The 216961-nt window shown below is 41.0% G+C and overlaps 9 protein-coding genes and 1 long non-coding RNA gene across 12 annotated transcripts; 4 read left to right on the top strand and 6 right to left on the bottom strand.

Annotated features, from left to right (window-relative positions):
* The first annotated feature begins 30229 nt into the window (after positions 1-30229).
* Positions 30230-35241, top strand: irak4 (interleukin-1 receptor-associated kinase 4). The gene is made up of 11 exons (XM_058645920.1): positions 30230-30606; positions 31448-31593; positions 31742-31897; positions 32344-32504; positions 32585-32649; positions 32757-32871; positions 32961-33070; positions 33174-33360; positions 33918-33980; positions 34452-34616; positions 34901-35241. Exons 1-11 carry the CDS (start codon positions 30446-30448, stop codon positions 34955-34957), a joined length of 1386 nt encoding a protein of 461 aa, XP_058501903.1. The 5' UTR covers positions 30230-30445; the 3' UTR covers positions 34958-35241.
* Positions 35182-43116, bottom strand: LOC131470229 (twinfilin-1-like). Its single transcript, XM_058645921.1, has 9 exons — positions 42980-43116; positions 41287-41367; positions 40987-41165; positions 39319-39414; positions 39103-39207; positions 37925-38050; positions 37253-37403; positions 37019-37140; positions 35182-36411 (listed from the first exon to the last, which is right to left on the bottom strand). The coding sequence occupies exons 1-9, from the start codon at positions 43002-43004 to the stop codon at positions 36244-36246; spliced, it is 1053 nt and encodes a 350-aa protein (XP_058501904.1). The 5' UTR covers positions 43005-43116; the 3' UTR covers positions 35182-36243.
* A 1029-nt stretch (positions 43117-44145) lies between these two features.
* tmem117 (transmembrane protein 117) lies at positions 44146-81057 on the top strand. 2 transcript variants are annotated; one of them, XM_058646638.1, is made up of 8 exons: positions 44146-44609; positions 47012-47318; positions 60816-60948; positions 69870-69969; positions 72105-72202; positions 74012-74171; positions 77154-77283; positions 78236-81057. In XM_058646638.1, the coding sequence occupies exons 2-8, from the start codon at positions 47039-47041 to the stop codon at positions 78895-78897; spliced, it is 1563 nt and encodes a 520-aa protein (XP_058502621.1). In that variant the 5' UTR covers positions 44146-44609; positions 47012-47038; the 3' UTR covers positions 78898-81057. The 2 variants fall into 2 exon arrangements, with proteins under 2 accessions (XP_058502621.1, XP_058502622.1); XM_058646639.1 differs by lacking the exon at positions 44146-44609 and adding an exon at positions 46215-46410.
* A 7996-nt stretch (positions 81058-89053) lies between these two features.
* Positions 89054-160720, bottom strand: nell2a (neural EGFL like 2a). The gene is made up of 20 exons (XM_058646368.1): positions 160287-160720; positions 159918-160046; positions 150801-150951; positions 149540-149713; positions 148196-148292; positions 144952-145024; positions 144374-144456; positions 143936-144064; positions 142112-142214; positions 139264-139358; positions 137147-137252; positions 136575-136703; positions 124214-124339; positions 112718-112840; positions 111585-111680; positions 100048-100188; positions 98794-98987; positions 95893-96069; positions 92453-92677; positions 89054-89403 (listed from the first exon to the last, which is right to left on the bottom strand). The coding sequence occupies exons 1-20, from the start codon at positions 160336-160338 to the stop codon at positions 89362-89364; spliced, it is 2445 nt and encodes an 814-aa protein (XP_058502351.1). The 5' UTR covers positions 160339-160720; the 3' UTR covers positions 89054-89361.
* Positions 160721-166709: 5989 nt separating this feature from the next.
* dbx2 (developing brain homeobox 2) lies at positions 166710-171061 on the top strand. The gene is made up of 4 exons (XM_058646036.1): positions 166710-167059; positions 168044-168127; positions 170078-170262; positions 170777-171061. Exons 1-4 carry the CDS (start codon positions 166789-166791, stop codon positions 170966-170968), a joined length of 732 nt encoding a protein of 243 aa, XP_058502019.1. The 5' UTR covers positions 166710-166788; the 3' UTR covers positions 170969-171061.
* A 769-nt stretch (positions 171062-171830) lies between these two features.
* On the bottom strand, positions 171831-173135 carry LOC131470365 (prolactin-like). Of its 2 annotated transcripts, XM_058646139.1 has the most exons (5): positions 173088-173135; positions 172830-173008; positions 172591-172692; positions 172270-172455; positions 171831-172185 (listed from the first exon to the last, which is right to left on the bottom strand). In XM_058646139.1, exons 1-5 carry the CDS (start codon positions 173095-173097, stop codon positions 171976-171978), a joined length of 687 nt encoding a protein of 228 aa, XP_058502122.1. In that variant the 5' UTR covers positions 173098-173135; the 3' UTR covers positions 171831-171975. The 2 variants fall into 2 exon arrangements, with proteins under 2 accessions (XP_058502122.1, XP_058502120.1); XM_058646137.1 differs by having other exon boundaries at positions 172830-173130.
* Positions 173136-174050: 915 nt separating this feature from the next.
* Positions 174051-175793, bottom strand: szl (sizzled). The gene is made up of 4 exons (XM_058646005.1): positions 175385-175793; positions 175103-175269; positions 174853-174945; positions 174051-174729 (listed from the first exon to the last, which is right to left on the bottom strand). The coding sequence occupies exons 1-4, from the start codon at positions 175663-175665 to the stop codon at positions 174419-174421; spliced, it is 852 nt and encodes a 283-aa protein (XP_058501988.1). The 5' UTR covers positions 175666-175793; the 3' UTR covers positions 174051-174418.
* Positions 175794-179222: 3429 nt separating this feature from the next.
* On the bottom strand, positions 179223-191312 carry mov10l1 (Mov10 like RISC complex RNA helicase 1). The gene is made up of 27 exons (XM_058644611.1): positions 191184-191312; positions 190770-190875; positions 190473-190660; positions 189158-189317; positions 188784-188896; positions 188406-188593; positions 188002-188145; positions 187502-187810; positions 187165-187362; positions 186741-186855; positions 185938-186115; positions 185769-185839; positions 185597-185688; positions 185402-185457; positions 185061-185152; positions 184904-184979; positions 184625-184806; positions 183507-183653; positions 183158-183279; positions 182967-183066; positions 182357-182503; positions 181927-182100; positions 181596-181745; positions 181322-181429; positions 180527-180667; positions 180337-180428; positions 179223-179614 (listed from the first exon to the last, which is right to left on the bottom strand). The coding sequence occupies exons 2-27, from the start codon at positions 190864-190866 to the stop codon at positions 179599-179601; spliced, it is 3456 nt and encodes a 1151-aa protein (XP_058500594.1). The 5' UTR covers positions 190867-190875; positions 191184-191312; the 3' UTR covers positions 179223-179598.
* Positions 191313-196874: 5562 nt separating this feature from the next.
* nuak1b (NUAK family, SNF1-like kinase, 1b) lies at positions 196875-216620 on the top strand. The gene is made up of 7 exons (XM_058645014.1): positions 196875-198245; positions 204032-204152; positions 207777-207928; positions 209052-209117; positions 209213-209332; positions 210772-210904; positions 212154-216620. The coding sequence occupies exons 1-7, from the start codon at positions 197967-197969 to the stop codon at positions 213236-213238; spliced, it is 1956 nt and encodes a 651-aa protein (XP_058500997.1). The 5' UTR covers positions 196875-197966; the 3' UTR covers positions 213239-216620.
* On the bottom strand, positions 198179-209286 carry LOC131469731 (uncharacterized). The gene is made up of 3 exons (XR_009241833.1): positions 209201-209286; positions 203725-203795; positions 198179-198264 (listed from the first exon to the last, which is right to left on the bottom strand). It is a non-coding gene; the product is annotated as an uncharacterized LOC131469731 (long non-coding RNA).
* Positions 216621-216961: the final 341 nt, after the last annotated feature.

Genomic DNA, 216961 nt, shown 5'->3' with positions numbered 1-216961 from the left:
ATTAAAGCCATTGCTCAGTGACTGCTAAAATAAATCAAGTTGTGTTGAGAAAATTGCTTTCGAGTCAATGTGTCCTTATGTAAATATGTATCAAGAGAAGCTGTGCTATAATGAGTTTAATAAAAGAGGGGTTCATTTGTGCAGTGGACATTGTGTCCCGTTTTCCTTGTACTACATTGAAAACTAATACACTTGAAATTAAGTGCATGGCAGCCTGGGCTATAGAGTATGTCATTAGGTCTATGTCAGGCCTGTCGTATTGTTTTTCTTAATGCATCCACGGTATTGTGTAATTATAACTCATGGGAAAATATTAGGCACTCAACGCACACAAAATAATTAGCACAGAGGGCACGATGAACCATTCCTCACTGTCATCTGTTGGAGGAAAGAGACTTCCTTGGCCATGATGTGCTCAGCTTCTCGTTAATCATTTAGGCACATTAAGTCCAACACAAAGTTGATGGACATGTGAAAAGAGCCCCGTTTTTCATGTCCTTTGAAGACTAATGTCACAGCATTGTGAGTAATTAGACTCGGTGGGCTCACCGGAAACACTTTTGAATCCTGCGAGCTCTGTCTTTGATGCTAAACATCTACCATCCAAGTCATGGCTATTACTTTTTAAAGGTCTTTCTCTCTCTCGTCTTCTCTTTCTCTGGACTTATAGGTTTAATGGACACAATTAATCTTAAGTCACAGAGTGGGTCAAGAGCAGAGCGAACTTTGGTTTATTGTATAAATTCTTATTGTGTTTTTTTGCTGAACATCAGACGCGGTCTTGTCATTATTTACAAATATTTGTTCAGTTTTATCGACAGTAAACACTACATCTACTTTGATGAACCGTCATGAAGTGCACATGAACTGAAGCAGAAAAGGGAAATAAAATGAGAAGAACACCTGGAAGCAATAAAAAAACAACAAGATTTACAAATGGTCTGTTCTAGTCGAGGATGCATAGGACAGAAATTGAAGAAATTCAAAGGCACTGAATAAGCTCATTGTTAAAGTCAGACCGGCTATGAAGTTATTGTTAATCTCTCCACTGTAAGTTGTCTGATGCCTCCCCGATGTGTAATTCATTCAGTCTCCTCGCCTCCTGTGAGGCTTTTCATTCTGCTGTTCTTTCATCATTAAGAGCCGAGGCAATTCAAAAAAGTTTAGTTTGACATACGAAAATAATAAAAACAAGGTTTTTTTTTTTTTTTTAACCATACTGTTCATGGGTTTGGAAAAGCAGTATAAATGGCTAAAAAAAAAGAAAAGAAATGTGATTTACTATTTTATTAAAATGAGGGTTAGGGCAAAAAGATTAAGTTTTTTGCAAGGAAAAAAACCGATGATACTCACATGTGCAGCTGTCCACTATAGGATGTTCAATTACTGGTACACATGCTGTTTAGTACACAGGTCCCAAAGCCTTAAGCCATCACTTCAACTTCACTTCAGCCACTAAACCGCTAACTAGCTTTTCTCACATTTTAAAGTTGGTGAAATGATTACACTGGATGGGTGAGTGCATCTACACACATGCTCATTAATGTTCCTCAGATGCCTCGGTTAATGGATGAAACATCCCCAATCCAGATGTACGTGCACATGAGTCAGTTTCTGCCCTGGGCCTCTGTATATCGTGGAATCCTCAAATAGGGAGGGTGTTCCCTCTGAGAAAGACCCAATCTGTCTTGTTCATAAGGAATATGCTGAATATAAAAGAGTTCCAAAGAGCACTATTATTTATCAATCCCCATTAAGCTGTGACACTTCCATTTCTTGTATGTCTCAACCAAAATGCCCTCTGTACACCACTCTGAGGTCATTGCCTCAGAGATCAAACAACGAAGGTCTTAGGGTTTGTTGGTTTCAACATGTTAACTGTCTCACTGTCTTAAACAAGTGATAATACTGTATATGCTGCACTGGCCCTCTTCCTTGCTTGACCTTTGTCTACAGTGTAAATGGGAGTTTGAGGTTTGGTGAAAGCAGGAATGGTCTGCCTCTTAAACACATGAAAAGTAAAATATTAAGATGCAAAATGTTATTGTCAGAAAATGAATTCGAGATGAAAATGTCTGTATAGTTAATGTATCGGCAGCGCGTCTGCTGGCAGTATGTAGCTGTGATGTGAAAGCATGTGCTCTACCTGCTTGCACATGTTTTCAAATGAACAACAGGCCAAATATATAATAGACAATAGAAGAGAAAAAAGGAAAAGAAATATGAAAAATATGGCTGAGGGTTTGTCCCCTTCTGGACACAATCAACCGAAGCAGACATCGGTGGGAATCGTGCTAAATCCAGGGTACATTTGACTTCATGCTTTTGTGGAGCTGAGCATAAAATATAATGACATTTTTACTCTTATTCTCATGTATTAATATTGTCTCCGAGGCTCGTTTTTCTCAGTTTACACAGTAAATCATTTGCATTTAATTTCCATTCAAGGTTTTCTTTTTTTATACCATTTATACCATGCTTTGTTTGGCATTGATTTGTACCCATTAAAGTCACGTAGCGCTGGTACTTCATTGTTGCTTAAATGATCTCAATTAGCTGCTGTAATAAATTTAGGCAAAAAATTCAAGTCTGAATGCGAGTCTCATGACCCCCGTGTCAGAGACAGAGTCACTCAAGTAAGTCCGAGTTGGGGCCCCATTACCTGAGTCTGACTCAGCATGGTTGAGTGAAGTTTCAAGACGGGCTACAGTACATAAAATAAATGGTCTACATTAAACACAGATGGCACAATTAACATAAAGTACTTTTTTTCTGAACAACACAATAAAACACAAACGCACATGTCTTAGATCTGAACAGTGGACATTTCTTCACCATTCTGAATGTCAGCTCCATAAATTCACAAAACTCGTTACAAGACATTGCCTATGGGGAATAGTGAGGAACAAAAAAAGAAGCTGACAGCACTACTGTTAGGCATTTCTTGAATCAACAGACTTCATCTTGAAGTTTCACGTTTGAATGGAGTCAGTGCGCAAATGTGAGTCTTCAAAACTCAAGTTGTGTGGCGGACCCACTGAAAACAACTGGAACACCTTCCACTTTAGGTACACCTGTCTACCTGCTTGTTAGCACAAATATCTAATCAGCTAAGCTAACATGTTGATCACTGAATGCATTCAGGCACGTCGGCATGTACAAGATAAACTGTATTTCAGAAACTGGCTGATCTACTAAAAATTTCATCCACAACTATCTCTAGGTTTTTACAGAGAATAGTCAGAAAGAGAGAACATATCCAGTGAGCAGCAGTTCTGTGGGCAAAAATGCTTGGTTGGTGTCAGAGAAGAATGATCAGACTGGTTAGAAATCATAGAAATTCAACAGTAACTCAAACAACCACTCGTTACACCCAAGGTATGCAAAAGACCAACTCTGAACACACAACAGAAGGGCTACAGCAGCAGAAGAAGACCACACCAGGTGCCAATAACTATGAGTGTAAGTGGCCAGTGTGTGTTAAAATGCCATTAAATGAACATTTCATATCAACATTAAGAAATAAAAGATTAATAAACAAAGCTCAGAATGCTACTACTGTACACTCAAACAAAAGGCAGCAATGGAAGCTCTTCCACTAACATGTCAGGTGATTTATCATCCTGGGCTTGATTCCCGTCTTCATGTTTTTACACCAAACTTGAGCAAAGCCCAGGCCTGAGAGCTCAGATTGCTCCAGAGTCGCTCTCCCTCTCATGGTTCAATGGGTATGAACTCCTCAGTCATAACAGTGATATATACCTCCTGATATACATCAGGTCCTTGTCTCTACCAGCCACTCCCTGCAGTGTTGCAAGCTCGGCTTTCTTCGACACATTATTTGCACATGTAAGTGGTCTCCTTTGCACTGACTGTAATATGACCACAGCGAATGAAAAAAACTGCACATTGCTGTAGGGTAGTTTGACCAAAGTTTCATCATGGTAATGTGTAAAGCTCGGGGGAAACATGCTGAACTACGAATTGCATGGCACACTGTTCTCTAAATGTTGTACTAAATCCGTGCAAAGACTTTGAATGAACTGAGGGCGAAAGCAAAGTCACTGGTGTGTAAAAAGCAGGTTACTGTGTCACTGAAGGTTTACCATAACATAATGGTCACACCTCCCCTTTTCGACTATCTCTGCTCCCACTCTCCTTCTCCTCCTCTGACCACTCAGGTGGTTCTCATGGTGCAATGATCAAGGGGCTTGGTCACCTGAGACTTGTGTCAGCTTGCACTGCAGATTAAGCCCCCCTGTTGCACGCTGCATCCACCCCCCTCCCAAAGGAGGCTTCTGCCCCCGACTGCCACAGCGAAGCGTCATAAGCCACTGAATTCCAAGTGCCCTTTAAACACAGTGGTCTGTCAAACTCTTTCCTGCTCCCATTGAGTGATGCATTGTCCGTCTCAGCCCCGCAGACGGCCGTAAAACAATGCCAGAGCGGCACTCCATCACCACTCTCCTGAGTACTGTCTCATTGATAAATCTTCATGTTGTGGTGAAATAACAAAAACAGGGTTTGACAGGAAACAAAAAGATCCCTGTTTGATGGAACAAATGAAACAATGAGGCTTTCAGTCCTACATTGGGATGACTGCAGTTGGTGTTTTGTCAATAAATGACGAGATTCCACAAACACAAATTCTGTATTTTGATATCTTCTCTTGTTGGCAGGGTCAGTGTTTATTTTTTGTTCTGCTGAGGTCATTATATCACACACTTTGTACATGTAAACATGTGCTAGACCTTAGAGTACAGAACACAGATTACTTGCAAAAGAACAGACTGGGAACAAGATGATCAAACCTCATTGGTTTATCAAGTACTTTTAAATGCAAAGACTTAAAAGCATTTCAACTTTTTTTTAACAGAACTGTCTTTGAAAGAGTATGTAACAGCTAGATATTAGAAATGTGAGATTCACTAATAGTTGAAATAGAAATAGTTGATTGTTAAGTTTCATCACCAGGTAAAAAACGACTGATTCTGAGACCAAAACTCTTGGTCTTGACCACCTCCCACCAGATGAGCCCAGACGGACGCACATGTTTCATAACCGAGCTAAAGCCGCAGTCCGACTAAGACAGGCAATCGGACAACTTACCGAGTCCAAGTATACAAGCGGAGGAGAGAAAAAAAAAACTCTGTGGGGTGACGCTGTATCTCTGTCTCATGAGATTATGAATGAAGATTATGAAGATTATCCAGGTGTGTTAGTCCAACTAGGACTAGCTCGATTTTAGTCAGACTAAGGTCATTAAGAAAATGGAATTATTGTTTTAGTCTGACTAAAATCGGACATTTAACATGCATGTAAACGCACTGACTGTCTCTCTGAACTGGCCCATGATGAGTCACAGTCATAGACCGTATATACAGTGTTGTGCAAAAGTCTTAGGCCACTATGAGATTTGTTATCGTAGCAATACTATAATGACCATACGGTATGATATTTTGCTCTATCACTTTATGAAAACACATCCAGAAAAAATGGAAACATGTATGCACTTTGAAAAACAACAAAAACAAAAACACAAAAAAACTAACCAGCTTCTACATGTTAAAGTGTCAAGTATTTAGTATGACCTACACTTACCCTCATAACTGGAGTTTTAAAGTAAATGGCGTGACCAACCTGTGTTTGTTCTACTTTTCCACGCTGAGAATGGGAGTTTATTACTCCAGGTTTGTTCAAGACATGCTAAATGATAAATTTAGTCATGGTAGCATTAGCATTGAAGCCTGTCATCGGTTTAATACTAAGGCAGAAACAGTACACATTGGGCTCTGCTGAGCATCTTCAAAAGAAAATCTCATCTCTGATAGGATAGTTAGAGTTGACTAATTAAAACATGTACAGTATATTGCTCCACATGTTTTGTTGATGGACAATTTCTGGAACATGGCATTTAAATGTAGATCATTACAAACTCCCTCATCTGTAGGTTGTGTAGGTAGTTGTTAACGTTTCTATTTAGACATGTATGTGCAGCTTTTAGGGAGAAGCAGCAGCAGAAGCACACTCAGTATGTTTACATGCACAGTTTAACCGAGCTAAAGCTGCAGTCCGACTAAGACAGGCAATCGGACAACTTGCTGAGTCCGAGTATACAAGTGGAGGAGAAAATCAGTTCTTTGGCTGTGTACGTCTGTCTCCACCTCTGTGGGGTGACGCTGTATCTCTCTATAAGCTAGTGCATATCAAATCAGTTTCCTGTTGACTTTTACGTCACAGAAAAAACAAACAACAAACGCTGAAATGAGCGGTGAAATGGGTTGTTCTGGATGTTTCTTCGCCCGTCCAAAAGTGAGTCTTCTCTGTAGCTTTAGTTCTCACCAACACCATTATGTTGTTTGTTCTTTTCCGGCAACAGTACTGCAGTTTGTACGTCGTCTCGTTCTACTTACGTGCATGAGATTGCTATGTCTGACTCCAGTCTGACTACTACACTTAGTCAGTCAGTAATCAGACTAATAATCAAATTATCCAGGTATGTTAGTCCAACTAAGACTAGCTCGATTTTAGTCGGACTAACGTCATTAAGAAAATAGAATTATTGTCTTAGTCTGATTAAATCGGATATTTAACATGCATGTAAACGCAATGACTGTCTCTCTGAACTGGCCCATGATGAGTCACAGTCATAGACCGTAGATACAGTATTGTGCAAAAGTCTTAGGCCACTATGAGATTTGCTATTGTAGCAATACTATAATGACCATACGGTATGATTTGTTCTCTATCACTTTATGGGAACACATCCAGAAAAAATGGAAACATGTATGCACTTTTGAAAAACAACAAAAACAAAAACACAAAAAAACCAACCAGCTTCTACATGTTAAAGTGTCAAGTATTTAGTATGACCTACACTTAGCCTCATAACTGGAGTTTTAAAGTAAATGGCGTGACCAACCTGTGTTTGTTCTACTTTTCCACGCTGAGAAAGGTCTATTACTCCAGGTTTGTTCAAGACATGCTTGAGAATTACACTAGCGTTGTCTGAGTTAAACCCATTGGCGGTTTGCTAATATATAAGACCAAATTTCAGTCCCATCATTCCAATCCATATGCCAAAGATCACAGAATTTGACAGACATATAGTCTCAGTGTCCTGTGACTATATGTTATTAACATTATGCTACATTGTTGGTTTGGAACTGTAGTTCAATAATGTAAAAACCCCAGCTTTAATGAGGTGTTCTTGGCTAATTCTGAAAAGAATGCTAAATGATACATTTACTCATGATAGCATTAGCATTGAAGCCTGTCATCGGTTTAATACTAAGGCTATGTACAGTATATTGCTCCACATGTTTTGTTGATGGACAATTTTTGGAACATGGCATTTTAATGCAGAACATTACAACCCTCCTCATTTGTAGTTTGTGACCACTCAGCACTCAAAGACCAAACATGTCGACTTGCCTCTCTTTTCCATACGATGAAATGAATACGTTTCCACCACTGATGATAATAATAGTTTTTGGGAACGGTGAAGGCTGTCAAAGGGACAGGACTGGTGTCATAAAGACCAAATTGAATGCATCACATGATGGTATCAGTTACTCTAAAATGGGGAGACAAATCTTACAGTCGGGTGACGTGAGTGAGCTCACATTTATTGCTTAAAACTGACTTTAAAAAGACCCGACACGAACAGGGTGGGTGAGGTCAGACTCAAACTGCTCTCACACATCATGCAAATAAAAATACTGTTACACCGAGTATGATCTAACCAGGAGTTCTGTGTGCATATCAGGACACTGTGACTCCTCTAAAAAAACACAAGTAATGGACTGTCTGCACTATACTATAAACTAAATTAGCATATCCTTTTTGTCATAATCTTCACCAGAGCAGAGATTTACCCTCTTTTTTCTTCAATAGCAATTTTGCTGCAATGTTTTAGTAACAATTGCAGCATGGGATCCCTCACTGTAGGATTTAGCAACATATTTAGGTGAAGTTGCATATTGCAGCTCAATATCTTACACTTCAACTGTGAGGTGACGGTAGATCAGGAGTAGAACAGGCCGTCTTTCAACTGGATATTTAATCTAAATAATAAACTTAATGTGGGCAGACTTATGAGACAAATCAGCTTTCATTTTCCCTAACCTCGTGCCATTTGGCATCAGTCTGCCTGATGTATCTCTCCATACAGTGACTGAACATCACACAACTCTCACATATCCGACCAGAAGATAAAATGTTGACCATTTCATTCTGCAAAGCCTGGTGTTTTCATTGTGGACTAATCCACTAGTGGCAGAGGCCATTCCACTGACAGCTGCCCAGTATTTGGGATATTAACAGCTGTGAACTTAAACCGAGCAGTGACTCATAAGATTTGATGACAGTCCAGTGTAAGTACAGGGGGGGCTGGGGGTCCTTGGATCTGTCTTTTACTCCACTTATAGTACGCACACATAATATCCCAGAGACAGGACACTATGAGCCTGGTACATACAGAATGTCATGTTAACATTTTTTTGTTTTGGAAAAGGATAGAACTCTCGTGCTGGAACTCTTGGAACTCTTGGGAATTGACTCGAGAGTCAAGTTTTCATTTACTTTCTATTGAAGAATATATGATTGAGTTTGTGTATTTTCTTAACTAAATTATAACCACTGCTAAAACTTCTAATTATACATCAATATAGATGTTTCTCAAAAAGGTTTCTCACGTTATATTAAACTAAACGACTGCGAACTTGACTACAGTTTGAATGTCAGTGTAAGAATCCTCAGCGTTATTTCACACACTGTATCTCAAGCGCAGCCTTCAAGCATGATTTTAGGAAACATGCTTATTCAATGTCTAAGAATGACGCCAAGCACACAACAAAGCATGGCAATTACTCATTATAACTGTCTAGCCACCCACTTCTGCGTCGTCAGTCACTTTGCCTGGCTAGCCTTCTGAAATAAATTACACATCTTACTCATCAAAACCACAAATTGGAGACAGATATATTCAGACATGTTGGCTCCTCCCTCTCAATAAGCCACTTTACACGGTCCAGGGCTAACAGGTGATGTCTGGATCTTTTTACGACTCAGGGGAATATTCATCCATTCGCTTCCGACTTGAGAATATCATGCCTATGCAGGTCCCCTCTTCACCAGAAAAGGTGAAAGTGAGACATAATTTTAGCACGATTTAAAGTATGACGACACCGAGCTCTACAGTTGGATCGGTTGACGAGTACACACACACACACACACACACACACACACACACACTCACGCCCGAGTTTCCTGTTCCCCGGTCCTATTAGCACTCACATGAGGTTTGCCGTCAACTATGACGAGTGTCAGTTTTCAAAGCAGCACGTTTCCATACACAGTACGGTTTGCAGTTTGCAATCAAACATTTGCCAACAAGTGTACTGTCATGTTGTACAGACACTACGAGTACTCATTAAACGTGGAGATTTTTCTTTTGCTTTCAAAATGAAAAATAGAGGATAAGCGTGTGAAATCCCTGAGGACCACGAGCGGGACAACTGCTGCACTATTTGTGACCAACAACCAAAATAACAGTGAGGTCACGTGGGTCGGAAATACTGTAGATAACTTCACCTAATGAGTGTGTGTGGTGTTGTCTGGTTCTGTTACCGAAGCCCAGTAGATGAGCTGTGCTGAGGAAAAACAGTTTACTCCATACTACATAATTCTCTATTTAAAAGTCACTTCACTCTAGGTGTTTTAGTAAAAATAAATACATTCGATAAAAAAAGCATGAAAATAGTTTGTTATTTCAGAACTCACTACAATTATCGATTGATGCTGTCTTGGCTCCTCTGATGTATGAGGTGTCTCAGTAGAGTCAGATGACTTTCTCTCTGATCTAAATTAAATCAATGCAAACTGTGTTGGAGACAGGTATACACAGACCTTTACTGTGTAGCTACAGCACGTGAATCATTTTTACTGAGACGCAGTGATATTAAATCATAAAAAAGAGTTTAAAAAAAAAAAAGTTATTTTTGCCAGTATAATCATTTTGACACTGATGAACAAAAGAGGACAGTTCCACGAACAATGAAAAAAGGTGTGATGTAGAAATTGTGTCTGATCATATAATGTCAGAGTCTGAGGGCCAATAGTTCACCTTGAAAAAAAAACTAAAAACTCAGCTGCACGTGCACCACAGCTGCAATGAAATCTCCTTAAATTGAAGCACATGTAAAAACTTGCTGAAACCTGTATGAAAGAATAATCTCAATAATGCATGTTTTTTTAGGCTAATAGTAGTTGTGTATATATATATATATATATATATATATATTTATATATATATATATATATATATATATATAGATATGTATATATATACAAATAAAGAAAATAAATACTGGAAAATTGTAACAGACATTCAACAGTGGTGCAGTTCACCAACTGGCAGCATGAGTGCCACGCATGACACACGAGATGAGATGAGATTTAACGGCAACCAGTTGTGCTGACACCACATGCTCCAGATGCTGGCACCCATGGTGTTAAGCCTCTTTCAGGCCTGAAGATGTGAGAGTGGGAACTGTGCTTGACACAATAGAGATTATATATATATATATATATACATATACACGTATATACACATATGTGTACACCAGTGGTCTGTTTGAATCATCCACAATTTGTTATGTTTAAGAGGTCCATTAAACAAGCTACACAACCTTCACAACTTTTCAGCTTCAAATGCTTAACATTAGACATAAAGAATTGCAGCCAAACAAGAATGGCTTGTTTGGGTGTCAGATATTGTGAAATAAGAAAAACACTGAATTATTTGGTGGGAGCTAAAATGTATTTTCGGGCAAGCCACTTTGGGCCCACAGGCTGCTTGTTGCCAACCATTCCTCTGTACTCAGGATTAATGGCACTCACCGATTGTACATGGGGCACTGCACATCATTTGTAGGCTTTACCAGTGTCAGTCTGCCTAAAGCAGGGCTCATCCTTTTACACACCCACTGAGCTCACTGCTATTCTACAGACTCACAAAGGATCCCTGTGCTTTTCGCCTCATTTCATTCTGTTACAGCAGGATTACGGCTTGTAGCACAAAGGTGTGGTAAACATGGGCGCACACACACACACACAGGTTTGCGCAGCTATTCCTCTGAGGACATCACACTGACTTCCAGCCTAAACTAAGGAGCTCGAAAATGAGGCTTTATGAAAATGTAGTTTTTATTCATGAAGGAATGAAATATTCTGAACTATTTCTGATTGATATCTGCGAAAGAAAGGCTAATTCCACAAATGTGTAATGTAAGAGTCCGACAATAGAAATAAAACGTCAGTCAGCATCGTCATTCCTTTCCTCACTGAGAACTGTCTTTTCTTATTTAGCTGCGAGTGCGTGAGTATATTTGCATGCACTCACATTGACACACAGCGCTCCCTCTGTGCTCTGAAGGAGGGTTTGACTGAGTCGAGGCGTCCCTTGATGAAGACCTGGCTCCCTCAGAGTGAAAGATGGCAGCTCTCAGAGGGCTTTGGGAACGTTCACCCACAGATAACCTGGCTTCAGAGAAACAGGGAGATCTAAAATTAGTGTTGCCAGAATGTTCCACGATAAGAAAACTTGAGATTTCACACTGCACACTGGTAGTCGCTTTGCTCCAAGTCCCATTCCTGCTCTGTAGCGTATGGTGTTCCAGTGACTGAAAGCAGACCAAAGCTGTGTGTTTATTAACAGTATTTATAAACTACGATGCACTATCAAGTGCATGTTCTCTAATTACGGTTGCCAAAGGTTATGGTCATCCATTTCTTAAAAAAAAAATATAGAAAACAAAAATTGCAATCAGTTTTCCACAACCCTTTAAATCAGAAGCTCAAACGCTGGTGGGATTTTTCTGCTTTTCCTCTTACTTTTATACTAAGATTACCTACAGCACAAGGAAATGGGTCAGTTGTCCACTTTGACCTTATCTTGAGACATATGTAGACAAGCAGTCTCCTTGGCTTATTTAATCATGTTATCTGTGTGTGCGCATGCACTTGTTTGTATGTGCAAGTGTGTCTTTGTGTGCACATGTTGTCTCCATGCAACACAGATGTGAGCGATTTAGGTTTTGGTGCAACAAAGTCAAATCTGATGCCAGATTATTGTTTGAGGCTACTATCTTATACACGAGTTCAAAAGAGTCCACAAATGTTGTCTGGATTAAATATCACCACAATAAGGACCTTAGCTCTCTGTGCACACACATTAACAGTTACAATTTATCAAACAGCTGATAACAGATATGATTTGGCAGAACAGAAAAGTGATATGAACATGAAACTTGGTTATAAGAACAAGTTGTCAATTTTATTGAACAGACTCTCCAGATTAAAAATACCCGATGCAAAACAGACACTTTTTTTCATTAAGACTACACCACTCCCGGTAACCTGTGAGAGGACACGCCGTCCTGCTGTACGCATGAGCTATTACCTTTGGCAGTTGATGACGTCAGAGAAAGACATCCAGCGCGCCTCCTTCTTCTCCACCACCTCCATTCACTCTCCAGCGAAATGAAGGGAAAAAAAAAAAAAAAAAAACTTGCAGGCCTGTTTCAAATCCAAAACTTTGTAACTCCTGTGATATAAGTCCATGAAGCTGTTCTGTGGGGAGGATAGTGTTTGGAGGATTAGCCCCAGTCCAGGTGGTCTTCATTTAGCCACCTACCCCCATCATGGGCCTGTGAGCTGCTGCAAGAGCTCTGCACGTGGTCTCCACCCGTTTCTGATCACCCATTTATCCATCTTTTTTTTTTTTTTTTTTTTAAATATATACATTCCAACCATGTCCATAAAACACAGTTGAATCTCTGTTATGATCAGGTCCACGGAAGAAGTGCATCTCTCATCATGCTGCCTCTGTTTTTCAGCTATGGAGCCAGGTTATTAGAGCAGTTAGAATGCATATTAGGATGACCTGGACAAGCAATGCATTAGACGAGGTACTGTATGGTTACTGTGCATGAAAAGAGACGTCCCTTTATCTTTTGTTGGAGGTTCATGTGATCAGGTGTTCTGAGAATGAGAAAGCGTTGTATAGACGTGAAGGATAAGTCGAGTATGAGAACGGGAGGATAAGAAAACAAGGAAGAACATGACAACAGCCATGATGACAGGATAATAATAAACTGAACAGTGATAAACAGGACATGCTCAGGTCAGTGTCAGTCAAATGTGTCTTCCCCTACACACATGTCCCCCAGCTTGCTGTTTCAGGTATTGTTGCTCTGCGACTTAAAGTTTGAAGTTGTGTAAACAGGTTTAAATGGCAGGGAAGCTGTTGAACATCTGAAGAAAAGCTCTGATCAAAGGCATGTTTACATGCAGCCACTGTCAGTTTTGTGCATTCATGTGTATGTGTGTGTGTGTGTGTCCCACAATGAGATGACAGACATAGATCTGTCTGGTGTGGTTCCTTCAGAGGGGCTCTGTTGCATTTCAGCAGCCTCTGTTTGCACAACACTGGCTATGGAAAGCGTGCTTCACCTGCACTCAGCCTCACACAACACCCCGTGTGGACTCCTCCTGTTGAGTCAAGAAAAAAGAAAAAGAAAAAAAAGAACACAATGCTGACATTTCAAAAGGACCACTGGAAACAAATCAATAGGGATGTTGAATGTACAAATTACTCGGCCTTAGCTGAATGGATAAGAGGCATGTGAGTGATAGACAAATTCTCAGGTAAAGCCTTTGTAAGTTAAAGACACTTTTATCCTTGACACCTCTTGAGCAAACAAAGAAAGTCAGAGAAAAGAAAGAGGAAGAAGGGTGACAATGGGGTTGAGTTCAAGTTGGCCTCCCTGCGCAGCAAGAGCTGCCTTTGAAAATCCCTTTAACACAATGAAATGGGGCAAACTAAATGCCATCCAGGAAGTCCAAACTCGAGCGTTTTGGCTGATTATTGTTCAAGGTGACACCGCATGAGAGCTATTTTGGCTGGGTTTGCTGCCATGCAGTCCAATCCTGAGGTAGAAGGACCACCCATTAGCCTTGTCTAAAGAAATGCCCATTCAGTGTCGGCACCTATTCACAGATTTGCCTGTCTCACTGTGGCTGAGGAGTCGTGGTGGTGGTGGTGGGGTATGGGGCAGGGCGGGGGGGTTGCAGAAGCAGGGTTTCCTACAGCAGAGATGTCGGGAATGAAGTCTAGTTGCTGTGAATTGCCAAAGAAGCAAGTGAAAGCCGAGTCGAGGGGGTCTCCTCCTGCAGGAGAGCAGGGCTTTGATTCACCACGAAACTCCACAGCCGCGTCCCAGGACAATTGACAGCTAAAACCCCGGGGGCTGTCGGCTTGGTTAGAGGAGAGGTTAGCCGTAGGGTGGGCGCAAGTTGTGCACGGTGGACGGTGAAAGTGGCACTGACAATGATTGGGGGGGGGGGGGGCAATGTGGCAGCAAGCAGCTGTGTGGGAGGTGACAGAGGGGTGAGAAAAGAGGGTGCGTTAGGGGGAGTTCTGCTGACGGACTTCTGCGACTGGAGTGTTGAAAGGAGCAGACTTGGGCCTTATTCACACAGAAACAGGACTTTCACTACACAATCTATATTTCTCGTGGCGCTGTAACACTGTCACAGAAAAGCACCAACGGTGAAGGACGTGGAACATGGGGGTAAAAGCTTGTGTGCTGTGTACATCATGTTTATTTAAAATAGCAATAGAAACAGAGATAGAACGAACCAAGCGAGGGGGAATAAGGAAAGAAAAAACTGTTATCATGAAGGGAACAGACCGAACACACTCCAAACACAAGTAGAAGACGACGATGATGAAGATAGTGTCAAACAAACAGAGATTCTCCTGAACTCATCCGTATGTGTACAAGCTGTTGATATGGAGGCCAGTCTTAAAGTGCAGTAAAACTACTGGAGCATTTATTGTATCCATTAAATTTGCGAACTAGACGAGAACATGTCTCCCTGACTCACCAGCTGTACAATGTAACATAGCAGGCGATGATAAAGAGCCCTCACGGCTCCAACAGATGAAATTGGGTCCACCTGAGTTCGGGCCTCACGTGTCTGCTTCATATTACTGTTCCCAGTGTCTGACAATGTGGCTCACATTATGGGAAGCTACACACAGCAACTGCAGTGAGATCGGAAATTGATTCAGATAGTGTGCATTGGAGGGAATGACCTAATTACTTGGTCATTCAAACAGATGCAGCAACCTCCCCGAGAGCTGCTACCCCCCCGACTGTTTTAGAACATTTTATTGGGTGTCCCCAAAATTGAATTTGCTTTGACAGAATGGAGGCTTTGTGAGGTTTCTTTGTCTTCGGTACGTCGCATTAAGCTGAATTACCATGTAGGGTTATGTTACAGCCGACACAGCTGAGAGTGTGGTGGGGCAAACCTTATGTCTCACTGAACTTATTGGATTCCTACTGACATCCTTGTGTAGCAGCAACTGTCCACTTACAAGAAATCTTGGAGGCAGACTGTATAAATAACTTTGAACCACTTCAATATTGGCCATAGATAAAAAAAAAAAAAGCAATATTTTTTGTTTCCTGCTGATTTTGACTCTTTACTACTCCTGTGCACATGTGCTAAGTTTTCTCTGCTGCTGGACTTCTAACTTTCAAGTGCTTCAGCCATTGTTGCATTTACAATAAAAGCAACGCAAATTCAGGACAGACTTGCAATTAGAAAGTAATTAGAGTCCAGTTGGTTAGATAAGTATGACACTGCTACGTAGAAAAGTAGTTATTTTTTACTTGTTGTTTTTAAACTTTATTAAACTAACTAACTAACTGTGACAGACCTACAGTACACTGCACACCCAACACACACAGCCTAATAAATACATGTCTGGAAGACAGACATATAGTTAAGTAGCAAAACAATGTGACGCTGTGATGGGAAAAGATGCTGCACAGGAAATCATAGATTTCTTTACTGAGCTACAAGGGTCAGCGAGTGCATGTGAAATTAGAATCTGTGTTGTGTCTTAATGCGACATGCCAACACAGCAGAAATACTTTGTTTTAAAATAGCCAGTCTCATCCCTAAAGAGACCCCAGACTCAGAACACCTCCCTTCTCCTTGAGTTTGATGGGGCCCAGAGAAGGAGTCCACAGAATGCTGATAGCTCAACCCACCATTCACCAGTACTCTGGTTCATATTTTTGTGGAGGTCCATTGACTTTCTCCTTTTCAGTCTCCCTTTAATCCCTGGGTCTGTGTCCTCAGTGGCTCTCTACAGAGGGGCTATTATTCAGAGCCTTATTACTGCGCCCCTCGCGGCTTATCTCCTTCCTGGTGACAGTCTTTTCAAGCCTCTCCCTAATGACCTGGGGAAGCTCACATGCTCAACTTCCCAGGGCTGCAGGGCCCCGCTGATGTCAGAGGGGGTGGCCCCCATGCAGAGGCTCCTGGTGCTGCCAGAGAAAAAGAGAGAGGCATGGAGCCGTCCCGCCACAGCCACCAACGCATCACACATTCACACGTCCTCTTCCTCCTTCTTCACCTCATGCAGGTGACGAACCTGAGCCCACGCATGCAGGAGGACTCAGACGAAACTTGGTCATTCTAATGAACACGTGCTGGTGTGACACTTATAGCCAATGATATGGTACCTTGGTGCTTTCTGTGATAATGGGATGAAATCAGAGCTTACTGTAAAAAAAAAAGAAAAGGGAAGAGATAAACCCTTGTGTTGATATTCCAAAGTGGTCTGCTGGCTGTGTTATGTTAATTTTATTTTTACACATTCATAAACAACCTGCTGTGGCCAACAATGTGTCTGTACCAGAACAAATGAGGAGTTCAAATTGAGTATGAGGGTTAAAAGAGTAAAAGCCTTTCATTTATGGAATTTCTTGTCTCAATAACTAAAAAAAAAAAAAAAAAAACCCAGATGGGACCTGTGTTACCATTTAAATATCGACTACATTCAACTGCTTCACTGCATCGGAAGCATTTCTTTACAATGTTCATCAATATGACGCACAGGAGCTACTGAAGCATCGAACCTCCAGCTGTTTGTCAGCCACCTTGCTCATTCACATGCTCATGGAATCAGTGAGAAGGAATGAGCTCTCTTTTGAGGGAACAGTGTAGTAAACGCTGACGTCCTACTGGTGTACCCTCTCATTATCATCTCTATCTCGCTGCTAAACCCTGTGGTGTCTTTGGAGAGGTTCAGAAAACGACGTGGCTGTCCATTATTCTTTCATCATCCGGGTTTGGACCCCTAGGAAACAGTTCGCCGAATACAATTGGGTCATCAGAGCAGACACTCCGCTGTTGTCTGCTCTTACCAGAGATAATGAGAAACGTGACACAGGTGTCTTTGTGCTTCCTCACATGGTATGCAGGCCTGTCGCCCCGAGGCCCGGAGGAAACGACAGTCCATATTGTTTGCGTCTCGGAATCATAAAATACTTAAGACATGCTGAACCGCCAATTACGAAAGTGATGACTTTAGTGAAGCTATTTACAGCACAATAGCTGGAGACATGCATGAGGGGACGGCCTGGAGGACATAATCTAGTCTTCTGCTCGGTTTTGCCTGTGTCGCTCTCCGTTTTTAATCTTCCTCCAAAACAAACACATCTGGTTCATCTTTACAGCTTAAACAGCACTATCTAGTGAGTGTACAATCACATTTTAGAATAAGGAAGGGCACATTTTGGCCATTATTCTAACATTCATCCATCTTCTACCCCTTTATCCTCCACATGAGGGTTCACCGGGAGCTGGAGCCAATCCCAGCTGACACAGGGCGAAAGGCGGGGTGCTCCCCGGACAGGTCGCCAGTCCATCGCAGGACTAGGAGATTTACTAACTTTTAACACTTAAATACAAAAACAACACAATTTTTTCTGACTGCAAAGCTATGAAAATAAGCTGCGGATAATAATTTGCCATTATCTCTCATAGCATAGATAATAGATGTTTGCCACTTGAGCCAATACAAGTACATCTCAGTTTGTAAAGTGGATTTATTAGCATTTTATAGGACTAAGCTATTTGTCTTTGCTCCAAAACGCCCATTTTCTTTAATCACTTCACCATCTAAAAGCTTCCTGTCAGCAGAACGTGTGGAATCTGTAAAGCCTCTGAGTCACTGATGCCCTTTAACCTTTTGATTAGTCATTGGTGCTTTTAGCCAAGGCCAAACCCAATTAAACTACCCCAAAACTCCTCCATCAGCAGAGTTAACAGAACAGGCGAGACTTTAACAAAGCATCCCTGCACTAGTAAAAAAAAAAACATCAAATTTACATGAAGTGACATGCAAGTCCTTTACTTTTTGATTGTATCCCATATGTAAATCATTTGGGATACAATAAAGTTAACAGGAAATATTTAAAGCAACATTCTGCTTCATTTATGCAGCTATGGTATTATTTATGTAAGACTTTTTTTTAATAACAAAAGACTAGTCTGTTTTTAGTTTTTTTGCAGCATCTTAAAACTGGCCATAAAAGAAAGTTGGATACAGCCTTTTGTTGTCTTAATCCTGACAAGTCAGCTGTATATCCTGAGATCAGACATACAGTCATTCTATCCCCCTGGGCCTTAACTATTGCGGTTATGGATCCTGACATCTATGTTGAGCTAAAAAAGATCCAGGGACTGTGTTCCTTCACTGTAACAGCTAGCATCAAAGAAAAAAAGGGGGGGAAGACAGGCTCTGATGATAATGGAAAGTGTTTTGACATCCAGGTTTAAGTAATTATTGGATTTAGATAAGAGGGGAATTCCATCCGACGTGAGGTAAAACAAACAAAACAGGGGATTGCAAACTATTCCACCAACAGCAGAAGTCCCACTGTAGCCTCAGGGTGAGTGCGGCACACTCACATTACATCATGGATGTAATCGCACATGGAACAATGGAAAAATGCAAGTTGGTGCAGTGCATTAGTTCCTTGTAGCCTCTCACTGAGGTCAGTATCAGGGCACACGAGGAAAGCTATAATTCTTTCATTTTTTCATAAACATATTAGGCAGCTCATTGCACTTTATTGTTATTATTTTACTACTTATATTATTAAACCTGCAATTTATTACAAATGGAGGAATTTGTAGTGATTCAATTCTCTTTTCCGAAAACCAAACAAACTGTGACTCAACTTGTTCCACATCCTCTGTGTTCTGTAATTAGAAATGTTACAGCAAAGTGGAACATGTAATCATGCCTCGGAAGGCACTGGTCTTTTTTTCCAGATGCAGGTGGAGGCAAATAAAAATTTTGTCGAGACAGAAACTGGGTCAAAACATTGCAGATGTACAGACTACAGAGCGTGCATGCAACCGAGCAAAGACGAATGCTGCAAACTGTGTTCATTACGCTCCTAGTTTCACGTTGTGTTTGACTTAACCTGTAACTTCTCATAAATCTACGTTCACAAGAATAGATATCACTTAAAAAGGAGGAATTCTATCCAATTTTTTGACAGTTTTTCTTTGTCTATGTCCACTATATAGCAATTCTTGAAGGTGAAGGTTTGGTTGTGCAGCGTTTGAGAATCTTTGCTTGCGAGTCTCTTAAAGGCAGCACAACATGTTGTGAACATTTTGCAAATAGTGACTTATTTAATTAATAGCAGTCATTCCGAGTAATGTTTCTCCCCACAAAGTAAATGTAGATATATCCTTCACTGTTTTAAACTCTGTTTTGTACTCCACCAACTCTTGAACTTAAAAAAAAAAGTTCATTTTACTCTTCACACACTTGCTTCTCTGCCCCCAAGCAAAGCAGTGTGTCTAGACCACACCAGACCAAAAAGTAGGATTATTATTTGCATTGGTATCATTACATTTTTAAGTTCCATCCCTAGCAATCAATCAAAACACCCAGCTATTGCTAAGAAGGTGCAGTGGAGCTATTGGAAATGCAGTAGTTCACTGGCAAACCTTTACATGAAGTTATTTGAGTCATTGCTTATTGAAAATACAAACTGATATAGTGATTAGGAGTGGGAATCACTGGTTACCTCACTATGATACAACAATACAATATGCGATACATGGCCCACAATACCAATAATATCATGATACAACGATTCTGTGATAATCATTATTTTGTAAGACGATCATATAGTGATGATAAATCACAATATCTGTCGAACTGAAGAAAACAAAAACATCTGTGAATCTGTGGGGCATCACTTAACATAGCTTTCTCCGCCATAATCCCACATCATCCCTTGGCCCTCTTTTTTGGGCAGGTAACTTCCACCAAAGTTTCCCTCATTCATTTGAGCAGCGCCACCGCAAGGAGACATGAAGTAGTGACGCCTGGCGATTTTACTTTACTTTACTTTAATTAACTTAATCTGTTAATTAAGTTTGCCCTGGTGTATCGATTATCGTATTGCACGAGAAAGGACAACGATATATCACCCAATCCATATTTTGACCCACCCCTAATATTGATTATTCCTATGCACACCCTTTGTAGCACCACATTGCACTAAACATACAAAACAAAGAAGATAAGGAAAACCTCAAACAACTCATTCTCTTTTATATAACTTTCTTTACATTATCATGTCCTGACTGTGCTCACTGTCTTTTTTTTCCCCAGTCATTAATCCGTCTGTCTTCTCCTCACCTAGATGAGCATATGTGCCTTCGGTCTGACACAGAGACAGACAAAGTACCCTCCCTGCCCTTTGACCCAGTGCTCACTGTCTGAAAGGACATTATAGTTAATTACACCTCTTAAGACATCACAAGAAATGACTACGCAAATACACTATTCCTCACATACCAGACTGTATGCAAACTCTTTCCCCTCCATCCCACCTCCTGAAACACAATGTAAGTTAATGTGATCGCCCTCTCCTTCCATCACATTAAGGATCCATAAAAGGCCCAGTAAGCATAAAATGTGATTTGGGAGGTGGACGACTCAAGGGATTTTCTGGATTGTTCTCCTGCCCAGACCTACAGCGGTGCACTGTTGCTTTCAAGGCCAAGAAGAAAATCTATATGTTTTGGTTAAGAACGATCACTATAGAGAGAGCCAATGTTAAAAGCACTGTGCTGCCTCAAGCTCAAGCCAAACTTAAAAAAAAAAGTGTTACATTTGCCCTTTTCTTTGGCAGTGAAAATAAGAATAATCCAGAATAAATCTAGAATAGTATGTTGTACAAAGAATACATTAGGTATCTAACGTTACGCTGCAAAAGAACAATACTACTTCTTTAACTTTGTGTCAAGTCATTTTTTTAAAAAAATGACTAAATAGTTAATTGTCCTGGTGGTCCAAGAGGTTCACTTGAAGTACAGAGTTTATCTGGAACCAGATCGGTCTCGCCCCTCCTTCGCTTGCTCTTCTTGTGGTTGTAAGACAGACACAGAGAAAGGCAGGTGGCCAGTGCATTACAGAAAGCAAACAGTCTTATCCAGCCTCGCTCAGACCTGGCGGCATGCATTCCTGATAGCATCTGTACTCCATCAATGACAGAAAAGGCAAGACATGGATGGTGGATTCAGGGGTTTTGGGGTAAGTGTGTTTTTATGGTGCGTCGAGCAGCCGATGGTGGGATGTGGAGGGACACACTGCACGACAAACACTCAAGGAGCGGAGTGGAAACGGTTGGACGTCACATTGCGGTGATTCGGACAAGGACACGGAGTAAGTGCTGAAGCAATGTCTGCAAACAACTGCAGGAATGTCTCAAATAAAGCAGGACGGGAGGAGGTTTTCGGCTTTGCGCACGCACATTAACATGAGTAAACTAGAAAATGTTATGACAGTTATACTTACATTTTACGCAAAAGGTTTAATGAAACAACTTTCAGCTGTAATATAAATGTGAATGCAACAATTAGTCCATACCTTTAAAATATTAAATACTTCTCCTCATCAGTTTTCTTATACTTCTTCTTCTGTGTACTAGCCTCTTATTTATATCTGAGTCAAAGCCCTGAGTCATTTCCATTTCCTGACTGCACAACACATGTACAACATTGTCCAAGTCATTTCCAGATCTGCTGACTTTGGGCAGGGGTTGCTTCTCTCACCTGGCAACGGTTGTAATGATAATCTCAGGCCTGTAATCTGCAGGATTTAGTTTCCCCAACAGTGTCACAGCCTGCACGTGCAGGTATCACATAGGACTTGGCCTGACACTCACCTTCAGCAAGCACTTCTGCCTCCGCTTTTGATCTACTCTTCAATTACACCATGTAGCAATCATCTCCACATCCCAAAGATGGTGATTTAAGTTTAAAGGATTCACACTGATTATTTTCCAACACACTCAGGCTACATTTTCAAAAAGCTGCAGTTTTAGTGCTTACAGCTTAAATCGGTAATTGTAGATATGCACCATGTTTTCCATGCCCTAGCCACACTGGGATACATACAGGTAGAACTAGAGACAGCACTGTGTGTTTAAGTTTACGATGACAACCTGAGGTTTACATGACAGCTAAGTTCTTGGAAGTGGGGCCCCCTCTTCTTGAACACCAACAAGCCTTCCTTTATCTGACAGCATTTTCCAAAAGTGCAAAGGTGAAGTAAGAGTGAGTTGAGACAACATTTCTAAACAAAAAGGTTTAACTGAACGGCAACCAGCGCTACTAAACTTCCGTCCTGAAGCCTCCAGAAATTTACCTCATGCAGATCTGGGATAACATAACTTTGACCTACCATACTTTTGTGGGTTTCTGAGGGTTTAGTACATTCATTTTAAAGAACCTGACACTGAATTAGTGAGCTTAAAGGCTTATTAGAGGTTATAACTAATATAAATTGCTTGAAATGTGTTATTTAGGTCACATAATATGCAAATGTAATTTGCTGAGAAAGGCAATGAGTAAAACGCTCTTTAAAAAGCTGCTCGAGTTTACAGGTTTGACTTTGTGCCCAATTTACGAAGATGTACAAAGAAATAACACAATTCCTAGATTGTCACGATGCCAAAACAAGACATTTTATTACCATACCATACCACACACACACAAACTAATCCTGTCCATAGATTTAAGTTGGTGGTGGATATACTCAATCCTCCATATCATCCGCAGCCGCCGTTATTCAGAGCTGTTCTTACTTATACTCCACTAAACACCACCACCACCAACAGATTTCACCGTGGATAAAGGGTAATTCCATGGGATTAGAATGACTCAAGATTTAAGATGCACTTTCTTGGAGTTAACCAAGCATTAACTCCAAATGTGATAAAAGCATAGGACAAAAAAAGGATTTGATTTTTGGACAGTGGGAGGGAGGAACTGCAAACACTCTTGACTATGATGAACAGAAACTCAACATGTAAGCTTATAAAGTGATTTTATGATATTTTCACTGATATATATATATATATACACAGTATATGTGTATATATACATACATTTTTTTCAGAGTAAGCAAGTTAAATATTTTATTCCAAACGAATCATAGGACTAAAAAGAGATTAGTCATTTTGATTCGTAGTAGCTGATGCAAGACGAGGCCCTACAATAACCGGATTTATCTGAATCATGAATTATTATTGAATTCATTACATTAGTGTCAAAATATCAAACACTTCCCGTCATCTCATACATCAATGTGTTGACAGGCTGTGGAGAACGTTGAAGGCAGAATAACACACGCACACACACACATATATACATATTAATAAAACCACCTGTGGCCGTTTTTTTTTTTTCATTTGCGAGTGTAGCATATTCTCAAGGCTTCAAAGCTGAGGTCTAGACCTGCTTTGAAGTTACAGAGACACTTATTGTGAACCATTCTAATCTGCCCTGGGTTATTTACCCAACTAAAGACAGGTATTACTGAGTGACAATACAAGGAGAAAACCGAGGAAAGAGGGATCAGAAAAACTTGAAACAAATTAGGAACCTTAAAAAGAATTTGCCTTATTATGAGGAGACTTTAGCAGATTAGTGTTCCAGCCCACCTGGGGTTATAACAATTTCCCTTATTTTTAAACATCTCAAAGAAAGCTCCTCCCGAGTGTTTTGGCATTCATTATAGAAACTTGGAAGGCTTGAATGAATGGAGAGCAACTCAGATGTCAGTGACTCGACCCTTGACTCGTCACTGACCACGGTCAGTCAAGAGTTTTACTTCAGAGTGCTGGTATTTAGTGAGATCATTTAAGTAGCAAGTCTTTTCATGTCACCTTCCACTCGCCTGTGTGGTTACTAGTTTCTGTTCAATGTCAGGGGAATGTTTGCGACTGTGAAGCTATGGATTAGCACTGACGAGCGTTGGATTACAGGGTCCCTGCTGGGATGTCAAAGGGCCGCGCCGGCTCCTTTCACCTCCGCCCTCGGTGGAGCAGCGCATCAGTGGCAGGGGTTACCTAACGTCAATGATTTGCTTGGTGAAGATCAGAAGGCCTTTTCAGCATTCAGGGTCATATTGACCTGCAGCAGACTCCTATTCCCATGAATTACGCCCCAGTTATATCTTGGTGAGTCCACACAAAAGGATCCCCCACAGAAATCTGGATCCCAACAATGGAGGTTATAGGCTCAACGAGAAGCACTCTGAGCCGACTAAAGCACTGACCACAGGGAAGTGAGGCATTGTGTACACATAATGGAAAGTGGCAGTTCTTATTATGAAACAGAGTAGAAATGAAAATTTGACTTGTTATTACTGATGTCATCCACATTAAACATTAGTGATAACTTTCTTTGGACTAATGAATGAAAAGGCATTAACATTTCTGTTCATGTCAACTAAAACTCTGGATTTGATACAATTCTGAGACATATATACTATAAAGATTAAAGAAGTCAAGCCCCAAAACACAGTTCGATAGAGAATCAAAATCTTGATCAAAAATCAAAACCAAAGCACAGAACACAAACCTCTGCCAAGGCCACTCAAGTTTCCCACAGTGTCCATATATTCCCCTATTTTGGAAGGTTAACGATACTTAAAAATCTAAATTCCAGATCTGCATCACTACCAATATGATATAACGTCTTCTGTGGGCCATAACTTAATACATCTGCAGAAAATGTCATCGAAACTGTCTGTATTTTTGAGTTAAGCTGCAGCCAAAAACATAACCCCCTCGATGGAGGTAACAGAAAAAACTAAACTAAACTAAACTCAAACTAAAACCGGACAATTCATGTTGGTAGACAACACAATTTAAGACTTTCTGAATGAAGAACCATTTGCCATTCTCACATCATCCTTCATCACAGCTCTGTGTGATAAACACAGTTAGATTCAGGTGTCTTCTGTACTTGGCTTTGCATTGCATGACTTGTGGCTTTTGGCCAGAAATCCCAGGATACACCCGGGGGCACGTGGGGGGGTAAGGCACTCAACTGGACAGATAATTTTTGTGATTAGCTGTGTTCCGTGTATTACTCATGTTGTAGGGACCTACATCTGTTTACACAGTCACATCATGGGGACTTGTCTTCCTTATGGGGACACAAAGCAAGTCCCCATAATGTAAATGATTCCACTTCAAGGTTAAGATGTCAGGTGTTAAGGTTAAGGTTAGGGTTAATGTTAGGTCAGTAGTAGTTATGCTTAAGGTTAAAGTAAGTCTCCAGAAAATGAATTTAAGTCAATGTAATGTCCTGTAATATCATGGAAACCAGACTGTGTGTGTGTGTGTGTGTGTGTGTGTGTGTGTTGTGAATCAATTTAGATAAAAGATGGAACACGCAAACAGCTGCTGACAGTGTGTCTTTTTCCTGATGTGCTACAACTCACAGAACTCAATGAATGGACGCAGTTAGAACTTACTGTTCATAAACAGAAGAAAACAATAAGATTTTCTGCTTCACTGCCGTCGCATTGCCTCACATTATGTTGACATTTGTAGAATCTGCAGAGCATTATATTTGTTTTCGAGGGAGAGTCACCATTTCATTTCACTGGGATCTACATTTGATCCATATCCAGTTGAATCATGTGTTCAAATTGACAAGAGCAGTCAATCATGAGTAGTAGCAGGGCACTACTGCCCTCTACGTGTTACACGGGTTATTACAGTGCACCACATGGCAAAATTAGCATTATTAAACTAAGCAGCAGTGTAGTGGGGCCCTTAAACTCGGCCATGCATGTTCTGAAGTTACAGCAATAAAACACATTCAGATAGAAAAGCTAATAAAACGTCGTACACTCCCAGCGGGTGTTTCCTTTAAAAACTACATGAAACTGGTAGAACAGTGTTCCAGTCGGAGAGGAGACGTCCCACAGTGAACTCTCAGTGTCCTTCAGTGGCACACTGATAAAGGCTTGTAAGGACAGGCAGTGGGCATACAGACATACACTGAACCTCCTCTATTCAGCCCCGATGCTGTGCCCATGCCTCCTGTTGCTCCTCTGTGTCTCCCCAAGCGGGTCCTCACATTCATCTGGCTCATTTGAATTCCAACATGGGAGACCTCTGACGAGCCACATGAACTGTTACACTACACGAAACGACTGCTAATTAATCCCAGAGGCTCCACTCAATGTGCTTTTCGACTTCTGAACATAAATCTGACCTCTTTTACATAATGAGTCGGACGCTCATGTCGGAATCCACCACATCTCACTGTGGTTGTATGTAAAGTTCATGCGTAATAAATGGATGAACATGCAACAGAAGTATTTTAAGTTACTGCAAACATCTGGAACGTACAAATCTTTTGTTTGTTCTTGGTGTTTCGTTGCATATGCGATACCAAAATTAAAAAGTGTTAACATTAAGAACGTGCATGTATATCAATCTTTTATAATTATACAATATTTTGTCTGAGTTGTAAATATAGAGTTGACACTTGGATAAAGGGATAGAAAGTGTTTATTTTTTTAATGGTTCCGGGAATACATGTCCTTAAATGACCCACAGTTTTTTTCCAGCGACTGCCAGAAAAGCAGGCTTAGCTCTGTGACACTAATGTAGTGAAAATATAGCTTTCCTGATCTCACACACTCTGAGCTCTTACCTCACCTGCCCTTACTTACTCCGTGTTTTTCTGGACATCATATGACTTCCTATGATTGCTTCCTCCACCTGCAGAGTTCACCTCTGCTGTGATTTGAGCTACTTCTCCTTCCTTCCCTAACAGCAGGAGACCTGTGTGTCTCTGTGTTCTCCTTACAACCTTACCCCCACCCCTTCACCCCTTCACCCCTTCACCCCTTCACTCCTTCACTTTCTTCTTCTTCTTCTTCTTCCTCTTCTTCTTTTCTCCACACTAGCTCATTCCATCTTCCAGGTAACCACATGAGAGCCCAGGAATGGCCTTGCTCCTCGTGTGAACTGTGCGTCTCGTGTGAGGATCCTGCCATTAGGGTTAGCGGAGGCATGCAGGATGATGATTAGCCACTTCAAAAGATGCACAGGTGTGAGGGCTATCCCACACCAGGTACACACACACACACATATATGCAGGTTTTGCGCAGCTATTCTTGTGAGGACACTGCATTGATTCCCATTCATTTGGACAGCCAAAACAAAGCATTGAACAAAGCCTTAACCTTAACCCAAATCTTAATCTTTCTACAACTCAAATCTTAGCTTCATATACTTATCCAGTTCCTCAGAAATGAGGTTCTTCATTAAGTCCACCATGAGGACTACTGGTCCTGACAAGTTCAGCGTTTAAACTGAGAGCTCTACAGCTTGCAGTTGTAGGTCACGGTTAAATGTGAAGCTCTTTTGAAGGTTTACTGAGCACCAGGCAACATCTTTACAGGACAAATATTACACCTAAATGCTCACCACCTCGGGCAGTGTACACACAAACAGGCTTCATGCTCCAAACAACCACTGTCGGGGACCCATAAGGTTATAAAGTCAGTATTATGTGTTTTTTTAAAAGCCAGTATCAAACATTAAAAAAAAGAGAAATACACCACAATTGCACTAATGGATCTTATTATGAATTATAAAATAACTTCATTGCACTGTGTTTATCCATGTGGTGAAGTCTTCTTTTTCGTGTACTCCAGACCATGTGCACGCATTGACAGAAGACATAAAAAGCCATTTAAGAAGAAAAGGAATAGTAATTCATAGTTTACGACTCACTCGAGCATCACAGACGGGCTTTTATTAGGAAGAGTGTCACGCTTGCTGTCATCCACCTCGCCTACGAGGCTATAAAAAACTAGCTTGACAGTGGACACAGATCATCTCGTGTGTACGCTTTTCATGAATGGAAATAATGTTCAGCTGTGCAAAGAAAAACACAGAGAGTTGCTCGTCACCGTCAGTGCTCAACACTATCAAATCTGACACCAGAAGATTGTTTTTGTGAGCATGTGTCTCATGTCTGTCACTGCTGCTCCTGCTGCTGCGTTATTACAGTCCACATGGTTTGAGTCTACTCTCACAATTTCCAAACAAAATCACACACACACATATCATTATTACTAAAAAATGATGGCTGGTGAAGTTTTGGAACAGAATTTGAATTCTGGGAGGTTTTAACTAAATCGTGAGCACACACATCTCCCAAATCATCACCCCACCCCGTCCAGGCCAGCAGAACAGCCAGGCCCTACAGTCCACATGGAAGCGATCACAATTTAACAAACACAGTGTAAATAGCAACTAACACGCCATAAACAGATCAAATATTGCTGGTTCACATAGGAAAAAAAGTGGTACTTTAAAGCAATTCAGAGCAAATGCTCCAATTTGTTTGTCAGTTTGCCAGTGGTGTTTTTACAATAGTTTGGATTTGATGAGGTTGTTTGTTTGATGTTGCTTTTAAGGTTGAAAGAAGAAAAACAAGTTGGAGACGGCTCAGTCCTTCTCTGACGCGTTTGGCCTACTTCACCTGCTTGGCCAGAGGTTTTAGTTAAACCTAGTGACCTGCACTAGATGTCAATGTGTGGCGTTGTTTGCTTCTTACCTGCTTAAGGTCAGCCAACAAAACCAGTCATTAATCCAAATCCATGGGTGTAAAACCAGACCAGGCACTGCCAACAGACAACAAGAGAGAGCGATGAGAGAGCAAAATGACACAAAGTGAATAAAACTAATGTAAACAAATGTTACTGACACTCAAACTCTTTTGTCGACTGAGTTCACGCAATGCTGATTTAAAACTATCTGCTTCACATGACTCTGTGTGTCTCATTATAGCGGCGTTTAGATCTTGTGTCGCCTGACGACAAATCTGTACTTGATTTCTATGAATAACAACAATCCACAGGTGACCAAAGTACGGACATTAAACTACTGGACATTAAAAGCCATTCTGAATAAATACGTTTGGATTCAAAGGTCAGTGATAACACGAATGTCAGGGGGAAGCTTATTACAGAACAGACTGGTCACCCATGGCTTTAAAAACAAACATTAAAAGTGTAAAATCATTTCTAAAAACACTTCATATAATGTTAGTGGGGATTTGAAGTGTGGGCTGACTTTGCTTTGAAAACTATAATGGAAATGGAAATGCATGAAAAAAGAAATGATAAATTACTAGGCCTGCAACAATTGCTTGATTAAGGTTTTAGATTTGTTTTCCAATAATTAAAACAAGCTTTCTGATTTTCCAGCATCTTAAATGTGAATATTTTGAGGTTTGTGGACAAAACAAGACATCTGAGAGCGTCATTATGTCGAGGTTTAAGGAAACACCCACCAGATTTTCTTTTCTTTTTACATTTTATGGACCAAACAAGTACTCGATTAAATGAGAAAATAATACACAGATTAATGGACGATGGAAATGGTTATACTTACTATAAATAATGTATCAATTCATACCATGTTCTGCATGTCACCATCCATAAAAGCTAGCGCTGTAATGATTAACTGATGATTATAAATTGATTACCAAATACATCTGTTTGGCCTTTTTATTTATATAAAACCAAACAAGTTCCCTTGCTTCTCAAGGTCTATTGTGTGACATTTAGGAGGGTTTATTGGCAGAAATTGAATACATATGTTCGTTAAAAATATCAAAACATAATTTGTGTGTTTTCTGTGGCCTTGAATAAGAGTTATATTTATGTACTTGCATGTTCACATGTGGTTTCATAGAGTGAAGTGTCCGTTTCTGTCCACAGGGGGGCGTTGTAGGAACTTATAAACAGCCACAGCCTCTCAGTCAGTTTCACCCGTTTCTGTCTCTAATAATAATGATAATAATGATAATAACAAAACCTTGGGGAACATGTGTATTTTACAATGTGGTGATAAGGTGTCCTGACTCACATAAAGAGCACAAACACACAGCGGAAGACATATTAATGCTCTCACTGCCTTTATTTCCGCTATGTAGGTGGACACTGTCGGCGCTGCTGCTGTTACGTTAAAGGAAGTTGCGAAATTTCGGAAAGACACACAGTTTACTGGTGTGGTTTAGTCGCTGTTTTGGTTCTCATGTGCTGTCAGCGGAAGATAATAAACGTCTTTCAGCTCTCTCTCGCTCTGTGACTTTAACAGTATGTCAGTGTAGCTGTCGGGTAAACTACACCCTCTGTAGTCTGACCTGTCGCTGGACTATGAGCAACTCAGTAACTTCCGCTACTTACATTCGAAACATCAGTTTTAGTTTACGTCGCAAATTGTCCGATTTTTTGGATCCTCAGCACAGGTGGAAAGAGGTATGCATGTCCATACGGAAGCCGAGTGGGGAGATGAGGTACACCCAGCTTCATGTGAGGTGGGTTACTCCAACTAACGATTCTTTTTATTGGTCGACTCGTCTTTACTTGGACCAGTTTATTATTATTATTATCATTATCTTTAAAAAAATAACACACACAATTACTCAATGGCTCAGTGTGTCAGAATAAATGACTTTTAAAAGCAAAAGTAAATATTGCATGGAATGGAGGACCCCCCTTTCCCAAGCACATCAGGGAACTATGGTGGCCTTCAAATGCCAGAAACGATGTTGTAGTTTGCCTGTTCAAATCGAGAAACGCACATTCTGCTAGGTTGAAATAATAATTGGTCTTACTCATTATTTATTCACTATCTAATTATCACTATCACTTATTATTTTCACTATCTGTTAATCTGTCGATCAATTAATTGGTCAGTTGTTTGGTCCATAACAGGTCACTTCTATTCCAGGTCACTACTGTACCTCATAAAGCTGATCGAGAGAATTTTGGTTTCACACACTTTTTACTACATAATTCCATGCGCTCCTTTATCGTTCGGATGTCTTCAGTGTTAATCTACAATGTAGACGAATTAATAAAAAATTACTTTTAGATAAAATAGATAAATATATGAGGCAGGACCCAAAGTGTAGGCCGTGTAAAGATGCACGATTGTACGAGAACATCTGCACTGAGTATTGACTGAGTATTGACTGAGTATTGAAAAGTGCAACGGATTAATCTATTATTAAAACAGTCGGCAGTTAATTTGTAATGAATTGATTATTCATTGCATTCCCAATTTTTATAGATGGTGGTATGTATTGGTATATTGTACCAGAACATGTAACAGATCTGCCTGCCGATATGTTTGTCCACCATCCATCATTCCAGGAGATTCGAGGACCTTGTTGCCCAGGGGAGAAGCCCCACAGATGAGCTTCTCAATGACTGGGGGACCACCAACAGCACAGTGGGTGATCTTGTGGACATTTTGAGGAGTCATAAGTTACTGGCTGCTGCTTCTCTTCTGCTACCTGGTACGATTTATGAAAATCACTTTCACGTAATTACCACAGATTGTATGAGAAGCCTACAGCCTCTATTTTTTCAGCTCAATTCACAATTACATAACTTGTAAATACTGCACTTCTTTTTTACTGTCTCTTCTCTTTAAATCACACACAGTGGAAGAGCCTCCCTCGGTACATATAGTGTCCACCTCTCCAGCAGACATTGAACTTCCAACCAGACTACTGGTAGAGAGAGACACACAGCTGCCACCTCTCAGCCATGTTCTGCCGCCACAAACTCAAAAGGAGGGAAGCAAACCAGGAGATGAAGGTGGATGCAAATGCATATCAGGGTTTATCCCTGTTTTACAAACGTTGTGTTGACATAATATCTGGCATGTGACTTTTACATGTACAAGATGATCTGCATGGCAGAGGCACAAACTGTCATAATCTGTTAAAAGCCTCCACTTACACAACCTTTGGTTTGGATTAAACCTTTGCTACTATTAATACTATTACCATTGGTTAGACAAGCAGTGGTGGAACAGGTTTTCAGATATTTTGCCTAAATAAAGGACGCTAAAAAGTACTTAAACTCTTAAAACCCAGGAGATACAAGTCAAAAAAATAATGTCAGTTAATAAACAGATGCCGAAAAAGTGATGCTGCATCTTTTTGAACCTTGTGGTTTAACATAATTTGGTCAAAAGATGGCAGCAGTGAGGCCTTTACAACTAAACTGAGCATGGCAGTTTTATGTGTGTCCCTCATTAGGTTTCTCAAGTTTCTTGTACAATGAGCTGATGGAGATTACTGGCAACTTTGATGACCGGCCCATGTCAAACGGTGGCAGCAGACTCGGAGAGGGAGGCTTTGGCATCGTGTACAAAGGCCTCCTGAATGATAAACCTGTCGCTGTGAAAAAGCTCAATCCAGTAAGGACAAAATATTTCACACCGAGCTCCCAATTGACCAGTTTAAGATATCGGGAATCACGACACGTTATGTCATTTAGGTGGATGACATTTCACCTGATGAGCTGCAAGTTCAGTTCCACCAAGAGATCCAAACTCTGAAAGTGTAAGTTTAAAAACTAAAAACTAAAATGTCAAATTATTTTTAAGCCCCACATCGTCTAGGTTAGTGTTACGTTAGGATGTATTTGATGAGAACGTTTTGTTCCACAGGTTGAAACATGAGAATTTGGTTGACATGGTTGGATTTTCATGTGACGGACAGTACCCATGTTTGGTTTATGCCTTTATGGCCAATGGTTCTTTGCTGGACCGACTAGCCTGTTTGGTAATCACCACCCACAAAACACTCACTTCTCTCTAGTGGTTGAAATGTCCTACAGAGGGTTCAGTTTGTTCCGTCTTTTGTCCTTGTAGGACTATAGTCCTCCACTGTCGTGGCAACAGAGATGCTTGATTGCTGAAGGGACATCAAGGGGCTTGGAGTATCTGCACAGAAACCATCACGTCCACAGAGATGTTAAAAGGTGCATACAGAGACTTGGATAAAACTAATAATATGTTGTTGATGTAGTCAAAAGGTAGTAGTCATAATCTCTCTCTCTCTCCCTCTCTTTTTTTCCCCGTTAGTGCAAATATTTTGCTAGATGAAAAATTTGTGGCGAAGATCTCCGATTTCGGGTTGACGAGAGCGTCGGCTAAACGCACGTCGACAACCATGATGACAGAGAGGGTCGTGGGGACCCGAGCATACATGGCACCTGAGGCCCTCAGAGGAGAGATCACTCCAAAATCCGATGTCTTCAGCTTTGGAGTGGTACATTCTCTGCACACACACACACACAATGAGGGATTTTATTCCAGGAAAGGAGAAACTGCAGGTGTGTTGTATATAGAACACAGCTCTGCATTTGGGAAGCAAAGATCTCCTACTACTGACTGTAGCTGATGATGTAAAATATACAATGCATTTTGTATTACTTACTTAGTCAGCTGGTTGGTTAGTTTCTATTTCCTGTTTTTATAAAACACCATCTACAACATACAGTATATGAGCAGAAAATTAAATGAAACCACAGGGTAATGAAGGTCAGATCACATATTTGGAACAAATTAGGTCATTCCAGAGGGTTCACGTACCCTTTTCTTCCCCCGTATATTATTCTTTGCATGACAGTGGTTGAATGATTTACAGGATCAGCCTTTGTATAAAACCTGCCTGACCTTCCATATGGCTCATACTGTACGTCTTAATAGGGCAGCTGTGGAAACACTGCGATGTCTGTCGAGGTACTTGGCAAACGGTGAGGCAATAAAGGTTTTCTTTTTGTCCAGAGTCATGTGATTAACCGCGCGTCTCTCTGCCGTCTACAGGTGTTGCTAGAAATATTGTCTGGACTCCCGCCAGCCAGTGAAAACCGGGAGCCACAGTTCTTGGTAAGCACGCACAAAAGAGGCTCTCAGCTGTGAGGTTATCAAGCGTCAGTTTGCGATTACATCTTATTAGAGACTATTAGTGAGGGAGTATCATCAGTTAGTTGTCATTAAACAGTAACTTAAGCTGTCTTAAAAGGTCCATTGTGTATGATCTTTGGGGGATTTATCAACAAGACAGTGAATGCAATATTTATAAATGTGTTTTATTATCACCTGAAAATGAAGAAAACTAGTTTGTATTCAGAGAGTTGGTTCCCTTTCAACAAAGTCTGCCATGTTGTACTGTTATTTAGTTGAATATTTAGGTATTTATTTAGTTAGAATATCCAGGCCAACAAATCCTATAAACTTGAACAGATAACACAGGTTTCTTTTTCCCCCTTAAATTTTAAATTGAACCAACTCTTCATACATACTGTGTTAAAGTTTACTCACCTTAGTCACCTTTGGTGTGATTTCCCTTCACTTAAGCTGGAGCTTAGGTATGATATCGATGATGAAGAAGAGGAGCTGACTCTGGAGGACATCATAGACAAAAAGATGTCAGACTGGGAGCTGAATCAGGTGAAGATCGTCTACACTTTGGCTTCTAGCTGCCTTCATGAGATGAAAAACAAAAGGCCAGTCATCACACAGGTACAGTGAGAAAAGACACACACACACATCACTACTGTGAAGTTTTTCCACCAATAATCTTTAAATAATGCATTCTGCACATGCGTGAGCCATACATTGTTCTTTACTTGGCATGATTCTGTTCCAAGAGATGGAGCACAGAATCAACTATTGTTCTTCAAAGAAAATTAACATTAAAGAATATGTTTTAATGGAAGTAGTATTAGTTTACTGTGGATCACAAAATCCTTTTCATTTGTTGTCTTTTTTCTGCATTACATTAAAGATAATATTTGTCTTAACAGATCCTGTCCAAACTTGAAGGGGTTGTCAAAAGCATTTCACTGGATCTTCAGGCATAGCATCTGAGAGAAGATACAAGAAAGCCAAAGAAACAAAGGTTTCTTAATTGGGACAGACTATTTTTGTTTTAACCTTACCGTTCTGTTACAAAGGTAACGTGGAATACTTCGAACAGTCCCGTGTTTTAGCATGTCTCAGCATGTTAACGGCGGACAAGCATTTCCCCGTCAGTGTTGCCATTTTGCGTTGATTGTAAAAGGAATAAAATGAGTGCGACAAAAAGTGTGATTTAAATATTTTTTTTATTTTTCCTCTTTTAAAAGAAAGATTTGTAAGAAAACAATTAAGACCAAACATGAGATTTGTTTTGTTATGACACAAATGACTAGAAAGGGGTTTCCCTTTTTCTCTTTTTAAAATGAGGTGAGCTTAGTAGTTCGCCTAATAGTAATCAGCAGACCAGTGGGTGTGGCAATATGACGATGAAGGTACTTACAGGACTCCCTCGCTTTGCTTGACTTTCCCTCTTGGATGGGGAACAGCAAAGCATGCGTCGCCTCCTCTTTGTCAATCTGTGGTGTATTGATGTAATATTTCTGGAAGCCCTGATTCATTCCACTGTGATCCTCAATGACACCAACCATTTCCACAACAGACCAGACTGTTTCTTAATCATAGAGCATCACACAGCTACAATATGTACAGTTACAGCACTTGCATAGAAAAATAAGTTTCTCAGCAGATGATTTTTTTTTTCATGTAAACCACAGTTATATCAAAAAAGAAGTCAATAGTCAATATAAAATGCACTGTTAATTGAATCAACAGACACCACTGGGATAATCATATCCTTTCCACTTTGGAGCACCTCATTGTTGGGAGACAAATGTAGAGACACATTAAAAATGGAGACATTAATCGACAGAAGCTTAAGGAATGCAGGTTAAGAAATCAAAAGTGGGGGAATGTCATCATATTGGCGCAAGTTCACAGTCACTACATTTTTTTTTTTTTTAAGTCTTAAAGCTGGCAATGACGTCCAGACCTCAAACTAAACTTGTTGGGCCTCTTTGAATCACTGTAAAGTCATCTTTGTCAACACATTAACATACATTAATACCGTATGCTTCCATTTGGCAAGCTACAAATGGAAAGTCTGGCGTGTGTCATTGCTCAGTTGTCCTTGGCGTGCATAGCTGGGTCTCTGGGTGACGTGTGGGAAATTTTGTCTTTATTTTCGTTAAAACAAGTGTGTCAAATCTGAATCCCCCCCCCCCCCCATCGCAGGAATGTTCCACTGTGGAGCATGTGCAGGGCGGTGGTGATCGCGAGCTGAGGTCTGTGTTTAGTCTTCCTCCTTTCCCTCAGTAGGTGGTCGGGTGATACGCCGAACACCTCTCTTCCCTGGGGGGCCTTTGGGCTTGGCAAAGATTTGTTTATGTGCATGCTGCTTGGGATGCACCTCCTCATACATGAAATCACTGGTCAGATCGTCACCATTATCAATCTCCAGCTGGAAACAGGAAAAAGAACTTTGAGCATATATGTATGTATGACAAAGAAAAGCAGGCCATCATTACATTTGAATATAATCTGGATTCTAATCACTAATTTGTTCAGTTGTTCAGGCTGGATTAACCACACACACAGTCTTTGTTGCTTTTTCAGACAGTTCTCCAATGTATATAAATAGTTATCCAGTTCTGTTCAAATGAGCAGGAGCTACACATCAGTCCAGACAGCTACTTTAAATTTGATTCTAATAAAACAGTTTTGATTAACAAGTTGTGTTGCCCTTTACTTGTACACATGACATACACTTGCCTTGCTTCAGAACAACGCAAGTATGTCAAAGAAGGTCCGACTGAGGAGTGTTCTTGTATTTGTAACCTCTTTATGACCATATGTGACACACACACAGTAACTCTGTCAGGACCAGTAGTCCTCACAGGGACCAAAACCTGGTCCTAAAGAGGCAGAACCTCATTCCTAAGGTTAGGCATCAACTGGTTTAGGTGAGGGGATAACACTTTGCTGAGGTTATCCAAATGAATGGAAATAAATGCAGTGTCCTAAATGTTTGTGCTACTCCATGTCCTGCATGATTAAATTTGTCCTACCTTTTTCTCAATCTCAATATTGAGATTATTTTCCACCATGTCAACCAAAGGATTTTTGCAGCTGGAATACAGCATTCTCTCTCTGATACTACACTTGTACCCGGGCATAGAATAAATGAAGACTGCAGAGAGAGAAAACAAAAGAACAATGAGAACAGTGATTAAAAAAAAACCAAAAAAAAGAAACGTGCAGGAATAAAAAGGGAGTGTCATAACCCGTGAGAGTCCACTTACCTACGGACTCCAAGTAGTCGCCTTCATGGGAATGTTTGTAAAGGAAGAAGTGGTAACGTGCAGATTCCTCTGGGATTCTCTTAGGCAGGTCTCTCAGCTCTGTCGGCTCAGTGTTGCACAACCGAATCAGCTCATGTTCAGAGTCTACCTCCTGTTGACAATGGAAATAAAATGTTACCCTGAAACCGCTTGTAATCACAACGCCTCTGCTTTGAATACCACTACAATCATGGAAATCTGGCTGTGGACGGTGAATAATAACCATATTAGCATTCAATAATAATGACAATCCCTTTCCCTAAAATATCAGGTGTGCCTCAGTTACACTCTCACTCACTCACTCAGCAGCTGCACAAAGCAGGCTGTTACCGTTCACACAATAAATAGAATAAAAAATAAACTGCTTTCCCTACAAGGTTTTGTGCTACCGAACAAAAGAGAAACGAGACAAGGCACACAGTTGTAACACAATTGTTCCTTTGTCGTTCTACTGATTTGATCATGTGACATCAACCCTCTGATTTCCAATGAGAATGGCCAAGGCAAAACAATGCATTGTGTCAGTCTGAAAAAAAACAACTACAGATTAAAACGTCACCACATCTAAAAAAAGGACAAGATTAAACAGAAAACAAAACAACTTTTACTAAGGCTTTTCTCTCGGGAACTCACCAGTTGTACATAATTAATCTCCTTGTCTCTAAAACGTTCGAGTGCTGCAACGGCATCTCTGTGAAGAGGGAAAGCCACTCCCTGCAGAGTCTGCTGCTTAGTGTCCACACCGATGTCCGTCTGCACCTGACAAAAACACCACAAACGTACAGAGAGATACAGAAATGAGGCACGCGGTGGTTTACAAGCGCCACATTCTGCCGATTACACACGCTGTGCTTGAGTCTAAAGTGACGTGGCACCGCCATGAAAATCACAGCAATCTGAAAATGCTAGAAGGATTACACTGATGGATTGCTGCGTCTATTTTTAGAGCCCTGTTTTCACGAAATGAAATTCCATGCAAACATGACTGAGCCTTTGATGCTGCCACCTTGCATATCAAATAGGATGGCAGGTCTTTTATAAATCTGTTAGGAAAAGGCAGGAAGTCGAAGTCATTTACAAACCCTGGGAATTAAACGTTTTTCAAACTCTCTTTTTTATTCAGACAGAACAGATTAATGCTATATTATCTCCCTTCAGCAGCTGATCAAGTGGGATGAGCACAAACCTCACTTCCTATTTCTCTCAAGCTTTGGAGAGGGACAGCAGCACTACACAGAGCGCGTCCATATATGGTAAGAAAGACAGTTCTTGGTGACATGGCAGACTGGAAGTGCAAAATGAGTACAGGTCACTTCCAAAGTCAAAACAGATCAAATCAAGAGTCAAGGTGCCATATTGTGGTGCCATGAGGATGAGCTGCACAAGCCTAATAGATCCATCCATGCCAACATCCTGTCATTCTAATGCATCAGCATCTTTACAATCAGCTGATAGTGCCAGACAAGCATATGTGCAGATGCACGGCTGCTGACTTTTGGTCTTTGTTGTTTCTCCACCGTTATGCTTTCAGGTCACATTTACAGCTCACACACACACACACACACACACACACACACACTCAGAATCATCAGCAGAAAAACTGCCATGAGCAGAGGTGAAGTCTTTTGTTTTCACACACCGAAACCTGAATGTGTGAGGACGATTTAAGGACTTTCCGTTTGTAGAACTGAAAAGGCAGCAAGTCAAACTCTCACCCACTTCATGAACACTTTAAGCCACACATGTCAAGATGTGATCGTATCTGTGGTACACAACAGAACCCTCAATTACATGTTTGTGTGTTTTTTTACCTCCTGTAGCTTAATCTGTCTCAGTTCCTCCTCTGCCGCAGTAAGGGGCAAGGGAGCCGCCTGTGAGGTCATGTATTTCCTGTATCCACTAAGATTCAAATCATCCTGCGAACCGACAAAATGGCACATTCACATGGCAGAACTAGTCGTGAACTACAGAGTGCTGCTCGAGTTTTAGAAAACAAGCATTTCACACAATATCAAGTGTTGACCGACCTTTGTGGTACCGAAAATCTCATCCTTGATGTGGCCGCCTCCAAACTCTTTCTTCAGTGTGGCCCTTGTAGCAGCATACAACATTTTTTCTCGCACCTGTTAAGAATATTTACAATAACAAAAAAAAAACAGTTTTCATTATATATGTATTATTACTGGCCTATAATTCATTTCTATTTTCCAAGTTTTTGCTTTGTAATTAATATTTATTATGGATTTGTGGATGAAGAAACTTAGTAATAGAACAAAGATGGAATTGTGCCGCATACTTGACTTGATTCTTTCAAAGTGTTCGGTGACTAATGTTGACTCATGTGTAATTTTCATGTAAATAAACAACGTGATTTGTGCAAATTGTGCATATCCTTCAGTTCTGACAAATGTACTGAATGCATTTCTTCCCTCATGAGACAATTAGGGATAAACATTGCAAAGTGCACCGTTTACGTCCATGTCCACTTGCAGGAAATATTTTTCCCTGCTCTCACTGGTTCATTATTTAGTTTGAGGGTGCACAACATCTGGAGACAAATACTTTCTCCTTTTATTTATGAAAACATTCCTCCATAGTTATATAAGAGTGGTAAAACATTCCATAAGATATGGAAATGCTTTCTGAAACGTTTATGGATTTCATGCCACATACAAACAATTGACTTGACATGGTAAATCAAAACATTTAAATAAAATAACCACACTAAACCAATTCAGTCAAGGCAGCAGCAGCAGAATTCAGTGGTTGTTGAATGAATTTGCATTTTACAGACAAGCCTCAACCTGAAGCACTGTTCATTGAGCTGCAAGGAAGGAATGTTAAACTCAGCTAAACAATATCCTGCATGGTATTTTATTGTGGCACTGGCCTCTCCTTGCAGCATTGTTCTTTTTTGCTACAACTGAAGCAACATTTACATTTGTGCTGTGACTAACTGTTCTTCCATGTTTCACTGGATCCCAGTGATTTAGAAGACGCCCTGTGAGGCAAGAACACAGCAGACACAATGCTACTGAGTCATTTATCTACACAAGATAATCCTATGTCAACTAAGACCATTTAAGGGCTAAGTCCACTCTAATAAAGCAGACTTTTAAAATGCCTATGCATAAGATATAATTGTCCTCCACTCCAACACACCTGATAACACACTTGTGTGCATACTAGAAACAGAACAAGGAACTGAATAGATTTTTTTCCTTACATAAATAATTAGGTGAAACTGTTACTAAAAGCAAAAGTTTGCAATACATGTAACTTGTAATCCATGTTGTATTCACCACTGCTAGTCACAATTGAGACCAAATCTACAAGCTCAGTTTCAGCTCATCAACAACATGCAACCCCGGAGTATTCAAACTAAAACAGAGCCATCATCATTTCTCTATTTTGGGGCTTAAAGACTACTGGAAATAGTATGGGCAGTAGCCATAAAAGTATGAAGTTCAGGGTGTGATGCATGTCATTAGGTAAACACCATTATATACCCATTATGTAACAAAGGGCAAGAGATATAGTAGGAATGATGTACTGCTGTCAACACTTTTTTTCAACAAAATACAAAGAATTGCTGCCTTGATGTGGTAAACCCCACCCAACATGTAATCAGAGCAGAGGAGGGACAATACTGTGTTGTCTGGACAGCTATTCATTAAAGCTGGTAGTTTTCTTACGCTAGCAATGTCCGGTGACCAGGCCAGGAAGATCCACTCGTGGCCCTGGTTGTTCCTGGAGTCCAGCCGGTACAGAATGTAGCAAGGCATTGTATCCTCAAGGAGAGGCAGCACTAAGGAATCATACTCCTGGTCCCACCGCTTTGATGTCCTCTTGGCAGTGCCCACAGACAGCTGCTCTGGAATGCAGATGTGTGCAAGAAAGATTTGAGGCATGCATTGAAGAAGTTTGACACAAGTATAAGCTCAGCATTTTCTTAGCAGAGGAAGCAAACTACAAGAATCTGGGACACTGCTTACCATCCTCAATGATGATCTTTAAGACTCGATAGTCATCACCGTTCCTGGCACTGGCAAAGATTTCTTTAACATCATTGCCCGCTGGGGAAAAAAAAGGACACAGAAGTGGTCAGACTCAGTTTAAAACAGATGACTCCTTGACAACAACACTCTTTTGCCAATGCTGCTATTTTAAGCCCTGGATTATACGTTTCCACATCAAGGATTCTGACCATAATAAACAGTGGAAACAACCAGATGTTAGACATTACCTAAAGAACATACAATTATCCTCTTATGCGAGTTTAATCACAAGTTGTCCATTACCATGTGTCCCCTATGTTTTACCTTTAAAAAGTTTTTACATGTGGGCAAACAAACTGATGATGAGAAAAAAAAGTTTCCTGATATATAGGTTATGGCTCTTAAAGTGTGTGATGAGATTTACCATCTTGAAAACACAATGTTAATGATTTATCACATGCTATCACACGAGAGAGATCTATGTGCAAGCTAATGTGCTTCTTTGTAAAAACCTGTGTTGTCAATGTGACAGTAGCTATATTTAGAACATCCTGTTGTATACAGCAAATTTTTAAGAAAAACGGAACATGCAGGTGTTTTATGTGGTTTATAATGCTGGCATGATGAGACAGCTTCTTCAACTGTCAACATGGTGCAGTGCTAGTCAAACATTTGTAAATGTTGGCATGACTACCCATTATATTAGGAAACTGTATCTGTGGATTTATGTGCAAGTTCATGTCATAAAATAGTATTGTTTGGCCATAACCTGCCCTGAGTTTGGCTCAGTCAGTTTTTCACTCAGTTTGAAGAGGTCAGTGTCCTTGTGTGTATGAAGGTGGCTGCACAATATATCTGAAATGCATCGTTACCACAATATAAAAATGTGCAATATGTGTACCATTGGCATATTGCTAAGACTGGTCGAACTGCACTAAGTGTAGATTGTTCATTGTGAATGTTTTGTTTGGCCAGAAATGTACCATAAAAGGTAGATTTGCACCACCAGAGCAGAAAGAGTTAACATTGTCCACTTAAGTATTTGTTAAATTATCAGAAGACATATCTGCAATGGCAATATTTAACAATGTTATCACATTAGGCATGTTTTCCTGATATTATGCAGGCCTACTGTATAATAATGTTATGTATCGCTGAGTTACTATAGTTTCTTATTTGTAACACTGTGCACTGACCTTCTTGTATTCTTAATAAAGTTTGGAATTGATATATTCACACACACACCAGTTACTTAGTGAAAGCCATTGTTACAGTAACACAGAACAAGTTCTTCCAGTGCTGTTCTCATATTTAAAAGCAACACCGGCCGGTCTGCCAGGCCAGCAGTTTGTCAAAATGAAGGCGTCGCCCATCCATTCACAAAGATAAACTAACGTTACAGCGTTTAATCTGTAGAGATTATCTCTATATGGAGAGAAAACAACAGCTGTAATTTGTTGGACCGTAAACTGGAACTGAGTCAGAGATTATATCTCACAGTCCTACAAGTGTTCAGACAGACATATCACGGTAGCTCAGAGCTAGCTAGGAGTGGCTAGCTAACTTAATGCTAGCTTCTCGTTGCAATTGATTTGCAGCAGGTTAGCAGAGCTCGTCTCACTGTGAGCCTCACACTCGCATATCAACACACATGAACACAAAGTCAGCGGAAGCAGAGAAATGTATCTACCTTGGATGCCCGTTTGATGAGACATTATTGTCTTTCGGTGAATAAAACAGCTGCTGGAAATAAGCTGGTCGGGGAAACTAGGGCAGAGAAGCAGGAAGTGGACTACACCGAGACCACGCCCCCAGAGTATGTCGTTTTTACCAACATCGAAGTCACATGACTTCAGAGATTTTTTTTCTTTCTTTTCTTTTTTTAACTAAAGCTAAAGGTCCCTCCCTATGATTTCGGCAAATCTAGATCTAGATTAGTTTGATTAGTTTAAAGTAAATAATTCATAACAGTAAAAGACTATTGTGCGCGCGCACATAGAGAAACACTATGAAACAAACAAATAAATAAATAAATAAAAAAGAATTATGAGATTAAAAAGAAAAAAAAGTCACATGTGGACCTAATCCTCTTCCATAACACAGTAAACCGCTGGCTCGCGTTCGTTTCAAACCATTAATTCATGTGTGCAGAAATACATTTAAACATCAAAAACTCATAATTAAGACTAATAATAGTAGTATCTCATTGTTATGACATAGTAGCTATCTCATGAGATTGTATCTGCAGCTCAGCCGGATGTTATTTGGTGAAATTTTGCAACATGTGGAAGACACCGGGCTTCCTGCCCCTGCTTTCCCTCGTTTGAATAAATAAATAACGGAATAGATTTTATAGCAGCACGTCCATAGTGACACCAGAGGGAATCTCTGCATCAAGCACAACACACACAGGAAAAATCATACCGGAAACGATGGGAACTCCTCTTCAAAATAAGGGCGCGTGTGTTGCCATCGTCTCACCATAGCAAATCCACTCCTCCTGCCTTAATGTGGCATTTAACAGTTTGAAGTTCAAAAGACAACAATCTATTGTTGTATAATCTTAATAACTTCCATCCATCCATTGTCTATCACTTAATCCTCCACATGAGGGTCATATATACACAAATGTTAGGGTCTAGGATATAATTCAAACAGCATTTACTTGCAAACACAACAAAAAGTGTAACTACATTCCTGTAAAAAGGTTCAAAATATTAAAAACATATGCAACAATTATGTATTCGCATTTAAATACACCACATCACAGAGCCACATCTTCCCCACAAGTTTTCGCGGCCGTCATCACATTTTATTTTGAAAGGCGTGGGCGGAAGTTGTACATTTATACATGATTTACCTGGCGCTGGTGGTCAATAATAAACGTGTTTTCACTGATGCTGTGTGTGTACTGTATGGACCTAGAAACTGTCCCTCCATCTTCTGCGACCACAACAGGGTCCCACCACCACCACCACCATCATCATCATCCTCATCATCATCACCCTCATCACCATCACCCCAGAAACTGCACATCCCGCCCGTCGTGAACCAGCTGAGGAAGCAGCACCGCCCGGCTGAGCTGCAGCTGTCCGCCCGGCGCATGGAAGCTCCAGGACAATGGCAGAGGATGTGGGGATCCCTCTGTCGTGTACCAACAACAGGTCGCGTGGATAATCCCCTCCACTTCTCCCCCGTGTCATCGCATGTTTTGGATGATTAGAGCGCGGCTGTCGGCCTGATGTGGCAAGAGAACCGTGCGGGGCTTCTCGTCCAGGCTGTCGTTTGAGGAGGATAACGGCGTGGAGGAGGAGGAGCAGGTGCGTCGATGATTTAATTCACCGCAAATGAACGCAACAAAAATAATAGAGCGTTGTTAAGTAAGTGATGCGGCCACGGGAACTGTCTCCATCGATATTTAAGTTGTATAATGGAGAGTGTTTTCTCCGTGTTACGGGGACTCTGACATCTGGCGTCATCACTGTTGTGACGGCAGAGAGGATGTGAGTGGTCACAGACTTATGCTGTTCAACGCGACAGTCCAGTCAAATAAAGTTGCTCAGTAAACCGTGGGGTCAGTCAGTGGGTTTTGCTTTCCCTTACACAGACAGTGTTTATGTCTGTCAATGCAGATGTGACTTTGAAGGATGAAAGGAAGAGTACAGATGATGCTCCGTGATAATGAATGGCGTCACAAATCATGCAAGTTCACCTCATTGCATTTCCAGCCCTGTTTAAAATCCCAGCCTGGTACGCTGTGGCCATGGTTCTCAAACTATGGTTCGCAAGTGTCCTCTGGTGATACTTGCAAATCAGAAATACTGTGCTACTGTATATGCCAGGGTATGCGTGAGGAGTGGAGAACCACTGCTCTATGGCACACATCTTCTTGACCCTCCTCCTCTTTCTATACATTATTTAGACGAGAGAGTCCACGTTTCTGTAGAAATGATGTCTTTGCTTCACACACAGTCCAGATCTCTCAGTGGCAGTCAGCTTTGCCAGACTACAGGTATGTCTTATCACACCTAACAGGTTCATACTGTAGCTCAGCATGGTGAGAAATAAGCCTGCACTATAGTAGGAAAGCATGCAATATGGAATAACATTGTTGAAGTAATATCTCCCTGCTCTGGGTTCACGGCTTACATGGACCCACAGGCGCCGAAAACAAATTAAATGCATCATTTCTATTCCAACAACATGTTTTGACTGAAAACAATGAGCATTTTAAGACCTTAAAATACATTTAGTTCTACTCCAAGCAAAAATACCCTTACTACCTGGGTTTTTTGACATAAATAAATGTCTCTCAGTGCTGTTGTCTAATCGATTCTCATCTCAGTGCTCTGCCCGCCAAGTAGTTGGCGGTATGAGGGTGTTGCAGTATGACGATGGGTTTCAAGTAGACAATACTTTGCTAGGCTGCTATATTTTGAAACAATAACAACATTATCCCCCTGTATGGTAACTTCTCATGTGATATTGAGCATGTTGATAGTATGATGACCATCTTAAATTAAATCTACAACAAGAAGCCCATCTTCTTTCACTCGACCATAAAGCTGCAGACGTCTAACAGTAAATTCTGCACATTTTCCTTTTGGTTAAAGTCTACAGGATCAGTTCTTCTTCATCATTGAAGTATTTACATATGATTAATATGATTAAATGAATCCTCCTTTTGTTAGTGGAAGCACTAAGTAAGCATCACCCCAAGGTGGCAGCTCACGGCAAGACAAACATGATGTCGGTGAAATGTAATAGCCACAGGAGCGCAGGACAGTTACAGCTCTATTTCTGAAACCATTCCAGAGTTACACTGTGGATTGGGATATTTTAGGAAACTGTGTCAAAACAGGAGGCTGGTTTGGAAAGTTCAGACCAGCAAAGTCACAGTTGAGCCACAGTGAGGGAGCTCAGAGTGGAGTTAATAGATGAATGATAAAAGCTAGGCATACAAATACAGAGGACTGGGACAACAGAGGATTTTTCTGAAGGGAAGTTAGCCTGAGAAAATCTTCAACATAATGATGCCACAGTTTTTCTGTTGGCAAGATGGAGTGAGAGGTTAAGGTGTCACTTTGCGGCTGAATTCCCCAAGAATTGTAACTCATCCAGGTATGACAGACTTTTCAGTTTATTCTCTTGGATTTTTTTTAAAGCTTGAAAAGCAGCTCATTGACTAATTTAACCGTTTTTTTCATGACGAACCAGTGAGATTAGGTGCTCTCTGTGTCATGTTCATCTCATTGTCTGGAAATGTCCGTGTTAATTTGTCACTGGCACTGCTGCAGAACTATCAGAATTCAGTTTGTATTAAACCCCCCAGTAATGTTCCTCTCATTAATTTGAGTCAAAGGGTTTTCATCCTATTCGGTCCTGCTGATTTGAGTGTGATGCAATCTGATGGACAGAAGCACTTTCTTTACATCATAACTGGCAGCTGCTCATTATAGCTGATTAGTTCAAAAAGTCTCATTGAAAACTTTACTGCTGTGATCAGTGTTGTTTCATATCGGGCCACTGCTTCTAAGTAGGGTTCACCTGGCCTCCTCATCTTACCCCAATCCTCACACTCACTCTGTTCACTGTGATTTAATTCTGTTTTTGTGTTTTATTGAGTTTGATCTGTTGATTATACTGTTGCTTGAGTCAAGACCTAATTTATGGGCTGAAAATGTAATTTTCTTATCTCTCTCTCTCTGACTCTGCCTTTCAGGTGTCGTGTAGCTGGGGGCTCAGCAGGATGGAAATAGATTCCCGTTTTCGTTACTACTTTCAGCACCCATGGTCGCGTCTTATCGTGGCCTACCTCGTCACCTTCTTCAACTTCCTCATCTTTGCCGAGGATCCCGTCTCTCACAGTCAGACGGAGGCCCATATGATTGTGGTGGGCAACTGCTTCTCTCTGCTGTTTAACAAGTACCCGGGCCTCAAATGGAACATCCTGAAAGTAATATGCTGGATCCTGGCCATCATCACTGGCATGTTAGCCGGGAAGTTTATATTCCACCGTCAGCTCTTTGGTAAGTCATGCGCACAATAATGCCGTGGAATGTGCAGAGTAATGGCTCTAATGATGAGGGTTCCTCCTGAGTGGCTTCAGTTGTGATTGTTCATCGGTGTGTGGCAACTTTAACACTAAAAACTGAACTTTTTATGAATGGTCATGTTATCGGAGAGATTGTTCTCCACTCTCAGCTCTCAGTCTTAGTCAGATGTGAAGAAGTGTTTTTTTTTATCACACTCTGGTTGAAGTGGGATCCAGTTAATGATTACTTTCAACACACTACACCCATAAACTTGCCATAAAATGAAGTTCTTAGAACAACAATTTTCAAATGTCTGCTTCTATCTCACTTCTTTGACTGCTCTAATGTGTTGGTTAGTGATCGCTGTTCATTAGACCCTGTAAGGTGGAATAAAACTACTAAAAAACATGCTAAACAAAGTTTACAGATAACTTTGCTTTGAGAACCATCTGCCTTTAGAGACATAGATGAATCACTGCTAAACTGGTAGCGTCACGTCATTTGATGGCACCAGCTTGTCAAACGTCACAGTTCCGGCTAGAGAGAAATAGTTTTCCAATGATGTCCTGCATGAAAGACACTGTGTGATGCAGTGACTCTGCCGGTTTGTGAACTTATCTTGAAAGCCATGTTATTTGGACAGGTTGAGTACGGCTGGTAAAAATGTCACTGGTTCTACAACTTGCTTGAAAAGATAGTGTGTAGACATTTTCAAGATGAATGAACATGCACAATGTCAGATCATCTGCCATAAAGCAGCGTCTGCAACACATACATTAAATGTAGGGTCATTCATGTTGAATATAACTGTATCTGTGATTTTCAGTTCCTGGCCTGAAAAAGTTGACAACTGTTGGAGCCATAAGTTCCTTTACCTCCTGCATATTTTCATCAGCACTCATGTTGCTGACTTCCTTCACCTCGCACATCTCCTCAGTATGTTTCATCTTCTTTTTTTTTTACACACTTGCTGCAGCTCTCATTCTTAATGTCATCCTTCACCTTTCACAGTGTTGCTTGTCACTCTCTTGCCAGTGTCACTCCCCCTCTCACTCGGCTGTGACTCAAATACTATCATCAGCCCTTCCTACACATCACTTCCTACTCACTTCACAACTCATTTAGGCCCAGCACCTGGCTTCATCTTTGGCTGACGCACGATTGACTATAATTGGAGGGCAGTCTATGAGTGATCATCTTCTCTGAGTATAAATAGAAAGCTAAGAGAGCATGATGACATCCTCACTTATAGGGGAACTTGAAAATGGCTTTGAGGACTGTGTTGTCCTGTAGTGGACAGTTGACAAATCTGATAATACCAGCTGTTCTACATACTCAAGTTGCAATCACTTAATTGAATTCCTGTTTCCTTACTTAGTATCTGGGACATATTTTTACTTCCCTAAGGGTCAGGAATGGATCACAGATGCGGTCTTGATACTGCACTTATACAGGGTCCTATGATATATCCAAGAATGAGGTTGTATGTCATTACTGTTGGTGTAACGGTCAAGTGTCCGAATACTTTAGTCCATATAGTGTTAGTGTATCAGGGTCGATACACTTACATTGCCTTGAGGGGATAAGAGGACAGAAGAAGTGCAGTTAATCCTGCAGGCAGGTACAACTAATGCGCTTCAACAAATCAGTGTGTGTGTGTTCGTCTCATCTGTGAGAGTAGAGCTTGTAAGAACTGATAGATGATGAAAACCCTACAACAGAGAGGGAAAGGGAGGGAGGCTGATGTTGTTGAGAGTTTTGTCAAGCACAACATATTCTATTGAACAGTTATGTCAGCACAACCCAGGCTAGGCATAGAAGAATGGTAGTATAGAGGCAGCCCCACTCTTAATGTATCATCCATCTTTGATCTGTCACAGAGACCCACAGAGGTACGCTATGTCCCACCTACTGTACATCATGTCTTTACTAAGCCATGTAGGTTTACCTCTCTGCAGGCAGGCTGTAGGACCATGGGTGTAAAGATCAGACTTGACTACCTGAGAAAGCACTTAACAATCACAGCCATTGGTTTTTAAAAGCTTCCCGGATTCACATTACAAATACATATTGTTACATATGTTTCCTGGTGCTATGCGCTTCCGCTTGTCACAAAGTTATTCAAATATGTTGTTTAACCTTTTGGCAAATGCTAAGAGTTAACAAGAAGATCAATATATCTGTCTGTGATGAAACTTAAGCAAGCAGCCTTAATCTTAGCTTAGCACTTGGACCAGATACAGGTTCCACCAATACCAACACTTGTGAATTCATTCATTTATATATAATAACAAGGAAATAAAAGATGCACAACTTGTGCAGTTATATGAACAAAAACAAACAAGATGATAAAATAATCAGTGAGTTTAGAGGGAAAGACAAAGAGGGTTATCTTTGCATACAGCTGTATGTATTTGAGTGGTATTGATCCTTTCATGTGACTCTTAAAGCAACAAAGCAAGTGTATCTCAAAATGTTGAGCTCCTTTTAAAACCAACACTGCATCAAAGTCTTTGTGTATATTTTTACTTTTTATAATGGTTTTGAGAGGTAAACATTGTGTGTGTGTGTGCGCGCACATGTGTCTGTCTGTTGTAATATTTATAATGAATGCCTCTTAACACAATCAGCAAGTCTTTGTGCACTAATTCATTCCTACCATGGGACCATCTCCGCAGTAAGGCACTATTTTACTGTCCATCTCCATAATGCAAGCAGGGAAACGGCCTCTCATTCTGCTCTCATGCTGTCTCGGTCCCTATATTAGCATAATCTGTTCACCTCTGTCTCCAAGGATTTGCGGGTTCTAAAAGGTAAAGTGAAGAGCAATAGATTTGCGTCATGCGGAGCATCGTCTTAACCTATTAGATCCTGCTTTGCAACATTAACATTCAATCAAACGCGAAGCGCTCCAAAGTCCTTTGTAGCTTCAGAATAGTGTGAACAGCATAAGAAAAGGTGACAGAAATGCTTCTCAGAGAATTTATAACCCCACTGGACACTCGTTTGTGTGTCACACACGTCATAGGTTGCCCTGTTGTTCCAGTGCCTCTTGTCCCCTTTCCCTGACATTGATGATGGTAGCCTGCAGGATGCAATCTGGGTTCTGTCATATGTTGTTACTGTGCCACACAAAGGCTGACATGGCTTTTTGTACTGCACTGTGTGTGACAGTGGGTCAGTGAGTGTGGGAGTGGATGGGTGGGTGGCTGGATAGGCGCTCTCTGTGTGCTATGAGTGTGTACGTGTGTGTATACTCGTTTTTATTAGGTCCTCCGAAATAAACAATGACCTTATCAGGACCAGCGGTCCTCATGGAGACCACAGCCTGGTTCTAATGAGGGGAAATCTAATTTCCTGAGGCTATGATCAAAGTTAGGATAAGACGTGAATTGTGTTTAGATTAAGGCAAGTTTTTGTAGTTAGACTTTGATTAAGCTGTCAACATAGGTAAAGTCCTGAATCAATTAAAAAAAAAAAAAAAAAAACTCAGTAAACACACCTGGTCTCAGCCGTCAACACAGCTCATCATCAGTTTCATAACTGCTCAGCCTTCAACAAAGCTGCACAGTTCACGCCATCCTCTCTTTGCTGGCCTCAGGTCGGCCCCTTCCTCAGTGAATAATGCATGCTGTGCCCTCACTGTTTGAATTTATAGCACCTTTATCTTCCTAGTTTGAAGCTGCAGTGTCTTGGAAGTTGGTGTCTGTGGTGCATTTTAGTGCAGTGTGCATTTAGGTGAGGTCGTATATTGTTATTGTCATGACATGTTAGTGGATGATTTCTGTTCATTAAAGTTTAAACCTGATCAAAGTTTGGAAATATACCTGTATGGTATGTTTGAAAAAGATGCATTTTTTTGGAATTGAACATTGGGATAAATAAATACAAATTCATAGTTGGTTGCTGAAAAATATTTTCTTATCTAATAATACATTTTTTTGAATTCATTGTTTTGGTTTTAAAGCAGTGTCACTACTCTCCGCACCAACCTTGTCAGCAGTGGGAAGCTATTTTCAGTGGAACAAGACTATACTTACATATTGTCACTGTGTGAAACTGAGGCTGTATCGGGAAACTGTTGCACCACAATAATTACAACACCCATCATTTCATGGTATGTACATTGAGCCTAGTGTTGCAGCCCTTTTGCACATTTGCCTGAACTGGACATCACATGGAGTTGGGTAGGTTGGAGCTGGATTTGCATGCACACATACAGAACACCTCCTCTGGGTTATCAGTGAGTTGTAGCACAGAGTTGCAGTGCAGTGCACGTGTGTAAGCAGCTGTTGTCTCTCACACAGTCCTTCATGTCCTCCAGCGTAAAATGCTCTTTGCACAACCTGCTCAGCGATTTACCTAGTATTTGATGACATTTATACATAACTGCAACTGATACCATCAGGATCAGTTTACTGTCACTTCCAAGTACACCTTATTTATTCACTATTTTGCACTTTATATTTCTCATCGTGTCTTCTCTGTAAATAATGTAATATATATATATATATATATATATATATATATATATATATATATATATTTAATGTACAGCGTGTGCTAAGGATAAAACCGGAGTCAAATTCCTTGTATGTGTTCACATACTTGGCCAATAAAGCTCATTCTGATTCTGATTCGGACCTTTAGCATTCATGAAAACAACATACTGTGCCCACAAACCAGACAGAAGAGAACACATAGTATAAAAACACACACCTGACAGCAAACCTGAAAGGTTGTGCTCTTGGTGGTGTATTTACATCTTTCTGCCCTCTACTGGCCACAATAAGACAAGTAGATTTGTCTTACTAAAAACACACAATAATTATAAATAACTGAAGAGGAGAACATTGACATTTTCCAAAGTAGCCTCATGTTTCAACCATTTCAAAACCTATTGGTTACAAAGGCCGTGCTTTACTGCACGTGTTCCTAAGGAGGAGGATAACACACGGAAGTGTTTGCACAACAGACAGGGAGACAATCACCCAGGACAATAATGACTTGGGCTAATAAAAAAATAAAAGGAAAACAACCAGAAGGATATTGCGTTTCTTTCTGAAATGTATGACTCCTTTAGTCTGAAGTGAAGCCATAAATAACAAAATGAAGTGATGTGAGATGCTGCTGACAGGAAGAGGTAGAGTAGTACAGTGGCCTACTGTCATTGGCGCTACTTACTGCAGTCTCCCCGAGGAGAGAGATATGTTGTCACTTCCCACCTGTGATTTATTATCCACATACTTAGTTAAAAAGAAGCTAAGCTCTAGGGAGACTAGTGGCTGTAGTCATGGCTTTTCCCCAGCCCGCGGTGATGCCATGCCTGAGCAAATGTGTGATGAATGGCGACGCTGCTGTGTGTACATGGTGAAATCCAGGCAGTGCTATAGCTCAGATTGTGTCTGCACTCAGTTTGTTTGGTGGGCAGAATGTTCATTTGGCTCCCTGAGGAGGGCAGAGGGTTGGTTCTGACGCTGGAAGTCAAAACAGGATACAGTAGAGCTGTGTCCTGAAACCTAAAATAGATGAAAACACAACTACCTTGCAGTTAGCACAAGGGATTCTGTACTAATTCACCAGTGCTTTTCTCTGATGATATACAGTGCAAAAGTCAGACCTACACGGAACACATTGTACACAAACATGTGTTGGATTGTTCGGCCATTATATTCCATGACTCAAAAAGAATTTCATGAATCAACAATCTACACCAGTTTATCAGGGTTCCCTCCATTTTGTTCTTGTTTGATCAATATATTTAGTATGGTGATCACTTTTCTGTTTAGTGGTAAAACAAATCCTTAACTCTGTTGAATTGGGCTAGGGGGAAATAATAATTGTCATTTTCTAATTGTTGTTATATCATCATTAGCTTCCCTACATATTTCTGTTAATATTGGTATCATATCAGCAGGTAATCTTCGCACTGGAAGGTCAGGGGTTGCAGTTGAAAGATTTATTGCAGCAAAATGAGTCCGATTCATTGCAATAAAAATATTTTTGTGATGTAAAACATTTCCACTCAGGTCCCCAAAGTGCAATGGCTTAGTTTAGACCAAGATAATTGTACAGTTATTCCCTGCGAGTGGCACATGTGTAACATTGATCCAGCCAAGGCAATTAAAAAAAGTAATGCTCTGGATCCACTCAGTTAGCCGATTACCCCGACCCTCCTGCTGGCTCTGCAGCACAATCTCTTGTATCCATCTCTTTTCAAGGCCAGTATCTTCTTCTGGAATTGTTCACTAGCTGCAATGTACAATAGTGGGTCCAGGCAGCTGCTCACAGTACACACAGCCTCAAAGAATTCATAGGATGCATAGAGGACGCCGGTGTTGGATGGTGTGACCTGGTTGTTGCTCCTCATGAGCACCAGAATGACGACCATGATGTGGTAGGGAATGAAAGAGACCACAAAGATGAGTATGGCTGCAGTGATGAGGCGCAGAGGCTTCCCCCGTGCCCGCTGGGCTGCTCTGTGCTTTCCTCTTGGTCGATGCCTCAAAACACGAACTGTCATGATATAAAAAGCCAGCATGATGCTTAACGGTAATAGGAAGCCTATGATAGTTCTGATTATGGTGATGATCTTGACATAAACAAAGGGACCATGAATGTGATCCATGCACACGGTCACATTTTCCGGCCGCTGAATTGCGAAGGTGACAAATAAGTCGGGGATGGAGGTCAACACGAGCGCGATCCATGTGCACACTGAGCACAGCTTGGCTTTGCCGGAATCCCACCACCGGAGAGAGCTGATGGGATGCACGGTCCCAATGTAGCGATCGAAACTGATCAGAGTGAGGAAGAGGATGCTGCTGTAAATGTTGATGTTGAAGGAGATCTTCTTGAACTGGCAGAAGATCTGAATGTCTTTGAGGTGCGTCCTCTGGAAGGTGAAGTACAGGGTGAAGGGGAGGGTGAGAATCCAGGCCGAGTCGCAAAGCACCACGTTCAACAGGAAAATGTCACTGGTGCTCAAGGTTTTCCTGAAGCATGTGAAGTTGATTAGAGCTGCCACGTTGCCCACAATCCCCACAGGGAGCGCAAAAGTGAAGAGTACCAGCAGAATATTGCAGTACCACTGGCCATTCTCAAAGCGGCTGCAGTATCCGGTCGACTGGTTCAGGAACCCGAGGAGCACCTCTGGGAAATGAAGAATAACAAATAGTTTTACCGGTGAAATATTGTTGTTTCCATCAGGGCACCGCAAATATCATTCTGCACTAAATCACACTGACGTTCTGGCTGAAATGAACAAACTAAACAGTGTTGTGGTCTCTGTAAAAAAAAAAAAAAAAAAAGCTTAACTGCTACGGTCTCTGCTTTTCTCCAATTGGTAAAACTGAGCTGACTCCGCTGATGTCTGACAACTCATTTTCTTAGACTTTAAAAATGTCCCTCAGATCTACTATCTTCACCGGCTCATTAGTACCATCTATTATAAATCAACCGTAACTGAGAAAATCAAACGCCCATAAAGTGAGAGACTTGTAATATCTTTTTTTCGGGTGCTGAAACGCTCAGATTAGGAATGAATTATGCGACTGTTTTACAAGGTTACTTTTGTGAATAGTCATCATTGCCACAGAAAACTATACCAAATGCACCCACGGATACTTTTCCTCTTGAGTTATAGCTTAGTCAAAAGAGCATTGTTTTTATGACACACTTGATTGTTATTCATTTTAAACGATGGTCTTTCTTAATTATTAGGTAAAAAAAAAAAAATTCTGCATAGAGAATGTAACACATAGTATTGATTACATGTATCAATCAATTTCTGGAAGCCAGTCTATATGAAACACTTCAAAATTAGTCTGTAGTCTGTGTTTTTAATGGTAATCACTGCTCTCAAATAGTACTTAAAGTAAGATGTGTTCAGCCGCACTCTCTTAGGACCCCACTGTATTTACAGTAACTGTCTCTATAGTCTCTCAGCGTCACCAGTGTGTCCAGGAAGTGAAAGCTTCACTGTCTGAGGAGAACAATGAAACCTGGGGGACTGTTGATCTATTGCCTCTACCATGTCAACCCCCGTTTGCATTTAATCACAGAGAATACATTCATGTTGTTCAGCTGAGCAGAGATGAACAACGATCATATCTGCCTGTTAATGTTAAGAACGAGTAAAATAATATACCGTGGACAGTAATGAATATACTGCACTCTGTAAATTAAAACAAGTAAATCCAAGTGAAGTTGTTATTGTGCCATGATGTATTTGAAAGTTTATATAGATTCTAGAACAGTTTCTCTGTACGTACCTTCTTTAGCTGGTGAATCGTTGAACAGTGGTATCATGATGAATGAAGACGGTGATCACATCTTCCACCAGCTGTGTGTTTCTCATCTGTCAGGAGCTGTCGCTGCCCTGCCTTCTGCCGTGTGTGCGTGTGTGTGTGTGTGTGTGTGTGTCTATAACACAGTAATCAGGGGATTAAACAAAACCTCTGACATGCATATCTGCTTGTTCTCATGCGCCTGTTTTACTGATGGTCTGCTAGTCTTTACTGTCATGTTTGTTTTCCTGCTCCAAGGCTTCCTTCCCGAGCACACTGTAAGTGGATTATTACTATAAATCTGGCGACTTTATAACCTGAGCACTTCCCAGAATTATTGCAAACGGTCTCATTATCAGATAGGACTTGGCCGAATAACCACAAAGTCAGCATGTTTCCAATACTTACATTGTCTGCATTCAGGACAGGTTGGGAATCTGAAAAACATAGATAAAAAAATTGGATTTCATAAACTGATATCCTGTTCTTAATCACCCTGTTTTATCATGCTATGTAAACTAGAGGTAGACTGATATTTGTTTTTCTGTGGCCAATGCCAATCTTTCAAGATCAGGGCAATTGATGGCTGTCTGGTAGAAAACCATATGTTTGTTTGTTTTTATAATAACACCACATCAATGTACACTAAAGTAAATGATGGAGCGCATCAGGGGTCTGTCCTTAGACTTTTACTCTTCTCTTTGTACATCGGTTCTATCATGTTTTGTCGTATCAATTTATGGAATTAACTTTCATTGTTGGCCCAGCTCATCAGAATCACCGGTGTGATGAGATAAACTGTCATGGTTGACAATTGTGTGACCTCTCCAAGTTTATCGGCAAGGACCAGGACTCAGTGTTACCTTTGATCCCGAACCACCAAGATCGTTTTTTTTTTTATCATCTTCGTATTATTTCAAAAACTAGAGCTTTGCTGTCAATGGAGGATGCAGAAACCCTACTTCAAGCATTTGTTACGTCAATACTTGATTATTGTAATCTTCTATTCTCTGAAGTTTGAACATATCACACCTGTCTTTTCTTCATTGGCTCCTTGTTCATTTGAGATCAGATTTTAAAGTGCTTTTGTTGACTCATAGGATTGTAAATGGGTTCACCCCCACCTACTTATATGACCTCAAATATTCCTGTGTTCCTGTGGGCCTTTTCCTGTCGTGCCCCCTTTCTGTGGAAACATCAGACCATCTGTCTCTCTGAAGACCTTTAAATCAAAACTTAAAAGTCACTAAATGCTACGTTTTCAATTTAGGCCAGTTCACCTAGGTTGGATTTCTTATCTGACCATTATGGGGCCTGGTTTAAACTATAGTAGTGATGGCGTGCCATGTACTGGAAATGACAATGCTCATAAAGAGCAGAATAATACACAATCATGTTAGAAATATGGTTAAAACAGTTTGATTTGGAATATTTCGCTCCCATTTGATTTATAATTAAAAGTAGGATTAAATATTGATAGTGCAGTGTGTGTATTTTGGAGGTACTTTATGGCGTTTGCAAAAAGTCATGGTTTTATGTTGTTATACTTGCCAGTCAGCACTCAGACGTGTGCCCATGCATCACCACTAGATGGAGACATAGCCATATGTTTGGTTAATCATTTTTGGCAAAAAAAAAAGAAATCTCATCCCAAACTGGACATTATGAGCATTAGAGAGATTTTACTTTACATGTCTATTTAAAATGTAATTGCACTAGTTTTGATGTGTGTTTGTGTGACTGAGAGTGGGAGAGAGAGATACAGAAAGTGTCTCCCTCTCTTCCTCGTTGTGTTTCTTGTGCCTGTGCTTGTGTGTGTGGCCGCTGCTGCTGCTGCTGCTGCTGCTGCTGCTGCTGCTGCTGCTGCTGCTGCTGCTGCTGCTGTTGTTGTTGTTGTTATTGTTGTCGTCTCCCGCTGGGCTGAGTTTGAGCAACCTCACAGCTGGCAGTAGTCATGAATCACTCTTTATCGTGGTCCTTTACTGTCGGGAGGTGCAGTGAGTCAAACCGCTTGGCTGAATATCCTTGAATCACCCACTAGTTAAATCTTGCCCATACAGGCTGAGAGAGACTGGCTGCGCTCTCTGATGCAGCGTGCTGCTTTAAAAGTCAGATCTGCCGATACACACTGTGCACCCACATTTGATCCAGGGCTCATTGGCACTGGAGCCAATTAAGTTCACCCATGCAAGTCAATTCAATTATGCATCTGTGATGAGCCCTAAAATACCACAGAGCAAGACGTATGGTGTGGCTTCACACTAGGCCACACTGCTTTTTTCTCTCCTTCCCAAATATTGAGGTGGAATAGAAGGTACAGTTCAAGTTTTACAAGGAGTAAAAAAAATGTTAAAGGTCCAGTGTGTACAGCCACCCCGAAACATGCTATAAAAATGTGACATTTGAGATCCTTATCTCTGTAGAAATCTCAACATCTTTGTTTTAATGTGTGCTGTGGAAAGACCCAAAAGTGAGTAAGCTGAGAGTGAACAGCATGTAACAACCAGGCTATAATAGAAAAATAAATGGAGCATTGTGCTTTGCAACCTCTCTGACCGTGTGCGTGCGTGCGTGTGCACATACAGGTCTCTGAGGGGTTGTAACTCAAGGGGGCACTGACCGAGCTGGAGAGAAGAAGCAGAGTTTTCTTGGGAAGATGGCTGCTTTTGGCACAGGATCACAGCGGTCTTGCAGAGACAAAGCAGGAGAGCTTTGATATTTGTGTGTGAGCAAAATGTAAAGAAGTTCAAATAAGGGTGCATAGTCAAGCTTGCGCTTAATTAAAAGTCTATTGAACAACCTTAGAGCAGTTGAAAGTTGGACCTCGTCATGGAGTCTTACTCTTTATTGTATTCATTCTTCAGTGTATTTTTAAAGCACTGTAAAATCCTTTCTTTGAAACAACGTGATGACATCATAAGAACACAGATTGGACGACACGGTGCTTCAATTTGTCTGCATTTAGTCATTGGATTTTCAAGACTTTGTTGAATTAGTGTGTGTTCTCAGTCCTTCAGCAAGTGATGGCGTGTGCAACTTGTCAAGGTCGTTTCCTACCTTTCCTTTTTGCACATTTCAAATGAGAATGTATTGATCATGTCATAATTATTGGCTTCTAAGTAGCTTTCAGCTGTAGACTAAATTACTGTGCTGAAACAGTATTAGTGTCGTGATGAGATCGTCCATTTCGATTGATTATCATCAAGTAGTAGCTATGGTTCATCGTGGGCCGTCTGTTACTGAACATCACAAACGGAGATAAAGATGCTTTAATTATGAGTTTCACTGAACCAGTTACTTAATTTAACTTTATCTTTATCTGGGCAATAGTTATATTGGGATGTCTCTAACAGGGAGGGTCAGCATGTTTAATCTGTTTGCTGATAATGGAAGATGTCTGTATTTCTGTCCTCGTGTCAGCCTTGTTACAAATGATGAGGGGATAGACAAAAAAAGCAGAGGCAGGAAAAAAATAATCTGCCTCGTGGTGGGGGAAGTATTTTTAGTCTTTTCAAAATGCAAAAAAATATAGTTTTTTATTTTGATACATGGTGTTGCTGTTGTATTTTGTTGTTTATTTTGATACATGTATTATTTCCTTATCCATCCATCCACCTTCTACTGCTTTATCCTCCTCATGAAGGTCGCGGGGGGCGCTGTGCCAAACTCAGCTGACATCACAGGGACACATACTGTACATTTACAGTGTCCAACGTACCTAATATTATTTCCTTATTATATTATTTTAAAATACATATTGATGTATTTTTGCTTGCCCATGTATGAATGTAAGCCCCCAATAATCCCCTTTAGAACGATGGGACATAAAAAGTACTGTTCTGCAATTAGTCATTCAATGTGATATTGAACATGTCACATATATATGAACATTTAAAACAATGCAGCAAACGTGAAAATGACGAGGCTGATTTTGGACACAGCCTTAGAACTGAACCCTTGCAGTTCTGCCTCACATTTCTGGCAGAAAACCTTTTTTTCCCTCCCTGTTCAGGAAGGGTTTCAATGGGAGACTCCTGACAGACTGCTTTGACCTTCACGTTGAGGGTCATCATGTGACCAGTGGGGGGTAGCCATGCTTGCTGCTTTTACTGTCCTCCGATCACGACTGTCTGTGTAAGCTGTTACACTTATCTTACAGTCCACGCTGGCTGTTGGTTTGACAACATTTTCCCCCACAGATACATCGTGGGGCACCAGTTGTAGCTTCAAAATGACATTTTAATCATTACTTATAACAAGGATTTATTTTAAGTGGCCATGTCGATTGAGAGGTGTCCTCTTTCTGTATTATTAATGGTTCACTGTCAAAGGATAAAGGTTAAGTTGCTACTCTCATTACTCCTGTTCTTTTCACGTTTCACTTTTTTCTTGTCATTACACGACAATGGATACATGTATCGTTAGTCCACCTTTATAGAATTCCAATGCTAAAATTATAAATCCTTTTTATTTGATTTTTTTGTAATATCTTATTTGACCCATCCCCTTTGTTACATGTAGCTGTTAATATATCATGCACACCTAATTGCATTACACATGTTATATTTTTGTGTCATCCAATTTGAAAGGGAGGCACAAACTGGAGCCATTTAAATTCAAAACCATCAGTGGTATAATAACTTCACGAGTCCTGCAGAGGGCCACCACCAGAGGACATGGTGGTGTGATTATGTATTCCGTGCAGAAGGCTGCGTATCTGAATCAATCTCATGCTCTGCCAGAGAGATATTTCTCCGTAATTTGATTCCAAGCCAGAAGTGTATAAAACAAAACATGAAACAACACCGCGGGTCACAAAGGTTTGAGTTATTTCTCTAATCGCGCTGAACTGGCATCCTGAAACAGAGGCGGGCGTCAGTTTGCTGACAGTGTCGCCCCGTTGCATGCATGAGAATGGTGTGCGTCCGTGTAACATGTCCTGCTGGGATTGACAGTGACGCAGAGATTGGTGGAATTGTTTCAGGGAAACACAATAACGTATGGGTCGTGGAAGTGACGCCTTAAAGTGCTCCTTCATCTTCATGTCACTACACAAAGGGCACGTGTCTTCGTATAGGACAATATTGATCTATGTGACTAATTTATTTACGTTCATCTTCATTTTCGTGAGCGTACATGTTAGCAGGTTGACGTGTGGCTTGAACCACGACTGAGAGCGGTGTCCTTGTCATGTTCCCCCTAGGTCGATACCTGCGCCTGAAAATGTTCCGCGAGGATCATGGCTCCTGGATGACCATGTTCTTCAGCACCATCATCTTCCTCTTCATCTTCTCACACATCTACAACCTTTTTCTGCTGATGGCCGGCAGCATGGGGTAAGCTGCTTAATCTCCCTCTGTGTCTCTCTTCTCCGTTTCCCCCCGTTCTCTGCTTCCCATTTGTAAGTTACTGTACGCTTTGGCGGAACGTGATTGATCTAAACGTCTCGCCTGAACAGAGACCCAATACCAGCCTGATTAATCAGCCCCGACTTTAAATCACAGACAGGAGCCAGCAATGAGAGGGTGGTTAATCGTGAAAGATCACCTTCAGCACCCGCACTTAGTCGCTCATGATCTTTACTTTTATTTTTGACACCTCTCTGGCTGAAAACCAAAAATGCTCTTTCCATATCTCTCTCTCTCTCTGTTGGTGCTTTGGTTTTTCGCTTCTGTTTCACTTCCTGACCTGTTGAGAAACCACAGTGCACAGCAGAGCTTGACACCCACACATCAGATGGGTGACAGAAATCCATTTATGCATTTGCAATGTGTCCGTCTAGAGGAAGGAAAACACGTCCTTGAAGCCAGTCATGACAGACATGAGGTCACTACAAGGTGATTTACCTTTGTGTAAAAAAACAAACAAAAAAAACAATATAAGGTGTCTGTTCAGGCACGAGCTGTCACAAGGGATGTTTAATGGCATCTGTCTATATTTACCCACATTAGCAAGCAGCATCCACTATCCATAAGGTGAAGGCAGATGAAGACTATTAGGTAGCAGGCAAGGTGTTGTGGTTTAATATGACCAGAGGAATGGGTTTGTATAATCAGCCCATCTGTCACTGTGGCCAGCGCAGCAACACTGGCATCCATCTTGTCTGTTCGCTCTCTAGTTGGCCCGAGAAAAGAAGAAGGAAACAGCTGAACAGAGGAGCAGGTCCGCTGAGATGATGAATATTGCTTGCTCAGGGAAAAGTTCCATTGTGCATCTGTCACAAAAGAGAATTCCCTTTTCTTTTTTTTTCTGCCCCTATTTCTGCCCTAAAATGTGGAGAAAACCATCTCTGTCCAGTCACTTTTGTCGAGTGTTTTTCACTGGACGTCCACATAAGGAAAAAACAAGTAATGAGTCGCTCAGACGTTTCAACAAACACAGCGTGTCGTTTATGTCCATCTGCCATGAGCGAGACACGGTTTCTCACATCAGCTGCATCAGCTGTCCACATGTAAAGGATACCAACCATTGCAGCTTATTAAAATGTTATACTTGTCTGCACAACGCTAAAGCTCATCCATGATTAATTGTGTTGGATGCTGTGCACTGCCATCAGTTATTCAGGGCTGCACAGCTCTGTTCACATAGACAGATGGTGCTATTGTAAAGTGAGTGAACTCAACCTTACTAAGACACCCAGGCTTTTTCCTGCAAACCCCCCCCTCTGCTTGTTTTCTCACTGCACCAGTGGCGTGTCCATCAAGGACCTGGGTCTTGCCAAAACCCATTAGTGTTCACATCTCTGTTCAAGTCTGACATGTAGGAGCAGTGTTCACACTTGTGTGTAGGACGCTCCTCCAGAAGACGAGCTCTGGGCTGCAATGGCATGCATTCAGCACAGCGAGGGGAATGGCAAAGGGAAGGCTGGGGCACTCGAGTGCTGATGATGCAGGGAAACTTAGGTCATTTGATATGTATTTAAACGTGATTTGCATACCACCGCCATCACCAGCCTCCATTCAACCTCACCCCAGATTCACCCCCCTCAGTCAAATGGCTGTAGTTCTCTCTTTTGCCACAGCATAAAGGAAAAGTACAATATCCCTCTGTGGCTGCAGCTGGCCCCCCAGTGGGAATGAATGGTGTTTTCCCTTTTTCATTTGTGCTGAAAGCACAAACTGCTGTGAAGTGTTATTACTGCCAAGGATTTTTAAAGGGTAGGTATTTTGGCATGGGTTGGCTGCCTTTGACATAGCCATGATGGTGCACAGTGGGGGGTTGCCCTTCTGGTAACTCACTCACACACACACACACACAGCAAACGCATATTGTTCACGTCTCACATTTTGCTTGAGTTAACAGTAAAGGCTTGTGCGTATCATGGGAGGATCCCTGACCCGATGCCGTCTACCGCCTTCGCCCCTTCACTCATTAACATGCGTTCATTTTCTCTGACCTTTTCAGGCGGTCTTTAGCCTGATTTAATTAAAACCAGCAACACGTCCTCAACTGCAACCATCAGGACGGTAAACAAGGACTGATAAGAGTGTGCATATCTTTTTTTTTTTGAATGAGAATTATTAATTCATGATTGATCATGTAAAATCGGCTCATCGGGGTCTTTATCTCTGCGCTCAAAGGCATTTACACACTGTGTAATCTAACATGCGTCCAGTCGCGTCGTGACAATGTTTAAGCAGTCACTTCTGTAGGTCAACTGCTATGAACCTGTTTTCCTGGCTTATGTCATATCAGGAGGAGGAAGAAAAGAAAAAAAAAGAGATCTGTCCATTGTGGCTCCGTGGGAACTGTAATCCACACTTGTTACCAAACCCTCACATCTGGGCTATTTGCATTTTAATGTAACTGTCAGATTAAGAAGGGGGCTGTTTGTGCGAAACCACGGGAGTGTGACCGCCCTGGGAGTTTTGACGGGCTTGGTGAATGTTTTGTCATGCCACGCGATCCCATTCCACCATCTCACAGCACCATTACCAGCTAAAACCAGTCCCTAATTAGATGGTGTTATTTAATTAAGATGGCCCAATGCGTGACGTACACATTAATCTTGACTAATTTAGAGGAGGGGGGGGTTAGTATGTGAGGGTGGAAAAAAAGGAGGAAGTGAGGTGGAACAGTCGTACTGTGAAGTGATTCTAGCTTACTTGAATCAACTGATGGAATAAACTACAGGAAAATGAGGCAGAGTGAGAACATTTCATTTCAAGGAAGGCTTTGATGAGGAGCAGGGAGGGATGGATTTGGCATTTTACTACAATGACACCCTGAGCGTGATTAGACCCCGTCGTGTAAGGGGATTTATCTTTGTTTCCCATGATCTTTTGTGCGGCTTGCGTGCTATAGTCCCCCTTGTCTGTCTGTTTGCTTGTCTGGCACTAAGCTGGAGTAATTCCATGGACAAGTGGATTTAAAAAGCTGAATAAATAGCATGTTATGGTAGATGCCTTCTGTGGTGTGCATGCTCACATGGGACTTGGCTTCTTACAATCCAGCGGCAGCGCACCAACACATGATTTGGACCTGACACTGAAATGTGACGACGAACAACCTGTCTGTTAGTTTTACTCAGTAGTAACAGGAAGCTATAGGGAATGGGAAATGTGCAGGGGGGGGCCACAGAGCTCCAGGGAGGTCTGGGGCAGGAGCTGGGGAGCAGCAGGGAGGGAAGAAACGCATAGTTTATTGCAAGGGAATGCAAAAGTTTGCTTGAAAGATGTTCCCACCCTGACACTAGGAGGACTCCGTAAAGTAGAGCTAACATGATTTGTGAATTGACAATTTTTAAGGATATATAATAATAATACATCTAGTAACAGTTGGCAGATGAATCAACAACCTCATCTTCTTAATGAAAAGAATGATAGGCTAATCAATAATTAATTGTCAGTCACTTGTGTAAAATGATGGAGTCACACACCAAAATACCTTCGTGAAGACGTTCACAGAAACAGTTTTACGCGTAGACCTTGATTTAGAAACCTGTTGCTAGGTTTTTAAACAGAATATAATGGCTTTTCAATGTAGATTATGTTTGTTTAGTTGACCTTTGCTCCCCCTCCTGTGCCTCTTTTATACTTACACACACCCACACTTACTTTCTAAGCATATCTCCTGCTCGTCGTTCACACTCCTACACAGAAATATTATACCTGCTCCTCAAGAATGAGTCATTATGCATATAGTGAGTGTTCAGTTAGTGTAAGGCTTTCTCGCTAAAGCCATTTTCTCATATAAGAATGTCACTGAAATAGATGATATGAAGCAGTGAGCTCAGTCCCTGAACCTGTTGGGTTTTTGTTTTTTTTCCTGGGACAGAAAGGGGGAGGAGCATCAGCGCCACTGTCACATACAGAGAAAAAGCTACAGCTGTAAACAATAAACATCATAACCTTGACAGCCGTATGTGTCCACTGGGGATATACAGTGTGTGTATGGAATAATGGGCATGTGTTCCTGTGTATGTTCTCTGAGTGTAAATGTGTAGGAGCACGACAGATGGATCCTTCATGCATGTGTGCATGTTTTATGTGAAGTGTCACTTAAGCACACGCCGTTCACTCGTGGCATCTCCTCCTTATGTTTCGCCACAACAACTATTTTCTCTGACAACACTTCAGTTTAATCACTTGATTATCTTTTTATGCCTGGTGGGTGCCTTTCTTTTACGTCTTCAAATTTGGGGATTTAGTTTTATTTTATTTTATTTTATTTTATTTTATAAACTGGATGATTTTTCCACCCAAAACAGTTGTTAACTATTGAAACTAAAAACATTAAAAAATATCTGTCTCCATAGGGCTGGGCGATATGATCAAAAATCTTATTATAATAAAATAAAAGTTATGCATCAGTCAGTCAATATTGATAATGAGATATATCATACAATTCAAGATTGACAAGGTTAGTTGTCGTTTAAGCTTCTTTATGGACATAAAATGACAGGTAAAACATGCATAACAAATGCACAATGCGTAAATATTATACTGATATTTATTTATTGAAAAATCACATCACAATAAAAAATACTGCCTTTTATTATTCTTATTGCCAAAACCCTAAACCCAGTCAATTTATTCATTCGAAACCCTGTCAAAACCTCAATATTGTGTTGTCAAATCATTGACAGAATTGACAATAATTCATAATAGTTTTGAAAGGCACACATTAATGATAGTCTCGCTGTTATTCATTGTCCACTGTGGCGGACTTGGTAGGGATTATAGATTGATATTAAGGAACAGTGAGACTGGGTCTGGGGACGCTTCTGTCCTCATGGGAGAGTGATAGAGTGAATATAGGGACTGATACAGTGCTGTCCAGGATATTGCTTAAAGGTATTCGCTCTCATTCCTGAGCCGCAGGACTGATAAGAATAAAGGACTCAATCTACAGCTAGGTTAACACAGTACATGATTTAATGCTGACTGATGAATAGAGATTGAGGGTTTAACTTGCCTTGGTTACAGGGATAGTGAAGAGTGGGTATATATTGACAGCTTATAGTCCCCGATAATATGCTGCTCAGTAAATGTGATGCTGGATACTGTCGCACACAGGGAGGAGACAAGCAGTGCATTCCAATGTGGAGTCTGACAAGGTTGAAAAGTAATGTTTCAAAATGAATGCAGGATTCTTAGGGCAGACAGGGTCACTCAGTTACCTCTATCGCAAAGCCACTGGCTGTCTGACGGAGATAACAAGTTTATTAAAGCCAGCGTGCGAGAATGGGTCCAAGCGGACACTGAGAAAAATGTCAAAATTAGGGTATTTGATGACTCACAAGTGAAAAGCTCCCTTAGCGTGCTGTCTCATAACCGTAATTATCAGGTGTGCACCCACGGACCGCTGAAAATATTGGAGTTGAGATTTTGATTAAAATAAAATTGGACCATAAATCCTTCGCTTTAAATCAACAAACCTGTCGACCCTGCAAACATGCTTTTTGCTCTATGCTCCGGTGTGGGCTGCTGTTGAGTTTGAAAATACAAAGGTGTTGCGGGGAAGACCTTTTTAATTACAAATCTGACAGGAGCACATCACCAACAGTCCTGTTTTGTCATGCGCCTGTAATAACCTCTCTTAACATAATGTAAATCGTTTGATCTGAGGGAGAAGAACTTCCTCTAGCACTTCCTCTCGGCTCTGTTTACACCCCGACAACACAATCTGCGGCACGACAGGAGATTTAGACCAATCACGGTGCAGTTTTGGGCCACACCTACTGGTTATTTCACCACACCGAATCTGCAAGCGCCAAAAAAACTGTCGTATGCTGCACAGAAACAGGAAAAAAGGAAGGTTTACAACATAGTCTGACAATAAAAACAATAGAATAATGTCAATATCAGCAGAGAGTTTTCGAGATATGCGGCCGGAATGAGACGAGCTCAGGACAGAAAGTGGTAAACCCCAAAATGTGAGTGTTTTAATAACCTGTGGATGAAACTTTAACAAGAAAAATCTGCACTTTGGTATTAATAAATAAAACTAGGCTTGGACCATGTGTCGATATAACAATTAGGGGAAATGTTAACTTGATTGTATCTTATAATTACAAATAGCACCTTTAATTAGGGTGTAGATGAACTTAAGAATCTGGGTTTTTAACTGTTGGACAGTCAGAGAAATTACTTGGGGCCTTGGGAAATTGTAATTGACTTTTTTTTTTTTTTTTATCATTTAATCATTAGAGTCTCGGCCTTATTAGAACACTTGCTGTAACTCTGTGCACAAGACCACATCACTTCAGATTGTTAAGCCCCGTCTGACTGCAGCACTGACGGTCATAAACAATAACACTGAATTGAGACCCAGATCCCGGTCTATCACCGCTTACAATATGTACTGCAAAGAAGAAGTCTGGCGCACAGTAGATGATCCATTTTATGATGGAAAAAAATCGGAACGACCAGTGCGACTGGAGTGAATATAAATGGAAGAATTATGAACATGAGCAGTAATGGCTGCACAGACAAAGACGAGGGGGGAAATATCTTCAAAACCTCAAGCTGCATTAGAATTAGAACCAGTGCCGGAGATATTACTGCAGCTACAGTATATAAATCACAGAGACCTCGTAGCATCAAGGATGTCGCCCCAAATCCAAGAACGGCGATCACATACAGGTGAATAGTGAATTTAATGTCAAACCCAGAGTATAGGGTCCAAACTTCTAACTCTAAAACTTTGTAACCTCTGTAGCGCAAAATTGTAATTTCTTGCATGTGATGGAACAAGACTTTGAAAGGCATTGAAATGTCAATGAATATTATGTCTGAACAAGTGTGGAAAACCTGATAACATTCCACAGAGGGTCAGAGCTGGCTGAGCCGAATGGCTGGCACTGCCGCTGCCACTGGCTCTGCGACTAAGCCACGGGAGCCATTCTGGGGCCGATTATTCATGGTGCTACTGTACTGATGTTCCACTACACTGAGTTCTCTCATTAGGTCACCCGACTCTAAAGGCCATTAAATTTTCAGTCAGCATGAATAAGTAAGGGATTTCTGCCTCTGATCATGCAGTGTGAAGAGTCCCCAAACTCATCATAGGTACTCTGCATTTAAAAAAAAAACCTTCAGGAGCACAGGCGTAACGTTTGCTCACTTAACCATGTGAGGAGGGCAGCGGTTGGCAGTGGTGTATTATTTCTTTTTTTTCTTTTTAGATTTAAAACCTAGCATGTGGCGCCAGACAGCATTTCCAGAAGTATTGATTAGAATTTAGCTGCGGGTAAATGACTCCCAGTGGGATCTCCTTGGTAACTGGAGCAGTGCCAATCCACTGACTGTCTAACTGACTTAATGCAGATATAAATCGCCATTCCAATCAAGGCCATTTTATTTGCTGGTTTGAATGGGGCAATACGTCACCTGCAGTACTGCACACTTTGGTCAATACAAATCTGTCACATTGGTTAAACGCAGGCTGCATTGACGACATATGATTTATAACGTTTCCTTCCAGGGAAGAGTATTTGCTGCACAGTTGCACTGAAAAGGTTGACGAAAACCATCTCTGGCTTTTCACTATTAATTGTTCTTGCTCTGCCTGTGAGCGTTCATGAGTGATGTTCCTATCTGGACTCATAATGTGACGAGGTACAAGAATGAATTAAAAATGAACACCTAGTAAAGCTGCTACATTAACGGAATGCTTAAAACCCCTAATGCTTTCCAATAGATTGTTTAGGTAACAACTCATTTATAAAGTGAGGAGTGTGCCAAACGGAACCCTTAATGCAATCAGCTAAAAGACGAAATGAAACGTATAAAAAGGGGGAATTAAATACGAGCCGGCGAGGTTTCCTCTGAGCCATCTGTGCGATGTTTTTATTGTTGGTTGCTAGTGGCCAGAAAATAACCAGGGAAAACAAAGAAGAATGGAGCCATTGACTTCAAATATGACCCCTTGAAAGCACAGCCAGAGCTCTATCTATCGCCATCTATTATATTCATGAGTGTGACCTGTGGTGTGGGGGGAGGCGCCCACCTGCTCCTCTGACACTGGCTGCCAGGAGATCAAACAGGCCTCCTTACTCCCTCTGCTCTGTTACTCCCTCCAACGGCACAAGTCCCCATATAGGAGGCGATTGACCCACTTTTCTTCACTCCATGTGCTATTACCTGGAGAAAATGGACTGATGTACTATGTATGCGTGCGTGCGTGTGTGTGTGTGTGTGTGTGTGTAAGCATGCTGGGTTGGTGAGTTTGTGGGACTGAACAAAAGCCTCTTATTAGATGAGATGCACTTACTGTGCAAAGATGAAGGCGACGCTAAAAGTCCAAAGAAAGCATGTCATTTCTTATTAGATGCTATTGTGCGTTTTGGCTTAGTCAGTGTTTTCACTTCCCTTATGCGCCAGTCGACATGAGGTGAGCTCATTTAGACCCCGTGCTTTAACGGGAGGGCTCTCATCGGGTCGGCCGGGTTGATTTGAAATCCACTAGACGCGAGACAAATGTGCCAAACAAACGGATAATTTGCCAAACACTGCAGGACCAAATGAAACTGGTCATACTGCATGAATTCAATTGTGCTGTTGTAAATTGTTTAATAACCTCAAGGCCTTTTTTTTTTGGAAGAAAAGCCATCACTCATTGTTTTCACAGGATTAGATTGATATTGACTGACAACTAGCATCAGGATGCTTTTCTCTTTTGCCCTCCACTGACTCTCTCTCTCTCTCTTTTAGCTTATTTTTTTTCCCCTTTATATCTGCTGTTACTACCCTTATAACCTTCACTATGTTTAATCTATGTCCTTGTCACTCCTGGTCTTTTTTTTCCCTTGCAGGCCTCACATGGTGACAGAGTACATGGTCATCAGGAATGAGAGTTTTATGAAGATCGCAGCAGTGGGGACATGGATGGGAGACTTTGTCACTGCTTGGATGGTGAGATCCTCAACATTAGAGAGATGTGTATCTATTGAAAGATTTCATTTTATGTCACTTTTGAATACAAACAAACGTCTTGTTTCTTGTCGGTGATCTTCCGTCGCACACAGGAAGTGATTTGCAACATAGTGCTAGTAAAGCAAGATAGTTTGCAAACGGGCTGGACTACGGCTGAAAACACAAAGCGAATTCTACTGCTCAAAAAAACCTGGTCGACAGGATAGACGTCCTCGGTCCTGCTCGCCCCTGCGCTGCTGCTGTATACATACAAACGCTCCCTCAGTGAGGTCGGATAATAATGTTTGAAAGAGCCCGTTTTCAGATACAAATAACTCCACTAGTATCATAGACGCACGAAAGGCATTGAAACGCCCTTTTCTTTCATAGTTTATATAAAAAAGCATATTTCATTGATCACAAACCTTACATTAAACCTTAACTATGTTCTTACGACACGTCTGGTAAAACCGTATCTATGATTCAAGTCATTCTCTCATCTAATTTCTAGGTCAGTGTAGCCCCTCAATCATTGCAGCTCCCGACAGTAGTCCAGTTCAATCTGCCACCAAATCCTCAGGGTAACATGAGGATGTGATGTACGGAGGGTCAGAGGAAACAGTGGATGAAAAGGGAGCGACAGACTATATTAGGGGTGAAACGTACCTCCGTTCATTTGTCGACATGAGGAGAGAAGGAGCGCTCTGCTGGGAGAGGAACTACCTGTGGTGGGAGGAGGAGTAGGGCTCTGACACCGGCGTGCACACAACAGAGGAAATTTGACAAGCTCCCGCACCAGGTCACATTAGTATTCAACAGTACAGACAGCAAAGAGAGAGAAATGGGGAGAGGGGATGGGGGAGGAATGCAAGGAGAAAGACAGAGGTGAAGGGGAAGGGGAAAAGTGGAATCTGTTCGGAAGGAAGAAAGTGAATCAGGGAGGGTGTTTGTGTTAGAGAGAGAGAGAGAGAGAGAGTGTGGAAGTTAGGCCATGGCAAAGTGCTGATTCCAGAAATTACTCTGAAGGTTTCTTACATTTCATTAATTCAACAAGGTACTTGAAGACGACCTTTATGTCTCCTACGCATCACAGATTTAAAGCTTGTGCTCACTAGATGAGCGGACAGAGTGTCTGTTTTTGTAATGCTGCAGAGAGAGAGAAAGAAAGAGAGAAGCGTCTCATAGATTTCTTTTCGATACGGATTCTTTTTCCAGCACGAGCTACAGTTTCTGCAGTGAGGCACTTCATTGACAAACTGACCTTGCCTTTGCACTCTCCTCACAAAGTATATCGTGAAATTGTTTTTATATCCGAACAAAAGCTTTATGATACAATGCTGAATCCATAATAATAGAAAAAGCACTCGGAGAGCTCAAACTCTCTGCAGAGGTCAATCAGGTTCCCACAGTGTCGACCCACTCCAAAATCCAGACCATAGAAATGTAACTTTTTTTTTTTCCATGGCCCATAACCTACATAGCCTACCCCTGAAAATGTCATCCAGATCTCACAGACTGAGAAACACAGGCAAAAACATCACCTCTTTGTTGCAGGAAAAAAAATCTACCACTGACAATTAGAGGACATGGGCACACGGTGGTGCAAGGGCTAGCACTGTTACCTCACTGCAAGCAATTCAACGGTTTGGATCCTTTGGATTTGATTTATGTTTGCATTTTCTCCCCATGTGCATGATCCAAACAGCGCGGGATAAAATGATGTATTGCTGTTATCATTCATCCAGACACTATTAATGATTTGTTGTTGTTTGTATGATCGTCAAAAGTACGTGGACACTAAAACGTATCTCACTTTCATTGTTCTTATAATTATTGATTATCCCATTCTTAAAACCCGTGGGCATTGAAGTGCTGCTGTGCAGCTTCCTGTCTTCTGGGAAGTCTTTCCACAGGATTTGTGGGTCTTCGCCGTGATTTACACCCCATCCAGTCACTAGGGCATTAGCAAAATTAGTCACTGACGTTTTTTCCATTTCTCTCCCTGTCCTGAAAGTGTTGGATGGGTTTCAAGAGTCACTTTTGAAACCGGAGAAATGTCCCTATAGATTTATCATCTTTACATCCAGTCGTCATAATCAAGGTCACTTTTTTCAAAACCGCCTTCATTTCTGCAGGTGACAGATATGATGCTCCAGGATGAGCACTATCCAGACTGGGGCAAAGCTGCCAGAAGATTCTGGAAACAAGGAAAACGCAGGATCTTTCTCTTCTGGTAGGCTCGTCTTCGTGTGAGAGATAGAAATGTGTACCTGTAGACGAAAGGTGTTTCTAACTCCGTGTGGAATCAGTGAAAAGAAGAAATCATTGAATCTTGTTGAAATAAATTCACCGACCTCTGAAAAAGACCCGTTTCTGGTTAAACTAAATCTTGTTTCCTCCCTTTTCTTTTACATGAATTTTGAAAAATATGGGTTGTTTTAAAACCTTTGACCCCGAGTGTAAGACTTACTACCTACTAGCTCACTGAATTTATAGTATAACCTAAGGCTTTTTAGATGTGTGTGTGTGTTGTGTGGTCTCTCCAGCCCATTGCGGGGTTTCACGCAGTCAATAGCCATGTTAATCTTCTCTCACTCAGTGTCAGCACCTTTAATTAGAAGAACAGGGTGAAAATCAATGGACACAGCAAGGTTGTGGTATGAACCGCAGCCCAACCTTTAACATTCTTACCACAAACTGTGACCCTAAGATAAGTGCGAAACAAACGCTGCAAACCGTGTCCGATACGCCCATTACTACAAAGCCAAGTGGAATTGTTGGCTATTTAAAAGTATTACATCATCACTGCGCAGTCCCAGTTGTGTTCATGCACTAATGCAGCTTAATGCTGTCTCTCAATGCAAATGCCGTCTCCACTGGTTCATGTAGGGTAAAGTGAAGAAGGAGGAGGAGGAGAGGATATGGTCTCTTTGATATGTACATGAGAGCAGAGGACAGAAGCAGTTTAACATTTCCTTTTGTAGTTTTGATTCACACTTGATCGCCTTGCATTCATGACAGTTCAAGCAAACAAAATGCTCTGTGACTCTTTTTAGGCAGCCCTCCGCTTTATCGATGAAAGAGCGTTGGCAACGCTCGATCTGACGAGCCGTTATTTGGAAGATCAGAGATTGAAAAGTACGATTAATAACTGCCTACATATCTCGTCAATACGAGGCCAAGAAGGCAAGGCGATACGGGAAAATGTAAGCAGATACAATACTGGGTGAACAACATCGGTGTGCAGTGTTTTGGAGTTAACGTTGAAGCTGCTTCTGCTTGAGAAAAGAATTAAACGGTGGAAAAACTAAAAGCCCTGAAAATGTCTCTGCCCAACAGTTAAAATGGGATAAATAATGACACGCACTATCTGCAATGCAGCCACGCTGATGTGTGGTGTGAGAATGCACACAAACGCCACCGTAATCACTGGGTGACATTGAAACAAAACACACAGTGGAGCATAAAACCGTCGCCTTTGTCGCTGCGCCTCTCTTAAGATACTACACACAGTGAATGCACAATATCTCCAATATGGCATAAACCACAAAAATTCACTGTGAGAAAAATGCAGGAAAAACACTGCGCACAGATAAATGAAATAGTTTGGCTCATGTTGAATATGTAAATACATGGAAATATGTATGCGGTAGCGGTTTTGAATTGCACTGTCTCTGCATCAGTAAACAGTTGATTTTGCCTGTCTGCACCTTCATCTTCACGGAAGCTTTTTACTCTGCCATTTTTCAATTCCAAGAAAAAAAGAAAAAGAAAAGAAATGTTGTTCAAAACAAAGAGTTAGTGAGAAGTGAAAGTAGATCTGATTTATCTTTTCTTGGAATTGAAGTCGGCGGGTTGTTTGTCTTCCAAGCTATATAATATCATCCGCGCACCTCTCCTACACTGAAGTAATAAAAATAAAAACATGTTTTTTTTTAAGCCCTTTACATTCACATCATTCAGTTTTTACTCATTAGTTTTGCCTCTTTTTGTCCTTCCTCTCACCTGTCTCTTATCCCCCTCTCTTTTCTCTCTCCTGCAGGTCAGTGCTAATCTTTCTGACGTCAGTGGTGCTTCTGGTCCTCAGTACCGACTGGATCAGCTGGGACAACCTGAACCGTGGTTTCCTGCCCAGCGATGAGGTCTCCAGAGCCTTTCTGGCCTCTTTTATCTTGGTCTTCGACCTTCTCATTGTCATGCAGGTATACCTTTCCCATGTGGCCAATTAAAAAAAAAAAAAAAAAAACACAGGAGGAGGGAGCCCAGACATCTCTTGGCTCACTCTCTAACCCACCTCACCCTCCACCATCCAAATCCTATTCATCAATGGGGCACTGCGGCACAGAGCATTGAGAGGGGTGTTTGATCACTCTCAGCTGGCACGGACACAAACACTTGCTCCCTTCCTGTGTCTCACAAGCGCACACACAGACACACAAACTCATACACAGACATGCAAACTGCTGTTATTTACTCTTCCAGTCTTTTTTTCCGAGTCCCTTTATCCACCTTTTTCCCAGACCTCGGCAATGAACTCACCATTCCCTCGTCATTCCCTTGTGAGCCCAGTTTATTTTCTTTAATGATGACTCACACGATTGGAGTTTTTCTTACTTTCTCTTGCTCCCCACTCTAACCCCCCCCCATCCCCCCCCCCCCCCCCCCCCCCAGCCAGTGTCCTCCCTCCCACAGGAGAGTGTGCATCAATAAAGCCTGTGTCAGTGTCTCATGAATATGCAAATGTGTTTGTCTGGGGGGAAAAAACAAAACACATAACATGAGGACGTATATGAGGGGGGGGGGGGAAGAGTCAGGAAAATGGAGCCGGAGCCACAAGTCCAATTCAGTACACCTCAGCCCCCCGTTATGTGCTGGATGAATGCATTTCATTTGGGCTCGATGGTGGCTAACGTGCTGCAAGGCTTGCATTTGGTATCCCCCGAATATGCATTCATACTCTGTTAATTATGCTAATTAATAAGAGCCTGCAATTGCACGAGAGCATCTTCTCCACAGAAACCGGGCAATAACACCATCATAATTCCCATGATACTATGTCGTAGTAAAAGGGATTTCTTGACATATTTATTGAAACAATTTGTTATTTTAAGGAGCTGCTCTGGGCAGTAATTAGTGCACACTATGGTATTTTTCCTCATTCATTTACTCAATTATTGTGATTACGCAGATATATAGAAATGGCTTCGTCTACAGTATATGCGTGCGCTTTCCGCTGCGTTCTCGCTTCGGCCAGCTTTTTTTCTTTTTGGCTTCCTGACCCTATCAACACATATCCAGCCACAGACCTAATGTAACATGAAATACCAGTTGTGATATCTCCGTTTGACTCCTTGAGCCACACTGGACCTGCAATTGCCTCTGCCTTGAACTCAGCAGTATATCATTCGCCCGCTCGCACACTCGAATACTTGATTTGTTTACGATGGGGTCTTCTCATTTTCTGCACAGTGTACAGCAAGAACATTTACTACAGTTATTTATGAGTAGAGTTAACTTCCGCTGATACAGGGCCTGTCCACTGGCGGCCAATGCTGTGTTCCCTCAGTCAATAAAAAAATCTTCCAGCCCTCCCAGCAGCTTTATTTACCTCCATGTTGGAGCACAGGGTGCCGTAGTTAATCTCCTACATTCATGTGAATCGGTAGGCGTTGTTGTTCTCAAACTAATTCATTCCCCAATTAATGACCTGTCAGGATTTGCCTCTGAGCTGGATTTTACTTTTTAAAATATAGTTTTGTGTATAATTGTACTCTTTGTTTTGTTTTTTTCCCCCAAAAAAACTGAAAGAGTGTATGCATACACATGTACACGCTCTCTCTCTCTCAGTTCACTGTGGAAAGAAATGTGTTTTGCAGCAGGATGCTGGCGTCTGGTTTAAATGCCATGGCTTTTACTACTATAGCAACAGATACTGCAGCTATGGAAGAGGAGGAGAGAGCTTAATTAATATCAGGGGGGCCATAACCAAGCTGTTCATAGATACTGGCATGGGACACTCTGGATCACATGAGGATATATTAAATGCAGGCTTGTGGTAATTTAATGTAGCAACATGCTCCAACAGCAAATGTAGCTGATCTGGGGGAAAAACACCTGGTATTGTGTGTCTGACAAAAACTAATTTGTGAGATGATTAAGTCAGCGCAATGGGAAGAAACAATTTTGAAGTATTAATTTTCCCCTTTCCATCACTCACTGTGATATTTTCATTAGTTTAATTTGTTTCCGAGTGCGGTTACATAATGCAAGGTGAGTCACAATCACGACGTACAGTGACACACGTTAATGCACAGTTTGGAGCAAATAGAAATGGACTTTGTGGAGAAGCAAGCAGAATGTTAAAAGGATTATTATTATTATTATTATTATAATAACATCACCAGCATCAAATGTTATTAAACCAATCCTTGATATACGTACACATCACAAGTCAGTATTTTAAGGAATAAGAAAATAAGACTACACATTATTACCTTTAATTAAATAGTGTAGTGTTAAAGCTTTTATTTCATGTGTCCTTAATACAACTAAACTATTTATCTCCAAATTTAGATTTTTTTTTTTTTTTAGACAAACTGAACTCAATAAGTGTAAATCTATATTTTCACAAAATTGAAATTTGAAATTCACTCATTGCTAAGAGTGAATCCCGTTTTCCCCAATGTTAACAACAACAACAACAAAAATAAGAGCTAAGTGACACGACGGGGTTCCGGCAGCGTCTAAACATCAGTTTGAGGAGCCTGTTGATGTGTTTTGACGTGTTGATATCCCATCGCACATTAGTACACTCCGCCAGCCTGTAAACACAGTTAGTCAAGAGTCTACAACAGCTGGCACCATGTTTGACCTACAACCAGTGTGTGAAGAGCCTCCACAGGGACTGGGCTAATATGAAAAGTTCAGTGATGTGTTTGACATCCAGTAAAGCATGATACATGGCTGACACTGTGCATGTCGCGCTGCCTTTATTTAAATGTGTTCAGCTGAGGCTCCACGGGCACCATGGCAAATTTAAATCTCTGTGCTTGTTTCACTTTAAGTTATTGTACTCTATTTCTTATATTTGTGATATTTATTAAAATATCACGGTTAAATGAAGGTTACATTAAAAAAAAACAAAAAAAAACAAATGTATCTCCATGTATGTTCTTTTTTTTCAGGACTGGGAGTTTCCTCAGTTCATGGGTGATCTAGATATGAATTTACCAGGGATGTCAACAACACATGTGAAGGTCAAGCTCCCTGTCTGCAAGGGAATCTTCAAAGATGAGTACCACATTCATATCACAGGTGAGGTCGCTGCATACAAGAGAGCAGGGTCATCTCATATTCTTCCCAAAAAGAGGGCATTTACAGCTCCACGCACACGTCTGAACACACACACACACACACACATATTCCTAAACTGATTAAGGAGCAGAAATAAAATCAAAATGTCCACAAGGGAAAGCTAACTTTAGCCCGTTTCTGAACAGAAGTTTAGAAACAGAAAAGTGCTGTGTGTGCTCTAGATTTGCAGTTTCCTCTGTTGGAGGAACAGTGTGATGGTGAAACCACGATATTTATTATTGATGTGCAGCTGATGTGGCACACAGGTGCCTCCACCGCGGAAACTTCTTACTTCCTCGCATTCCTCCCCCGTCATGCGAGATGTGTCTTTCATCGTCTGTCACATTTGTGTCAATGTACACCGGTGAGTGAGTATTTCTATTTAAAACCCTCCCCGGTTTCTCCAATTTGTTCTGCCGCATGCACACGGTGACTCACAACCAGCAAGAAAGGCTAAAAACCAATGTTCCTGTTCTAAATGCTAAGCCGACGCTCGGTGATTTGGGAAAGGTTGTTAACCCTAATACATCGCATATCCATTAAGCATCATGGAAATGGATCCGGTGTGACGTGATTGGTTTAACTAAAAGCTTATTAACGATATATCTCGGGGAGAGGACGGGAGTAGTGTCGCGTGTACGCGCGGAGACATCTGCGTGCAATCAGTCAACCTGGCGAGATGACCGTCTCGTGGTAATGTAGTGATCTCGTTAGAAGATACTGGAGAGGAAGTAGCACCTGCAAATGGAGCGATCCGTCTTAGCATATGAGGTATTTGTAAAGAGAGAGAGGCTCTCGATAAATGAACGTGACATCACATTTGCCCCGTCTGCCTTAGAATTTGGTTCGCGTGGCACATCGATCCGTCTGTAAAATGATCTGTCTGTAACAGAGGTCACATGTCTCGTTACAGGTAAGTGGTTCAACTACGGCATCATCTTCCTCGTGCTGATTTTGGACCTCAACATGTGGAAGAACCAGATCTTCTACAAACCCTACGAATATGGCCAGTACGTTGGGCCCGGTGAGAAGATCTACATCGTGGAGGAACCGGAGACACTCAGCGACTTCAACCGCAGCACGCTCACCTACGAGTGGCGCTCCACCAACATCAATCCCGTCACCAACCTGAGCTACGTGGAGCAGGACGTGGTCCTCCACAGCCGTTACACTGGAGCCAGCATGGACATCAAGTGCCTGGCGTTCATCCCGAGTGTGGGGGCTTTTGTCCTTTTCGGGTTCTTCGTCTGGCTGTTTGGGCGCTTTCAGGATAGCGAGTCGTTCACAGAAAATCCAGACAAAACATATGAAAGAATAAAGAGGAAGTCGCCCTCAGAGTACAGTAAGGAGATGGGCGCGACACCGGAGGAAACACACGTGTCGATGAGCGAGACCCTGAAGCCAACGGGAACGCCCATGCTCCTGTCAGTGGACGGGCCACATTTCAGAGCATCTCCCTCCTCAAACTCCACTTATTCCATGGAAACCCAAGAGACACATCCGAGCATTGTGATCGACAACGCAGAGCAGGAGGAACCAGCGGTCTCTTTTGATGTCCACAAACCCTCTCCGTGACCTCATGATCTCATGAGACTTTGAACTGTGAGACTGCAGACAGCCACGCCAGAAGATCGATATGCTTTTCTCTGGATCAGACCAAACTGTTGCAGGAAGACGTTCGATCCAGCGCGTTATGAGATTCAAATGAAGGACAAAGTGATATTGACCAAGCTAATGTGACGGCTGCCGCAGTTGTATTCACACATTTTTGTAAACAAAAACCTTTTTAAAAAGCCCCGGAAAGTGGCACCGATTTCCACAACGAACACGTCTTTGAAAACAGAATGCAAACACACCATCATCATCATCATCATCATCATCATCGATAAGGTGCTCGCTCCGATTTAGCATTTTCCATAACTCTACTCGTCATGGCTGATGATTTTGGTCGGTGCTTATATCACGGGAGTATTTCTGCAGAATCCTACCACTGTAACAACTACAGTAGTGCCTTGATATTTCATATATTGAGATACTAACAGAAACGACTGTCTTTACCACTATAGAAAACCAACCAGAAGATGTCATTGTTGTGGCGTGCTATGTTAATGTTCTATATATGCTTTCATGTACGGACAATTGTTACCTCTTTGTGTCGCCGGGCTTCTAATTTTCAGCCACCTCCTGATTGCTTATGCGGCTGCTGCACCTCATAGCCTGAATACCAACAGAGTGTGAGCTAAGGTGGTTCTGCCCTTGGCATAAACACGTGACCTGAAGTGCGGGGAGAAGCTTCATGCTCCAGAACTCTGGGCTTCTCTTTGTCTAAAACGGTCCTTGAAGGTTTTAGAAACTGTTGTAAATGCATGAAAACATTTATTTAAAAGATCCTACTGTAAAAGAAAAAAAAAAAAAATAATAATATCAAACACAGCTGAAAACCTGAAGCTCTTATCTTTCCTCTGGCTTTGACCACTGCCCTTTAAAAATATTGTATAAATATGGAATGCAGTTTCTTAACAATACAAATACTTTGGTCCAAAAAGGTGTTCCAAGTGATTTTTGATTTTACTTTAAGTACAAACTAAACGATTACCAAGTGTATTGTGTACAAAGGAATACATATATATACGTAACCAAAGATGCCAAATAAGACTTTTCTTAAACGTATGCATTAGAAACTACACTAATTGTATCCTTTTATCGAAAATCTACTCATGGACACACTACTCTGCTCACAGTATGTATATGCTAGTCAAAGTGAATTGATATATATATGCTATTGCATCGCTCTGCATTATAATACATTATTCTTTAACATCTTTCAGAAAACGACGTATCTACTGAAGAAAGTTTAGGTTTTCCTCCTTTGATGCACAAGTTTCCCTTACAAACGATGATGTACTCACGATGATGCAGTACAGACCTCTGCAGGGCTTCATTAATATCAGTCAATAAACCTGATGAGTCTTAAAACTCAGACATTACGCTGTATTAATAATCTCTTATTTCATTTGTTTATGATCCATTTTTCATGTCCATAAGTGATAAATGAACAACAACGGAAATGTTTTATCTGCTGCTGAAACCTTTACAGTTTTCCATTTAGTGATGACTGAACCACTGATGGATGGTGAACAACACAAATGGTTGAAAGGGTGTGAACCTAAGTTCCAAAGTAATAGAGGCTTTAGCCCAAATAAGCGGCTCTTTGGGCGCGATTGACTTCACTTGAGAGGAGAAACGGCGCTCGTGTCTTTAATTAACGAGACGTTTCTTCAATTGAGGCCGTCACTAAATGGAAGTGGTACGCGTTATCATAATAAATTGCTTTTGAAAATGGAACCGATTCGTTAATTGGTTATCACTGTTCTAGTTGTGATCAGTTCTCTGTGTGTGTTCATTATGGCGGGGGGGGGGAGGCAAAAGACACTTAATAGTGCATGATGTGTGTGAGTGTGTGTTTTTTTTCCTCTTTGTACTCTTTGCACTGGAGGCTTGTGAAGTGTTTACTATACTTTGATCCTGTTAAAGGCAAATCTGTGAAGAGGTCACTTCATTTTATTATAATTGTTTTCCAGCTCTGGGTTCTGTGATTTTCCTTTTGCGTTACATCACAGCTCTGTGAAGACTTTGTGTTTGACCAAAGGGCAGAACCTCGTCGGACCTCATGGGAGTCCAATATGTTTTATTTAATGTATTTGTGTTTAGAATAAAAGTGAGTGCGTTTCTCTGCGTTGCTCTTACTGTTTTTATTGTGTTGCCGGCATTTCCATTGGTTCCTGTGTTAAAATATGTTTTTTTTTAATTATTATTTCTTAGTGTTTGCTTTGTGGACTGAATACATTTGTAGGCACTTTGTTACGTATTCTGGTTTTGTTACTGATTTTGTTATGTAATTCCCAGCGAGAGCTTTATTTTAATTTTTCTGTGTTCTTTGGAAAATAGTTGCCAAGCAACAGCTATAAGGTTAAGCTCCGTGCAGCTGCTGACCCAATTAATATGTACAATACGAGAAGTAATGATACTATCTTCACAAGGACACTTGAATATGTGGCCTGCGTAGACATGAAAATGAGTCGTGCTCGGGACTCACACACTGTTTGATGCATGTCAGTGGTAACAATTTGAATTTATTTTATTTTGTTCAACAGGTTGCAGGTAATATAAACACAATTGGTTTCCCAGTCTGAAGTTTATTTAACACAAATTGAAAGAAAGGACCACAGCCACAGTGAAATGTGGTGATTTCTATTCATCCCCCCCCCCCAATGTTTTCACCATTTATCCAAATTAGCAGAACTTGGCTTAAGGCAAGTGAATATTGGTCTGGTGTTGCACCAGTTTGGTCCAAAGTGAGACGTCTTAGTTCATCTGTTTGAAAGCAGGGTAACGCCAAAACTACTGAACCCAATTTATTTCACTATCTTAACTTATTTTTTATGAATTCCTTCCCCAAAAATAGATCATTAAGAAAAAAAAAAAGATATTTTCATTTGTTTTTCAAACTTGACATAAGAGACATTATTTAACAGTTACACAAATTAAACAATCTGAGAAAAGATGAGTGAAGTATCATTTTAGTAGATAATGTTAAGCTGGAAGCCAAAAGATTTGGAACCAGTGGTTTAAGAGACACACTGCACAGAAAACAGAGTTATGACGGATCTTTTATGGAGCGGCAGTTAAATGGACTAAATGGCGTGTCCATGAAACCACAGGCCAAATCTCTGCGACAGTTCATCTCCAGTGGCCATGATTCTTGTGAAGGTTTAGCGCTCACGGGAAACGATCCTTAATGAGAGAAGCAGCTATAGGCGTAGCGTGGTAAATATGAAAACATACATGTAAAAACCAAGTCACTGTGTAAAAACTCCTGAAGTCTTACTGTTTCTCATGGTTTGTTGAGGCAAAAACTTAAATCTCATTGCCACAGAGTATTAGTAGTTTGACTGAGGCCTTTTTCCGAGTCTGCCACTGAGCTGAGAAATGAGATATTGATTTTTTTTTTGGAGGGTCATGCAGTAATAAACAAAACACATCAAAACTGGGGTTTCAAAAAAATGTTCATGTGGCGTTGGAGCCTGATGCACATGTTGTTTTACCAGAGTATTGATCACTTCCTCCATTTAGTGGACGCATAATCACGGTCGATTTCACTTTGCTTTTCACCAATTAGTTTTCTTCTTTTTTTTACAGCTTTTGAGTTCAAACTTTCTGGAAGCGTTTTATGCCACATTACTTACTTTTTGCAAGTATATTTTACCCAAGAATCAGGATTAAAGGAGAAGCTTTGTAGAGGGAAAATGAAGTGCCTGTAATGTTACTAGGCAGCAATAGGTAGTGACATCACCCATAAATTTGAACTCCTATTTAGACCGCTGCAGAATTGTGATTTTGCTGGCACAACAGGAAATTCAGAGGTGTCACCTGCAATTAGACCTCTACTGGATGGATGGACTCCTATGTGCTGCATTTTATCATCTATTTGCCTCTAAGAAAATAATTTACATGATTTAGAACATCATTTATTAAATGTGCTATTGGCAAAGACTTGAAACTAAACACCATTAACTCCACACAGGAAAATGGTATAACTCAAATAGTTATCTACTATAGGCTCATTTTCCCATGGACTTCCATTGAAACTGGGTTCTTTTAGTAACTGGTAAACTGGAATACTTGTTCCCACTTAATATTATTAAAAAAAGAAAAAAAAAACATTGAAGGAAAACCACAACTACAGGTCAAGTGGAATCGCTTTCATTGTTTTTCAGCCATGAGCCAATTAGATCAGTGCATCATGTCCCATCACTCTGTGCTGACAGCTCTGTGACTCTGGGAGAGCGAAGTCAGCCGCAGCCAGGTAGTCGGTGTCCCTGTGAGTCCCTCCACTAAACCCAAAGACCCTTTCAGTCCCCGTCGGCCAAATGAATCACCAATTCCTTCTGCAGGTTTCTGATACATCACAGAGGAACCTGTGGTGTCAGATAAATCTCTCAAAACATCCAACAACTCAGTTGGAGAATTGAATCCCCAGACATGGGATAGTGATAATGATGGTGTCTGCCTTATTACTTGTCTTCGGGGGAAGAGGTTTCCATTTCTATTTGAATTATTTTTGGTCAAAGCAAGTGAAGGCTTTAATGGCGGAAAATGTGGACTCACTGCTTCACTGCTGGTGTGATGTGCAGTAATCAGGACGACAGCAGCCGGTTGTTGAAGTGCTTGGATTAAGTGTTGTTCCATCAAGCTTCTTTTAGAAAATAGATTTTTTTTTTTTTTTTATGTTATTTGAAAAAAATATATAAATAAATCAAACAATATATAAATGCACTCTAGAAGATTTAAAAAGCCACAGCATGATAAACATTTTAACATCCTTCAATCAACGTCCTGGACCGGGCTCTTTAGCTTTTAGCTGCGTTTGACAGTCGTAAGTGGAACATTGATTTTGTGATCACCGTGAACAGTAGTGGCTGAACCCAGGGTGAAGATGATGTATATGAAACTTCACATGATTAATGTCGATACACTGTCATCTAATTATGCTACAAATATGGTTTATAATCACCGCACAGACATCCTCGAACTAAAACCCACTGCCCTGTTCATCAGTACCAACAAAGACGTGGTTCCCAGACTGACCCCGACCTGCCTTGTAGTCTCAGATAGTTATGTGTATAGTTGTTTTGTTGTACGCTTCAATGATTTATGTCCACATGCTGATTAACTTTGGGTTAGGTTCCCATTTGACACAGGCTTGGTTTACAAAATAGCTGCAAATAAATCAAAATCAATAATCAAATGATCTATGAAACATGTGATTTCCCATCATCCATACCAGGTACCTTATTGTTCACTGGTGCTTATATAACCCATACCCAACTACTCCATAGTGCCCCCTGTGGAAAATTATAGGTAAGGCTACAACTAAACCATATAAATGTATGTTATTTATCATCTATCTATCTCTGTGCAGATCAGTTTGAGCTGGAACTCATTAAAATTGTGACGGTCTCGTAGAGTGAATCTGTTCCCGATTAACAGCGGCGATCCTGACTATTTAAGTTTCAGCTGCAGCCACAGTTAAATCTGGGACACAAACTTGTAGACTGTAGAGAACGCCATGTGTTCACACACTCCCAACAAAAGCGCACGGTCCCAAATGAGTCAGACAAAGAGGACTTAGATATTTAAAATAAACATTCCCTCTGCACTCTCTCTGCTGCTATAGTTGGAGTGGTGTATTTTGGTAGCGTTGCTAACAAAGGGGTGCCCCGCCACTTGATGTCAAAATCCAAAACGTAAGTTATTTCATGGTTCTCCTCTTTTTGCCGACAGAAGTCATTATTCACACAGTGGTGCGATGTTAGCGCTGTTGTCTCGAAACAAGAAGGCCACGGGGTTGAATCCAGGTCGGACCAAATACAGAACAATTGATACTTATGTTTGTCAACTATAGTTTGAAGGAGGACTTCTCTTTGAGTGGAGTTTGAATGTTCTCTCTCGCTCCCTCCCACAGACCAAAAACAAAGACTCAAGATAAAAAGACTCAATTTTCCAAACTCCCGAGAAACCACCAGCAACACATGACAACAACAACTTCAAACAAGGTTCATTAAAAACAAGCATGAGGGGTGTGTGTGCGTGTGTGTGCGTGTGTGTGTGCGTGCGTGCGTGTGTGTGTGTGTGTGTGCAGGCAGTACGGCTATGACTGGTTCAAGGAAAGTCCGCTGCAGCTGTGATAATCAGACCTTTTTTATACTTGAACACCTGTGCAGGACCAATCAGCTCCGAGGATCCGCCCAGACACTTACACACATGGCATTCAATCAGACAGTGATTCACACCTGCAGTCCATCACACCCTCACACACACACACACACACAAGCAGAGACGTCCAGACTTCTATAAAACAAGAATCGTTAAGTTCTCTCATGCTCCACAACTAAATGAACTACACAGAATACACAGGAATACAACTAGAGTCAGCAGCACTTGCAAAAGAGATTCTAACTTTAAAGATGGGGTGGGAGATTTTTAATCCTCTTCACACCCCCATTGCAGCCAATTAATTAATGCATTTTCACAGAAATAAAAAAAAATGTGGACAGGCCTGTAAAAATAATGAACGGTCTGAATTAATTAATTGGAACATGATGCATCGATCAAACTGTTATCTCCCCCATGGGCGGACCCCTCTTCGCGCACTAATCACGGCATGCTCAGAAGACAACGCCAGAGCTTATGCTAGCTTTCTAAATCCAACAAGTTGCAGCAACATTATGGCAGAAAAGGTGCCAGCAACAGTTTTTGGAAAAGTTACTGCCAAGAAAAAGGCTGATGCAAAGCAATCCAAGACCAGAGTGAACATCTGTGCTGCGTTTGAACGGTGGCGAAAATTGAAAGCCCAGAATGGGCTGGACAGGTAGGTTCACTTTATGTCTTTGTGATCTTTTGAGATCCACACGATCCACAGAATTTGTTGTTTTTCACCCGAAAAGTGCCGAAAGTGCACGTTCCTGAGCTCTGAAGGCTTGGACCTTTGAATTTAAAACGTAGCCTGTTCTAACTGCTATTCCAGGATCATCAGTCCTACCTTTAATATGACTTCCTAGTCAAATTGAATTAAAAATAAATAATTCTATGCTGAAATTTCCCCACTGAAATAAACCTGACTTTTTTCTGTTGCCTTGCCCCGCCAGCCACAATCAACACGGTACGTACGCAGTTACTAACGGTGTATATAGGACAGGCAGTGAAGTAGACACCCCGTGGGTCAGAGCATCTGTTGCAGAGGGTTCAGCTCTGCCATGGAAAATTGGACATTTAGAAGCCAGCTGGAAGACCAGTCTGTCCTGCTGTGCTATCACTACTTAGGTGCCCACTGGCTCCATGCCACCACCAGCTACTGTAGAAGTCGCTGGAGCAAAGCAGCCAGACCAGATGGTGCCCCCACCCCCCTACCAGCAGCCACTGTGAACTGACCACTGTCTACTGCCGACGTCCCCTGTCCACTGCTACAACCCCTGTCCCAACATTCAACTCCAGGATGAGTTTGAAGTCATGATAACTCAAGGTAAAAAAGTTTTAGGGGGGTGGAAGAGAAGAGGTGGGAAAAAAAAAAAAGCTCAAGTGAGGGGAGAGTAGGTTTGAATGTAAATGGATCCTATTACGTTGTGTGTTTGTTAATGTAAGCAGCTGCGAGGCAGAGTCAGGGAATCAGCTGGTAGGAGAGAAAGTGCTCCACAGGGAAATAAAGCCATCTCCAGGCTGAACTCATTTGTCTGGCTGTGAACTGATAGATAATTATATTAGGAACTTTAAGTGCTCTTCTGTGATACAAGTATTACAACCATCTCCAAAGGCACGGAAAAAAAGTATGGGGGGGGGGGGGGGGGGGGGGGGGCGTATATGTGGAATATATATGCGCTTCAACAGGGAGAGTGGAGTGCATCTAAATATAGAGACGTATATTACACACAAGCTACATTTGAAGTCACCGAGCAGCGCTACTGATACTGGTTCTTGTGCGAGCCATACATCACACATAATCTGTTTGCATCAAACATTTATAGTAAGTGTCTGATAATAGAAGGCAAATCTGTAATCACACACACGCGATAATGATAATGCACAAAAACAACAGTTCATACTCTAAGTATTAGAACAGAATATTAAGATTTCATCTTCCACTGGTGTAGAGAATGAAATAAATAAGCAGACAACAATAATAATAATAACAACTCATAATATATATATATATATAATATTTTTTTTTTCAATCTAGTGATCCATCTAAAGTGTAAAGTTTGTGCCATGTAACCATGAGCAGTGGAAGAAATATTTACATTCTATAAGAAAAAGATGCAAAAAAAAAAGATGTAAGTATGTATGTAACACAATGTGGGATTTGCTCTTGGGTTCCCCCCACAGTTGGGAAACGGTATTGTCTGTTACAACCGTCACATGTTAGGGTAACAGGTCAGCGTTTGTTGACAAGCCAACAACACTTGTGAAACAACCCTGTCTTCAGACCAGGTACAGTAGCCTATGTTATAGCATTTTATACAAATATAATTACATTGTTTTATGTTGAAATACAAATGAACCCCGAAAAAAAGGACAAAGGAACAATAATGCTTTAGTTTGCTTTTGCAACTAAAGCATTACTCGTCGTATGCACGTATTTTTGAACATGACTTCATTAACACACAAACTCGACAGATAGTAAGCAAAAACCTTACATGTGCTAGTGCAACACAAATGTGATGTATAGCAGACTATAAATTCATAAATGGCTTCAATAATATGTACTCAAGCGGCTAAAGATAATATTTTCTCCTCTAGAAAGTCTATATTAATCCATTACTTATAGAAAGAAGTGTAGCAGGACATATGTTATGGATATATGTGGTGAAATGAAAGCTTCATAATGCAGCATGACTGCATTTTTTATTACAACAGGGAAATTAAATATGCAAGAGCAATCGACTCATCAACCAGCATAATCCTAAGATTAGTATTATTATTGTTATTATTATTATTAAGACCACGAGACACAATAACTACCAAATGCTTGTTAGAGGTTTCAGTATAATTCAGTTAGATATCTTATCAGGGATCTTTTTAAATTCATTTATATTATTTTAGTGTAATCCATTAATAAGAACAACCTTTGAGCTGTTAAATATCATTTGGATTAATGTGAACAAATGTCATTTCTATCTAAAAAGGGCTGTAACATGTATTAATATTATCATATAATACATGTATTAATGCTTCATCAACATAAAAACTATGATATTACTTACCACAAGGACTTCAGAAGGTATGTCACAGCTTATGAAACTAATAATGAATACCGCTTTAAATAGGTGGTAATCATAAAACGATGCATCAGGATATCTGTAAAACAAAACGTCCGTGAAAAGTTAAAAGTGCAGGATTTCTCTATTTATTCACAACATAGAGAACAACGTGCATAAAGGTGGAGCATCTCTTAATGTAGCTTTGTCCATATTATCCCGCTGTACACTACCTCTTCTTTGACAAGGTAACTTCCAACCAAGTTTCCCTCATTCTTCGAGCAGCGCCACCATGAGGAGACATAAATAGTACTTCAGAGTGCCTTAATTTAATAATTAAAATATCGATATTTGCCCTGGCGCGTCGACTATCGTATTGCACAAGGACGGACGGCGATATATATCACCCAGTCGTTAAATATTCGTATGAATTCAAGTGAAGTAGACTCACACATAAGTCCAAGACAAGACTTAAATGTTAACAGAAATACTTTATTTCACTATTACACAATAACAAGCCTAAAAGAAAATTTACAAAAAAAAAAAAAAAAAAAAAATCTACAAAGCACCACATAATATAGACGACTCATAAATATTTCAACAAAACCTTATGCTAACTGCCTGGACTCTATCTAAGATATTGTCATCATCATCATCATCATTGAGAATCAATTAGAAATCAGCAAAAATGTTTGGACATCAAGCACACTCATGCCAGTAACAGTAATATCTTACAGATTCATGTAGCAATGACTCAGAGTGGGGGGGAATGGTGATCCGTAAAATGTCCACTTGCAGTGGTGAGACAAAACAAATAGAGTGGATTTGAGGAAACTGTCGTCCGTCGTCTGTTTGGTAAGATATAGAGATCTGCATTTGGTATAAAGAGGAGCTGAGAAGGCAGACATGGGTCACGAGAGTATTTGCAAGACACTTTGCTTTTAATGATGTACCAGATGAGTGGAGTTCACCACGGAGAATAAAGAAGAAACCAGTGTAAAGTACATGAAGGTTCATTTTGTACAATTGTCTGTATCTGACAATATGACATTACAGGAATTGTCCTGATTGGTGACTCCATCCATCTGGTTTCGCAGGCTAAATCAAATCCTAATACGCGAACACAATTTGACCCACACCTGTAGAAAGGACAGTGAAGAGACATAGGGGTGGTGTCACTATTTCTTACATGGAGAACACTGTACAGGTACCTTCAGATCTTCCACGACTAAAGGCACATGGGATCCACTGAGCAACAGATGTGTCCGTTCTGGAAATGAGAGAAAAAAAAAGAGGGAGGGCAAAGACACACACGCGTTATTGCCGTACTTTAACCCTGAGGTGCAGCCTTTTCAAGCTCGGCAGACAATTCTTTCAGGTAAAGGTCGGCGCAGTAGACTCGGAATGGCATTTAACATTCCCAAGGGCAAAAATGTGGCAGCATTTCATCCAACGGGATGATATTCTACTGAGAATACAGATGTGAAGGGTCAAAGAGTCATTCCACCTCAATCTAAGGGGGACTGATGTTCTTCATCGCTGCATTCAGATTTGCCGGGACAGCAAATGAGAAACTGATAGTACTGGAAAAGAAACAATAATACATCCATCCATCCATTCATCCATCTTCTACTGCTTTATCCTCCACATGAGGGTCGCGGAAGGCGGGGGAACACCCTGGACAGGTCGCCAGTCCATCACAGGGACACAAATAGAGACAAACAACCATCCACTCGCACACTCACACCAACGGTAAATTTTTTTGGACTGTGGGAGGAAACCGGACAACCTGGAGAAAACCCACGCACAGGAGAAAGGCCATTGTTCCAACCGAGTGGCAAACTCGGGTCTTCTTGCTACAATAATACCTCATTAACACCAAAATGAGTGGATGAATTTGAGTTTTTAAAAGGCCACTGACTCCTGAGGTCTGCAAACTCAGCTACGAGATTTGCCAAAGTCAGGAAGCACTCTCGCCTTTGCAGCAAGAAGTCCAGGGTTCGCGACCCGGTCGGAACAAGGGCCTTTCTGCACGGAGTCTGCATGTTTTCCCCGTGTGTGCGTGGGTTTTCTCCGGGTTCTCCGGTTTCCTCCCGAAGTGCAAAAACATGCGACTGGCAAACTGTCCAGGATGTACCCCACCTATCACCCTATGTCAGCTGAGATTCATAAAGCTCATAAAGCAGCAGTAGAAGATGGATGGATGTTTTTAGACTGTGGGAAGAAACCAATGTAGAAAACCCCCCCCCACACACACACACACACTGTGCAGAAAGTTGCTTGTTCCTCTCGGGTCGTGGACCCGGGTCTTTTTGCTGCAAGGCAACATCACAAACCAATACTCCGCCGCGTGGCTGTTAATGGGTTTAGGACTGGTGGAAAACACGCTGAGGTTTGTGTTCATGCATATGAATTCAATATAAATCTTTGACTGCAGAAAGATAGAATATTTTTCAGTTTGTCCTCCGAGAATATTGATTGCTAGGCAAGCAGGGGGAGAACATTTTTATACAGCATATATGTATATATATATATATATATATATATATATATATAAACCTTTGTAAACTTAGGAAGTCAGTCTTAGCTGGCGGATTACTGCTAAAGCCGAGGCAAACTCACTCATGCTCCCAATATATAATGAAGGGTATACTGTGTCAGTAACTATACAGTAGCTGCCTCTGCAGGTACGTTTATCACAAAACTCAAATGGTTGAATACATAAAAACTTCTCCCATGATTTCTCCTACTTTTCAAGATAGACCCTACACAGTACACACTGTAAGTGGTGTGGATGCCAACGTGTCTGCTTGTTTAACATAGTGCATTGGAAACAGCAGTGATTCCTCCGCTGTAGTTGAAACCAGGAGGTTTCCTCAGTGCAGGTTTCTGTTGGTCCAAGTTCCATGTTCATTTTTTATTCAAAGAAAGAGTTAAAAATTCTGGGGGTTGTGCTTATTGCCTTTTGGCTGGGAATGAATAAGAAGACAGATAATACCTTCATTCCATAAAACACTGAATTACAGCAAGCGCAGTAAAGTGTAACGTCTTGAAACAGCTGTCTGGTCATCACTGTGAGGTTGCCAGGCAACACGGGGAGAGACTTCAGGTAGTCAGATCTCCTGAAATTTTTATACTTTTTTTTTTTTTTTTTACACAGGGTTTTGTACAAATATCATAAGAGATATGGGTTTAATTAGGGGCTTTAGAGGTGCTATTGTTAGAGCCAAGTTGTTTGAGTAGCAGCAACAGCAATATGTGTAATTCACAAAGTGTTTAACTGAGGCTTTGAAAAGGAGGCGTGATCGCAAAGCTGCGCTATAAGCTGTGTCTAAAATGAGGGGCCAGGTTTGTGCCCTTTGGGCAACTTTGTCTCGTTAGACTGTGACTGCCGAAACAAAATGAAAGGGTGTGTTCTATAGATGAAGTCTGACAAACGAGTGACTAGTGACTTGCAAAGCAGTTGTTTTCACTGTAAGTGAATCATTAGAATCAGTTCATTAAAACTATTTGTTCAGTACTTCATCCATGACTGTAGCACAGACTCCGTCTGACACGGTCACTAGACTGAAATACAGCGGCAGGGTTTGTGATGCCGCTGTATTTCAGTCTTTCCTCTGTTAAATATTGATATTTTAAGACATTTCTCTGGTAATTGTTGGAGATTAACCCACGTTTTTAGGTGCTAGATTGTTCAGTCTTTTTAACTGAGCTACACTTCTTGTGTGATTCTTGTGTCGGACGTGTCTTCCTCTGAGCAAACAGTGGCCGGCAGTCTGGCGACGTCAAGCATAGTATCGCCTTAGCTCGCTTGGAACCCCGCCAGAGCAGCTACTTAAAAAAAGCCAGGTACAATGCTAGTGGAAACGCAACTTAACCGTGCCGTGCTGAAGGAAACATAAAAAATAAATAAATTATGTGTTGTATCGTGTGTAAAAGTGGGAACTGATGGTGGAAACCTCATCAAAGCTACTTCATGACACACCTAAGGTACCAGATTGCTGTAATTTATACTACCACCAGGGGCGCCAATTTTAGCCTCTTGCAACATTACGATGCATTGGTCTGGAAACGCAGCCTCAGAAGGGTGCTGCTTCTAAATTAGGACGCAGCCAATATAATATATGATCCATAATGATAATAATAATAACCAAGAAATCAGCTTTTACATTTATCACTATATGTAATAAATGCAATTTCTGGACCATAATGTACTATTCCTTCCACAAACACTATGGGTCAGTTTTTTTATTTGTGCCAGTGAACTAAGCAAACTGTTATTCGCTGTCTCGCGGCTGCCTGCAGGGCCGGCTGCTTACCTTGCACTGGCACAGAGTGCACTCAGTGCCATGTTTAATCCAGGAGGAGCCGCTGAAGCGTGAGATGTTGTGCTCGTCTGTGCACGTCTTGGTGATGTCGTTGCGGATGGTGTCGGCCAGGCAGGGGTCGGTGACGCAGCGGGGACAGCACTCGCCCTCGGGCACCACGGTGAACTCGCAGTCCACGGGCGGGCATGGCAGAGGCCAGCAATCCACCTGCCCCTGCTGTGAAGGCGGAGAGGGAATATTTGATATGGATTAAAGGTGAAGAGAGAAAGAGAGAGAGAGAGAGGGGGCGCAAAAGCAGAGAAAGCTTCAAAATTAATCTCTGCTAATGCACTATTGCATTTTTCCATTTCTTCTTCTGCTTTTTATTTGCATGTTATCGGAAGTGTCTCCATTTGATGAAAAAAAGAAAAAAAGTTACGGTACTGAGAAAATAGATGAGCGGGGCAATCTTTCAACACAGTCAGCTTTTTTTTTGTGAGGTAAATGCTGGAGCTTTTTAATTGATTTGCTCTCGTCCCTCTCTCTTATTGTTGTTCCTATATTAATCTCACAGCAAACTTACAGCACAGAAAGCGTTATTGGATTTCTCCCACTGCCTTTTTCCTCTGGCCTAAGAAAACGTGGGCAACCATGTTTTGGCCAACGCTACACATTGTACCTCGTGTATGCTAAATCATTCTGGCCTGACCCACTTCTGCTTACTCTTGTCATTTGTGGGCATTTTTTTTGTTTTTTCGCTCTGCACCTCATTGGGACTTGAAATATGAGCTCAGACTTTATAAGTTTAAAAACACAAGGAGATTAAAAAAAGGCACACACACACATAAAGTTAAAAGAGATACAATGCAAGAGTCCCACCGGGGAATATTTAATAACACTGAAAATCTTGTGGCTCAGCATTTCCGAAATGGTGCTGTAAATGAGCCCGGCGATAAAGCACAGGCTCACGCAGCGCTTATACCCACTCCCTGCCTCCATGTATCGTGTAAACATTTGAAGTGGGAACTCTTCGCCTGTAGCAAGATGGAGAGACGGAATACACTCGTATTCGTCCCCTCGTGTAGATGTGGTCCATGATCACAGAGGAGTCGGCACACTATCAGCCTGTATTTACACAAAACAGTGTGGCATGTACACTCTTTCAGTTTAAAAGGAATTTATTGAATTCACATTTTTCCGAAGGTTATGTTATGGTATGGTATTTCAGTGCAATTTAATATGCACTCTCTTTTTTTACAGGTATGTGTCTCAACATGTCTCATGTCTCACCCTATGGCTAAGTAACTGAATTCTTATTTCGATCATCTGGTAACTTATCAAGAAAGTGAAACGCGTGATCCAGGTGTCAAGAGTCTGCAAAGGCCACATGGGCTGCAGAGACAATTAAGCTGGTCCCAAGCAAGCAAGAACACTCTGACACCAATAGAAACCCCTGTATAAGCAAACTGTAAAAGCACTGGACCAAAAACCAATCAGTTGCAACATAATTTTCATACTTTTTAGATGTATGTCTTGTTTTTAAAATATTAAATGGGCTTGTAAAGAAGAAAGGCAGCAGCAGCAGCAGCAGCAACAGTAGTCGGGCAACAACCAGAGGAGACTGTGTTGTTCAATACAGACGTATTAGGTTTGGGCAAAAAGTCTTCTCAGTAAGGGCCTCGAACTGTTGGAATAGTCTTCCTGTTGATACAATAGAAAGTACAAACTATTCGGTTTTAAAACTATACTTGGATGATGGATTAAAATGAGCCACACTTCCACTCTTTAATAACGAACCTTGCATATATTTGTGCTGCTTCTTGATAAGACCTTATCATGATAGTACTTAGAATTGTGTTATTATAGCATTGCATTGTACTCTGGTACATTTACATTTTAGGGTTAAATTGAAAAGTTGATCCATGTACACTGACCCTTGTAAATAAATAAATAAACAAAGAAAGAAAGGGGAGATCGCAGTGGCCGCGTGTGTCTGCTGTCACTGTGTATTTTAAGGCCCTTGCCGTGGCTCTGCTAAGTGAAGCAGCGTTCAAGGTTCACTTCACATCCCTGTCATGTCACCGGAACCCCCCCACGCGCGATATCACACAGCAGCCTTCTCCCTCGACCATTTCAGGCGCCGCTCTTCATAGACTGCGGCTGGTGGCGCTTTGCCTCACATGCGTGTCCCCATGCATCTTTAATTGATCGTGTTTTATTTCCGTTTGTGCGACGACGCGCGCCTGTGTGCGGACATGTCTACACTCTCAGACGTGGGTATGTGTGTCGGTACATGTGTATCTTATGAACATGCTGGTGTTTGTATACTGCACGACCATGTTCTCAAATATGTTTGTGTGCACCTGTGTCAATATACAGTAAATAAGTGCTTACAGAGAGCAAAAGCTTGCAAAGTGAAGCGTTTTTTTCAGCCGAGTGTGCTTCTTTATTCCCTCTCGGCTGAGCGGTAATTTCCGAGCCCCCCGTGTAATGGTTTGCTGTAAGACATCCAAAAATCATCATCCGAGGTCCAGGCATCAAGGCGGTATTACAATGGCAGCAGGGGAGGAAGAAAATGTCATTGCTGTTGCTCCTCAGACCATCTGACCGTCTGACAGGAGCCAACTTATATTAGCGACAAGTATGATGGATCTGTGAGAGCAGCAACGAGAGGGGAACAAGCCGGAAAAGGAGTCATAAAGTGCTTGTCTTGAGATCCGCTACCAGGAAGATGAATGGTGAGTCAGTGAACAGAAGGGGTGACACTGGTGTGGGCGTATGTTACAGCTAAATGTGGGTGAGACAAGACAAGTGTGGTAGAAGCACAGCCCTGGCATTTAATATGCACGCAACCATGAAGTGCATCGCGGGTAGGAGGATTTATCGTTTGTGTCAAGTCGGAGACGCTTATGAAACACTTTGCCCGTGGTGCTTGAGTTAAAAACCACCATGTAAACAAGGATCAGCGTGTCAGAGGATGTGAACACGGAGAAGACAACGCCTACTGTCAAATATTCCTCAACTTCCTGCTCTCTTAACCTTGAAAGTATCTCTCAGTGAATTGTACCATTCCATCACTGCAGATAACGACGCAGGTCCTTTTGAATCCAGTGAATGAACGAATGAATGAGTGAATCACCCACTCACGTTTCTTTTGCTAGGAGATAAAAAACAATTTCAGGTTTCTTTGTTCTGCAATCCTGATATTCACCTCTTCATCACTCCTCCTCCTCTTTGGCCACAAAACAAACTCCTCTCCTTGACTTTCTTAACAGAGCACCATCTCTCCGTCATTTCCATGGAAACTGCTGTACAGTGTATTAGCTACACGTCTTGTGCGAGAGCGCTGCGGTGCGTCACTTTTATGTTTTCACTCTCAATGTAAAAAAAAAACAAAAAAAAAAAAAAACCCAGCTCTTCTCGATAAAAAGCAATAACATTACATTACTCACCAGACACTGACACTGCTGACAGTTCTCCACCCATGTGTCTCCACTGCCGTAGGTGAGCAGGCCGTTCTGGTGCAGACACTGGCTGCTCAGTCGAGGGTCACACTCGGGGCAGCAGAACAGGTCGGCGTTGGGGTTGTCGCAGTCGCAAACCATCCTGCGGCACATGACTTGGCCGGCCTGAGCACGCAGAACAAATGTCACATTTTACCACAGGACCGCACACACATGGCACATTTGTTTAATGGGATCATTAAGCGTTTATGTCGATTGTAAAATACGGTTTGAAAGAGAAAACCGATGGCGATGCCATCTACTGTGTTTTACAGTTAGTGTGGTTCAGCTCACATGGCAACCAAGATGAAACTGAACGGAGTCCCTGGTCGTCAGTGTGGTGGTGAGAACTCAGTCCAACATCTTTTTCTACACTAATAAATGTAGTATTGTTTATTTTAGAAACAATGTACACACACATATAAACAGTGACAGGAGTCTTTTTTTTTTTCAAAAGCAGAAATGTCCAAAATGATTTGGCACCAGCTTATATATTATTTATAAAATAAAATAATAAGATTTGCAGATTTATACCTCTATGTCTCAAGGTTTAGGAGCCATAATCAAACAAGCTTTTATACACTGATTTTCAGATGGCTGACATTATAAAATGAAGTGATAATCATTTAAATCTACAGGTTTGTCAGTGTTTTCTTTTAGAACATAACACAGCTGCAGACAAACACTCATGTACTGGATCTGAAACAATAACTATTTGCATACAGCATGACCTCAGACTAGATCACAGCCACACTTTGTCTTTTCTTTGGTGTTTGACCTTGGTTTCTCCTTTCACGTGGGTTGAGACTGTCCATCTACCGTCCAGCTGTGTTTGCCCACCTCCAAAACAATAACATGTTTACTCCTCTGTTCGCTCAATCAGTCAATACAACACATTTTGACAGGCAGCTCTTCAATCTCTCTAATCAATTAATATAACTAATTTAATTAGGCAGCCATTCCTGCCCTGGTCCTTTGTAATCAAATGAATAATTTGCTGCTTCATCATTCACTACCGACACTAATCCACTATAATCACCTTTCACTGCTGCCAGACATTGGGTATTAGGGTGAGTGAAACACTCAAATGCAAAGTATGACTGGTCTGTGACCTGATATTCATAGAGGAAAAGTGGAATAATCGAATGGCTTTTCAAGTACAAATGTTCCCGCTACATGCTGGCATCAGAAATCAATAGAAACAACTACATGAAAAGCAGGAGTCACTCTGGCAGGTCTTTGACAAGACTAGGTCAAACCGTGACATGGGTTATGTTCAGATCAATGTGCAAACTGAAGGTGTCGTTCAAAGCTGCCGCGGAACCACAGTGCACTATTTATACATATACAGTCCATCTTCTGTACTTCTGTCTTCAATTTTCTTTTACATATCCTTTCTAATTTTTATCGAAGGTATTGGTGCACTGTTTTGTTGTTTCTTCTTTTTTTTATTCTTTTTTTATCTCCTCATTTGCACTACTAGAGCTGTCCTTTAATATCGTTGTAAACTGTATAATGACAATAAAGGTGATTCTGATTCTGATTCTTCATACAATTATATATTCACATGATTTCACTGCATTTACTTCCTGAACTTAAGTCAAACAATATATTTATATATAATTAGCTATTAAATTGACCACTCGTTAGAATAATTAAATAAAAATGAAAACGTGTCAATTGAACATTTGATATAATAATAATAGTAAAGTTAACAAGAATTTAGAAGATAATAGTGCAAAGTGGTTTAATCTTAAGAAACAATAATTGGTTTATTGGTTACTGATTGTTTATAACCTGTATGTGACCCGAGGGTCGTGAACCATCTCAGGACATTTAACATATTTTTCTCTGTATGAAAACTGGAGATTATCTGCTGCGTTTGAACCCTTCACATCATTTCAGTTGGACATTACGTGAACGTTTAATGTCCACTTTGACTGATTTGATTTGCTTAAACTGCTAATCCCTGTCGCAACACTGTCATTGTTATTGTATATTTGCACCTGCACCAGTACTTTAATCCTACATCTGATGCACAGCATTAAGCAGAGAAAGCACTCAGAGAACACAAAATGACAATATCAATATACTCCCATGCCTTCCAAGGTTCACAATTTATTATTATTTTTTAATCCTGAATCTTGATCTGTGTCTGGATTACCACCAACAATCAGATCATTTTCGTCCTTAGGCCGTAACATAACAGTGTGTAACATGTAATACATCAATTCTCACTTATCCTTTACCACTTTATCCTCCACATGAGGGTCGCGGGGGGCACTGGTGCTAATCCCAGCTGACGTAGGTCAAAAGGCGAGGTACAGTACACCGTTTTTGGACAGGGGGAGGAAACTGGAGAACCCAGAGAAAACCCACACACACACACACACACAGGGAGAACCACTACGCTAACTGTGTGGCCCCTAAAATCCATTCTTTCGGACAAGACATGAGGTCAAACCTGGAGTATCTATTTATATACTGTGTTATCAAGAACACGACATTAACTTATGACGTTTATATGATTGTTCACAAACAGTTTACTAGAGGCTGCTGACATGCAGCGACATTAACATTAATTCATTTTGTTTAAAGGTCAATGAGGCACATGTTTCACACATCCAAATGACCAAATTTACCCCGTGTGAAAACTTGTGAATCCTCCGATTGTCATAAATTCAGTTAAATGAATCATATTTCACATTAACGCAACATAAATGTGAGTGTTTTGCTTAAAGCAGAGCAGTATGTTTACAGAGTTTAAAGGAATATTTTTGGTATGGTCTTTAAGGTCTGTCGCCTTTGTCTCACAGTTCTCTTTATCCATCCACTGATTCTGATTCTTACCTGACAGGAGCACACCGAGCACCGATCACTGTCCAGCACCCAGATCTGCCCGCTGTGTTTGACCTTGTTGTCATGGATACAGTCGCCCGTGCAGTTGTGCCCGTGGGGACACCGGCAGTCGTAGCCTCCGTCCAGGTTGAAGCACACTGTGTCGTTGGCACAGGTGTTCCTCCCCGTCTTGCATTCATTAATGTCTGCGGAGAGCACAAGAAAAGACGACATCATACTGATGCTCCTGCTGCAACAAGGTTTCTACAGGCTCTGAACAACACACTGAAGGTTCACTGCACCCAAAACTCACTCATCAAAAGCTTTAAATGCTATTGTTACCTGTGGAAATTCAACATTTTCCAGACCACAGAATAAAACAGCCGTATACAACTGTAATATAACCCAGAAACCCACTTCTGGCCAAATTACAACTTTGCTTTGTGAGACACAGCCTTAGGAAGAGCCTTTAAAATGCTTCTCTTTTTCTTTTTTTTTTTCCTCCTGCATCTGAGACTGACAGTCAAGAATGGGGTCAACGAGTGCAGCAGCACAAGCACTATTGTTACAGGTGATGCTTCAATGTAACTGAAGATTGAGGGTTTCCATTTTGACAGGTGACACGTCTCCTGACAGGTCGTATGAGAGAGAATGGGAGAGAAAATGAACAACGCTGACATTTTGGAAGCACAACACACGGCTAATGACCAAACCATGCATTCATACCATGACTAACACCAAGGGTAACACCGTGTAAAACAAAAGCTATGGTTTCGATAAATTAGGAAGCACCGTTTTAACGGCTTATTTCTGTAACTTGAATCTATTTAGTCTAAAGGAAGAAATCAAAGAGAAGAGCCTTAAAGCTGTGCTGGGACTGAGGTGTCAGTGTAATTGAATCAAAATGGAGTGTTGCATTATACAAACATAACATTATTATGCCGTTACTAGTAATATCTATCACAAGATACTTAAAAATGTGAATTCAACGTGTTCATTCTGAAAGAAATTATTTCCATACAAAATACTGTCGCAACATTCATGAAATTATACATTTCTATATGCAATAATGGTTTAAATAATACATTGATAATTAAGTTTTTACGCACTGAATGAATTAGATGATACAAATTAAATGTTTTTTGTGATTTTGGTGTCAAATTAGATTCCCTTTATTTATCAACCTGCTTATCTTAAACATTATTTCCAGCCTTTTTTTCTTTTCTTTTTTTACATATTTGTGTAAAACCGAGGCAGCTCACTCACCTACACAGGATTCCCCATTGGTGGAAAACAAGCCATTGTCATGGTAGCCATCACGGCACTCACAGTGGTACCAGCCGGGCAAGTTAACACAAGTGGATTTACTATCACACTCGACAAAGCCATTGGCACACTCATCAATATCTGAAGAGAAGAGAAGAGAAGAGAAGAGAAGAGAAGAGAAGAGAAGAGAAGAGAAGAGAAGAGAAGAGAAGAGAAGAGAAGAGAAGAGAAGAGAAGAGAAGAGAAGAGAAGAGAAGAGAAGAGAAGAGAAGAGAAGAGAAGAGAAGAGAAGAGAAGAGAAGAGAATCAGTGTTGTGTTTATTTAAATATGCATTTGTTCCACTTTTGCCCAGAAGACATTTTCAACATTCATAGTTGATAAAACAACGTGTCTGGCACTGCAGTGAATTCATGACATAGGTTATATTGATGACACATCATTGAATGACCAAAGAACAACATCTGTATCAATGAAATATAGCTGGATATGAATTACAGGAGCAACATAACAAGCGTATTCTTCGCTCTCAGGCAAAAATCCTATACAGTCTCCTCCTCCAGTAACAGATGCAGGGAAAACAGATACACTCAGAGGTTGTGTGTTCACTTTAATTAAACTCTATGTGGAAATAAGAAGAATATGTGGAGAACCACCTTCTACTGCAGCCTATGGGTGGTTGTCACTAGACGGGAGGTGATGTTTGTTTTCATACAGCTGCACTCAGATGAATCCCTCACTCCTCCTGCTTCAGCTCTCTAATACAAGACTTGAATGACATGCACTGACTGTTCCCTCTGTGTCTTTAATCCTTTGTTCTTCCCGTTTGTCTCTTTTCATCCGCACTTCCTCGTTTCCTTTCCTCTCAGTCCACCATTCAACCGTTGCATTTCACCCTTCACCACTTTTCCCTCCAGACATCGACCAACAACAATACAATTTAAAACTCAAAAGTCCCAGAAGATAGAAACAGAAGATCTCCCTGATATTTCATCTGATATTTAATTCAAAAAAAAAAAAAAAAAAAAGGGCCAGGGCCACACAAGAGGGGACATAAATCCTGTTATTACACAGTAGGACTAAATATGTTAGGAGCAGACATGCACTGTGATTAAATGTGCCTGCATAGCCAATGATGGGGTTTTTTTATGGCCGTGCCTGATGCATGATGCTCTGCTCTCATTATGAAAATGGCAGTGTGCCGTGTCTGACCTTCTATACGACTGCTTGAAACAGTATCCCCCACCGAGAGACAGGCAGACGGGCTCATGGTCCCCCACCGCCCAGGCAATAATGGAATTAAGATCTATTGGCTAATGAGTCCTCAGTCTTTAAATAGAATTTCTACAGCAGATTAACCGTTGATCAAATGTCTCACAGATTAGGGGCCTAGCTAGTAAGAAATTACCCACATTTGTCCGAGTCACGAGCAGGTTTGCTGAAAAAAGCTGGATAGAATAGAATAGAATGCCTTTATTGTCACTATACACATGTACAATGAGATTAAAAACAACCAACTACCAAACTAATAGCAATAGAATCTTTCTGGTGTTGCAGACTTTAACGCTTAGAGCTTTCCGGCTGTTCCATTACTATGTTAAAATGTACAGTACATACAGAGGCTATAACAATGTGCAATATATCCTTTTTTTCAAGCACAACCTAGGCAATCTGTTGAAACTTTGTTTTTTTTTTTTAATTTTCACCAATTATATAAACACACCTGAGCAAAAAGTACTCAAACTGTTTCAAATTGGATTAAATCTGTGAAATTTGGAAATATGTCACAGTTCAAAGCTATTTTTTGTGAACAAAAATTAAAAGTCTATTTTGTGACTTCTGCACTATTATTGCTACTTTAAAAATGCAATATAAAATGAATCTTAACGTTGACTCAACAACATAAAAGAAGACAAACCCCCCACACATTTTTAAAGCCTGAATATATAAACCTATAAACACACACACCCCCAGGATTCCCAAAGAAAGAGTTGTGTATTATTCCCATGGCAATTTACCATGATTGCACTAAGGGTTAAAGCTAATGCTCTCATTTGACTAATTACATTAGTTTGGTGAGAGTAGAGTTGTGCATTTTCCCTCCTTAAGACATTGATGGCAGGTGAAAAGGACAGAAACCACAGGCCTACAGCAAACGCAATAACTGGCCACTCTTTGTAATTAATGTATATTATTCCCACACATGGAGAGCCTGTGAAAGTCACCATGATAAAACACAGGGAAGCTTTTAAAAGGGAGAAAGCTGCATGAGATATCCTGCTGTATATTAATAAAATCAAGTTTAATTAGTTTGAATTATCCTCTTCTCCCCAATTAGGCTGTAGGAAATTGTTCAAAGTACAACTGAGCAGTCAGATACTATTTATAACAGACACTAATGGTGAAGTCAATCTAAAAATATGCTAATGGGTTATTTTCAGCCAGTTTCATTCAGGGATTTTAAAAGCTCCACTGTCTGGCTATAACAACAGAGGGTTACGCCCTCAACAAAAGACATGTCATTTCCCCTCTTTTTTTAATCTGAGTCAAACCTGTCAGCCACAATTATGGCATGATGCATCTCAGCCCGACGTCAAATCAACTTCTAAAGTGCCGCTTGAGTAACTGTGAAAGTCACCGTTGTCGCAACTCACACTCGACAAGATCGAATGTGTGAGGGAGCAAAGATACAACGTGCTTGCAATCATCCTGCGTAAATGATAATAGAAGATCATTGTAATTAAATCATCAAAAAAAAACACGACACGTCGAATGGAGCGCCGCTTGAAAGCTCCGTCTCGACTGAATCGTGAGGGTTTGGGGTTTGTTGAGTCTGAGATGTGGCTGACGCTCATCTTCCTCTTATTAAATCATGTCATGTTTCCCCCCTCACTCTGCTCCGAATGAATAAAAATGACTACACAAACAACATGAAAAACCATCTTTGCGAATCTCTCGGAGAGGTCAAGGCCACAGAAGAACATTTATTCTGGCTGCACGGTGACACGGTGACTCACAGAGAAATAGCACAAAGCATGGGAGGATGAGGATGGGCTTGATGAAGAGGAGAGGAGACAATGAAGGGAAAAGGAAGAATGGTTTGCTCTGGAACAGACTGCAGTTTTCCTACTCGTTATCCTGAGTGACAGCCTGGAAACAAGGGCTTTATTAAGGCAACTCTAAGAAGGCAAAATACAGAACAAGTGGACGGTTTCCTCTGCCTCCTTCTTGAGCTGGTTGCCACTGTGCCATGATCATCCCCTCCTTTCACTCTTCACATCTACTGCCTTCACCTTTCTATGCGTTTATTTATTTTACCTCATCTCAAATCTGTCCCAAATCTGAGCCAAAACCTGCGGTGCCCTCAACGCCACCTTCGCTCATTCCTACTGATTGCTCCATGTTTGAGCAGAAATAAGTAGAGTTCAGATGTTTGTCGATGTTACCCGCTTCTTCTTCATCTATCCCTTCCGTTATTGTTCCAACTTCCTCCTGTTGACATTGCTAACTATTCCAATCCTGAGCAGATGCAGCTCTGTGCCATAAATCCATCCATCCATCCATGCTTCCTTCCTTCCTTCCTCCCTTGACACTTCCCTCCTCATGTCATTTACCATCTCTGAGTGACAGATGGCCCCAGGAGGGTTGGCATACAGTTCTGCTGTTTTGGATTACTTAGCACAGCACCAACTAGTGCCCTATGTACATTTTCCTGTAGTGTAAACTAATTCAAAATGATTTCCTCTTCCACAGAGGTCTACCGGATAATCCTGATAGGCTGCAGGGGGAGCTATTAAAATAAAAACATTAAAAAAAGGCATAACAACAGAACCTCCCTCCTCCCTCAGTGGAGTCAGACCACCATTTGCAAATATGTGGATTTTGAAACGAACTGAATTTGTCATGTCAGATCCCATTTATCTGAAAACAAGGTTGATAAAAGTGTGTACAGAGCTTTCATTGGCAAGAACATGACACATTGACGAGGCATGAAATGGATCCTTGCTCGTTTATGCAGAACGAGTGACTGTCACCGGTCCTCGGTCTCCATTGAGAAAGTGTGAACTCAAATAATCAATCAATCATCGTGAAACCCGAGGCAAACGAAGTTACACACTGCCCTCCCCAACGACACCGACACTGAAACGCAAATCTATATCTGTAACCACTGGAACGGCAGAGCGGTGGAGTACTCGTGGTAGACTGGAGACCAGCTTCTGTAGCTGCGAGCGTGTACAGATCGCTTACCTATAGCTGTGAAATTCCCTCGACCTCTACCATCAAGTTTCAGAAACAGACAGCTGCTCTCTGCAGTCACAACACATGTTAGAGTAGGTTTCAGAATGATTGTTATTGCGACAAAGGGTTTCCATAGATGAGAGATGTTGCTTCAGCGCCACAGTGGGAGGACTGAGGCGTTCGTGTGATCGACAACTGAGCCGACAAGGGACACTGAGACACATTATAAACAAACGTGTGTCCGTAGCTGCTGCTTCAGCTTAAAGGGCAAGTAGCTGTATTAACAGCTGCACAGCCTCAGAAAGCTGGTCATGATGAGAACACTAATGAGTCTTCATTAGAAGGTGGGGATAGTCAAATTAGAGGCCCTGCTCAGATGGTAATTAAAGCTCCGGTGCATAATTTGTGGTGATCCAATCCAAAAACAATCCGACCTGACTGAGGACGAGATGCATTTATTCTGTCAAACTGCTGAAGAACTGGCTTTTAGGAGCAGTTAATAATAAATGCACTTCTGAAACCTCTCGTGGATGATGCCTCTTTGTGTTTCCAACCAGTTTTCTAGATCAATGTTCCTGTTTCCTCCATCTGTCCTGACGTAAAATTAATCACTTGCTTTGTGCCGTGCAGCGGTGTCACCAGGTGACACGGGATTAAAGCACCGCTATATTGAAAAATACAGGGAGAGTCATGTGGAGCTGATGGGCTTAATAAGCACTGTGTGAACTCAATGGTTGGAATCCAACACACATTTGTTAATATTTATATGCAGTACAGCTTTAACACGCATTCTCAGCGATCCCCTTCATTGTCTTTCCTCTTGGAAATCAGATTTTGATCTCAAACTAGAAAAGAATAGAAAAAAAAAAAGGGAGAGAGCAAGAGTAGATCTGTATGCTGCAGCAGCATAAACCACACAATTTAATATCCATTGTCCTTTAAAGCAATGTCGCTGTCCAGTGCCTGAGCAGCGCGCTGCACTGCAGCAGCTCCAGCGGCTCCAGAGGCTCCAGCAGCAGCACATCCCTGGGAGATGTGTCATTTGGGTAGAAGCAGCAGGTTGTGCTCAGCTAAACGACAGTTCTGGCCATTAGCGGGGCCTAATTAAGACACACTAATTATGGGTGATGGAGTGAGTGCTTTGAAAGGCCGTCTCTAAATAAATAATGAATACATAATCATTGTGCTTAAACAAGCCGCTTGAGCTTAAACAGTCACGGTGCCCCGGGCCTTGTGGGTAAATTGTGGAGCATAAGAGGGAGGGAGAGCGGCTGTGATGCATCATGGGAGCTGTCAAAGGACGGAGAAAAGAAAAAAAAAAGGAATATAGTTTTAAATATTCACTACCTGTGCCGGAGTGTCAGGTAGGAGGTGCCTTGGGGAGAATTGCTACCTTCCTACCTTCCTGCACAAAGGTCTAAGGCAATGCTATAATGACCATACAGTATAATTATTCCTCAGTCACGTCATCGGAACACATCGAGAAAATACCGAAAACGTTCATACATGGTATTTAGTGTGACCTTCCTTTTCAAACTGGAGTGTAACCATAATTAATGTCGTTGGTAAAACCTGTTTGTTCTTCTATTCACGTAAAAAAAAAACACCTGTTGCCTCCGATTCTTCACCTCATTGCCATAATTTTGGTTTACTTCTCCGCTGCCTCTCTTCTTTCCTCTCCTTTCATAAAAAATAAAAGAAGGACCCATTTTCTTTCCCCACACGTGGGAGAAAGAGAGATAAAAATTGATCGACAAAGCAAAAAATATCAAAGCTCTGATAAAAAAAAAAAAAAAAAACACAAAAACGGCACCGTTTCAGCCACATAAACATCATATTCCTCTCTTTATAGCACTCCTCTTTATGAGAGTATCACTTGGGCAGATGATGCACGCGGGTAAATTATCATGACTTGAGAAAATGAGAGTTTTGCCTCCCAATAAAACATCAGTTTACAGTGGAGGTGTAATGCACCAAGACTCCCTGACTGCACTTTTGAATATAACCCTCCAGGAGTGTGTAGGAGTCACAAATCTAAACTGCATCATTAACACCAAACATAAAAATCTTTTATCTCTTTCTCCTTGTCCTTACACTGAACATTGTTGATGCTAAACTACAGAAGCTTCTCTATGATTCAGTGCCGCTGATTAAAAGTGCTTGAGGGGACTGGAGACTGCAGATGAATTAGAAGATGAAAGGGAGAGGTGTTCATCCCCGACATGTCGTGAAGTGCTCGTCCCCCCTTCAGCAGCCCAGTGGATCCTTAGAGGAAGTAGCGAGAGGCCGGCCGAGGAAAGATGGCCTTTATTTACAGACGTGATGGCACAGTGACAGTAATTTCTATCTCGTGGTCAGGCATCCTAATAAGCTTGTGGGGGCTTGAAAGGAGAAGGTAATGAGCTGACAATAAAGGAAATGCAAAGGCTATCTATCCATTCATCTCATAGGAACGGTTCAGGAATTCAGTTAATAAACACGGATCTGACCTTAACAGCATGTTCACACATGTTGTGAGTCTAATTATTTCATGCATACACAATCGAGCATGTGTTTATAGTCGTAGGTCTTTTTTTTTTCCTTCCTAAAAGCAAAAAATGATGATAAAGACTTTGTTATGAATCTTCTTTGCTGTATATCCAAATGCATTATCAGCATAAAGGCACTTAAATCATGTTCCCCCTGCCCACTTATCCAAAGACGACGGAACACTTGTAATTTACAGGTTATGGGTTTGTTTACAACACTTAACGATGTGCTTTTTAGGATCGCTGTGATATATCCTCTCCTCAACGCCGGGGGAAATGTATTTAATATTATTTCCAAAGGAAAATGATGCGTGAATATATCTGTCATTTTCAGTCATGCAAATGCACTCAGAGCAATGGCAATAAAGCACAACTGCGCTAATGGATGATAGAGATGTAAACTCTTTATTATCTTAATTTTTTAGTGCAGCCTTAAAGGAAAGGGCTTATTGCTCGCAAGGAATAAGGAGGAGGCAGTGATGCAGCATTAGAAAAAAAACTACTGCAGTGAAAACAACAATATCCTTCAGCTTATGTCTTCAATAAAATATGAATCTTATCTTACAACAGTTTTCCTCTTGTTTTGAATCCACCTCCTCTTTTATTCGTGTGCATTAGTCACATGTTTTAAACATGAAAACACCACATATTCTGTCAGACCCCCGGACATTTATCATGTTGTAAAATGTTAACTCTAAAACCAGCTGTATCCTGTCTTCTCAGTGATTGATATTGTAATTTGTATTCTCATTTATGGTTTGCATTTAATGGTTCTTTGGGTTTATACAGGGAAGTGCAGACGGAGGGTCTATGTTATGATATGGACAGTAAAAGCCGTGGGAAAAAAATTATTTCATTCATTCAGTCATTTTCTCTTATCGTTCATGCTTTTAAGAGTCATAGATATAGCTGGATTTAATCTAAGCTGACATAGAGGGAAAGAAAAATATATTCTGCTGGATACAAGCAAATGAACCAAAACCAACCAAATAAACAAAGTCACCTTGTGAGAGATCATCAGAGAGTGAAGGACAACAAGAGCCAAACCAGGAACACAATCATCATTTCTGTATCTGCCTTGAACAAATAAACTCTATTAGTGGTCCATCAATTAATGAAAAAGTTGGAAAACGTGAATAATCTCAAGAAATAGTGTTTTCAGTGAGCTTCCATTTCATGGCAGAGGTTCAAAATCATCAAAAAAAAAAAAAAAAACATCTTAACAAAGCTATTATTGCACATTGTTTTCTCACTTTCTTCGAGCCAAAAACGAAAATGCTGGAGAATAAACATCATATTCCAGCATTTGTCCATTTCTCACACAAGCCATATAAAGGACGATGACAGCCAGGGGCGACAACATCGACGATGCTGCATGTTCGGGGCAAACATTACATGGCTGGCCTTGCGTACATTTATATCCATGACTGAAGTGTGTGCGCCCCGCCACAGCTGTATCGTGCATAATTCATGATGTGTCAGGGTTCTCCACTTGCTGGTGTGTGTCTGTCAGCACGCCATGTCCCCTGTCCCTCCCCATCCATTCCCCCTGAATAGTAATGACAAGTCAGCAAGTGCACGTACCTCTTCGCTAGAAGACACACATATGACAATTACACGCAGTCGAGACAGTGAGTGTCCCCACCTCAATGCAAAGAAAAAGCACAACCTGAAACGTTGGCGTCAGGCTGGACAGAAAACTATTAGTGTAACCATACGTACTGTAAATGTATGTGCGCATGCTTTAGACTTGTGCGTGTGTCTCTGCGCTGCCTTGATGAGCTCCTGTTTGGTGTCTCATGACAGGCCGTCAGTCTGCCGCTGCGGCAGCAGGAGTGGTGGCGTCCCCGGGGACGCCTCTAAAAGCTCACTGGGTTCTGGGAACGGTGAACGCGGAGACTTAGTGAAAGCCTTTCCATGTTCATCCACCAAGCTCGGCTTCGCCTCCTCCTGCAGCACTGACTCCACGAGCCTCATTCTGCATCCGAATGCAGAGGAAACTCGCTAACCCCTTACCCTCCAACCACTCATCTTTCTCTGTGCATTTCCTTCTCCGTCTCTGCATCTGTCAGTTTTTTTTCCCCCCAACATCCCTGGATCTCCCTTTCCACTTCACCTCCTTTCCTCCCCCTCCCAGTCGTTATCGTCTCCTTTCTCGCTCCTCGAATTTTGGACCTGTCACCCTCCCATACATCTCCATCTCTTCCACTCAAACTATTGTTCTCAATCCCCTTTAACCATTTCCATCTCCCCCATGGAGCAGCACATCCTATAGTACATTAACCTCCATACATCTTTGTGAGCGCCTTAACAAAAAACAGTTGTTGGCAACAATCCTCTCTCACACTGAACGATTGGTGACGTGTCTGACCAGTAGCAGGGGACTGTGACGGTGGTCCTGGACAATGGAAGCCGTCACAGGGCTGACTCGGACACGATCGGGAGGAATTGTGGGAGGAAGAGGAGAGACAGGCGCGCACACAGCAGCAGCCGCCACCGTGGGATAAAACATCTTGTTGCTTGAAACATAAAGGGAGTGTGAGAGTTTTTGCAACTCCAAACCCCAAATTCTAATCAGACTCACCACCAATTGTCCAGATTTTAGATACAATTCTACAATAAAATAGCAATAAATCTTTTCTTTCTAACGTCTATAATGTGTCTGTCCATCGAAGAACAATGGAGGTAAATGGAGTTTTGATTTGGGGAACCACAGCACTGAAAAATGCCACTTAAAGGAAATGGAATTCTTCAGGAAAGGAAGTGTACCAAGTATCCATGTGTGAAAGGGTCTGAAATTAGCACTTGTCACTCATCAAATGTGAGCTTAAACTATACATGTTTGCAAATAAAATAACCAGTCACCATTGTTTGGTTGCTAAAATAGGCCTAAACATCAAACCAGGCAAACACCTTAACTCACTAATATGTAAATGAATCCATCCCTTATTTAGTAATATCCATAATAAAAATGTGCACTTGTGTGTTTGCAGCTTGTGCTGTGCAGGATTTGTCACAGGTCAAGCAAACTAGAGAGCGATTCAAAAGTGAATTTGAGTGAATTTAAAAACAGAAGCCTAACCTAAGCATGTCTGCGCTGCAATCGATCTGACGAGAACACAAATGTCCAATAATGTTACGTTAAATACGAAGAAATGTTTCCTACAAAAACACATTTATTTGTGGATTTCTGTTTTCGGGATATCGACTCATACAACAAATCCCTTTGAACTAAACGTTGGCACAGATTGTGAGATTTCTCCTTTGATGGACTATTTTGGAAGTGTTTTTGATTCACAGAACACTCGCAAGGAAAAAAAGAGCGTCGGACAAACGAAGGCAGGGATCTCAAACACTACGGAGGGTAATGAAATGTGTGATTGCCTGGCTCTTGTGCCATTACCAAAAGACGAGGTCCACAGAACCTTTTCTGCAGCAAAATAGGAAGAAAGCTAAGTCATTATGGTTTGGATGTGTTAACACATTCTCTCTCTTTCTCTCTCTCTCACTCACTTTTCCTCAGCATCTCGGGGCAGCCAGCAGCATGAGGAAATTCATTTACTTTGAGATGGGCAGTAAAAAGGACACCTCGTAAAAAAGCTCCTTTATGTGCAATCAATACCTGATCCAGTGAGAAAGCAGAGACACTCCGTTTGCTTCCCTCAACCAAAAGTGCGTGCACACACACACTCCAGTGAGGGTTAAAATGGCTGATGACAATGGTGTTGCTGCTATAGATTAGACAAACAACACAGCGAGGGCAACAACCGGGATCCCAGTCTTTCTTGGTTACCTTAACTCACCAGTAGTGCGAGGGTAATCACTCCGAAGAGGATCCAAAGAAAGCCCAGAGATTTATCACAACGCAAGTAGTAATCCAGCCTTCATTATAAAACACAATGATTAAGCTTTTACTAATCTATTTATCGATTTATCAATCCATCAATCAAGCTCTGAGTTTTCAGCTTCTTAAATGTGAATATTTTTCTTTTTTTCTTGTTCCATATAACAAATAAATCATTAAAACTGTTACATTTTGGTAAATGACTAAACAAAAATCATAATTCCAAGGTTTGGGAAACACGGATCAACATTTTCCAATGTTTTCTGACCTATTATGGACCACACAAATGAAAATGTGCAGTAATGAAAATCATAGTTTCAGCACTACCACACACACTGACTTAATACCCCGGGTTATGCTCTCGTGATTTCATTCCAGATATTGTGCAGCTTTGACTCGGATGTGATGTGAGGAATGCCATGCTGATTAATAAAGGCTGGGATATAGGGTAATTCCCATACTGCTGCAACTGCAGTTCAAATCCTCTGTTGGGCCGTTGGAAGAGATGCAAGCTCATTATTCTCCACGGATCACAGACCCACACAGTCTGACGCACTCACAGAAACACACATTTACGCCCCGCATTCTCAAACACACGCACGCACGCACGCACATTGGATGTGTGTAGGAAAGTGTGAACATCTCAGCATTTACAGATCTGATGTTTTGTTGAGGTCAGAGCAAAGACAGCGCAGCAAAGTAAGAAAAATGACTGCCTTTCCCCAAACAAGAGCCCAGATATGCCAAAGACAAACTCAAGAACGTCTCATCCTCCTTCCTTTTGTCCTTTTCCTCTTGGACACATCGAACATAAACAGCCTCCCATTTGTCTTACTTCACGCCTGTTGTTAAAGATTCAGCCAGAGGTGAGTCCTTGAGCTCTTTTTGAGGAGAGAAACGTAGCAGTGGATCAAGAAGGAGCTCTTACCCGTCTCGCATCTCTTCCCAGTAAATCCTTGCTGGCAAACACAGTTGTTAGGTGAGACGCAGGTTCCTCCGTTCTGGCACAGTCCGTCACACATAGCTGGAGGCACAACCAAAGCAGAAGAGCAATTTCTCACTAAGATTAACGAGCTTTAACTGTGTAATTAGACCAGCAGCAGCATATGCATTTGCATACAGAATAAGAGCTAATTTAGTGATGTGACTCACTGCAGTCTCTTTTGATTAATGGATCTCACCATGGTTCATTTAAGACAAAAACATTTTTCATTATCTGTAGACTGATAGTTAATGTCTGCTAATAACACAGAGGAGTCCTTGTATTTGACAAGAGTGTAATGGAAATAAATGTAACAAACAAATATGTAAAAGTCTAATCCAGTCAAAGGAGTATTTTTTTTTTGTTTTAGAAGCAACTTTAGGGAAATTATCTGGTGCTCTGTGTCATTAGCGCATGAATATTGAGCTATTTTCTAATATGTTTTAGGCTCAGAAATGACAGAGAAAAGAAAACAGCATGAATTTTTCAGACGTTGGGAAACTAACCCAGAGTTTTCAGACTCTGCAGATATATCGTGTACCCTGATGAGGAATTAAATCCTGGCTTTTAAATAGATTTCTAATCACAGTGATTAATTAAACAGCTAAGGTAAAGTCAATATTATAGTCGTAGCACAGACGACAAATGGGAGTCCAAACAGAGAGGCATTAAACCTAGGTAAACCTAGATTAGTGAGGTAAAATCTGTATATTAATAATTAAAAATCCAAATTTCAAAAATGGATTAGACTTTAATATGCATGACGCTGAAAGCAAAGAAGTTCCTTAAATATACGAGCTGGTGGCTAAATTAAACATAATTTGGTCAACTGAATAATGTTTGTGTAACTGTAATAACTGTTCTTGTGAATAAATGACTCAGGTACTTTTTTGGTTTCTGATTTCATTTTTAGAACTCGGGACAGAGAGGACGTTATGTCTCACACATGAAACAAACCTTGACAACCAGCCTGCATATCTGACAAGTGTTTTCACCACCATTTTCTTTTATGTCTTGTTTAGTCTATACGTGTTGAGGACTTGTCATAATAAACAGCGACACATCCCGATGATTCTTACCTTTGCAGACCGTCCCGTTGCCAGTGTAGCCGGGCTTACAGGAGCAGCTGTGGCCTCCAACCATGTTGAAGCACAAGGCATTTTCGTCGCAGTTGTGGAGTCCACTGAGACACTCATCATGCTCTGAGGGACGAGACACAACACAACAGATGTCGGCTTCAATATGCTCTTCATTCACAACTGCACTTGTGTTACGGCAGAGATGAACACGTCCTCCTCACATCTGCAAATCACAACCACTGTCAAGAAAATAACCGATTAAAGAAAACAGTTTCTTAATTTCCAACAACCTGGTATTACTTTTCTTTTGAGAGTCAATCTGGGGTTAATTTATTTGATAATGAGAAATCTACTCTGAATCTACTTATAAAAGTGTCTCCGATGTTTTGCTGCATTGTATTGTTTGTGTTTGGTAGAAAATGATCAAAAGGAACAAACTCAATGACGAACCTGATCTTCAGAACAACTGAAAATAAAACCCTTCATCCGTAGTCCTTGCAAATTAAAGAGACGCCATCTTGTATTGCATAAATGGCCATTAACCCTTTAACACCTAAGCCTCAGAATATCAAATATCAGCCTGGACTATTTTGCTTATATCAACCATAAAAGGGCCCGAAAACGTCCGGTGAGTAAATGCTTTTGCCCATTTTTCCCAGAATAACTTTCAATATCTGGCAGTTATTTACAATTTATGCATGTTAAAATAGTGTATTAACAATTTAAATTTCAAATCAAAAAGTTTTACTGAGAAAAAAAACATGTGTCACCTGTGTCAATATCCAACAACAGGCCAAAAAATGCAAACTTATGTACATACTTGTGTTTTTCCAACTCTCTCCTCTCAACAAAGACAAAGACACTAATTCGCCGGGTTCCTGCAACAGCGCAAGTGAAATTACCGTAATAAAAACACGGTGGCTTTGACGAGCAACTCAGTTTTCAGAAACTGCTGGATTTTTGCGGTAATGCAAAGCGCACTTGCGCAAACGTGCCGTCAGTGATACACTCGGTGTTAAACTGTTAAGAAGAAACAGAAATGAGTAATAGCACAAATTAATAAAACGTTTCCTTATTACCAGGACTAAGCTCTTCTTGCTGCTGCCGTGGATTTAGTGATCCGATGTGATATAAATCACTGACAAGCTTGATCAATGGCCACGGCCTATGATGATGTACCACTGTACAGTGTATCCAAGTGACGAACAAATCTCTTTCCTTCCGTGTGTCGAGGCTCAGGATAACATGCAGAGAACGAGGTGCAGAAACACAATAAAAGCCTGGAGGATATGCAGCTATTGTAATCAAACTGTGCAATAAAAATACCACAAAGTCAGTGCTGATTACAGGGGAAAAAAACCAAGATACCAAGACTTTTACATTTACAGTACAATTGATTACATCCCAAATACAATAAAGGATGATAGTAAGGGTGTGGGAGTATGGAATACATTTGTCCACAAACTAATAAAAATCTGTAGTGTCTTTATATTTTCAATAAGAAAGGTTGTTTGAACTCAAACAATGTGGCAAGCAATAACAAACAAACAGATTATAGAAGATTATCAGTTTTTTTAAGCAGAAAAACATAGTTTATACTGTATAAACCATGTTTTTATAGAGTCAATGTCATAAAGTGAAGCAATTGCAATTTCAAAACATCACAATTTGCAAAGCTGCAAGTCAATTGTTCTATTTTTCAGATCTTGTAGACTGTGCCATTTTTGACGTCAAAGCAATACATAAATGTTGGAAAGAACTCCCGTCTTTATCGCCTCATGCTTAGTCCACTTGTTCATATTTTGATGGTATCTCATGTGGTAATGCTTCGTCTTGTTATACAACACAGTAAATATTGAACCGAGGCTGAGGAACTGAGACACAAATATTAGATTGCAAATGAAATTGCAATATTTGTAATTAATTTCTGCCACACAATTTAATGTCGGGAAGTTCTGAGCTGAGATAAAATTAGATTTGTGTCATTTTAATACAACATTTAGTTAAGCTCTCATGAAAATACATGTCATGCTTCTCCAAACCCAACAGCTAATTTGTTTTTCAAGTAAACACCCTATTTTTTAATCCGGCCTCACTGACACATGTCAAATTTGAAAACTAAACCTTTGCATTAGTGATAAATGTTAATCCCTCACGAAGGGTCGTCAGTCTGTGCTGACTTATTGATCCCTTTGGGCCTCCAGCGACTACACTATGGCGAGATGTCACTGAAATGCCACTGAACATGAAGGCAGACCCACACGAAAACTGATCATTATTCAATCAAATGATTCCAGATAGACAATATTGCCCTATTATAAGTTTCCAGGAGTGCAAGAAGAGACACTTTCTTCCCAGAAATGTCAGCTGCAGTCTGGGGAACTTGCTGGACTTCTGCTAACCTTCAGAAACCCTTTTCCCTTCTGTAACAAAACCTGTAACTGAGCCAGAAACTGTTCATGAAAGTCCAACCTTTCCCATTTAGAATCATCATGTGTTCAAAGTACACGGAGAACTTTAAGAGGTTGCACAAATACTGATGAATCCCCCAGAAAATGCTTTGCCTCTTGGAAAACACAAGTACAAAAGGATCCTGGGGGCAGCAGTTCGGACCTTTGATCAAATGTACATAAATTCATTCCTCTCAACTGTGACCTGTGGCCCATTTGTTCACAACACAAGTATAATAGCCTTGAGAGGCACCTTTATATATGTCCCGTGTGCCCGCCGAGGAGTGAACGACGGCACCTGAAGAGGGAGGGGATCAGAAATGTGAGCGCTTGATGCAGAAGACCTGAGCCCCATCATCTGGTTCCCTGTCATCATCCAATTCATTATATCTCCTGAACACACCGTAGGCTCATCCAAATTGAAAGTGACACCGTGATGAGCTCCTCCATCCAGGGTTTGATATATGTGTGCATGTGCGTGCTCGATGGATAGAAGGGCTCTGGGTAAAGCCTGCTGCTCCACTCTCATTGCTGCATTATTCTCACTGTCCCTCTCTCACCTGCTGTGTGGCAGAATTAAAGTCTGCTCATACACATAAAAACAGTGAGAGGAACACAAGAGACAGGAAAGATAATAAGGTGTTTTTTTATTTGCCAGAGCAGGAAAACTTTAGCTGTCAGTTTGAATAGACGGGGCAGCAATGTGTGTGTGTGTGTGTGACAGCATTAGTAAGGATTTAGGAATTTATGCTTATTACAGTCGTGTACTTAGTGTAAGAGCGCCTCTTAATGTAATCACCAATTCAATCCCTGATTTGTGTGTGTGCGCATGAGAGAGATGTTTCCTCACTGGCTGCTGATGCTCAGGCTGCAGACAGATAAACAATCAATTATGTACAGCCTGTCAGCAGGGGAGCTCTCTGGAGTTGGCCGATTCTCCTCCTGTTTGACTGCCTCCACCTTCTGCCAAGACAACACACTTTTAAACCTAGTTTAAAAAAAAAAAGGAAGAAAAAAAAGCCACTAAATTTGCTCAATTAAAGCCGGGACGAGTACTTTCATCGTACTTCAAAATCGTAATACTTCTGTGCTTTGTCTGGAAACAGACATTCAGTGTGTCTCCACACGCAGTTCAGTTGAGCTACGCTGTGTATTTGTCACAATATTCTTAAGCATTAGCGGGGAAATTGATATATTGACTCAAGTGTGTTTGCCCTCCACAACACTAGGTGGCGTTATGCCCTTTTCAGCTTGTTAATATTAGGTAATTTCCTATTTAGCTGGTTGGTAGCATGTCATGCACCATTTAGACTCTTTTTACCATCCACAAACTTTCAAAAAAAAAAATGTCAGTTCTTTGAACTGGTTTTGTCATCAGTCCAAATCATTTACCAGCCTGAATTTTGCCATGTTTTTCTCAATCTTGTCTTCGTTTATGTAACGTCTTCTTCTATTATTTCTGAGTCAAAGCCGAGGGGAAACTATGGAACATGCACAGAGCACCCAGGCCAGATTAAGTCCTACTGAACATGTACATGGAGTAGTACTGTAATCCCACTTCTAACCACATCATCTGGGTGTGTTAATCCAACTTTGTTAAACTTCAGTCAAACTAACATGGTCACCTGTATTTTAAAAGTCTTGTATCAGTAAGAATAACACAAATATTCTGTTTTTTCTAATGTTATATTGTCTTATCTAATATGACATGCCAAACAAAATTATTCCTTGGAAGAATGAAAGGCTCTATGTTGAGTTTGACACTGAGAGCCAAACGCTGGACTGCTGCATTTCTTCCCTGGACAAACAGCATAAATAATAATGTTCTTCAAGGACAAACACATGGTTAATGGTTGTGGAATAATATCTTTGTTTAAGGCGTTACTAAAGTGCTCTTCTTTGTGACATGAATCCATACAGAAAACAAGACAAACTGAAATCATTATGACACAATTGCTAAGACAATCAATATCCAACTTGGAACCCAAGTGTACTGTGACCAGTGGTAGTGCAATAAAGGATTGTTTTTGTGTAATGGATCTTAAAGATGCACACAATCTGTTTATGTGTTTTGGGGAAAAACACTGAACGTAAATACACCGTAAAGCCACTTTTCAAGCACAAGTATTGAATATCAAGGAAGAGTGGGCCAAAGCTTGTCCAACTGGCTTTGCATATTTGGTCTCACCTTTTTCCAGTTTGCCTGAATCCCCCTCAGCGACTAGACTCTTGGAGTCAAAGTCATCTTTACTGATCTCTGCTGTTGAAAACACCCCCCCCACCCCCCCACCCCCCCCCCCACACACACACACACACACACACACACTCCACCTCTGGCCCATATCCATGCCTTCTCTCGTCTGTCTGCCCAGCCCTTTTCTGTTCCTCTGCCTCAGGCATCCGGGTCTGGTTATCACAGGATTAGGACAAGGACACACACTCTGCATTCACACACACCCCCAATGCGCAAGCACACAAATGCATGTGAAAGTGTGGAGTACATGCACACCTCAGAACAGCCTTCTCATATCATTCAAAGCGAGAGCACAAGCAAACCGCTACCTTTCATGGATTAGCTGCTAATCTCACAGAGCGAGAAGCACCTCGGGCACTTTGGGGAGAAGTCGTAGAGCAGAGGGGAAGAAAGAGGAGGAATCTTGACCTTCAACATCAAGGATAAAGTGCTAGTCAAATAAAGAAGCAAGAGAATGATGGGCATGTTTCTTTTGCTGAAGGCGCCACCCCGATATGGTACATATTTCATTTAGCCCATAGCCGTGTTTCCATCATGGTACAGTACCTGCGTGACATTGTACCGATGTGAGAATAACGACATTGAACGCTTGTTTTTTTTCCTGCTGTTTGGGGTTGTTTGTCTCAACAAGACGTCAAGCTTCGTATGACGATAGACTTGCGGGACACAAGAGTGACACTTTAGCTGACTGTCATGGGTCTAGCTTCATCTGTGCTGTACCGTTACACTGGTACCCCAAGGGAAGGGTAACAAAAAGATGGCTTTTGGTGCTATTCCACATGGAAAAAATGCATACCGTACCGTACCATACCAAACCCAACCAAACACGCCACATTATGACCCAGTCTGCCAAGAGCTGGGTTCTGAACCTTCCACCTCCCCCTCTGCATGTGGTCTTGATGTAAAACAGAGACCTCTGTCTGAGTATGGTAAATATACAAATACAACCACGGTGCCATGCTGTTTTCCCCCCAGCCTTAAATCTGCATATCAACCCTTTAAACCACTGCTCGGCACATTAATCCTCTTTACCAGGCAGACTGTTCCGCACACAACACAAACATGTGGAAATATAGCAATCGATAGCGGCAAAGTGTTTCTGCTGAGCGTGCCATTTGTTAATTGGTGGGAGCCATTGAAGATGATAAAAGCGCTTGTATATCATGAGAATGAACAATGTCAATAGGCACTGACTGAGGGGAGTGGGGGTGGTTTTATGTTTCCTTCCGCAGGCAACTCAGAGGGATCAGCACTCCCTTTGGACTATTTTCAAACACAAGCAGATGTTCAATTAATTAATAAGGCATGGATTCCTGCAGCTAGTAGGTTATTATCCTCTTATTTTTACTGTCAGTGACTGCAAACAGCACTACAGAGGTGACACTAAACGCAGCGTTTCAACACGTCCAAGGAAAAAGCCCTCCATCGTCCATTTCTTCATTTAAAACCCTAGATCTTATCGCTGATAGCCATAATTCATATTTCTCCGACTGGCGAAGAGGTTAGAAGTGTCTACAGTAGTAATTGTGTTCACTATCATGCTCTTACTGGTTGTGGATTAGTGGGAGAGGAGGAGTCTAATAACTCAGTGGGGAGATGATGATGGTAATTTGACCGAAGCAGGGGAAAAAAGTCATTACATCAAGCCTCTGCATAAGCCTCGGTTTAATCACACAAATTGACTTTTATAAGGAGACGCACAGCTGTGTGTTCCACTACGGATATTTGAAAGCATTTTTAATAGGAAACTACATAAAATATAGTGACACAGTTTAATCCGCTGGGTTCGGACAAATTAATCTTCACCGTGAATCTGGGGAATGAGCACATAGTGGAGGGAAGACAAATGAGTAAAACAATAAAACTTGGCCCTGTAGCTCACAGGGTTACAGTAAACACGGTGACTGAAGGTGCAGTGGTTGTCGGAGGATAATGAAGAAATGGGGCCGAGTACGCACAGAAATAAATCACGTGAGCACAACAAGAGAGATGAATGTGCATAACTCGTGTTCATAAAGTCACAAAATGCTTGACTCTGCTCTATCATTTCCTGATTTCTTTTGACGCGGGAAAAGAAAAACTCTACATGGCGCCTACACGGAGAAGGAAGTGGGCGTTTCCACCCGGCGTACGTAGCCTAAATCCTCCAGTGTGGGTCACAGGCAGCATCACATCAAATCCCCTCACTCTGCTGCAGCTGAGTCACTTTGCATCGGTGCAAATTGCTTTCCTAATGAGAGACACAGAGGAGCTGCAGCACGCTGCCGCCTCCTTTGCCAATAAGGCACGCGGGGAACTACTTAGCATCATGATTCACAAGTTGCAAACAAATGGCGAGGAGTGAGGCGGATCTGCCACTCATCACTGTTGCGTTGCATTGTGGTTTTCTAAACTGAGATGATTACGGACTTAGACTCGTCTCTCGTGGTTCACTCTATACGCACGGTTCTGCATTTGACAGCTCAATAAAGTGATTATTTTAAGTAGAAACACAGGTGGGCTTGACAACAGTCATCATCATAAAGACTTGCTTTTTTTCTCTCAATAAATTCTAAGCCTGATTGTTCTTTGGTCTTTTGTTTGTTCTCTCCTCTGTAAACATCCTGGTCAGGGCTATTGAATTGAACTTTATTCCTCCCCCAGGGTGGGAAACACACATTCACAACAGCTCAGTTAAGAAATGAGAATAGAATAAAATTAAAATTAAAATTAAAATTAAAATTAAAATTAAAATTAAAATTAAATACAATACAATAGTAAGAAAATTACAAAAAATAAAAGTAAAAAAGATAAAATTAAAATGGATTAAAATTGATCTACAGGGATGATTCAGTCATATCAATTGAAGTGAATTAATTCATGTGAAACAAAGTGCAGTTGTACTGAATATCAGCCTGACTGTGATGCAACCATAGGCAGCTATCACAGCCGTGCTGATATTCAGTACAACACGAAGTCAAGTGTGACATTTCATTCATACGACAGTTCTACACACATGATATTTAATAGATGAAAGCGAGATATGTTATTTATATATCGAGATATGTCTTCAGTGTATGTTTTTTCTCTTTCTTTTTTTAATCCCAGCCTCACTGTTGCCTTGCAACGCAAACAATGAGCGTGACCTGCACGCTACACAGGTTATGTCTACTACTTTGACTCATGTACAATTATTTGTACTGTGTGTTTCCATAAATTGCTTTGGTGGTTTGAGTGAATCCGGTGAGTTTACAGCTTGATCTGACCGTTCACTGCATCCATCGTCTGCAGTCATTTTCACATCTTAGGCATTAGGGCAAGGTTCTGGTGTTCATGACACATTTTAAGTCGTCTCCACGGTGTGTGCCCACTCACTGCCATGTTCTCCCTGGCTGATGTCACACCAGGAGGTTTGAACGGAAGTATCCTCTCCTTGTCCTTCTCCGCTCCTGACACTCATTCATAATTTAATATAAATGCTATTTCTGGAAAACTGTACTTCGTAGCGCCTGCATCACGCTGCCCGACTGCTGTGTCTCGCTTGTGTTACAATATGTTCTTGAATTTAGTTTATGATTTATCTCTGACTGAGATAAAGAGAGTACATCTGCCAAGAACCAGGTGTAAGAGTGTAGGTTGCTATTGTCCTAACAGTCGTGGTTATTGTGTAGTTATTGATTATTATGCACACCTGTAACGCAGAGTACATACTACAGTTAAGAGCCCCAGCACTCATGGAAAGCCTCTTGCCTAATCAAGTGACTTGCTCACAACGGTTGAATAACGTGCTGTACATCACACATTAATGAAGTCAATAGTTCTCGTTGATATTAAAGATTCCCCTCGAGCATCGACTGTGAGAAAACCCAGATACATCACATCACATTCAACCGGTAAAATTCATGCCTGTGTGAATTTCACCAGATGAAGGTTTGGGGGCTTAAAGTGAGCACAAATGATTCTGCGAGTGTGAGAATTCTTGGCAGTTTTGGATTCAAAGTACTTTTCACTACTCTGAAGACGTACCGTGGTACGCAACAACGTTGCTGAATTTAATTCCTTCCCGCTTAAAAGCCCCTAGTATTAGAATCCCAACTTGAATTGTATGATTTTTGACTATTTTATGATGCTTGAACTGAAATATTCACTGTTTCAGTTCAGGTGGGGTTACCTGCCTCGCTTCTCTCTTATTAATCTCTGATAAAAGATTAAAACACCTAAAAAAAAGTATTCTTTGCATTCATATTCTAGACCCATATGAGACTTGATTTACCTAACGTATCCAAAACAGTTGTACTTCATTGGTGAATGTTGTGACTTTTGTTCTGATGTTTCTGATGTAATCATCCCTCCGATATACCCAGTTTGTTAGAGAACTTGACTGTCTGTTTGTAAATGAATTCAAGCAAGTGTTGTACAGACATCTATTCCTTTATGTTTTAAAGTTATAGTTATTCTTATCTACTGATGAAGGATTTCAGAAACCATTATACAAACCTCGGGCTATAATAACAGTCACATAAACACAAATGGAGAAGAAAGTTAACTAAATATTTGCACATTAATTCTGTTTGGTTTTGAAATTGTATTTGCATTCAGAATTGATCAGGATGAAATGGATCTGCTGCCTGTATTCCCAATCCTCAGATTTCCACTTATATTTGTGGCTTTTATTCATGTTTCTCCAACGTGTTTTCAAATGATAATATCATCCTCATCATATTAATGCTTGTTTTCACAAAAGCAGAAGACACGTGTTTAATGAAATCCCCCCATTTTTTTTTAGCTTTTCTCTCAGGGTTCAATCTTTTTCTCTGCTGGTATCGATCTGTGTGTGTGTGTGTGTGTGTGTGTGTGTGTGTGTGTGTGTTTGCGTGTGTGTCATTTTAATGCGATGCTAGAAGAGCAAAACCAATGGGAGCAAATCACAGTCTGACATTAATGTCTACGCATATTAAATGAACAGACTGTGAATAATCGCAGGGTGACGGATTCACAGACAAGTGTGTCTAACCAGGCTATGAGAGAGAGGAGGTGAAGCCACCGTACAGTTCACAGTGGCATTTACACGCGTGTGTCTGACGTCATAGCAACATCTTTCTACAACACACACTTATTCTATCTCACACTACTTTCCAGCACAGGAGTTATGACTTAATGTCCAGCTGCTACTTTCTCTAAGTTGTACAGTATTATGATATTACTCCTTTATGTCATTTATAGTAGTTGCAAAATACTCTATACTATAGTTGCAAAAGAAACCATTGATATATGAACTATGAATTATAATGTACTGCAAGGATAACAACAGTTAGTATTGCATTTTTTGATATTGGCATAGAACATAAATACAACTTTATATTGCACAGGCAGTTCTATCAGTCACTGCAAAACTATATATGGGACTATATATATCAAACATATCAATTATGTGGATATTTATTATTATAAGGGCTGCCCACTTATGGTCATAATAATCATAATTACAGTCTTTTAGTCGCTGTGGGAGAAAAACAGGAAATTGTATTTTTGAAGCTGCGTCTTTTCTAAATGAAATCCAAACATATATGGCTGAAACATGCATGGTTTTAATTTGAAAGGGCAGACACAGGAAGTGCGGTCACACTGTGTAGTCCAAAGTTTGGGATGAGCCCAGGCAGACATTTGCTTACTTTTTACAGACTTTCTAAAATAATTTCTGTTGATGTGCAAGTTCCTAAGTCGTGTGATGACTGATGTTAATGTTATTCACTTGAAGTTTAATACATTCATAAAATGTTGCCGTGCTCTCCTGCTGTTTTCTCCCCCCGCAGACACTTTCAGAGTCAGAATAAGTAAATTCTTTAATTGCTTTGTCGGTGTTAATGAGCGGCAGACTCTGCACCTGCACCGCTGTAAGATTAACAAACTGATGAAGTGCTGTGGTGAAAATGGACAGAATGTTCAGTCTCGTAGCCGGTCGATCTGACATTTGCTGCGGTGTGCGTCGTGTGTGTGCGCTACTGTGCTCGCTTGTAAAATTAATAATTCAAAAGCTCATTATAAATTGTGTTTGTGTTAAAAGTTAGGATGATGTTCTAATGTATTTAAATTCAACAAAACGTTCCAATCCTCCACAGTCATTACTGCGCCGCACAGGTTAAAATATGCTGTTTGAACCTGAAAAATGCTGACATATCTGTTTAATGTTGGCTTTATAGGGGTGAGTTTACGGTTTTGCATATATCTGTAGTGTAGAAAAGTGTTAAAAATGTTACTTAAAAGATCCTTTATCAGAATTAGAACTCAAACTGTTTGACCTAATGACCGAAAGGTCGGGGTCAACCCTACTTTCTAGAGGTGTATTATGACATGTTTGATGTGACTGACCTTCCTTAACATTGAATTTCCCCACACAGTGTGACAAATACACATGTGCATGTTGCGCTGACAATGCTTAAACAATAAACTGGCTGCACAATTCATCACAATAAAGTCAAACGCCCTCCTTCAGTGTATGACTAAAGATGCACATCCAATTATGGTTAACAGGCAATAACTTTTCTGAAGCAATAACTAACTGTGTCTCTTTAACAGCTCCTGTAGTAGATAATTGAGGATGTGTTCTCCTTATCTTGGGATGTGTGTAAAAAATGCACGCCAGTGGCCTTTACATACTAGAAAGGATGTAAACACTCTTGTCACAATTCTCTCTGCCATCATCTCCTTTAAATGGTTAAAGTTACGTTTCTATGGTTTACTGCTCCGTCACCACCATCGCCGTCTTCTCCACATGACTCCGGCCTGTCAAAAAGGCCAAGAAAAGGTGCTCACCTGTGCATGAATAGTCATCGATCCTGATGTAGCCCGTGTGGCAGATGCACATGAAGGAGCCGGGGGTATTAACACACATGGTGTTCTCCCTGCAGTAATGCTTCCCTTCGGCACACTCATCAATATCTAAACAGAGGGGAGAGGGAACAAAAGCCGGGTTAGATGAGGTGAGCCGCCACACTGTATTCTGCCAAGTGACAGCAAATATCATCAGATTAAACCTTTAAAATAAGGTTTTCTTCATAAAACAATCCGTATATAGCCAATTATTGTACAGAGACGAATAGAAACAAAATAATCAGAGGTGATTGATTGACAATAAAATGTTCTCGAGAGCCTCGGACCTCAAGTTCAAGCTCCTTTTTTAACACTTTAACTACGTAACGTTCTTATTTACCCTTAAACCTAAAGTGTACTTTACATATCAGTTCTTTACATATTCTGAACAACGACAATAAAGTACAATCTTATTTTTTATTTGCTATTGACAAAACAGCCACGACATCTACTGTGTCTCGACTGTGACATCCCAAGACATATTCTCGCAGTTAGCGCTTGTTCTATAGAGAAGGTTTCTACACGCTCCTGTGCAGCCAGTGGTGGGAAAGGACGATTTGTCTTTATCAGAGGACGATGATCACAATGCAGGTCCATAAGAGGTGGGCACTGGAGCACTTAAGGTTGCACCACTCGATTTTCAATCTATTTAAAGTAAAGCACTTGACAAAGTAGCTTAGCTGCTATTCTCCCGTCTACCTATCAGTTAATCTGTGCACTTTGGCCATACTTTCAATTTTATATGCTGTAGGGAAATCATGTAAGGGAAGAACAATGCCACTGGAGGAGTCCATTATAAAGACTGAACACAAACACGGGGGTGGGGTTAATTATAGGGAGGAGCATTGCTGCGGTTTTCGTTTATGAAATGTCACGATACAATAAAAAGGCGCTGTCCCAGCTTAACAGGTGCAGCAGATAAAAAGTGAGGGAGATATCAGTGAAGCGCACTTTAATCATGCAAAATGGAAAAACACCTGTGGGTATACGTGAGTGTCTAAGCACTTTAACAGAACTCTTAAATACGTATATAAATATAAAGTTGTCACGGTGAATCCCTAAACACCAAACTCAAACATGACAACAAAGAAAAATGGGCCGGTAGAATGACTTCACAGTCCTTGACAACAGATCTGTTATTCTTATACTGCATGTTTTACCTTTAAATGACCGAGTTTGTTCGAGTTTGAGCGTTTTACTCCATTGAAAGGAAATAAAACACCATACTCGATACAAATGGTCTGGTCTTCAGTAGCAACAAGAGGAAAGAAAACCACACACAGTCACAGTACATCACTTTTCCTCTTGACTTTAAAACCACAGATCTTACTTTGAATCATAACAATTGAAAGAATTGCAGACAATTTTAGAACTGGAACATCTCATCCCAGTAGTTATTTTTTTTTAATCTATTTTATTTTACTTGAAAATAATTGTGGTCTCTGCTGTTTGTGTTTTCTTATGCAAAAGTGATCATGCTTTAATAAAGGCAAATTATGCACAAGTCTGTTCTCAGTTTTTTTGACATGTTATGGTTTGTAAACCTTGTGGATTTGAATCATTTAAAAAAAGTCTGTTTTTGCCTGTGTTTTTGCTGTGTGTGGTCTAGTGTAAAGAGTATCACTCAAACTCTGGCCTTGAAAATGAGTTAGGTATAGTTAATCACAGTGAAGATCAGTGCAAACACCACTAAAACTTTAATTTCCAATCGTTATTTAGTTCTTTTTTTCTTCAACTAACATTTTTAACTGATGGTTTTAAAACAACCAAACAAAAAAAATTCACAAAAGAGTGAAAAGATGCCATTCCTCAATAAGCACCTGAACCTTTGTTAACTCGCAGCGCATTCATTGAACAAACTGAATTGGTTAAAGCAAAAAAATGCACGAAGGTCGTCAATTGAATTCAACACATCACAAAATATTTCAGATAAAACAGAACATCAGTAGAAGTCAGAAGGCACTGACAATGGCCGAAAAATAAAATCCAGCTATTCTACAAACATTTGTGTGTTTGGGATCCACGAAATATAAGTTGTTGAACAAATAGCTGCTTTTCTCTATCTATATTTGATAATTGTGACTAAGTAGCTGTAAGTAGGAACATCAATCCCCAACTTTGATTTGATCCGACAACAACTTGACAACACTGACACGCAGTATATCAGATGGATTTGGAGGGATTTCTGTGCCTTGGTTGGTGCAACTTTAAGAATATAATTTATTAGATTGTCTTTTGTTTTTCCTTCTCACTCTCATGATTCCATATTTGGATCTATATTAGCTGTTGCCTTAGCAACAGCTATTCCTGGGGTCTAACTGCATGCCAAACCATCACTGTAGATGCACAACACTGCCAGGGTAAACAAAATAATCTTGATAATGTGATGCAACCAAATGCAATTCGATGTAAATCCCAGTCAGACCAAACAAACTCGGCGGGTGTTGTACGCTACTCGTTCCTGTTGATATCACAGGTTAAATGTTGGCACTTTTTGAGAAACAAGCCGCAGAGTCCTTGACATGATCAATTTATTATTCATTCACTGTATTCAGCGCCAGTGAGAGCACAAGAGGACATTCACCCCTGAATATGTTCTGTGCCAGATGCCTTTGCGAAAATGCACTTGATATTGAATTTCAATAGATTTGCATTGGCATTCACTGGGCTTGCGTGTCCTTGGGTAGATCCCCGCCCAGCACCCTGCAAAATAAGAGCTCTGCCCCTGCCTACAACTGTGGCATTCACATTCCATTGTTCCTCTTCCTTTCACACTTTCGTCAATACTCCACTGCCTCCAGCTATTCAGGAGCTTCATGGACAAATGAAGCGCGGAGACATCTGCCAACCACCTATGAAAGTACCTGTGTCCTTCACTAAATGAATGGAGGCTAATTAAAATCTGACTGACTCTGAGAGCGAGAGCAAACTGGAGTGATGCAGAGTGGGTGAGAAGAAAATGTGAAGTAAAGGAAAGGGTAGACAGCAGCGCGGTTAAAGAGAGGGACTGAAATACGTTATACTGTAGTGCTCGTGAGAAAAGGAGAGATAAAGCACTTTGGGAAGTGGGCGAGTGACCAATACCCCACTTTCCCTGGTCAAAAATGGTTTAATCCTGGTTTGCAGGGGGGTTTTTTTTCCAGTGGGAAAGTGTTTAATTGGGATTCACACTTTCCCAGGTCAAACACCATGAACGAAACAATTGGGACTATTACACATTTTATCCTCCAGCTGTTTCCACTAATGTTTGCAGTGATCCTTTTCTTTTTAAAACTTATAGCACATCTATTTCATCATCTAAATCAGTGGTTCCCAAACTGGGGTAAAAAAATAAAACAAAACATGATTTGCAATCAGGCAGATTACATTACGAAACTGGCATATAAATAGACATACAGTTAAATTCTGCCAAACATTGCAGTTGATTAATATATTTGATTATTTTTAATGCCTGGAGGTCAAATATCTAAAGGGAAGGACTGTAAAAAAAGTTTGGGAAGCACTGATCTAAATGATCGATGTCAAGAGAGAAGTAAAAAGACGATGGTTGTTGTTGTTATTTTTGTCTTCTTCTGACTCACTTTGTTTCCAGCGCAATCCACGCACGGAGGAAGCAGGGGTGGAAACAAAAACAAAAAAAACCACCACAGGGCAGAACAACCACTGGCAGCGAGAATTGTGTTAATCGCCTTATTTCAGAGGCTTCACCCTGGTTTAACAATCCGTGGCATACCTGCTAATTTTAGTGTGAAAGAGGCTTAAGTTAGTGATGAGTATATGACACAGAGGGAGGACGGTGGCAGAAAGAAGGTGGACAAGACAGGGGCAGGTAGAGGGGGTGGATTCAACTGAAAAATGGAGAATGGAGGGAGCGTCGGTGTGTGTGTGAGGCAGCGCGAGAGAGAAAGAGAGAGCAATTTAAGTAGCAGAAGAAAGAGATTTAGACGGCGAGAGAAGAGGAGAGAGAGCAGCCCATAATATTAACTGTCACTCCAAGAGAGGAAGTAGGACGGAAAATTCAGTCAGTCCGCAGCCTCATTGGTAACCTTGAGCAGAGGGCTTAGGTGACAGCTGATTGGCTTTCCATGGGGCGGCGGTGATTTAGAGCCTATTAACTGTAAGACACCATTCATCTCGCCAGTGGTGACAGCTGTTACGTTTGCTAAAACAATATGTTAGGAGGTGAGATGATGAGGGGCAGCTCACGCTTGTGTCGGGGAAGCGGCCATCTCCATCTCCATTAACGCACTCCATTCCCTTGATTGGCCTGTCACATGGACACACGTGATGCAAGCAGAGCGGAGGAGGTTCGTCGAGAGTCAGCCGCGGCTTTTACTGCTGAATGAAGTGGTCGGGGGTCAAGCTGTTGTCACGGCACAATTGATTGCTGGAAAATGGCTGCGTTCCCTTTTCGTCTCCGTCTTTGCTAATTCATGTTTGTCCTGCGTGACAAACACGTCACAGCAATATCGGCAATGGGTGAATATGTATGTATTATTCAGACGAAAACTGTTGCGGATGACATGAGTGACATTCAATGGCTCTGTAGCTAAATAGCTGAGCAATGCACAGGTTTGGGGCACTATTAATATCACAAATTTTCACCAGATCTGACCTCCATGCAAAGTTCAAGAGTTTTTAAGCACGTTAACCCCCTCAAAAATGACCGCAGAGACACGGAGTAATAATAATAATAATAATCTGAAGGATAACAATAGGTTCCTCGCACAAATTCCTGCCCCTGCCATTCGTGCTCAGGCCCTGATTACTAAAATTCCAGCACAATATATCCTTAATATATACAGTATAATACCTACATGTGTATCTTGCTAAATACTCTCTGACGGTGGCACTAAAGGTTAAGTCAGAGAGGTCAGCATGATTCCACCTCTGGGAACCATGAATGCCTGCACAAACTGTCTTCTCTGGAACATGCTTTATCTTTTTCAGAAAGTGTAAGAAAGAAAAAACTTACTGAAATATTGCACTGTGTTACAAAGGCTATAGTGGAACAGCGAGTGCTAGTGCTGATTCAAATGTGGGACATAACTGTCACTGCACACTGACCTAGTATGAATATCTGCATTCATATATATATATATATATATATATACACATATATATATAATAAATGATATGACTAAGTGTTGATTTATCGCTGGGGTCACAATGGTTAACTACTGTACAGTATATAACAAGAGAAATAACAGCATATTCCTCATTGCCTCTCATAGGGAGCATCCTCACGATCTGTGTTTCATACTGCACTACACCAAGGTCTGCACCACCAAGTGTTGTTTCCTGCGGATGACTCACAAAGACGCACAAATCTGTGCCATTTCACCAGCGGCATTTCACTCTTTTTCTCTTTCTTTCTTCTCTTTTCCTCACCCCCCCCCCCCCCATCTATCCATCCCTTCCCGAACCAGCTCACTTACTCAAGCAGATGGTTTTCAATAAATGGCAGAGGGACAAAACATAGCCTGATCTTCCGTAGCCAGTTCCCTCATGGCCAGATATAAAGCAATCTGACGGAAGAGCAGCGAGACAAAGGGCTCTCCCTGCCGGCTGAACAGTATCGCCCAACTCAGAAAATAATCTTCACTGTTTGGCCTTCATTCCTCATGGGTGGAGGAAGTTGTCATTTCAGAGGACAACACTGGTTTACGGCAGTGTCATTACACCAAGCATTTATAGCAAGTGGAAAATAATATGTTGATTCAACAATGAGAGTGTTAAACATCTCATCTGATGCTCAGTTTGCCCTCAATAGGTTTCTCTTTTCAAATAATGAAAAATAAATGCTTTTAATTAGGGTTCAAACTAATCCAGTGATTAGTTTTCATATTAGCTGATTATTCAGCCGCACAACGAGTCATTTTAATGACAGCTCAGGTTTTCTTTTTCCTATTTCTTCTTAGAAAAATATGATACTATGAGTTGTATTGTGGGATTGACAGTTCAGCCAGCTATTTAAGTCTTACAAAATAAATTCATTTTGTTGAAGTGAAACAAAACAGCGCACAGTTTCCTTTATTAGGAATCATTAAAGCAAGCACCACAGATACAAGAAACAAAATAATCAGTGTCTTTTCAGCTAAATAAACTGGGCAATCATTCCCAAACAAACACGCTCAGAAACATCCAAAACAAGTGCAGAGAAGTCACAGCCAAAAATAAAACTACTGAGTGGGAGAAAATGGCAAAATGTAAAAAGTGAAAAAAAAAAAAACACCTTAACACCTGACAAACAAGTGTCAAATAAGAAAACATGTTTGTCTTGCGTGTGTGTCTGTAGGTGCAATGGACGGAGCGTCACTTTAACAGTAACACAATGATCAAAGAACCCTTTTACACTGGAAACCAGGAAGTGACTAAGGTACGTGAATAATGTGCGCACACGATCACGACACACTGTATTCAACCCACGACAACCAGTCATAAATCCACATTTAAGATCCATCCCTATGAACAACATCCATGAATCTCAGATTACTCCATGAAGATGACAACGCCACTGTGTACGTGTGTGTGTGTGTGTGTGTGTGTGTGGGTGTCTTCATACAGTGTGCGTCACACGACACTCGATCTTTGCATGAGTTAAATTAAGCCCGGGCGCATAATTTAAACAAAACTGCCATGTTTACGTGCCGTATGAGCGTGGATGGGGTTGTGCCCTCCATCACTTGCTGTCATTAATCTGGGAAAGATTTTACACCTTGTGTAAATCGATGGAGCATCGTCATCAATCACTCTTCACTCTGTGACGACCAAGTGCAGCCCCTAAATCACAGGTATAAACAAGAAAAAAAGGGGCTAATATTAGGGCTGTAAAAGACTGACAACAGAATATGTCGCACCATTTTGTTCCCCCGCTTTGTCTTTTCTTGTTTTTTATTGCTTTGTGATCAGGTTTCTCATGCAAATATCAACAGCCAGTTATTACTGAGTGGAATGCTACAACATCTAGAAAGGTTCACCTTTCCATTACAATGTTTAATCTGCTTTAAAATGCACACTTCTGCACAAAATGTCGTTATAAAAAAATATTAAATAATAATAAATACCAATTAATTTATGCACCACATGACTGTAAATTAAATGTAATACAGTATCTTCACTACTTATGCATTACCTATAAGCATCATAGACCACTGAGTATTTCCATCCTTGATCATCTATCATATTTTAGAAGACGACAGATGAGACTTTCATTAACTACAAAGTAAGATGAGAATTATTGACGTTTTCTATGTGGCTGACGTCGAAAAAAATCCACTTGACTTGACCATAAAGCAGTCAATGAAATAAACGTGATCCCATCTGGAAAAAGGAGCAGAGCGAACACCCATGTGGCATTTCGGGATATTGGTCAAGCAGAGTGCGCAGAGAGACTGTTATTTGCACTGGAGGGGTCTCTGTGAGTGACGGCGGAATTGTCTATTGTGGTTGACATTTCAGTGAGGTCACGGAGGTGAGGTGTGTGTAAACAAACGCGCGGCCAGGCAGAATGTGTACGTGTTTGCCTGTGTGTGTCGAGGGTCAGGATCACAGCAGGTGGGGAGCCCAGAGGCTCTGAGCTCATCGTGACAGGGATTGGGTTTTGAGGAAGGCTGTGCTCTTCAGTCTGTTCCAATTAGCCTGCTGCTACCTTGTGACATTAAAAAAAGGCAGCGGCAGCAGCAGCAGCAGCAGCAGCAGCGGCGGTTGGACTGATGTGTGTTCACATAAAACAAACACATCAAATCATAGGTGATGTCACTTCACTCTGTATTTAAACAGCCTCCACTTCTTCCGTCAGTTGCATTTTCAGGACGACACGACATGAATTACAGTTTATGTTTAGTAAAAATGATTGTTAATGGACAAACAAATGTGTCCTCATGATATTTCAAGATAGAATATGTAGCATTTTTCTTTAAAAAAAACAAAAACAAAAACAATATAGATCAGTGGTTCTCAAACGTTTTTTACCAGGTACTACCTGAAAAAATATTGAGCTCTCGAAGTAACACCATTATCATCAACGTTAAAATACAGTGATGTAAACTGGCGTTGATTTATTCCCAATAAGATTATTTACTCTCTCATCATCCTCCTCTTCCTCACATACTATGTCAGACACTGGTATAGTGAAATTAGATTAAGATTGAGTCAGAGATAAGGTGATGTAATTATTATTATTTGATATATTATAATCTTTTTGTTCTTTATTTCATTTTCCATTCCTCAGCTCCACTCACATACCCTGGTGTATACAGCAGAAAGTACCACCAAGAGGAAGGTTGTGTACCCCTGGTGGTACACATACCACCGTTTCAGGACCATGGATACAGATTAATCCAAAGGTAATCCCCGTCAACCATCTTTAAAGACCCACCACAAGTGTGCGGTGGTGTTTTTAATCCACAGAGACACTGCCCTCCGCCGTTATTTACTGTTTCCTCCTTGTTTTGCTCTCGTTGGTAACATTTCTGGGTGACAACTTTGGCCCAGTGTGGTAAGATCATGTTACAGTTGGGTAAGCATCAAAGGCTGCGATAATGGCAGACACAGCACATAAGAAACACAGGTTTAGTGAGGCTTAGCACAGAGCGGACAAAAGCCGTTCAAAAACCAGAGTGAATCTGGGGTTGGTCTTCACCGATGGAGAGGACGGTGATGAAGAACAACGCAGAGGTGGCCTGTTTTCTGTTAAACACGTGCTGCACAGTATTAGCAGGTTAGTTAAAGTAGCTTGAAGCTGAAGAATCAGCGTTTTTAAAACGAATGTAACATTCCTCCAAAAGTAAAGATTGCAGTGTTTACATGTCTCACGCATAATTCCACAGCATACATGCAGCCATTCTGTGTTAGTAACTTTAGTATTACTCTGCACTTTTGGTAGTGAACAGGAGAAAAACACCAGTCCACAACTCCTGTAGCCTGCGACTTTTTAAAGACTGTGCACATAGTCCACACCAGTGGCAGTCGCTGGTCTTTAAAAACAGGGGAAGCTCATTTCAGGCCCAGTTATTTATACATCAATTCTGCACACAAACAACTAGAACAAGGAAACTATGTAAAACTGAAATGCTATAATAGAGTTTTTATTTGCAGTGTTTATGTACAGAATGGGTTATATCACCGAGCAAATAACACACAACGGCCAGCTATTTGTCCACAGACTTCCACACAGGACTGAGGCAGAAAAGGCTCTGCTGCCGTGCATATTTCTGCAAACGCTGTCCATCAAAAACCGGTTCTGCCTTTCAGACAGTTCCTCCAATCATCATCGTTGACTGCTACATTGACTCAGAGAGAAGCTGAGCTTCTGCGGAAGTGGCGTTTTTGCCGCATTTGTCCAATCACCGTAGAGCTCGCTGCAGTGAAAAACCCTAATCTGTGCCGTCCCATAGAGAACAGCTGGTGGTTTTAATCCGGAGGCTGCTACGGGAATACGAAAACTCGTGTGTGATAAACAGCTGATTTTGAATGACGCGTTCTACCGCACGTTTAGTACTGAAATGTGAATACAACACAGCTGAGCTTCCCTTAGAGCAGCCACCACTGATGCACACACTGTGCATAAAGAGGACTTGAACGATGCCCTACTTATAAGACAATTGTCTTTCCATTCTATTCGCCGAGAACGTATGTTTGAGCACGGCGAACAATACTGATCGGTTCATTTCAGAGACAATCACACGGTCCGTCACTTCCTCCACTGCTCGTCCCTCTTTCTATTTCTGCCCTAAACACATGCAAGCATGTAGCAAAGCAGACCGTCATCGTGCTGACTGTACTGAGAGGACAGGGTGGAGAGAAAAGTGGGCTCTTTCTCTGAGAACTCCAACACACACACACACACAGAGAGATATGCACCTGTACGCCCAGACTCACACAAAGACAGAGCTAGTATCCCCCTGAGTTTTGCCTACTGCTGCTTCCATGAAAAATTTACACAGCAGTGATCTCATCATCTATTTTGAGCCCATCTCTGACCTAGGAATGTTTTAAAGAGCTAGTCTCCGTCTCTGCTGCTTGTGATTTCTCTTTTTACCGTTTAACAAGAGCCATACAATGTGTAAAAAGAAACCCAGGTGTGTGTGTGTGTGTGTGCGCGCGTCTCCTTCTTCTGTTTGATCATGTCACTGCTGTTTTCAATACACAAACGTTGCTCACTGTTGGAATTCACATCTCATCTCGCCAGTGTTGAAACTCATCTGGAAATGAAAGCGGCATATTTCACTCATCTTTCTGTGCATCTCCTCGCGGACACAAAAGTGGTTTTGCAGATTAAATGAACACAAAACTCCTCCGATACATCCATCTTTGGCAAGTCTGTTCTTTCATTTTCCACACACCGGACACACACACACACACCGGACACACACACACACACACACACACACACATCATATATAGTAAGTGAGTTACGGAGACACACGGAAAATCAATCGCTTTTGAGAGAACTCCATCAGCAAATTGAGTCAATTTCAGGTTTCTCTGTGTAGTCTCCGATGTAAACACTTACCACAAACACTGCCATCCAATTTTACAGCAAGAGTCAGGTCGCTCTTGAGATGAATAGTCTGGATGTGAAGTATTGATATTAAAAGCCTGTCTGCCTGTACTTGCTTTCGCACTGGTGCTGAGATGGGCTGCTCTGCCCTTATTTGTACCACAGTAAAGTGCAAAGTGTTTGGGCAGCTGCAAAAATCAACCAGCGGCAAAAATGAAATCTGACAAATTGTTTCGTAGAGCACAAAATGTCAGCGTTTGATCGCAAAAGAAAAATCTGAACTTGACTCGGGACCAATTATGAGTCTAATATTTCATATTCCTAATCTCGCTCGAAGTGATATCTTCCCACCTTCAGGGAAATGAGAGTCAAATATACCCCCAAATGGTGCTTTTAAAGTGTTTAAACACATGCATTAATTGCATTAATGAACCCAGCAGACACAGAGCAACATTAGCACTCTTGCAGAGTGACATTTCTCATGATTAAATAATAATAATAATAATGATAATATTATCAGCCAAGGCATGTACTCACAGGCAGAAGCTTTAAAAGCTTTAAAAAGGACACGTGAAGAAGGACGTACAGTATGTTGACGATACGCAGATGAACGTGTTTCACACAGAGACAGCATTTACTCTGTAGCCTAGCCTTGGTTGATTGATCAAGGCATAATTTTTTAATGATGCATCGCGTTCGAGTGAGCAAATATTCAGACTGGATGTGAGATGACGGCTTGAGCTGAAACACCATCAGCGTATAGTGAGTGTATAATTACTTTGAATTTTAACATCGTTTCACCTTCACCTGCCAGAGGAGATCAGGGAAGCAAACACATTTTTTTTTATTTGCTTTCAACTGATTTTATTGATTGTTTTATTATTTGCATATATGAGCATTTTACTTAATTATATTATATTTATTATTATTATTTTTGTATTAGAAGTACAACATGCTATGTGGACCTCAGCATGATATTTGATGGAGAGGGGGAAACATTAGTCTCTTGGAACGCATTCTGAAAATAATGAGAGGATTACACTTTCCCATCAACTAAGGGATTATGTGAAACTAAAAAGGATTAATTCAACAATTTATTGTTATTTAGCAAAAGTCTGCATTCTTTCGCGTGTCATGATGTATGTTTTCTTTAAGCTAAGTTTGTAGGACAAAACTTTTTTCAGGGACATTTTGTCCTGTCAGCAGAAAATAATGTGGTGTCTTCATTACACATTTCTGTAAGGTATCAATAGAAACTAAACGTTAATATGAAATGCATTAGGGCGTGATCAATGTAGAGCCTCATCTTACAAAAATGAGTCAGACTGTGCCGACACTAAAGAATCAACAAGTTCACTGAAAACGTGAAAGAAATGTATAAATGTAAAGAAACTGCTTAGAAAATGTAAGTAATGCCCAACGAAGTGTAGAGCTCATTGATTGCTCCCGGTATAATTACATATAAACAAATTTACAGCCATAGGAATGAGAACAAAAACACTGAACTGTACAAAAACCTTTACATGAGCTCATGGGTCAACGTTGACACTCTTTCACTTCTGTGACCTTCACATGTTTATGCCTTCATCTTCTTCAATGGCAGACATGTGGTTCCAGTTGTGAAATTAGATCAAGCTAAGACCAAAGGATCAGCGCACCGGAATCTTTAAAAACACCACGTCCCCCTGGATGCAGCAGCCTCGGCATTCATTGAAAAGAAAACAACCACACATCCACTCTTGGATGGCAAACAAACTTCAACTTAAATGTCAGGGTTCATTATTCAGGGCCATGTCTTACCTTCGCAGTAGGCATTATCTTCTCGGAGTGGGCGGAAGCCGTCCTTACACACACAGCAGTCTCCTGCCTCCAGGTTCACGCAGTCTGAGTGCTCCACACAGCTGTGGCCCTCTGAGCAGAAGTCATGACCTGCGGGAGGCGCAGACAGGAGAAGGTTGAGACCCAAAGGAGAGAAGTTATGGAGGTGGTAGAAAGGTTATGTCATCGTCACATAACCTTTCCTCAGAGTGTCCTTAGCGTGTCTTATACTTTCCCGGGCGCATTGCAGAGAAATAAATGAATTTCTTCCGAGTTCCAGAGACGCTTCAGTCTTCATAATCATTAAAAGAGAACACACATGCTAATATTATAGATGGATATGTTGAGCTAAACATCACACACATTAAAGTACTATTTGTTAATAATAAACGTTGGTAAAAACACATTTTCCAAACACTGATTTATGCTTTTACTTAAAGATCTTTAGTAAAAATGACTGCTGGTCACAAGTGAAGTCATGATTCGTCTGAATAATGTTAGATGGTGTAACATAATAGTATTTATGTTATTATAGGTTGACTTCTCCACCATACCTCTGCAGACTTTACAGCATCTGTCATTCAAGGTGATCTGCTCTGACTCTGGACAGTCGGGTTCTGGACACGGTTCACTGGGGACCACTCGATGCATCGTCTTGTCCTGTGACGAGGAGAGAGACAAAGTCCTCATGGGTTACTCTCTCAGGGCTTTGATGCAATTATGAAGGTAAGTATTCATCCATCATGTTTCATCTGTCACTCTCCCGGTTGCCCCTCCCCCCCACGTATTCATTACAAGCCAATTACGCATTTCATCAATAGCATTTTTTTTTTTTTTCATCCCAAACAACTTGTGAAAGAGGAGAAACGCGTTCTTCTTCTTCCCTCCTGTTCGTCACAATGATTTACAACGTGATTCATTGCACATCTTTATTACACAAACAGTGAATCAATCTTCTGGATTATCCCTGCATGTGTGTTTAGTCGGAGTGTAAAACCTAATTAGGGGGTTCTTTTACCCAGCATGCCTTTGGCAGGTCTCTCTAATGATCTCATCCATGTCCCCCTGACTGATGCTGATTTATACACATTAACACCATACACAGTTGGACAGAAAGAACAGACCTTCTCAATCTAGCACACAGAAATTTGAGGATAATCTCAAAAAAAGTGCTTTCATAAAGCAGCGACATCTCTACTTGTGCACCGCATGCTCACATGAAACCTGGAAGAAGCCTCTCCCTAAAAAGTCCCCAAACTACTTTCCAAACAAGCTTCATCATTGACTTTTTAACCACATAACAACCTCTTCTACCTCACCAACCCCCTGCAGCCAGCAGGCTGACAGAAGATCAGAGGCATGACAAGCAGCTGTCAAGGGAAGCCTGGAGAAATCTGCAGCCGTGGGCAGACTGACAGAACTCCCTGTCCTCATTTCTTTGATCTGCCTGGGACTGCCAGTCAGTAAACTGGGACTACAGATGGTCCAGGTGTGGCCACGCCAGCCATACAGCTGTCTGAAGCTGCAGATTTGAGCGGGGCTTTTGCAGGATTCATGGCAACGCTGGTTGCCGTGACAGAGATGTATGATTAAAAACTTCAAATCACTTTTGTGTGATTGATTGGACCTGCCTGGCATAATATCATCAAGTGAATTGCGCCCCCGAAAGTGAGCGACCCACCCATCTGGTGCTCCAGGCAGACAAAAGCACATACTCTGAAAAATAAACATGATTTGGGACCAATGTGGTGTCTGATGATTAGTGCTGAAAAATGGCTGTGGCGTCGTCCTGTGACTGACACGCCCACCGTTTTGGCCTCCAAAAGAAACGTAATTGGTGGTATTCAGCCAATCTCTTTGGATTACAAAGAATACAATGAAAGATTAGTGTGAAGAAATTCAGCAGGAGTGTAAAGTCTTGTGAACTGATTCATGGGGGGGGGGGGTATCCTCTCTGAGTGGACTAAGGTAACTGCAAGGAGTATTCAGTGAGCTAATAGTTGAAGTGTTTGGTTACATGAGTTTTCATGATATTGTGCTAATTTTCACACCTAATAGTCCATCAGAGTCAGTACGGGGACTCGCTTCAACTGGGGGTTGCGACATTCAGCCAGTCCGAGTTTGCTTTCACACTGCACTTTAGTGAAACAAACCGAAACTTTTGAATAACGTATTACCCCTCTTCGCCTGAAGCGGCGCTGCGTCAAGAGATACTAATGGAGAAGACAAGACAAACCATGAACAAGAAAACTCGCTCATCTATTGGTTACGTCTGTTTTCGCCACATATGAGCAAAACATGGAGCTGCATCAAAGCCTATAGGTCTTGGGTTTTTTATTTTGTTTTATGCAAACATACAACAAGGGGTTCAGCCATTTCTCCCCGCTATCGTTCTACACGCACGTATGTTCTGGTTGCGCTGCGTTGCAGTCCGCTTCCTGCATTTGGTTCACTTGATGCGAACCGAGACCGACGTTTGTAGGCGGACCAGAGTTCGCTTCTTCTACGCTTCCCCAAATGAAACCAGACTTTTCCGAACAAGGGTTCAATTAAGAAAGGCTGGTGTGAGTGCACCCTATGTCTCCTTCTGGTGAGTGGTTAAATAAGACTTCTTTTACATTAATATTTTGTTTTAAGTCTCCCTGCATGAGCATGTGTTGACATGACTTACCCTGCATTCAAACAGCAAACACCTGCCAGCGGAGTCGCGCACAGCCTTCCGATCACCCTCTACCAACAGCTCTCTCCCACCGAACAGGCAGACAGCTGGAAGAGGACACAGAACCATCATCAATACACAAAACTAAACACATGAGAAATAGTCACAGTGCACATATAAATGCACAATGCTCCCTTGAAAGTTATATTTCTTCGGCGGCATCATATCCAATATAATACTCCGTGTCTGAGGCGTATCTATAATGCATTACCTCTAAATAAATGATCGTGAGTGTGTCTTAAGTGTGTGTTTTGCTCCAAGATCCATAGAATGTTTCAATCTCCCTGGTTAAGCAAATTAATATTGTACTATTTAGCTAAAAAAGTGGATGAATTATTCATTATTCAGTCCCCAAACGTGTCACAAAGCAATGGCGAATTTCTGAACAAATATTCAAAAAAGGACAATGAAAATTAAGCAAATAAGTTACCCATTATAGTAAACAGTTCGTATTTATCTTGCAGTATTTTCTACATTAATGAATTGACTCATAATAACAAAAGTCATTACATGGCTTATGAAGCGTCATTATGCACAGTAAACGTGCTAATTTACTTGTTGATTTAAACAAAGCTACTGATGGAGCAAAGAAATAATGAAGACGTTGTGAGCGAAAGCGGAGCAGGAATGATGACGGCTCGAGGAAGAATGTGTCCAAATTTGAGATTGTTTGGACGCTGGTTTAAATATGATTGGCTTATTGTTCTGTACAAAATCCTTATTGCAATAAAAGATAATTCCTATCCACAGCGCGGTTGTCGTGTCTGATTGAGACACTCACCACCCCAAGTTTAAGCGAAATGGATTTCAAAATAAAATACCAAATACCCAAGTAATAAATGTATCAAAATAAAAGAAATACTGTATCCCATCACTGACTGTGTGGACAGTGTCAGAACAGCAAGGCGAGCAGAGGGTGTGTTTGATGAGCAGCCGGGGTCAGACTGATATGGGTTAGAGGAATGATTGACACTGCAGGTTGGGCCCTATTACAAAGCAGGACATCATGAAAGTGAAGGACTTCTGAAACAGTCATTTGACGTTCTACTTGACAGACCATCGGTGGGAGGGGAGGGGGGGGGGGGGAACAGACTAAGAACTTGTCCCTGCAAGGCCTTGTGCTGTGAGATAAGGCTTTTAGAGAGCCAGTCGTGTCTTTGTAGCGGGGAAACTTGCTGCTCTCTTCTCTCCAGCACTCGAGCGTGCATAATTAGCGGCGTGTGTTTGTCTACCTCACGGAGATAAGTTTGCACATGGGTGTTGAGTTTAAGGGGCTTACCTGCTATGTGTTTATATTTGTGTAACGCGGCAGCAGATCCCCGAGTCGTAAATTAAACCGCTGCGTTGCAGCCGTGACTCTTGGGTCAGCAGAAATTATGCCAACACAAGCTGATTAGAATCCAAGACTAATGGTTTATGACTGATAACAAGTTAAAACGTGTCTATTATTCGCTTTGCAAGGGAAGCAGGGCCATCAGCAGCAGCGTGTGTGTGGGAGTGTGTGCTGAGAATATACTCGAGTGAAGTCAGCTTCCGCAAGAGATGGAGATAACTGTGCAAAGAAATACTAAACACACACGCAGTACAGTATAGTGTGGTATAGCATATTATAATATAGAGGGCCCCACAGGGAGGCAGTGGTTGGCATTGTTGCATCACAGGCCCTTGGTCGAATCCCGGTTCGACCTTTCTGTGTGGAGTTTGCCTGTTGTCCCAGTGTGCGTGTGGGTTCTCCGGCTACCTCCCACTGTGACTAGGTTCATTCTAAACTGACTCCAGGTGTGAATGTGGGAGTGAATTGTTGTTCATCTCTGTATGTTTGCCCTGTGATGGACAGGCAACCTGCCCAGGGTGTACGCCGACTTTCGCCCTGTGAGCCCTCGCCTTTGGCCCTTTGTCAGCTGGGCTTGGCACCAGTGACCCTCATGTGGAGGATAAAGCAGTAGAAAAGGAGTGAGTGTGTCATTATTGTATATTCTGAGACATTTACAGTCTGCTTATAATATTTTATACAATATAGTAGTATAGTAGTATAAGTTGTCGTTATAATAACCCTGCTTATTGCACTTGCTCGATTTCGTATTTAACACTGACAGAAAACACTTTCTGCATTTTAACAGCACAAAAAAACCCCCATCGTATCTCATTTGCGTTTATATCAGAGCAATGTTGGGGTGAGAGAAGCTAATATCCTCTAAAATCCATTTCTATTGAGATGAGAATTGAGAGAATATGAGATGTAGAGGGCTACGGAGGGAAGGCTAATAAGAGTTCACTGCCGAAGATGAACCAACCCTCTGTGTAGATACGTGATGAAAGAGCATCATTTATTCAGCAAGAACATGCCAGTGCTCTGAAGTTTAAAATGGACATTTAAGAAGACTAGACCAGAAGTGATCATCATTTGAGGCATTTAACACTCCTTTCTTCTTTACTTTTCACACAGTCGTGTTCACAATTACAGAAACTATTTTCTGTCTCATGCAACAGCCACAGATTTAGTGGCTCCTGTCTGTGTGACTGGTGGCCATCTGTGTTTTGAAGCACACTCGTGAATAATTGATTGATCAATGCAAAAGGGTGGACACATCCCAAGAGGCATGTTAGGAGGTAGCTTAGCAACACAGCAGAGCCCTGGTCAATTGTTAGGCAGCTCTAGTGGAGACATCATTTGATGTGTGCTCTAAATGTGGTGGTGGAGGTGGTTTCTGTGCTGTGGTGTTTGGACATGTTTGCGCACAATAGTGTCCATGATTGCATAAGTGTGGAAGCGTGATGAGGTTAAGGGTACTCCACTCACGCTGGCACTCCATGCAGCAGGCACCCTTCACGTAGGCAGGCGCTGTGGCAGCCGGACACTGAGGGGGAGGGCAGGAGATGGCCTCGCACTGCACCGTGCCATTCTGGTGGAGCGAGAGAAAGACAAGTCGTTTAATATACTGATCGATTCTTACACGAATATCTGTAAGTAAAAGATATACGTAAAAAACAAATCTGCACACATTCATACATACAGAATACTTGTTTTCATTTCTAATCCAAGCCAACTTTATTCATAAAGCACTTTAGAAAGACCGAAAGGCAGAGCAAGGCCATTTAAGGATAGAATGGGCGTTATGTGCTCTTTCTTACGTGCTCCAGTTAAAAGACGCGCAGCTGCATTTTGAACTAGGCCGTAGCTTTGTTACGAGACACCCCCACCCAGTTGAAAAGTGGGTAGAGCATGGGCAATTCACCAGTGAATTAAAATCTACAACTGTGGTATTTTCTTTTGATATTTTGAGCATCAAAAGCCAGTGCTGTTTTCCTCAAAAATGTACCGTAAAGGCTTACTTTATTTTATTTCATTTTACTGGTACAAACGTTGAACTCTATTAAAATGAATCAATCTCAATCTTAATGTTTCTATAATAAACGTTGGTGTGATAAAAACATATTGACAAACTTTGAAAAGTGAAAAATGGGGGGAAAAAAACTGACTCATAACCAACAGTACCTCCTACACACGTATCACTTTTAAAATGCTATTTCTGTTGCTCCGGCTCTGCCTGTAATTAGCATGGCTTCCATGGATGAAAGCTCTGTGACAGCAACATCTATGAACCTCATCTACATAATTGATAACATCTTAATGTGTGACCTTTGAGTTTCAAAGGTCATGTCTAATTGGCACACATAAGGTAAGGAACATATCCCCGTCTAATTCCTTAATTGCGGCGCAGAAATGGAAACACACCGTTCCTGGCAATGAGAGCGATTTCATAGGATGAGTGGGCAGAACAAATCCCTAATGATAATTATCATCTGTCAAGAGCAATTAGGTGCAGTGCACTGAGAGTTATGTGATTTCCTTTTTTTTTTTCTTTTTTTGTGCATGTTGGGTAGTGGTGCATGAAGGCATCTCATTGACTGGTTGGAGAACTTCAGTCGTAGAATGGGTTTCATGTTCCAAAGCTAGGTAAACTGACAGGGGGTGAAAACTGTTTGCTGATTAGATACAAGCACCAGATCTCCGTTTGCTTCTAATTTTCTTATTGGCCAATTATTCCAACTTTATGAAAGTGGGCTCCTGAGAGAACCGAGCATAACTAAGCACTGCTGTAATCCTGCATACGGTGAGGGGTTTTTAACACGGTTTCTTGGGTAACTAGGGGCAACGCTCCTACAACGCAAGGAAATAATGAAAGCACAAGCGGCCGACAATGGGGCGCCTGCACTCTGCACCTCCACCCCTACAGTAACACAGTGCGCGCACACACACACCCCCCCACCTTGACGCACTTGATGAACAAGGGAGCAAAACAAAACGACGAGGCTTACAATGGGAGCAACTGATGTATGTAAATGCAGACAATCCCACTGAGGTGTGCATACAAACACAACGCCAGGGAATAAAAAAAACAACAACACGTACAACAAACACAAAACAAGACACATTCACACCTGTAGACATACAATACCATAAACACATGCAGTATGACAAGCATGTTAATTAAAGATTCATGTTAATGATAAACACACCTAATCATATATTAAACAAATACCCTGTCTTTCTCTTTATTATAACATATACATCATGTACACACACACACACACACACACACACACAGGTTGAGCAACCCACCGTGCATGTGCAGTTCCTGCAGCCATCTGTCCAGCCCTCGTCCTCCCTGTAGACGACCCCCTTGATACTGCACGTTCTCTCACAATAGCAGCCATCCAGCCCATTCATCTTCTCCTCTGCCCTGGACAGCTGCTCACGTCGACCCCCCCGCCCCACCCCACAGAAAGAGAAACACAAAAGGCAAGAAGGAGATAAGATATGAGCACACCCTTACTGTGTGTGTGTGTGTGTGTGTGTGTGTGTGTCTAAACAGCATATTCACGCGGAGAAAGTCGTTCACCGGGAAACACACACGGCCACATAGCTGTAGTGTGTTGTTAATAAGCCACTGACTGCCTGTTGCAGTGAATGTTAACGAAAACAAAAACGTACAGCTATTATGTAGCGCACGCCTTAAACGGTAAATACTTTAAGTAAGACGATATCATACTGCGTTACCTTGCTGGATGTTTTGGCCAGGATGTCCTGCAGCTCCATGATTTTCTGCACGAGTCCATGGAAATCATTGCAGGTGGGACAAGCTGAGACGCAAGAGACGGCAAATGGGGAATTAGCGCAAGCAAATCTGTATGATATTTCTGTGATAATTGTGGAAAATGCACAATCATTTCAAGAAATTGTGGGATAACGGATGATATATTATTTCACAGATAACATCAAACTTGTGCACTGATTGTAATATTCATATAGTGGACACCTTCATTTGTGAAATATGCAAATGAAACATATACTGTGTATATATATATATATACATAGCTGTATTTTTTGAGAAATTGCCTTCTTCCTTCTTCTGAAAGAAAACTGTTTCCTAATTGCCCCGGTTGTTTTAAAACTGTTTAACTCCAGTGAATAAAGCACCTTTCAAGAATATAAATACAAACAAACAAACAGCGCGTTGCAGAATAAGTGCCCAGGCTAATTTAAATTCTATGAGATTTAAATTAAATTAAATTAAATTAAAGTAAACACCGAGTGGAAATGCATCTTAAATGTGTTGCGTAGGACCCCTCACTCACTTCTGTTCAGGTCTGGACACTGTGAGATGTAACCCTGTGGCATGACCACGATCTCCACATCCTGCATCACTCCCTAAACACAGAGACACACAGCAAACCCTTTAATGACGGAAAATACCCCCTTACAGAAAGGCAGACAGGTAATAAAAAATTAGATGAAGCACGTTAATCGGCACTGAGTGGGCAGCACCCAGAGGAGAGGTGGTATCTAAGCTTGCTCACTGTATGTTTTCCACATTAGATAACCTGGAACCAGAGCATGCACAGGAAATGTAATCTCAAAACCCAACAACCCTGTTTATGAGGACAATGACTGCAATCATAAAAATGACTCACAGGTGAAACAACAGTTATTCTGGGATTGAGAGCAAATGAAATTACAAGAGACAGAGAAGTTGTCTCTCAGATGAATCATCTCCTAACTGGACACAAAGAGAAAAGTTAAGTGCACTAGTGATGTGCAGGTTCCTAGGAGGTAGATGCATTCTCTCGCTCTCACTCTGATGAGCATTAACACAAGAAACATATTCCCAATCGGTGGCCTTTCATCCTGTGCCCAATCCCCAAACCGAGCATACACGTTACACATACACACCGACATCCTGTCACCATGGTTACCTGGCCTATTTCATTCCTTTATTTCCCTTACAGAAGTGGAGTGGTGTAAGTTAGGGGGGAAATTGTTTTTTAAATTGTCTTGCCACTTCAATTTGCTGGCCATAAATTTAAAATCCTGTGGAAGTGATGTGCTGATTTTTCATGGTAACAGGCTGAAATGGAAGCGGATAGTCACTGCGTCTATCAAACCCCCTGAAATGAAACCATAAAACTACTGCAGCCGCCGCGTGTGCATCTAGAATATACTTTATCTCCTCTGTAATTATGACTGTGCTCCATGTGATTGTATCGTCAGTAATGTGATGTATTTCAGAGCGAAATGGAATACGACGGGGTCAGAAAGGTCCAGTGTGTAAGATAAAGGGGAATATTTTAATTTGGCAGGAATTGAAAATAAAATAATTATACTGGATTTTTACAAAAGAATGAGCCTTTTATCAAATGTATCTATTATTTATGTATAAACTGACATGCAGCAGCTCTGCCATCCCATTATATTATATTATATATAGACTTATATAGGGGTTTATAAATATGGGTGGCATATGGGTGGTATATATATATATATATATATATATATATATATATATATATATATATATACATATACACACATATGTATGTGTATATATATATATATATATATATATATATATATATATATATATATATATATATATATATATATATATATATATATACACATACACATATATATATATAAGAATATAAGAACATATAAGAAAATGAAAAATACTGACACTTATTTTTCAATATAAATCTATACCAGGTCATAACTGGACATTTGACATAAGAATACAGGCTGTCAATTTTTAAAAAAGTTGATTTAATTGAGTCTGTGTTGTAATGCTGCATTATCTAAACAACCATTTGCCAGACTTTGCTTTGCACCTTCTGGTGAGTGGGGGGGGGGAAAGAAAGAAAGACTCTTTGAATTTTCAAAGCAGATCTTTTGGTGTCGAGGACGCTGTGTCTCTGCTACATGCATGCAGTATCAAGTGGGATGTGGACGGTCGTCCCATCTGTCCAGGAAATGCCAATTTGGTAAACACGGCGAGCAGCAGAGTTGAGACTGGATCACATTGTCGCAGTTATATTCATTTTCTAAAAGAAGAAAAAAATATCCGGGGGAACGAAATCTGATGACGAAATAAATCTAGGTTGCACGTGTTCAAACAGCTGCTGTTGAATTTGGGATTACCTGGATTCCAAGTGAAATGTTTGCTGCTTCTAATTTCAGATGTACAACTGTTCCTCCATTAATATCCAAATCAACTTTACGAACAAAAATTGTGTCGATGGATCTTACAACGTGTGGAGATTATAAAGAATATATTCATCCGTCGTACGTATACAGTATATGTATTCCTTTTGTGATGAAATGCTTTACTACATTCTGTCAGGTTGAGCTGACACCCACGTACACGCACAGACTGAGTGTTTCTGTGCGAGTGAGTGCATGTGAATTAATGAAGCAGCGTGTCTTGAAAAGGAAGACGTGCCAGGCAAGCAACTAATCACGGCCTCACAGTGGCGGGGAAAAAGATGCCGCTACGTGACAAGATTAGTCGGTGACCTCGAAGGCTTCTTTCATCTACCAATTAACATGGAGGAAATTCACACATACACACACACACACACACACACACACACACACACAGGTGTACGCATTGACAGGCCATCAAACACAACGCCTGACACTGACTGATTAAAATTGTTGTCGTTCCCTGTAAGCTGACATTTTAGCCCCAACAAGTCTCCCCAAAGTAGGAATATTTGAAGAGTGGACCTACTTTTAGAGAGGTTACAGTACATGTCTCTGTCTTATAAACAATGCTATAGACTGTGCTTAATGAAAGTAGTCCAGAGGCTATTCAATGACATCTTCCACATCAGTGCTGTGGGACTTGCAGAGATAATTGCTGCAGACTAAGGGAAAAGGGAGCAACAGTGATAAAAAAAAAAAATAATAATAAATTAAAAAAAAGTCAGTCCCTAGGAAAGGCAGAACAACCCTCAATTTAAAACTGTAAGCCTTGAAAAATGCATGCAATTAATTCCAAGCGTTCAAATAAATAAAAACCAAACTAGCCAAACAAAGCGGTAGAAGAGTATAAAACAAGACAGGGATGAATTGAGTGAAGAATAATTCACAACTAAAGGTAGACCAATTGGCCAATTAAATAAATCGGTTGATTATTACTTATATAAGATGTGCTCAGAAACTTGATTTGTGCTCCTAAGTGACTAAAACTTCATATTTTCATCTAAAGGTTTATTTGACAGCTGTGTTTTTGATGACCTGTTTAACATTTTGTTTGTACATATTTATTCAAATATACGTACACTGCAGAGACTTAAAAATGCTGACGGTATTTTGTATTTTTTCGTAATTTTTCACATCATTTGTAATTAGTCGTCTGTCTGTCTGTCAGTCGTCTGTCTAATGATGTAACTATTACATTTGTAAAAAAAAAAAAAAAGGCCAAAAACAATTGGTATCATCACTGGCATTAACATCTGCCATAAACCATGCTGGTCAACCTCTAATCAGGATGTGCGTCGATGTTTATGTTGTGAGGACAGTTTGTTTGGCAGTGCTGACCTTAAAGAAGCCGTGGGCAGCATTTCTCTGTCCAAGCCAGAAGGAAGCGTCCTCAGGTATGTCCATATACGGGGCTTCCACCACCCTCTCATAAATCCTGCAAAAGCACACACACGCACAGATGTCATACAAGCATGTTCTTAGTTCTGTCCATGTTTTGAGCAACTTTTTTCAGTCTCTCAGTACAGAGGAACCATATATCCCCTCACACACTGCAGGCCTTGCCCCGTTTAATCCTTCTGTTAACTCTGTCCCCGAGGAGGCTATAGATAACCACATGCTTTCTGCGATACACATGGCGTTAGCGTCTGCTTCTTTTATTGTGCCAAGGAAGATCCTTGCACATAAACAGTAACACCCATTCCGTAACAGCAGATGCATGTACAATGCTCAGGGTGCATTTGACCCAATGCCGCCGCTAGCAGAGAGCGCGGTCTGCAGTGTAGCCTCATATATTTAACCGCTAAATAAGAACCATGCCCTCAATTACACGGAGTAATTACTACATTTTTACTTTCTGCTTTATCATTCACTTTCCCTTCTGTCTCTTTCGGCCTAAATGTTGTGAAATGATTTTCCCAAACCCTGATAGAAATGTACATTTAGCAGGCAGCCTCATTAAAATGCACCCCCTTGTTCAAGGCAGAAATGATGCACCTTCGTCTGAGTAAAGGGAAGAGCAGGCATGGTAGGATGGGTTGCTCTGACACACCTTAGTAAGTAAATGTAACTGATTTAATCACAATATTGCCCAAATAAACTGTTTTTAATGTGGATCTGTCATATTGTGGGTGGCTGACTTCAGTCAGGTGAATTTCATTGGTTCATTCCTAATAATAATAATACATTTGAATCTCCAACATTGCAACACATAGTCCACCAATTCTTCATTGCCCTGCTATGACATGGTGATTGTCTTATTTTGGGTGAACACTGATAACCTACATGTCTTATTGAACCGTTTAACCATTTATCCCCCAGTTTAGGTCACGTTGGATAAAAGTGTCTACCAAAGGAGTTCATGCAAATGTCTCGAACAGTTTAAAAGCAAAATGGGAGTTATTAAACCAATCTTTTTTTCTCTTCGCACCAACCAGACAGTCAGATGTGTTATACTGGTAGAACCTAATGTAGCTCCAGGCCTCAAGCCTCCATGGGGGAGCAGAGAGTGGTTTTCAAACATCTACATCAGCTCCAGAAGAAAGGAAATAATTTGAAGAAAATATGATATTTAACATATTGCCCTCAAGAGTCACAAAATACTGTAGAAACTAGCATACATTACTCCTAAACACCAGGACAATAAGTTTGATGAGTCCGTCAAAGCAGTTCTCCGCTTCTTACCTGTTGCAGTCGACATGTAGTATGACATGAGAGGCACTGACGGCCACAGAGACCTTGTGCCACTGGTCATCAGCCAGGCTGTAAGGGAACACCTCAGTGTGGGCCAGCTGGCCTTTGGTTCGGTAGTGAAGACGCACCTCACTGCGCTGACCACTGCTCTCCAGCTCCAGGAGCCTGCAGCATAAAAAGCAGCAGCACTGGTGTTAACAGCCACACAATGACAGCCTCTGAGAATTGGCATTCCCCTGCGTTCTACAGCAATGTGTGTCGTGTCAATACTGAGGCGAAATCCCTAACTGTGTTTACACAGAAACTAGAAAGTGTCCGAACCCAGCACATCACTCATCTCCAAGCAGCACACTCACATCTGTCAAGCTTTGGTACGCCGTTTAGGATTTCATCACATCAGTAGTCAAGCATAATGGCACTATGTGGCTGTTAGGTGCAAAATCAGCACCGCTGTATAATGGCCCACATGTTGAGGTTCAACTCTTTACATCGGAGTATTAGTATTCAACGCGAATCCTCTTCTCCGCACCACTGAGATTCACCCAGCATGGTTAGACTAATGGAGAGAGCTGCCTATGCGGCTTCAAAGACTTATTTAAACTCGAGTCGTTTTCTGGGGAAAGAAAAATGAAAAGAAGAATGCGCCACACATGCACGCCAGTGCCACAAGGGCATTTATGATTTATCTGCAGATGACAACGATACAGCTGACTCTCTCTCTCCCAGCAACACGTCCTGACATGCAGTGCTGCTTTAGTAGCAAATGAATGGCTGAGAAAGCTAATCAGCGGAGAGAGTTGAGGTCATTGACATTCCCGTAAGGTCTCTTCTCAGGCCTGACGTTAATGTACAAACTGTTCAATCACGGCATTGTGTGGAATTCAGATTTCTGTTCTGATCACCCGAGGGTTGAGCTGCGGCAGAATAATGCAGAATAATGGAGAACATTATTGTGCTAACTGCAGCTAGCGTGTCATTAGTTTTTGATTCATGATTACAGACTCCACGTTTACATCGTCGATGGACTGCGAATAATACGCCGTTATTGCTTTTTTATTTACTCAGCTGGGGTGATCGTTTAAATGTTCATCAAACAGAAATATCCAAGTTTCAATCAACATATTACGAAACTGCCGAAAGGACAAAACGGAGGGAGATCCTAAATCTAGAGAACAATTAGTATTCCTCACGCAGAGAGACAAACAGGGAATACAGTGCTGTACGTTTCTGAATTATGTATAAATGCTCATACCTGTGTTCAGAATGATGGATGGAGAGGATGACCCCGGAGTTGAGGCGCTCTTGTTTGAGGGTCACCAGAACAGTGAACTCGTTCTTGCCTCTCAGTTTTTGCACCATTTGCTGTGAGACCTCAACGGGAGCCTTTACTTCCCTGGAGGAGCCTAAACGGAGACAGAAATACCAGATGTAATTCACACCACCGCAAGCCACTACATCGCCTTTGACTGTAAACATTATGAAAATAGAAAATAAAAAATGTGTCAATAACCCTCATTTTATTGCTTTTTTATATACATATATTTTCACTGTGTCCACACACATATGGCATGGTATTTGCCCAAGGTATGTATTTCTTGTGAAATGTAAAAATGTCGGCTCCTAAGTACACATCGTCTGTAATGCAATGTTTATAATAAATAGTTACATTCTTCTAATTTGGTACCTATAACATCAAGCCATTTGAAACCCATTATACCATTCATTCCCCTGTCATTAGAGCACAGACTCATGCACTCCGTGTTATTATGCTTTCATTTGCACGTACTGCCCATAATTCATATTTTGACCCATTTTCCTCTGTTTGACATATATGTACATTTCCCTCTAATCCAGCAGGTGGGGGGGGGGTTGTACAATAAATGGCTAGTGAAGGCCTATTCAGAAAATACTGAAAATTAATACTTTTTTTTGTTTTTTAACAGGACTGATGTTGGTTGAAAAAAATAATAATAATAATCATAATCTAAGATGAAATTTTATAAATAAGGTGTTGTTTAACTGCTGTTCATCTGTATGGGACATTTTTGGCACTTGCGTAGAGTGAGTAAGTGACACAACACAACAAATAGTAAAGCAAATCAATGTTGTTTGTGACATATCCAAGAAAATACTGCATATTTTGGTTCATTTTTAATTGGAAAAACTGGAATTTGAATGGCTAAAATTTGAAATATGATAATGATTTTTTTTAGATGATTAAAAAAAGTATGTATTTCAGGTAAAGTGTGTTGCATAATCTTTCAGGTCATATAGTTTTATTTTACATTACATAATTGTAGTATTGTATGTATTATTATTGTAGTTTAAAATAAATATATATGTATATATGCAAACTAAAAAAACAGTTAAATCCTTCATGTGGACACATAAAAATATTCATTAACTCAATTCTACATTCCTCTCAGCCATGATAATTGCCATAATTGTAGTGAATGAATACGAGTGGCACTTATTACTTTAAACTGACAGATGCGCAGTCGGTGAAATGAAATGCACGGCTGACATTTTAAGAATACAAGTCACTGAACAGGAAAATATGCTGCTGTACGAAACCTCGCAGCATTAGTTTGTTGGGATTTCACAGGCAATCTGCTGTAAATATTTGATGTATTAACTGCCATTTTATTTCATAAATGAAAAATCAACGCTAAACCCTCAAAACACTGACACTGAAAATACAATGTATTAAAGATAATATATGATAGCTTAAATGAGTTCATACAAAACAAGTAAAAGTATTGAGAAATTGTTCAGACACGAAGCAAAAGCTTAAGTGCGGTTGAAGTTGACATAAGGTCACCAACAAAACTTCAAGGCATCCACTTCCTCCGTAGAAAAAAGAAACAAAAAAAGGAAAATGAGATCAGTGTTCCAAACACTTTGTTCTTGGCTCTGTGCAGAGCTCGAGATATGAATCTGAGAATTTGGGCAGAAGGAGTGTGAGGCTAATGGAGCTGGTGCGGATGCAGTGGAGGTGGAGGAAGGGGGTGGCATTCTCTGTGTAGTGAGCTCTCAAGCTCCTGTTCCTACCAGTGTGCCCCCTTCCTCCTCTCCGACTCGAACACAGACGTCCATGCTACTTTAATGGAAGCATCAATAAATGATGACGTTTCTCAGAAGCAATCACATCAAAGACTTCACTTCCAGCTTTTGGATGCATGCAAGATGCCCTGGCACACTTAAGCGCTCCAGGAAGCTAACATGGCGGCGTCTCCTCGGTGTATTAACATTATTTCCAGCTTGTGGTAGAAGCCAATTACACAATGCTACATGTAATAGCGAGAAAAAAAGAGACTAGCTCATCGCTTTTATACAAGTACGATGACGTCATGCTAAGCAGGAACATGTGCTTGTATTTCTCTTGCCGCGAGCAGACACCAAGCTTTTTTTCTGGTGTCGGCTTTAAAGCTCACCGGGGACACATTTGGATTCATTTCTGTCTAAACAAAAATGCTCAATGGATTACTTCCTCCGCTGAAGAGACGCACAGAGCATGTTGTCATGCATTTTGCATTGCCAGTGGAGTATCATTGCAGCGTCATTGGCTGAGATGAGACAGATGGTCCAATGACTGCAACAGGAGTTGTGCCATGCATTAATCAATCAGCCGCCCTCAACAGATCCTACATAACAACCAAATCCAAAGAACCACTGTTGACAAGACAGGCAAAGACCAAATCAAGCCGACCGGGGTCTAAAATATCCACAGCAATGTCCGCTGGTTTCTTCGCTGTACTGTGTGTTCAACAGGGAGTGCACTGACATTTCAATCATGGACAAAATGAGCGCAGTGGGAGCAGGTGTCAGGGCGTGGTCCACACTGAGAAACAGTTGCTGAAGCAGGGGGATGGTGGAGACAGAAGACCCGCCACCGCTAGGCTGCTCCACGGCTTGGCAGCCATGGGCGTTTGATGTATGAGTGGATGACTCTCATCACCAGACTTAACACTTTGAGGTGAAGGGGCTACTTCGAACGGGACTGTGGGGGGTTGGAGGGAGGGCGGAGGATTGTGTGTCGAGTACGTAAACTGTTATGATCTCAACATTCATAACAGGACCTCCAACAATGATGAAGACAGCTTTAGTAGCAGTAACATCTACATAGTCCTGCATCAGACGCGAGAGAGCAGCACTCAAGTCTGTGCTGAGACGGGGGGGGGGGGGCATCTTTCGTCTTTGCCAAATCAGTGCGGCCCTGCAGAGAGCGCCTTTGGTCGATTATCGATTGGCAGGCACCTCGATGGGGCAGCCACCTGCTCCTAAGGACCATTCTGATGTGAGACATTGACACAAAATAGCTTTAAAACGACGACGTGACGATACAGTTGAGAGCAACACATTTTTCAGCACAATAACACATATTTTGTCATCTTTCCGAGTCATGAAGGGTGTGCTTCGAGGCATAATAAGTTTTACCAGCAGACTCGACAACTCAACCAGGCTCAACAACGTCCTTAGGAAGTGAAGCTTTGGGCTAATCTTATCTTCTGGGTACATTGTGTTCTAATGGCCACAATTTCCATCCCCTAGCTTCACTTCTAATCAAAAACTGTCTAATATAATCTGATTTTGTGTGACCCTTAGGACACACAGCTGCTCAGTTCCCCCCACACTTCCTTCACGGCATTCTCATCTAAGTATATTGACAGTGCCGCACCGGTCACCTGCACACGCATTAAGCATTTAGAGCATGTGCCCTGCAGCAAAGCTTGAGCACCGAGCTAAACCCAGCTTTAACTAAATCCCTTTCTCACACCACTTACACTTGTACCTACAATATATTTAGAGAATGTGACCTTTTTGTTCTAGTTTATTTTATATTTTCCTATGAGCTGCATGTTCAGCATGTAATTAATGTTACCCCAGAAGAAAATGTGCTATTAAATTAGAGGATGTGAATTCCATTTGTTGGTCCGTGTAGCTAGAGCAATTATTTTTTCTTTTTTTGACTCTTCATCAACAGTTTGCAAATAAGTCACAGTTTCAGCTATGATCCATTAAGGAGAAAAGGAAGCAGGATTATTACAAACCGAGTGAAAATGAACCTTGTTCTCGACATGAAAAGTTGCAGCATAATATTTGAAACATCACGTTCTATCTGTGGGCCTAAGCAGAGAGGAAGATGTGTAGGAGGAGGAGAGAGCAACATACGGATTCGACATTTTCAGATAGAAACTATCTGTGTCCAGGTTTCCACTCCATAACAGAACCAATATGTGTACACTGACACACCTTAAAACTATATATCTTGTGAGTTTTCGGATCTACAAGCACATGTGTTCCAGTGTAATTCTCTTCTCTTCATTTACTACAAGTACGAGAAGTACTACAAGTAAGACCGCCGAGTTTAAAATTAAGAGCAAGGACGATGGGGTACAACCGAAACGTAGTGAGGTTCTATATTTTTAGGACCAGGTTTTGGTCTCCAGGAGGACTACTGGTCCTGACAATGTCAATGTTTATACCTTAAGATGTATAAAAAAACACACACACACACACACACACACCTTACCACAGACAGGTAGCCTAGCTCCACACAAACACTGAGTCATACAAAGTGAGTGGTAGCCGCAGAGAATAAAACATGCATGGGAAACCACAAAGACGAATGCACTCCCGCTCTCTCACACACACACACACACACACACACAAACCGACCACCCTAAGATGGTCATTAGAGCTCCTGAATATTCTACCAGGCTCGCTCAATCTGCATTCAGTGCCTCAAGTCCCCCCACCGTGTCTCCACTCTCCTGGAACAAATACTAAACTGAGCCAAGGGCACCTCCAGGACTGCTATGACCAGCAATTTTTCCCCAATTCTCGGATCGCCTCCTCAGTGACCACCTGCCCGTCCTTCACACATTCACAAAGCTAATGACAGCCTTCCAACCACCCAACTGCATAAATGTCCCAGGGGGGATAGAAATATCTCTCTTCCCCCAACACAGGATCAGGCTCACCTCAGGAGTCAGTGAGCAAAACAGACTTTGACCACGGGGAGTTGGGGATAATGCCAGTCAACAGTCTGGAGAAGGTCGGGCAACTTTTGAGCTGAGCAGAAAACGTGATAAACAAAGTATAGCAGAGGAAACGGGGCTGTCGTTATAGTCAAATGTACAAATAGGGAGAATGTTTTTGTCATTATTGATCAACACCTGATGTGAGAGAGCAGGTCACTTCTGGGTTTCTGAGATGAGAGATTACCTCAGCTCATGGTATGAAATTAGGAATCAATCATGCAGATTTGAGGTTGAATTCGAGATTGAGACTGAATAAATTAGGGTAAATGGCTCCCGTTTGATTTTTACATTTTGTAATTGTTGATGTCCTTCAACTGTTATTGTTCTAAAAACAACTGAAAATGAATCCCATTATTATTGTTGTTTGAAAGTGTAAATTCTATTTTTTTTTTTTTGATTGAATTGATGTTGACAACTGATGACATATGAGAATCTTTACGCTCATTACAGCCTCCCGTTTAGAGTCGTTGTCATTGTAATAAAACACTTTTAATGCAATACCCTTTTCATTAAGCAGCATGGATGCAGTATGTTACAGCGTGTTTTTGTTTTTTTTTATTAATATATTTTACTTCAGTCACATCAAAGTCAGTGGCAAGTGAACAATGTTTGAGCTCTGCTTGAATGAATATGATGAATGCTGAAGAGTCCCAGATGTTCCCGACAGTGGCGACAGACGTAAACGCTGGGGATTGAGCTGATAAAATTACTGCTGAGTCATTTGATTTGGGAATAAATTGCCAATTATGGCTTTTCCCACTGAGGACAAAAGGCAGATTTTACAGCGGGTAACAAAATCTGCACATTTGACACTGTCAGTATTGTTTTTAAATTGCAGAAAGTGAACCTTAACTCTTCACGAGCAGTGTAAACAATTTTAGCTCTTAATTTAAGTTGAACTAAAGGGGAAAACAATTTTCAGCACCTTTAACTTCGGCTTCTAGACTGTCAGTGTTAATCTCCAACTACAACGCTTAAATCCTGACCAACTGAGGTGGTTATGGAGGCGCAATACAAAATAGCTAATACTCCTTTTAGTCCCCTTTTCGACATTTTGCAAACAGTAATTTCTTTGGCCCATTTTACCCAATTAGCAATTTGTTCATGGAGAGCTGCAACAAATATTTAATGAAGTGATTATTCTTCACCATTGTATGGACCAAACATGTTGTCAATGAAGAAAATAAATACAAATTTAAAACATTATTAGATAGGGGAAATAAAATAACACGTACTTGCAGCCTTAATTCACTACTTCATTTTTATTTATTTTTTTATATGTGACAAGCATATTTCTCTTCTTTGCAATGAAACCAGCTCCTATCAAAGGACATTTGCGGCAAATACAGCACTAAGCAAGTTTAAAATCAGTCTTGCACTAACCTCTTTAGTCAAAGTTAATACGCTTGTTGATTGTTTCATTAGTAAAGTTCCATTTTTCTAGTTGTTGTTGTTGTTCTGTGGTGTTATCTACAGAATAATACCCTCTGAATTTTCCTAACCTGTACTGCGGCTTGAATCTAGGTTCTATAGCTGAAAGGCAAACTGCCCTCCCATTCACAGCATTACATCCTCACGCAGTGCAGCCCAGTAGTCCAGTGTATGAAAGTTACAGGTCACTGGAAAGTGTGGCTCCTACACTGGAAACACATGGTTCCTATTCCTGTTCAAACACAAAATAATGCAGAATCATTCACATTCACTCATTCACGTAGTTTCCCCCAATCTCACTTCCTCTTCATTCCCACACTAACACACACACACACACACACAAACAGACTTGCTGTATTATAAATGAGTCTCCTCCATCCTGCTCCACCTCAGTGTGGCTGCAGTCAGGAGCATAATTGCTGTAACATACAGAGAAACACCTCACGGACAGCGTTCAAACAGTATGAGCCAGAACATGCCTCTGAGACGGACAGGATTCACACACACACACACACAGAAAATGCAATTACAGGGGATTCTTGTGCTGCAGCTGAAAGGATGCTCTGAGCAATTGTGTTGTTTGCAGGTAGAATGAGTTTGGTCCATACGCTCGTAGCCAGAGAGAGTGTGGGTGCATGTGCGTTGGGGGAAGGGAGGGAGTGCTTCTGGGTGTGGCCCCCGTGTGCTTGTTTTCTACAGAAACAGATAGCTATCGCAATGTTTCATTATTAAAAAAGTGTGGGGGAGAAGCACTAATGACGTGATGAGTTTGTGATGCCGCGGAGCATCATCACCTGTCACCCGGATATGAGATGATTGTTGCCCGGAGGCTTTTCTCTCACTCTTCAGCACGCCTGTCCCTGAGGTCCACCCCTTACAATGCCGTGCACTGACAGCTCCCTTCCAAAGCATCAGCTGAGGCGCACCGAACAACAGCCAACCCACTGTCTCGCTGTCTTTTTTTTCTTCACCCCACACACAAAAACAACATACTAAAGCAGACGTAGCAGACCAACGTACATGCCACATCTGCTTATCCACATGTTTGTATACAGATTCCTACAGTGTGATTTACACTCTCCTCTCTCAGCAGCTACCCCTCATCCTGCCTCCACCCAGAGATAACAGCCATCCCTTCGGGTGGGCAGGGAGGCGGTGCAGGGGACAGCCATGGACATGTTCTGCCTGCTATCTAATGAGCGTTGGAATGTCACTGTGGGCCTGTCTGCTGGTCCCAGGCAGCCGAGCATCCACACATGTGGAGTCTGCACAGTCTATCAAACAGCTGGCAGACAGCTCTGCACCCGATTTCTCTCTCTCTCTCTCTCTCTCTCTCTCCTCTTCATTCTGTCTCATTTTATTCCTATCTCCCTGCATCTCTACAGTACTGTATATGCCTCTCGCTGTCTATTTCTGATCACACACACACACACACACACACAAGCAAAGGCCCAGGTCTGCTTTGCTGCTACACCTACTCCCTGCCTCCCCCTCTCCCAACATCATTGGCTTAACATAGACATCCCAAATGAAGGATGGAGGCGAAACACTGCCATAAATAACACCCTGCCTGCTCTGCCTGGGTAACTGAATGTACTTAGCAAAGGTAATGCAGAGGAATAACACAGAGCAATGATGGAAACGTGCCAGGAGCGAAACCATCATGTTTTCCATTTTGTGACGAAAGCTGTGGGAGCTTCTTTCTATAACTGCCTTTGTTGCTCTTATTCTCCCTCCCTCTCTCTCTCTCTCTTTCTTCTTCAACTATTCCTCCTTGTGGTCTCCTTCCCTCCCTCCCTCCCTCCCTCCCTCTCACTACCTGACTGGATAAAGTACTTCTGAGTGTTGTCTACACAGAGGACATCAAATGGCCTGAATTCACAGAGACACTTTAGTTACTGCTCCATGCTGAAATGCTGCTTCTGTTTCAGTGGCAGTGCAGCAAGATTACAAGACAGAGGCAGAGAAATGTCGACAAATTATTGTGGTGCTTCTTCGTTCCGGAACAACACCGTCACTTTGGTTAATAAAAAAATAAAAAAATCCGGATCCATTTTGAGATCTTCCTGCTGTCACACCCTGCGTTTGCTACTGATCTAGGAGCCAAAAGCAATTTCCCCTGTTGCTACTATTAGCCGAGTTATGATAAGCGCCTCCATCCCTTTAATTACATTATTAACAGTCTCCTTTGGAGTGTAATAAGTGTCAAACATCAAATGATAATAATGAAATTCAAGCGGTGGCTGCAGCTTTTCAAACTTTTTTGCACATACCCATTTTAACATGAATAGGCGGCCTGTACGATGCCTGTAACCATCTGACTCACTCTTCTACCCATTCATACCTTGGATATAGACACCATTCAAAGTGTTTACACACTTCAGAGGATCATCCATTGGTGCATTTGAGCAGGGGGGGGGGGGGGGGGGGGGCCTTCACGCTCCACACTCACATCACTACATCTCCATGAAGGGGGGGGGGGGGGGGGTGTTTTGTCCCAGCGTAATCTGATTATGCTCAGTCTCTATGATTCTTTGCATGATTTACCCATCTACCCCCCTCTGCTCAACCCACTTTATGAGGACCATGACACTGCCCATTGTTCAGGCAGGTGGCAGCAGACTGTGGGCCCCTGAGGAGCACAGTCCCACTGAAGAGGAAAGCCAGAAAATGTCTCTTTCCCATGACAGTTGTGCAGCTACATGTAACTGTCTTGAGCTGACCTTTTTGGGAACAATCTCTACATCAGAGGTGAGGGGTCTGTGGATTAACAGGCTGCACACAAGGAATTAAAAAAAAGTGAAATGTCTGTGGCAGTGACCTGTTTGGTCAGCATTGATCTGTATGTAACATCTTTGTTAAAAGAAAAGAAAGGAGTGTGTGTGTTACTTTACCTTGGAAGTGGAAAGCTCTAGACTCGCTGTGGAAGCCCTGGACCTGAGTAACTCCATCAAAGCCTTCTCCAAGTGTTAGTTCATCAAACACGCTGATGCGCAGGGCAGGGTCAACCCCGAAACCTACAACTAATTTGCAAACACAACAACAACACATTTTGTCATTGTTATTGTTATTTAGCAGACAAGGACACACAAGGAGGGAGAGATGATGGTGTGGTCAGTGCACCTGGCTGTAATTAACCAAACACTTGTCTGGCTGACTTTGAGACGACAAATTAAACAAAATAATGAATGATATATAGTCTTGTCTTTCATGCTACATGTTGCAAGCGGTTGTTACTGTCAAATCATTACATGGTTTCCTACCTGAGGAGGCGCAAAATATGCTGAGCACCAAAAATATCTGTAATAATCCCATGCTGAATGTGTAAAAAAAAAAAAGGAAAAATTAGTCCATGTTTTGTCCGCTTCCGGGAGACAGTGTTGTTGCGAATGATGAGATCACCCTCGATATTACCAATCCCAAATGTGGAGCGGAGGCATCATCACAACTTTAGATGCCCGGCGATGCAACCGAAAGAGGGGGGGAAAACGGGCAAATCCGCAGCAGAAAGAGAGAGACACGAATCTAACAAGCGTGCAAATTATTCCATGTAACGCACGGTGTTGTCCCGCCGGCACCGACCGCAGCACAGGTGGATGAGAGAGGACGATGGACAAAGCGAGCAGGCGCTGCCTCACCAGCTGTGCACAGACGCTCCTACAGCAGAGGAACTGAGAAGTGGAGGAGGAAAGAGACGCAGAGAGGACAAACCTGCAAACCTGACCACGAGTCAGAGAGGAAGAAAGAGGGGCTATATCGCCCCCTAGTGACCACAGACGAGCGATGGATCCAAACATGCTGCTGACTGTAAAAGTCCACCCTATTGAGAGGATACAGTGCAAAAATATACAGACATATCTTTAGATTAACTACTTACTCTTATAATATATATATAAAAAATATATATATAAAAAATTAAATAAAAAAATGATATAAAATATAATTAAAAACACTACATATATACATATATATATATACAGTGCTTAACACATTTATTAGACCACCACTCAAAGCCACAGCTGCTCTAAATGAACAGCATTGGTAATTCAAAATCATTGTTTTGAGTTTCTGTTACAGTTAATACACCAGTATGTAGAAGCTCTTTAATCAAAATTATATTTTTAATGCTAAAATAGAATTATTATTGTTTCTGATTAATTTTCAAACGCAGTTTTACAAAAAAAAACCTAGACAAAAAAGTAAAGCGCATGATTATTTCTTGGTTAAGATGTCAAATTATAGTTATTAACTTGCATTCCTGAACAGAAGAAAATAGTTTTAGTGATTGAATGTTGAAAGCCCAGTGAGTGATACAAAGGTGACTTTAGTTTGTCATTTGCCAAATAAATAACAATAGCATTTTTTGTTTTAAACAAGTTGTTAAAGGTTTTCTAATTTTTATGACAGGTGAATAAATTAGATTTTATATATATATATATATATATATATATATATATTAAAAAAGAAGGATAAGATGACATTGATGCAATATTACAGGTGCTAACAGCCATAAAACACCAAAAACATGCTTTGAAGTATGTTATGAACTGGTGCTATTTGAATTCTAACTGAATGTGACCTGTGTCCTTTACTTACAATATACGTAAAAAGACTTTTCATATGGTTCATTTTGGTCAAATGTTTGCGTAAAATGCTGAGCAACTCACACTAAAGATGGCCATTTGTCAACAAGAAAAGAAAGAAAAAGAAGAAGTAAGCATTTATTACTTGCTTTGAACCAGCAAACCCGGAGTAGATGCTCGAGTGTCATTTGTCCTACTGACAGGCATGAGATTCCTGAGCATTTAAACCTCTGTGGTGGGTCCACATTGATGAGGTCACAGAAGCAGTGTCAAACCTCAGTTGAAAGTGCCTGCAAGGGGCCGGTATTATGAGCAGCTGATAACCCACGCAGCTCTTTTCTGTTCAGAATAGTTGTTCCAGTTTGAAGTGGATGGCCTCATTTACTGCTTTTCCAAACCATCTGTCTTCTCTGTCCTCACGTGAAGTATAGAGGCCGGTCGAGAAAATATCAATGGTCGGAAAGCATTGTGTTATAAATGCTGTACGTGCTCTATAATCAGCATTATGACCTCCTGTAATAAACCCAGACTCATTTCATCAATGACTCACGTCACCCAGTAAAGTTGGAGTTTGCCTCTCCAGCAGGTGGCATGGAAATGAATTAAAACGGAGTGCTTGACTGCCACTGTGACTCAGCCTTGTTAATGTCTTTTTATAGAGCACAGATGCTTACCGCTTTATTATTTATTTTTTTGTTTATTCATCCTTGGAAGCAACTGTCATTTCTGATTTATTTACTTTTTTCAGTGGACACAGAATCCGTCTCTTTAATCAATCTGTTCAATCGATCACAGAGGGGGAAGTGTTTTGATGGCTCAGTTGGTCGGCTGAGGTATAGGCCGACAAATGAGGGCCAGCAGATGTGATTCTGTGGACAGTGACTGTTTCTGTGTGGTGCACAGGTCGTTGCCGAGTGCCCCAGATTAACACTATCATATTTGTTGTATCAATCTGCCTCCTCTTCATAAGAGCTTTCATGTTAATAACGACTCATGCAAAAGTCTCCAATTCAGATGGCTTTGCCATAGATCCATAGTAAAACAAAGGGCAACCAAAAGCTCTCCATGCAGAGTGTCACATCAGCTTTGTAAGGACGTGGGGGGGGTTCCAGTTCAACCCTCTTCTGAAATACTAGATTTCTTCTGGGGCCAGACACGGGAAATGTAATTACTTGGTTTTGCCCACAAGTTGTCATTTCCTAAAGTGCCATCAGGAAAATCAGAGTCATTAAAGCATGAGCTCGAGCAGGAAAGAAGAGTAATAAAAGCACAGTGCCACATACACCCACAATACTTCTCTGGGCAAGGACAGAAGGACAGTGAAAATCCTTCTGTTCATCTCATCTCATATAGATGCAGATGGGTGACGCAAATGTATTCACCATGAAGACATGCTAATGCCAGTGGAAAACACTTACAGTAGCGGTGACATGTGAGTTTCAGTGAAAATAAATATCGTCCCTTTTGTGCCCATAGTGCTCTCCTGGGATCCATCAGGAGTAAAATCAAAAAAGTGCATGCTCTAACAATCAATTACATCCATCTGCTTTAATGTGTTCTCATTTTCATCGAAACGCCTCAAACGTCAACCGAATAATTGAAAATGTAAAAAATTAACTTTCGATACCACATTAAAAATGAATGCAGCTGACAACAAAGTTTTTCCACATGTTACGTTATGAATCTTACCGTTGCAATGCTGTATAAAATGATTGCATAAGTCTCCTATTTATGTATGGTAAAGGTAAAATGTGCAATGGACAACACCAAGCTCTAAAATGTAAGATAAAAAAAGGAGGTAAAGATAAATAATAATTTCATCCACTGCACTTATTTATGTGTCGTACCTCCGATGGTTTTCATTCGCTCAGTGCCATCTTGTGTTCATGGAAGAGAATTGCAGCCACAGAGTCAGAGTGTAGGCAGTACTCGGGTCAGACAGACAGTGTCACCCTGGGACCATCCAAGGACTAAATCCTTCATGACCTGCCTGAGAAGTGAGTATAACACAAAAAAGAGGCTTCAATTAGAAGGTAAAACATTTAAAAGAAAACAAGGTTGCATAAATTAAAGAAATATGCATTTCATGACCTTTCTAGTCTGAATACTGATGATGCATTTGTTTAGCTACTATAGTGGCATTACCTGTTCAAAAAAATTCAATATTATATACTGTATATAACACAGTACTGGTATTGTGTGCGTGCCATTGGCCGTGAAGATGTTACTGTATTTATTTTTGTATCCTGCTAAAAATCCTCACAGATAGTAACACTCAGGTCTGCCGACCCCATGTTGTGACAAGCAACAGTGAAGATAAATAGGAAAAGATGATAACAATGAAAGCACTTAATTCACTTTTTAACTACATTAAGTTTTTAACTAAGAACACCAGTAATTACCAAACTAAATATTGAACCACAAGTAATTGTTCATTAACGCTGACATGCTTCAAGTTTGTATACTGTATACTTTCCCTTAACAGCCCGAGACGTTCATTGGACCCCTGCCTTAACTACATCTGTACAACCTCCTAAAGTTAGAACTAAGTATGTTTACGTCATTGATTAGCAAAAGGTTGATTTTTCTAGTACTCAGTAAAAAGCACAAGCTGGCCTTTTAAGATTGAGCAGCTCTAAAGCTCATTTTGGAAAGACTACATTTCTGAACAAAAAAAAAAAATACTATCAAAACACTAAAACAAAGATGCATATAGATTGTTGCCAGCTTAATATGGACATACTCTTAAGACACATGGTTAAGCGTTTGTTGATCTTTTATAGACTGCCCATGCAGTGCACTTGCTCCAAACAGCCACTCCCACTCGCCCTGGATGCTATTGTGAATGTGTGCAGTGAGCTGGCTCATTGGGCCCTCGTGGTGAATGGCCCACAGCCATTCACTCAGCATACAGAAGCTCATTAGAACTCTATAGACACACAATTGTGAGGCTCACATTAGAAACTTCCTCCTCTGGGGCACAGACACTACACACAAAGTGCCAGTTTGCTGCTAAGCTAAGCGCATTGTCTTCCTGATTCATAGAGCCTGGCCCTCCATTCACGATATTAAGTTCGAGTGGTGGAATATCAATTGCGTGTGCAATGGGCCGGTATCTTTTTAAGCGCTTTAGTGAGGTTAGAAAAGAGAGAAAGGGGATCTCAGCTGGTCTGCAGAGTGCTAGCTTTCAACGGGGCCATTGTGAGCATTCTGAATGAAGGGACTGCTGTTTTTCCCTCCATTTCTGAAAAGAGATGGACATCAAATAAATTCACATGAACTTGCTTCAGGGTGTTTCCAAGACCTACCATTTAAGAATAGCTTAATTATACCTCCCGCTCCTGGAGACCTCTGTTGGAATCTGACTAATTACGAGGTGGTGAATCTTAATGAGGATACACTTTTAATAGCGCATTTGAAAACGTGCACAAATTTGCTCTAAAACTAGAATGTCAACGATTCCAATAAATTATTATTTTTTTTTAAACTGGAAACCATTTTGAAGTCGTACTATCAGCTCTACGTTGCATGGACAAACATTTATACTTGCCACTGCTTTTCAGTTGATGCTCAGAGGCCATTAGAAGAGTAAAAAAAAAAAAAAAAAAGGGAGGGACTGTGAATAAATGAAACAAATATCATCAGGTTTTTGTAGCCCTGTTCGCCTAAAACCTGCAGCACAATCGGGAATGTGCATAAAAAACAGTTACGAGTCGCACTGGAGTGCAGTCCTGTTTTCTGTGTGTCATATAAACAAATGACTCGTGCAAACAAAAAGCCCCCGGGACTGCCACTGTCACTGGTCTATGTGGAGCATGTTAACACACACTCACCACACAAAAGTAGAGAGTGCACACAGACTTGCTAACACTCATCATGTGACAGAGCGCTATGCCTTCTCCACCAGTCTGAGGAATAAAACCTCAAATTTGATTACAAGCAACCTTTGGCTCCCTGGCCATCGCACAATAGGCTGAGCTGTCTGGGCCAATTTCCATGCTCAGCATGAGGTATCTACACACGCACACTGCAGCTCCATGCTTCCCTCCCCACACCCCCGACCAGTGCGGCTATGCCTGCTTACTGTGCCTAAACTCAAGGTCCGTCGCCCCTCTTGTTCAATTCCCTCTATTATCACATCCAGGATCATTAGTTGCAGTGTGAAAGGTTACACAAGCCCCAAATTGGATGTGTTTGAACTAAAACATCACAACATGCATGTATGTGCCCGTGTTGGTGTGTGAACTTTTAAAATAAATAAATAAATAAATTAAAGTTGTAACACTTTAAAATATGCGGCTCATGTCTGTGTGAGTGTGCTGCATGTTTATCCAAGAACTGAATCCTGGGGCTTCAATAATATTGTAAATGGGAAATAAAGCTGGACCCGGTGGCAAATAAACTAGCCAATAAGTTACCAGAATTGTTGGATGGATTTTTAACATTAATATATGTATATACATATGTATATATATATACAATCAAAACTGTACTTTGTATGTAGCATTTTCTACTAAATGTCCTGTTGATTTATTTTATAAATCAAAATCCAAAACTTCTTATATAAAATATCTTTTAATTTAAAATGTTATTTCTTTCATTAAATTCTTGCACTTTTACTCTGATCTTTGGGATAGAAAATGGCTGGAAAGTTTCACATCACATTCCTCTGACAGCCCACATTAAATCAAACTAATGTGCCCTGCCCCACTGAGTCACTTTGCAATCAAGTAAATCCTCACAGACAAATGAAATAACACAATAATAAATAAACGGCTGTGAGTTTGGCCTCAGGCGCTACTGAGCACTGAGGAGAGAGCAAACTATTTACTACTCGGGGAAAGAGTGTTTGGTGCATGTTAAACTATGGCCAGCAGTTCATTGTTTCTGATGTCTATCATTTAATAGGCTAGTTGACATAATGAATGAGCCAGACCCACCTTCTGCCACTCCAGAAAAGACTCCAGCCTTATCTGAATTGAGAAGCACATTAGGCCCTCTCAACCAATCACAGCACAGCCCCGTTGCAAAGTGCAGTGCCCGAAAGAGGAAGAGCAGAGAACTTTTGTTTTCTTCACAGTTTATTGAAGTTGGCCTGGTCACTCGAGAAGGGATTAAAGGAGAATTTAGTGTCACTGAGCTGTGACTGCTGAAGAGGGAACTCAAGTGTTCGGGTCACTGTATGAACAGGATGGTCTCCGTACAGAGCTGCACCAGGAGGAATATGCCTGGTTCTCCTCCTGCTTTAACGGGTTTTGGGAGTTCGGGAAAGAGTTTTCTCATTGACAATCTGCTGCAGGCGTCCTCGGCCAAGTCTCATTCAGCCCACCTGAAACTAGCAGTTTATGAGCATCCAAGAAGAACCTGGGGCCTTGAGCATGGAGCCTACCACAGCCAGGCCCAGAGTCCCCAGCAGATGAAAGACTTGGGAGGACTCCTTCTGCCACACTCAGGTAAGCCGATTATTTTTATTTATTTTTTTTAAACTACATATATTATATTTCGATCATCACATTTAGGAGAAGTTTTTTTAATGAAGCTGCCACATTAGAATTTAACACAATGAGTCAATAATGTTTCATTTTGTTTTTTGACGACAAATATCTCATTCAAACAGATATATTAAACTTTATATAAATGTTGTTTATAATTATAATTTTACATATATATTATTTCGGACACATTCACAGTTTCCATTTTAGTATGGAAATTATATTCAAAGTTTTATCTTAGTAAAAATGCATCTTTGAAGGGTGATATAAAAGTTGTCTAAAAATCTTTTTTGACAATTGTTTTTTTTTTTTTTTTTTAGATGTATTTTATTGCTTTTTGTGTCTTTTATTTTTTCTGTCTTTACTTATTATTCTGTGCAGCACTTTGGTCCACTGTGGTTGTTTTAAATTGCTTTATAAATAAACCTGGATTAGATTGGACTCTTCAATCAATTTACTTAAATTATTTAATAATAAATCACTTGTAAAAATTAGGATTACATTTAGTTAGAAAAATTACCAAAATCGAACTAAATTTATAATAATTTAAAAACTTGTAACAAATAAAAGAAAATCACATTTTCTGCTCATCTTAAGAGAAAGTATGTTTTTTTTGGTTTTTGTAAATTAAAAAAATGTCAAATATAGTATACGCAATTTCAAGAAATAAGAAATGATGTTTATTATTATTGTCTATGTATTATCTAATCATTTGGAGAGTGAATAAGTACATTTTATTTAACTGTACAGAGGAAAATTTCAAAACATTTAAAAGTTTAAGTTCCTGGCTGTGTGCATCGTCGACAGAGTAACACTAGTGTAAAAATGTACATACAATTAAAACCTTTAAAGGGGAAACTCAAAATGCCCCCAGAAAGTGTTAGAGTACAGTCCCTTGCAGATCATTAAAGTCACACCCGGCATCTCTCTCCCATTGCTTTGCAGGTGTGCTCAGCAGTGTTTTCCTACGGAGCCCACAGTATCTGCTGGCGTGCTGCGGTGGGTCCAGCCCCCCTCCTGTTTTCTCCAGTGAGTGTTTTATGCCTCATCAGCAATGCCTCAACTACTCTCTAAGCATTAGCATCAGCCAGGTCTCCCATGCACTTCACAGCTAATTACTGATGCAATACCAAAGAGCTAATTCGCCGCTCAACTCTGCACAGCTCTATTCATAACCATTCACGGCTGTTCAGGACAGAAAAGAGGGTGGATTGCATGGCTTTTGAGTCCCTGGGGCCCCCTATTTTGCACTTGCAAACACAGACTTTTACTAGCACAAATATGCAGAGCTAATAAACATCTTGTCTTCTGTCATATTAAGATTATATTTAACAGGTGCAGATTGTTACTGCCGAGTAAGGCAAATTGTTTCAAAGGCTCGTTCTCCCTCGGGACAGTGATTGGGTGGGAATCTGTGCAGATTTAAGTTTAATTTTAAAGCTGAATTAAAATTGTGAACAAGAGTGCATTTGACATTTTTAAAAGTGTGCACTGAATTGAGCTTGGAATGTTTAAGAACACATTTGAAATGTCTATTCACAGCCAGTAGCCTCCTGCACTCTGATAGTATTGAGACTAAGAGCTGTCTTATTACGGCATTGTCCGAAAGCAATTGGAAGTTATTAGTTGCTGCATCCGATGATGCCTGTCAAGGGTTGTGGAAAATAGCCCAAATCAGAAAGCACTCATCCCGCAGGTCCCTAGAGTCCTCTTAGTAGGGTGACACTTTCCCACAGTGCCCAGCAACACAACAATGCCAAGTCTGGCCGTAACTAATTGGCACATTCACTCCACCATCCACACGCGACCTCACCGCAATTTTTCACTGCAGCAATGAACTCTGCCAAGCACAAAAAACTTGCCCATTTTTCTGCAAAAGAGGGCAGGACCAGGAACATCCCCCAGCCATTGTGTGGCTAAATAGTTTGGTTCACTGACCCCCCTCCTTTCTCCTGTCCTTCAACTTTCGTCCCTGCCCATTGGAGACCTCTTGACTAGGACATAAAGCATTCAAAGAAAGTGACTTTTATAGACTTATTCGAGCTCATCTTCACATACAATCTTGCTTCATACCTGCAAGTGAAAAGATTTAGTGTTGGGCCACTGAGCCATCGAGTAATGGCATTTCCATTGAACAGCTCTATTGTTGGTGTCCAACAGGGCTCTATAGTTGGCCCACTAGGGTAGACACACACGTTGCCCAGGAATGACCTGGTAATCAGCTATTTAAGTGAAAGCCATTGAGTCCCAATAGAGTAGTGAGAAGCATGTCGAAACCTCTTATGTGCTCCCTCGAGGTGGTCTATGTGCAGATTTGTCGTACAGATTAAAAAGGCAACATTGAATGGCTTGGATAAATTGTTCTACTTGACTTTTGTTGTATGTGCACCTGTGAGTGAAGCAGCATGAGATTGCCCCTCACAGGTCACCAAATTCCTTTTTTCCTCAGTTGAAACGGCTTTCTATTCTCTTTAGTCACCCCCAGTTTGTTAAATTGGGCAAACAGGGATGGAGGAATTGAAAGTGACTGATAAAGTGAGTGTGACAAAAACAGGCATCATTTTGGAAAAAGGGAGGAAATGTGGTTAGGGTTGGTACGAAATGGTGTCACTATTTGTAGGCAGAATCAGATGTTGTACCTTTAAGTTCAAATTATCCAAACTATTAATAATGACCCCTAAATAAATAAATAAATAAACAAATAAATAATAATCAGTGCAGCTTAACCGGTATTTTAGCTGTCTGATTTGAATTTCCCTTAACCTTTGTGTTCCCCAGGCTGCTAATTGTATCCTTTTCATTCATTGCAAAACTATGTTTTTAAACAAATATTAAATGTTCATTTCTCTAGTAAAAAAAAAAGAAAGAAGATTCCCTTCCTGCTATGTTTATCCTGTGTTTAGACTAAATAAACACTAACAATAAAATAATCAAATAATGAAATGATTTCTACAATTGTATTTCAATTCTTTTTCAAAGAGGGAGCAAATCTTCGGATGTGGTCTGCGGAAGGAAGCCCTAAAGTTCGCAGAGGGATCCTCAGGAGGGCCGTGTTCTCAGAGGAACAACGTAAAGAGCTGGAGAGAACTTTTCGGAGACAAAAATATATCAGCAAGACAGACCGGAACAAACTGGCGGCTGATCTCAGACTCAAAGAGTCACAGGTATTAAAATATGGATATTAGAAATAGAAATCTTTGCCTTGTAATTCCCCAATCCTAAAATACTTGTTGTTTTTGCCAAAACCTATATTTATAAGGCACATTTTATTGTACCATCTTCATCATCATCAACAACAATGTAAGACTGCATTTAGACTGTTAAATCTTAAAGGCAGAAACATGCTATGAATGTAAAATCGGAGCAAAATTAGCAAGACCCTAATGAATAATGAATAAAACAGGCACAGGGGTCTGCAGCCATTTCTGATTTCATGGTCACAACATGATATATATATTGTTATATATTCATTGTCATGCCGTTTTTACTTGTTTACTCTAAAATCAAATAAGTATAATGCAGTTCCTGTGCATAATTTTACATAACTGGCATTCTGGAACCACAAATGTAACACAACAATATTGGCATATTCTTTACTTTTCAATACACGGACGTTGCCCTGCAGAGTTACACCATTAGCAAGGCTAAAATGCCTCTTTCATTCTCCCACTGCTCTAGGTGAAGATCTGGTTCCAGAACCGCCGAATGAAGTGGAGAAACTGTAAAGAGAAGGAGGTTCATAACACCCGTTCCCCGATGGATGAGCTCATGGCTCAGGGTCTCGGAGAAGAGGAGGAACAACCATCACAGAATCACGCTGATCCAAAAACACGAAAAGCACCGCCACATAAGAGTGCCATAGACACATGAGAGGCTGTAATGAGTGGGAAATAATCTAGTGACTGTCTTACTTCCACAAGACTCAAAAAATGAGCTGTGAAGTGCTGGGAAGTGCTGGGAGGCTGTTTAAAAAAAAATATGTGGATGGGATGTACTATCTAACATGTACTATCTAACACGGTCAGTATTAACTTTTTCGAAGCATTTAACGGTTTAGTTGCATTACATATGGTTAGGTTCAGCTGCTTAGTCCATCCACTTTTTGCATCTCACAGGCCTCAGTAAGCAATTTCATGCCTATCACACTGACATGTCTTTCCAGGAAAGATTCCTCGCGAATTATAATTGCAGTGAGATAAAAGGGAAAAATGAATCACTTCATTCATCAGGTTTTCCTGGGAACGAGCAACAACGCATCATCGCAGCATCATTCTGAGATGCAGCGATGACGACATAGTTAAAAATAAAATTGAATTAAGGTCTCAACAACTACTCACCCAAAGGTCAACACTGCACTTCGTCAGGTCTTCGTCAAGCAGCACACCCGAGGTTGAAGTCCATCAAATGAGCAATTGTTGAGAGAATCAAAAGGGACAGACACATTTCTATTTGTAGGATGTGTCATGATTTGGTGAGCTTTACTCCAGTAACTCCATTGTGAAGTCTCTTGGCATAATTTGTGAATATGTTTTTCATTGTGTCAAATGCATAGATCAGTTGTAAATAAAAATGTTTCAATGTATCCAGATTTCCACCCTGTTTTTGTTTTTTTATATAAATCTACTCTATACCTTCTACCATTTCCACAAACACATCAGGCTTCCCATTAATAAGATTAACAAATAAATGATAATGTAGGTCAATTTAATGTTTCACCCTTTAATGCTGACAAGCAAAAATGTTACCGAGGACAATAATGCTACAGTGGTACGCACGATCCTTTACATTTGCATTACAAAGTATATTAGCACATACAGTGAGAACATGATGTGTAGTTTGAGGCAAATGTAAAACAAAACTGTCTTGTTAACAGTCTATTAACAGTCCAGGCCAGGAAGGGTCGTGCATTTCAGGATTCGGAGATAATTTTTGATTTTGTTGGAGTCTCTGTGGAAGCAGAAGAGCAGGTCATGATGGTCCACTGAGTTGAGTTCTCCTCTCTTATAGAAGGAAAAGGCAGAAACGGGGACAGAACTCTCAGGTGAGATGTAATTTGCTGCATTTCCAAGCACGCCCGACAGCTTCATCTGAGGTGGACAAGAATTAAATCCCTTCAAAGAATACATTGACACACAGAGTATGACAAAGAAATGATTTTATGTCCTTCTTACCTTGTCAGCCATTTTTGCCACTCCATCCCTCAAATCATGCACCATATCACTTATTTCCATCGCCTTGTTGGAGCTGTAGTGGTTAAAGTCTTGATTCTGGTCCTGGGACATGTTTCGGTAGTACTGCGACAGGGGGTCGTCCCAAGCCCCCAGCAGGCTCAGGATCACCTCTATCAGTTGTTCTGGCTGCACATGAAAATGGCTTAAATAACTTGGTAATAAAGGAGATGAGTTCCAGTCACCATGCAACATTTGCAAGATGGCGTAACACCCCTCATATGCTTGCAATAGCCATGGCCCCAAATAAACAAACACACTCACTCCTAGTCTTTGGGCATTCTCTTTGTCGTTCGGTGTTAGTATTCCATATGTGTGGCATTTCCGTTTTCCAATAAGGTTTCGGTTAGGAAGGAAATATTGGTCCTGCGCAGAGAGAGACACAGTGATACAGCAGCTTGAAGAATGGGCAGCTCAAACAGGAATGATTGATGACGATGGGGCCTGAATTAAGGGTGATGGATGGTGAGGTCACCATTGGGAGTTGAAATAAAAGAACTCACAGATTCAGAGTGCAGATCACTGGAGACGCCATGCATTCTTGAAGACTGTTGTATGACCCTGTCGAAGAGATCCGCCAGGGAAGGGACATGGCAGCCAGCCTGTCCATAAGCACAGACTGGGGCAGTGGCAACCCTCATGGAAAGGTCCAGGTACAACAGTGTAAGAACAGCAAACCAAGCTGAGGGAAGAAAAACAACAGGTTTCCCTAAATCATGAGGTTTCTTTGAAATGAAATGTTCCATGTTATGTTTCCTTACCTTTTGTCATGGTTCCTTTTTTATGACGAGTACTAGATGATGAGTAGAGCTCCTTTTCTGCCGGACGTTACAGATGAAACAAATGGCTTTATAAAGGCTACAAATGTACTTTAAATAAACTTGACAGTACGTCATATGCTTTGCGTCATTATCCACTCAGCCTTGAGCAGACACAACTAACCCAGGCGGAAAAAGGGCTGCCAATTTGTCAATTAAATTGCAAACATACATTATACTGAGTAGAATAATTGACTTTCACTTGAGGCTATCAGTCATCATTTAAGTTCAGGTTGACTAAACGTATCTATAATGAATTCCCTAAGTATTTCTATGGCGTGAGCAGTACAATCTAAATTGTGATGAATACCATTTCACCCAGTTGTAAAATGACACAGTGACTTCACTTCACTGACTCATCTGTCCCCACAGCAAATGCCTCATTCAGGGACAAAAAAAACCCGACCATCTCGGGAACTTAAAAGCATGCAACATTTGTTTTAGACTACTTTAAGCTGCTCATTATCAGTGTGGGGTGTGGCATGACTATGCATAGTGCTGTGAACAAATATCAAATAAGGCCATTGTTCAGCAGCCCTTACTAGAGCTGTTCAGTGTGGTCAAGAAACAAAGGTATTCAAACGTAAATGAAGTCATTTGTCTTCTCATTAATGACACAAAGGGTCATCAATACCACACGCATCGACTGTGAACACTGAAGTCATTCTTACCAGTCTGCTTACAGAGTCACTTGCATCATGACCAATTTGTAGTTCAAATCAAAACACTTGAGGCAAATAAGCACCAATAGTAAACGCTTGCTGTAGTTTTCCCTGAGTGTGCCACCTTGTGGTGAATTGAGTCAGGGTGTAAGAAGGCAACAAGCTTTTAAGACACAGTCGCTGCCCTTTGCTGTTAGCCAGAGGGCTAAGCAGTATTTGTTAATTAAGCCTCACAACTACAGAGTAGTTTTACACAGCGAATATTTTATTGTCATCTTTTTTTCCCCCACACAACATACACATACATAAAAAAAGACGTCATAAATACACCAATATCATTATAGAAAATAGAATCTTAATTCAATTTACAATTATTAATACTATGTACAGGTTTGAGTGCATTTCATTACAGTGTGATGTAAGAACAGTGATGAGATCATGAGCTACTGAGAGAAGCAAAAGGATGTCGAGGTGATGCTGAGGTCAGCTCTGTTTCTCCATCCATTTAAGCTTTCTTGTTCTAGCGTACGTGTTCTCAGTAATCTCCCAATTGTAAGAAGCTATCACAAAGTTCCTCCTTGACCTCGTCGGAAATCTTCGTTTTTGCTCCGTTCAACACTTGTGGTGTTTCCACTTGCGAGTGGCCACTGCAATGTTTGCGTCTTTTTTGTGCCACGGAAAGAGACGCGTGAGAGCAAGAGTTCCATCAGTCTGCACTGAACCGGTCAGCACATACAGCTGTGACCGTCCAGGGCGGACAAGGACACTAGCACACTGAAGGTTAATGAGGAGCCACTGCTGGAGTAGGTGCTGGGTGTCATAGGGCAACAGAGGTCCCTGGCGGATAAACTCCACCCTGCCCTCCACCTCAAACTCCGGCAATGCGTTAGACAGACGACGACGATGAAGTTTGGCAGTTACAGCTGTGAGGAGGAGCAAAATAAAAAAGGAAATTGAGTTAAAAATGTGACGCATTGTGTGAAAATGCAATAAACATCATTACAGATCAACAAACCACAGCTGTCTGAAATAATTATTTAACTTACCAAAGTCATGGTGACAAAAGGAATCCAGAACTCTCTTCATTGAGGGAGCTTCTTCAACTGATGGACAGTTTTGACAAGCAGGTTTGGGTAGATCTGAGATTTTGGGAAAAAGCAAACATTTAATTAACTCATTCATATCATTAATATAATTACAGGGCATTAAGTGGGTAATGGTAGGTGGCTGGCTATTTTGCCAATGGAATAAGAGTTACTCAAAATAACATTATAATACTTAGATTGTGGTCCTTACCTTTGGCAAAGTGACTAAATTTTGCATGAGGAGAAAGGCACATGTCCTCTTCAGCAGGGAAACGGTCACAGTTAAGAGCCTCAGGCCATGGGTGACCCTGGCATGCGAGTACCGGGGCACAGCTGTCTCTCACTGCCACACAGAGACTACGACAGGGCTGGATAAAACTGAGGGCAAGAAAGGCAAAAATGTCAAACAATGAGCACATGAGAGGGTGGATACTAGTGTCAGAAATAATAAATACATGTTTGTGGAAAAAAAGAGAAAAGTAAATATCCTTACGTGTCAAGACAGACTGGAGCAATAAGGGAGCACAGGAAGGCCTGGGCTTGGGGATGGCAGCCCGTCTGCAACAAGGGCTTCCATTCTTCTGAACGTGGCACCACCTCACCCTCCAAGTTGCTATGGCCCAAGAAGTTGGGCAGGCGCATCTCTGAGTATCCTACATCTTTGCATACCCTCATCTGGTTGGGTATGGTGACACAGCGAGTTGACTGCCCCATGTCAAATGCCATCAATGGATGCAGCGCAGCCAGAAGAACCACATTGATGAATGCAGCCATGCCGAAGTGTTCGCAAAATCCAGAGAACCAACAAGACAGATGAGCTTATGCTGAAGTAGCTTGCTGTCAGAACACCACGCTGCTCTTGAGTGACTCTGAAGATGCTGCCGCTGCCTTTATATACAGCAAGGTCAGCCAGCCCCATCAGTCTTAAGTCTGTTATCAACTATCTATCAAAGACACCAAGACAATGTGTATGGAGACAGCTTGTTTTGTGATGGCTGCAGACAGGGGGGGGGGGGGGGCGGGCAGTAAGCAGATGGAGGGTGTGTGTGAGAAGGGGTGGGGGTGATTGCCCACACACCAGCTTTCACTGGTTCTATATCATTTATAGTATTTCTATTCTTCGGGGAGCAGGAAATATCAATGTGAACACCTCATGACAAAAAGTGCATTACTTGGTGTTCAAAGATTACAATGTGTAGCTGACACGTGATGCTACTTGGGGTGCAATATCTGCAGTGTTTGCAGCACTGACCCCATTACCTCACATGTGAATGACCCGTTCGTTATTTCATCCTCTACCTTTGTCAGTTTTAAAACGTGGAAAATAAAATGTTGCTTCCTTTCCATAAACTGACATGTAGAAACAACAACTTTCATCTTTCAAGGTTCCCTCATAAAGAAATCTAGACAGACGGTCTCCTTCATATTGCTAGTCCCTTTCATGTGCTCCTGCTTCCTAATTGTAGGGTTTCATCAGAAGAGTCTCCAGTTCTCATTAGCAAAGCAGTGTCTCTTCTGCTCATCTGGCTTTGATCTACCAATAACACAAATTCAGATCCACATGCAAAACACTAGGAGCCCACCTCTTTTGCTCATCTATTTGATGAAGCAGCAGCAAAGACGGATTCTTCTGCGCAAGGCACGCAGGAACACACAAGGATATGTGTCATTTAAATCTAAAATTACTTCTTTCAATGCCAGTGTGATGCTACAGATGCTTTCTCAAGTACATGTACATACATTTACCTTAATCAAGATTCGATAAGACAATATATTTAAGTATTCAATGCTTTCTTTAAATGTTATTTAATACTATTAAACCTAGAAACCCATCACATCTGCACACTTGCTGCTGACATCTCAAAAAGCCCAGCATCTTGTTTAGAGATGCAGACCAGGGGAACCAGACACACACAATAAATGTCTCCTTCGCTCCGTCTCATGTATTTAGGCTCCTAACTCCAGCAACGCAACTGCGTTACACCATCTTTGTATTTGTTTGGATGTCGTCTGTCTACAGATTTAGATGTTTATCTCATGTTGATGCTTCGAGGCCTTTTGAAAACTTTCCCTCAAGAATCAGAGGTCTCTATCACCACCCAGTCTGCGGCTTCAGACATGCCACAGTAAAGTAAACCCGACTCTGACGGGCTCTGAACTCTTAGCCAGGTTTTTACAACCTGATCTGTTGAGTGGAGGCTGGTTCCAGTTCGGGTAGACGAGTACAGCCCATAAGAGGGGACTAACTGGGCAATTAGAGTCACAGACCAATTTGGGAGAACAATAGGTCCACACATTTAACAAGCTCCCCCTGCCAGGAGCCCAGCAGGGGTCTGTTGTGGGGCCTAATGGCTGTCCTGTAGACACAGTGTCTGTCTTGTTAATGTGTTGCCTGCCCCTGCCTCAGTTAATGAGAAGGTGATAGAGAAGGAGCTGACTGGATGAGCACCTGTCTATCAAAGAGACTTTTAGCAGACAATCGAGCCAAAAGTACATGGAAAATATTTAAAATCACAAACATTACTGTATCTTGCTTTAGGTATTGTACATCCTGCTGGAAATTCATATGGTCACTATTAAAAGTAGGCCTGTCTTGAGCACAAAAACATCCCATTAACCTTTGCCATTTTTTAACTTTGTAAAACTTTGCGGTTCACTGATATTTCACTGATGAGAGTGAAAACTGGTCTCTTAGGTGTGAGTCGTCGTTACACCTCTGGCAAATTTACAAAACAAACTGCGGATGGCCACGTCTTGATAATGCCGCAAGGTCCTTCTGCTTGTTTTAGTCACTGGGTGTAGAGCGCAAGGAATATTTTGAGGTGATAGCAGGTATATAATGTGTTGTACTGTTACAGTTCACGATAGAACACTCATTAAGAAAAGAAATGTAGGTTCATTCATCATGGAAAACCCCATTCCTAATATTTCAGTGATGCTGATTAATTCACTTTTACAATATGATTATTCAAAACTAACTGTTCCCGACCAGCAGGGAGGTAAGACCATTTATTTAGAAACAAATCAAACCACATCACAATGACAGCATTGGTGAGAACATGGAGGTGATTTTTGGTTCACAGGTATAAATTCTTAAAGTCATAGCTCAAGAGTCAGTACAACTGGGATTTTACTGTCCAAAATCAAGTGAATAGCACACACGGTGACATGTAAATATTGTTTGGGTTGTTAGTCCCTCTACTGTTTAGTCTCCATCAGTAGAGTGAGAAAACAGAACAAACACCTGAGACACATCAAAGACAGAAGCTCGATTCGTAAGGGAAGGAGGGGGGTCTGGGTGTCTGAGCTGGGCTACCTTGCAGCACAGTGGACTTAGATAAAAGCTGTCTCCTCCCTGCACATAAGAGACTCATTAACTTAAAGAGTTTGAATTCCCATTTGCCTTTTTTGCCCCCTCTACCACTCCAACCACCCCACCCCTCTATCCTGCTGGGCTCCAGTAGGACTGACAGTCCCTGTGCAGACTGTCAGTAGCACTCATTTGCTACATCCAGTCTCCGGGGCTCGTGGGCAGACGTGGCCACACCAAGGTGTGCAGACAACCTGCCCCTAGAAACTGCAGACATCTGTGGATCAACGCAGTATAATGCACTCTGTGATGATCTGGCTCAGGAGCCATAGAAAATAAAGGGGCTGGCATGAGAAAATAGTCATTTTAATTTCTTACTGCCTTAACTTTGAAGTATAAGCCTTTTCTTTTACTTTTTCACCATGTTATTCAATATTTTTTTCCTCTTTAATATCTGGCAGGATTATTTAAGTACTGTAAAAAAAAAAAAAAAAGTCCCCACCTTGAGATTGCTGTAATGACCATACGAAATAGTTATTTCAGGAAACATGTTTGCAGATTTAAAATAAATCTCACATCAACTCTCAGAGTCTGGTACCAGGAGCAGACAGTTGAATTTGTGCGACAGGAATCCGAACAAAGTGTCTGCAGCAACTGGCAACATGAAGTTTAAAAGGTTTATTGTTAATGGGGCCGCCATGTTTACAGCCTTCGTGGAATGACACCACCTACCATTTATTCAATATAATTATGTTCAATTGCTAATAAACCCAAATATCCAAGCTAATCATATAACCACATGCATTCAGGCATGTATACATGGTTAAAATGCATCTTAGTTTAAACAAAGAACCAGAATGGGTAAGAAAGGTGATTTGAGGTCTCTACAGACAAAACCATCTTTGCAAGTGGGACACTAGCAATGCTGTGCTATGGTTTGCAGGTTTTGGACAGTGGTAGAGTGCCTTGAATTTCAAGAACACACTGGCATCCACTGACAAGAACCAGGAAAGAGATCAACATGGCACAGCACTGCACCTAACGGTACGAAAAAGAAAGACCCTGTGGTCATCACAGCATATGAAGAGTTGTCTTATATGTAATTTTTCCTTTCTCAAAAACAATGAATGGTAATGCATCATTTTGCAGTCTAACTGAAAAATGTTGTGCATCGCTGAGCTAATCCACCTAATGGTCACAGACCAGAGACTAACTTGTGCAGTGTTCAAACATTATTTTTATTTATATCTGGGGTTAGGGTTTGAACATTGTTTTACATAAATAAGAAATAACAATCAACTCTGTGACAATCCAAGGAAATGTCAATAGTAGGAAAAACTTAAAGACCAGGTTACGGAGACACGATCCATAATGGCATCATTCTCTTGTGCACTTCTTTACTCCTTTGCAACTCTGTGGGAGGAAAAAAAGAGTTGTGTTTATTTAAAAACCAAAACTCAAACGAATGTGGCTCCTCCTTCACCTAAATCTTACACACTTAAACTTTAAGAAACGCACTAAACCTGGCAACAAGATGCAGAAATGAATAGTGGCGAGACAGTCGCACAAAGTCGCACATTAAGTGTGGCTGTGATACAAATATGGGTTGTGGAAAATTAAAGGAGGCAAATAGCATTGGCACTAATGTGTGAGACACTCTGCTGTTTATGTAGCAACAGTTTACTGCTGGAGGTGAAGAAGAGACAGAATCACAGCAGCTGTAGCCAGATACAGCAGATGTTAGTAAAAAGGGAGGGAGGGAGGGAGAGAGAATCATTATTTAGTTGTAGTGTTTCAGAGACCACTCGTTGATGCGTCATTCACACACAGGGAAATGAGATGACAGTGGTCTTTAAAATGTCAGTGAAGACTTCTACGCGGTTACATTATACAGGAAGGCTGTGTCTGCATGCTTCTATGCACACACTGTTGCCCTGTGTGTGTGAGAGAGAGAGAGAGGAGCGGAGAGTGGGTCTGATCAACTCATATGGTTGGTTAACACCTATTTTTGTTGACTAAACAGGACTTGTACATAAGTATAACTAATACCTAATATTAGCCATGATTTACACATTTGTCAGTGAGTGGATTATTGGGCTGACAACAGTGCAGTGTGTGAGCTGGGTGTTACATACATCTGAGTGTCTCTAAGGGAGGGAGGGGGGTCACAGCCCAGATATGCCCCATTGATGTAACAGTACTGCAGCAGAGCCCTGAAACACACATCCTGGAAAAGGCATGTAAATAAATTCAATGCGCCGTCATACACACAAAAATCAACATTAACATACTGTAGATGAGCTGGGGTCAATTTTACTCACTTACCCGAATGAGAACATGGGGATTTCCAACAATTAAGAGCAGCGCTTTAGGACGAGTGACTGCCACATTGAAGCGTTTGGGGTTGGCCAGAAAACCAAGTGAACTCTGCAAATCATCACTCTGTACTGACTCATTAGAGCGCACCTATTTAATCAGAGAACAAATGAAGTGAATGAACTATGGCAGAGTTATGACTCATGTTTGTCCTCAAGTACTTATCCTAATTTTAAATAGATTATAATAGAAAGTGTGAAGTCTTGATGTTCTTGTAGGGCCTTTAATTTCAACAATAAAGCCGTAATGTGTCATTTTTACCATTTCTGAATTGTGAAAATGTATTTATGTCACAGCGGACTGCGAAAACCCGACTTTATGCTAAAGTAACAAATGGTATGTCATCATCAATAACCACCATGATATCAAGGTACTATTCCAAACTCAAGTTGCAAGCACAAAACCTCAATTTTTGTCTGGTGGGGCAAATTCTAAAAGAAACATTTTGTCTGTTCACAAAATTATACTGCGAGTAGAAAATAGATAACTAGAGAGACAGACAGAAATGAGAAGGTTATTTGCATGCTGTACGGATTAAGTTAGTTCCACGTAGCATGCATACCGTTGTGATGAACAGGAGCAGTTTTGCGTCTTTTTTTTTTAATACCCAAAGTTGATATTAGTTTCTCATGGAATCGTTATGCAACATACTAAATACCATTTCTACATTTGCTTTTTAATGTTTTGTTTTTTTAATGCTTTGATGGAGTTTTAATCCATGTAGTTGTGGTATAATTTGCCTACTGTAGACATGATGATGACCAGGAACTCCTGTCCTTGGAACTCTTCCACCGATCCCACTTTGATGTCAGACAGGCCGACTTTCCCCAGGAGCACTCGAATCTTCTCACTCTGGAAAAAGATAGGACAACAAAAAAATGTAAGAATCTATTATGGAGTTTGTAAAGCTGAAAACCCACATTTGGAAAAAAAAGTGGATCATTTAGAAAGTTTTTATATTTTACAAAGATGGGAAAAGTAAGTAATTCACAATGGGCTATTCTGGGTAGACTCTTACTTGTTTCTTGTAGGGGGCAATGATGCCAATGTCAGAGGCATCCACAGGGTTGTAGAGCTTCTTGGCCAGTTGGCAGCAGTAGAGCATGACCTGTACAGCCTCCACAGGGTTGAACCATGATGGGTTGTTACCCTCTCTCATTTCTGTTCCCTGAAGGAGTAAAATCACAGAAATAAACATCTAAACTCAATATCCCAGTACAAATGTAAGATGAAATTAACAATTTAACTGGTACTTTAGGGATACCAGTGATAGAAAGGAGAATGTGCCTCATTCTACAGCAAATTATATTGGCAAGATAACAGATGCATTTCTAACAAGACTTTGTTACCCTGACACCGTGAAAGAGAAGAGGGAGGCCTTTTTTGGGCAGGTTTTTCCACTGGCAGAGAGAGTTAACTACAGTCCTGGAAGCTTTACAACACAATTCCCCCTGGTAAAAAAGCTTGGAAGGCAGCGTGAGCAAAGCCTCATGAGAACGGTAGTTGTAGATCAGCTTCGTCACCTGCAGTAATTAAAAGACAGCAGATTCATTATGCAGACTGAGCACATACAGAAGAGTTTTCTCTAGATAAATATTACAACAAAATATTAATAATAAACGGTTTCAAAAAGAAATATCCATGTAAAACCAAGTGCCATGTAGAATAGAATTAGTACATCAGAAATATTCCAATTGGATTTTCAATGTAATACTTCCCTCATCAATTAATTTAAATATGCTGATTACATGCATGGACTTTTGCCAGCAGTGCACTAACCAGTTTAGGATTGTAACCCCAGTCTTGTCTGGTGTACAGTGGGTTGGACATGAGCCTCTCTAACATAGACACCCCAAGGCCAAAGGCAGTGGCCAGCTTGGACTTCACAACTGGACCCAACTGACGGGGGTCTCCGGCCAACACAATCTAAGCATGCAAGAGGTAGAAAATGTGTTATTAAAAAACAAAACTTAGACATTTATTTTTTTCTGCTGTACTCTGTTTCCTAAAATATACCATTGTTATGCTTTTTTTAAAGTGTAAGGGTAAGTCACACTAGCCTTTTTTCTTATTTTAAAACATCCAGAAAATATTGGAAACATGTATGCTGTGTTAAATTAAATTATTGAGAAATGACTATACGGTATGGTCATTATATCACTGCTAAAATGCATTTAACTAACGCACAATGGATTAAGTCTGTGGAAGTAACAAAAGAATAAAAGTGGCAGTAAAAAGTGAGGGCAAAGAATATAAATGGTCTAATATGCCTAAACAATAAGAGAAGAAAAGAAATGCATCTACAGCAGAAACACACCTGGTACACATTTTCATTTTTGATCAAAAATGTGATGTAACAACAGTTCTGCAAAATATAATATGTGCTGACCTGTCCATTGCGCTCTGATACAAGGCTTATGGGGATGAGTGACTCTGGCTCAGTGGCTTGGCCGGCCTCATCCAAGAACACATGGGTAAAATGTCCCACTCTGAGTACAAACAAATTCAGTTACTAAACTGACACTCAAGTGTGTGTGTGTGTGTATGTGTGTTATCAATCGAATACCACCCCAAACTTACTGTAGTCCAATGTTGTGGAACATTCCAGCGCTGGAGCAGGTGCTGACCACGATCCTGTGAAAAGAAGCCTGACGAATGTCCTCTCCTGCCTTTGAGTAAAGTTTGAGCACATCTGGGATGGACTGGAGGGAAAAAGAGACACAAACATTTTACATGAAAAAGCAAAGTAATAAAAGGTCGATGCAGACAGAGAATGTTACTGACATCTGCACCACCCTTCCTGCTGGCAATGGCATCTGTGCAGTGCACTGGAACATGCATATTTTTCCTTTGATCATGCAATGTGTAACTCAGATACTTGTAGCCAAACAACTGCAGTGGATTTAGCGTCCCTGCTGCTGTACAGTACCTCATCCGGCCTACATGATGCATTGATGCGGGCCAAACTAGCAGCATCCAGGAAGCCACTGTCATGAAGGCGGACACAGATGAGGTCAGCAGCACTGTTGGAAGGAGTACAAACGAGTACACGGCTGCTGGGTAGAAAGTGGTACACCTGGAGGTGAGAGGACTTTGACCATGAATCACATTAAGCAGGGGACAAGTATGGGAAATAGTTTGACAGGAAACACAACCAAACATTGACATATTAGCAGTACCAATTATGAATTTGACAAAGCTTAAAAGTCACTGAGAGGTTTTCCACCAATACCAGTATTTTACAGGGATTATACTGTTGAAAGTTTCTGGTTTAGATATCAGAAGGATAAAAAATATAAAATCCAATGCAATCCAAAGATCACATGCTTCACTATGCACAGAGCCATGTGGGAAAATAATATTTGATGACTTGACATCAGAAGATAAATTATTTGCAGTATCAGTATCGCAGATGAAAAGTGATAGAGACATCGCTAATATATTTTTTAGTTTTCCTTTTTCAAAACCTCATGAAAACTTTTTAGAATATTGACAGCAAAGGCTAAAAGGTTGATTAATGTGGACATCGACGAGTGTGTACAGTAGTTGGACAAATGCATTACAACAAAAAAAGAATATGTAATTTGAGGAAGCTCTTATCACATTTATGTACATGTAACTGTTAATTTTTTTATACATTCTAATAATTTGAGTAATTTGACCTTGATTAAACGGGGTGAGACATGATTGACAGCCAATATTAACACATGCCAGATCAAGCACTTATTTTCAATGGTCAATTCTCCCTGATCACTACTACTATACACAGATTTGGACTCTAACTTATGTCAAAGTTGCACAGTGGCAGCCCCAGAGTATCAAAGACATTTTTATTTACAGTGGGAAATGTCATCCAAGTATTTTTATTTAGTTACTGTATAGGTTATGTCCTACTTTAATAAATTAAATTAAAATATGACATGTATTATCATTACACAGACCATGATCAATGGAAAGGTTTCCTCTACACTGAGTTACTTTTAGCCTAATATGAATGCCACCTTTGATAAGTAAGTATATTCTACAGTGGTGTAGGTATGTATGTACCTGTAGTATAGACTCTATGAGGGTGATTGTCTTCCCAGTGCCTGGAGGACCAAACAGTATATAAGGAATGGGCCGACACTCTCCAGCCAGGATCATCTTCACTGCCTCTTTCTGAGCAGGGTTCAGGTCAGGGTTAAAGAAGTTTCCTTTGCTGGGAATTGGTTTCAGTGGCAGTCTACCATCTAGGAGCACATAGGTATTTGTTACACACATTCTCAGTGTTACCCATTATGAAAAGGCAGAGCTTAAAATGGGACAGCTAATTAAAAACATTTTAACCTTTAGTCTGTGTAGCCTTTGACTTCATGTTGATGGAAATGGTCGACACCTTTTTTTTATTATCCGGGAGTGGAGTCTGGTTTTCAGATAAAGATACACCCGTGAAAAAGTAGACAACCCAGACATTGTTGTATTATTGTTTTTTTTTTTTCTTCACCTCACTGTCTACTGATTTGTTTTGGTCTGGGTCTTCTATCCATTTTCCTGTCCACTGAGGAGTCTGAAGAGTCACAACAGCTGGGAAGAGAACTGCAGAGAGTACATTGGGAAAATTACAGCATTTAAAAAAAAAAAACCTTTAGCTTTGCAGTATAACTAAAAACAGAAGTTATGAAGACGACTAAACACAATTGAAAGCATGTATCCAAGATACTGATGGAAAAGTAAACATTAAGCTTAATTCCCCTAAGAAAGCCACACCAGTATAACAGAAAACCAGATAAAAACAACAACAGCACCATCTAGAGTCAAACTTCTAGACAAAAAGGTTTATCTTACTGTTGCCAAACACTTTTGTCTGGTCAAGTGCATTATGACACCTCCTCATGGTGATCCTGAAAATGCAAGCAGTCAAAAATTCTCTTATTACGAGCAAACTGAATAAATTCAACAATGATACATTTTGTGAAGTTGAAAAATAAAGAAATCACTGAAATACATTTCAGAGGATATTAGGACTTTCCTTTCTCTTACCTATTGAAAGAGAACTCAATATCAAGTGGCTCTCCAAGGTAGTTTCTCTGAAAGTCAGAGTTCACTTTCAAGCTTACATTCTCGTCATTGATCTGTGTTAAAACAGAGAATCAGATTACATCTAAATTGAAGAAGCATTTATTGAGCTTAGGAGTATTAAATATCTCCATACCTCTGTGACGTAACTAACAAACTCCATTACAACACCATCACTCCGTGCTTTCTTCAAGACTATTCTGTCACCTGTAGAAAAGGCTCATCAAGAAATTTGTGTTGCAAAAATTACAAGAGAAACATCTGCAATTATGAAGAAAAAAAAAAGACACTTGAGGCCTCCTCACCTATATTGACACTGGGTCTACCTTCAGTCAACCCATTGACCTCTAAGTGCAGGTAGGCAGCTCCCTTCCTGAGAAGAGCTCCAGTGATTGTGAATTCCCTCAGCTCCCTCTCTGAATGCAGCTCTTCCAGCCAGAGAAGGGCTGAGAAGCGTGCACGCATGTTGGACGGTGACAGCAACTGCGCAAACAAGGCAGAAAAAAGTTTAAACATATACAGAACCGTGCAAAAGCCCCCAACTTTGTTGTTTTTGTCTATCAAATTCTGAGCTCATTGGAAAGATGTGACTGAAAGTTAGTCAGCAAGCTGTCAATGAGTATATGATCAAGCATGTCTTGAATAAAGCTGGCATAATAGAGTTAATATCAGATATGTTGTCTACATAAAATAGTAATATAAACATGAAGTAGGGTTCCACTCTAGCTTTAAGAGAGCCAGGGTTGTACTATTTTTCTAAAAGGGGAGGTCACAATAAATACTTGACACTTAATCCTATGAATTTTACTTTAAAACTGCATGCAGTATTTTCAGGATGTGTTCCAATAAAGAGCCTGACAAATAATGATACTGTGTGGTCATCCTAGCATAGATAAAACAACATATCTAATGGTGGCCTAAGACTTTGGCACAGTATTTCAAATCCAGGTGGAGTATTTTAAGTTTTCTTTCCCTCACCAAAGATGTGACAAAAACCAAACATATAAGCTCTTTTTCAGCTGCCATGGAAGCAGCTGTAAACCAACTCTATACCTTTTATTACACTTCTCTAAATGTCCATGTGAAGCTTCATCAATGACATGCTCACCTCTCCAAGACAAGGCTGAACCACCAGCACATCACTCTGTCTCTCCACACAGTCTTTTAGAGCCTGTGGCACTGGGAAGTTCGGTAGGAACTGTGGCAACCGCCGCTTAGTAAATCTACGGGTGTTCAAGGCAATGTCAAACAAGTGGTAAACATAAAAAAAAACTGTCCTAGTAGCAGATTTGGCACAGCTGCAGTTATACTGATGAGTAATTTAGGATTTTGTTTTGCATCATCCACTCAATTACTTAATTTTCTTCTAAAGAATGGAAAATAAATTGTTTTAATTACCTAATTTATAAGAATCCCAACATGTGCAGAAAGAAGAAAATCAATTTAAACAATTTAATCACAAATAATAAGCAACACAGCAAACCGTTAACTTCAACAACAATCAGAAACATTTTGAAGCTCAGACTGAATACCTTGGTGTGTCCTTTGGAACAGAGACGGTGATCACTTGAGTCGGTGTAGTTGGGAGTGGACGAGCATCAGTGGGAGAGTAGGGCACAGAAGGCTGTAGCAGGGTTGCCTCCTCACTGCCAACTGTGACCTCCAGGCACCGCCCAATGGTGAAAGAGGAGAAGTGCAGTAATAGCAGCTCGGCACAGATTCCCAGGCTCCTGAGCAGTTTCCAATAAATGTAAGTTAGCTGTACAGACAACATACTACCAACAACACCTCAATATGGCAAGGCTACATTCATCTCTCCAAGAATTGCTTCTGCTTGTATAGCCACAACAATACAAAAAAGTGTCTTACTTTGCTTGACATGCTACTGCAACAGACACCCTCTCTCCTGGTGAAATATCCAGCTCCCTTTCCTGCCTCCGTACATCAGGGCAGTCAATAGTCTCCTTCAGCACTTCAGCACCAATTTTTTTATCGACCTCTGCATCAAAGGCTCGTTTTTCAGATGACTCAAGAGCAGACCCAGAGCCATTTGCCGACAAAGGACGCTTCCGTCTCTGAGATGTGGAGCCTTTAAGAGTAACTAGGCTGAACTGTTCTTCTGAGTCCCAGCCAGCAAAGTCACAGTATTTCAACCTGTGGGTCGCTGAACCTTTATTTCTGTCATTATCAGAGGAAAAAGATTATTCATTAGAGTTTACTGTGCTAAGGGAAAGGACAGGTGACAGGTACGGTTTAATCCTCCTGTCTTCTGTCTGAGTTGGGCTGTATCGAAATAAATGCTATTAAAAAAATTGTTTTACTTTCACAATAAAAAACAGGAGTATGTTCTTGCTTCCCTGGTTACTCACTGTATCCAAAACATCAGTTCTCGTGTCTCCCCAATGATTAGTTCCCCAAATTGTTTTCCATAATCTGACACTTCCAGCTCTCCCTTGTTTTCAAAGATGGTTTGGAGTTCAGTCTCTGTAAGGATTGCAGGAATCGAATGCACACTGCAACAACAAAGTTACAAACAGTAATCATATTCTCTCAGATTATTATTCAGATTTGCACCAAATTTCATACATTTTATTTACAATAAAATACTGTATCCACATCCTTAATCTGATCTATGACAAAAGTTAATGGGGCTGTTTTTGGCATGCCCCACACTCCCATCAAGTTCAATCAATGTAGTCATCGGACAAAAAAATATGCATCAAAAACTGAAACAATAGAACAATGTGCTGTATGTTCAGACTACTGTCAGTACCTCTTGAGACAGGGTGCCATGCACAGGGCCCTCCAGCTGTAGATGGACTGACTGCTCTCCACCATCACCAGGTTCACCTGGTGCCCTATCAAAGGCTGATAGTTTGCAGGCAGCAGCAGAGAGTCCAAGCAAAAAAATACACTGTCGTCCACCACGCCACTGTTACCAAACACACTGGTTACACACACCTGGAGAAAAGGATCAAAGGCATGAAATAAGTTATTTCACTTAACAAGATTTTATTCTTACTTGTTTGAATTAAAACAAAAGTGAATTATCTTTTAAGCATCAACATTCCTCCACAATTAATACATTTCATAACTATCATTAAAAAGCCCAATGAGTAATACAGCTGAGAACTTTCACTGAGGAAATTACCCTGTCTAGGCGGCAATAGCGTAAAGGAGCCACAGAATGAGCCTGTGTAGTCCACTCAGTTGGATTGATAAAATATTTTGCTTGGACCCAGTCTCCTTTCATTGGCTCATACCCTAAAAGAAAAGACAGGAAAGACATAAAGTGTGCCAGTGGGCAGGACATTTAACATCAACATTAAGAAGTGTGGCTCTTAGTTTGGCCAAATATGTGTCAGACATTAACAGATAGATATTAAAATATAGGCGACTATGAAATTAGACAAGAATGTTCTCTATGACTCAATTGCTACTGTGGGTGTATGAAAAAGAGAAAAGTTTAAGAAATGGTCATGAGGCTAACCATTTTAGTGTGTGAAGTATAATGTGAAGAAGTACCTTCGGAAAGACTGTAGCGTGAGAAGTATGTGGTCTTGTTTATGTTGCCGCCATCTCCATCGAATGATGTGACTGTGCCAATGAGAGGCCGCAGCCGCAAACTGTCAGCTTCTAGGGAAGTTCCTCCTCCATCATCCCAGGCTTCCGTACACTTTTCCACCTAAATGAGAGTAATCTGTATTTAACAAAGTTCATATTGAATGCTCCCCTTTTTTTACTGAACAAACAATAAGGAATCATTTAAAAAAACTGGGCTCAACTCCTCAAGAGTCAGTTCTTAAGACTGCTGTACACTGAAAAATGTCGGGCTCTCCTAGAAGAAAGATGGCCAATGTGAAACAACCGTGGCAATTTATTTAACCATGGCTGCTTAACAGTGGTCCTGTCATGCGGTCCTGTCATGTCATGCTGAGAGGTTCAAAGAAGGCAATTGTCACAGTCTTGCAACCAAACCAATGATAGCTTGTGGAATTTCCTGACAGCATCAACAATTTATGATGACCATCTCATAGTGTGTGCTACTATGATCGATGTACACCAATTCAATAGCCAATGAAAATCCAACATAAATTGACATATTAATCAGTGCAAAACACAATAAAAGCAAAATGTCAATGGTGCACTAACATCTTGTTTTGTTGTTAACCACTGGCAAATGCAAATGACACTCCCAACTTGCATTGCAGGTGATAACAAAGTTAACCTGCGTTGTAGCCTACGATACAGTAAGTGTCAGCACCATACAGTCTGTATACTTTATACTTGATGGTTTAATAGATCACTAATCCTCTCACAATGGGATTTATAATGAAAGAAGTCCTAAATTACAAGACATAAGTTAACAAGTCAGTCACCAAAAACATACATCTTCATTTGGCATTTACTATATAGGAAGCACATCTGGAAAAATATAGATTGTCCTTAATTTTTACTACACTGCAATGATTTAGGCATTGGTAATCTACTACTGAATTAATAGCTACCTAATGTTTTTTTCAAAATGCCAAGGAGTTGTTTTAAACCACATGTGTCTTTCAGTACAGTATATGTCCAGCACAAGTCAAAGAGTAAAGAATTGACTGGTATTCAATTTCCTGTGGATTTGGTGTAGACTTGGCAGAGGTTTAGTGTTCATGGAGAGCTTTTGCATTTTGCTCCTGTGACAGAAACTGAATATATTTGCTTTATGGACAAAACAAGAAGCCCTATTCACAATTACTTCAGTTTCAATTTTTTTTTTTTTTTATATTTTGTGGACCAAACAACTAATATATTTAGTCAAAAAAAATCAATCAACTGAGCGCAGGTTACTCACCCTTAAAGCTTTCCACCCGCCTTGGTTATGATCTCTTACTGCTGTGCAGTTCACAATATCCCCTTCTTTCAGTAACACCCCGCCGAGTACCTCCGCGATGTTAAAGTATACTGTATCATCTATCATGCCATAGTCCAAACAGATCTGGCTCACCACACTGCCACGCATGTGACGAATGTCCTCCATACCTGACCACCAAACAACAAACATGGAGAAAAACACAACATGACATCCTAATCCCAAAACCCACACGCGTTGGTGTGTTTGTATTGCAGTGATTTAAAAGTGTGACTTTACCGAGTTCACCGCCCAAAATGCCATTTTCATCCATCTCTACAGTTCTCCACAATGGAGACACCAGCTTAGACAGCAAGAGCCGCACAGTAGACAGCATTTCTGTCACCTAAACAAACATACAGCGTGTTAGAATGCTAACCAATATCAAATTACACTGCTATCCTTAGCTCACCTGTGGTTATACCGTGCCGTCTAGCCTACTAAAAAATAGCTAATAATAAAAACACAGACCAGATAACAAACTTAGCTTTTATAAACTAGCATTTATAACAGATGCTAGTTTGTTGATAGTGGTTCGATAGTTAGCTAGGATAATATTGGTGCTAGCGTTAGCTAAAAGTTGAATTAGCATGAAAGTATTATATTTATCAGACTACTAATACGAATAATTGGTTCAAAAAAAGTTATTACTACCGTTCTCAAAAGCGAAATGTTGAACAACAAATTTAAATTCGGGTTGGAGGGCCGCTGAAGTTCAAGCACGAAGACGAAGCACAGACACGTTGGGTCATTGAAGGGCCCTATTTCCCACAATTCGCTGTGAAAACCCAATCGCTTCCTGACTAGACATGGGTTGCCAGGTTTGCGTGACAAAATCTGCCCAATTGTATTAAAAAACAAACAAACAAAAAAAGCCCCCAAAACTGCTAATTTAAATAACTGAACCACTGCCACACTGCTTTTTTAAAGCCCATCAGTATTTATATCATATGTTTCCTCCTGTACATTTTACAAAAAATAGCAATGAAGTGACCAATTAATATGTGGGAGTAAAGCCACTATTTGTATTTGATTGTGAGATATCCCAGAAATGCTGGGCTGTTTTGAAATCATACCTTAATGAAATCTGCCAAATCTATTATGTATGTAAATTAAATTATATGTAATTTGTTATTTTTATAATGCCGTGGACAATGACCTAGAACACCTGATGAATGTTATTATCCTTTATGCAAAATATCTCCCATGATTTGCATTGTTCTTCTCAAAATTAACTCTAGAATCAAATCCCTAGATCTAAAAGACCACAACAAATATTGTTTTGTTTTCTATTTATACCTTTAACTTGTAATGCTTATTTGCCTGGTAAAAGGTGTGCCAGCTCTACGCAACACTTTAGACACAGTATTTCATCAGTTATAAAAAATAAAGTTCTCTTAATGTGGTGACCAATTCTCTGTTTTGGTTTACTTTCCCTTGTTTTTTTCCCCCACTTTGCCTGGATGACGTGATGATACTGTTAATATCATGTACATTTACTCTAAACCAATGAGCCTCAACATTTAAAGTGGTTGTAAATGAATAAGGTGTATCAGCTGAAATAAGGTATTACATTAACTACAGTAAATGCATAATCATATGCAATTTAGTGCAAGCAGGCTATATATTGAATTCAAATATTTTCAGCAACTGTTCATCTTGAAGCTGGATGAACCTGATGCTTTACGCCAAAACTACTCCTTGAACTGAAGTTACATTTTTAGATGCTTTAGGATCCATTGCTATCTTGGTCCTTTTAATGTATGCAAAACCAGGTTCCCTAGGAGAAATTAAAAGCTCCAACATCCACACACAGCACTGTTAAAATTAGAGTCACACTTTACAGGAGACCGGAAAGAAAAACACCCCAGGTACAAAACACCATAAAATATAGAATAAAATATAGCATAAAAAAGTAAAATAAGATATACAATAAAATATAAGATAAAAATGAACTATGCATATAATATATATATGTATACATATATACACATATATACACATATACATACATACACATATATACATATACACACCTACAGTTACCCCATATTGCCCAAGGTTTTATTGCTATTAGAACTGGTCTCGGACTGGGTCTGTCCCTCCTGAAGTCGATGACCAGTTCCTTGGTCTTTGAGGTGTTGAGCTGCAGGTTGTTAATGTGGCACCAGACAACAAAGTTCCTCACCAGGCTCCTATATTCCTCTTCCTCTTCGTTGTCTCTGATACACCCCATGATGGCCGTGTCGTCTGCGAACTTCTGGATGTGGCACGTTTCAGAGTTGTAGCAGAAGTCCGCAGTGTACAGAGAGAAGAGGATGGAAGACAGCACAGTCTCCCGAGGAGCCAGACGTGATGTCCTTCAGCCTGACATACTGTGGTCTGTCTGTGAGGTAGCTAAAAATCAAAGCAACCAGGCAGGGGATGAGTTTGTCTATCAGGGCTGTCAAATGTGTGATTTTTTTTTTCTTTAACTAATAGTAATACTCATAATATAACACAAATATATCCACTTATAAATCATTTCAATAGCTGGGAATCAGGACCAGCAAAATGTATGTCAGGCAGCACTTCCAAGTGTGCAACACTATTAACTATGGACTATTAATCTCATGTGGATAAACATTAACATATCAACCATTAAAAGTAGTTGAAAATATATGAACTGAAGAGGCCCTTACTCATATTCAAGAAACGTCCATCTATCAAATTGTATCATAGGTTTAAGATGTTTTAACTGACTTTAGATGTATTCCAGGCAATCCAGGATTAACGTTGCCAGGATTAATAAATATTAATTTCTTGTGTCCAAATTGTCCCAGCGCAACCCTCTGCTAAAATTACTGACGATGGAAAAAGAAAATGATTAATTTCAGCAATATAACCTTCCCATTACACATTCAGTTATTGCTTAACGGTTATCTCCCATGATATGGTACCTGGTGTGAAATCCGTCCTCACACTAAATCCTTTTATTGATTTAGATTTGATCTGTAATATTTTTAGACTGAGACTTATCAGCACTTTCTTTAAAACTGCAACATATGGCACATGTGAGTTGTCAGCGCAGTCCTTGTTGTTGTTGCCATTTGTTGTTGTTGCCTTAGATATTGGTGGATTTGTAGTTAATGGACAAGCAAAAAGTAGTAAATCCGCATGATGGCTGAGTCACTATGTTGGTTTACAACTGTGTTGCACCAAGTACATTTTTATGAAGGTGGTTTAAAATCTTGACTGTGCAATAAGACATTTACATTTATGTATACATTATATAACACATGTAAATAGTTGTGTTTTATAACCATTGAGACAGTTTCCACAGTTGCTGCCCAGATGTGTTACACAGGCACTTGTACTTGGCAATTGTATATACAGTGATTTTACCTGTTTGAGTGCTGAGTATAGCTCACAGTGACTCAGTGATCAAACTCATTTTTGATATTGGCGTATGTCTGAGGAAGCTGAAAATCATTTTGTATTTAATCTCCTGACCTGACCAAAAAGCATTGGGCAGATTGTCTGGTCGTGTCCCCCGCTGACATTGACAATACACAACGTTCACCACAAGAGAGCAGCGCTTGCACTGTTTTGTCCAGCAGACAACTTCAGTCTTTGCTGAACAGAGTGCAACTGAGGCCAAGGGAAAATCTGATCAGATACTAATCTCAGAGTTTTCATTGTTGCCTCTGTAATTAGTGCAAGACACAAGCATACCAAGCACCACCAGAAGAATCTGACAGGAGTTTGGCCACAGCAGGTTGTCTTCTCACGTTGCGTTTAGGTAACTTAACATGTAGTGGCTCCCTGCCCGTATGATCAAATATTCAGTGTGTCAATTTAAAAATGTTGACAGCCTTTTTTGAATTTCTATAAAACTGATTAAATAAACATGTGTTTGCAAGTTGATGATAATCAAACCATTTTAGATTCCAACATGGTGTCTTTGTATAAAAATCCCTACTCTTACAACATACTGTGCATTGATCTCTACGTGACCCTGTGATGGACTGGTGAACTGTGCACCAGCGCCTCCTGCAACCCTCATATGGAGGATAAAGCTGTAGAAGATGAATGAATTCATGAAGTCTTACAACCACCTTACCCCTAAAGCACGGATAAATCAGTGTGAGATTAATATCAAGTCCCAGTGACTCACAATAAATCCTCAAAGAAGAATATAAAGAAGAAGGCATTGGTCTATCAAATGCATTTCTTTGTGACAGTCAAACATATACAAACTGAATATACTGTATGCACCAAATGTATTAACAACACAGTTCAGTCCAAGTAATAAAAAAAAGATTAATCAGACAAACTCTCCTGAGATTCCAGTATTGAAACCAAATGCAAACCAGAATTAATTTGATTTGAGTGATGTATACAACACAGGGGAAGTGTAGTATCATCACATTAACCATTGTTTTTTGTCCTTGGTGTCTGCTATTCATCAAGTTAGAACAACTGCGCAATATTTTACTGTGTAATATTACATATGTAAAATTCCTCACACAATCATAAAGTGCATATTTGGCCATGCTTCATGTTGTTTCACCCTGCTTTCATTTGTTTCTCTCAGTAGAAACGGACAAAGCTGCAGGCAAACATGCTTGAAACAATAATAATAAAGCAGCAGCTGTGTTCTGACACAGAAGACTGTTTTTTTCTCCCCCTGTGTATGTTATAATTGTGCCTGTAACAAACCAGTTATTGTTCAAATCCTTGTATTCTCAACTAGGCAAGTCAGAAAACACACCCGGTACGATACTTCTTTCATCTATGAAGTGAAGTTCAAAGGTTTGCAGGGTCATTGTATTACCTTCGGACTAAGTGAGGTAGAGCAGCCATTTATTAAATTAGTTTCTTCCAAGTGGATATTCCACCTGAGCAGCATGGGTATGGAGTAGGCCGAGGCCAGCTATATGACATATACTGCATGTTCACGCCAGCAACGACAGGCCTGGCTGATGAGAGGCAAACAGTTTTTGACTGTGCTTTCACAATATGTATGTTTATCGGACCGTATTGTTTGTAACCTTGTATGGAAATGTATTGGAAGTGATGAACACGCAGAGGAAAATGAATGCATTATGTTGTGAACTACAGACAAGGTTTGGATTTCATTTCACCGTCTACTGTGTACACAAACCTCAATCAGCAACATGAGGCTTGTTTCCCACCATCTTTATCCTGAACGAATCAGCTGGTTGCTGCAGTTTTATTTTCACTGGACAGAAATGATCTTCTCCCCCAGTTGTAGAGTAGAATTTGCCTGCGCTTCTCAAAGGTTAATAAATATGCAGATTTATAACTGGCTTTATGAATGACAGTGAACAGATGAGAAAGGTGAATGAAAGTGGGGATAAGACGTTCAAGGGTGTGTTTTTGTTATCATATAAATCATACAGAGTAAGGACATTTTGGCTGGTCCACACTTCTTCTTTTTCAGGGTAAGGGTGAGAATTGGGTTTAGGTTAGGGTTAAGGTGAAGGTTTTGGTTAGGCATTTAGTTGTGATGGTTAAGGTTAGGGTAAGGAGCTAGGGAATGCATTATGTCTATGACGGTCCTGACTATGAATGAAGTGTGTGTTGTGTGTTAGAAGAGCAAAGCAGTAACCATTTCTGGAATTATGGCTCCTGGGGCTGTACGTTCCAGTTGCTCCCCATCAGCTGCTACAGACCGCTCCACTAATTGCTGATCCCCACTCCAGTCAATTTTCACCCTGGTCTAATGAAATTGCTTGCTCCAAAAAAAGAAAACAATCTCCATTTTAATTTTAGCTTGGCATCAACATAATATAATTAACAGCTGAATCCACATTAGACCCGTGTCCATGTTGTACCCTGCCTTTTCCAAAGTGAAATGGTCTGCTGAATAGAAATACAGAAACATCTGAAACATTTTGGCTCACTTGGACAGTTCGCCAGTCCATCACAGGGACAAATAGAGACAAATTCTCACACTCACACCTGTGGCCAATTTAGAGAGTCCAATTTGCCTAATCCCCAAATTTGCATGTTTTTAGACTGCGGGAGGACACTGGAGAACCCGGAGAAAACACACACACACACACACACAGGGAGAACATACATGCAAAATCTATGCAAAAAGACCCTTGTTCCAACAGGGTCACAAACTCGGGTCTTTGTGCTGCAAAGGCAAGAGTGCTTTAATATACAAAATATATGACACATTTCTAAGCATGCTATAAGAACAAAGCAGTTATTCGGTATACTTATTCAAATTCAGCCAATAAACCCTCCTAAGTGTTACACACTGGACCTTTAAATATGCTGCTCCATGCTCCGGCCAAAACCTCTGTGCTCCCGTTATTGCTCTGGTTTGTTGTTGTGGGCTGGGAAGGCACATGATTCCTGACTACGCCCCTGAACATCAGAGATGGGGAAGAGAGGGAAGGGAAGACAGGGGAGGAGGAGGAGAAGGAGGAGGAGGACTGCGTAAACTCCGCCTCTGCTCTCCGATCCTTTCGCATTCCTTATTCACAGCCTTTCACGTTGAGCATAGGGAGAGAAAAGGGAGAAACGCGAGGGACTTGCAGAGACGAAGGTGAAGAAAAGGAACAAGAAGAAGCAGTAGAAGAAGGGGAGCAGCGAAACGACCATGGCAATATTCAAAACATCTCAGCCTGAGATAGTGTCGGACCACAGCGCACCTCCACCCCCGTCGACCAAGGCTCGGAGCTTGCAGTCGCACAATAGACAGAGTCCAGATGAATGAGGGTCTACACCTGGGCCGTGGACAAAATGAGGGTCATCTTCATCCAAAACGCCGGTTTCGTCGCAGCTTTCTCTCCTCGTAGATGTGAGCCGGTGATGTTAGCAGCGTTTAAGGTGAAGGAGTCACAATTAACCACAGACAGATCATGCCAGTCAGTTGATGAGTGAGATCAGACCAGTTTATAAAGGCATTATTCATATTTTTTACTGTTATCGGAATAGATATCGCACATATATGTAACATTATTTTTTAAACCGAAAGCGCGTTCAGCTTCCGGCATGCGCGTGCTGCCGAAATCTGAAAGATGCCATATTTTATGACAATGTTGCCATTATAATTAATTTGTATCCATTAATAGTAGACTATGTATCCGGTTATTAGAGGCCGATAATGTCCTGTGATGTAGGCTTGTCGCGCTTTAACCCGCTAGTAGACTGATATTATCATGAAGACGTAGGAGGAGAAGGCTCGCTTCGATCGCTTTGATCAAAGTCTATTGATCAGCCGAGACAATCTGGAAATGTTCGTTTCCACGTGTAATGTAATATGACTAGCAAGCCACGCGTTATTCCTTTATAATTTATTTATTTATTATTAGGCCTATAAGTATTATATCATCAGTTTTTAATAGTTACTTTGTGATATTTAACGGGGAGTGGGGGGGAGAACGCTTGTTAAAACGCGTCCCTTTGTATAGTGACATGGAAACTGCATATTTATCGCTCCACGGTCGGGGCGCAATTACGCGTCCCGAGACCCAGAAGGGTCAAAGAGGTGACCTCTCCCGTTCACCTCCACTTCTACCTGTCGACATCTCACCTGAGGAGGTGTCGGCCAGTAGCGACGGACGACGCAACTCGGGCGTGAAGAAGCACCATCACAAGCACAACCTGAAACACCGCTACGAGCTGCTGGAGACGCTGGGACGAGGCACCTACGGAAAGGTCAAGAAGGCCATCGAGAGGCACTCAGGCAGAGAGGTGAGCCACTTCTGCAGCGCTAAATAAACACAGAGAGAGAGAGAGATTACCGTTATTTATCACGTGACAGAAGGTTCTTCACAATCAAATAAGATATGGAAGTAACACAATAGTACAAAGTGCAAACACATGGTGCACAATACTGTGTTAATTTTCTTTAAATTTAGTTTAATTGAGTAATGCAGGATTATATGTTTCAGTGTAATGTGTAAACAGTTAAAAGAGGGAACTGAAGCAGTTGTATTTAAAGGGAAAGGAATGTGGAAATGTGATGTTATTACATAAAGGGCAACAGTGCTCTTTGATATCTTTGATGTCTTTGACAGCTATGATAGATGGAAATAAATAGGTAGATATATATGTGCTATATGATAAAATATTGATTGATCACACACTCCTGGCTCGAAACATGTATGTTATAAGCTGTGCTAAGTTTTGACTGTTATGTTACTGTTAAAGCTATAAACCAGTCATCTACAGTTTGGAACATCAAATGAACATTTTCATGTATTGCAGAGCCAAGAGAGGCTTGGATACATTTGGATGGAAATGTAACTTGGATGTGGAAATAAATGGGCAAAGCCTTGGTGTCTGAGGAATAGAACCAGTACATACGAGTCAAGCCCATTGAAACCTGCCAACAGCTCCTCATTTTGAGTGGCTTTATTATTAAGTTGAAGTTTGCCACTACACATGGCATATATACAGTGGCAGGAGCTGTGGTCTTCTGGTACTGTGGCCATTGGCTTCAAGGTTATCGTGGGGGGGGGGGGGGGGGGGGGGGTTATTTTGTTATCTGCTGCCATTGTGTAATTTCAAACCAGTCTGGCCAATTCAACAAGGCATTTTCACACAGAGAACTGCTGCTCACTGGAATTTTCTTTGGACCATTCTCTGTAAAACCTTGTGTGTGAAAATCCTAGTAGGTTGTGCAAAACTCACACCAGCCCTGGCATCAAAGCCATCACCTTAGCCAACCACCTTAAATCACCTTCACTCCCCTTTCCACTGCTCGGTTTTGAAATTCAGCAGGTCATCTTGACCATGTCGACATATCTAAATGCTTTGAGTTGCTGCCATGTGATTGGTTGATTAGATATATGCATTAACAAGCAGTTGAACTAATAAAGTGGTTGGTGAGAGTACATTGTTACACAAAATACAAAACAATTATAAAACACATGGATACAAGAGACACAAACAAGGATGTTATAATAACCCAGGCCTGCCACCAGTATGAAGCGACTGAAGTGGCTTGGACACATTAATTGGAATATAGGCTACGGATAAAAGAACATAGTTGCAACACGATGCATTTTCTTTGTATATATGATGGACTAGAGTGAGGTTATAGTTATAAATGTCATCCTCTATTTGCTGAATCTGTTTCTATTGCACTTGTATGCAGTTACTATTTTTTAATATGCCAACTTTTCCACCTTTTTAAAGATAAAAACGTTTATGCAATAATGCATTTTCTGTGTTTTGCACAAATTGAAAAAGTACAAAAAAGAAGTTATAATCCCACTGGCATAACCACTCTGCTGTTGTGGTTATGCCTAAAAAATGCCTAATAAATTCACAATGTTGCTCTTATTGAGTTGTAAGTGACGGCCCCTCTATCTCCTCCTAGAGATCACAATGCTTGTAAATACTTGCCATGATGCCTTCAGTGAATGCATATTTTTGTAATGACCTGTAGTGGCCACTGCAAACAACTGTGGTCCTAAAGTAAATGTCGTTGTGTTGCTCCTAGAGGCGTGTGCATGTCCCTCTCCTGCTGGGAATTCCCCCCATGCTCAAAAAGACCCACAGGAGCAGGGAGCTGTGGCTGTACATGCCTGCTCCCAAGCAGAGCCACACGACCGGATGCTGGAGTGCAAATCCGGCTACTGACTGACTGATGTCACCTCAGTGGCCCCATAAGCATTGTGAAATCCAGCTAACATTCACCCCCCCGTCACATTTTCCATGCAGCATTTTATTCCTAGTTTGTCCTTTTGGTTTTGTTTTTATTAATGACTGTAAGGGTGTGTGCATGAGTAAGCCCACCACTGTTTGTTTGTGTATTTAAAAAGAAGTCAGTGGCTAACTTTGCCCTAGTAAACCCACCATCTGCCATTATGTCCTTGCAAATCCATCCAAAATATTTTCACGTGTGGCAGAATATGTCCCCTGTGACCAACCTGGCAGGACATGAGGAATTTTCCATGTGCTGAAAATGCCATAGGGAACTTAGTATAGGTCAGTTATGTCCCCTGGTGGTTTTACAGCTCATGGTAAAAACACACTTGATATGAGGACCATAAACCCTCTGGTAGTGCTCTCTCTCGTAATGTCACTCTTGGCACCTTTGTCCTCTCTTTGCATGTTTTTCTATTCCGTATTTCCATGGCAGCAACTCTAATTTTACTTTCACTTGAGCTAAAACTGCACAAAGTGCTGGGACAGTTCAAAGTATCCTGTTTTGACACGAGTGAGTGTTTCTCTAAGATAACTCGTGTTGTGTAATAATGTATGATGTTTTAAAGTGATCTTACTGCAAAATACCTATAATACAGACTCATTCAAATTCCTTCCATTCTCCTATTATCCGTAGTCCTCCTCTAACCATAGTAACAAACTTAAAATGAGACGACTTTCATGTGAGAGTTTGTATATCCTAGGGAAGTCCTTGGAGAAGCAGCGCCTCTCCATGTGGAGTGCCAACAGGGCATGACTGTCGGTCACCTCATGGGCCACGTGTGTCTGGCACTTCCTTGCTAGAGTTTACTTGACCCCTGACCCGGGGGAAGTCCCTAGTGTCCATATGGCAAATACAAGTGTGGTGAAGCCGTTACAATATCAATTTGACTCCCTGTGCTGTTTCCCGGCTTGCTCCACAAACAAAACGAGAAAAGCAGAGATAGCTTGGAGAGGACATACATTTTTGTGTGTCTGTGTGTGTGACTGTTTATGCACATATGTGGGATATAATGAAAGCACTCAGGGAAGATTGATTAGATGTGGGCACATTCAGTGTGTCAGCAAGAGTGGAAGAGAGTGACTGTCTGCTTTAATCTGTAAAAATGTAAGTACTATTGCTTGGCAGCCTTGTGGAACCCCCGACATTATTTGAAGGGCGGTTTATCACAGAGCTCATCAAGGGGTTTCGCAAAGGTGCTTGTGTTTGTGCATTCCTCCAGAAGATGTGTTTTCGTGTTTGTGAGGAAGATAGAAAAAGATGTTTAATGTCTTAATGTATTGTCTGCCTTCTAGATTACTATAATGAAAAGGTTGTGGTGGCAACCAGGCCTAAAATGGGCAATGACACATGAAAGGCCAGTCACAGCAGGAAATGAGATTGGTGGGGAAGGTTAATATCCTGTATGGGGGGGGAGCTATCACAGAGAGGAGGGGTGGGCAGTTAGCCCAAAGACACAGGAAAGCCCACCACCATAACAAGAGAGGGATGGCCTCAGTTAATGCGGTTACAGAGTCATATTAATATGAGCTTAAAGCACCACATTACATCACTCCCCAACAATGGATTCATTGGAGAGGTACGTGAGAGGCGAAAACACAGACATTCCTCTGCTGTATGTGGTGCCGCTGATGAGGTATTATGATTCCTGGCAGTGTTGGAGAATATATAGTTCCGTGGAAAATGTTCTTAGTCTCTTTTTCTCCCCTGAACTCTGACTCAGGCACATATTTAAAATGATCACAGTCTCTAGAAGAGGCAGGGACGGACGAGCATGTGATGAATACTTCATCTGTTTTAATAGCCTGAGAAAGCAGAGGAAGATGTCAGGCTCCAGTGAAGCAAAAACATTAGACTTTCACTTCAAACTAGGCCTGTTGTGAATAAGGGGCATGGGCGTTGCAGAGCAGACGAGGTGGGCCCCGTACCTGGCAGGGGTTAATGTGGGCAGTAGTGCTACGTCTGTTTACTGTGAGTGACAGTAATAGGAATCCACTTAAGGACAAGCATAGCAGTGTCAGTCAACCTGGCCAGCTGGCAAGTAGCTGATTTGCAGTCCTGTTTAATGATCCACATCGGGGTCAGGGATGGGGAGCATGAGGAGATACACAACAGATAACTGGCTTTGTCTCAACCCCAAATGTGGGGGAGCTGGCTCCATCAAAGACTTAGTGTACAGTGTGGAACTAATATCATGGCTTTTAAAGATTGATTACTGCTCTTGTAGAAGAAAAGACTGTTTTGGTTTGAGGCAGCAGACACATATAAACATTTTACTCGCCTTTACATAAAACTTTGTAGATCATATCTCACTTTTGGCCTAAATGAATGAATTTCTGTATAGATTTGGTCATTAAATCCAGACCGTCTCGCATTCAGCTTTGCTGATTAGCACTTTAGATAAAAAATGTTCCGCACATTTTGGGGATAAAGTGCTGATGATTCGGATGAGGCAAAGGAAAACATCAGTGTTTAGACACTTAACAACTTTTACCTATTATGAACACAGCATGTGGACCCCCCCCGGACCCCTGCTTGTTTATTATTGTATCATTTCTTTAAATTCTATGTAATCAAGTCATGCTCTGGAAGGGAACTATTCCGGTTTGGGGTTATTTTTATTGATGTACACGGTAATTAGCTTGGCACTCACTGCTGCCTGTGGTTTCTGCTGCATGGAATAAAGCTGGACTCCTCAGAAAGCACAGCTTAGCTAGTGGAGGACAAAAGTTTAAACCAACAGAATTTAGAGTGAACAGACTCTATGCAGGCCAGATCAAAGCGAACCCAGGACTCAATTCAGAATGTTTAGGCTACAATTATAGGGACATGTGCTTCACTGTGCTCTCGATTGGTTTATTTGGAGAAGGCCGCTTACCTCTTATTTAAGGAGTGCACAGGCCGGAGGTTTGAATGCATCTAGTTGTGGCTGACTGTTACCTCAGTGGTTTGGCCTTGACAATGAAAAATGACCAAATCAAGTGTAGCTGTATCTCATATAGCAGACCTGTTGGCAAGGAAAGTAGACTGAATCACTTCCCCAACCTTTGTTCACTCTCCTGATCCCTCTGTAAAAGTCCCAGCAGGACAGATTTTCAGACTTATTCACAAATAGGCATTTAGCTGTTGTTTACCAGAATAACTACAACAAGAGAGTAGTTAGTGGTTTACTTTCCTCTCAAGGCTTTTTTTTTTAAGAGTGGAGGAAACATCTTTGTAACAAATCATATATGTCCCCTTGCCTTCTTCCAGAAATCCTTTCCCACCACTTTTAAGTCATGGTCCTTTCTCGCTCCATGGCTGGTAATATTAGTGCACATTCAGCCTGTTGGTCCATCATGCACTTGGGGGCTCACATCATAGACACAGCCCAAACACTGATTACTACCTGGTTAAATACCTGAAAGAGTACAAAACCTCCATTTTATTTTATTTTATTTTATTTTATGTAATTATATACAGAAAGGAGGCTGAGTAAGTAAATTACACAGTGTGAGAAGATGATACTTACGGTACTTGACTAAAGAGACTGTCACATCAGCAAGGCTTCATGATGAGGTCAGAAGTTGCTATGCAGGATAGGACCCCTGAAAAGAAGGGAGAAAATGAGTTGTAGATCAAGCATTATTCCGATGGCCCACAGACAGGCTACAATGGTGTTTTGTAGGTTCTCTGCAAGAGACGTGTGGTAGTAAAGATGGTGATATACATTCAGTATGTTAATCTGTTAATGCAGTCACATATGAGTTAGCTGCCTACTACTTTCAAATCTAGATTTTGTTTTGCTTCTGTGTTCAAAATGTCTTCTTCTCCCTTTTCCCAGGTGGCTATCAAGTCCATCCGGAAGGAGAAGATCAAGGATGAGCAGGACATGGTTCATATTCGCCGAGAGATTGAGATCATGTCATCCCTCCGTCACCCGCACATCATCTCTATATATGAGGGTAAGGGTTTGCTATGTGTTGGCCTTTACAGTATATGCATACATATGACAAATTGCACACGTTGTTTGACTGGAACATGCATAAAACACACTTGTCCCTCAGCTCATCAAACACCCGTGGCTAAGCCACAGAATTGTCATGTTATGACATGCAGATGGCATAATGAGAACTAGACTGCAGTTCTGGGATGTTTTTCATCTTCTCTGATGGTTAAATGTCTGGATGGCTATGAATGCGTGTGTATGCATGCACGTGTTTGATGAAAGTCTGTATGTATTATCGAGATGGTATTCTAAGGGATTGCCTCTCCCACATCTGAGAGGTCTCTTCCCTTGTCTCCCGTGGTCTTGATCTCAGGGCCAGACATCTGCTGATACTTAGGGACAACTGCAGCTGGGAAGCAGCCTGTAGTGTGTGTGTGTGTGTGTTTGTGTGTGTGTATGTGTAGCAAGGGAGATACTGGATTGACCCCAGTCACCCAGGCCTGCACCCTGTCTGACTCTGGTCCAGTGCTGTGCGTAGGCCTTAAGCTCTCCCTGGAGTAACATCAAGGTATCTCTACCTCAGGAAGCAACTTTCTGAATGTCAAAGCCTTCAAGTCAGGGATAAACAGCTGTTACTTCCTTTTTTTTTCTCTGTATGAGGCCTTTTGAATGACCTTATCTGTACTAAAAGAAAACATTGATTGTAAAGGCCGAACAATTCCTAACAAACCTTTTGAAAATATTGCCTGCAATTGATTGTTTTATAATAGAGTCTGGACCTATGTGTATGCAATTAATGTCACAAGGTGCTGCAGTGTGAGTCAGTTTCATATGATTTTGTTGCTATTTTTATGCCAACATGTCAACAGAGCAACATTTTCAATGCCCTTTTCAGGGAGCTGCCCCCAGCACAAAAAACCAGCTGGTTGTGTGCTGCTGCCCAAACTGGCTCACCCACTGTTCAGCCTTTGTTCACTTTCAAAGTCCCCTGGTCATTATCAGCAGAGTGTATATGCGACAAAGATCGCTATTTGTCTTGGGAATGTGCCAGTAATCAGCTGGAGGGCTGAAGTGCAGTTAGGTTTTATTTATTTTTTAGGAGAGCGATTAAAAGCTCATTCGGCTGTATAAACTCTGAAGAGCCTGTATGGTGTTATATGTGCGCTGCTGTCCTTTATAAACGGCATCATTCCACCAACATACTCAACCAGATTCATCGCGCTCAGACTTTGGTGTTTCTTCTCAAACCCGGCGTTTACTGTTGTGGCCTGGCCACCGCCCAGCCTTGCTTTAGAGATGTATAGGAGGCTCCGAGATTTGTGTATCTGACAACACCCTCTTCAACAGCCCCTGCTAACTGACTTGTGTGAAGCAAAGCTGAACCAGATGTGTGTGTGAAGATAGATTTTTACCACTCCCTCACATTCTGCATCCATCAGCATGCTGTGTGGGGCTTTTAAAAGCAGATTTTGCTCTTCGCTCCTCAGTCACAGCTACATATATACCCCCTCCCAAAAAACAAAACAAATAGTCAACCCCAAAGAATGCAGTTCACGTACAAAATAAACTAAATAAAACAATACTTGTATGTCTATGTTCTTAAAGACAGATGCTTGAAACAGAACCTAAGCCTCACAATTCAAAAACGAGTGAAATGAATAGGTCTACATTTTCATGAGGGATAGATGAAAAGATTGATAACACTCGCGTATCTTTACCGTAAATATGATGTGTGCAGCTTGTTGGCCTAGCTGAACTAGTCGGACGTGTAAGCCTTCATAAACACAGTTGGCAGTGCATATTTACTAAACTGATATGAGACTGGTATCAATCATTTCATCTAACCGTTGGCAAGAAAAGAAGCATTTCCGCAAGACCTAAACTATTCCTTTTTTTGCGAGTGGAAAGGAGAATGAGAAGAACGTAGAAAAGACATAAAACCACTCACCCTGCTGTGAATAAAGAGGTAATTTTTTATTGCGCTCATTATGCTACATTCTCTAAAGGTGAGATAGTCCGAGAAGATCTTTTGTGATGGTGGCTACGTTCAGGAAATTAGACATTTTATTATTTCAGCATTAAGATACAAAGAATGTGTACTGGTAAAAAAAACAACAACAACAATAACAACAAACCATTGCTTATTCAGTATTCTCAGTAACATTTCTCTTTTGGTTTCTTGCCTGCTTCCAAGGCAAACATGCAATACCAGTCCATCATCAGTGCAGAGAAGAGGACAATAGGTGCTAATTAGTCACATCTGAGGGCCTGACCTGTGAACAAAGCCTAATGAGTGACAGCAAGGCTGTAGTGGTGACTGTTGTACCCAACGGGCTGTTACAAACCCACATTATGTAAGCCAGGTAATTACTTCAACACAAGGGGTCAAGGGTAAATGGGAGTGCGAGCCGAGAACTGACTCTCCAAGCACAACCCCACTATGGATTGCTGCACATGCCACCCCAGGTCACCACTGTGTCCACCAATCAGAGGGCTGCATCCACGCTGCCCTCCCGAGCGCTTGGGTAATATCCCGTCTGTTATTTCTCAGGCAGCCAGACAGTCACAATCAGGGAGCATCACTATCACTCAGCCACTGTGTGTTTTTGTAGAGGATTATATCTTTAAAAGGAACCTGGAAAAAGGGGGGGGGGAGTGAGGAAAGTAGTGTGACAAACTGTGAAGGTGCTCACTCAAGGGTGCAGAAAGCAGAGGCCCTCACCTCGGTGACCCTGCTGTGTGGGAAAATCAGCCCACACAATGCAGAGCAACATGGCTGACTGTGTAGTTGTCATCTCCCCCCCTCTGTCTCTGTCTCTGTCTCTCCCTCCTTCTCTCTCTGCCTAACTATTTTCATTCCCCTCATGCCAAGCCGCTGGGAGAAAAATAAGCTGCCAAAATGAAATTATACACTAGATGACTAAATACTGACACAAAATGATGTGTTTGAGCTGCAGTTGGATTGAAATGCACTACAGTAATACAACTGTAGTTGCAGTATTTTCCCTTGTCATTGGACGTGTAAGAAGTCAATGTTCTATTTCAAATGATACTAAGATGGAAGAACAAGATAATGCCTTGTTTTCCATTATTATTCATGCATGGGAATAAATACATTCATTCACTTTAGAATTTTAGTAATAATCAGCTCTTGTTATAATTTATGTGATAGTTCAAATGGACACATTGTGGTGGTTAGGAAGGTGAGAGAAATGTGGCAAACAAGATGCAAAACTAGTGTTTAATGAAGGCATTGCTAGATGCTGTGGCGGATCCTATGTGGCGCTTACTCTTTCTGTCCTCATCCTGTTCCCTGCTCTGTCTCTGTTTTTACTGGTTTGCACTTGCTCTGCTCTCCGAGGAGTGCGCTTGATTGAGTTAACAGTTCCTCCCGGCAATGGTTTGTCGGAGCTAAACACATGAGGTGGTGGGGTTTGGGTGATGTAACCCTGGGAGAAGAGCATAGGTGCAATGTGCTCCTATGGAGTTTTTGATTCCTGCTCCAAAAACAAAATAAAAGAAGGATATTCCCTTGTGATTTGAATGTGCTAGAATGACCATGGAATGACTCTCCCACCTCCTACTGTTATTTTCATGAGAGTAGATTATAGTGGACTCACATATTCTTCTAATTTTTCAGTGTTTGAGAACAAGGACAAGATTGTGATCGTTATGGAGTATGCCAGCAAGGGCGAGCTGTATGACTACATCAGTGAGCGCAGGCGCCTAAGTGAGCGAGAGACGCGACATTTCTTCAGGCAGATAGTCTCCGCCGTACACCACTGCCACAAGGTGAGAAAAACCAAACCATACCATACAGACAAAAACACGCACATCAAGTCTCTGTTATCCCTCCCTCCCTCCCTCACTTTCACATCCAGACTTTGTTTTCCAGGCTCATTGTTACATTAACCATGCGCCTCCGCTGTCATACAGCCAATTAATTTGCAGGACCTACTCAGTATGCTTTTCTTGGCATGCTGGTGTTAGGGAGTCATCTGTTTCTGTGTGAGGATGGCACACAGTCGAGTTTTATTCATGCTTTCCCTCTGATGTACATCATAATGCTCCAAGCAAGCCTTAATCTTGGCCTCATCTGTTTACACGTTGATGGATGCCCCAAGATACCCCCAAAGCTTTCCCCCCAGAGATATAGCTCCAAGCACACCTATGTCAACCCTTGTTCCACACCTCATTAACCCCCCCCCATCAAAACCCCAAGGTCCCAGTGCTTGTTAGGATGGGCTCCCCTCTTGTCATACTCTTCCCAGCTGCAGATAGAGATGATGTCATGCTCCTCAGATAGGAGAGTCCCAGACAGCCACAGAGGATGAATCATCACTACCATGCCCAGCCTCCCGTCGGGTGGGGTGACGTGAGTCACTGACACAACAAGAGAGAAGCTACATCTCTTCTTTGTATCCACCAATCAAGGTCATGTGTGCATGATCTCTGAGCCAGGCAGTAACCAATGGGAGATTCCAATCAGAGTGCAACCTTGGGGGTGACGTCAGTCCTCCACATCTGAGTTGGGTTCTGACTGTCTGCATACCACATGTTAATGCCAAAGTTTTTTTTAAACCCATGCGTTAACAACTTAGCCGTTTTTTTAATCCAAAGATGTTGCGAGAGCATAATTCATACAGGGCGATAATTACATGATGCGGTTTTTGCAACACATGTGAGTTCATGTAAAAAAAAAAAACATATGTCAGCATAAAGACCCCAGAAGGGAGAAGACCAATTAAAGAGTACTAGACCAACAGGCTGCCTTGATTTCTCCCGAGAGCCACAACTTAACACTGCCACAGTAAATCATCTCTCAATACAAAGGACTATAACTTGGATGTATCTCTCATGAATAATATATCGACACATCAGTCATGGGCTTCGTTTTTGTCTCTTTGTCTTTCAGAATGGAGTGGTGCACAGGGATCTTAAACTGGAAAATGTGCTACTGGATGAAAACTGTAATATTAAGGTTTGTCCCTGATCTGTAATAGGTTGCCATTGGACTAAAATACCTTAAAATAGTATGAGAGATGAACTGAAATTCAAACGTACCTGTTTTCACAGATTGCTGACTTTGGGCTGTCAAACCTCTACCATAAGGACAAGCTGCTGCAAACCTTCTGTGGCAGCCCACTCTACGCTTCACCAGAGATTGTCAATGGGCGACCGTACCGTGGTCCAGAGGTGAGACCCAAAGAGTGACAGTGATTCAATCTATAGCTGTTGTTTTGTGTGTGTGTGTGTGTGTCTGTGAACTTTAATTCCATGAACCCATCATCATCATCATCATTATTGACATGAACTTTGATGGGATTACTGTTAGTTTCCAGTCAAAGGGAGGTGTCTGCAGCAAATCTTCAGTGGGTCAGCTCAGAAACTCTCATCATCCCTAGTTTGCCCCTTCCTACAATGTCTGACTCCTTTCAAGTGAGGAATTGGAGGATAGCTGTTTCTCACATTTTTTTCGGCTTGATGGGATGGAATTGAGCTTCATGGCCCCAAAGAGGCACTCATGGTCAAAGTCAAATACTTATGTGAAATGTCTCTCCTCAAAACCACTTTTCTGGCAATTCCAAAGTCATTCTGGAGGGCGTTGTCTCCAAAATGGCCTCAGTTCCTCAAAACAAAGCAGCAGCGTGGAAAAATGTTGCATTTTTAGATATTCAAGTCAAACCGTTCAATTTAGCATAATTCACTATAATTTACTTAAGAGTGCTAAAAACTACAGCAGTTTGATTGCAATCGAAATTACAGAACCTATTTGGGGTGAGGCCGCAAATTACAGCAAACACAGGCAACAAAAATAGAACACAACAAAAGTATGTGCCCTGTCTTGCTCTCAGGAATGGACCAAAGGCAGCGAGAAAGTGAAACATTCTTGATGCAGCCTCAGAGGAAGTACACCAGCTCCTAAAGTGGTCCACATCTGATTTCTGATTTCCTCTTCCTTGACTTTGTCTGAACGATTTAGCTACTGCCTTCAGAGGCACATTCCACTGGACGTTTCATCCCATCCATTTACCGCAGTCAACACACACACACTTTACGTTTCCTTCTCTGACTCACACACACTCTGACATGGGTCATCTGGTGATGACTGAACGGCATCCTGTCTCCACTTAGTCCTTACAGGGCTTCACGACTCTGCCCTCTCTGCTGCACTCATTGCCCTCTCCTCACTTCCACCATTTGCCTCAGTGGCTTTTTGCACCTCACCAAGCCCTACACACTAAGTCCCACGCAGTTGCTTACTTAAAAAGCCTCAATGCAATTTGACTGGTGGTCGGAAAAGTACATACTTCTGCCTGACAGAGCAAGTTTGGAATATCTGTGTGAAAATGAGATATTTCCCACCAGAGAGCTTGTCATTATGTCTTTGAGGGGCAAGACGGAGAAGCATCTTTCGCAAAGATGTTATTGCATAATTTTAGGAAAGGGTAAACGTACAATTCAGAGATGCAGTCACCTCACAGAAAAAGATTTGACTTCAATTGATTTTCACATAAAACAGGAAAGGGATGGTTTTATGGCAAAACTCCAGGTCTGATAAACCTCAGCGTGACTTTTGCATGTGACTCAATTAACTAGTGTGTGACTGTTTTTTTGTTTTTTTTTTACACTAGGTGGACAGCTGGGCTCTGGGGGTGCTGTTGTACACCCTGGTTTATGGGACCATGCCATTTGATGGGGGAGACCACAAGAACCTCATTCGCCAGATTAGCAATGGCGATTACAAAGAGCCCACTCAGTCCTCAGGTACTGCAGGAACATTTTTCTATATTACCGTATTTTCCGCACTATAAGGCGCACCGGATTATAAGGCGCACCTTCAATGAATGGCCTATTTTAAAACTTTGTCCATATATAAGGCGCACTGCATTATAAGGCGCATAGAATAGACGCTACAGTAGAGGCTGGGGTTACGTTATGCATTCATTAGATGGAGCTGCGCTAAAGGGAATGTCAACAAAACAGTCAGATAGGTCAGTCAAACTTTATTTATAGATTACAGACCAGCGTTCTGACAACTCCGTTTACTCCCAACATGAATAAACAGCTGTTTTATGTGATGTGGTATTTCGTTTATCTTTTAACAACAGCAGGGTATAACATGTAGTGCAACATTTATATCACATAGTGGAGGGGAACTTTTCCTGGATTCAATAAACACGTAAAAAACAGTCTGATACTGTTACGGTAAATCAAACGTTAGTGCTATCACAATATAGTAACACTCGAAATAGTGCAAAGCAATAACAATATATAAATAACTCAACGTTGCTCAAACGTTAATGTCACGCAACACAACACACAAAATAAACATGTAAAGCTCAAGTTATTCCTCATCCGCGAATCCCTCGAATTCTTCTTCTTCAGTGTCCGAATTAAACAGTTGGGCGAATACGGGATCCAACATGCCCGGCTCCGTCTCGTCGGCGTCGTCACTAATCGAGTCAGTGTCGCTGCTGTTGTCTAGCAGTTCAGTGACAATTCCTGCCTTCCTGAAAGCTCGGACCACAGTTGAGACTGATATATCAGCCCAGGCATTTACGATCCACTGGCAGATAGTGGCGTATGTCGTCCGGCGCTGTCTCCCTGTCTTGGTGAACGTGAAGTCAGCGGCTGCTTACCGTATTGGTCCATATATAAGGCGCACCGGATTATACGGCGCACTGTCGGCTTTTGAGAAAATTTGAGGTTTTTAGGTGCGCCTTATAGTGCGGAAAATACGGTATGTTATAAGGAAACACCTGGTCTTATTATTCAGTTCTGAATGCTATTAAATTGCCAGACAGGCAGTTAGTTAGACTTAAAAAAAAAAAACACTAAAAGCCTCAGCATTATGAAAACCCATATTTTTTTACATACTGGATAATCCTCATTTATGTATTTTTTAAATGAAAATCCATATCATTAGTTTACAACGATTTAGCATTAAAGCATATATTTAATGTCAAGTGTTGTGTAGTATGATGAAGTTTGTTCTTGTGGTGTTTCTTGAAAGATGCCCGTGGACTGATCCGCTGGATGCTGATGGTGAACCCTGAGCGCCGGGCCACAGTGGAGGACATAGCCAATCACTGGTGGGTGAACTGGGGCTGGAAGAACAGTGTGTGTGACTGTGAGACCCAACGCGACCATGGAGGCTCACCCATGCTGGCTCGCTTCATCGACTGGCAGAACCGCACTGAGCCACGTGGTTCTGGAGCCAAAGCCGCAGCCATGCCTCCAGTGCTGCGCCAGAGGCCCAAAAAGTCCAAGAAGGAAAATGTTGAGGAAGGACAGACCCACTGTGGAGCAGAGGACAAGCCAGGTCTGAAGAGGCCCAAGGGGATCCTGAAAACCAGGGTTACTGAGGAGCAGCAGACTGCCTGTTTGGAGGAGGTGGAGTTGGGTCAGATGGCACTGCCGCAACAAGTTGATGGGGGAGAGGAGGCCTCAAGTCCAGATCGTGAGGAAGAGGAGCCAACTCTGGGAGGAGGCTCACCAGCTAAGATGGTGCCATCTCTACCCAAGAAAGGCATCTTGAAGAACAATCAACAGCGGGAATCAGGGTACTACTCCTCACCAGAGCGTAGTGAGTCCTCCGAGCTTTTAGGGGGGGCCAGTATGTCTCTATTAGCCACCTCCCCACCCAAGAGAATGATGGGGAGAAAAGGCATCTTGAAGCGAAACGGCAAATACTCCACCTACAGCGGGCCACCCTCAGCAGAGGCAGTGGCTGGAGTTCTTCCTCCATCAACTGACTCAGGTCTGTCTCGCAGTCAGAGTCGACCTTCCAGTATAGTTGGGGAGGACAGCTCCGTTCTGTCCCTGTCACCAATCTCCCTTGGCGGCGCTGAGTGGCATTCCTCCACCCCCCACCTCCGCCCAAACATCAGGGCCTGTGTCTCAGCTGAAAACCTGCTGCAGCTTGCCAACTTCAAGGGCTTCCAGGCAGCTCCACCACTCCAGGGATCCAAGCTCAGCCGTGGCCCCAAAATGAAAGGCTCCCCAGGGGACAATGGCAGCTTCTCCTTGCTGGGCGACCTTGAGGACATGACTCAGGTGTACCAGCAAGCCCTGGACATCAGCAACAACCTCACCTAACAGATGGGTGGCAGAGAGAGAGAGAGAGAGAGAGAGAGAGGGAGCGAGAGAGAGAGAGAGATAAGCTGAGGAGATTAAACCTGACAGTGTGTGTGTTTGTGTGTGCTGATGTATATGGGTGGCAGCAACGACCAGTGTATTACTGGGAAACACCTTTTTTTTTAGAGGTTATGGCTTCAAATGAGACTGAATTGATGGGTATAAGATGTATATCTACGCACACACATGCACACACAGATGTAAACGCTTAGGTGCACTTCTTTGGTCAGAGGAAATCAGTTTTGTGAACAGGAGAGAGAAGGAGCTGGCACGAGAGAATGCCACCCAGTCTGCTCTCTCGGCCCGCCCATAGACATTGCTGTGTTCAACATGTTTACATATTCAGCAAGAAGGCGAGTTAGAATCACAAATGCAGCAAACCAGGAACTGGTTGGCTCTCCCTGTACTCCACCCAGTTTGAGTTTGAGTTTACAAAAGCACCTTAAAACTCACACAGAGCACACGCTTTTGTGATCTTTACTTCCTTTAAAAACAAACAAACCAGGGTCTTGTTCCAAAAATAACTGATATAGCTGATTATTTATTAATTTTATTAATTTGTTTGTAGCTTTTACTTTTAATTGCAAAACTGGTGGGCGCTGGCTGTTACTGGAAGAGTCCAAAACTCCTTGTCTCCAACTCTTTGAGTGGAACTGACATATATAATTATGTTGCTCAATTATGAGAAACAACATATATATATACTCTGCGTATATAACTATGTTGGTGCATGTAAAACACATAGACAATTATACCTTCATAAAAGTGTATGTCCTATATATATGTATGATTCTATGGAATATGTAGGAAGTGCCTTTTTTGAATCATGATAACAATTATGTATGTCATTTCCTTAAAAGTGGAGGAAAAAGCCAGGCTGACCTGTCACCAGTTTTTTGTTTCGTTTTTCTTTTCTTATGTTGTTTATGAATGTGGAGACACCCAGGGCCTTCACTGCACAGCTGACTAGCTTTACTTATTTTGGGGTTCAAAGGTCAATGTGAAACAGTTGAGATCAAGCGGTCTCGTGCCCCCCTCTCCAGCTCCTTCCACAAGTGGAGTCTTGCACACGGGCAGCCTCAGAACAGCCTCCGCTGTGGTCTTTGTCAGCATCTAAGCCCATAGTTTGGTTCGTCAGTAGTTCAGGTGGCTTGGTTGAACACAGATTCACTGGCATCAGCAGCACAGGTCTGCAGGGACTCTCATCAAGTGGGACAGTCAGTGACGGGGGATGTCGCAGACACCATCTCACTGTCCTGGAATGTGCCTGGTTCTTTTAACTTTCTTGTAATTTCATGGACCTAGCTGATAAAATAGGCTCTTAGCTGAAAGACATCTTTTACCAGTGTGTTTTTGTTTTCCAGCGTTGGACAGGTTAATATTTTACCCTTTAAAAGAGCTTTGTAAGGTGGTTTGTTTTGGCCGGCTGATGACACAGCAAATTCCTCAGACAAATAATGCTAGAGACATGTTGGTGCTAGAGATCTCTATCGGCCTCAGCCCGACTCAGCACAGGTGGGACCGTCGGTCCATGCTGAGCTCTCCAGCTGTGTATACTTGTCCATTATTCCAACCAAGCACAATTAGCCTGCTATTGTTTTCGTTTGTGTGTAACTAGAGAGGCAGCGCGTAGAGATTTATAGCTAGAGGGGAAAAGAAAAGTGTGAAGAGAAGAATGTGAAAGAGTGATGCACGGAGCAGTGTTGAGATTGGAGATGACTTTCCTGAGAAACACAGGAAATGTCAAGGAGTCAGACTTGTTTTTGGAGGGAAGTGTACTGTAGATTTGTGAAAGTAAAGTAAGTGAGTAGAAAGGGTAGATGGAAAGTTTTTTGTTTGATACCAAAGATGTGTTGAAACTTTGACTGGATTCAGGGGAATTAATAGGTCATGGACTAATGAGAGCCCTTAGGATTTTACTTTGACATGGGAACCCCCCACTGGTGAATGTAATCATCCCTGCGTTGGCTTTGAGATGCTGGAGGCTGTTGATATTGAGGGTCGGTGTGTGACTCATGTTTTTTTTTTTTTTTTTTTTTTATGGCATTAGAAAAGTGTGTTACTTTTCAACAGCAGCAAAAAAAAAGTGGGAAAACGATGACTGACATCATCCAAAATATCAAATGACGTGGATGGAAAACCATGCAGTAGATGACCCCAAGGGACGAGATCACATGTTGAATGTTTTCAGTGGCTCGTGTGAGGGAATGGTCCTGGGTACTGATTTAAATGAAAAATCCGCTGCGCATTATATTGCATTTTATTGCCTATTGTATTGCATTTTATTGTCAACTGGATTTACAGTGAAAAAATTATACTATGTTAGTATTTTGTTTTATTATGCTTCTGTTTTTGATTTTCCAAAATATAAGAAACTTTATATTGCTTTATGTTATGGCAGAAAATACTTCCTTCCTTGAAGTGTTAAAATTTCTCTCCAAAAACAGACAAATTGGTGTATTTTCTTCTGGAGAAGCCATCAAGAGCCTCCAGATGCAGAACTTCAATTATCAATTAAAATCTCATGGAATATGGAAACACGTACTTAATATGTTAACAGCAGACTTTGAATTTATTGAATTTATGCCTCTACCAAAGCATGGAAAGACCAAAATGCTAGAATAAAACCATGAAAAAAGGAAATAAAGCAATAGAAATAATCTGATTATGAAACTTAAACTCTGCCAAACTGGAAATAACTGGTGCATAACTGTTAGTTAGCAGAAAGTCTAATCATAGGAAAACTTGACTGGATATTGTTATGACAATAATAATAATAAATTAGTATTAATATGTTATTTAAAGTATTATTTTGTTATGGCTCATTACTATGGTTGGCTTCGCCACAGTGTTTTCTCTGTTGATGATCCTGGACTGCCAAGGTAGTGTGATGTGTGCCTTTGGTATCTTTAATTAATTTTTTTTTTTTTTTTTTTTTAATTTGATAATGAAAATTATTATCAATGTGTTTTTATACTTGTATTTATTGGTGATCAAGCCATTTAATTTGTTGTCAGAATGCTCCATGTCCATGCTTCAGCCTGCTTTGGGCATCGTGTTGTGTTAAGAAAGGACAATACACAAACATGTGTTCGTTCAAAATAGAGGGGTGTCATCTTATTGTGAAGGCAGAATAGCATAGATTAGAATGCCTTTTGCCATTGCACATTGCAAAGAAATTTGCAAGGCAGAGCTCAAGTCTGAAATTTTAAGAGTAAGATATCAATTAGGAGTCCTTCAAATCTTGTAAAATGTCTTAATTCATGCATTTGGGTGCATTTCTACTCAACACAATGCCTCTGTAGTACTGTATCAACTCAAATAAATGGATCTTGAAAGTTAATTGTGTTCATTTTTTTTTCCTGTTCTGTTTTCCTTTGACTCTAGAGATTCATATGTTAGCAAAGATGAGTAATGTCAAGATTTAATTTGTATATTTCCTTGAAGCAGGCAAGGAGAAAATAGAGTTAACTTTCCTTTTCATTTATTTCCATCTTAACTTCCAGTGGTTGCTTTAAACTTGGACGACACTCATATCCTGAACCTTATTATTTGGACAAGTTATTTCTGGTTTGATCCAGTGGTCGAATTGGACGTACTGCCACTTTTCCACTGCTCCTCTTATTACATCTTATTTATCCTCGGAAATGTGTAAAGAAAGCTATAATGGGTGGAGATGTCCTA

The sequence above is a fragment of the Solea solea genome, chromosome 12, assembly GCF_958295425.1.
Source record: "Solea solea chromosome 12, fSolSol10.1, whole genome shotgun sequence".
In the NCBI taxonomy this organism is placed as follows: Eukaryota; Metazoa; Chordata; class Actinopteri; order Pleuronectiformes; family Soleidae; genus Solea; species Solea solea.
Note: the sequence above shows the minus strand (reverse complement) of the source record. Positions and strands in the feature narration are given on the sequence as shown.

Coding starts and splice junctions, on each gene's coding strand:
- tmem117 (XM_058646638.1), top strand. CDS start 47,039: ATGGAAATAGATTCCCGTTTTCGTTACTACTTTCAGCACCCATGGTCG. Junction 47,319..60,815: donor ATTCCACCGTCAGCTCTTTG/GTAAGTCATGCG, acceptor TGTTCCCCCTAG/GTCGATACCTGCGCCTGAAA. Junction 72,203..74,011: donor CGCAGGATCTTTCTCTTCTG/GTAGGCTCGTCT, acceptor TCTCTCCTGCAG/GTCAGTGCTAATCTTTCTGA.
- LOC131470365 (XM_058646137.1), bottom strand. CDS start 173,072: ATGGAACATTTCATTTCAAAGAAACCTCATGATTTAGGGAAACCTGTT. Junction 172,693..172,829: donor GTGATCTGCACTCTGAATCT/GTGAGTTCTTTT, acceptor CTCTCTGCGCAG/GACCAATATTTCCTTCCTAA. Junction 172,456..172,590: donor AGAATGCCCAAAGACTAGGA/GTGAGTGTGTTT, acceptor TTTCATGTGCAG/CCAGAACAACTGATAGAGGT.
- mov10l1 (XM_058644611.1), bottom strand. CDS start 190,866: ATGCTGTCTACTGTGCGGCTCTTGCTGTCTAAGCTGGTGTCTCCATTG. Junction 188,146..188,405: donor ATGGCACCCTGTCTCAAGAG/GTACTGACAGTA, acceptor TTGTTGTTGCAG/TGTGCATTCGATTCCTGCAA. Junction 183,280..183,506: donor CATCATGTAGGCCGGATGAG/GTACTGTACAGC, acceptor TTTTCCCTCCAG/TCCATCCCAGATGTGCTCAA.
- szl (XM_058646005.1), bottom strand. CDS start 175,665: ATGGCTGCATTCATCAATGTGGTTCTTCTGGCTGCGCTGCATCCATTG. Junction 175,270..175,384: donor GCTCCAGTCTGTCTTGACAC/GTAAGGATATTT, acceptor TCTTGCCCTCAG/TTTTATCCAGCCCTGTCGTA. Junction 174,730..174,852: donor CTTTTGTCACCATGACTTTG/GTAAGTTAAATA, acceptor TCCTCCTCACAG/CTGTAACTGCCAAACTTCAT.
- irak4 (XM_058645920.1), top strand. CDS start 30,446: ATGAGCAACTCAGTAACTTCCGCTACTTACATTCGAAACATCAGTTTT. Junction 33,071..33,173: donor GTCCACAGAGATGTTAAAAG/GTGCATACAGAG, acceptor TTTCCCCGTTAG/TGCAAATATTTTGCTAGATG. Junction 33,981..34,451: donor ACCGGGAGCCACAGTTCTTG/GTAAGCACGCAC, acceptor CCTTCACTTAAG/CTGGAGCTTAGGTATGATAT.
- dbx2 (XM_058646036.1), top strand. CDS start 166,789: ATGAACAGGATGGTCTCCGTACAGAGCTGCACCAGGAGGAATATGCCT. Junction 168,128..170,077: donor CCCCCCTCCTGTTTTCTCCA/GTGAGTGTTTTA, acceptor TCTTTTTCAAAG/AGGGAGCAAATCTTCGGATG. Junction 170,263..170,776: donor TCAGACTCAAAGAGTCACAG/GTATTAAAATAT, acceptor CCACTGCTCTAG/GTGAAGATCTGGTTCCAGAA.
- LOC131470229 (XM_058645921.1), bottom strand. CDS start 43,004: ATGTCTCATCAAACGGGCATCCAAG. Junction 41,166..41,286: donor AAAGATCATCATTGAGGATG/GTAAGCAGTGTC, acceptor TCTGCATTCCAG/AGCAGCTGTCTGTGGGCACT. Junction 39,415..40,986: donor GGTCACCGGACATTGCTAGC/GTAAGAAAACTA, acceptor TATTCTTAACAG/GTGCGAGAAAAAATGTTGTA.
- nell2a (XM_058646368.1), bottom strand. CDS start 160,338: ATGGGATTATTACAGATATTTTTGGTGCTCAGCATATTTTGCGCCTCC. Junction 150,952..159,917: donor TAGAGCTTTCCACTTCCAAG/GTAAAGTAACAC, acceptor GTCTCCGTTTAG/GCTCCTCCAGGGAAGTAAAG. Junction 98,988..100,047: donor CAATGGGGAATCCTGTGTAG/GTGAGTGAGCTG, acceptor TGCTCTCCGCAG/ACATTAATGAATGCAAGACG.
- nuak1b (XM_058645014.1), top strand. CDS start 197,967: ATGGAAACTGCATATTTATCGCTCCACGGTCGGGGCGCAATTACGCGT. Junction 198,246..204,031: donor AGAGGCACTCAGGCAGAGAG/GTGAGCCACTTC, acceptor CCCTTTTCCCAG/GTGGCTATCAAGTCCATCCG. Junction 207,929..209,051: donor CCGTACACCACTGCCACAAG/GTGAGAAAAACC, acceptor TTTGTCTTTCAG/AATGGAGTGGTGCACAGGGA.